Here is a 236384-nt window from a genome sequence, read left to right on the forward strand (position 1 = left end):
GATTTTCAAGGTTCTGCATATGGGTGATGGGACGGTGCGGCCTGAACCCCTCCTGCCCAGGCCCCAAGGGAGCGGAGACACTGTTTTTCAAGTAGCAGCAATCGTTGGGAGCTAAACTCGTGTCTGGAGCCTCTTCGCCACGCGAGGGCTTCAGGCCTCTGGCCTGGCTGACCCCTGACTCTTGTCTGTACGGTTTTCTTTTCTCGTTTTGAGCCATTCTGGAAACAGGAATAAATGTCATGTCAGAGCCGTGCCAGCCAAATGGTGCTCAGGCTGCTGTGTGGTTGTCAGCATCAAGATGGTGGGACCAGTGGTCACCATCCAGAAGCATGTATTGACGTGTCATACCTCCTGTGTGCGGGTCCCCTGCCAGGACACCGTCATACGGCAGGCACATCATGCTTTCTCCTATTGCGTACCAGGTCTGGCAATGCCAGCCACACACTTGTCACCCAGGCCCTTCTCCCACCGAGTGTGTTGCTGGCTGTCAGATGTGTGTTCAGGGACAAGGCGGTCCCTTCTGTGGCCCTGTCACACAGCAAAGCTGGCCCATGTGGGAACCATAGAAGCCTGGCATTTTAGTGCTGAAGATTATCCAGTGTGATTCCTTCCTTGAACACAGAAGGGAGTGGAGACAAAAGTGAGTCAGTCTAGTGAGTTGAGTTTATTAGTTAAGATCATGGGTATTATCTGCAAGAGAATCCTATTCTAGCTGTGTGATTTCAGACAAGTCACTTCACCTCTCTGAGCCCCAATTGCATCCTCGATACAGAGGGTGAGTGATAATACATTCATCTAGATTTGTTGAGGTTTAAATGAGACACTGTCTATAAACCTGGTAGTACTTCTATCATCATTGTTTATTGAAGTGAGAGCAGAGTGTGAAGTTCCCCATTCCTGACCCATTTCTCTTTTACTGTATATGATGATTCTTGTCCTCATTAGTATATGGCTATAGTTGAAGAGCTAAAATTGAGTTTGTTGCAAGATCTGAGTCACTTGCTATGTTAGTTCTTTATGCCCCCAAACCAATGAAATGGCTGGCCAGAGCTAAAATCTTTCTCAGAATGTTACAACTTAAAAAGATAGGCCTAATGGGTCAGCTTGTGCAGTGAATGTTCACTAGGTAAGAAAAATATCCACAGTCAAACTTGTAAATAGTTTATCTTCACATATTCAGCCATAGAAATCAATTATTGGAAGTCACCTGATGGGGCTCTGCCAAACCATGGGTGCCCATGGTCTCTGAAGGACCAACGAGTAGCAGGAACACGCGGTCCGTTTGAGGCTGTTGCTCGGCCTCAGAAAACAGTGCCTATAGCTCAAAGGTGCAAACCAGGCAGGTCCTGCCTCTTCCCACCTCCCAAGATCCATCCGTAATTGACTTTGATTGTCCCTAATGCCCTACTTGCGCAATTTTCCCCAATAGAATGGTGCCTGAGCAGGTTGAGATTTCACTTTTCAGCAATCCATGTTAAAGCAAGGTCTCAAAATGCCCTGGGCCTGAAATTGGAACCTGCTAATGATACACAGAAATTAAAACCCTACCTCTGAAGAGGCTTCTAGTCTGATTTTTATTGTAGAGATGAGCCTTGTCATGATGGCGTCCATCCACTCGCCTCTTAGAAATAAAATCAGAATGCACCTTCGGCTTCTCTGCAACTCATTTTTCTACCCAATGACTTATCTGGCTTATAAAGAGTACTTTATACCCAAGTGATTAGATTGGATGGTCTGGAGTGAGAAAGGGCTCAGCTCTACTCAGTTGGTCATGTAATGTTGATCAGGGCGTGAGAGCAACTTAACTGAGCAGGTAGAGCTATTCTAATCTAAAAGTTAATTTAATTTCCAATTAGATTCTTAATCAAAGATGTTCATTTTGTCTTACAGCTAAACTTCTATCAAGAACAAATAGAATATTTGAGGTACACTTGGCTTAGCTGTCTCGGAACAGGAAACAGGACCTTGGGGACTTATGTGAAGGTGATCCATGACCATCTGTAGGCTTATAAAGCCAAGCCTCGGTCTGTATCTCGGCTACTGGCGTCAGAGCTGCTTCCTAGAGACCAAGTGCCCAAGCCTCTGGGCAGCATTCTCTCTAAGGGTCTATGGATCTAAAAATGGAGGTCTGTTTTCAACACAGAATTCCCTAGATTTCTTTCACATGCAAGGATAGTGACCTACTGAGTTAGAAAGGGCTACCCAGCGTAGCTATTCACAAGTTAAAAGCATGGGGAAAGTCCATGGGGAATTCTAAGTCCCGGCTGAGATGCTTGGCCATCGTGCAACTTTTGGCAACCTGTGGTGCTTCTGCCTGAGCACCTGTCAGGAGAGCTTGGAATTCCTGCAGCTGGGGGGAGGGCCATATTTTTTGGGATTTTGGGGTGGTTTTTTGGGGTTTTTTTCTGCAGGCATCGGTGTTACCTTGAGTGGGTCATGGTTTCCAGTTGCTGCCCCTGGATGAATTAATGAATTGTAGAATTACTATTGCTTTTCTCTTTAGTAATCATTATGTCCTTGTGAAATTGCTACAGCAATACCATTAAAAAAAAAAATCAGTGGATTCCTCTAACTCTTGACACTGGCCCACAGATTATTTCATTCCCAGGTAAACGAAGTTGAGCTTTTCTGTTTCCAGCAAGATGAATTCGTAGATACTGGGTTTGCCCTCTTTTCTGAAACAACTAAAAATTCAGTTAAACAATTTTCAAGATGGTTGACATCAAGCAGCAAAGGATAGTGACCCCTGCGATTCAAGAAACAAATGAGGTAAGCCGTACAGTTGCCCCAGTTTCCTGCCTGGAGAACATTTCCAGACCAGCATAGGGAAGGAGTGTCCAAGTGGAGTCCAGTGATCAGTGATCTCCCTGAGTTCACAAGGCAGGGCATCAGAGAGAGGGTATCTCCTCCTCTGCACAGAATGGACTCTGGACTCTGGCTCTGCCTAGGGACTCTCAAGTCCTGGCTAAGTACTGATCAGTGTGTATATTTGAGGAAAGTCTGTGTCTGGAGAAAAAGCAACATGAAAGGATTAGAGGCAGAATCCTCAGAGCTCTAGGGCAAAAAATAGTGCTGGTTCCTGCCAGCCGATGCGGAAATCCTCATAATTCACCTAGCATTTGGATAGAGTACTCAGATGGGTTTTGACTCGGTAGCAGGGAAAAATGAGTCCTAAACAAAATGCCACTCTGATCTCATCTAACAAAGCTTAGAAGCAAGACCCAAATGAATCAGACTATTTCCACGTTAGATCCCAGATCAAGAAACTTACTACAGTACAAAAACACCTAGTAGCAAACAAGATAAATTTCACAGTTTCCAATAAAAAATGATCAAGTATGAGGAGTGCCTGGGTGGCTCAATCAGTTGAGCGTCTACCTTCGGCTCAGGTCATGATCCCGGAGTCCTGGGATCAAGCCCTGCATCGGGCTCAGCAGGGAGTCTGCTTCTCCCTCTCCCTCCCTCCCTCTCTCACTTGCTCATTCTCTCTCTCAAATAAATAAAATCTTTTTAAAAATTACCAAGTATGCAAAAAGTAGAGAAATATGATCTATAATAAGAAAAATCAAACAGCTGAAATTGATCCAGAAGTGATACAGATGATAAAATTAGTAGTCAAGAACTTTGAAGCCATGGTTAAAACTATTCTGTATGTTTAAGAAGCTCGAAGAAAGACTGAACATGTTACATAGTGGCATAGAGAAGACCCATATCAAACTGGAGGCAAAAACTGTTACGTCTGCAATGAGAATATCCTGGATGGGACTAAGAGGATGTTATCCACGGCGGAGGAAAGAATTAGTGAAATTGAAGGTTTAGCAATAGAAATAACTCAAAATGAACCATACAAAGAAGACTGAAAAGGTTGGAATAGAGCATCACTCAACAATGGGATAACTTCAAGCAGCCTAATAATATGTGTCATAAAAGTTCCTGAAAAAGAGAGGAGAGATGGAGGGGAAAATATGAAGGACATCAGAAATTGTATCTACATGAGTAAGTATAAAGATTTTGGAAGGGATTTTTCAAGTCTCTTTAGAAGATAATTGTTTAAAGCAAAAATAATAACCATGCATTATGGGTTTTATAACATATGTAGAAAAAATGTATGACAACAATAACAAAAAGGTTGGGAGAGAAGGAATGAAAGCATCCTGCTGTAGGGTTTATCCACTACCCCTAAAGTGGTATAACATCAATGGAAGACGATGGTAGGTTAAAGATGTGTATGTGAACCTCAAACCAACCCCAGAATAGTACAACAAAGAGTGACAGCTAATAAACCAACTAAGGGATATAAAGAAATCATAAAACCCAATCCAAAAGTAGGCAGAAAAAGAGTGGGGGAAAGGAGCAAAGAAGAGATAGGACAAATAGAAAACAAAGAGCAAGATGGTTGATTTAAACCAGCCATATCAATAATCACAACAAATGTAAATTGTCTAATTCCTCAATTAAAATGCCAAGATTGTCAAATTGGATAAAAAAGTAAGACCCAACTATATGCAGCCTACAAGAAACCAACTTTAAATATAAGATACAAGTAGGTTAAAAAGAAAAGAATGGAAGAAGATACCATGCCAATGTAGATTTTTCTGAAATGCTGAAGTGGCTATATTTATTATTAAATATGGTAGATTTCAGAGCTCAGAATATTATCAGGGAAGACACAGTCATTTCATAATATGTCAATTTATGAAGAGTATGTGTGTCCTAAATGTTTCTGGACCTTATAACAGAGCTTTAAAGTGCATGAAGAAAAACCATTAGAACTGCAAGAAGAAATAGATAAATCCACAATTATAGTCAGAGGTTTCAATAACCCTCTCAATAATTGATAGAAATAAACAGAAAAATCAATAAAGCTGTAAAAGACATGAATAACACTTCCAACTTGAACATAATTGACATTTATATAACATTCTACCCAACATCAATAGAATATATGTTCTTTTCAAGTGTACACAGATACCAAGATAGACCATATCCTGAGTCATGAAACAAGGCTCAGTAAAGTTGAAAGGATTCAAGTCATACAAAATATGTTCTCCGACCACAGTGGAATTAAATTAGAAGTCAGTAACAGAAAGAGATCTGGAGAAGCCCCAAATATTTAGAAGATAAATAACAAATTTCTAAATAACTCATGACTCGAAGAAGAAATTTTAAAATAAATTAGAAAATAGTTTTAACTAAAAAAAATGTTTTTAACTGAAAAATAACACAATCACGATTTGGGGTGCTAAAGCAGTACTTAGTGGGGACTTTATAGCACTAAATGCCTAGATTTTATCTTATTTTTTTAATATTTCAGTATTTGAGAGAAAGACCGTGAGGGAGAAGGAGAGGGAGAGAAACCCAAGCAGACTCCACACCGAGCGCAGAGCCCAATGTGGGGCTCCATCCCACAACCCTGAGACCATGACCGGAACCAAAACCAAGAGTTGGACACTCAACTGACTGAGCCACCCAGGCGCCCCAATTCCTATATTTTAAAAAGAAGAAAGCTATCTAAGAAACTACAAAAAAAAAAAAAAAAAAAGTGAACGAAACCCAAGATAGTCAGAAAAAAGGAAATAATAAAGAACAGAGCCAAAATGAATATAATAGGATACAAAACAAGACAAGAAAAATCAGTGAAACTGGTTCTTTGAAAAAATCAGTTATATTGATAAACCTCTAGCCAGACTGATCGGGGGAAAAAGTAGACACAAATTACCAATGTCAGTAATGAGAAAGGTAACATCATTACAAATTCTTCAGGTATTAAAAGGATAATCAGGAATGTTATGAATATCCTTATTCATTACTTCAACTTAGGCGAAGTGGAAAAATTTCTTGAAAAGCACAAATCACCAAAGTTCACTCAAGAAGAAACAAATAGCCCTATAGCTATTAAAGGAATTGAATTTATCATCAAAATTTTCCCATAAAATAAATTCCAGATCCAAATGGCTTCCCCAGTGTGTTTACCAAGTATTTAAGGAAGAAATAATACAATGACACACAAACTCTTCCAGAAAATTAAAGGGAAGGGAATACTTCCCAACTCATTTTATGAGGCTAGCATTCTTCTGATACCGAAACCCAACCAAGATATATAATAAAACTACAAACAAATCACTAACCAAGATGCATGTAAAAATTATATTTTTAGTGGGGGAGGGGCGGAATCTGAAGCAGGCAGACACAGGGCTCGATCTCCCAACCTGCAGATCATGACCTGAGCCAAAATCAAGAGTCAGACGCTTGGGGCGCTTGGGTGGTTCAGTCGGTTAAGTGTCCGCCTTCAGGTCAGGTTAGGGTCAGGTCCTAATCCCAGGGTCCTGGGATTGAGCTCCACATGGGGCTCCCTGCTCAGCAAGGAATCTGCTGCGCCCTTTCCCTCTGCCCCTCCCCCCACTTGCACGCTTCTTCTCTCTCTCTCTCAAATATATGAATAAAAATCTTTAAAAAGAAAAGTTGGACACTTAACCAACTGAGCCACCCAGGTGCCCCTAGTTGTAAGAATTCTTAGCAAAAGTTTAGCCACCTAATCCAATATGTATAAAAAGGATATGCATAATGACCAAGTAGGATTTATTCTAGCAACGCAAGGTTGGTTTAACATTTGAAAATCAACCAATACAATTCACATTAACAGTAAAAAAGAAAAAAAATATATAATCATCTCGATAGATAAAGAAAAGGCATTTGATAAAATCCAATGTTTGTTCCTGACAAACTCTTGGCAAAACAGAAGTGGAAGGGAACTTTTTGGCCTGATAAGGAGCATCTGGGAAGATCCTACTGTTACCATCGTACGTAATGGTCAAAGAATGCTAGATGAGGAGCAAAGCAAGAGCGGTCACTGTCACTGCTTCTGTCTATCTAGCCAATATGCTAACGCAAGAAAAAGAAAGAAAAGGCATCCAGATGGGCGCCTGGGTGGTTCAGTTGCTCAAGTGTCTGCCTTCTGCTCAGGTCATAATCCCAGGGTCCTGGGACGGAGTCCTGCTTTGGGCTCCTTGTTCAATGGGAAGCCTGCTGCTCCCTCTCCTCCCCACTTCTGCTCTCTCTCCCTGCCTCTCTTGCTATCTCTCTCTCTCTCTCAAATAAATAAAATCTTTTTTAAAAAGGCATCCAGATTTGAAAGGAAGAAATTAAGCTTCATTCACAGATAACATGATCTTTTGTTTTTGTTTTTGTAGCTGATTCTAAATTCATATGGAAATGCAAAGGACCCGTAACAGCCAAAACAACCTCAAAGAAGAAAAACAAAGTTGGAGGACATATTATAAAGGTACAGTATTTAGGACCACGTGATATTGGTGTCAAGATAAAGAGATCAAGTTATGCAAAACAGAAAGTCCAGAAATAGATCCACAGCTATAGGATTGATTTTTGACAAAGGCGAAGAGGCAGTTCAGGGGAGATTCTCTGCAGGGCTCAGCTGTCTGGATTCTCAGGCTGCATTTCAGGACCCCTGTCCAGCTAAAAAGGAAGTGGGCAGGATTCAGAACTTCCTGGGCTCCCTGGTCATCAAACCACCGGTTATGCCAATCCCGCTACTGTTTCTCACACCCATCATTCCTATAGAATCATCAGCTTCCTGTCAGGAGCCGGGGGTTGGGTTCTCTTCATGCATCGGAAGGAGATGGAACAGGTCCATGCGGCAGAATCACTGTGGTGTGGTGCTATCTGTCAAGAGCACAGCTGCAGAGGCCGTGCCGGCCCCCCCTTCGCTAACCTTTACAGGAAGTGGCAGGCCGTTTACAGGGGAATCCCTTCACCTCACGCATAGCAACATCCAAAGTGCTACGTTAGCCACTCAGTCCATGCTCGGCAGCGAAAGGCTGGTGCCTGGTGCTCGGACCTCGCCAGCTGCCAGGCGTATTCTCCGAGGCCCCGCAGTGCAGAACTCCTCACTGATCAGAGGTTCCGGAAGAACTCCCAAAGAAAGCTCGTTTTCCATGGCTGACAGCCAGATCTGTAGCCAAACCAAGTGCTCACTGAACATCGGGGCAGGTGCTTCTTCCAGGAGCCCATGATGAGGACATCAGCTGCTGGCCAACGGGGAGCACTCTGGCCGCGGCCTCTGGGTCCTCCTCCTATCCCCACCACATCTCGGAAGGAGCCATGTCCAGATTAAAAGGACTGGGGAGGCTCAAGTTTACACCTGCCCCCAAGAATACGGGAAAGGGCCTTCTCAAAGCTCCGCTGAAGTCCAGCTGCCCTGCAGCACGTCCCAGAATGCTTCCTCCTACTCCTACCTCCTCATTCATGCATAGAAATAACCTCATTTTGTGGGAACGAGCGTTTTCCAGATAAGTGAATTTTCCAGATGAGACAAGTTTATCTCTTTAAGCACTTGGAATTTTATTATTTTAACCAGTTGGGAGGGAAGTCTTCCAAAATGAACCACACGTGGACTTCCTCACGCAGCTCTGTAATTTGCTGGCGTACTGATGACTCAACTGTGAGCAGCGGGGACTAGGCTGTAATCCCAGGAGGCCTCTGGGTCGTCAAGACCCAGGGCCTCAGACAGAAACGCCTTGAGAGTCATAGCCGGCCTTGGAAAGCAAGCACATTCTGACACGTGCTACACTGTGGGTGAACCTTGAGGACCTGATGTGCGGTGAAGTGAAGCAGTCCCAGGAAGACAAGTTGTGATTCCACGGATAGGAGGTCCCTAGAGTCATCAAATCCAGAGACAGAAAGTAGAAAGACATCCGCCGGGGTGCTGGGGAGAAGGAAGCCGCTGTTTGGTGAGTGTAGAGTTTCCGTTGTGCAAGATGACAAAGTTCTGGAGACAGAGGGTGATGATGGTTGCACAATGTGTATGAATGGCCCAGCACTGCACACTTAAACATGGTTACAAAGGTCAATTCTACCAGCATGTTCTCACAAGTCATGATAAATAATAGACCATCCACATTCTCAGCTATGGACACTGATGATGCTCAGAGTGGACCACCGAGCCAAGGTGGCCGGCGGTGGAGCCAGCATTGATGCAGGGACCACGCCTCTAAGCTCTTTGGGATCGTTTCCAACAGGAGAGGTGGTGGTGAACGTTCACTGAGCCTTAAGCACCTGGTGGGCAGAGGCCGAGCCCACACAGAGCTGGGTTGGCCCAGACCGTCAGCTCAGGCCGGCTGGAGTGAAGCAGCCGCCCCCAAGGAACGCTTGGTGCATGAACCGCCCCCTCTGTAGGGCGGCCCTTCTCCTGCCTCGTCCCCACCCCCCACACCGTCTCCCTTACATGCCTGAGTGGGGATTGGACCAAGGCTGGCCAAAGTGCTCCTTGGTCCCTCGGCACATCCAGCATGGGGCAGAAAAAATCATTTTTACATCCGGTTGCAAGGTCAATAACAGCTAACACCTGTGGCCCTGGGCTAAGGGCCATGATTGCTCATCCTGAGTCCTCCTTCCCTGCCAGAAGAGCACCACAGCCCCATCTTGCAGATGAGAAGACTGAGTCTCAGGGGCTTACCAGCATTAATAGGTCAAATTTCCTTCATACCTGCTGTGTGCCCAGGAGCCGGCCATCCTCTGGGTCCCCCCTTCCTACCCTCCAGACCGGTCGGCCCCCTGCAGACTCTTTCTTCTGCTCCCACAGACCGTAAGCTCCAAACCTCTGCTTCTCCAGCACCTAGCAAAGGGCCTCACACACAGGAGATGGTCAGAAGTACACCTGTCGAAAAGGAGGTGCCAATGCACGCTATGACACAGGGGAACCCTGAAAACACTGCTGAGGGGAAGGAGCCAGGCACAGCCACCCACATGGTATGACTCCATTCACATGAAACGTCCCGAGTAGGGACATGGACGGAGACAGAAGGGAGATCGGCGTTGGCTTAGGGCTGTGGCGTCGGGGACGATGGTACCTAACAGGTGCAGGGTTTCCCCTTGAGGTGATGCAAACATTCTAAAATTGACTGGGGTCCTGGCTGCACAACTCTGCGTATACACTAAACGCCAATGGGGGGTGCACTTTAAGTGGGTGAGCTGTTTGTGAACTCTAGCTCGACACAGCCGTGGAAACAGCACTGAAGTCCTCTTATCTGGCTGGCTGGCTGGCAACCAGTCTGCATTCGATGAGGGTCTCAGGTTCCTGAATAACCAAGGCCTGTCGTCTGGATGTTGCCATATTGAAGGAGGGGCGTCGCTGGTCTCTCGTGGAAGCCCCGATTCGGTATGGTCATCCTCAGGCAGTCCCGCGGGCAGGGTTCACAGCTGCCGCTCATTGCTGGGCCTGGACAGGAGGGCGAGCTAGGTGTGCGTGTCCCAGCTTGCCAACCAGGAAACTCAGGCATGCGAGGTCAGGCAACCAGCCGACCTCACTCAGCAAGACAAGTGGCAGCCAAGAATAGCGCAGGCTTTCTAAGTGCGTCTCACTTGCCGTGAATACCCAGCGCCGCTGCCTGTCATCTGATTAAAAGGGGACCATAAACTATGAAGCAGGGCAGTGGCACTTAAAGCTAAATTGGGCTCAGGCCGGTAGAGGAACAAATCCCGTCTCTGCCTTCCAGTCCGCAAGGCCTAGTGGGGAAGGCCCTGCCTGGACCCACGTCAGCGGCACGTGTTGGCCTCTCTGGACACAAGCGCAGAGACGGAGCTCATCCGCTCAGATGCGTTTTCTTGCATTTAATACTTTTCATCTTCCCTTGTCAGCAGGCCTGCCGATGAGTCACGTTCAGCGCCACGCTCAGGGCCTTCTGCATGGCAGGCCGCAGAAGAGTGGGGATAGGCAGTCTGGTAGAACTGCAGTGTGAAGAGGCTGGGAGTGGTGTAGCCAAAAAAGCAGTGACCCAGCAAGGTCAACAGGCGGCTGTTTGAAACCCGCCCAGCTCTGCAACTTCCCAGCTGAGTGACCGCTAGCAAGTCTCGTGGCCCCTTCTCAGGGCCACTTTCCTCGTCTGTACTCGCATGCACTCAGCAGTGGCAGGAAGGGCCCTCCAGCACTGGAGCGCTCACTCTGCGTGTGCCTCTTTGTAGGACTTAGTTGTGGGCTGATGTGGGTGGGTCCGTTTGGATGGTGTGTGTGCACAGTAACCTGTTGCTACCTCCAATATTTGCCTTAATCCGATGCCTGGACCCCAGCCAGGTGGGAAACAGTGTCTGTGGGGCCAACCGGGCAGGACAGATGATGACCAAGAGAGAAATCAAGCCAGAGGTGAGAAAGAACATGTGGGCCGATAGAAATGTCCCGGGGCCTGAGAGCGCCTCCAGCCATGGCCTCTCTGCAGTTCCCACTGAGCCGTCTCCCTCTTGGCTCAACAAGGCGGGATTCCTCTGCGGCCTCAAGACCTCACCGACAGTGAGCCCGAGTCCAGAGGCTGGACTCTCCCCAGAAGTGACCAGAGGTGACAGGCAGGCTGTGTGTGGGGTCACGGCGTGCCTGCTTCTCTCTGGCATCATGGGGCAGGCGGGCCTGGCCTGGCCCTGACAGCCGGCTCTCCCAGGCCCCGCTCCGGCAGGGGACCTTGCGACAGCTGGCTCGAGTCTGGTGTCTCTGTCTCATCCCAGTCTGGGACTTCTAAATTTAACCTGCTATCAGCCTGAGAGGCGGGAGGGCTTCCACTGTGACTAAATGCCACTGGGAATCCTCTTCACTCACGGCCACCCTCCTGGCATGTTCTCCTCCAGAATGTTCCCCACCCCCCACCCCCGTGCGCGCTGCCATCTCTGTGTCCTCGGGTGCGTGTTGGCCTGAAGGCTCGAATGCCTGAGCAACTCTGGCTCTATCCTGATGTGATCCGGCTCAGCTTTCTCCTGCCACTGGCTAGGCCCACACCCCTGTTGTCTGTTCACGCATGCACATGTACATACACACACACACATGCACACGCACACACGCACACACGCACCCCATGCTGTCTCACAGGCAGAGCTCCAGAGCCGACGCCACAACCGAAAGCCAAACCACGACAGTGAACTGTACCACCCATAAGCCATCTGGGTGGAGGGCGGCCAGCGGAGCCTGTTATGCAATTTCCTGCTTTGGTGTCTCAGACCCAGGAGACAGGATGCAGAATGCCGTTGGGTTGTTGCAATGTGGAAAACCCAGAGAAGAAATCAAATCCCCGATGCCCAGAGCAAATGGGGACCCCTTGTCCTCCATGGCAATGCCAAGAGGGCCACCGGCAGCCCTGGAGGATGAGCCCGTGGTCTGCAGCCGACCAGGCAGCCCCTCCCCAAAGGGAGCAAGCCGGGCTCACTGTGGGCATCAGGGAACTGACTGCTGCACAAAACCTTCGGGGGGGGGGGGCGCGGGGAGAAAGGCATTTCCTGCCCGGGGAGCCCGGGATGTACAGAGCCAAAGGCACAGGGCCTTCTTAGTAGTCACGGATACTTCCTGAGTACCAAACGTATGCCCCGTAGCAACAAGCCAGGATCGAGGGTACACAGTGATAAGGGTCTGGGCTCCAGGGCCAGGGTTCAAACTCTGATCGGCTCTGCCTCTTCCCAGATGCGTGGTCTTGAGCAGCTTCTCGACTTCTGCTGTCCCTCAATTTCCTCATCTGTGAAATGGGGACCCTAAGAACACCCGGGTTGTTAACACCTGGAAACCAAGTAGAACAGTGTGTGTTCACCGTGTCAGCTGGGAGGCAGCGACTTGGAGAATCCCCACTTTCCGTACAAGGTAAAGGGGGTTCAGAGGGGCTCGGTGTCTTACCCGAACTCATGCAAATTGCTTGACTCCATGGTCCACCTTCAGGGCCCACACCCACTCGAGGACTTCTAGGCTCACCCACGTCCCGTCCTTTCATAAGAAATTTCTCATTAGAAGAAAGTGTTCAGTATGAGGGCCCTGACTCCACACCACCCCCTTTTGTCAGCCGCTGGCCAAGGGCAGGGCACAGAGCCATGTTCTAGACTGACACTGTCCTGGCAGCCGTTTCTCCGTGTGAAGACAGGTTTGCAAGCCTGTGGGCATCTCATCACATGGGTTTCTACTGTTTGCCAAAAAGCCAAGCTGCCTCCAAGTCCTGCCTCCACCTTAGGCCCGCTGCCCCTCCTCCACACGGGGCACCAGCCAGGGATGCGTGAACAAAGTGACACCCCCCCCCCCGGCCAAATACGCTCGCTCCCGTGGCCAGAACACAAGGCTATCAACCCCAAAATGAACCACCACTTCAGAAACATCCAGATCCTAGCCAGGCCTACTTTAAAATTACATTTTATTTCTCTTTGCGAATATTCGTTGTTTCTTTTTTAAAAAGGTTAATTTTACATGTTCTTCAAGAGTCTCGTGCCTCCTGGTAAGTGCATTGGTTTGTTTTCACAGTACTCTCCACGACCACAGATGGTCCTTATTGCTGGAGGAGTGTGTCCACGCCAAGGGAGGGGGACACCAGAGGGATTGGGGACCCATGTGAGAAGCCTAGGGTCTGTGCTCCTGACAGGGAGGAGGCCCAGGGACCAGACCCAAGTGAAGCCCAGTGTCCTTGGGCGGACCTGCAGCCTCTCCAGGGTCTTTCCAGCCCCATCTTCAGAAAGGCCAGGAGGGACAGAGAGAAAGGGGAGCAGGAGAGGCAGGGTGAGTCAGGGAGCAAGGTGAGCTGGGGCCCAGGCATGCGGCAGGCCAGGGGAGGTAGCCGGAGCAGCTTCGCCCCCTCCCAGTGGGCACAGCGCCGGTCCCTGGCAAGAGAGCTTGCTCACTCTCAGCAGGTGCGTGTTTGAGGGACTCTGCCCCCATCTCAGGACCACTCCTTAAACTGCCCTCTCCTGCTCCCACTCCCTAGCGCAGTGAGAATCCCTTAGTGACGACCAAGCCCAGAACCCGAACTCCAGCTTCCTGACCCCTCGCCCAGGGCCCTTCCTCCTTTTTTAGTGCAAGAAAGACCTGAGTGCAGAGAAGGGCCGCTCCATTAGGAGGCCAGGTCCTGTGCATGGCAGCAGGACGCCATCAGCCTGGCCCCTCCCTGTCCCTTCCCCAGAGGTAGAGCTGGGACCCGTCATCCCCCTCACTCGAGGCTGTGGCCTCCTGGGTGACAGGGTCTCGGTACACACCAAGGGGAACAGGCAGTTTCCAGGGGGAAGGTCCTGGACCTGACCAAGGGGTTCCCCAAGCAGCACGCTGGTGCTGGCGACACAGGCATGTTTCCGGTCCAGTTGTCCCAGGATAGCTGTGGGCCCGCTGTCAGGAGCAGGGTGTGGGAGACAGACGGGACATTAAGCACCCCTGGAGTAAGTACAATCCCACATGGGTAAAGGAGCAGAGCAAGGTGACCCACATCCTCCCACCTTGTCACTGGGACTCCTAACAAGTGGCTCTTCTGCAGCAGAAATGAATTATTGTTCTTTTCTGATGGTTTTCTGTGCTTGGGTATTAGTTTGAAAGCAGGGCCGAGTGAAGTAGCTGTGGGGGTTGGCAAGCTTGAGGAAGGGGGCTTCTGTGGGGTGTCCCCACCCCTGTCCTTCAAGGCAGACATTACTAAGAAAGCTTGGGGTCGCTCAGGACCATCCTCGGGCTCTAGAAGGCCCTGGACCCAAGGGATGGTGGCCCTCCAGACTGGCCATACTGTCCCGACCAGCCTCCAGAGCGGCCCCAATGCCTGTCAACCATGGCCCCGTGTCACCCCCGCCAGCCTGAGGCCCTCGTTTGCTTCCTTGAGGATAAGCAGTGGGGGATGTCTGCTAATGGCCTCCCCGGCCTCCCTAGATCCAAGACCGCCTATCCTTGGGTGCCCCCCTGGGCAGCTTCCCCCCACTTCCAACACTGGCGCCCAGAGCCTGTCTGCAGCTCCTCCCAGAGAGCCTGGGAGGGGCATCCCCTGAGAAGGAGCCAGGAGGGAAGTTGTCTGCCTTTCTTACCTTCGAACTACATCTGGCTCAAGGTGGCTGGCCCTCCAGGCGTTTGGGGCCAGTGTGGACAGAAAAGGAAGAGCCACACGACACTTAGATGTGCCTGCGGAGCCATCTGTGGCTGGGTGTTGAGGACTGAGGTGGCGAGAACCCCCGGGGCTCAACCCTCCCTCTCTCCTCCCAGGTCCGCCCCAGGCAAGTTAAGGCTGCCAGAAGAGAGAGGAGAGAAGCGGCCCCAGCAGACCCCCCCCCCCCCGGGGGAGCGCACAGGTACCTTCTCCACAGGATTGGGGAAGGGGGTTTCCACCCGAGCCTGAGAGAAGGGGCTCTTTAGGTGGTCGGTCTGGTTTCTGGTTTCGTTTCTGCTGAAACGAAAGAATGAGCAGCTGGTTTTAGGTCTCAATCTGTCCCCCTGCCCGTCTCTCAAGACAGCCGGGAGGAGGGCCCAGGTGCCGCTCTCTCCTCCCTGGCCCTGCCCCCGCCCTCACCTCTCGCAGAAGATGAACAGTCCAGTAGAAAAGAGATCCTGCTTTCTTTGTCTGTTTTGGGCTTTTTCCTTTAAATTCAGCTTAAGGCAAAAGTTTGGCAAAGCGAGTCTACGTAAGGCCGCGTGAGGGAGGACGACGAGGGGAGCTGCCACGGGGGCCGCCACTCACCAAGCAGCAGCAGCTGCCGGTCAGGGTCATGACCAGCTCCGCCTCCTCCTGCCCCTGAACCTCTAAAAGAGGTGTTTAAAAAAAAGAAGAAGAAGAAGAAGAACTGAAAAAGCTGTTGTTTCAGGGAGTCTTGCAAGTGAATGACTGGAATTGCCAGGAAAGGAGACCCAAGGTGAAGGGGGGACGTGGGGTTGGGTGTCCCGGCCAGGCCTCCCCGTCCCCGAAAGGAAGCAGGTGCCAAGAGGGCTGGGGGAGGCCATCCCGGGGCATTTGCACAGTGAGATCCGCCCGCTCGAAAAGGTAGAGTGGTTGTATTTTGCTGAATGACGGAAGAGTCCGTGTGGGTGTTGTTGGAGCAGTGTTATTATTCGAGTCTAGCCTAGCAGGGCACCCTGGCTGTTACCGGTGCTTGGGCGGGATCACCACCAGCGGCTGCCCGTACTTGGGCCGCCACATGAGGACCTGAGCATCGTTGGCATTGGGCTTGACCAGGGCGCTGGGCGGTATCGGCTCGTTCTTGCTCAGGATTTTGGGCTGGTCCTGGGCGATGGGCTCCCGCAGCCTGGCGCGCTGGCCCAGGGGCCGGTTGGGGTTCACCTCGATGCTGAGCTGCATGCGCCAGTGCAGCGTCTGCAGAATGATCATGTCATTGGTCGAGGTGTTGGTGGCCACCAGCCACGTGGTGAAGCTCTGGTCCCGGTAGATGTTGGTCAGCTTGGCCACATTGCTCTCACTGACGGGCACGGCCCACGTGACGCTGGGATAGAAGTTGTCGTTCATGCTGATGATGAACTTGGAGTCTCTCTTGGTGGGGCCCACAATGGTGCACGTCTCCGTGGTGTTGCCGTACCAGGGGTAGTTCACCCCGTCTGAGTCACTGATGGCCTCGATCTTGCCCTCCTGGAGGTCTGGGAGCTCCCAGCTGGACCTGAGGACAGGAAGGCCAGTTTACTCAATCAGCCACCCACGAGGCTGCATCCCCAGTGGGGGTGGGGGGGCAGACGACACAGACATCCAGCATCATGTCTGGGCTCCCCCAGACACAGCCCCCTTCAAAGCCACATCCTGTTCTCCGGCATCATCTCAAATCAGTCATCACCACTGTTACTATAATAATAGCTCTCGGACGGAAGAAGACACCAGCCTGTCTCCTCCCGTGTGGCTGGGGCCCAGCGGCATCTGGGGAGCCCCCCCCCAACACTCATCAACAATCATGTCCATCCCGCCAGACAGAGAAAGACAGTGAAGCCAGGACCGGGGGGGCTTTTCCCAGGCTGTGGGGCCTGGGACCCAGGTAGCCTGACTTCATCCAGTGTTGTTTCCACCTGAGCACCCGTAATTCCAAAGCTCAGGACACTCTGCACCCAGAATTCTGCACAACGGGGTACGCCAGCAGTGCCCTCCAGGACACAGTACTTTACAGCATGCACTCCTGTTCACAGCAGCAGCATTCACAGTGGCCAAAAAGTGGAAGAAATCCACGTGTCCATCCACAGGAGAATCTATAACCAAAATGGGGTCTGTCCACACAACGGAATATTATTCAGCCTTAAAAAGGAAGGAAATGTTGCAATATACTACAACATGGGTAAACCCTGAAGACATGGTGCTGAGTAAAATAAGGCAGACACAAAAGATAAATACTGTATGATTCCATGGACAGGAGGTCCCCAGGGTGATCGAATTCATAGAAACAGAAAGTAGAACAATGATTGTCAGGGGGATGGGGGACAGTCAGCATTTCACAGGCGCAGAATTCCATCTGCAAACAGGTGCGCAATGGTGTGGATGTACTTAACACCACTGAACTCACAAATGGTAAAAATGGTCAATTTCGTTAGGTGTATCTTATCATCATAAAAAGATGCGTTTCTCTGCCCAAATGCATCATTTAATGTTAGCAGTTAGCAAATTTGGGGCCACTCTGCGAGGGATGAATAGGAATGCAATGTTACTAATTTTCCTGTTTATTTCCTTACTGTTTTGTGTTTATTCCATTGAAAAAGTCACAAATTAGGGTAGCACCTGCGTACTAGGCCACCTCCTGCCTGGGGCCCTGAGCTCATCAAAGTCCCAGGGAACTGGGGCAACAGCTCAGAGGACCTCGCATTTCTGAGGTCCCCACCAGTCCCCGAGAGCCACCAGGCCACAGCAGCCACGGGTGGGTGCTAGCAGGCATGAGCCTGCTGATCTGGCTCCCCTCACAGGCGGGTACCAGGGGCCAGAGAAGGAGTTTAGGGTCCCTGTCCTGGATTTCTTAGGAGCCCGTGCCTTTGCCCTGCCTGTGCCCAGGTGCCCAGAAGGCACCCACTCTGTCCTCTCACGGTGGCTGTACCCGCTCGCAAAAGGTTTTTTCAAAGGCAGAAAATAGGGTGCCTGCTTGGCTCAGTCAGTTAAACATCTGACTGTGGACCTCAGGTTAGGTCTTGATCTCAGGGTCATAAGTTCAAGCCCCAAGTTGGGCTCCAGGTGGAGCCTACTTAAGTAATTAATTAAATAAAATAATAATAAAAAGGCAGAAAGTAAACTTGCAAAAGGAACTTTGCTCTTCCATGGGCCCCTTTCAATGCCTAAGAGCCGGCTTGTTTTGAGGGAGTGGGACTCGGCACCAGCCTCAGGTTTGCTTCCCTCCTCCAGCCCCCAAATGCCTGAGTCTTGGCTCAGTCACAGACAGGTGACAGTTCTCATGAGCTGGCAAACAGCCGTGTCTCATGTGGAATATTACTCAGAAGCAAATCCCGGGACGTCTGCCTTCAAATCATCACAGGCTAGCACGGGCTGCCTCTGCTCCCCGAGGTCCCAGTCCCCATCCCCTCCCCCTCGTCAAGGAGGTGGGAGGGAACTCGGGTAAGGGCACAACTTCTGGGGGACACAGACCAGCCTGGATCCAGCCCCAGCCCAGCTACTGATTAAGTTACAAATCTCCAATCCTCTGTTTTCTCATCGGTTAACTGTGGATAATCCTACCCACCTTGCAAGGTTTTTGCAATGATTAAATGCGTCAATATAAATGGCAATACATGGAAGCTTCCAGAAACCATCTGAGGGAAGCATTTAGAGGTGTACCAGCCCTGACTGGCCTGAAGCTTTTTCAACCCTAGTTACAGTTTTTGGACAATACATGCTTGGAAGGGAATGAAGTCCATACAGTCGCTGCCTCCTCTAAGATTCCCTTTGGCTCCAGAATGACCTTGGACTTCAAGGCAGACCCTCAGTTCTTTGCTCCACGGCATGGAGGGGCGAGCTGGGACCCCAGCCCTGCACACACTGAACCTTCTCCTGTTTGCAGAGCAGAGATACTACAGGTAGGCTCCAGTACACAGAAGCCACTGAAAGGGGTGAGCTAGCCTCCCAAGACCACGCATGCCCACAAATGCTCAGCCAGTGGGTCAACTGGGAGTAGAGGCATTCTGTGAGTAAGTGAAGACATGCCTGTCCCTGCCCCGAGTTCACAGACTTTGGTCCCACCTGCCCCCAGCTGCCTTCTCTCCAGACCCCTGGGTGGCTTGTGTCCACTTTCGCACAGGCCAGCAGAAGACACTGTTCTCCCTTGTGTCTACCTCCTTGCTGTGTTCGCCGGCTTCCTCTGGTCTTCAGGGCATGACCAGCTAAAGAACTTGTAGGACCCAGTGCAAAGCAAAAACTCAAGATCACTTGTTCGAAAATGAAGCATTTCAACGTGGCAGCAGCAGAGCACTGAACCATGCGAGGGGCCCTCCAGAGTGCGGGCCCAGCGCGACCATGCAGTCTGCACACCCAGGAAACCACCCTGCTGCCACGGGCCACCTGTCACACTCCTGCCCTTGTCCTCATAAGTGTGAGAATCCAAAGGACAGCAGGCCAGTCTGGGCTTGAATGCTCTGGGATCCCCTCGCATCACATCTGAATCAGACTCCTCAGCCTCCCTCACACCCCTCTTCCTGCAGCAGTCCCCATCCATCATCCACTCACCAAATGTTTGCAGAGCACCCATCATCAGTGTTTGCAGAGCACCTGCCACTGGAGGACCCTGTACCCTCTGGGCATCCAGCACATCCTTGACTCTCCCTCTCACCTCTGGATGCCCCCCTTCTCTTTGCCTTCACCCTGGCCGGGACCTCCACCCAGGTCTCCCAGCCCCTACTCCTGCCTCCTGCAGTTCCCCAGAAGCCCAAGTGATCTTTTAAGAACACAAATCTGTTCGCACCGTGCCTAACTCCAACACTGCCATGACTCCTCATGGCCCTTAAAGCCAATGCAATCGAAGCTCAGGACCCCTTGTGAGGGAGCGCACACACACACACACCCTCCCCAGGCTCCAGACCCACCAGCCACTACCGGTTCCTCTAATGGGCCGTGCCCCTCCTCCTCCTGTACCAGCCAGGACTACTCATGGCTCACCTCCAGAGCCCCCAGGGAAGCCCACCCTGACCCTTCCCACAGGTCAGGTGGCCCCGTATCCAATGCCACTCCATCCTTGTCCTGCTGTTTCCTGGCACACGCACAGGACTGATTAAATAATCATGGGATCGTTTGCTGATGATCTCAAGAGGGCAGGGGCGGGCCTCCAGGATTTGCCCTGGTGCCTGGCCTGGAATCAGACAACATGAGTGTTGGTGGCCTGGATCAGTGACTGTGGGCAGCCCGCCCAGTCTCTCCTTCAGGGCCTGGGCTCCATAAGGGGGTGTTGTTAATGAGTTTAGAGCGCCCCAAGCTGCTCCTGTTTGTGGGCTGCCTCACCTAGAGCAGCTGCCTCTGAAACAGCCCCTCCCAGCACGGGCCGCCCCCGGTGACAGTGGTCATGTTCCCCAAGCACATCGGATGTGCCGGGTACCCTGTGTATACACATCCACGCAGCTACCGCGTCAACTACCCTGAGGCCAAGACTGGGGGCACATTTGATAGAAGAGGCTTAGAGACAGGAGAGGCCCAGCTCAGGGTGACTCAACCACAAGGCCGCTGGGCCAGGACCCGCAGCTGCAGTGAGCTCGTCCCCAGCAGCTGCCAACAGACCCGCACTCGACACAAGCACACAGGTACACACATATACACGTGCACACACAGAGGCTTGCCCAACACATATGCACACACACATACATCCACACACACGCATGTGCATTCACGCACAAGCTCAGAGCGCCATGACTGACGGAGAATGTGAGGGGTTTATAGAAAGGCCTTCCCTGGGGGCGCCTGGGTGGCTCAGTCAGTTAAGCATCTGACTCTTGGTTTCAGCTCAGGTCATGATCTCAGGGTTCTGGGATCAAGCCCTGTGTCAGGCTCTGCGCTCAGCAGGGGGTCTGCTTGGGATTCTCTCTCCCCCTCCCTCTGCTCCTCCCCACCCCCCATGCGTGCATTCTCTCTCTCTCTCAAATAAATAAATCTTTAAAAAAAGGAAAAGGAAAAGGCTTCCCTGGAGACTAAGGAGGGGTGGAGGCTGTGCTGAGGGGCAGCCATGGGGGCTGGGGAGCATCGCCCAGGACTGGCCCAGGACAAAGGCCTCTCAGTGGAGGGTGAAGGAACCCAGGGATGCCCAGGGCAGAGCCTTGGAGGGAAGGTGGGACCTGCCCTTTGTGTGACCTTGGAAGACAGCAGCACACCTCTCCCCATGGGAAGAGCCCTGGTCTGTGCCAGGCAGGGGTGGTGAGCCTGGGCCTGGGCTCTCTCCCCAGCATGGATGGCCCCTCGCACCCCTGGGGCTCCCCACCTCTCCCAGGGCTCTGACTGCATTTTGAGTTCTGGACCCCAGAGCTGGACTGGCTTAGCCCACCAGGCCTCAGAGCAGAGTTTCCAAACTTTACATCTCTGTTCATTTTGATCCTGTCTACGTATCTCCTGTATTAGTATTCACTTAAATTTTTCCCTTAAAATCAATCATTTTTTAAAAACTACATTTAGTTTTTCCTAAGAAACACACTGAAATATTGGGTAGGCTAGATAGATTTTTTTCCCTAGTATACATTGAAATAAATATGTTGCTTTATTTTTTTTTTCCCAAGATTTTATTTATTTGAGAGAGGGGTGGGGGAGAGGAGCAGAGGGAGAGGGAGAAGCAGGCTCCCTGTTGAGCAGGGAGCCCAACATGAGGCTCGATCCCAGGACCCTGAGATTATGACCTGAGCCGAAGGCAGACGCTTAACGGACTGAGTACACCCAGGCCCCCCTAAATATGTTGCTTTAAATTCAAGTTACACTTAGGCTTAACTGAATTCAGTTAAATACTATTTCACATCCTACAACTGGTTCCCGTCAGAGGCTCTTAGAAACTCATTTACAGACAAGGATTTGAGGCTTGAGGGCAAAGAGGGCTGCCCACACTGAGGCTTTTCTCCCCATGCTGGTCTAGGGGCCTCAGATGGGTCACATGGGCACTTAGGCCTTATCTTCCCCCACCTCCAGTTTTACACAGTTCACAGTTTGTACAATTTGCAAAGACTTCAAATTCTGTAAAAGTTTGCAACCAGGAGCCCAGTTTCCTGACTTCTGCCCCACGTGGCTGCCCACTGGGCTGGCCCCTTCCTACCAGGCACCGGCTCTCCGAGGGAGGGTCTGGGGGTGTCCCCCCTCCCTGTCTGCTCCCAGGGTTTCCCCCAAACAAAAACCCCACTGCTTCTGGGGCCCAGCCTCCCTCTTTGTCCAGGTCACAGCCCTAGGTCCCCCAGAAAGGACCAACAGTGCCTGTCTAATTTGAGTTTTTAGTTGTAAAAGCTGTGCTTTACTTTTTTTTTTTTTTAAGATTTTGTTTATTTATTTGAGAGAGAGAGTGTGCGTGTGAGCAGGGGAGCAGCAGGCAGAGGGAGAAGCAGACTCCCTGCTGAGCAGGGAGCCCAATAGGAGCTCGATCCCAGGAGCCTGAGATCATAACCTGAGCCGAAGGCAGATGCTTTACCGACAGAGCCACCCAAGCACCCCAAAAGCGGTGCTTTTCTTAAAAAAAAAAAAAAAAAAAAAAGCTGTAGAGAAGAGTATAAAGTGAGAAACAAAAGCCGCATCTTCCATGCCTTCCCCCACCTCGCTGAGGTTACTCACCACATTACAGTTTGGTAAACATCCTTCTAGACCTTTCTCTGCACAGATACACAGTATACGTTCCCACTCACAGTGTTTTTAACAAAACTGGGTTCCTAACCCTACATGTTTTACAACTTCTGTAAGAAAATGCAACCTGAGGCTCATGTTCCCCCGTGGCAACACCTCCGGCTCCAGCTCGTCGGTAGTGGGGGCCTCCCCACCTTCCAGACACAGACCGTCATCCTGCGCCCCGCCGATGGGCAACGGAGCTGCTCCTGGCGATTATGAACAGTGCTGGAGTTTCTAAGCTCATACCTACATCCTTATCCTGGCTCTTCCGATTGTGCATTAGGCAATTTTTTTTTTTTTTTTTGGCCAGGAGATATTTTTTTCCGTCCGCCTACGATATGTCAGGCACCGGGCCAGGTGCTCCAAGTCTCTGTAAGACAAACTCTACAAGCAGAACAGCACTGAAGGGCATGTATGTTTGAAATTGTCATAGATCCAGCCAAACCCACCTTCTAGAAGCTGCCTACATCGTGCCCCCTCCAACAGCGTGTGAGGCTGTCCACTTCCCCCCACCCGAACATGGGGCATTAGTGATCAGTTTCATTTCTACCCGGGTCTGATCAGTGAATAACAAAGGATCTCAGGATTTAATTTGTTATTTCCCTGATTACTACGGCGGTCGGGTCCCTCCTTGCACGTCTCCGGGTACAGCCTGCTTTTGTTTTTGCCACTCAGAAGATGAGGGTTAGAGCTGTCGCTTGGCTAGGGCCGGTCCATGGGGAGCTCTCTCTGGGCCGGGCAGTCCCCCCCTCCACTTCCTCCCACCCCAAAGCCTGGAAACAAGGACTTCCCTCTCCCACCCATGCCGCCCTCGCCTCCGCCAGGGCCCAGCAGATGGGGGAGGCCACCTTCCGGTCCCAGAGAGGAAGCTTCATCCTCGATTGTTCTGTGCAGGCCCACGGCTGCAGGAAGAGGCCACATGGTCCCCCACTGGAGCAGAGCAAGCCCCCTTGGGCAAGTGGCCTCAGGTCTCAGAGGCAGTTTCCTCATCATAAAATGACCCCATGACTTCCTGGGGAAACGAGAGGAAGGGGAGCCGGGGCAGCTGGGCACATCACGCAGCTAGCTCCGGCGTCCCCCCACTCCACCTGAAGCCTCAGTCCCTCCACCCCTGCCCAGCCCCTTCCCACCAGCTTCCCACGGCCCTGAGAGCAGGTGTCACCATAAGTTCTGGCTGGAAAGACCCTTCCTTGCACATCTCATCACTCATGGCTCTCACGCGGTAGGCAGGTCTGCGAAACCCAGCCCAGGAGAGAGCCCAGCTCTACTACAGCAATCGTTCTGCTGACTCCGCCAAGCACTGCAGGATTCATAACGAACTAGTAGTAGTCTGCCATTGACAGGGCCACGGATCGAGGGTGTGGAACGCACCAGGCACCTTGCTGAGCTCTTACTGCGTATCATCTCATTTACTCCTCACAACAGCCGGGGAGGGAAGGACCGTGCTCCCCGTTTCAGAGATAGGAACAGAGAGGCTCGGAAAGGTGAAGAGACTGGCCCCAAGTTCATAGCACCAGTGCAGGGTGCAGGCTGGGATCCACGCCCTGCTGGACGAGCACCATCCACCCACGGAGACCCTCTCTCTCGAGCTCTCCTCTCCCCTTAACCCCCAGCTAGCCCTGGCCTTGGCCTCAGCCATACGCCAGCCTCCCTGGGGGCCCCAGAGGAGGGCAAGCTAGGGACAACATGCAGCGTCTCCCACACAGGCTAGAAATTGTGACTTGTCACTTCGAAGGCGGTGCCAGCTGACAGGTGGCGGTTGAGGAATCGTGGAGGACGGGCTTGTGGAGGCAGGTGTCTCCAACAGTTTGGAGGGGGGGTGGCTTGTAAAGCAATGTGGGTCGGTTGAAAACCATATAGAATCCTGTGAAGCTGGCATGGAGAGACTCCCCATTTGATCGATCCCGTCTGTAGGAAGCGAGGTATTACTGAGGCGGCGGGCAGATCGCTCTGCTCCGCACCGTACAAACCAGGACGCCCTTCTAAAAAGTTCTCCCGGATTAGAGATTAATTTTAAGCAGGGATAATGTGCAGGGGTATTACGGGTTTCAGTTCAGCATTTCGGATTAATATTTTGAATACAAGCCTGTTTGTAAAGGACAGAAGCCATAACCTTAACCTTTGCCACCTGGCTGCCCTCTCCCTGGGGCCACGAAGGCTCAGGGCGAGGATTTCATTTTAATTATTCCAATTGTGAGGGTCTTGGCTGGTGGTTCTCAGTCAGGGGTGACTCTGCACCCCTCCCAGGGACATTGGGCAATGTCTGGAGACAATTTGGTGGTCCTGGCGGGGGCGGAATGCTCCTGGCACCAAGTAGGCGGGGTCTAGGGCCACTGCTCCACCTCCTACAGCCCACGGTGGGGGGGGGGGCAGCTGTGGCCGGCCTGCGGTCTCTGCTCAGGCCCACCTGACCACCTCTCGCCTTCCGTCAGGTCGCAGGCCTTGAAAAGATGAAAAAGCATCATTTGGGGTTGGGAGGATCGCGCCTAAAATGCTTCCATTTACACTCAAGAAGGAGCTGACATCGGCCTTTCTCTAAACGAGCCCTTTTCATTTCCAGAGGGCACTGGTCGCATAGGGAGCTCTGTCCACAGATCAGAGGAGCCACGCTCTCTGGTAATTCCACTTTTTAATACGATTTGGCCGATGAGTCCTAAGTGGAGCTGCTTCCAACTCAGCGTTGCAGCCACAGCGTGGTCACCTAGAACTGTCCTCTCCCTGGGCCCTCAGAGCCGCCGGTGGGGACTTCTTTCCCTATCCCCACTGACAGCTGACACACGACACCAGGGGACCGGCCAGGTCCCAGAGCCAGGGTGGTCGGCTGTTCTGCCCCCGGGGCCTGAGCCCAGGAGGGGTGGCTGCACACAGCTCTGCCCTCTCTCCGGGGCTGGTCCTGCCCCAGCTGGGAGTTCGGGCCCAGGAAGAATGGGTGCAGGGGACACAGCACCCCCCGCCATGCTGTAAGAGGTGCCCCAGCAAGGGGGAGGAAACCAAGGGAAGCAAATGGAGAGCAAAGAAAACGGCCGTCAACCTCTGAAAACGCAAATCATCCATGACTTGCACTATTTTTAAATTTTTAAAAGTCAGGGGTGGGCGCTGTGTAAAAGACGGAGACCCGGGCTCGGGAGAAACTTCGGGACCAGGAGAAGTTTGTATCTGTCCGAATTCTGCAGTCTCGGCCTCAGTTCTCAACTCCTCGCAGACACCAGGGCTCAGCCCCGCCCCACACCCCTGGCTGAGAAAAGGATGGTCACGGTAACAACGTCAAAGACGACAACCCTGGGCTTGGCCCAGTGCCAACCGCTGGACAAATGTCACCTCCCATAATTCTCACAATAAGCAGGGGGGCAAGGACTGTGACTGGCCCTGTTTGCAGACAAGGAAACCGAGGGCCAGAGTGGCTAAGGTCACACCCTGGAAAGTGGCAGAGCCTGGACTCCTGCCCAGGTCCGCTCGACTGCAGCCTAGGTGTGCACGGGGCGCCTCTAACCAGGAAGCAAGGACTGGCACGGAAAGGGAAAGTCATCTCGGGTCTCTGGCCTCAGGCCTGCCTCCAGCAACAGTGCCTGAAAGTACGCGGAGCCACCGAAGGGAAGCTTCCAGCCCCCGTGTACAGACCAGGCAGCGGAGGCCCCAGCCGGGGCTGTTCCTCCCCTTGGCACACCGTGTCTGTCTCAACTCAGCGACCCTGGTTCTCCCCCACTTCCTTCCTCCTGGTGATCCTATCTTTCCACGTTCAGTGAGACCCTCTGCTTTCCCCTCCGCTTCCAGGGAAGAAGGCAGGCTTCGCCTAAAACCCCTAGAAAAACCTTTGTGTCTTGTCAATTGTCTCAGATCCTTTACAAAGTCCCAGAAGATTTCCGGCTTAAGGCTTCCTAGGAGAGTCCCCACCGAATAACTACGAATCATGTTTTCCTTCCTGCCATGGAAAGTCAGCCCCCGCCTGGGTTAACAGCCACTTTGGAGAATCAAAAGGCTTTGGGTATAAACATCAGCTTGATGGAGGGACATGCCCCCCATGCACCTCTGTGGGGTGATCCCAGTTACACCCCCCTTTTACGCTTTACCACCTTCCTCTTGTTTCCCTTACAACTTCAGAGGTGCCCCGGGAGTTGTTAAGTGGAGAAGCGGCAAGATCTGGTGCCCTGCCGCCCTCCATCCCCTCCTCACCTCCTCTGATTTCAGGGGGACGGGGGACAGGATGATCCAAAATCAGTGAGAAGGTCCAACTCCGGGGAATCCCCTGCTCTGCTCCTGACTCGCAGAACCGGGGTGCACCTGGTGGGAGGCTGCCCTCAGGGCCTGCCTATCTGTCTCCGAGGGACCTCGTGTTCTGAAAGAGCTATTTTCACCATCCTGTCTTAGGGTGGCCCTGAAAGCTAAATTGCTTTCCTTTCTATCTACCGCTACTCTTTCCAGACCGGGAATGACCAACTCTGGGGCCAGAGAATATAGCAGGAAAGAAGACCCAGGCTCCCCGTGTCCTGGACCAAGACGTGTATTGTCCTGGGAACATTCTGGAGACCTGAATGGAGAGAAGAGGCCAGTGGGCTCCTCTCAGCTGTTAGGGCCCCTCTGGAGCCTTCTGGACTATAGCGGCCTTCTGCCTCCGGGACAGAAACACACTACTCCGTGAAGCAAACTAGGTTTCTAAAACTAGCCACCCTCTCCAGCAAAACACCGTAGGAACAGCAGAGCATTCCCCCAGGTCCTGATGTGCCTCTGAAAACGCTGTGGAGACAAGTTCAAGCCCAGCACAAGGCACTGTACCAGTAACCACAGAGATACCCAAGGGCCCCATTCTCCTCCTGAGTATCTGCCACAGGTGCCTCCAAGGGAGGCCTGAGCGTGGGGGGCCAAGCCTCAGCCTCTCTAATGGCCCCAGGACAGCTCGCTTGTTTTGCCAAAGAGGGACCTGGTGGGATGTGCCTCTGCACCCTCAGCCTCTTGCAGGGAAGGACACGAGAACCCCAGGGACCAGTGACAGAGGGAGGGAAGGTCCCAGAGCCATGACCCCAATCTGATTCAACAGGCAAACCCTTGAGGAGATCACCTGGCCAAGGAGGACTCAGAGGCCACTTCCGTACCTGCCCAAAGCTTCCCCTCTGGCCCCAGCGAGGCCCCTCTCCAACCCCCCAGCCCCCACCCCAGGCCCCCAAGCTCCCCATCCTACGCAGGCCCTCTAACCCTTGCACGGGGCAGTACTCACATGCCCTGCTCCCCGTACTGGTTGTAGAACTCCATATGGCTGCACGCCTGAATCCAGCCGACGATCCAGGTCTCTTTCTTGGAGATGGGTGGCATGACCACCTGGGCCGAGGCACGGAAGTGGGGTGTCCGGTAGCGGAGCACCACGCTGGAGGACTCATCGATGCTGGTGGGGATGGGGTCGATTGAGGCTTTCACATCAATCACTGTGATACCTTCCCGGAAGACTCTGGCTTTGCCCCCGATGCTCTGAATACAGCCCATGGCACACAGTACCGCTCTGATCTCCAGGGAAGGCCAGCAGTCCCAGAGGAAACTGGGCATTGAAAGGATGGAGGCTGCCGGACCCAGTGCAGACAGTACTGCTCTCCAACCTCAAATCGCAAGACCGATATCCATAGGATAGAAAATTCACTGAGTACAGGGGGTTTGCATATCACTATCTCGGGCCTGTTTATAAATAAGGATTTTGCTGCATTTCAGGAGCCCTGGGTTCTCTCTTCTTTTGCTAGCAGTGGACAAAAATCACCGATATTCTTTGGGTTAAAAAAAGGAAAGTTTGGAGGTTAATGGATAATCATGTTGTTCAGACATCCAGCCCTTCCGTGCCTCACACGCGGGGAACGCAGCTCGGAGACGCTCCTGAAGTCTTGGGGAAGAAGGCGAAGGCCAGCAGACACATAAATGAGGAAGGCTCGTCCCCTGCGCGGTGCCGCCACCCTCGCTGCACAAGTCCGACTTCCTGCCCTTCTGCCTTCCGCACGCGCTCGCTCGGGGCACACGCACCGGCCGCTCGCCCAACGGGGCCCAATCAATGGAAGAGCAGTTTCTGTTCGAGCGCGGAGGCCGGGGCGCCCTCGGGGGCGAGCGCCGACCCGCGGCTTCCAGGAGGCGGGCGCCGGGCTCCGGCCGCCCGCGGGGTCCCCGAGGAGCGCGCGCGGCGCGGGTCCCCGTCGGCGCCCACTCGCGGGCGCGGGCCGACGCCCCCACGCGGTCGCGCCGCGTCCCCCCGCCGCTGTCGCTGTCGCCGCCCGCCGCCGCGCGGGACTCCGGGGCTGCGCTCGGGCCGCCGCCTGGCTCGCCGCGGCAGCCGAGGACCTGGTGAGGGGGTGGAAGGGGCAGGGCGTCAAGGCCCGCCTCAAAGTTGAGCCGAACTTTGCTGCGGGGGGCGCGCGAGGCGGCGACGCGTGTGCGCGGGGCGCGGGCTGCGGAGCTGACGGCGCAGCTCTGGGCGGTCTCCCCGGAGGCGGCGGCCCCCCCCCCCCGCCCGCCCCGTCAGTGGCGGCTGCACCACCGCGCGCACCAGCGAATAATCGCCGCCCGTGACACCTCCGCTGACACTCTCCCGGCCCCGGGGGCGGCGTGGATTGGGGGGGGGGGCGACCGGCTGGCACTGCAGTGGGCCGCGTGGACTTACCGGCCCTAGCACTGCCCCCACCGCCTCGCCGCCAGCGCCGGCACCCCTTCCCTGGCCGGGTCCCCCCGGCCCCCTGGGGGCGCAGTATCACCCCGCAGGCCGGTCTGATCAGGCGTGCGCCCCTTCCCGGGCCGGGATCCCCCGACCCCGGAGGGTGCAGTGCCCCAGCCCCGCCGCGTCGGTCGCCTCTGTCCCCACCCTCGCCAGCCCCGAGCGGTCCTGGGTCCCCCGCGCGTCGGGCGCGCTCGCCGCCGCCGGGGAACTTTGGCGCGCACGCCCCCACCCGGGCGGCGCCACCGACTCACCTGCCCCTCGGGCCGCTCCGCGTGCCCCGGCCGCCGCCCTCCAGACGCCCCTGACCCCCGCCGCGGGTACGTCCTCGGGGCGTCCCCCCTCCCCCGGGCAGTGTCCTTTGGCTCTACTGGGGTCCGGGGCAGCCGTGGGCGCCCCCGGCCCCCACGTCCTCCTAGCTCGGGGCTGCCGGGGGGTGGCCGGGGGCGGAGGGGTGAGGCTCGGGGCTCTCTCGCCCCCACCCCGCGCGCCCGCTTTATTTTATGATCATTGTGAGCGTGCTATCGCCGCTCAGCCCCGCCGCCGCGCCGCAGCCGCCTGGCGCGCCCCGCGCTGCCTCGCTCTGCTGCAGCATCGGAAAGGCAACCAGGTCAAACTTTGCAGAAACTCAGCCCCTGCGCCGGCCTGGCCCCGCGTCCGCCCGCAGCCGCCGGCCGGAGCGCAGCGCACGCAGGGACCGCCGCCCGCTCGCCGGCCCCACGGGGATGCAGGTCCGCAGGCGGCGGCGGCGGCGGCGGCGGCGGCGGGCGGGCGGGCGCCGCCTCCTCCTCGCCGCCCGCCCTGCTCTCCACCCTCGCTCCCCGCACACAGCCCGCCCTCCCCCTGCTAATCCTCTCCCCGGCTCCCCCCTCTCTCTCCCTCTGCAGCTTGTGGGGAGCTGAGCCTCTCCTTGCATAAACGACATTTCCTTTTTGGCTAACTCCAGGAATTCTGGGTAGTGTAGTTCGGCTTCCGTCTCGGGTCCAGGTGGGTTCCTCCACCCTTTGAACTGGGCAACCTCTCTGGGGAGGAGGCTTGCACGGTCCTGGTATTCCTGGCCACGGTGGGGCTGTGGCTGGGTGGAAGCAGTGCTCAGAAGCTTGCGGTGGGGGAGAGAAGTCTGGGGACAGGGTCCCTGGGACTGAGCCTCTTGGCACCCTGACAGGTGGTCAGGCCTGTTGGGCCCCAACTGTGAAAAGTGCTGTACAAGCTTCGTCATTTTATCCACTATCAGCCACCCCTGTGGAGGGAGGTCTATCATGGGTACTTCACAGAGCAGGAATCCAAAGCTGGGAGACCCCCGAGACTTGCCCGAGGCCCCACCCTGGCAGGTGTCCCAGCTTACACTGGGACCCCAGAAGTCTTGAGTGCTGAGGTTCAAGAAGGGTTTGACCCTGGACAGCCCTGTGAACCTCTCTAAGCTGCCTTAAGCCAATAGCCCCACCCCCACCTTGCAATTTACTCCCCCAGGGAAAGGCCAGGTGGTTTGTGACATCAGAAAACCTGGCAGCCACATTAGAGCCATGCTCTACCCCGCCCTGCCCCCATGACTCTGACTTCCAAAAGCACCCACAGCCAGCTGGGGAACAGGTCCTTCCGGCCACTCTCCAGCTAGAGCATCTCGAGTGCTGGTGAGGCAGGGGCCGGGGAGGGAAGGTTCTGGCCACTTTGAAGGATGATCAGCCAGGTCAAGGGATCCGTCGCATGCCAACACCAGCTCAGGCCACAGGTACCTTATATCCAGTCCTGCTGACTGAGATGAAGGGAGGGTGGCCCTCATCACCTGTTTTCTGCTACAGAGTAGAAGCCCGGACAGCGCAGGTCTCCCAGGGACCCCACGTAAATGTCCATTTCCACGAAGAAGACTTCCCTGGCCTCTTAACCCATAGTGGCCTCTCCCTGCTGTCAAGTCATGGCTCCCCTAAAGCTTTCTTCCCTTCTGGGACTCACTACGGCCTTCAACACCTCCTTTGCCTTGAGATAATTATTATGCTATTCAGCTTCTATGTAAGTAAGATGTTAACTTTTGGGGATGTCTGTCTCATCTCCCAACCCCCATCACCCCCACTGCCTGGAACAGAGCAGCCCCCACTGGCCAGGGTGCTCTCTGAAGTCATAGATCCCATCCTAGTGGCAAGGACATGAGTGCTTTTTGAACTTGTGCTGAGCTGCACATTTTTCTCCTTCCATGTGAAAAGGACAGAGGCCAGAGCCTTAACCTTGTCACTAAACAGCCAAATCCCTAGAGATGATGCTGCCTGAGTGACCACTGACACCGGGAGGTGGGCTGTACAAGACAGAGACCCAGGGGTCGGGGGACAGGAGCTTTTCAGAGTCTGGATCCCCAGCTAGATCTGGCCAAGTCCAAAGCCCACTCAGTTCCTTCCTCCAGGGATGCCGCCCTTGCTAGCTGGGGCCAGCCCCTCTGAACAGGATGGAACTGACCCCCTAGTAAGCCCTGTCCCTAGTGAGTTCCACTGGAAGAGGTGCTCAGGTGCCCACAGGGTGAGAGCTCTTGCAAAATAAAAGCCCCCTCCCCCTTAATCTCAGCCCCATAGACACCTCCCCTTTTACATCACCCCCCATGCAGTACTTTGTCCTGGGGTAGTTGAAGGCCGATTTTGTGGGAGGAGGGCTAAGGCAGTGTTCTTGGGCCTGTTCGCCAGGCTCTGAGCTAAATAAAGAGTGCTCCCCGAAGGCCAGCCCTGACAGATAGAGGGTCTCCACGGGCTGGGCTCTTGTACATGCCCTGTCCCAGCTCCTGCTGGGCCCTTCGAGGCTCTGGCTGCTTCCCCAGCTCTCAGGCCCCTTTGGCCCTCCTGCCTCCCAACTCAGTCTTCTTCCTGCTCAGCACTTTCTGCAGCTCTGTGGGTGTTGGGCACAGACTCACGGCTGCCTCAGCATCTGTGGAAGGCCCAGGGTGCATTCCCACTTGCATGAAGCGCTGGCGTCTGCAGAACGGAGGAAGGGGACATCTGGTGGTAACATGCCTGACACCATGGGGACACTCACAGTGCTGCCCACCGACCTTTTCCCCTCCCCCAGACCTCAGTCTCCCTAGAACCCTCAATAAAGTCACCACTGAATGGGAAAGAGGAGGGACTGGATGTGCAGCTCCAGCACCAGTGAGAGATGGTGAACTCCCCACTATGGCAACTCGGGGATGCAAAGTATGGTCAGTGGAAGGACAAGGTCCCTCAATTCTGGGCATGTTGGCCCAGAGAGGCCATGGAGAACCAGTCATACAACAAATCAGAGGTCAAAACTACATGGCCCGGCCCAGCTGGGTTTTCACATGCAGCCCAAACAAGCTGAGAGTCCTTCAAGCTCTGAGGAAAGAGCTGGATGCCACTTCTCCTCACTGAGCATCACTGGAAGCCACCAAACATATCCTCCTCAAGGCCCTGCACAATGAGCCCACGAGCCGCCTTCTGTCACCATGCCATTCTGTAGCCGAGACACTGAAGCTCAGGGAAAACGGTGGTATGGGTTGCACCCAGCAGCCTGGTTTTAAGACCTGGAGGCTGGTGATTCAAGGGAGCAGGCGCTCTCCCTGGTGCCCCTGTAGCTGTCAGGGCCTCGCTTTCATGGCCATCGGAGATGGTCTCCAGGCTCCCTCTCCCTCATTGGCCAACCTCCATCTCAAGGCCAAAGCCAGTCCTTCAAGAGCTCTTGGCCTCTAAGGGTGTGGTCATCATGGGACTAGAAAGGCATTTCCCAGGAAGGAAAAGCCCTTGTTCTGCGGATGGAAATGTGAATGCTGGAATTCTGTTGCCCTGGGAAACAGGGTTCTCTCCTTAACTGTTTGGGACCAGACTGGAAGCCCATGGTAAGGCTTGGAATGCCCACCCAGGAAACAGTGGGCAGGGCTGGAAGGCCAGGCAGATGGCTGGACGTGGGGCATCGGGAGGCCAGGAGGTGGATCCCGCTTGCAGGGCCCACCTGAGGTCACTGATGCACCCCACCTCTGTGGGGAGCAGGAATGAGATCTCAGAGAGGGCTGGACCACGGTCTCCCCTACAGATGGGGAACACAGGCCCAGCGAGGTCATCCAGAGAGGGCCTCCACATTAGAACCTAGGTCATTCTCCATTAAGAGGCAGTGGCATGGTATGGGAAATGTCTGGGAGGTGTAAGACCCCGCTGCTTTGCGTGGCCGCACGTCTGGAGGCAAAGGCCTTTCCGGCCAGCGGTTCAGAACCACATTGCTTCTAGCGTGTGTTAGGCTTGGGACTTCTCGGCTGACCCTTCCCTCATCCGCACATGTCTTCCTTCCCCAGTATTGACTGGACACTTGAGCTCGGCTGGGCACTCAAAGGACGCTGGGGACACAGCCAGGGCCAGGACAGACGGCAGGCGTGGTCCCCATGGCACTTACGTCGCATGGGTCAGAGAGACGTCAGGATAAATCGAGGAATGATGAATGGAGGTATGAATTAACATGAATAATATATGAGTACAAATTCGTACTTGAAGTGGTTACGAGTAAGTATCCATTGCTATAAATCAGATCTACAGGATAAATTGTTTTGATTTGTGTGTGTCCAGTGTTGAGCTTGGAGAAGGGAGGGTGAAGAAAGCACTTCCAGGAGGGGGTGTGTGATGGTGTGTGTAGTAAGCATAGTAGAGGAGGTTAGAGTGTGTGAGTGTATGTGTGAGCGTGTGATGGTGTGGGTGTATGTGACAGTGTGGGTTTGTGCAGCTCTGTGTGGGAGGGTATATGTGACAGTCGTGTGTGTGTGAGGAACATTGGTGGTGTGGGTGTAGATGAGCAAGTGTGTGTGTATCATGTATGACTGTGTGCCTTGTGTGAGGGTATGTCTGTATGAGCGTGTGGGTGTATGAGTGCGCAGGGTGGCATGTGTGTCCCTGTCCCTGTATATATGAGGGTGTGTCTGTAGGTGATGGTGAGTGTGCGTCCCGGGGGACGCGTGTGTGATGATGAGTGTAGCTGAGCACATTTTTGAATGTGAGGGTATGTGAGAGTGTACGTGTGTGTATGTGTGCATGCAGGCGTGTTGGAGGTTATTTCCGGGGCCGGTGGGCGGTAAGTGGTAACCTGCGGGATGGAGATTCCACTGGCCACATGGAGGTCACCTAAGGGTGGCTAGGGGCTGCTTCTCCCAGCCTGGCTCCCAAGGGGGGCGCCCTCTGGGGATCCCGGGTAGGGACTCTCCCCGCCTCTGTGGTCCGGCTTCCCCAGCGGAGCCTTCAGAGCCACAGTTCTGGGCATCAGAAGTGCTGCCCTCCCGCACAATCGTCGCCCCAGCCGGGGAGCAGAAGCTCAGCGGGGCCCCAAGGTCAGGGAGTGGCCGGAGTGCGCACAGACCCCTGGCGGCGCGCCCTCGCGCCCCACGGCGTCTGCGGGAGTGGGGGTCCTGCGTGCGGGCGCTGCTCCGCAGGTCCCCGCGCCCCCTGCCCCGCCGCCCGGAGGCGGCCGGAGGCGGCGTCAGCGGGCTGGGTGGGGCCGGATCGGTGCGGCACTGGGAGTTCTCCAAGGTGCTAAAATAAACCCCGCGAAGGATCGGGTTTCCCGACCGAAATAACCCAGGAGCGGCCTTCGAAATGCTAACTGCGAAAGCGATCCGGGCGGGAGCGCCCGGGGTGGGGAGGCGGTGGTGAAAAATGCTGTTCGCAGGGCTCCCTCCCCCTCCTGGCAAGGGCCCCGCCACTGCCCTTCCCACCTCTCCCCTCCAGCTGTGCGTCTCCCCGGGACGCCTCCCGCTGGCCCGTCGTGGAGCTTCTTCCCCCAGTCCCTTCCCCTTCCCTTCTGGGGTCATCACAAACAACCGGCCTCCTTTGGCCATCCGTCTTTGACGGTGAGGCTTGTAGATTAGAGCCCAGCCTTCGGAAACAGAGTCATTTATTTGATAAATATATATTGGCCGCCTACTATGTGCCAGGCCCTGCCTGGGACTCCAGGCCCATATGCAAACAAGTAGAGGACAGTCCCTGCCCCATGAGCTGACACTCTGCTCGGAGGACATGAGCTATAAACGTACAGAGAATGAGTGTTACGACCAAGGGAAAAGGAGAAGAGCAGAGGGGGGTTAGGGGTATTGGGGCAAGGTGTGAATCCTGGGGTGCTCCTCTGGCTCACTCGATGACCCAGATAGACCCCATTCATGTCTGAGCTTTGATGTTCCCATTTGGGCGCTGAAGACTAAAAGCCGGTCAAGTTGCCGTGACAGTTCAGGGGCACACACTTAGCTCCAAGTAGGCACGGAGCAACTATTAAGTGCAAGTTAATGATACATAAACGCTTAGCAGTAGTGGTAAATAGCAGTAGTAAATCTTCAACATTTAAAGACAACAGATAGCAAGTGTCTGCTATGTACAAACTGCTCTGGGTCCCACAACCCGAGTCTGAATCCTGCTCTGCCTCTTCCCTGCTGTGGGTCCTAGCAAGTCGCTTCACCCTCTCTCAGCACCTGACAGGGCTGGAACAGGAAGGTTGTGTGGACCACAGGCCAGGTAGGGCAGTGGCTCAGGGGAGGCCAGGTGGTCTGCAGGCTTGGGGCACCTCCAAGTCACCTTTGCACTCCCTCCTGGTCCTTGCAGGAGGCCTGGTGCAGAGCAGTCCTCAAGAAGCGTTCCATGAGTAGGCGAGGGAATTGGTGCCAAGCCATCAGGAAATGGAGAAGCTAGGGGACCTGTGGCCAGGACAGCCTGTGGGCTCAGAGTTGCAGGGACCCGCCAGCCCACATCCCCTCACTGGCCTTGGCCAGCTCTGTGGCCTCACAGGTGATGCCCGCACCCTAGGCAGCAATTCCTCATCTCTACCATGGGAAAAGGGTGCTTGGACTTGCCGTGTTTGCCTGGACATGTCTATAATCCGTGCTTTTCCAGGTCCGGGCCCTGCAGTACGTGGCTCCTGTTGGCCTGCCAGATGCGTGCCTGAGCACATGGTCGTATTTGGCACTTGCCCTTGAACCACGTATTTCTATTCTACTTCGGTGTGCAGGGGTGTGCGTATAAGGATGGCTGTGCCAGAATAGTTTCGTATCGTCATAAAATGGAAACGATCTAAATGTCCAATAATAAGGGGTTGTTACATAAAGTATGGCCCATCCACATGACAAAATGCCAAGCAGCCATTGAAAAATGGCGGGTTGTCATGGAAACACGGCCGGGTTTATATTAAGTGAAAAGGGTAGGTTATTTTTTTTAAGGTTTTATTTATTCATTTGACAGAGAGAGACACAGCGAGAGAGGGAACACCAGCAGGAGGAGTGGGTGAGGGAGAAGCAGGCTTCCAGCTGAGCACAGAGCCCAATGCGGGGCTCGATCCCAGGACCCCGGGATCATGACCTACGCTTAACGACTGAGCCACCCAGGTGCCCCAAGGGTAGGTTATTTTTTTAAAGGGCATAAAACATATTTTTTAATGTGTATTTGTGTTTATATGATATGTAGAGATAGTTTGTTTAATATATTCTTTCTTTGATTTAATATGTATTCTTCTTTGATTATTAAAGTAATACTTGGTTTTGTAAAATATTTCAATAATTGGAAATGAGACAAGTGAGAATTCCTTTATAACCTGACTGCCCTCCTGTGAACAGTGGCGGTCTCCAGGCAGTAGGATTGTACCTATATTATCTGTATTTATTGAATTTATTTCAGTAAGCATGTAATATGTTGACAATAAGAAAAAAAAGGTAAGGGCATTGGTAAAAGTAAACTGTTTTATAAGCTGGCTGGTTATTTCATGGGTGTGTATTCTATCTCCGCAACTAGACTTCAGGAAGAGATCAATGAAAGCATCGATTCAATGAATGAATGGACTCTGAGAATCCTTGAGAAGTGGGACTGTGTGGTCTATGGTAGGGCCTCATAAAGGGGTGGAGCCTACTTTTCAGCTGTCTGAGAATGTGAATGGGGTCGCCCCACCTTATGGAGGGAGGAGCAGGTCCCAGGCTGAGTGAGCCCCTCACACCATCCTTCCACCGGCCCCCCAGAGTGAGGAACAGAGGTCAGGAGGGCTCATGGGACTCACTTGTGGTCACTAAGCTGGAGGTGGCTGAGCCACGGTTTGAACCTGGGGCTGTCTCACTCCAGAGCCACTCTTAACTACTCCCAGGCCAGAGCCCAGTTGGACTTCATGGACCTCCTCAGCATAGAGCCCACTGTGGCCCTCAGAACCTGCTGGCAGCTCTGACCAGACCAGGATGCTGACACAGGCCTCGGGGTATTAATAGCCCCAATCTGGGCTGGGCTCCTCTTCCCCTCTAGAGGTCAGCCGAGGTCAGGGGCCCCACCCAGGAAGAGTGAGATGAGTGCCCTGGTGGAGAACTGAGCAAGCACACCCAGGTCCCAGCTGTCTGAGGGATCTCTGTCTGGAAGCCCTTATATTCCCCCCCAGGGACTGCTTGGGAGTTGAACCTCCACTCTTTTAGTCTTCTTGGCTGGGGGGGCCTTCACACCTCTGAGCCTCAACATCCTCATCTGTAAAATGGGGGTGGTATCACATCTTCACGGAAAGGTTGGTTATAGAGTGTGAATCAGAGCACATAGCTCAGCACACTGCCCACTATCCACGAGTTCTGAGTTCCTCTCCGTCTGCGTCTGTCCAGGGTCCGGGAGGAGGCAGCACGGCCACCGTTCCTACCCAAGAGGCTAGGACGTCCTCCTCTGTAGCTATGTGGTCTGCATGGGACCCCCTGGAAGAGGAATGCCAGGAAGTCTGCAAGGAATCCTGGACTCAGGGCTCCTGGGGTCTGGCTTCACACCAACAGGTATGCATTGGTCCCAGACTTCGGTGGGGGGTTCTTCTGAGGGGGGCGCCCAGAGGGGAGAGAGGACTGTGCCTTTTTTGTTAAACAGGATCAGTTCCTAACCGATTGGGTGGAAGGCTCACTATGTGGCAGGGACCCTGCTCGGCATTTAACAAACATCATCTCATTGACCTCACGATAGCTTTTGAAAGGTAGACACTATGATTCCCAAGTTACAGGTGGAGAAACCAAGGCCCAGACAGGACAAGTGGCTTGTTCAACATCCTGCAGCTAGTTGGCAGCAGAGCCCAGGTCATCCCCCATCTGTCAGACTCTGGAGCCCACAGCTGGTGCCCTGTGGCCAGAGAGCACTCACCCCACCTCAGGTAGCTTAATGTCCTTGGGAGGCTCTAGACCTGGTGCCTGGCAGGCTGTGGGGTGGGCCCAGGGCTTCACAGGTGGGCTCCGTGGTTGGAAGGGAAGTCACAGCCTCCTGCCTCCATCCCAGCGGGGCAGACAGACAGGCCTTGGCCACCCTGAATTGTGAGATCGTGAGACCAGGGCATTCACTCCCGACTCTTCTGGTCACTCTATACCAGTGGCTTTCCCTTGAACCCAGACCCAGTCAGCCCTGTAAGGGCTGTGGAGACTTTGGGTTCCTCCAGTCACCCAGTGGGAGGGGACAGAGAGGCCTGACTCAAACCCTAAATCCTTGACTGGGCCCTTTGGTTTGCCCTCTTTGGGCTCTCAGCCTCTCTTGTCCTTTTGCACTATGCACCAGCCACATGGTCCTCCTGGACCTCCTGCAGGGTAGGCTCTCCCCTGTCTAGGGCCTCCCACCTGTTCTTCCTTCCTGGGGAAGCCCCCCATGGTTCCCAAGCCAAACCCAGGGCCATGGTTCTGTGATCGTACCCACATCTCTACACCTGCAGTCATTTACATGTAGTTTGTTTAATCCCCCCGAACTGAGCTTCCCAGGGACAGGGACGGACCATTCATTCACGACACGTGCCAGGCCTCTCGCACGGTGCCAGGAGTCTGATAGCCATGGGGCTGCCTGAGGCTGCTGGAGTGCCCCAGTCCTTTGCAAAACTCCAAGCGGCGTAGGCAGCCTCCAAGGGGCAGATCCATTACCAGCCGATCAATTAGCCTTCCCTCTAATGGAAATCAAATCTTACAGATTGCCATTTGATTGGACTCTGATGCATGGAAGCCAAATTCAAGACTGATGAAAAAATAAAAGTAAAACCCCAGCCTGCCAGGTTAATGAAATGTTGTCACAGAGGGGAGGGGCTGGGCCTGGCCCCAGGGGACCCAAGATGATGCTGTCAGTGACGTCTTTCACTCCGTCTGGTGCCCAGACAAGCCTTTGACCTGGCTTCGCTGTCCCGTCCACGGGACCAGGTCCAAGTGCCCAGGCCAGGGGGACGGGCAGGCCTGGCTCACAGGGGTCTGCACTGCTCAGAGGGAACCTGGTAAAAACAGGGGTTGCTCCAGAGCCCACATCTGGGCCTCTGGCCCGGGGCCCAGCTGAGGCCAGAGCAGCAGGAGGACTACATTTCCCAGAGTCCCCCGAACCCGGGGAATGAGCCATTGGAAGATTTAAATAGCCCAGGCCCGAGGCAGCCAGGCCGCAGCTGTGGACTCGTCTGCCTCCCCAGTGGCTCCATTGGCGCTGGCCTGCATCGGTGGGCTCGATTGGCTGCCCAGCTGGCACTGACGTCCCCTCGGAGCCCGGTGGCAGCCGGAGGTAAACAGCCATGTGCAATCCTCCACTCTATATTTAACAGCTGCTGTGGAGAAGACAAGGAGGCAGGGAGTGGTGATAGCTCCCGGGGCAGCTCCTGTCTTCGGGGACAAGGCCTCATAGCCAGGCTGGCACCGGCCCTCGACGCGTGAACGTCACCATGCCAGCCTCCCAGAGCCGCGCCCGAGCCCGGGACCGCAACAATGTCCTCAACCGGGCTGAGTTCCTGTCCCTGAACCAGCCCCCCAAGGGGGCCCCGGAGCCCCGCAGCTCAGGCAAGAAGGCCCCGGGCCCCTCGGCGCAGCCCCCACCCCCTGGTGATGGGGCCCGCGAGCGGCGCCAGTCACAGCAGCTGCCCGAGGAGGACTGCATGCAGCTGAACCCCTCCTTCAAGGGCATCGCCTTCAACTCCCTGCTGGCCATTGACATCTGCATGTCCAAGCGGCTGGGGGTGTGTGCCGGCCGTGCCGCGTCCTGGGCCAGCGCCCGCTCCATGGTCAAGCTCATTGGCATCACGGGCCACGGCATCCCCTGGATCGGGGGTACCATCCTCTGCCTGGTGAAGAGCAGCACGCTGGCCGGCCAGGAGGTGCTCATGAACCTGCTCCTGGGTGAGTGTGCCCGCCGCCCACCACCCACCCCGCCAGGCCCCCCCACCCCGGCCAGGATGAGTGGGGCCCTCAGAAACCAACTGCAATGATCTAATGAGGTTAGGCAGGAAAGGTGTCCCAGAAACAGGCAAGCCTCTAGCTTGGGAAAGAGAGAACCAGGGATGTGCAGCCTGGCACCCCCTCCAAAGTGGGGGCCTCGAGGATGCAGAGGCCCAGCTCTCGGCAAAGTGCACCACTGCCCCAGACGCGACCTGAAGGGAGGGAGTGCTGGAGGCTGTGGCCTTGAGGGAGGCCGTCAGGAGTCTGGTGGGGGTCCTGGAGCGGGGATCCTAGTAAGTATCCTAGATCGGGGTGACTCCCATCCCATGGGTTGGGGTCCTTGAGTTCAGACAGCACTTGTGAGCTGTCCCAATGTCCCTTCTGCTTGGTTCAGGGACCCTGCCTGGGGGCATAGGAGGTCCAGTCTGTGGCTCCGCCCACTTGTGGCCGCCTAGGGTCCTTACCTGCTGCTTCCCTAGGTGAGTCGCTGGAGGAGCGGGCCAGGTCCTTGGTTTGTCTTACCATAGTCTCTGCCACCAGCGTCTTTCAGCTCAGCACTGCCCTGTGCCAGGCGCCACATGGGACCCATGTGGAAGTCAGGGCCTCCCCTCCACTCACGGGGTGACACCTGGCCCCCATCCTGCCCACTTCCAGGCACCTCCAGATCCCCAAGGTGCTGGGGGAACCCCGGCTTCCACCCTCCATGCTGGGCCCATGTGGATCCCCTCGGCCCTCCCAGCATGGCCACCATTTTGGGCACAGGCAGGCAGAGGTCTCAGGTTCAGCAAACACTGCGCTCCGGAAAGGGTGTAGGCGGGGCACTGAGAGCTGCGGTCCTGGAGGAAGGTAGGATAACCTCTGTCTCCCTGCGCAGGTCTCAGAGGGGCTGGGGCTGAACGCTCTGTGGGTGGGACGTAGGGAGGAGGAATGGGTCAGTCGCCTCCTGCACCCTCAATGTTTCTTGTTCTTGTTTTTAAAGTGTTTACGTTACTTGTTATTTCTCGGGAATAGACAGTCCCACGTGACTGGTGCTATTATCACTCCCACTTTACAGATTAAGAAATTGAGGTTCCTATAAATAAACCGACCTGGCCAAGGCTGCAGAGCTCGAGATTTGCGCCGGGTCCGCCTGATACCCAGGCTTGTGCTCTTTCCAGGCGCAGTGCCAGGGGCTTGGGAGCGGGGGGCAGAGCAAGGTGGCTGAGGTGCCGGGGCTTCCAGGGGCAGAACCCTGTACTCATTAGCCAAGGTTACCCTGGGGCTGTGACAGCCCCAGACAGGGCAGAAGTTTGAGAAAGCTGTGTTGGGCGTTAGGTTGTCTGGTGTCCAAGGACAGGGGTGAGAAGGCACCCTTGATCCTCCCTCTCGACCCTGCCCCCTGGACCCCGTCTGCGCAGCCCTCCCTGGATGATGTTGGAGGTGGTGATGCTGGTGTTTATGGTGAGCCCAGCATTACGGAAGGCACACTATCGCTTCTAATCCTCGCACAGCCCCGGGAGGGAGAGGCAGTCATCCTTTCCCTTGTGCAGAGGAGGAAACTGAGGCACAGGGAGGTGGCTTGCCCACGGTCATGCAGCCAGTCAGAGATGGGGCGGGGGTGAGAACTGGGAGCAGCTCTAGCCTGTCAAGAGGAAGTTTCTGGCTCACTCCAGCAACCCACGCCTGTGGGCACAAGGTGTCTTCTTCAGAGGACGAAGGCCAAGATTCGAGATGCCTCCCTTCTTGAGGAAGAATTTATTGAGCTTTATCAAATACTATGCCATGAACATCCCGATTTCATAATTTAAAAATATTTTTGTTGATGTAATAAGATAAATATTAATATACCCACTTTACAGATGAGTTAACTGAGGCTCAGAGGGGTCAAGGGACATGCCCACCCCACACAAGTGTTAGTGGTCAGCCCAGGAACCAAAACCGCATCCTCCAGATGGCAAACCTGTCACCTCCCCACTCACCGTCAGTCTGTAGGCTGAGCATACCACCCAATCCATTCCAGAAGCATGAACTCAGCAAGGAGGTGAAGGGTCATATATGCAGTAAGGGGCAAAGGGTCTGGGGGGACGTTTTCCACCTACCAGCCCGTTTGCTTGGGTATCTAGTTACCAAGACCACGGAGAAATCAGGGCCCAGCACAAGGCGGCCACTCCACAGCAGCTGCTGAGAGCAGGTAGAGAGCTCCATGGGTTCAGCTCACTCTGGGGGGAGGCAGAGCAAGCCCTCCAGTTCCATGGGAGGAAACTCCAGCAAGTAGCCAAGGTGGGTTCTAATCCCACAGCTCTGGCCCACCTGCCAAGGGGGCTGCCTGCGCCATTCTGCACCTGGGGAGAGCAGCCCATCCACTGAGCTCAAACCGCAGGGTTCTGTCTATCCTTCAGTCTTTGGGGGGGGCCAAGGGGGCAGCCTTCAATCCTAGAGCACAGGCTCCAAGGCCAGACTGGGCTCTGTCCGTCCTTCTGTGATCCTTTCTCTCTCTGTGAACTTGGTCAGGCCGGGTCCCATCCTGGAGCCTCAGTTTCCCAAACTGTACATGGGGCTCCAGGGCTTATGGAAAGCTGAGAAAGCACTTGGCACAGGGGTGGCAGGTGAACATCCCCAGTGGGGGTCCAATGACACCCAGTGCCCTGGGATCGGAGACCCCACCTGTACAGTTGGGAGCTGGGGTCCCTGCGGCCCCAGAACAGAAAATTCAGGGGCCTTGGGAAATGGGAGCTGTAGCCGAGGGGCCTGGGAGGAGTCCCAGCTGGGCCAGGAGGAAGTTCTCTGCACCGCCCCCCTGCTCCGCGTTCCCTCCCCCAGGGCATGCTGCCCAGACTGGAGAAAAAGCCAAAAGGGATCTGAGCAGCTGGCAAAACCTTGGTCTCCAGAGTCAGCTGGACCTGGGTGCAAATCCTAGCCCTGCTGTGGGAACTCGAGCAAGCGACTTGGCCTCTCTGAGCTTCATTACCCTCATCTGTCAAATAGGTGGCTGGGACACTTCACCGAAGAGCACACATTAGAAGCTTGGCGCGTCCCAATGCCCGTCAGCGCTCATGAACCAGCGGTGACCACATCCTCACCATCACCGGTATCAAAGCAGTCCCAGGCCTGCAGGCTCTAGATGCCTGTGAGATGCCTCGTCCCCTGCCTTGTCCCTCCCCTGCAGCTCTCAGCTTGATGATCCCAAGGGGAGCCACGAGACAGGCGGGACCTAGCCCATCCCGGTTTCTTCGTGGGCCTGTCCTTGGTGGACAACGGCTCCCATGCCCTGTTGCCATGATCTCTTTATTGGGATTTTCCCAATTATGAAAACTATACATTCTTCTTTTTCTATATCATTTTTTAAATTTTTCACTTATTTGAGAGAGCAACAGAGAGAGCACAGACAGGGGTAGGAGCAGAGGGAGAAGCAGAATCCACGCCGAGCAGGGAGCCCCATGCAGGGCTCAGTGCCAGGACCCCAGGACCCCAGGATCATGATGTGAGCAGAAGGCAGACACTTAACCGACAGAGCCACCCACACGCCCCTCTGTATCATTTTTTATTGTGAAAAATAGACATGATACAAAACTTACCATTTTGACCACTTTTAAATCCACGCTTCACAAGCATTAAAAACATTCACCGTGACCATGCCCATCTCCAGAACTTTTTCACCTTCCCAAACCGGAACTCAGCCCCCAGTAAAGACTAACTCCCTATTTCCCCTCCCCCAGACCCTGGCGCCCACCCTTCCACTTCCTGTCTCTATGACCTCGACTTCTCTAGGGACCTCGGAAAAGTGGAATCACACGGTATTTGTCCTTCTGTGTCTGGCTTATTTCACTTTGCCTAATGTCCCGCAGGTTCCTCCATGTCGTAGCAGGTGACAGGATTTCCTTCCTCTTTAAGGCGGAATAATGTTCCACGGTGTGGGTAGACCACACCTTGTCCATCCATCGTCCGTCAGTGGGCACTTGGGTTGCTTCTGCCTTTCGGCTGTTGTGAATAGTGCTGCTGGGAACACAGGTGTGCATACATCTGTTCAAGTCCCTGCTTTCAGGGCTTTGGGATAAATAGAAGTGGAATTGGTGGATTAAATGGTAATCCTATGTTTAATTTTTTGAGGCACCCCCGTACTGTTGCCCATGGCCGCTGCACCGTTTTCCGTTCCCACCAGTAACGCACAGGGGTTGCAGTTTCCCTAGGTCCCTGCCAACGCCTGTTTTCTGGTTTTTGATAATAGCCATCCTAGTGAGTGTGAAAAGTGGTATCTCATGGTTTTGAGTTGCATTTCCTTAATGATTAGTGATGTGGAGCTCCTTTTCATTATACATTCTTACAGTCTGGAAAATGCAAGCATTGTAAGGACAGACGACGAGAAAAGTGAGTGTCTCCCTTAAACCCCCTCCCCAGGAATGACATCCGCTGCATGGGCCCCTGGCCCCATGTGACACATGCTAACATAGCATCTGTTTCTGGGATGTTTTGCCAGCTCGGCCTCCTCCTCATGGGCAGCAAAGGACACGCTGGGCCGTGAACGTGCCCTTTGGGATCATGATCTCAGCCCCACATCCCTTCGCCTCAAGCTTGAAGGTTCAGAAACCAGACTGGTCCCTCGGCCTTGCAGCACCCCTACACCCACCCAGCCTCCTTGTGTAGACCCTCCATATAATCCGTGCTGTCAGCTCTCCCTCGCCACCCACCGGGCCCTGCTCTCAGGGCAGCGTGGTGATGACCATCCCCAAGACTTGCGGAGCCTGTCCCTAACTGATGGCGACCTAGGCTGCCCCCAGCCTTCCCTGCCAGCTCTGCAGGGGGAGAGCAGCCCGCCTCCTTCCCCCACCCCTGCTTCACTTGTCATGTCTCAGTGGGGCTCAGTGAGATGTCAGTCCCTCTGGGGGGCCTTCAGCTGCCCCCTGCCCAGGCACCGTCCTGACAGCTGCCCTTGTGGCCACGAACAATTGTACGGGCTCGTGTCTACACTGCCTGGTGCTCAGCTGAATGAATAGACGTTGCTGTCAGACTCCAATGCCCATAGTTTTGATTTCCTTGTACCCCGACGGTTTTCAGAGATAAGTGGAGCCGGCTTAAGTATCTGGATTCTTCCTTGAGCAATGGAAACCTGTGAAGTTACTTACGAAGCTTCGGAACGTGCTCAGAATCACTCAGGCCAGGGGAGATAGAGACAGGCCAGGGCCACCCTGTCGCCTCCCGGGTGCCTGGGGCTGGGGGCGTGGCTCTGGCTGCCCTCAGGGGCTGCCCAGGTCAGGAGAGGCAGCCGGCATGTGTTCGCGCGTGCGCGCGCGCACACACACACACACACACACACACACACAGCCCAGCGAAGCGGATGTCCCAGTGCTAAGAGACTAGAAGGTTCTCGCCTACTCTCAGGACTCCCCCACCCCCACCCCACCCCTCTGCTCCCTGCGCCCCTCCCTGAGAGCTGCTTCCCGCCGAACCATGCGCTGGTTTTTTTAAATAACTTGTGTGTGCGTGTGCCGAAGTACGGGTAACATCAGCTTACCCCCGAGACCACATTTAAGTGCTAAATTCGGGAGCAGCAAGTGCATTCACGTTGTGTGCAACCATCACCCCACCCACCTCCCAAAGTGACGCTCCGACCCCCCGGTGACCAAGAACTCCTCCTTCACTTACTTCCCTTGGCAGAGTGTCCGCACCCATCCCCCAACTCCTGGTAACCACTGCTTTCTGTGTCTATGAGCTTGTCTATTCTGGGGACCTCATAAAAGTGCAGTCATGCAATATTTGTCCTTTTGTAAAAATAACTTTTTTTTAAAGATGTATTTATTTGAAGGGCGCCTGGGTGGCTCAGTTGGTTAAGCGTCTGACTCTTGATTTCGGCTCGGGTCATGATCTCAGGGTCCTGGGATCGAGCCTTGCCTGTCTCTCTCTCCCTTTGCCCATCCACGCACTCATGTGTGCTCTCTCTCTCTTGCTCCCCACTCTGTCTCAAATAAATAAACAAATCTTAAAAAAAAAAAAAAGATTCACTTATTTGAGAGAGAGCGAGAGCAGGGAGGGGCAGCGGGAGAGGGAGAGAGAGAATCTCAAGCAGGCTCCACGCCCAGCGCAGAGCCAGAGGCCGAGCTCGACCTCACGCCCCTGAGATCATGACCTGAGTCAAAGCCAAGAGTCGGGCGCTTAGCTGACTGAGCCACCCAGGCGCCCCTGTAAAAATAACTTTTTAAAAATGTGCCCAAGTAATGCTTGCTTGTGGTAAGGAAAAATTTTAATGCAGAATCACAAAAAGACCATGAAAATCACCCTTGTCTTCCCACCTAGAAGCATTCAGTGCTTCCTGTTACCATTCAGTGTGGTGCCGTCCAGACTTTTTTCTCTGCCTACGAACACATTTACATCTTATTGTATAAGAAAAGTGACCTGCTGTAAATCTTGTTTGGTGCTTATCCTTTCCCACTTAACAAAAAGCCCCACCGCGCTCCCTCGTGGCTGTAAATACACAGCCGCCTCATCGTTGGCCGTGGCCTCCGAGCGCACCGTTGTCTAGACTTGGCCACCATGTGTCCCATCTGTCTCCTACTCAAGGGCACTGGGTTGGTGCGGTTTTCAGTGTTATGAAGAATGCTGCAGCGGCCGTCCTTGACCATGAATCATGGTGCACATCCCTAATTATTTCCCAAGGAGATATTCCTACAGGCGGAAGAGCTGAGTCAAGGGACATGTGTTGTAAAGGCTCTGGGTCTGAGGTCAAATGCCCTTCAGAAAGTTGAGGCCCATTTACACCGCCCCACAGCACTGCGGGCTGGTCCCCCAGCTCCTCAAGAGGCTGGAATAGGGGATGAGAGGCGGGGTCGACCCCCAGGCCAGAAGGGCTGGGACCCCTCCTCCCAGCCTCCACCAGTGAGGGTCACGGCCCACAAACCTGTCCCCGCCACAGCCAACAAAGAGCCCCTGTACAGCCGAGCTTTGCTTCTTCCTGAGTCCACCACCTCCCGCTTCCCACTTCCTACCCAGCCTGATTCCCAATGCTGGAAAGCAGCGAATGCTCCACAGGGGCCATCAGAGGTCATCCCAGCCATTCCCCTGCCTCCAGGCAGACACGCGCACGTGCACACACACACACACACACACACACACACACGCACAAGCAGCCAGTCACAGGCAGTTGAGACCTCAGGAGCAGCCAATTCCAAATCCCCCATGATAGCTGTTCTTTCCTAAGAAAGCTCTGGTTCCTGCCTCACCCCTGCACCCCTGTGACCCCCCGGTTCCTTGGGCAGCACAGGCCCCCAGTGTCTCTGGGCTGGGGAAGGACAGTGAGCACCAAGGCAGGGTCTCGTCCTGCTCTGAGGCCGGGAGGCTGCCGGGGCAGGAGGGCCTGGGGAATGGCTGTGCTCCCACCTGGGTGTCAGGCGCCTCAGAGTCCCGCTTGCTGAGAGGCTCTGAGCATGGAGATGGCCACCAGGACGGGCATGAGAGGCGGTGAGGGAGGCCAAACCCTGTCCCAGGCACCATTTATGAAGCGCTTCCCGCGAGCAGCCCTCCGAGCAGCCTCCAGGATTTTGTCAGTGAAGGGAGGGAGGCTCTGACAGAGGGACGTGCCAAGGTCATGCAATTCGCAAGCAGTTGACCTTGAAGGTGGCCTCCGATTCTGGAGCCCAGGTGCATGCCCTGGCTGACAGCGGGACGTGGAGGCTGGGGAGGAGGTTACCTGGTCGGCTCCGCTCAGGTCAGCTGTCAGGGGACAGCAGGCTTCGGCTACTCTCCTGCCCCTCGCCCCTGAGCATCCTGCCAGGCCGACCTTCCCCGAGGGGCCCCCCTTGCCTCCCTCCAAGTCCAGGAGGAATGTAGGTCAGGGAACTTAACAGTGCCGTGAGAGCGGAATTCACGGAGGCCTGAGTGATGGCGCCATTTGCTTCTATTTCTGGGGTCTAGATTATGCGCAGACAGTGTCGGAATCACGGTCACAGCGAGGGCTGGCCACAGTGCTGGAGGAGGGGAGAGTCGCCCTGTCTGGGCAGCAGGAGCGGAACTGGGGAGTGGGAGGCCCAGGGGAAGGCCATCCGCCCCGCTGGAGAGCCATCCTGAGTCTTCAGCTTCCCAGCCTCAGCACGGGATGGGACGGCTGCCGTGTGGTGACGGGGAGACCACCGGCCCTTTGCACCTGCAAAGGAACTCTGTTTCAAGTGCTTACCGCCCGCCTGCCGCCTTGGCCAGAAGGCGCTCTGCCAGCCTGGCTTTCCGGCCCCAGGCCCAGCCCTGCCTGACCTACCCAAGAGCTGGAGGTCAAGGGAATGAATGAACAAGGCTTAAGATGGCCAGGACAGCGGGATAGCCAGGCTGGCCCAGCGGTTTCCGAAGGGCATGGGGCAAAGGGGTAGCGTCTCTACCTCATTATGGCCTCAAGAGACGGAACTAGCCAGAGATAGCAGCAGTTTCCCAAAGGCCCAGATGCAGGGCTTTTAAGTCGTGGGACACAGGCAGCTCCTGTGGAGGGGGGCGGGCAGGGGAAGACCGCGGGGCCGAGCACCCCCCAGCTTCAGCACAGGGCCGCCTTTGTACTGAGCCTTTGTGTATGCTTTCACTGGGGAAAAAAGGTTCTGCTGTTGCTACAAAATGTGGAGGGTGTGGGTCTAGCTCAGTTCTTGACCTGTGGATCCTGACCACCCATGAGGAGAGCTGGGGCTTGTGGGGAGATTGGGGCACAAGCCCATCTTGCCTCAGCCACCGAATCTGAGCGGTGGGCCTGGGGCACCCGCTGTGCAGCCTAGAGGTGCCACCGCTGCTCCCTCCCTCCTGCCTTCCTCTGTGGACACGTCTGCCAGGACTCACACTTGTCTGGGAAGGCAACAACTTGCCGAGTTGATGAGCCCTGGTTTTCTGGCTGAGAAACTTGGTCACAAGTTGGACAGACAACTGTGTCTTCCAGTGGCTGGTGTCCTGTTTGGCTCTATTTCAGGGCCTAATCCTAGTCTACGTTAGCCCCCCAGGCCCTGGCAGCCCACCTGACACCCGGACTGTGGCTGGCCACTGCCCCCCAGCACCAGGGAAGCCCGGGCCCTGGACGCTCTGACTTCTCTTCAGGTGATGGAGGTCTCAGAACCGGGGCCACGAGTCTGACCCTGGTGGGTCCTCACAGAAGGAAACCCTTTTGCCAGTGCCCCTGCTTGATGCCAGCTAGCCGCCAGGGTCAGGCCAGCAGGGACTGAGGGATGATAACAGGCCGTGCCATCGACCAACACACACAGGCTGTGCTAGACACCTCTTGGGCACTGATGAGCTCACTGTGTCCTGTGACAAGCCCGTTCCAGGCGACTGGGTCAAGGTCCTGAAAAGTGAAGGGCTTGTCCTTAATTAGTGCAGGAAGAACTTGACCCCACCCATGATCCTGGAAGCTGCAAGTTGAACCCCCACCCCAAGAACTGCCCCCTCCTCCCTGGTCTTCTGCCTCTGCTGCCCCTTGAAGCCGAGAGCCCCAGGGGTCAGCTGCCTCCCTTCAGCTCCCACCTGCCCTGGGGAACTGCAGTCCCTGGTCCCTCTCTCCTGCTGAGACTGTGACCTCCCACAGGCTCCAGGGGCTCACAGCCTGGGCCTGGCCTCCGCCTGGGTCAGTGGGCTGGCTGGCCACACACCTCCCCAGCTGGCCAGCTCCCGGGAACGAGCTGCCGTGGAATTGAGGAGTGGATGCCTGTGGAATGAGGTTCTCTCCCTCCCTGTGGCTCTTCCTCCCTCAGGCCGGTAGGCTCTCTGTCTACTACTTCCTGCTCCTGTCCTCCCTCGCTGGCCAGGCAGCTCCCAAAGTGGGCACACATCAGCCAGCCCTGTGGCTACTGAGAGTGGAAGGGGAGGGGTTCAGGGGTTCAGATCCCAAACCAAGAGACCAGACAGCAGGCAGCAGCCCTGCGGGGTGGGGGATGGGCAGGTAACAAGGAAGGCCAAGAAGTTGTACACTGACCAGTGCAGTGTTCATTTGGAAGCAATCTGAACGTCCCATGCTGGGACCTTGAAATAAACACGCCACGGGGCTTCATCTGCCACAGCTGTGGGAGTCGGGGGGCAGGGGTGTGGCCAGACTCTCCAAAGCAGGTTACAGAACCGTGTGCAGAGAGTGGTACAGATGTTATTAAATCTACGTCCTGTCGATGGATAAGGGTCTGGAACGGCGGCGACCTCTGGGGGGCGGGATTGCAGGTGATTTAAAATGTTGCTCTTGTTTTCTAATCTGTAAACTACTGCATCTTTTTTTTCAAAAGTTGGTTGGATTTTTCTCCATGTCTGAGCGAGAGCAGTTGTAGGCCAGCAATTTGGACATCCACTGCGGTTTCCAGAAAAGCTCCGGGTGCCGGGCTGCAGTGAATTACCGCATAGCGGCAGCATTCGTGCTGTGCCGGGCATGTCGGGGGACCAGCTCACCCCAGTTTGCTGGGACGTCCCTGTTTGAGCCCTGAATGTCTTGTGTCCTGGGAAACTGCTCTGTCCCAGGCAAACACGGGATGGCTAGTCACCTGTGCCCGACACCCCCAGGAGGTAGGTGTCTGTGATCTCATCGTCCTGGTGAGAAAAGGTGAATGACTTGCCCGAGGTCGCACAGTCCAGAGGCTCCCCGGGCTGGGACACTCGTGAGGTTGGTTGACACTATGACGCCCGGTCTCCTCTATTATCTGAAGAAGGGCTTCTAGGTGCTGTGATCTGCAGGGGTCTCCAAGGGCCTTTCTAAGGTGGGGAGGGTTTCCTCGGAGATTGCCCCCCCATTGGCTGTCTGGATGGCGCTGTGATCAGCTGGGTGAAAGCGGAGGCTTGGCACCATGACTTCCTCTAACAGCACAGAGAGAGAGGGCACCCCTTCCAAGGCCACACAGCACGGAGTGGATGGGGGATGGCAGGATGGATGGAGACCCACGTCCTCCCCACCCCCGTGCTCCCAAATGGGAGAAGAGCCCTCTGGCCACTCACAGCAGGCAGTGACTCCCCTGTCATCTAAAGACTGCCATTCTGTGCCTGGCCCTGGGCACAAACCCATGAACAAAGTAGCCTCGGCCCCCGCCTCCATGGAAAGATGGTGCAGGAAGGTGGGGGGGAGCCGATGCTCAGGGTCTCACCAGCCAGAGGGTTCCTTGGTGGCAGCCGGGCGAGTGACGTGGAGGGGAGTGGTGTGCTGGGAATGCGCCATTTGGGGCCTGACCTGGAGGCCTGGGAAGACCTCCCTGGGAAGGAGATGTTCATGCCAAGGCCTGAAGGATGAGGGAGAATAAGTCAGTGGGGGAGGGAAAAGGCAGAACCCTCCAGAAAGGAGGAGCCACAGGGGTGAACACTCCCATCTCCTAGGCTTTGTCTTGTCTTCCGTAAAATGGGGGTGATGCAGTTTGGCTGCTGTGGAAACTAGTGTGACAGTCCTTCCCAAAGTGACACAAGTGACACGTAGTGTCACCACAGGATGCGGTGACTCCTCCGTAGGTGGGCACCAAGAACTGGACACAGGCGCCCGACACATAGTCGTACACAAACATTCGTAATGGCCAGGAGGCGCCAGCAGCCCGGATGTCCGCGGACAGATGGACGGAGACACCAGCGGTGCTCGCTCCAGACGGGGGAATAGTATCCAGCCTTAGCAGTGGGGAACGGACGCACCGCGGGGGTGGGCCCCAAGTAGCTGGTGCCTAGTGAAAGCCACGCACGCAAGGCCACGCGGGCAATTCCCTGTCTGCGAAACGTCCACAGGAGGCCAGTCCAGCGAGACAGAATGCAGACAAGCGGCCGCTGGGGCCACGGGGAGGTCGACAGGGACTGGTTGCTTGCCGGGTACCAGACTCCCTTTCGGGATGATCCATGTGTTTTGGGACTGGGTAAAGGGGATGGTTGCCCAGCCCTGTGAACGTACTAAATGCCACTGAGCTATGCGCTTACAAATGGTTCTTCGTTGAAGTGACGTGTATTTCACCTTAACTTTGAAAGAGCAGGGATGGAGGGCGCCCGGGTGGCTCAGTTGGTTCAGCTTCTGACCTTGGTCTCAGCTCGGGTCTTGATCTCAGGGTCATGATTTCAAGCCCCACATTGGGCCCCATGTTGGGTGTGGAGCCTACTTAAAAAATAAAAATAGGGCGCCTGGGTGGCTCAGTCAGTGAAGCGTCTGCCTTTGGCTCAGGTCATGATCCCAGGGTCCTGAGATCAAGTCCTGCATCGGACTCCTTGCTCAGTGGGGGGGCTTGCTTCTCCCTCTCCCTGTGCCCCTTCTGCCCACTCAGACTTGCTTGCTTGCTTGCTCGTGCTCTCAAATAAATAAAATCTTTTTAAAAATAAATAACAAATTAAAAGATAGGGATGGTAATGTGCTGCTCTCAACACGGCAGGGACTTCGGTGAAGTCCTTCGAGAACGATCACCAGCCAGGGTGGTGGGTCAGGCCCTTCGAGGGGCCCACAGGGGCCAGCAATGCTCCCCTAATGACCCACACTCTCATGCAGCACCTTTCCTGAGCACCGTGAACAAACCGGGTCCAAACCCTCATGGAGCACCTGCGGCATCAGGGAAGGGAGCCGAGAGAAATGCTAGGAAAGTGTGTGATGTGTCAGGGCTGAGAGACGCTATAAGGAAGAAGTCCGGGAGGGGTAGAGAGCTCCAGGGCTTTGGTGAACAGGTGGTCGGGGAGGCACGAGCCAGGGGGGATATCCCAGGGAAGGGTGTTCAGGCTGAGGGAACAGCACGGGCAAAGCTCCGAGGTAGAAACACTCACCCAGGGGTGAGTGTGGCTGGAAGGAAGAAAGCAAGACGGGGTGGGGGCACGGAGCTGGGAGGGGACGCTGACCGACCCTCGGGTCTCTCTCTCTCTCTTGCCCTCAGCTCTGCTCCTGGACATCATGACGGTGGCCGGCGTCCAGAAGCTCATCAAGAGACGTGGCCCGTTCGAGTCGAGCCCCAGCCTCCTGGACTACCTCACCATGGACGTCTACGCCTTCCCCGCCGGGCACGCCAGCCGCGCCGCCATGGTGTCCAAGTTCTTCCTCAGCCACCTGGTGCTGGCGGTGCCCCTGCGCGTCCTGCTGGTGCTCTGGGCCTTCTGCGTGGGCCTGTCTCGCGTGATGATCGGCCGCCACCACATCACCGACGTCATCTCGGGCTTCATCATCGGCTACTTCCAGTTCCGCCTGGTGGAGCTGGTCTGGATGTCCTCCAACACCTGCCAGATGCTCATCTCTGCCTGGTGAGCCCCTGCCTGCGGCTCCAGGACCCGGGATGGCCCAACAGAGGAGGCGGGAGCAGCAGGGTGCCGCAGCGAACCCGCAGCCTCACCGCCCCCATCTCGGTTGGAGGCTGGCGACCTTGGCCGGGCGGCCCTGGGGGGGGGGGGCCGGTGTAGCCAGTGTGGCCGGTAGTGCCGAGCATCCCCGCTCCTCCGCGGAGGCTGCGAGTGTCCTCTCGAGGCGGCGGGGGGCCCGTGGGACAGCCGTGCTTTGCTTCTGCCCTGGAGAAGAGAGGCGAGAACCAAGGTGGCAGGAGCGGGGCCGAGTCTTGTCCTGTCCCTTCGTCATCGTGACTGCTGAGTGCTTGGCCGTGCCTCCCCCCCCCCCCCCCCCCCCGTGCCGCAGCGCCATGCCTGGCGAGAGACCCCAGCCACCGCCCACCACAGGTGCCACTGCCATTAACGGCCACCGACAGCTTAGGGCAGCACTTTCTGAAGGGCGCCCTGCCAGACGCCGGCCTGCAAGACGCTTTGGAAAGAAAAAAGGTTTTGTGGTCAAATAAATTTGGGGAATGCTGCATACTCTGCCCCATGCTGGCCGTTCACGAGGGCCATTGTTGTCATAAAGGCTCTGACAAGTCCTGTAGAAACGCTTCCTGTCAGACCCGGTTTAATTCCGTGTTTCCTCAACTTATTTGACCACAGACCCCTTTTCTTGAGAAAGAGCTACGAACCCCCAAAGATCTGCAGTCTCCTCAAGCACGTTTTGGGAGATGCTGCCCAGGATCCGGAGGGCCTGAGACGCGAGTGGGCCTCTCCCAGAGCCAGGGGAGACCCAGTGTCGCGTGCCGCCTGCGGAGAGCCCCCTGCCACGGGCATCGGTGCCGCTTTGGCCCCCAGGGGCCGGACTCCATGTGACCTGATAGGTCGTTTCCAAGCAGCCATTACGGATGTGCGTTTCATGCGACAATACAGATGACATGCGTTGGACCCTCTCCCACGTGCTCTCTCGTCCTGTGATGCACATTTCCGGGCAGGACAATCTCTGTTGACATCCAAGGGTGGGATTCCTTCAGCCCCAGATGGGCCAGGGTGTCATGTGGTCAGGCGGCAAGGGCTCCTAGATCTTTCCAGGCTGGTGGGTCATTCTCCCTGAGGTTGCTGTCGGGGGTTCCCTTCATCCCCCGGGCCCTGCGCTGACCCGTCTGCCCAGGGCCTGGGTCATAAACAGCTTGGGAAGCCCCCAGGGTGCTGATGTCGGGTCTCCCCTGGGGGCCCAGACCCTGTCTCATTCCAGCCTCAGGCCTCCCTGGCTCCCTGCCCCTGAGCCCGTGGACAAGCCATCAGGCCAACACAGGCGACCCCAAGGAGAGCCGTGACGAGGGGCGTCTGGGGACCTCAGGCTGGGGCCAGCCAGGAAGCAGGGGAAGAGTGTTCCGGCCAGGAGGAAAAGGGGGCGAGGAGTCCGTGCTTGTCACAGATGAGATGGAGCCCCTCGTGGCTGCGTCCAGAGTGCAGGGTAGGGGGGAGACGCGTCAGGCCAGGGTTGAGACTCAGGGTTCCCTGAGCAAGCACTTAGTGTGTAAGGGCTTGACACCTCACGTCAACCCTCTGATGTGGGGCCATGGACGTGCCTGTGGTGAGGATGAGAAAAAGAGGCCCAGAGAGGGGAGGTGACTTGCCCGAGGTTGCAGGGGGCAGCACGTCGCAGCCCAGCGCCCACGTCCCCGCACTTGGCTCAGCCTGGCTGCCGCGGACAGCCACTCAGCTTCCCAGGGCCGCCGTAGCAAAGCGCCACAACCCAGCGGCCTAAAGCCCCTGTGAGACTGACTCTCTCTCAGACCTGGAGGTAGAGGCCCAAAATCAGGGGGTCCGCGAGGCCATCCTGCCTCTGCGACCCTGAGGAGAGCCCTGCCTTGCCTGTCCGGCTTCTGCTGGTGCCCGGGGTCCTGGCTGTGTCCCGGCCACGGCCCCGCAGTTGTCCGTCTCTGCCTCTGCCCCGGCAGGACCTTCTCCCTGCGTCTGTCTCTGCTGTGGGGGCCGCAGTCACAGGGGATCAGGGCCCACCTCCTCCAGTATGACGTCATTTTAACCAACACCTTCATCACATCTTCAGAGACCCGATTTCCAAATAAGGTCACAGTCATAAGCCCTGGGAGTAAGGACTTCAACATAGCTTTGGGGGGGGGGGGGCCCAATTCGGCCCATAACACCTACGATCCTTTGGGGGAGGAAACCACCTCCGTCTCAGCCCGGCCATGGGGACAGGGCAGGGACAGGGCACATTGCCTTTGGCAGAGGGCCCAGCTGCCAATGATGGAGGGGGGTTGGGTGTCCGGACACAGAGTGTTCCACCGGCCTGGCCCTCAGGGCTGACCACCCGCCCCTCCTGCAGCAGGGAACCCGAATCCTCACCACGTCCTCAATGGTGTGGTTCCCCCCACAACCGGGCCGGGACATGGCCCCTGCAGACAAGACCCTGCCCCCCTCCCCCACCCATTCTCCCAAGACCCCGGGGCATCTCTCTTGAGCCTCCAGGGTTCCCTGCCCTGCTGGGGGTGCAGGACATCTACACTTTGTCTTTCCCCCGAAGGAGCTCTGGGGTGCCAAACCGGCCGGGTCACCACGATGAAAACCCCCAACTTCCAATCCGGAACGTTGGCTGCTTCTGGAGTCTTTAAAATACATTCTGCACGTTTCCACAGATGCTCCCAGGTGGGGAGTTTCTGAGATGCTGAGCAGAAGGGGTAAGGGTGTCTTCTTCCCGCCTCGCCCCCACCCTGGGAATCTGTCATCCACAGCCGAGCCTGCTCCAGCTCCGGGCTGGGGACGGGCTGCTGCCCTCTGGGGCCCATCTGCAGAGGGGGGTGGTCTGTGGAGTCTTCAGAATGAAGAATGGAGGGCTCTCAGCAGCCCCCCTTAGGCCCAGAGGGGGCTGGTGGAACCCCAAGTGCCTAATAAATGGTTAAGAAGAAAGGCCCTGGGAAGTCTTGTCTGGGAGGCACGTCCTGTGGGGTGTCAGTAACACTGGGTGCCAGAGACCCAGGTCAGGCCCACGCCAGCTCTTCCTGGCAGGGGTGACATCCCCTCTCAGAGTCGCCATGCACTGCTCTGTCAGATAGGGATGACAGTGGTCCCTGGGAGGTCATGTGTGACTCTGGGGTGCCCTCCATGTGGGAGCCTGGCAGAAGGGCTGTGCTCTAGGCTGCTGCCCTGGCATCATGATGGGCCCATCCGAGGGGGGAGGGGTTGGCAGGGAGGCCACGATTCCTCAGGAACCCACCATCACCCCCTGTTCCTGGAGAGCGCCTGGGGGGATGGCAGCAGGCAGGGGTGGCTCGGAGACGGCTTCCAGAGCCCCAGTGATGGAACCAGAGAGACAGTGTGTATGTGTGCTCACGTGGGTGTAGTGAATGCCCTTCCGTGACCAAAGCCAGTAACTTCTCTCTTTATTTATGGTGAATTCTTTGGGGGTTTTTTTTTGAAGATTTTATTTTATTTTTTTGAAGATTTTTTTTTTGAAGATTTTATTTATTTATTTGACAGGGAGAGAAACATCGAGAGAGGGAACACAAGCAGAGGGAGTGGCAGAGGGAGAAGCAGGCTCCCCACTGAGCAAGGAGCCTGATGCTGGGCTCTATGTGGTGTTCGATGTGGGGCTCGATCCCAGGACCCCGGGATCATGACCTGAGCCAAAGGCAGACGCTTAACGACCGAGCCACCCGGGCGCCCCTATTTATGGTGAATTCTGAGAGTTGGTTTCTGGATGGTAAACCAATCCCGCATACCTGGGATAAATCCCAGGGGTCAAGATGCAGTACCCTTTCTAAATATTGCTAGTTCAGACTGGATGAAGGTTTTGTTAAGGATTTTTGCCTCTATATCCACGAAGGATATTTGTGCTGTTTCCTTGATCTGTCTGTCTGCTTGGGTCATCAGGGTCATGCTGGCCTCTTCCATGTTTCTGAGAGTCTGTGTAGCACGGGCATGAGATTTTTCTTTACCCCTAAGATCTCAGGCCTCTCCTTCATTCCTAACATCTCAGAAACCACTGCTCAGTGGAACTGACCCTTCAACTCACAATCGACTCCTGGGAAAGGAGAGGAGGGGAAGGGAAGGAAAGGGAGGGGAGGGGAGAGGAGGGGAGGCCATATTTTACAGGCAAGAAGAAGTATAGTTGATGCACGATGTTATTTTAGTTTCAGGTATACCACTTTTTTAAAAAACAAAGTCAAATCCCACCTCGCTAGAGGGCTGCCATGTTGTGTGAAGTCCACCTCGGCCAGAGTCCCCGCCGGTGCCCCAGGCTGGATGTCAGGTACGGCAGGATCAAGCCCCAGGAGCTGTCAATACGACACCTCCTCGGCCCTTCCTTCCCTTCCCCCACTGTTAGCTGGACCCAGACCCCAGGGGCCTCCACTTGCTCCTCCTGGGGGCTGGAGCTGGTCCTGAATTCACCCAGTGCCCTCCACTTCCTGGTGTCTAATCTTTCCCATCCCGTCCACCCAGCATCCCCCTCCCCAGGCCCAGCTGCCATGGCAAAGGCGATCCCTTCCCAGAGCACAGAAGAACAGGAATCCAGAGACCACCTGCAAGAATCATGACCACGCACACCGGCAAAGGTCATTTCACTGGATGAGCAGATCTGCAAAGGTCCAGGCAACACAAAGAACAGGAACGTGTGGCTTGTTCCTGATGTTGCTGTGACCAAGGGCTCCGAAGGAGTGTGGGCAGCAGGGCCGTAGCATGTTGGGGGGGATCTGGCCACCACAGCCCTCAGTGACTCCTAGTGTTGTAAGGAAAAGGCCTGAGAACATGTCCCCTCAAGGTGGCCCTGCCCCAAAAGTGTGGGCCAGAGCTTCACACACCTGGGTTTCATCTGTCAAGGTCACTTGGTTGGAGGGCCAGGCTGGCGTTGGGCTGGGCAGGGTGGTGTTGAGGAAGGAGTGCACACATGGGAGTCAGACAGATCTGGCTTCAAATTCTGGCCCTGACGAGTCACTGAGCCTTCTGAGCCTCCGTTTACCCCTCTGTAAAATGGGGTTAATGCCTTCCCTGCTCAGGTGTGAGTATTAGAGCAAGGAATGCAGAGCACCCAGATTAGGCCTGGCACACTGACGCTTGCAGAGGAAAGAATGAGCTGCCCAGACCACCGCAGCTCCGGAGAGGACCACGCATGTCCCCTCGGCACTCGGCGACAGATGCTTACGGGCTTGGATGGGCAGGTGTCAGTTGGGAGTTCGGGAACCTGGAGGTGGGCATGTGCCCATGTCATGGTGGGACCAGTGCAGGCTGGCTTCTGGCCTGGTTTGCCTGGACCCTGGTGAGGGGGTGGACAGGGCAGGGCGGGGTGTGGTGGGTCTGTGCTCCTTCCCTTGCAAGAGCAAGAGGGTTTTCTGGAAAGCTCTCATAGGAGCATCAGAGGCAGTGAGTACCTCTCAGGGTGGCGAGGAACTGCCATTTCCACCTAAACATCTGCTCCCATCTCCATGGCAACCACAGGGCTTCAGGGATTCTGTGACCATGGTCACTGCAGTTCAAGTCCCGTGAGAGGGAGGAACCCCACTCTGGCCCCAGAAAAGGGGACAAAACAGCTGTTCTCTCTGATGGGGAGGATTCGGGGCAGGGGGCCTGGAGAGGCGGAGCTAGGTGGGAGGACCAAGGCTGCTGGGAGGAGTGTGGCGGGCTGTGGCTGGGACTCAGAGACCTTGCTGGCTCTGTGGGCGGCGGGGGGGCGCCCTCATCTGTAAAATGTGCTGCTGCTGCCACTGCTCCACCCTGGGGAGGGGCTGCACCTCCAAGTCCAAGTTCCCGGTTGAGAGAGGCCATTGGGAGTCGGCCTCCTGGGGACAGACACTGGTGGGGGGACCCTTGGGGAAGGCCAGAGCACCAGGCCTCAGCACCATCCCAATGAGGACCTGGCAAAGGAGAGGCTCGGGCCCTCCAAATGCTGCCCCCACCGTGGGAAGAGGTGGCCCTGGGACTCGTCCCGGCGATCCTTCCGTGCTCACAGAGGCATAGAGACGCGCGCATGCACACACGTACCCACACATGCACACGCACGCACACAGGTGCCAACCTGGGCCACGGCTCAAGCCCGTGGGTGCACAGCGCCCGCCACACTTGCCTGACCCGTGAGCTAGCGGCAGACGGGGAGCACCCCTCGTAGGGCCGATGCCGTATCCGAACTCAGGTGCCCTTATGGCTTTCTTTCACTGCGAAAAGGGTATGTATTCCTGCCGAGGGAAAAGAGAAACGGCAGCCACAAAGAAATTAACCTTCCAGTGAATCCATCATCTTGCTGTCACGTAGGCTTGAGATAACCCGTCACGATGCCGTGCCACCATCCACCCAAATTCCCACACACACACACACACACACACACTTCAAACCAAGTGGAATGATGCCTATTGTTTTACAATCTGCCGTCCCGTGTCATCGGATGTCACGGACACGTCTCCGGGGGCCTCCACGGCGTCCCATGGGGCTGTGCCCAATTCAGTGGCACACCTGCTGAATTCACTTTCTCCTTATTAATTTTTAAATATCAACTCCAATACAGTTAACATACATTTGTTTTCTTCACCAGGCCTCTCTGAGTAAGTACTGATTTCTTAGGCTTCTGGAAGTTTTTCTCTGCTGTAAACCACACCCCCGTGAAAACTTGCTCCCTCTTTGTGCGCACATCTGTGACGATGCCCTCACAGGACATTCCCAGAGCTGGGAAGGGGAGAGAAGCAATGCCAAGGCGGGGCGGGCTGGGGGCTGGGAGCCAGGCCTCGAGGCCGGGCAGCCCAGGCGTGAGCCCCCTCGTTGCCACTGCCCGGAGGGGTCATCAATACTGCACAGCTGCAGATAAATCAAGGGTGACAATGACAGTCCCCACTGCCCAAGGGTCGGGAGGGAACAGATGACGCATGCAGCATGCTGTGGCTGACGGAATCACGGCCCCCCAGGGATGTCCGCTTCCAAATGCCCAGGACCCGAGGCTATGTTCCATTAGGCGGGAATTAAGACCGCGGTGGAATCAAGGTTGCTAATCAGCTGACCCTAAAGGGGGAGCGTAACCGGCTCCTCCAAGTGGGCCCGATGCAATCACAAGGGTCCTTGAAAGTGGAAGGGGGCGGGACGAGAGGTCAGGGCCTGCAGCGTGGGGGTTCAGCCTGCTGCCTCGGGGGGTGGAGGAAAGAAACAGACGCTCTCCTGGAGGCTCTAGAAGGAACCAGCCCTGCCACATTGTAGAGCCCCCCCGCCCCCGTCGTGTCCCTCCCCCCCCCCCCCCCGCGTCCCTCCTCCCCGCCCTGAGACTGGTGTGGACTTGTGACCCTCCAGGCAGTAAAGCAGTAAGTTGGTGTTACTTTAAGCCCCTAAGCTTGTGGTGATGTGTTACAGCGGCGATGGGAGCCTGGCCCACGTGCCCCCCTCAGGCCTACCCCCAGCCCCACCCGCTGCTGTGGCCCGGAGCCCGGCTGCCCCCTCCCAGAAAACATTCCTGCCGTCAAATCCGAGGTCTCTGGGATCACCCAGCCCAGCAGCCTCTTTCTTCACAGAGGGTAACACGGAGGCCCAGTGAGGCCGTCAGGGCCCCACCAAGTGCCCGGGGCACCGTGGAACTGCCCCCAAACCTCCACCCCCAGGCTCCCTGGCTCCAGGCCACGAACTGACCCCTCCAGCCCCGTCAAGTTCCCCTTCGTGTCATCCGAACCCTCTTTCCAAAGGAGCTGGTGGCCAGGATTGAAGGGGTCCCCCCAACCTGGAACTTTGAAGTGTCTCCTTGGCCCCCAGTAAAGTTGCCATAAGTCAAAATAAGGGGCAGGAAGCTGGGGTTTCTGAAGCCTCCCCAGTAAAGACTGCCTGGCAATGGTGGGGCTGGGGTGGAAGGAGCCTCTCCAGGAAGCACACCGCCATGGGTATTTCAGGCTGAATGGTGTCCCCCGCCCCCCCCAATACATACATTGAAGTCCTAGCCCCTAGTATCTCAGAATGTGATTGTATTTGCAGCCAGGGCCTTAAAGACGTGATTCAGTTAAAATGAGGTCAGGAGAGTCGGCCTGAACCCAGAAGGGCAGGTGTTGCACGAGAAGAGGAAATTTGGACACGGACACGCAAAAGGAAGACCATGGAAAGAGCCAGGAAGAAGATGGGTCTACCAACCAAGGAGGAGGGCTTTGATCTTGGACTTCCAGCCTCCAGAACGGTGAGTGAACACGCTTCTGTTGTTTGAGACCCAGTCCACAGCCCCGTGCGAAGGCAGTCCCAGGACACTAACGCCCCGAGCTTATCAAGTCAGCTGGCTCTCACCCATCAGCACGGGAAGAGCCAGGCTCTGGGGAGAGTGGGACCCATGCCAGGCTGGGGGCAGGTCTGGAGCGTGGAGCACTGCGCAGGGACCAGGCCTGCACCAGCCTGCTGGGGGGCCAGGCTGGGATGCTTCCAGGCAGCATGGGAAGAGCACTGTGCAAGGAGCTGCCCAGGAGGCGGGGCATCTCTGCAGATGCCCCCACAGCATCCTGAGCCCCCCCATCCCAGGGAAGCGGGAGCAACCAGTTCTGCAGGAAATCCCTGTGTCCTCAGCCCTTTCCCCGCCTGCGAAAAACTCCAGAAGGGGCAAGAGGAAGGATAGCAGGAGTTAGAAAAATGCACGGACTCCTGGAGCAGCTGCCATCTGGCTCCAGGATGAAACTGAACATCTGGCCGCCGCTGTGGCCCACGCATTTATGTAACCCACGTGTGAGCACACGTGTCCGGGCGCAGGCTGGGGCCCTGGCCACGCTCCCCCGGACTCTGCCCCGTGTGTGAAATGGGCCTCATGATAAGAGGTCTGTTGTGGGGCCGGGGTGCTGCTGGACCACTGTGCCTGGCAAGGGGTCAGAGCTCAGAGTGCCCTCCCCATGCCCCGCAGAGCTCGTGCGCACGGGCACGTGTGTGCACACGCAGTCTTGGCTGGCTGACCGACCTCGGTTTTCTCCCATGCAAACTCACACGGGAAAGCTCTAAGCTGGCTTCCAGCTTTACTGCTCTGGAACCCACGCGTACACAGACACTTCCACGTCTCACGCCTCACGGGCTGTGGTATATGTAGGTGCAAACCCAGAAACACACACGTTCACATTTACACACGTATGTTTGTACACACGCCAACAGAGAAGATGGTACTCAGTGACCCCTCTACACAGGCATTCTGAAGTCTATACGGACACACACCTGGCCTTGCGTGTGTTTCTACACACACATTTGTGCTTTTGCACAAATGTACGCACTCAAACACTGGCCCAAGTATCAGGCTTGCCAGATTTAGCAAGTAAAACCGCAGGAGGCAATATTTGGTACACGCTTATACTAAAAAACGGTTCATTTATTTGAAGTTCAAATTCAACTGGGTGTCCTATATTTTATCTTGGAATGGAATCCTAATATGCATATGTTCGTGCACACACACACACTCACACAACACACTCACACACACACACACACTCACTCATGAAGACGGTGGGGTCCCCAGGCCCGGCCTAGGACATGCCGTCTCCCAGGCAGAATTTCTAAAACCTTCCTGCGTCTTGTCATCGGCCCCTCAGCTGCTCCCCTGGCCACAGTGCAGCTCCGGGCCCCCCGTTACTGAGGCTAAGAGCCTGGCCCGGGTCTAGGCTTGCTGGGACCCTGAGAAAGCGCCTCTCGCCAACAGCCCAGATGCGAGGTCTGGCAGGAGCGGCCAAGCCCTGGGAAGAGCCCCACCCTGAGCCGAACTCTGGGCCTGGCCTCAAGGAGGGACTTGCACTGGGGGTCAGAGATGCAGTTGGAGCCCCTGGAGGCCGAGTGCGGCCCCTGCTCTGTCGGGTGCGGCATCCCCTGGTGGCAGGCGGGTCCACGCAAGAGGGTCCTGAAACCCTTACTCCTCAGCTGACATCCTTCAGCCGGGAGGGTGTGTGTGGACGGACAGTAGTGAGCAGGGTCCTAAGGGGACGTTGGTGCAGAGAGAGGGGTTCCGGGGGAGAGACCCAAACCTGCCCCTCCCCATGTGACCTGGGCGGCCGCCCACCCCCCTTAATAAGAGAGGAAGTCTAGTCCGGAGTCCCGGGCCAGCAGATGTGCGGACTGTCTCCCGAGAGCCTCACAAAGAACAGGGTGAATTGAAGAAAGCATCTATTTCCCCAGTTGGCCAGTTTTTTGGTTACATAAGAACGCATTTTCATTATTTAAAAATGAGCACATGGAGGAAAGCCAAAAGCACACATTTTTTGGTTATTCCTTGGAGACATTTTTTATGCATTCATAAAAATATGTATTTTGACAAAAAAAGCAGTTCTACACTATAGTTTTGTGACCTACTTTTTTCATTTACTGTGAAATCATGGTGAGTATATTCCCGCATCAATAATTAAACATCTACCTCTTGACTTGTAAGAGCCTCGTGGTGACCCCTTCTATGGAAGAGCCATATGTATGTATCAGTTTGTTTTATTAATTGAGGTGAAATTCACATACCATAAAATTAAGGATTTAAAGTGTGCAATTCCATGGTATTTAGTATATTCACGAGGTTGTTCCAAAACCTTTTCATCACTCCAAAATAAAACCCCATGCCTCCTCTGTAGCTCCTGTCCTCTCTGCCCCCAGCTCCTGGAATCTCCCGGTCCAATTCCTGCCTCTTCTAGACACCTGCACATAGAATCCTACAATATGTGACTTTAGTGTCTGGCTGCTGTGGGTGTAATGTCTCTGAGGTTCATCCAGGGTGTAGCAGGTGTCAGAATGCCATTCCTTTTCATGGCTGCGTAATATTCCGTTGTGTGGCTGGACCACGTTTTGTTTATCCATCCATCCTTTGGTGGACATTGGGGTGGTTTGCACTCTCTGTCTGTCCTGAATGGTGCTGCCGTGAGCGTTCGTGCACGAGTGTTTGTTGAGTACCTGCGGTCAGTTCTTCCAGGTGCACGCCTCGGAGTGAAATGGCTGGGGCACGGGGAAATTCTGTGTCGCTTTTGGAGGAACTGCCAGCCGTTCCACAGTAGTGGCACCATTTACAATCCCACTGGCGGGGTGTGAGGAGTCCGATGTCTCCACCTCCCTGCCCACACTTCCCTGCATTTGCAATGTAGCCGTTCAAAGGGGTATTAAAGTAGACTCCCAGGTTTGCTATGAATACGAGTCATGCAGTTACAACACTTGTCTGGGCCTCTTTGCATAGCTGGCTTTTTTAAAAAAAGATTTTATTTATTTATCTGAGAGAGAGAGAGCACACAGCAGAGCTAGCAGCACAGGGAGAGGGAGAAGCAGGCTCCCCACCAAGCAGGGAGCCCAACTCAGGGCTTGATCCCAGGACCCTGGGATCGTGACCTGAGCCGAAGGCAGACGCTTCACTGACTGAGCCACCCAGGTGCCCCTGCCCAGTTGGCTTTTGTGTTAAATTCCTACCAGTGGAATTGTTATACCCGAAAGTGAGTGTGCATGTGTGTGTGTAGTTTCTTTAAAAGTTTTTTGGTGGGGGGACACCTGGGTTGGTTGGCGTCCAACTCTTGATTTCAGCTTGGGTCATGATCTCAGGGTCCTGGGATCAAGCCCCTCGTTGTCAGGGTCCCTGTTCAGCAGGGAGTCTGCTTGTCTCCCTCTCCCTCCGCCCCTCCCCCTGCTTGCTCCCTCCCTCTCTCTTTCTCTCTCTCAAATAAATAAATAAATCTTTAAAGAGATAAAAGGTTTTTGGTGAGTGTTACCAAATGTATCACTAGAGAAGTTTCATCAATTTACCCTTTGTCTAGCAGGATAAAATAATTATACCAAAGTGGGGGTGCCTGGGTGGTGCAGTCGTTAAGCGTCTGCCTTCAGCTCAGGGCGTGATCCCAGGGTCCTGGGATCGAGCCCCACATCAGGCTCCTCCGCTAGGAGCCTGCTTCTTCCTCTCCCACTCCCCCTGCTTGTGTTCCCTCTCTCGCTGGCTGTCTCTCTGTCATATAAATAAATAAAATCTTTAAAAAAAAAAAAAAAGAATTATACCAAAGTGGGCCCAAGAAGTAGAACACTTGACTCTAACCATTAAAGAGTATTAGAAAATTAAATCTTTTATTCAAGGATTGTGTTAAGGAATGGAACAATCACAGACAACACCAAGATTGGATGACTGACAGGTGAATCCTACCAAACCTTTAAGGAGAAGATCCTTCTAGTATTATGTAAACTCCTGCAGAGGACAGATAAGGAGGGACTCTGTCTACTAGTCCAGTCTAACCTGGATAACTACACCAGCCAAGAACCCTGCAAGAAACGAAGATTACAGACACGTTTCTTTTTTCTTTTTTTTTTTTTTAAAGATTTTTTTTTTTATTTATTTATTCGACAGAGATAGAGACAGCCAGCGAGAGAGGGAACACAAGCAGGGGGAGTGGGAGAGGAAGAAGCAGGCTCCCAGCAGAGGAGCCTGATGTGGGGCTCGATCCCATAATGCTGGGATCACGCCCTGAGCCGAAGGCAGACGCTTAACCGCTGTGCCACCCAGGCGCCCCTACAGACACGTTTCACTCATGAATGTAAAGGTAAAACATAAAACAAATACAACTAAAACAGGAGCCAAATACAACAGTGTCTAAAAAGATATCATATACATGATGAAATTAGCTCTATCCCAAGACTGCAAGGGAAGGTTTACTATTAGAAAAATCAATCGGTGTCATTTAACACATGAACTGATTAAAGAAGCAAAAACCACAGGATCATCTTAACAGATGCTGAAAGATCTGGTATTTGTAAGAGTGCAACATAAATTCATGCTAACAAATTCTCAGCAATTCAGAAATGGAAGGGAACTACCTTGGCCTGATAAATGTGGGAACAGTCACAGCCTTCTCTCTAAGGTTAGAAACAAGAAATGGTACGTGTACTACTGTTACTTCTGTTCAACAGTGAGTATTTCTGTTGTCTTAGACAGCTGGTGTGGAGGACTTTGCAGTGGCACCTCAGGCAAATTCATCCACAGACCGAACATTTTCTCAGGCGCTGTTAGCTGTTGCATTTGTTTTTCTTCTTTGTGAGTTACCTGTCCATGTCATCTGCCCCTCCCTTGTTCAGGAACCCGAAGTGTGCTGAGCGGCCCTCCCCTGTGCTTGTCTGCAGCTTGACATGCTGAGAGCAAGCTCTCACTGCCGGACAGAAGTAAAATGTCCCTGGAAGCAGGTGGCCTCTCTTAGGGCATGGGGAATAGGGCAGAGCCACAGCTTTCAATCATTTAAAGGAATAAGGAAACCCACCTGCAGAGGTTATGATGTCATTGTCCTGGGTCTCCACAAGGTGATTTTTTTTTTTTAAGCTCCCCAGGTGACTCCAGGACAGCCAAAGTTGAGAAGCAGCAACCCTGACCTCCAGGACCCTCAGCTGGAAAAATCAGTGGAGTCCAGCTGGGATGTGACCCAAGCTCTGAGCCTTTAGCAAGAGTCCTGGGATTCATCGCCCCAGCTGGCTCAGAAAGGCCCAGGTACCTAATTCTACCACTAATTCTACCACCCCGCTGTGGGGGAGGAGGAGGGAAACCGGTTTGTGTTTATTCTGTTTGCGCAAGTCCCGCGGCTGCCGAAGTCATTGGCTGTTAATTCAGTGGTGTTTCCTCCTGCGGATGAACCCAAACCAGGCTCTGGGTCAGCAGGACGGGGCTGCAGCGCCAACTTCCCATCAGGGTCTGTGCCACGTGGGGTAAGTCTCTTGACTACTCAGAGGCTCGGTGTCGGCACCTCTAACATGGGATGAATGGGATCGTTTTGAGAATTGGCTGCACCAGAGTTTCTGGCCGTCTCTGGTGGGTGAGTGGATCAAGTCTCTTTTTGTCTGCAGTGGGATGGAGATGGGTTTCTGTTACTTGTAACCAACACAGTCGGGCGCAGACAGGAGGCTGTCGGAAAGGTCATGAAAATGAAGGGCATGCACTTCAGGCTCACAGACCAGACCAGTCCTCGTTCCCGACCCCCACCCTGGGATATGGGGGAGAAAGCCAAGTGAACCCCCTGCCCCTGTTTCCATGTCTGGGTTACCCCAGACACGCATGATAACAGTAGCTTCCACTGATAAAAGCCCACCAAAGATACCATTGTTGACACTTACCCAACCCCCCAAGCTGGCTCCTTTTGTCCTTATTTGCTCGGTTCACAAAGAGAAGGTCCCAGAATCACGAGGTGGCTGACCTGAATTTCTTGGCATCTTTACGCTACCAGACCTCCTTATCTTTAGCGTGCATATCTCTTATTTGTCTTTTCATGAAATGGCATCATTTTCTGCCTAATTCTCATATTTCAGTAGACTCCTTTTTTTTTTTTTTTAAGTTCATCTCTACCCCCAATGTGGGGCTCGAACTCACAACTCCAGGATCAAGAGTCGCATGCTCCACGGACTGAGCCTGCCAGGCGCCCCACCCCCCAATTTGCCTTTTAAATCTGTCTTTTCCTGATGGCTCCTTTTTGCCCACTCCCTGGTGGTGTGCCCTTGATCTCCGTATGTGGGTGGCACGCTGGCTTCCTGGTTCTGGGTCTGACCGTCCCCAGGCCCCGTCCTTGAGCGTGCTTGCTCCTGACTTCCCTCAGCATGTCAGTCACCGCAGTCTGTGAGCACCCCGGGGGCCTTACGTGGCTGTGCCATTCTTTTGCAGACACAGTTGGCTTTGCTTCCGCTTGTCGTCAGGATGTCCACTCTAGGCTCGGAGCTGGAGCCCGAAGCCAGCCCGCCACCCCCCAGGTCTCACACAGCTGTTGCTGGGGGGTGGGGGTATCCCCCCCCCCCGCAGCACTGTTGCCATAGGAACCCGGGCCCAGGTGGGACCTCTGGAGCACAGGACCACCTGCTATGTAGACAAGGTGGTAGGTGAATTCACCTGAAAGCCCGGGACCGCGGCGACCCAGAGCCTACACGGCGAGGTCAGGCCGACTGGGACTGAACCCTGGTTCTTCCACTGAGAGCTGCATGACCCCAGACAAGCCAACCCCTGGGTCTAGGCCTCATTTTCATCATCCGTGCCATGGGTATAACCCTCATGTCTTATTCCTAGAGTGCTTATCCAAGTAGAGAGGTGGGCGCGTGCCGGCCGCTTGGCCAGTGCTGAGCAAACGCGCGTGTGAGGCCCACAGAGAGCTTTGCAGCCGTGCTCGCCGGGGGCCAGGCTGCATGTGAGGCCTCCACGCGCACTGCCGTATTTCTACCCCACAGCCCCAAGACGTGCGACTTGCAGTATCAGTAATGGAAGGGTGAGAAAATCGAGGCTTCGTGAGGCAGGCAGGCAGGAGAAGAAGCTAGGTGCTTCGAGACCCTTCCAGAAGAATCCACCAGCCCCGGGCTGAGACCCGGCCCTCTTCACCAGCCACATCCTGGCTCTTTGGGTCCCTGGGCTTCCAAGGAAACAGTCGTCCCTCCCTGCTCAGCACACCAGCCTGGGGTTCCCCTCTGAGGAAGATTGGGTTCTAGGCCCCAGGGCCCATCGGCTGTGCCCCTGGTGTTTTCCCAAGCTGGCTGAAGAAGCAAGCAGAATGCCGAGTGTTCCTATTTCCAGAACCCCCTTCCTGCCCCCGGAGCACCCCCTCGCCACTTGACAAAACTCTGAAGAAGGGCTGGAAAGTGGCAGGCTTTATCTTCCCCTCCTTGAGAGGCCCGGTTGGAATGTGTGCCCTGATAATGGGACTTGTGAGGGGCTGGGCCGCCGGCTGCCTGTCATGGGCTCTGGGACACATGGAGCTGGCTGATAAGGGCTTAGTTGCCAGAGCCTCAGAGCTGCAGCCCCACAAACACAAGCTGGGCGCGGGCAGTGAGGAGGGGCCGCGTTGCAGGTTTCCCGCGCAGGGGTCACGGCCTTGTGGGGGAGGTGGTTAAAGGGGGAATTTGCGGGGCACCTGGGAGGCTCAGTCAGTTAAGCATCTGACTCTTGGTGTCGGCTCATGTCATGATCTCGGGGTCATGGGATCGAGCCCCACATCAGGCTCTGCCCTCAGTGGAGCGACTGCTTGCTCTCACTCTAAATAAATTGATTAAATCTTAAAAAGAGAAAACGAAAAAAAGAGTAAGGGCTCTGGAGTCAGCCACACGTGGCCTAGAGGCCTGGCTCTGTCACTTAGTGGCCTGTGACTTTCCCTTGTGGGCCTCAGTGTCCTCATCTGTAAAATGGGAGAACAGATCTGAGGAGCTGAGTCGGTGAGGTGTGTGTCTCAGGCCAGGCCCCGGAGCCTGGGACGTCCTCGGTAAACAGTTTTTAGACCATGACTTGGGAAATCTGAGGGCCTGGTGGTCCGAGGTGGTCCTAGCTCCGCCGGCCTCCGCAGGGCCACGTCGAGGCCGCAGCATGACGCGGGTGTTGCATGGGGGTGGAGCTGGGATGGGAAGGGGTGCCGAGGGCTGAGAACCAGTAGGCCTCCCTGCCAGGTAGTTGTCTTTTGGTGTATCCGCTTTATTTTGTCCTTTGCACTCTGGACCCCTCCGTTGTCATAGTCACCACCGCATGGACCCTCCTCATCCCCCCCCCCAATTCTGCTGCCCTTCCCTTCAGCCAGTGCCCATCCCATTGGACCAGGGACACCGGGACCCAGTTCCACATGTCCAGGAGAGTTCAGGGTAAGACCAGCTTCCGTCAGTCCCCGGCTGAGGCCAACGGCTATGGCTGCTGGCTGGGGGTCCTGTGTGGGCAGACCCTGAGGTGCCTGACCGTGTTGCCCCCGCTCTGGGACCCCCCAGTGACCAGGACAGGGCTGGGCACACAGGAGGCCCCCAAGAAAGCATTCTCTGGAAGAACAGCTCCTGCTTCTTCGCCCCTCCTGTGGGCCAAGCCGTTTAGGAGCACTGCCTGACTACAGCCCCGAGGGGGTTCTTGTCTCCACTCTCAGGACACCTGTCCCCAGGCCACAGCGGGGCTCAGAGCGGTGGGGCTTCCGGCCTGACGCGGGCAGCGCAGGTGGGAGAGATAGGGAATCAGGGAGTCAAGAATATTCCTGCCGCGCTCAGCCCGAGTCTTGTGATGTGGAAACTCAAGAGCCCCCTGATTCAGCAGGATATTAATAATCCTGGCGGGCTCCCAGGGGGCCCGGCCCTGCCAGGGAGCCTGTGGCCTGGAATCTCCCTCCTCATGTCCCCAGCTGGGCCCACAGCCCCAGCTCTGTCCCCAGGCCCTCTTGCCTACCCCCCATGTCCCTGCCTCTCACTGCCGTGACTGTTGTGAATTCTTGAGTCCCCTCCCCACCGCTGAGCAAGCCTGGCCAAATCCCACTGAGGTTAAGGAGACCATCTCGAAGGGACCCAGGAGGAAAGACAGAGCCAAAAAGCACAGGGGCGGGGGTCAGAGGGGTCAACAGCTGGGGCTCTGGGGTCAGAGCTGAGTAGGCGCTCGAGCTCCCCCACTTGCAGCTTGGTGACTTGGGACAAATCATAGAACAACACTGGCCTTAGTTTCTTAATCTGTAAAGTGGGGGTCCGAAGAGCACCTAGTCCTGGATCTGCAGGGGGGACCTAAGAAGGTAGTTGTCACAGAGGGCCCGTCTTGGGAATGACAGCTCCTTCACACTGTCACCTTGGCATCAGGTGCTGGTCCCAGTGGACAGCGAGTTGGTCTGGCCTGGACTGGGTTTCTGTCCCGCAGTGCTCTCTAGTGGGCAACGGTGGTCATTGCAGGGGCTCCGGGCCCAGCCTGTGTGGGCTTCACTGCTTCAGAGCCCCAAAGAGTCCAAAACGTGTCCTTTCTGATCAACTGAAGTTCACAGCCCCTAAGATGCACAGGAGGACAAGCCAAGAGGGAGGAGACCCATTCCCTTCCCTTTGAAGCTCATAGGACAGGGCAGCCTGATTTGGCAGCAATGACCTTTGTCATGTTCTCTCCTGGGTCCTGTTCCCTTTAACAACCTCCCTGATCTTCAGAGACCTCATCTGCCAATGGGACGGGAGGCCTAGAAGGCCAGGCATAGGAGCAGGCATGCAGGAAGCGGCGGTGACCAGGGGCCTGCCCACCAGCTCCCAGGGGCCGTACGATTCCCTCCAGCCAGGGGCCCTGACAGTTGGCAGACGCAGAGACGGCAAGGCCCGGAGTCCCCTAGGGTCCCTTTCCAAGGCTTCCAGAGTGGCACATTTGCCCACAGCAGCCCCTGCCTGTCCTCTCCCGGCCTCCTGGCATCTCCTGCTCCCACAGGCCGAGGATTCCCTGGGGGGCGCCCCCCCTGGGAAGGATCAGCATTCGGCCTCTCTGCCATTCCCCCAGCCCAGTGAAACCCCCTCTGTCTCTGGAGCTGTCGAGAACGTCAGGACCAGGGAGCACGGGCCACACAAGAGCAGAGCCCACGGAGCACAGCGGGGCCGTGATTCCGTACATTCCGCGGAGCAGGCTCGAGTGCCCTGCCGTGTTGCTGCAGAGAGGGGACCCCTCTGTCACGCGGCTTCGGGGGAGAGTCTTACCCATGCACACCCAGGCCATTTCTCCGGTGGAGGCCTTCCTGTCCCTCCAGCCAGACTCCCGTTCCTCCGGCGGACAGGCCACCCCAAGGCCTGAGGCCCTCTGTCCCCCCGGGGCTGGCTCCCTGCCTTCCAACAACAAACACTGCCGAGAGGGGATGGGAAGCGCCAGGAGGAGGCTTGGACTTAGACGGGTAGACTCCTCTGAGGAGAAAACTGAGGAGGTGAGGGAGAGATCCGTGCCGAGGTCTGGGAGGTGAGGACGGGGCAGGAGGCCACAGGGGCAGACAGGGCTGGGGTGCGGGGCGTGTCGTGGTCAGTGCAGTGGGACACACCACGAGGGGCCTTGGCCTAGGTAGTCCGTGAAGCCTTCTAAGCTGAGTGTGCCAGAGTTCAGGCCCCGATGTCATCCTGGCGCCCTCTATGCTCCTCTGAGGTCAGCCTTGGCCCCTGGGCCTCAGTTTCCCGTCTGTAACCTGAGGCAGCTGCCCATCTTCCTCTCATCTGGAACCCGTGGAATGTGTGCTGCGTAGGACCCCTGGCTAGCCCAGGCAGGGGGGCTCAGAAAGGGCCCTGCCCCCTCCCCCGGGCCTGGTCCGAGCATCTCCCTCTGACTCGGCCGGTGTTTAATGGGGGTGGGATCCGGCCTTTGGCAGGCAGGTGGCAAAGGCAAAGCCCCAGGAGCCGAGGGCTCGACGGGACCGCTGCCCCTGGGTTGTCTTTGCTACAGCAGATGTGCAGGAGCGCTAACCCCTGGACCTGAGGATGTGAGCTTATTCGGAGAAAGGTGTTTTACAGGCGTGACCGAGTGAGGGTGAGGTCACTAGGGCCCTAAGCCAATATGACCGCGTCCTTATCAAAACGGGAGATGGGGACACAGAACCAGAGACACACAGAGGGAAGAAGATGTGAAGAGACAGGGGTCACCATGTAGGACAAGGAATTGGAGGGTCGGAGGGATGCGTGTAGAAGCCAGGAGACCAGAAGCCCCGAGAGGCCTGGAGCGCTTCCTCCCCTGGCACGTCGGAGGGAGCATGACTCTGCCAGCACCTTGATTTCAGACTTCCGGCCCCAGAACTGCGCGACGATACATTTCTGTTTTTCTAGCCCACCCGCTTTGGGGTACTTCATCCTAAAGCAGCCCCGGGACACTAACACCGGCCCTTCGGTGCTCCAAGGACAGGGAGTAGGTTTAAGGGGGGGCGGGCGCCTGGGTGGCTCCGTCGGTTAAGCGTCTGACTCTTCGTTTAGGCTCAGGTCGTGATACCAGGATCCTGGAATTGAGCCCCAGGTCCGGCTCTGTGCTCAGCACGGTGTCTGCTTGAGATTCTCTCTCCCTCTCCCTCTGTTCTTCCCATTCATTCTCTCTCCCTCCCTCTCTCTCTAAAATGAATAAATCTATCTTTTAAAAAAAAGTTTCAGAATTAACAAAGAAAAAAATAAAGGAAGGCGAAGTCCGAACCTAGGGCTTTTTACTTGTTCCTACTCCAGATTTTAACAAGGCTCTAACTTCCCTTGAATCAGGGCTCAGCTCAAAAGTTGTTGAGGGTCCTGACCACCAACTCTGCCACCACCCGCCCACCTCACGGCTACCTTTACACCCTGTCATTATCTGACATTGCGGGTTTCTCTGTTTCCTTGTTTACTGTCTGTCTCCCCTTCCCAAATGCCAGCTCTGTACAGGCAGGGATTTCTGTCTGCTTTGCTCTCTGCTGTGTCCCCAGTGCCTAGAACAGGGCCTGGGACATAGTTGGTGTTTGACAAGTATTTGTATGATGGATGGATGGATGGATGGATGGATGGATGGATGGATGGGGAGGTGGGTGGGTAGATGGATGGATGGATGGATGGTTGGGGAGGTGGGTGGGTGGGTGGGTAGATGGGTGGATGGGTATGTGAATGGGTGGACTAGAGGGAGGGTGGATGGACAAAGAGATGGATATAATTTTTGCAATTTTGGAAAAGGTAACATATTTATATAAGAAGAAAGAACAACTCAAAGAACAAAAGAGTATGCCGTGAAAGGTAAGCCTCCCTTGGGGCGCTGGCTGGCTCGGTCAGCAGACCATGTGGCTCTTGGTCTCGGGATTGTGAGTTCAAGCCCTATGCTGGGTGTAGAGATTACTTGAAAAAATAATAAAATACATTTTTTAAATACGGGAAGCCTCCCAGGGACGGCAGCCAGAGATGCCCGCTAGGGGCCTTCCAGGAGCTGTTGTGTTACCTGCACCTGAGTTTGTGACCTGGAGGCCACGCCTGCCTCCCTAATGCAACTGGGAACATTCTGCGTTGCTATACAGGAGTTCTGACTTCTCTGCATGCTCACCAACACTTGCTATTTTCCATTTTTGAAATTCTAGCCATCCTAGTAGGGGTGAAGTGGCAAACACATCGGGGTTTTGATTCGTGTTTCCATAACGACCAATGATGAGCATCTTCGCATGTGCCTATTGGCCGTCTGTGTATCTTCTTTGGGAGAACGTCCATTCAAGCCCTTTGCCCATTTTAAGATTGAGTCGCTTGTCTTTTCGTTGTTGAGGAATCAGTGTCCTTAGGGTCGCCTGGCTGGCTCAGACCGTAGCACATGTGACTCTTGATCTCAAGGTCATGAGTTCAAGCCCCACATTGAGCATGGAGCCTACTTAAAAAAATAATAATAAATTGAGTTATAAGCGTTCTTAAATATATTCCGGATATGAAGTCCCTATCAGGTATGTGATTTGCAAATATTTTCTTTCATTTTGTGAGTTGCCTTTTCACTCTCTCGATAGTGTCCTTTGATGCACAAAAGGTTTTAATTTTCATGAAGCTCAGTTCATCCATTTTTTTCTTTTGTTGCCTGTGCTTTTGGTGTCTTTTAAGAAACCATCGCCAAATCCAAGGTCATGCAGATTTTCTCTTGCATTTTGCTCTGTGAGTTTTGTAGTTTGGGCTCTTAAATTTAGGTCTTCAATCCATTGTGAGTTGATTTTTGGATATGGTGTGAGGTAAAGGTCCAAATGAATTCTTTCACATGTGGAGAACCAGTTTTCCCAGAACCATTTGTTGAAGAGACTGTCTCTTCCCCATCAGATGGTCTTGGCATCCTTGTTAAAACTCAGTTGACCGTGGATTGCCTGGGTGGCTCAGCCGGTGAGGCATCTGACTCTTGGTTTCAGCTCAGGTCATGATCTCAGGGTCCTGAAATCGAGTTACATGTCAGGCTTGTGCTCAGCGAGGAGTCTGCTTCTTCCTCTCCCTCTGCTCCTCCTACTCTCCCCCTTCATGAATAAATAGGAAAATCTTTAAAAAAAAAAAAAAAAAAAAAAAAACACCCTCAAGTGACCATAGATGTGAGGGTTTCTTTCTGGGCTCTCAATTCTACTCCATTGGTCTGTGTGTGACCCTTACCGCAGTGTTACCTGCTTTGATTATTGGGCTTTGTGGTAAGTTCTGAAATCAAGAAATGTGAGTCCTCCAACTTGTTCTCCTTTTTCAAGATTGTTTTGGCTATTCCACGTCCCTGGAAATTCCATATGAATTTTAGGACAGAAAAAGGATGGATTTTTCCATTTCTACAAAAATACCATTGAGATTTTGACAGGGATTACATTGAATCAGTAGATTGCTTTGGGTAGTATTATCATCTTTTTTAAAGATTTTATTTTCAAGTAATCTCTACACCCAACATGGGGCTCGAACCCACAACCCCCAGATCAAGAGGCGTGAGTTCCACTGACTTGAGCCAGCCGGGCGCCCCAGCTAGTATTGTCATCTTAACGATACTGAAGTCTTACTATCCATGAACACCCGGTCTGTCCATTTCTTTCGATCTCCTTCCATCTCGGCAATGTCGCATAGCAGTCAGTGTGTGAGTCTCACCCACTTCCTTGGCTAAAGCTATTCCTACGTATTTTCTTCTTTTCATGCTGTTATACCTAAATTACTGCTGTCTTTATTTCCTTTTCAGATCCTTCATTGCTATTGTACAGAAACACAACTGCTGCCTGTATATTGCTTTTGTGCCCTACAACTTTGCTGAATGCATTAATGGTGCTAACAGTGTGTGTGTGTGTGTGTGTGTGTGTGTGCACGTGTGTGTGGTTTCTTGAGCGTTCTCTACGTATAAGATCATGTCATCTGCAAACAGATGGTTTTACTTCTTCCTTTCCAATGTGGGTGCTTTCGGCTTCTTGCTCTTGCCTAACCGCTCTGGCTGCACCTGCCCCACAATGTGGAGAAGTGGCAAAAGCATCACCCTTTCTTGTCCCCGTGCCCTGCAGCACCTGAGCTTGACCTGGGCCTGGACCCTACTAGTTCTACCTGATCCTGGGTTTGGGCAGGAGATTAAGGTGTGTGCGTCTCTGCTACGGACACGGGGGAAAGGGGGGGATGCCAGTCAGTTAGCCAGCCGTGTGGGCTTGTGGTTGTTTAAACCCACACCCAAGTGCCTGAGTGGGGGGTGGCAGACAGCGCCGATCCCAGCTGTGGAGTGAGGTCGGACTTTGGACAGCGCCCCAAAGCCTTCACACTTGAAAGGCTTGAGTCACTGATGGCGGACGGCCAGGCAGCCTGACCCGCTGTTCTAGAGCGGTGGCACTGTGGGCTCCTCTCCTCCCAGGGGCATGTCTTAGAGGAAACCCTTGACCATATTAATATGATATATTGTATAACCCACACGCACAAAAAAATAAAGTTTAAAGAGTGGGATAACATAAATAGTATTTTTTTTTAAGTATGCCCCAGCCCAGCGTGGAGCCCAACATGGGGCTTGAACTCACGACCCTGGGATCGAGACCTGAGCTGAAATCAGGAGTCAGACACTTAACTGACTGAGTCACTCAGGCGCCCCTGCCCCAATAAATAGTATTATTAAAAAGCACTTTGCATTTAATTTTTTTTACAGCTCATACAAATATATGTGGGCTCTCTGAAACAGTATTAATATTTTAATAAGAAATATAATAAAATACTTCATCTTTTCAAAATCTTGGCTTAATACTTTTATAGAGTTATTCCAAACAATTCAGTTCATTTCAACACTCGGCCTTAATATTCTTTTTTTTTTTTAAGATTTTATTTATTTATTTGACAGAGATAGAGACAGCCAGCGAGAGAGGGAACACAAGCAGGGAGCGTGGGAGAGGAAGAAGCAGGCTCCTAGCAGAGGAGCCTGATGTGGGGCTCGATCCCATAACGCCGGGATCACGCCCTGAGCCGAAGGCAGACGCTTAACCGCTGTGCCACCCAGGCGCCCCTCGGCCTTAATATTCTTGACAGCTGGGAAAGACACTTCATTAGGACACGTAGGTCTAAGAGGAAGAACATCCTTGCTAAGACCAGCAAACCATGGCACAGTTTTTTTTTTTTTTTGTCAATTCCATCTACAATTACATGAAAGTTTATGGTTACCTCTGGCTTAACTTTGGTGGGTTTTTTTTAACTCTGCATTATGCAGAATTAAGAACATACTCAGAATCAGATGGAGAAGTGTAACAAAGCTCCGTCTGACCCAGTGCCCAGCCCTGCGGTCAACCTGCAGCCATTCACTCCCTCATTCCCATGATGTTCCTTTTTTTTTTTTTTAAGTAGGCTCATGCCCAACGTGGGGCTTGAACTCACGAACCTGACCTGAGATTGAGAGCTGCATGCTCTAGCACTGAGCCAGCCAGATGACCCCCACCACGTTATCCTACAACAAACCCCAACCCTCGTATCATTTCACCGGCAAATAATTCTATCTGCAGCCCTCCAAAATCAGGACCCTTTTAAAAACACGCACAGTCTCACACCTGAAAATAAGAATTCCTTACTATCATCCGACACCCAGTGTGTTCAGATTCCCTGTTATCTCACCAGTATCAGAAATTGTCCAAGACGATGGTGACGAGGATTAATCATTTTGGTTTTACTTATGTGTAATGTGGTAAAGTATACATAACTGACTGGTAGGGTTTTAAGGGTCTCTTAGTCTGGAGGGTCCCCCTTCATCTCCCTCCCTCCCCAGCGCAGCCCCACCGCAGCCCCACTTCTGTGTGAGTGTGTCTGGGCTGCAGAACAGAATACCACATTTGCTGACCGTCCTGGGGTCCGCCATCAAGGCTCAGCAGGGTTGGTTTCAGGCAAGGTCTCCCTTCCTGGCTCCAGCCTTCCCGCTGTGTCCCACCCTCTGACCTCCTGTAACCTTGATCTCCTCCTCCCAGCCCCCATCTCCAAATACAGTCATGTTGGGAGGTGAGGGCTTCTATTTATGAGTTTGGGGGTCACAGTTCAATCCATAACACGACCCCCCCCCCTCCACTTTGCAATTTGTTGGAAAGACATGGCCGTTTGTCCTGAGAGTTTCCCACGGTTGCAGGGAGCTGACTGCACCCTCTGGGTAGACTTTAGTACAGGCCTTTGTGCTCTGCTTTTCCTGTAAATTAAGAGTTGGATCTAGAGGCTTCCGTGAGGCTCCAGTTTGGAGGGTGTGTGTGTGTGTGTGTGTGTGTGTGTGTGTGTGAGCGTGTGTGTGAGTGCGTGTAAGACAATTTGGGAGAAGAAGGTGTTTTATTGTCTCAAGAGACCGATGTCCGGGAGTCTCTCTAAGATGGGCAGAAGCCGATGCCGAGTACCTGGTTTTGACTCAAGAAAGGTTCATTTTCCACAACGTCTACTAATTGTCCTGACAAACTTAAAAGGGGTATTTCTATGTCATTAACAAGTAGATCAAAAATCCATTTAAATTCTGTGTTTGGAAGATTTTCATTTTTTTTAAGATTTTAGTTATTTATTTGAGAGAAAGAGAGAGTGAAAAAGAGCACAAGAGTAGGGTGAGGAGGGGAGGGAGAAGCAGACTCCCCACGGAGCAGGGAGCCTGACGCGGGACTTGATCCCCGGACTCTGACACCATGACCCGAGCCGAAGGCAGATGCTTAACCGACTGAGCCACCCAGATGCCCCTGTTTGGAAGATTTTTAAACAGATTAGAAAACTCTGTTTCCAAGTTATTTAAATTTGCAGATAGAAGAGCTCTTCTATGTGACCCAATCATGTAATGCTAGAAATATTCCAAACGTCCTTTTTTCATAATGCCCTCTCTGTAGCAAAAATTTGTCAAAAAGTAACTTCTGTGCCATTCTCTGGTGAATTGGCCCTTCCTCCACGAAGTGCAGATAGTGTGTGGGTGTGTGTGTGTTTCTTAGGACAGATCTGTTGGGAGCACGTTACCGAGAGCTACTTGTCATTGCTGAGAAGGCCAATAAATTTGAAACATGCGACTTTTTGTAAAAGAAAAACGCAAAATTCACGTTTAAGTTCAAGTAGTCCATGTATATTCTTTGCCTTGAGATAACCAATGATCTCTTCTTTTTTTTTTTTTTTAAGATTTTATTTATTTATTTGACAGAGAGAGAGACAGCCAGCGAGAGAGGGAACACAAGCAGGGGGAGTGGGAGAGGAAGAAGCAGGCTCATAGTGGAGGAGCCTGATGTGGGGCTCGATCCCATCACGCTGGGATCACGCCCTGAGCCGAAGGCAGACGCTTAACTGCTGTGCCACCCAGGCGCCCCCCAATGATCTCTTCTATAGGGCAAACATTTTTATGACCATTCCCTTCCTTATTGAAAAACACTGGAAGATTCTACTATTTATACTATACTTTGGGGGCACCAGGCTGGCTCAGTCAGTAAAGCATGAAGCTGTTCGTCTCAGGGTGACGAGTTCAAGCCCCACATCAGGGGTACAGTTTCCTTAAAAAAAATAAGGGGGCGCCTGGCTGGCGGAGTCCGTTGAGTATCTTGATCTGAGCTCAGGTCTTGATCTCAGGGTTGTGAGTTCAAGCCCCACGTTGGGGCTACTTAAAAATAACTAACTAACTAAAAATAAAATAAACTGTATGTTGTGTACTCCTGGCTTCATTTCTTCCCCAGGAGTGATACACTGAGTGATTTTTATTTTGCTATCTCAATAACCACATCCCAGGATCCTTGCTTTGCTCCAGTCCAAAGCAGCTGGTCTGTCCATAATTATTCTCCCACAGTTGGGTTTGTTTTTTCCATGAATCATTGTTTTTATTAAATGACTCACTTTACTGCTGAGACCGTAGATTCCCCAGTTCGTCTTTGCTTTGGAGACTCACAAAAATTAAGAAGTAGTGCTTTGGTCTTTCATTAGATCTGCAGAATCTGGCAGATGCCATAAAGCCAAGACCCGCTGAAAACACCTGTCGCCCCCACCTGCCCGTGTGCGTGCTGGGCTGCCTCCTCTGTCCCAGGATGTGCGCTTAGCCACCCTTTCCGCCCGGACCTCCAATAATATTTGCTGATGAAGAAAAAACATTACAAAAAGAAGAAGAAGAAGGAGCAGAAGGAGAAGAAAGAGAAGAAGGAGAAGGAGAAGAAGGGGGGGAGGAGTACATTTTACTTCTTTGCCAAGTTGTTTTTATTTTTGTTACAGTTCTCACTACAGACAGTGTTACCACAGGAAGAACAGAGATTTCCCAAAGGTACTTACGTTTCTGCTTTTGCTATTAAGAAACCTCAAAAAAAAAAAAAAAGCCTTCAAAACATTTATCATGGAGTTTAAAGAAATTTGGGAGGAAGTCATAGATGATGACACAGCTTTAAACGTTCTTGGGAAAACTGTAGAGGTTTGTCTGCACATTTGATTTTGACATGTTTTGCAACTTGGGATGGCTGAATATTGTATAACCTGACATGTTCAAGGCCAGTCTACACCCAGGCTCAGGTCCTCCATTTAAAGAGACTGGCTTGGGCGTCCGGCTGGTTCACTCGGTGGAGCCTGTGACTCTTAATCTCGGGGTCGTGAGTTCAAGCCCCCAATCAGGGCTCTGTGCTGGGCGTGGAGCCTGCTTGGGATTCTCTCTCTCTGCCCCTCCTCCCCTTTAAAAAAAAAAAAAAGAGAGAGAGGGAGAGAGACTGGCTGAAAACCCACATCTCAGTCTCTGGATAAATTAGAGCCCTGGGACTGGGAGAAGGGTCGGCTCTGACATTGTCTTACTGGAGCTCTACTTCCAACACTACTGTCACCCTGAGCTGGTCTTGGCTTTTTCTTAGGTGGCTTCATTGTTCTTTTACAGCTTTATTAAGGTAAAAACTGACGGATGGTAAACCACTTGTTTAAAGCGCACGGTTTGGTGTGTTTTGACGTACGTACGCAGCCAGGAAATCATCACGTCGACACATCTCCACCACCACAAGTTCCCTTGGGCCCCTTTGTCACCCTCCTTCCCCCCCTCCCCCAGCCCCAGGCACCCGCTGATCTGTCACGGTAGATCCCTTCACATTTTCTAGAATTTTATATAAATTGACCCCCATGTCATGTGCTCTTTGACCTCTTCCATTCAGCCTGCTGCTTTTGAGATTCAGAAGGGTTGAGTGTATCAGCAATTCCTGGACTCTCGGCCCTTCCTCCATCTTCAAAGAGCATCCCTCCAGCGGCCCTCCCGCCTCCCTCTTCTGAGGACTTGTGATTATGATGGACCCGCCCAGATGACCCAGGACGATCTCCCGACGTCAAGACCTTTGCCTTCATCCTCGGATCTGCAAAGCCGAGTAAGGGAATGATCAGAGGTTCCGGGGGTTAGGACAGGGACATCTTTAGGGAGCCATTACTCTGTCTGTTATGGTTACGAGGAACATCTGTGTCGAGTACTTGTGTGGCCGTATGCTTGAGTTTATCTAGGGGGAGGGTACTTAGGCCATAGGTAAGTGTAGGGTTAACGTTTTAAGAAACTGCTAAAATGATTTCCAAAGTGGTTGTGCCATTTCACATTCCTGCCAGCAGTGTGTGAGAGGTCCTGGGGCTCGATGTCCTTGGGATGGCAGGTTGTTTTTTGTTGTTTTTTTAAAAGTAATTTGAGGGGCGCCTGGGTGGCTCAGTTTGTTGGGTGTCTGCCTTCAGCTCAGGTCATGATCTCAGGGTCCTGGGATCGAGCCCCATGTCGGGCTCTCTGCTCAGCGGGGAGTCTGCTTCTCCCTCTCCCTCTGCCCACCCCCCCCCCCCCGCTCTCTCGAGCATGCTCTCTCAAATAAACAAATAAAATCTTTTTAAAAAATAGATGTACTGATACCCAGTGGAAGTTTGCCACCCATCAGCTATACCACATGCAAATGGTAATTTTTTTAGTTTTTTTATTTTATTTTATTTTATTTTATTTTATTTTATTTTATTTTATTTATTTATTTGTCAGAGAGACAGAGCACAAGGAGGGGGAGCGGCAGGTAGAGGAGAAGCAGGCTCCCTGCTGAGCAAGGAGCCCAGTGTGGGGCTCGATCCCAGGGCCCTGGGAGCATGACCGGAGCCAAAGGCAGCCGCTTAAGCGACTGAGCTCCTCAGGAGTCCTGTTTTTTAAACAAAGGGAAGAATTCCCCCACATAGGAAATGAAACTCTTAGGACTCAACCCCCGTGCTTTGGCGTATTCTGCGACAACATTAAGGGCCCAAATACCTTCGACTTCACTTTCTCCTGAAGTTTTTTACACCGTGAGCGGATTTCAGAATGACTTTTCCCCAAGCCCAGGTACGATGGGTCCTTATTGTTCTCTGACCTGGGACACAGCGTTTTCTTCCCTGCTGCGGTCTATTAATGTGCTTTCCCAGCAGTTGGTTCTTCACCCGTCTGAAGGCGATCGTTACACACTCTGCGACGTATTTTGCCAACTTCTGATTGCAAAAGACTTGAGATTATCAAATGCTGGAGCAGGAGCAGGGAAACCGCAGCCTCTGGTCTAAATCTGGCCCACTGCCTATTTTTTTTTTTTAAGATTTTATTTATTTGTTTAACAGAGATAGAGACAGCCAGCGAGAGAGGGAACACAAGCAGGGGGAGTGGGAGAGGAAGAAGCAGGCTCATAGCAGAGGAGCCTGATGTGGGGCTCGAACCCAGAACGCTGGGATCACGCCCTGAGCCGAAGGCAGATGCTTAACCGCTGTGCCACCCAGGCGCCCCTGCCTATTTTTGTAAGTAAAGTTCTTTCGGAGCCCGGCCACCCTCATAGGTTGATTATTTATTGTCTGTAGTGTTTGCGCGCTGTAATAGCAGAGTGAAGCACCTGCCATGAGTCCACACGACCCTCCAAGTCTAAAATATTTACTATCTGGCCCTTTTTTTGGCCAATCCCTAACAGCCAGAGTCATTTGGCCTTTTGTAAAAAGGAATCTCCAACTTATATTGCAAGGAATACTTCCCTGCTAACTAGTAGGTAAGTACATACGTAAACTGCTTATCTGCTAGTCAATCTTCCAGCAATAACCACCTTCAAATCATATTCTTGGCGTGCCTGCCTGGCTCAGTCAGCAGAGCATGCGACTCTTAATCTTGGGGTTGTGGGTTCAGGCCCCACATTGGGTGTAGAGATTACTTAAAAATAAAATCTTTTTTTTTTTTTTTTTTTTTGAGAGAGAGAGGGTGGGAGGGGGAGAGGGAGAGAGAGAATCTTAAGCAGTCTCCACACCCTGCACAGAGCCCCAGGCAGGGCTCAGTCTCACAATACTGACAACATGAACTGAGCTGAAATGAAGAGTCAAATGCTTAACCAACTGAGCCACCCAGGCGCCCCCAAAATAAAATCTTTTAAAAAATCATATTTTTTATAAGATTTATTTATTTATTTGAGAGAGAGAGAGTTGAGGGTGGGGAAGGAAAAAAATCATATTCTTAAACCAGAAGTAAAGGGGGGGAAAAAGATCTCTGGGAGCAAGAAATCACTGTCACAGGGCGCCTGGGTGGCACAGTCGTTAAGCATCTGCCTTCGGCTCAGGGCGTGATCCCAGCGTTCTGGGATCGAGCCCCACATCAGGCTCCTCCGCTAGGAGCCTGCTTCTTCCTCTCCCACTCCCCCTGCTTGTGTTCCCTCTCTCGCTGGCTGTCTCTCTCTGCCAAATAAACAAATAAAATCTTAAAAAAAAAAAAAAGAAATCACTGTCACAAAGATCTTATGCTAAATTATAGTATCTTTTTATTTATTTGTTTATTCGTAAAGATTTTATTTATTTATTTATTTGACAGAGAGAGAGAGAGCACAAGCAGGCATAGCGGCAAAAGAGGCAGAGGGAGAAGCAGACTCCCTGCTGAGCACGGAGCCAGACTCGGGGCCTGATCCCAGGACCCCAAGATCATGACCTGAGCTGAAGGCAGATGCTAAACCGACTGAGCCACCCAGGCGCCCCTATAATAGCTTTTAAAAATACAATTAATAGGGGCACTTGGGTGGCTCAGTCGGTTAAGTGTCTGCCCTGGCTCAGGTCATGATCCCAGAGGCCCAGGATCGAACCCCTCATGGGGCTCCCTGCTCAGCAGGGAGTCTGCTTCTCCCTCTGCCCCTCACCCGGCTCATGTTCTCTCTCAAATAAATAAAAACTTCAAAAAATAAATAAAAGTACAATTCATAATAAACTAACTTGGTTTCCTAGCCCAAAGCATTTTATCAGCCACACTGATGGGGACAGGGGTGGAGACGGTCAGGTTGCAGAAAACCATTATTTGAGACAGACTATGGCTACAGGTCTGGCAGCCCGATAGGAAGGTAATAGTAATCCAAAAAATAAGACAGAATTCTATTAAAGCACAGGACGATAATAAATATTAATAATGGTGTTAAGCGATCAGGAAAAGATTAACTATGTCCAAGATTCTCTATTTAAAGACATTTTTAAAAAATAAGATTGCTAAAAACACACAAAAACATCGGGGCGCCTGGTTGGTTGGCTCGGTTGGTTAAGCATCTGACTCTTGATCTCTGCTCAGGTCTTGCGGAACCCACCTAAAAACAAAACCGAACAAAACAACTTTGGAATTTAAAGGGCTCTTTTCGGTGATCTGGAAAGCTAATTTATGGGCAAGAATTAGTATTATCCTTATGACGTTGTTTTGAAATGGCCTGTCAGATTCACAAACCGTGTTGTAACTTGTTACCACTTAACTGGTCAGGGTGGATAGAGCTCCTGGGATTAAAAACCTTCACATTTTATAATATTTCTCATTCATTACTGTCAATGATCTTCTTACTGGACCCATTTTGAGAAGGCAAATACTGATATTTTAGCTTCTATTGGGATCACACCAAACGCACTACGGCATAGAGACCATCGTTCTTTGCCAGAGCCCGTCCCTGGGTGCCATCTCGGGGAGGGCGTCGGTGTAGCCTAATGACTGGAAGTAGAGGACCCGTTGTCAGTTGCTTCAGTTCGAACCCTAGCTATGTCATTTACTCGCTGGGCTAATAGCTCGACTCGTCTAGCTCCATGCCCTCCTTTCTGAAGTGGGAGTGATAATAGTATCTACTTCATAGGATTATTGCAAGGATTTAACGAACTAATGCACGCAAAGCACTTGCCAAGTGCCTGGATGCACACGGAGAGGATTAGCTGCTTGCGTGGTTGGTACTAGTTACCATTACTAATACTGCAGCACGCATGCCCCCTGCTGGTTCTGAAGAACACAGTGAACTTTCTATTCAGCAGCTTGGCCTAAGTAAAAATTCTGTCATTTTTGGGTAATCCTCTACGGACAGAATAATCTTGTGTGTTTTTACCACCCCAGATCAACGTTAACGATCTGGAATGCTCTTAATGACCTGATTTGGCAGTATTTTCAAGGGGACTCTAAGGCAGAACGCAGTTCAGGTCGCCTTCCAGGGCTCCCCTTTATATGCATAAGCCTCATTGTTTCCATGGGGTCCCTTGGAGATTCCATCATGAAAGTGACCGACTTAGGGGACTTCGCCTCTCAGTACCATCAGCTCTGCTACCCTTGTTCAACAGCAGAGGGTAGTCTCGCAGGGATTTTCACTAGACAGAACAGCGAGCTTCAGCTTATTAATAAATATAATCAAGAGGCATCACACGTAGGGTCTACCATCATCTTTTCCTGTGGCTTTATCTCTGCTAACATGGAACTTGCCCAATTTTCTGGCTGCTGCTGTGGCCATTCTTGCCCGTGCCTGTCTTAATCACGCAGCAAGCACACTGCGAGTCATGGAGAACTTCCAGGAGGCCTGTGGAAAACCTCCTCTCAGAAAGTCAGTCCAGGCTCCCCTGGGCCTCAGGCGTGTCACAGATAAAAATCTTGAGGCAGAAAAACATTTGGTTTTTTTGTAGTGATGGATTTCTGGCGAGTCTTTCGCATAACTTCTTCAACAACTTCGGGACAATCTTTGCAGATAAGCTCACTCCCACAGATGCTCTTTCTTCTTCTAGAAGAATTACGTCTGGGGCAGGGTATATTTGCCCACGGGTCACAGAGCTTCTGCTAGAAGCTGAGAGCAGGTTTCTGCTGGTCACGTTTCTCCTGGATCCTGCGCCCTTGGGCCCCTGTCTTCAATTCCCCACCCCGCGACCCCGCCCCCCCTGCTCCCGAGGCGGGTGTGTAGGCTGAGAGGCTCGCTGTCAGCAATCAGGTTTCTGATGCGTCTCTTCCAGTTTCCTTGCTCGTGAACCTGTGTGTGCAAATTCTTCTGCCGCAGACACTCCACCTCTTCGGTCAGATTCAATTTCCTGCAACTGCTCCTGACGGGTCGTGTGCATCTGCTGGAGCAGAAGCCTCCGATCCTGGCTTCCGAACCCGTAATGGGGTCCCCCTGGGGACCGTGCTGGATGTCCTCTGTCCACGACGACACCTTGCGCCATCGCCATCTCCTCCACCAGACGTCCCACCAGCATCTCCGCGGGTCCTTCGCAGGCCAGCGGCCACATCCCGCCTCGCCTGCGGCCCCGGCCCTCCCAGCCCCTCAGGCCTCGCTGCGTGACCTGCCCCCAGACCCCTGGGGCCCGGGGCTCGCCTCGCGCCGCCCTACCGCTAGCACCCGGAAGCGAGAGCCGCCACCTGAAGCTAGCGGACCCCACGGGTCGCAGCCTCCCAGACGTAGCTTGGCAAACCCCACCCCCCGCAGAACTTCAGCCAATCGAGGCTGGCCGCCGGACGAGAGGCGGGGATTCCGTCCAATCGTGTCCCTCTGACGATGGGGGCTCGCCCAATCGCGGAGTGAAGCAGCCAATAACGCCTCCAGGAGAAACAAGTAAGGCGGGGGAAAGGGAAGGGGTGTGGCCACAAGGCCCCGCCTTCCACTCTGCGAAGCAGAGGTTGTGCGCCTGCGTGAGGGAGCCTGGGGCAATAAGGATGGGGTGGTACCTAAGGTCGGGGTCCATTCCTCATCCATTCTTTGCGTGTATCTTTTAAAACTGCCTGTGCACACTGAGAGACCTAGTTTATTTATTTATTTTTATTTTTTAGAGAGTTGGGAGGGGCAGAGGGAGAGAGAATCCCAAGCAGTCTACCCGCCCTGGGGCTGGATCTCAGCACCCCGAGGCCATGCATGACCTGAGCCAAAATCAGAGCCTCCCAGGCCCCAGGGGGAGCTAGTTTAATTAAAACTAAACTTAACCACCCTGATCCACTACCCAAGCACTCACTGCACGTGACACCTTCTATTTGTTTTTTCTAAAAAGAAAGAAAAAAACACGGCACATTAAATTGTACTAATATGTATTATACAGATCGATCCTCAGCCAAGTGAAGGCGCCAGGGTCAATCTGTGACACATATTAGTGAAGTTTAATATCTGATTTTTTTTTTAGAGAATAAAGATAAGCATAAATAGAAGGATTATATTTATTCCCCTTGCACCTCCAGGGACCAGCTTGCATCGTCCCCAGAGTACTAGCACCTCACTTCAGAAACTCTGCCTTAGAACAGTTTTTGTTGTCTGTAAAGAAGTAGGAAGGGGGCAAATGTGTACTTAGACGCTGGAAACAGACCACCTGGGTTGGAGCGCTGTGTCTGCCAGGTCCCTGCTGAGTGATCTCAGCTAAGTCACAAGCTCTCAGTGCAACTTCCTTATCTTTAAAATAAGGGTATTAGCAGTTATCTCGTAGGGTTTTTTGTGAGGATCAAATGAGTTAATATGGAAGTGCTTAGAACAACGCGCAACCTAAGTCAGCACTTAATCAAGGACAATGATGTTGAGTGGGTGGGTGTAGTCTCAGAGCAGGCAGGGGCTCCCTAGTGTCCTCTGTCCTTACTTCTTTTGGATTTCAGGCTTTGAGTTGAAAAGATCAGGTTTCACATTGATTCAGCAAGCATGAGCCTTTCACCTCATAAAATTTACTAAAACTTCCTGAGCCTCAGGGGCACCTGGGTGGCTCAGTCAGTTAAGCATCTGATGTAGACTCAGGTTATGATCCGGGAGTCCTGGGATCGAGCCCCAAGTAGGGCTCCTGGCTCAGCGGGGAGTCAGCTTGTCCCTCTCCCTCCGCCTCTTCCCCCAGCTTGTGCACTCTCTTGCACTGTCTCTTACATAAATAAATGAATATTTGAGAGAGCCCAAACTGGGGGTGGGGGAGGAGTGGCAGAGGAAGAAGATCTCAGGACCCTGAGATCATGACCTGAACGCAATCAAGAGCTTAACTGACGGAGCCACCCTGGTGCCCCTACATAGTCATTTCTATTATTATTGTACTATTATTATTGTTTTGTGAGGACATTTTAAATGTGTTCACACACTGCTGCTCGACGAGATTGTAAACCCTTCCTGGGCTCTGTGTCTTTTCTGGGCCCTCCCGCAGCCCTGTGCCTCACGTTCACAGAGCCCAGTTCTTCCAGCAGTACCTGTGGAATGACAAGAATGGTAAGTATCTATAGGTAGGTGCAAAAGCTGTTTTCTACTTCATTGCATTCTCATCCCACCTCTTTCTATTTTTTTTAAAATTTATTTACTTATTTTTTAAGTAAGCTCTACACCCAGCATTGGGGCTTGAACTCACAATCCAGAGACCAAGAAGACCTGGAGACCAAGAGTTGCATGCTTATCCAACTGGGCCAGCCAGGTCCCCCCTCTTTTCTCCTTTTTTATGGATTCCTTTGTTCATCCATTCACTCATTGATTTAGCAATCATCTATTGAGCTCCTACTCTGTGCCGGGCGCTGTATGAGACTCAGAGATACAACTCTGAACATGCAAACACCATCCCAGTCCAGGGGGGATCTTACAGTCTAATGGGGCGAGTAAGACAAGCCAACACTGTTACGGGTATAAAACACTGCTCCATGAGCTTCATGAATGTTCTATCTGTCTTGTGAGCCATGGCATCCCTGGTCCTGGTGCTGACCAAGCAAGAGAGGTAAGAAGACTGGTGCTCCGGCAGTCTGGAGGTGGGCACCCACGGGGAAGGGCTCTTAAAGGAAGTGACATCCAAGCTGAGGCCAGAGGGTTGAGTAGGATTCACTCAGGCAAAGGAGCTTGTGTGGGCAAGGGGGGCGTTTATTCCAGGCAGAGAGAACAGGTACCAAGTCTGGAGCGGAGAGAAAGCTATAACTCTGGAAGGTGAGGAGGCAGAGAGAAGGCTGGAGAGGTCAGCAGGGGCCAGAGTACATTCTGGAACGCCAAGGCACATGGCCGAAGGCATTCATGAGCACCTGGCAAGACTGGCAGCTGGTCTGTCACTGGTTAAATCCTCCCTAAAAGGGGTACAAATAGCAGATGAGTGATTCAGCTCAGCCTCTCGGGGGCGGGACAGGGGATGAACACCTGGGAAAAGCCACTGCTTGCCACGCTGGAGGAACTTCTGCAGGTGTGGACCCTGACCTGTGGGGACACAGCTCAGGGAAGCCCAACCCACTCATTATTCTTGTTGCATTTTAATTTCCACACCTGGGTCCCACTGACATGTTCTCCCCTCCCCCAGCTATTGTTTGTGTCAGGTGCCCCACTGGGAGGATGAAAATGTGTACACCCAGCCCTGGTGAGAAGGGACTCGCCGTGATCACTGCCCATCATTCTTGTGTTTTTTTTTTTTTTAAGATTTTATTTATTTATTTGACAGAGATAGAGACAGCCAGCGAGAGAGGGAACACAAGCAGGGGGAGTGGGAGAGGAAGAAGCAGAAGAGCCTGATGTGGGGCTCGATCCCATAACACCAGGATCACGCCCTGAGCCGAAGGCAGACGCTTAACCACTGTGCCACCCAGGCGCCCCACTGCCCATCATTCTTAATACACCTTTCTTTAGACCAGACTTGCCATCGATCAGCCACTAAGCCCACTGGCCCAGGCCAAGGGGACAGTGTGTGTCAACATTCAGTGTGCTGGCTGGGAAGTAAACAATAGATTCATCGAAGCAGTCTAGTTATTCAAACTTCCTTACAAAATGTCCTTAAACTTTCCTTTAATTATTTTCCTTTTTCCTTTTTTTATCCCCTTGATCTAACTTATGACCAAAGATTTTACTGTCAAACAGATTCAGTGTGGCACAGTGGGTACGAGTATTAACTTCGAGGAGCGCCTGGGTGGCTCAGTCAGTTAAGCATCTGAGTCTTGACTTCAGCTCGGGTCATGATCTCAGGGTCTCGAGATCAAGCCCTGTGCTGGACGTGGAGCCTGTTTGAGATTCTCTCTCTCTCTCTCCCTCTGCCCCTCCCCCTGTGTGTTCTCTCTCTCTTAAAACCAAAAAAAGAGTATAAGCTTTGAAATGAGACAAAACTAGGTTTGCCTCCTAAATCTGGTCATCACTAGCTGTCAGGGCTCTTATCTTCTCTGAAGCCTTGCTCTTCTGATCTGTAAAATGGGAACGTTAAGATTCAATAAGACAATGCAGGTCAAACGTTGAGCACATTGCTTGGCGTGGTAGGAAGAAGCCATTATTCAAGATTCAAAAAATGTTTATTGAGCTCCTACTCTGAGTCATGTGCTCCATAAATAACTCAAAGTGAGCCTGCTTCTTCTGGGTGGGTTTATCTGTTCTGCTTTTAAATTACCATGAAGGAAACAAGCGGAAGCGGGTAGTTTTCAAAGTGTGGTCTGCAGACTCCTGGGGGGTTATTGAGGCCTTCTCAGGGACCCGCATGGGTCCAAACTATTTTCATGGTTTTGCCTCTTTCCCTGTGTGGACTGATGGTGCAAAAACAGAGGTCGGTGAGACAGCGGGCGCCTCAGGGTGCATCGAGGCAGTCGCTCCCAGCTGTACGAGTAGTCATTGCCTTCTTCAATTGCCATGTTCTTGCAGAAAAAAATAGAAACCAGTTCTATTCTAGAGTGTCCTTGATGAAGCAGTAAAAATCATTTTATTAACTCTCAACCCTTGAGGACATACCTTTAGAGGATTTTGTCCGACGAGATGGGAAGTACCCAAAGGGCACTTTTCTGCCACATACCAAAGTACAGTGATTGTCTCCAAGAAAAGCGCTTGGAGGATTGAGCTGCCAATTGAAGTAGCTGCTTTTTTCGGGGACCACCATTTTTATCTGACCAACTATGGTTATTCAGACGAGACTGCAAGACAGACCTTTTTTTTTTTTCTGAAAGTGAATAAAGGGAGCCTGTCTCTTCAAGGAAAGCAACTGCCAGGATTTGTTGCCAATGATGCAGTTTGAAATCTCAAGCGAAAGTTAGACTTCTTGGAAAACTTGTGTCAGCCATTGTGAGCTTGACAGTTTCCTAGTTAGTTTCTATGAGCTTTGGTAGTGATATTAACACAGGTGATTTTGAAGTATAATTGTTTGTCAGCATTTGGGAGATCTGCATGCATCGGTGAATCAATATTTTCCAAACGACCGAAGCGTGATGTTACAGAATGAGTAAAGGATCCGGGTGAAAGGGAAAGATAGACCAATGGATTTCGAGAGCACGGAGTAAGGAAAGTTCATTGTTATGGTTTCCGCTTCAACATTGCCACTAAGAAAGGAAAACTTGGCAAGTTTTGGTGCACTGTCAAAAAATAATATCCACGCAGGTCTGAAAAGGCTACTGAAATAACCCTCCCTTCTCCAACAGCATCCCTATGTCAGGCCCCATATTCTTCATTATAGTTCAATCAAGACAGCATATCACAAGAGATTGAATTCAGAAGCAGCTAGGAGAATCCAGCTGTTTTCCATTAAGCCAGACATAAAACAGATTTATAAAAAAAAAATTTTTAATGCCAGTTTCCTTGGTAAGAAAAAAAAAAGATGTTTTGGGAAATTGAATTATTTTCCTAAAACCATAGTATTTATGTTACTATGTAAGGGAATAAATAATAAATATTTAAAATGTTTCTCAGTGTTAAGTTCTAATATGGTAAATAGAGATGGTTATAATCCACATAAACAAAATCTCTTTAGGGTTGTGTTAAGAATGAAAAGGAATTCTAATACCAAGAAAGTTTGGAAGCGCTGACTGAGAGGGTTTACTACGTGCTATCAGCTGTTCAGAGCGTTTCATGGATATTGTCATCTGAGCCTCGCACCAAGCCCATGTGATAGCTTGTGTGAACTGCCACTCCACTGTCTTGAACTGCCACCCAGGAGTCCAAAGCCACCTCCCTTCAAGCCCTAAGCCTCTGGTTTTCAAAATGGGCTCATCTTTCCCTCAGGGTGAAATCGCTCCCGGGAGCTCCTATTCATTTCTCGGACCTGCCATCCCCTGGACCACCCTCCAGCCTGTCAGCCTTGCTGGCCCCAAAGCTAACCCAGGGGGCTCCTCAGATGCCACTGGGGGAAGAGCCCCTGGCTTTAAATCCCCCATCTCACCGTGGACTCAGACGAGTGAGCTTTTTAGAAGTGGACGGAAAATTGCTCGTCATCCTTACATTTAAGTATCACCTGGAAGTTTGGAAATCTGAATGATACACGTGTGAACAAACGATGGTACCGTAACTGACCAAGAGCCCCGAAAAAGTGCCGTTTCAAATTAGATTATCGTGTGTTGTGGTAAAATACACGTAACGTAAAATTTACCGTTTTAACTGCTTTTAAAGTATGCAATTCAGGGGGCAGTTAGTATCTTCACAGTATTGTACAACCATTGCCTCTGTTTGTTTCCAGATCTGTTTCATCCCCGCAGAGGGAAACCCCCTGTCCATTAAGCACTCACTCCCCTCCCCCCAGCCCTGGGCAAACACTAATCTGCTTTTCTCTCTGTGGATTTGCCTGTTCCGGGGAATTTCATATAAATGGATCATACAATATGTGGCCTTTGTGTCTGGCTTCTTTCTCTCGGTATAATGTTTTCAAGATCCATTCATGTTGTAGTGAGGGCCACTCCATTCCTTTTAGTGGCTAAATAGTATTTCAGGGTGGATGTCCCACGTTTTGTTTATCTACTCATCAGTAGATGGACATTTGCATTATTTTTGCCTTTCTGCTGTTGTGAATAGGGCTGCTGTAAGCATCAGGTATCCATTGTATTTGAACATCTCTTTCCAATTCTTTCAGGTATGCCTGCTAGTGGAATTGCTGGGTCATAGGATGATTCTATGATTAGCTTTATGAGGACCCTCCAGACTGTTTTCTACAGCAGCCACACCGTTTTAAGTTCCCGCCAGTGCCGCAGGAGTGCTCCGATATCTCTCCGTCCCTGCGACACTTGTTACTGTCCGTCTTTTAGATTCTAGCCATCCTGGCGGGTATGCATTTGCATCTCGTGGTGCTTTTGGTTTGCATTTTCCAGGTAGCTAATGCTACTGAGCATCTTTTCATGGGCTGGGTGATCATTTGTGTATCTTTGGAGAAAGCTGTTGTTCAAGTCCTTTGCCCATTTCTTTAGTTTGTGGTTGAGTTGAAAGTGTTTTTGATACATTCTGGAGGTTAGACCCTTATCAGGTATCTGGTTGACAAATCCTTCTCCCATTCGGTCGGTTGTCTTCTCTCTTTCTTGATACAGCTCACTGGAAAGGTGGACCTCGATTCAGGAGTCCTGCCCTGGGTACAGAAAGGGAGCAGGTGGGATGTCTGGCTGGTATTTGCCGTCCCGTCTTTTACTTGGCAGCCTCTGGGGATAGCTGGCTCTTCCTTTCTTTCCTTTGCCTTCTCGAACTGCACCCCTCAATAATTTTTTTGCTGCTTTTTCTCAGCTGAAGTTGCAGAGTTTTCAATCTTACCCTCAATCTTCTTTTATCCCCAGTCTTGGCTCTTTTCCTCTCCTCCTCCTCCGTGTCTCTCCCTCGGTGGGAAAAGGTGGGCAGATTTTTTTTTTAAGATTTTATTTATTTATTTGAGAGAGAGAGAGAGAGAGAGGACACAGAGGGAGAGGGAGAAGGAGACCCCCTGCTGAGCAGAGAGCCTGATGCGGGACTTGATACCAGGACCCCTGAGACCACCTCAGGAGCCAAAGGCAGATGCTCAACAGACTGAGCCACCCAGGTGCCCACGGGGGCAGATCTGTAAGAATCTAGTGTGATGTGGAGAGGAGGTGGCAGGGCTCTCATCCCGCACTCTCCTTGTCATCCAGCCCCTTGGAGGAGACTGTCTTTCGTCTCTGTGTGTTGGGTGCTGAGACTCAGACGCTGCCCACTGTGGAGTGAGTCCCCACGGCTGTGCTGGGCCCCCTGCTGTGCGCTCAGACCCACGGGTAGTATTTTTAGCTCAAGGCTCCCATCCCTACTGGAATGCACATTCCCTGGGTTGGGGCCACTTTTTCAATGGCCACCGGCCAGCTTGTGGGCCCCTCCCAGTGCCCAGACACTCCCATCTCCAGGCCTTTGTTCAAGCTGGCCCCTCCATCTGGAATGTTCATGGCCAGTCTCCCCTGATTAAACTCCTCTCTTCCTTCAAAGCCTGGCATCAAAAACACCTGCACCAAGAAGGCACCCCCAGTCTCCCCAGCTGGAATCCATTTCTCCCTCTCCCCGGACTATTATTCTGCAACCCCCCCCCCCCCACCACCAGTTAAGATGACTGAAATAGGGACTCACGCTGTCTCTCATCAGTACGTTGCACTTTGGAGAACAGGTGCAGTGAATATGAAAGCAGGCCCTTCCAGGAATCCTGAAACACATGGTCACTCCACAAGTTGCAGGCCTCACATTCCTGGATCATATCGCAGGCTAGCTGTGGGCCTGTCACCCCGTGTCCTCCTGCAGGACTGGGGTGCGAGGAAGCCCCAGATCAGGCCAGAACCAGGCCCTGATTATTCGGATCCACCTCAGGCCAGTGCCTGGTAGGTGGTGAGAGCCAGAGAGGATCAGTTTTTTCTTATTGCAGTTTTGTTTTGTTTTTAATGCCCCTTAATTTGGGAGCTTCTTGAGTGCAGGGATCATGGATTTCTCTTCTGGCCGTTTCTCCGTGCTCCGACTGGCCTGGCCCACGGGGCTCAGTAAGCCTTCTGTGCAGTTGGATGGAATGTCGTCATTAGACAGGCTGCGTGGGGGTTTGGCTAAGGCACCGGGTGGGGGAAAGCAGGAGGTCCTGAGAACCTGAAAGCTTATCGACAAATAGTCCGCCAGGCAACCTTTCACTCCCTGTGCACTTCCACTGCTCCTGCCCTCGATGGGGTTTATTTCCCTTCCTCCTGGAGTCCGAGCTAGCCCTGTGACTCATGCTGACCAACAGACTGCCGCAGAAGTGACACCTCAAAGAGGCCTGCTTCTGCGTCCACTCCTTGGGAATCCAGCCGCCCCGCCTCTCTCTAGGAGAGAGACCGCATGAGAATCCTAGAGGGTGATGACACTTCATGGAGGAAGGGACAGGGTGGCAGCACAACTGACGCCCATCATCACCGTGGAGCAGAAGAACCATCTCCAAACCCACCAAATGATGAGGAATAACAAGTTGTTTTAAGCCAGTGGATTTTGGGGGCTGTTTCTTACGCAGCAGTGGATGACTGAGCAGGGGCGCCATTCTCTGATGTGCCTGAGAACAGGAAGAAAAGCCGTGGTAACAGATGTGCACTCGGGGCCTGCTAGGTGCCAGCTTGTGCTGAGAGCCAGTGCACATCATCTCATTCCGTTTTCACAACAAACCTCCTCCCCGATTTTCAGAGGCTCAGAGAGTTAGAGTCACTTGTCTAAAGACGCACAGGAAATGAGGATAGAGCCAAAATCCAGGTCAGGTCGGTCTGACTCCAAATCCTGCCCTCTTTGCCATGGCTCCGTGCTGGGGGCCAGCCCGGGGCAAGGGCACAGACCCAGTGCCCGCTTCTGGGTCTATCCGGGCCGGGCCCCACCGAGGCGATGAGCGGAGGTGAGCTTGGCTGGGCCTCTGTGTATTGGGAAGCCAATGTTGGTACGCATGCCTACCTTGTGGACAACACTCAGGCTCCGAGTGGCTGGAGGGAGGCTTGCCTTGAAGCCAGGCAGGGTCCCCGTGAGAGGCCCCTGGGGCTGCCGCCGGACACCGTGCCTGGGCCAGCACTTGAATGGCACCAAAAAGACTGGATGAGCAAAAGGCCTCGACTAACCACAGTGATACGACAAGCATCTGGCAACCAAGCAGTGGCAGATGCCTGCCTGATGCCTGAAGCCCCATTTTACTGATCTATAAAATGGGGATAAGAATAGACCTTAACTCCCAAGATCCTGGTGAAGAGGCTGTGATATACAGAAAGTGGGTGCTGGCACCCCAGGCCCCCAGCGAGTATACGTTCTCTCTCCTACCCTTTCTCTTTCCACTCTGCCGCCAGCTCCCTGTGTGAACCTGGGCTTGTCACTAAGCCTGTCTACGTTTTAGTTTCCCCATCTGGAAGTGTCCAATAAATGGAATTGTCCCTGACAAAGGGGTGAAAGAAGGCCGGCAAAGCCTTAGACTCTCCAGGCAGTGGGGGGATTCACGGAAGCTCTTCTGGCTTCCCTGGGAGGCCAGGACCAGACACGACACCAGCAGAGGTCGGATTCGCTCTCTGAGTCTCAATTTCTCTCTGCCTTAAATTTTTTCTTCTTTCATCCAGTAACCTCTCCTGAAGCACCTACTGTGTGCTGCAGATTGTATGCCAGGTGCTGGGGAATTCAAACTGAATAATTCAGTGACTGTGTTTGGACGAGCTCTGAGTCCTGTAGGGCGCACGGGTATGTATAAAAATGACAACCACTAGCAAGATGGGGACTATCATCGAGGGAATGGGGGTTAGAGAAGAAGAAGCCAGAACACAGGGAAGAGAAAGAAGAGAGAGAGCATGAAAGGAGATAGCTTTCCAGAGGTGTTCAAAAGCCACCACCACCACCACCACCACGGACAAGAATGTGACCTCGGCAGGGTTTTGCACATTCCACAAGAAATTAATGCAAAGGAGAGCCAAATCTAGCCATCCTGAGGTTCAACGAAGAAAATCATGGATAAAGAAATACATTTATAAGTATCATGCAAAAATACTAAATTGCAATATAACAAAACTCAGTGATCACATTTTGGGCAAAATAAAATTATAAATACATAAAATCTGCATTAGGTCTGTAGGGATGGATGAAATTCCCCTTCTGCTCAGTTTGGGGGTCTGAAGAGTTTCTCCACCCACACGCAGAGTTGCCAAGTTTCCTGAGATTTAAAAGGAAAAAAAAATAACACAAATGAAATAAACTGTTGTTCATTGGTTCATGCCAACTCTCCCCGGCTTTGCGCCGCTTGGTCCACTCCTTCCTTCCTTTCAGTAGTCCCACTCTGGACGGTTGCTGTTTATAGTAACTTGGATGACATGAGAAATGTCTCCTTGAATGTCCCCCTCTACACAGCGGGCAATCTCTTGGGGCTAAGTGACCCCAGAAGCCCTGATCCAGCCCTCACGGTCCACTTCCTCCTTCTTTCTTCCTCCCTCTGGTGTCTCTGGGTTTTTAGTTCTGGGAAAGCTCGGACAGCACCTTCAGAGTCCAGGGGGGACATCCGTCCACAGCCAGCCCCCACCTGCCTGCACATCCTAGCTTTGCTTTCCCCTGGGAAAGGCTCAGACTTCAGAGCAGGGCACTGCTGAATTCAAACCCTTGCCCTACCACCCAAGCCAAGTTTGTGACCTTATCTAAAGTCACCTAACTTCTGACCTCAGTGTCCTTATCCAGAAAGTGGGTGCAATAAACAATACTGCCTCCCAAGTATTAAGTTATTTCTTGTACAGTGCTTAACAGCACGGCTGGCCCAGGAAAGGTGCTCAAGGAAACGGCACCTACCACTGTCGCTGTTGTCACCCCAGGGAAGTGCAGAAAGGAAAGTGTTTCCTGAACCCTGGAAGGGATTTGGATGCAGCCGGATCCTTGGGTTTGGCAGGAGTGAAGTCATCTGCAGCCAGTGAACTCCCGGAACCTAGCAGCCCTCCTGTCCCCAGAGGGCGACACTCCCCTTCCAGACCTGCCAATGGAGCAGAGCACTGGCTGACTTGACTTTTACCCCCTTTGTGGTCTTTTAATATATCCTCCCCTCTCTTCCCAGAGCACTCTTAAGACCTAAGCTTTTCATTTTCTGTTCTCTCTTGTCAGGTGATTAAAAAAAGATAATCCCCTGATTCTTCGTGAGTTTCTACTACCAGCCTAGAAGAGCCACTCATTCCTCCTTTCAACAAACCAACCAATATTTACAGAGTGCCTACTGAGTGCCGGGCACTGGGCTCTGTGGTAACCTCTAAACTGATCCGTTAGGCTGAATTGGGTCGACCTTCCTCCCAGGTCTTGCTGTGTGGCCTTGGGCAAGTTACTTAACCTCTCAGAGTCTCCATTTCTCACCTGTGAATTGGAAAAATAACATCTGCCCCAGGGCTGGGATTAAATGAGACAAACTACTCCAAACCCAGGCAAACAGAGTATGGCCTGTGGCTGTTGTTCAAAGTCCGGTGAACAAGTATCAGAGACAAGGGCGGATGATTTGGATTCCAGGTCCCAGCTACATTTCTTTTTGTTTTTTTGCTTTTGCAGATTGTTTTTCTAATTGCCAATATTTTGGAACTAAAAAGCGAGAATTCTCCTTGGCTCTCCAGACTTCAGACTGCAGAGGTAACCAAGAGCGGAGTGTATTCTCCCAGACCTTTTGTTTTGTATTCACATAAATACACAAACACCAAAGATGATTGGTTTATTATTTTTCATTTTACAAAAACGGATGAAGTATCTATATTGTGCAACAACCTTGCTTTCGAGTTAACAATGTATTGTTTCTGTTTCCTCTCCGTGTATACATCACATAACAAAATCCGGGCTCACTGTCTGTCAGGAGGCGCTGCAGTTCTGGAAGGGGAGGGGGCGGGGATCCGGGCTCGCGCCCCCTCCCTTCCCAAACCTCCTGCCGTCTGGGCCTCACCGCCCCAGGCCCCCTCTAGCCCAGCCCCCCTTCTTCCGGACCACTCATCCCCTGTCTCGCCCCAACCCCCTCCCCGGGGCCTCCTCCTTTTCCCCTTCCCAAGGACCCCTTCCCCTTCTCTCCCTGGGCCCCTTTTCCGGGCCCCAGTCCCAAGTTCCGCCCGCTGCCCAGACCCCCTTCTCCCGGCTCCCTCCCCTAGTCTCCCCAGCCCCAATTCCGGCCTTTTCCCAACCCCCTCGGCCCCCTTCCCCTCCCCGGAACCCCAGCCTCCCTTCTCTCGTACCTTTTCCCTTGGGTCTCCCTGGGACCTCAGCCCCCTTTCTCCGGTGCCGCTCCCTCCTCCCCCGCTGTCTCCCAGGGACCCCAGCCCCCACTTCTCTCGTGCCCCTCCCCGCCGCTGCCCGGCCCCGCCCCTCCCGGGACCCCAGCCCTTCCTTCCCCCGTGCCCCTCCCCCCACGTCTCCTCAGGACCCCAGCCCCCACTTCTCTCGTGCCCCTCCCCCCCGCTGCCCGGCCCCGCCCCGGCCGGGACCCCAGTCCCCCCTTCTCCCGTGCCCCTCCCCCTCAGCTTCCCCGGGACCCCAGCCCCTCTTTCTCCTGTGCCCCTCCCCCCCCCCCCCGCCCGCTGCCCGGCCCCTCCCCTCCCGGGGCCCCCTGCCCCCCTCAGGCCGGGTGGCGCCGCAGGGGGCGCTGCGCGGGCCGAGGCGCGGCTGCGGGCGGCGGCGGGAGGAGGAGGCCGGAGGAGGCGGGGGCGGCGGCAGGCGGGGGGCGGGGAGCCGAGCGCGAGAGGGAGGCGAGCGGCGAGACACAGGCTCCGAGGCTCCAGCGAGCGAGCGAGCGACGAGCGAGCCCGGGAGGGAGGGAGCGAGCGAGCGAACAGCCGCGCCGCAGCCTCGCAATCCGCCGCCATCCCGCCGCCTCCGCGCCCGACCGCCGCCCGACCGCCATCGCCCGGCCCAGTCGCGCCCGCGGAACCAGACCAGGTGGGCCGGGGCGGCGGGGCGGCGCGGGGCGGGCCGGGCCGGGGCCGGGGCGGCGGTCGGGCGCTAAGATGGAGGCGGCGCGGCGGCGCGGCCCGGCCGGGCTTTGTCTCGGCGGCGGCTGACTGACAGCGGCGAGCCCGGGGCCCGGCCGCCCGCCTGCCGCCCGCCTTCCGCCCGCCGTCCGCGAGCGCGCCGTCGTCGTGGGCCCGCCGGCCAGGCCGGGGCCGCGGGGCCGGGCGGGGCGGCCTGGGGGCGGCGGGCGGCCGGGCCCGGGCTCGCCATTGTTGTGCGGCGCCGCGCGGCCTGGGCGGGCGGCGGGGCCGGGGGTGCGGGGGCGCGGGGGCCGCCGCGTCCCGGGGGCCGCCCCCCGCCCGCCCAGGCCGGCGGTCCGGAGCGCCCCGCTGCTCTGGAAGTAGCCGGGGCGGCCTTCCCGAGCCCCCCGCCCCACCCCCCTCCTCCCCCGGGCCGACCTGCCGGGCACCACCCCGGGCGGGAATCCCGGGGTCGGGGCGACCCCCGGCCGCAGGGCTAGGGGGCGGCGGGGGGCGCGGCGGTGTCCCCCGCGGGCCCGCGGACTTGGCGTTCAGGGGCACGGGGCTCGCAGCCGCCGACGGCCGCGGTTTCCGTGTGCGAGCGACAGGGTTATTTTCGAAATACTTAATGCTCTGTTACTGAGAAATGTTTAATAATAAACAGGATGTCGCTGCTCGGGGCCTGCCAGATGGGGTTTTTTTTTCCCCTCCCTTCTTTTTTTCTTTTTTGCCCCCTGCTCCTAAGTCAGAAACAGCACTATTGAAATCGTGGGCTTCTGGAGTGGATTTGCCTACACAAAATTGGAAGGCGGTTTTCTCTTTTCTTCCTCGCTTTCTAAATATCGTGGGAGGTCCGAGCCCACCTTTAGGCAGGGAGAGGAGGTGTTTTTCAGGGGAATGGTTAGCTTGGAGGAAGTGGGGAGAACGGGGGCTGGGGAGGCTCTCGCCACTGTGTCATTTGTTAAATGGCTGCCAGGGCGAAAACCTTTAGAAGCCTTTGGTTTCCAGGATTGTTAAATTAGTCCTGAGATTTCCCCCCCCTTCAGATTTTGTGTGCATTTTATGTGGCTTTATACATTATCCAGTATGGTTTTTGTACCCATCCGTTTGAAGTCGTAGCGTGGTCTCCATCTGCAGCCTTCCAGCCCTGTCTGTCACAGTGCTGTGTGGTGGAAGGGACTGGGGAGGCCCAGGCTTTGGGGTGCAAATCCTGCTTCTGCCAGACAAACCTAGGGTTCAGAGAGCCTTCGCTGGCATAAATAGTGCATTCCCCGCCTTGTCGGGTCAGGGCGATGGTGAAACACCTAGAAGAACCTGGCACACAGTGTGTAATAGTTGTTTCTCCTACTGCTGTTTCTGTACCTGCCATCAAGCCCTGGGATGGAATCGAGCCACTGCGATGTCACCCGTCGGGCTGACCTGATCCAGCCGGTGGATGCCACAGGTCCTGGGGCTAAGGCACCCAACCCACGGAACGTCTCTGGGCCCTTGTTTATTCAGTGCTGGGCCTCTGTGGGGAGACAAGGATGGGAGAGAGGAGCCTTTGGAGCCCCTCAGGAATTGCCTTGTGTGGTAATAAGTCACTGTCCTTGGGTCTGGGGTGTGTGCCCCTTCCACAGCAGATCTCCAGCTTGGTTTAAGGCAGATCTAGAAGGCTGGGAGAAACTGAGAACAACAAGCTGAGGCTGGGGACTCCTGCCTTTTGAGGATGACTGCTTTCCTCTGGGAATGGCAAATTATCACTTGGGGAGCCTGTGCTTGTTCGGGCAAGTGTCTCTTGGAGCCTGGATTCTGGTCTTCGTCGCGTTACCTTATGCGTGTCCCTGAGCCGCAACTCCTGCATCCGTAAAATGGGAATAATTAATTCTTTGCCTTGGGTATCTGTTGTGGGCTCTTGTGAGTCTCACATTCTGTTCGTAGCAAAATGCTTCTGTCCATGGGAGGGTGATGAAAATGTATGTGGTTTTTGTTGGTTGCCTAGTTCTTTTTCTCCTGTTCTCCTGGCTGATGGCCCCGTGACTTCCCCATCCCCAAATTCTATCCCTAGCTAATATTTTCATATCACGGCTACTGTTCAATGCCTGGAAGCACTAGAATGGCCTAGAAGAGCTAAGCTGCTCAGGGTGTCTATTGGGGAGCATAGGAGGACTGAGGCTAGTACAGGGGAAACTGACCCCAGTCCTGGTCACAGGTGAGGGCTGAGACCCAGGTTAGCTCCGGGCCACACCTGTAGCTTGTTTGTAAATGGCCCTGGAGACACTCTGCTTGGGCTCATAGTGGTTCTGCAGTCTCCTGGGCATTTGCTTTGGTACATGTTGACATTCCCACAACCATCTTGGTTTTGTTGTATTCTGTTTTTTTTAAACCTCCTTGGAACCTCCTCCGGGCCCACTGGGCCATGTCACCCTTAGCTGGGCCGTGTCTCAGCCGGGCCATGTCACCCCTTTTCAGTTTTCCCAGCTTCCTGCCTCTTGGCCCTTCTCTATCTGATTTCATTCTGGCCAGCTCTGGCGCTGGACTGTTTATTAGTTGGTGTTAGGGAAGGAGATGAATACACTGCCCTTCCCAGCAAGCTTTTGGTTTACCTGTGAATTTTCAGTTTTCCAAGGATGCAGGAAGGGGCCCTGTTTCAGCCCCTGTGTGTGTGTGTGGGGGGGGGGGGGGCTGCTTACCGTGGCCTGGGTCCCCTTCAGTCTCCTTGGAGCCCAAATGGGTAAAAGAGCCTGGGGAAGGGAGAGCCAGAAAACCCTGGGAGAGTGGAATTTCAGGAATGGCAAGTCAGAACTAGTTCCAGCACGGTCTGCTTGCCTGGCCTGGCCGAGGGATTTTTGTTATGCCTGTTCACCATCCCCCATCCACGTTTAAATTTCAGTTCTCTTTTTTTTTTGCAAAGGATTATTTTATTGTACTTTAAAGATTTTTTTTTTTTTTTTTGGTTTGCACAAAGTACTGACTCATGTTGCTAATGGCTGTATGCTGGTTATATGTCTCATTATTCTACCATGTAAGATTGATCATTTCTATGTTGGTTTTTGTTTCAAACCAGAATAGGCCAGGTGGGCTAGTCCGTGTATTTTTAAATTTGATAATGACGCTTCTCTCCTGTCAAGCGTATGTATCTTGTTATGGGCAGGCAGGTAATAAATAGGGCCTGTCTACACTGGATTTTAAAGCAGTGCACTCCCCTTGAAAAATAAAATGTCCAGCAGAGAGCTGTTGGGCTTTGTGCCCTGAATCTCCTGTCTTGGTCAGGGCTAACTAGACCGTCTGCTTTTCAAGTCATAACTCAATTTCTTACTTAAGAAAGTCCCGTCTTTTCTGGGCCTTGTATATATAGCCTTAGGAACCTTTGGTCTGTCATTTGGACAAAGAAAGAAAGGCATTGCCTGTGGTGCTCAGGAGAGAGAGAGAGATGAGAAAGACGGTGAGATTTCTGATGAAATTAAATTGTTTATGACAAGCTTTTCGGCTTAAAAGGTGCCATTGGGAGCAGGCCTCCTCACCTGGGAGCGCCAAGACCCCGGCTCTGCTGTCGATGGTACAGATCATTGTTTCTGTCTGTGGCTGGCATGTGGGAGATCTCTGCACTGGGACGGACGCTTGCCTTGGTGACTTGAGCCAGAAGTCTTGGTCGAGTGTTGTTAGCTGTACTTGTTCTTTTTTTTTTTTTTTCCCACTGGGCCGGAGCGGAGGGCCGGCTTGCTCTCCCGGAGGTGCCGGCAGCAGCGCGGGCTTGTGGGGCTCTGCCTGTGGCGGGAGGGTTCTGGGGGGCAGAGTGAGGTCTATCTTAAGTTGCTGGCGGTCCTTCACTTTCTCTCTGAGAGTACTTCCTTCCGCTCCCACCTCTGGCAGCTGGTTTTGTAGCTCTGCCCTGTATCCTTCCTTCCTCCTCTCCATGGGAACCATCGGCCTTTTCCTCTTGGTGGTGTTGCGAAAGCAGTATTTATTGATTTATTTCTTAATAAATATCATTTATTTCTTTGACAGAGAGAGTACAAGCAGGGGGAGCAGTAGGCAGAGGAGGAGAGAGAAGCAGGCTCCCCATGCGGGGCTCCGTCCCAGGACACTGGGATCACCCGAGCCCAAGGCAGACACCCACCCACCTGAGCCACCCAGGCGCCCCAGTATTTATTGATTTGCGAAGTCACCGTCGGGCAGCAGCTGCTCCTCTAGCACATACTCCCTGCCGGGCACTGTGCAAGACCCTTTAAGTACAGTTTTCCCTATTCATAAAAGTAACATTTTTACTGGGAAAAAATGGGAAAATACTGAAAAGAATAGAGAGAAAAAATATAAATACAAATAACCTGGAACCTCACCATCCAAAGAGAACTACCGTGAAAGCTGGTGTATTTCCTTCGAGTATGTGCTTTTTTCCAAAATTAGAAAAATACTATATATACCGTTCACCGTTTATAGTTCTTAACATTATAGTGTATTTTTCTAAGTTATTGAAAACATATTTTTGTTTGATTTTATTACGATTAGTTTTAAGGAAACTCTGTGCCCAACATGGGGCTTGAACTCAGGACCTCCGAGATCAAGAGTTGCGTGCTCTACTGACTGAGGCAGCCTGGTGCCCCCAAAACATATTCTAATAGTTGTGTAACTGCTTTATGTGGATATGCCATGATTTATTTAGTCCTCTGTTACTAGACATTTAAATTGTTGTCACCCACTTTTCCTTCTTATACACATTTTTAGGGCACATCCTTGCACGTACATCTTGGCGTATGTTGCTGATTATTTCCCGTAAGTGGCATTTGCAGAGCAGAGAAATCACAGGCTCCTTCTTCAGTTCTGTTTGGCACAGTATGGGTTTTCGCCTTCAGCCCTTGTCACTTTTTTTTTATAAGGGTTTTTTTTTAAGATTTTATTTATTTATCCGACAGAGATAGAGACAGCCAGCGAGAGAGGGAACACAACTAGGGGGAGTGGGAGAGGAAGAAGCAGGCTCACAGCGGAGGAGCCTGATGTGGGGCTCGATCCCATAACGCTGGGATCACGCCCCGAGCCGAAGGCAGACGCTTAACCGCTGTGCCACCCAGGCGCCCCAGCCCTTGTCACTTTTGACTCCAGCCTGACTCTAAGGTGGCTTTCCTACCTGGGCCGCTAAGTTCTGAGTATCTCGGTCCTGATTAAGCCCTCTGCTGAGTGAGGCTTGGGGTCTTAAGCCATTCACGGGGTTGAGTCTGAACAAGTGTCTTGACTTAAAACATTTACTGTTCTGGGGACGTAGAGATGTGAATGCCACACTTGCGTTCCTCAGGAGCTCACGGTCCGCTGGGGAGAAGGCAAGCACCTCCTTGCAGAGGCCTTTGGGAACTTCTCAACCTGCCTTTGTCATCACCCTCCCATGATTCTTTCCTCGCCTCTATTGCTTTTCTTTGTAGTTCTTTTCATAGCTTTAGATTTTATTTATTTATTGGAGAGAGAGGTAGAGAGTGAGTGGGACAGAGAGGGAGAGAGAATCTGAAGCAGACTCCGCCTGCACCCAGCGCAGAGCCCATCGCAGGGCTCGGTCCCACTCCCCTGAGATCATGACCTGGGCGGAAAGCGAGAGTCAGACGCTCAACCGGCTGAGCCACCCAGGTGCCCCCTTTTCACAACTTTAAATGTGCTTTTTTAAAACAATATTTTATTGTGGTAAAATATACGTAAGGTTTATCTTTTTTTAAGATTTTGTCAGAGAGAGCTAGCATGCACAAGCAGGGGGAGCGGCAGGCAGAGGAAGAAGCAGGCTCCCCCGCTGAGCAGAGAGCCTGATGCAGGACTCGATCCCAGGACCCTGGGATCGTGACCTGAGCCGAAGGCAGACGCTTAACCAGCTGAGCCGCCAGGCGCCCCTGAGGTTTATCATTTGAACCATTTTTTTTAAGTGTACAAATTCAGTGGCCTTAAGTACATTCAAGTGTGCAATCGCCATCCATCTCCAGAAATTTATCGCCTTCCCAAACTGAAACTCTGTTCATTAAGCACTGACCCCTCATTGCCCTTCCCTCAGCCCCTGGCAGCCACCGTCTGCTGTCTGTCTGTCTGTCTATGTATAAGTTGAATCACGTAGCATTTGCCCTTTTGTGTCTGGCTTATTTCACTTAGCATAATGTTTTCAAAGTTATCCACGCTGCAGTGGGTGTTAGAACTCCATTCCTTTTTATGGCTGAATAATAGTCCGTATTCCATTCCATACATCACGTTGTGTTTATCCATTCATCTGTCAATGGGTGACAACTTACAAATGCACTCTTGCCCTTGTTTGTTGACTGGCACAGTTTCCCCTGTGGAGCGAGGGAGGGAGTGCGGGCCTTGAAGCAGAATTCTGTTGCTTCCTGGTCCCCCCTGCGCTCGATGTCTGTGACAGGAGGGTGCCCACGTGCAGAAGGAGTGGCGGAGCCACAGAGGAGGCTCCCGTGGAAGTGTGCCGAGGTGTCATGGCCAGCTCAGCGTGGGCGTGGGCTAGAAAGGGAAAGCATTCTGGGAAGTGTAGCAGACTTGAAGTCAGCACCCATTGGGGCACCTGGCTGACTCAGTTTGTGGACCATGTGATTCTTGATCTCAGGGTTGTGAGTTCAGGCCCCATGTTGGGTGTCGAGATTGCTTTAAAAAAATATATATAAAAAAAAAAAGAGGGGGCACCGGGGTGGCTCAGTCATTAAGCGTCTACCTTTGGCTCAGGGTCATGATCCCAGGGTCCTGGGATTGAGCCCCACATCGGCCTCCCTGCTCAGCGGGAAGCCTGCTTCTCCCTCTCCCACTCCCCCTGCTTGTGTTCCCTCTCTCACTGCCTCTCTCTGTCAAATAAATAAAAAGTCTTAAAAAAAAACCCTTAAAGACAGAAGGAAGTATCCATTGAAAACAGTATACCAAGCCCTGGAGTATTAAAAATGGGTTTCTAAGTTGAAATCAGAAATGTGTGGCCACGGTAGAAAGCTTGTGGGTCAGCTTGCTTGCCAGAGCGCTTCGGATGGGAACCTGTTCTGTGAGTACTTGGCTGTGGCTGGTCGCCAGCCCCGGGGAGGGCAGGTAGGACTTCGGCCCTGGGAAGCCAGAGGCGACTCTCCCACCGTCCTTCGAGATCGTATCTTTGTGTAGAATGATGGGTTGCATTGCTGCAGGACCAACTGGAAAAAGGAGGTCATCCCCGCCGCTCTCTCCACGGCTCCTTTGTGTCTTCCAGAGCTTTTTTTGGCAGGTGTTGTTTACACACAGTTCAGAGCTTCAAGAACTGCTCTGTCCCAGGCCGTACAGAAACCCAGGCCCGCCTGGGAGGGGTCCCGCCGCTGCCGCCTGGCTGACCTGCCGCGGGGGTGAATGGGCCGAGTGTTCACAAGTAGCTGGGGACAGTGGAGACCTTGTCCTCCTCGAGCAGAAAGTGGAATTTTTTTTTTCTGATATAAAATTAATTGCAAAAGTATACATACTCATTAAAGAAAAGAAAGAGCAAGTGTATGAAGAAAAACGAAAGCTCTTCCCTCCAGCTTCCCAGGCGGTAACTACTATTTGTGGTTCGGCGTGTTTTCCTCTCAGACTCTGGATGCGCGTGTAAATACGGCCCTTTGTAGGTAGGCTTTCCGAACACAACATGGGATCACACTTCTTTTTCTTTACCACAACATTGCATTTTTAAATGTGTCAAGAGAGTTTTTTCATATTAACATATACAGATCTATCACACTTTCAATGTTTTTTAAAATACCGTTTATTAAGTTTTAAAAAATCTACAAGTGTATGAAGAATATGAAGGAAAAAAACCCAAAATAGTTTATAATTCCACGGCCCAGATATTTCCAGTTGACTTTTTAAAAAAAGTAGTTAGAAAATTTAAGCTGTATTAAAAGGCGTAAGGGCCCTTCTGCAGTCTCTCTGCAGAGAAAGCACTATGAGAAGTTTCTTGTCCGTCCTTCCAGAAAAAAAAAAAAGGGCGATGTATTATCCCCACACAGGCATTCGTATCCCTGAAGTGCGCTTCCCTCTGCGCTGGTGTGCTCCTTGGGTCGGTGATGTCATCTGTAGCAATTGAAGGGGGTATTTTGTGATATCCTTGATTTCACCTCTTCCCTATTGGTGGGCATTTGGGCTGTTCCTAATTGTTGGATATTACACAATTTTGGTAAAATTCTGCCAGATTTTTCTTGAGAAATACATAATTTGTACCGACTAGCGTCTGAGTGTCTGCCCCGTGGACTCCTCCGCTTGGATAGCGTTTTGGTAAGAGTTCTGCTAAAGAACTCTTCAAAAAACTATGTCAGTGTATGAACAATAGTACGCGAGAGTGGGTGTTTCTGGACCGTGGACTTTACTAAGTGAGTAGCTTTTCTGCATTATTTTGGATGAGCTGGTTGCCCAGGTCAAAGGCACTTTGTGTTTCGGGCTTGCTGCAGCCCGCGTGGGATCTTGGGTTTTGTAATGGAAGCAGCAGTCACTGTGGCCTTGAGGGGCCGTGGCCACGGCAGGAGGTGCTCTGGGCATCTCCCCGGGGGAAGGCCAGGAGGGGGTTGTGGAGAGAGGCCCAGGTAGCCTCTTGGCACAGGTGTTTTCTTCCAGCCTTTACACACTGGAGCCTAGCGTCTCTGGAGGGTTCCGAGGCTCCCGTTTTGCAGTCCGTGGTGATTTTGTTGCTGTTCGTATTTCCTACTGTGGGGAGCTTATTTGGGGGCCAGCCCTCTGTTGCATTTCCTGATCACAGCCGTCGTGCAGATACGCTCAGCCACTCAGCCTACTCAACCGCTTGGCCTCTAGGCCCTGTCTTTCCCCATCTGGTTATTCCAGGAAATCACCCCTGCTGGGGGAAGTGGCCGCACAGGTGGAACCCCTGGAAATGCCTGCGTGCTGTTTCATCAGGCCAGGTGGGGACGGATTTGTGCTGCGGGGGGAGAGAGAGTGCCCGGTGGAGGTTCAGTTGGGGAGGGCCCTCTTCTGGCCCCGGAGGGTTAGCTTGGCCTGGGAGAAGTCACCGGCAGAGTTGGGCCTTGCCCCCTCCCGCTCCTTTCCTGATGGAGAGTAGCCCTTGGCTTTGACGTCCACTGCCTTCGTTCAGCCGCTTGCGAGCTGGGTGATCCAGGTTATTTCATCTTTCAGGGTCTCTGTGCTCCTTGTCTGCAAAATGTGGTAGTAGCGCCTTCCTCCCAGCACGGGGGAAGGATTCAGTGCGCCGTTCGCCGAAGTGTTTATAAGGTACCTGGCAGTAGGCAAGCAGGCTCTCAGTAAACAGTAGCTATTAATGGTTCCTGGATGCTGCGCTAGCCAAGGGCCTGGGGGTTTGGAGTAGGCAGGCTTGTACGCTTGGGGCTCACTTGTTTACTAGATGTCCGTGTTTCTAATAGTGTGCTAAGCCCTGTGCTGTGTGCAGAAGACTTAGACCCAGATAGCCCCGCCGTCACCTCCAGGAGCTCAGACCCCTTAACCCAGGGCCTCCCTGAGGGACAGGTGCATCGGAGCACCGTCGGCCACACTTCTCCTTGTCCCAGGTAAACAGCACCTTGCTGGGGCATTACGTAACTTGCTGCCGCCCTGTGCTGAGTCTCTGCCATTCTGGGAGAGTTGCAGGTAAGTGTCTTGAGGAGTAAAGACAGGTGTGTTCACGTGGTTGATGGGTGCAAGGGAGGCTCTGCCGCTTGCCGGCCTATGACCCTGGCTCCCCCTGACTGGGCCTCGGGCATCACTTACATGGACTTGCTGTAGGAGCGTCAAGTGCTGTTCACCCCTTTGAGCCTCTGTTTCCTGCCAGATGGGGATGAAACCTGTCTTAGAGTGTTTGCTGTGACCCTGGCCCCTAGTCGGCTCAGAAACAGTGTAAAGCATCAATTCTGTATTGCGCAGTTTACCTGGACCTTAATACAGTGTATGTAACCATACAGGCTTGTTACAAAAACCCAAACACTCTAGAAGTGCACGGAGTAGAAAATGAGTCATCTCGTCCTGCCCTAACTATCCCTTTTTCAGATCAAGAGATGAGTGCTGTCTGGAGAACAGTTTTATTTTCCGCTAATGGGAATGCTTTAACTATGCATATGAATTTTATTTTTATTTTTATTTTATTTTTTTTTTAAAGATTTTTTATTTATTTATTCGACAGAGATAGGGACAGCCAGCGAGAGAGGGAACACAAGCAGGGGGAGTGGGAGAGGAAGAAGCAGGCTCATAGAGGAGGAGCCTGACGTGGGGCTCGAACCCGGAACGCCGGGGTCACGCCCTGAGCCGAAGGCAGACGCTTTAACCGCTGTGCCACCCAGGCGCCCCTATGCATATGAATTTTAAATCAGAAGTGACCACTGGAAAAACAGGAGACATGAATGTTTATAGGTGTATCTTTTTTTTTTTTTTTCAGAGAGAGAGGGTGGGGTGGGAAGGAGCAGAGGGGGAGAGAGAGAGAGAATGAGAATATTTAGCAGGCTCCGCTCAGCGCAGAGCTGGACACAGGGCTCAGGCAGGGATTGATCTCACAACCCTGAGATCATGCTGAAATCAAGACTCAGACGCTTAACTGACTGAGCCACCCAGGAGCCCTTGTCGGTATATCTTAACGTAAATAAAGACAAGTAAAAGACATTTTATTTTACATATGGTTCCCCAGCATTGTCATTGGGGTCCTTTGTTGTTCTCTTAAGGAATTAAAGAAAGGCCATTGTAGTTCTTTGCCACCCTGGACGAGTCATGACATGACTCTGTACAGCAAAGAGGGGATGTAGCCGGTGAGTGCAGCCCTGCAAGGATCTTCAGGTCGAGGATTGGATGCTGTCACGGGAGTGGGCGTGGGGGGCAAGGTGGGCGGTGCTTGTCTAGGGTAGGGAGCTGCACGGGGTGGTGTGTGAGGATTGGTGGGGGAGATGATGGAGTGGGGAGGGGGCTGGGAAGATTGTGAGAAGAGAGTTCCAGCGGTGTGGGTATCGCTGTAAGACCTGTTGTAAACAGTGTGTTTTCCGTGAGCGCACGTGCTCTTTTCCCCTGTACTGCGGTGAGAGTTTGGCCTGTGAAAGCTCCTGGGAACGCTTGCCCCTTATTTTTGGGTTCTTCCTTTTTGTTACTTCGCTGATTGATGGCCCAGCGACGGTAATCTTCCTGGGTTTCCGGTAGCGTCTGAGGCTTGCAGAATAGATAGCATGTGGGTTCCGGGGGTATGGTCGTTTGGGCTTTGTTGGAGACCATTGAAACCAGCTCAGCCCTTTCAGCCCCCCTGCCTTCAGCATATGTGGGCTTGTTAATTTACTTTCATCAGAAAAGCTGGATTTCTGGGGGCTGCGTGGTTGATGAACCATCTCTGTAAGCAGACAGCCCAGTGTCCGCGGCTCGGCTCTGCGTTGATGAGGACAGTGACCTTGGCCTGTTCTTCCTTCATCTGTGGCCTCCATGGGGGGTGGTGGACGGCCACTTCGCAGGGTTAGGAGGGTCGTCTGTGCAGTGTGGTAGTGAGTCCGCCGGCCAGCCGGTGAAGTGTTTCCTCCCTCGGATTAAAGGGCGCCGTTCCCTCCGGGTGGAATGGTTTGTTGCTAGGGAGTCTCCTTTGGGGCTTGTCAGGAAGCCACTGTTGCCTCTTTTCCGCCTTCTCCCGGTGGAACCACAGGACTGCCACAGTTGGGGGAGGGCTGGAAGATGGGGCCTTTGTTTTGTTGTCGGTGGGCTGTGTTCTTCCTTCCTGGGGCAGCGGCTGCTAGAGGGCATCTGCCTCTGGTGTGTTCACGTGGCGGGGGGATGTCTGGGGTCTCCTTCCAGCCTTTCAATTCCTTGGGCACCATCTAGAAATATGCTTCATAGAAATGTCAGATGGTCCACACATATTGGCCCCAGGTGTGTCTGCATACATGTACTGGGATGTGGGTTGTAGCATTATTTGTCGTAGTGCACAGTGGGAAATAATTTCTTTCTTTCTTTCTTTCTTTTTTTTTTAAGATTTTGTTTATTTGAGAGAGAGACACAGAGAGAGCACAAGCGGGGGGGGGAGGGGCAGAGGCCGAGGGACAAGCAGGCTCCCCGCTGAGCAGGGCTCCATTCCAGGACCCCGAGATCATGACCAAGTCAGATGCTTAACCCACTGAGCCACCCAGGCGCCCACAGTGGGAAATAATTTCTCCAGCTCTCCGTAGGGCAGTGGGTAAATGTGGCACGGTTGCGCAGTGAAATACTATATGCAGGCCTTCAAATGCTGAGGTAGACTGGTATGTTATTTTCTTGGAAAGACGACCAGAGCACTAAGAGAAGGAAGTGAGCTGCAGCATAATGGGTAACTTCCCTCGTTGGTAGAATGCAGCTGGAAGACCGGGAGCTGCTGCTGGGTGTCTGCGAGCTGAGGAAGAAAGGTGCCAAGGCTCTCCATCAGGTTCATGGTCATTACCTTTTGAGTTGGATTGACTTATTTTGCATACTGTAGTGTTACTTGCCTTTATTACCCTGAATGTGTGTTTGTAACATCCGGTAGTTACAAAGGTAACCACATACATGCCCGGGGAGCGTGGTCCCAGGACCAGGCAGCTGGTACATTTTTGGCTCTTTCCTGGCAGGAGCTTCTTCCAGGCTCTGTATTTTGCCTGGCCTCTTCCCGAGTGTCCTGGCTCCTGGTGTTGGGCCCTGATGGCTCACAGCAGTGTACCCGAGTCAATCATGTGTTTCTGTTCATCTGTCAGTGGCCCTCAGAATCTGCTTTGTTGATCTGGTTAGAAAGAACAGTCCAATACAAATGCCATCTCCAGTTTCTGTTCTCTGCTAAATCAGGTTTTACAAGAAAAAACATAGATTTTGGTGGCATTTGCAAAGCGCTCCTCACTTGCTAATTCTCCACTCTCTGGAGGTGGAAAAGGAAAGAGGAACTCAAGTACAGGTGTGTGTGTGATGTATTTCTTTTATTTGCCAGGTCCCTGGTAAGTTCTGACCCTGGAGAGAGAGGCCTGTATGTGGCACGTCTATCTAACTGTCCATCTCCAGCTCTAAATTGAAATTGTCTTTTTTTATTGTTGTTGTTAAATTAACTACATTTTCAGGAACTCTTTGCAGACTGCAAGTGGATTTCTAGCCAGAGTCCTCTGTAGGCTTCAGCCCACGTCTGTGAGCTAGGTGTGTAGGGACTGACTCCATGGCCCATGAAGAAAGGAGCCATAACAGTTCAAGTTGGTCAGGAGTGATGACAGGTGTCACTGAAGCCATCTGGCAGGTACTGTGGCTTGGAGCCTCAAGACAGACCCCTGTGGGTGAGGAGCCTGGAGGCACCACACCCTTTGGGGCCCTGGTGCTCCGTTAGAGTCCCTCCCCTGATGCAGTACCTGCCCAGTCCCCCCCCCCCCCCCAGGCCACACTTGACCGGCGCACTCACAATGCCCTGGGAGTACTGGCAGAGCCTGGGAGTACTGTGGGCATCTTATCCTGGTGGCCACGTCGTCATTCTCTGGGGCCCACTGAGTGCCCACACTTCGGAGCAGACCTGGATGTCAGGCTGACCTGGGTTTGAGCTCAGATGTTCCAATGCCCTGACTTGTTGGTAGTGACCTGGGCCAGTCTTGGAACCTCTTGGACTTAGTGTCTTGTCTGTAAAATGAGGTACATAGACCTTTTTCTCAGTGGTTTATCTATTTTATTTCTTGGTTCAAAGAACTATTTTTAATTCCATTTTATTCAAATGTATTCATTAAATTCATTAAATTACTTTTGGCTCTTTCTTCATTGATTGTTTCTATGTCCCTCTGCATTCAGTCACGTCTTATTTGTTTCCTTTTTTAGAGAGAGAGGAGTGTGGGGGCAGAGGGAAAGAGAATTCCAAGCAGGCTTCACCGCCAGCAGGGAGCCCCACGCAGGGACAGTCCCTTGACCCTGAGGTCATGACCTGAACCGAAACCAAGAGTCGTATGCTTGACCGACTGTGACATCCAGGCACCCCCATTATGTCTTTTTTCCAACTTATAGAATTGGATGCTTAATTTCATTCTTTTCTGTTAGAAATTTAAGGTTTTTAGGTTAGTAAATGTCCTCTAAGTACAAGTTTGTCTTTGTTTTAAGAGTTTTGATGCGTACTGTTCTTTTCTCCATCTGTGCTTTTCTAGGTATTCTGCCATGATGGTTTTGAATTTCCCTTTGATTCAAATTTTTTTAAGAGAGTTGTAAGTTTTCCAGCCGACAGGGTTATTTTGTACTTCTGCTTTCGTTATGTCTTGGTTTATTGCACTTTGGGCGGAGATTTTTGCTTTTCAGAATTGGGGTTTTTCCTTAAAGTTTCCTGTGTAGTCACTTTTTTTGGGTAAAGACTTTATTTTTAAGTAATCTCTACTCCCAGTGCAGAGCCCGAACTCACAACCAGAGATCAGGAGTCACGTGCTCTGTTGACGGAGCCGCTGGGCGCCCGTGGGCATGTTTGCTGATGGACCTTAATTAGATCAGCTGTTACCGTCTCTGTTTTGAGTTCGCTTGATCCACCGAGGTATAGAGATTTTTTTCCCGTGTTTTCTTTTTTTTTCCACTTTGAGGTTACTTGGTGTGCAGTAGGGTTATGCCAGTCAGTGTTTTCATTATGGATTGACCCTGACTCTTACAAAGTGACTGTCTGTTCAGCTTCCTACTTTCTTGTATATGCTTCTTTCGTTCCACATTAGATCTGTGAGTTTATTCATTCTTGTTGTTGAATAGTATTCCGTAATGGGGATGTAGTTCTGATTCGTTCTAGTGGTGATAGACTTGATAGACTTTTAGCTTGTGTTAGTTTCCATTTTGAGCTGTTCCGGATAATGCTGCTGTTAACATTCGTACACATCTCCTGGGATGTGTACACGTGTACTTGTGCTGTTGGGTACATACCCTAGAACGGAATGGTTGGGTCGCAGGGTCAGCATATGGTCAGCTTTAGCAGACAGCTGCCACTTTTCCAGTGATTGTACCAGTTGGCACGGCCACTGGCAGTGGGCGAGAGTTGTCCTTGCCCCACATACTCACCAGCATTGGTGAGTATGGCCTTGTAAAGATGTTAGTTCTCCTGAATTTGAACTCTGTCTTCCGTGTGATTCCAGTCAGAATCCCAGCGGGCTTTTCTTTTCTTGTTATTTCATTTGGAAATTGACAAACTGATTCTGAAATTCATATAAAAATGCAAAGAGCCAAGAATAACCCAAGCATTCTTGAGGAAGAACAGAGCTGAAGCACTTGCCGTTCTAGATGTCCAGACTTTATAAAAGCTGTGGTCATGAAGGTGGCCCAGTGTCGTCAGAAGGATAGACAATAGGCTGATAGAACAGAACAGAGACTTTGCAACAGACCACAGAAGTAGTCAGTTTATGACATAGGGGCCATAAGACGAAGAGAAAAGGTGGCCTTTTCAGAAAAGGCACTGGGACAATGAGTCTTATGCCTCAAATCACGATTTACATAGATGATAGAGCTAACCATGAAAGATGAGGGAGTAAAGCTTCTAGAAGAAAACAGAGTATCTTTACGATCTGGGAGAAAACGAAATTCCTTAAGTGGGACACAGAAAGCACTAGCAAAATAGGTAAATTGATAAATTGAATGACATTAAAACTTGTATCTTCTCCTTTTTACAGATGCGCCAATAAAATGCAACAAATGCTATTTTCTAACTGTCCCGGTACGTTAGATAATCTGAGTCTGTTTACCCCTGGAGCCCCGTCCCGCTCTCATGAGGACAGGTGCTCCCCTGCCTGATGTGCAGCAGCCATCTTGGGCTTCCTTTGGTTGGCATTTCTGGGGCTTTGTCCCTCTGTTGGATCCCTTGTTTCCTGGATCCCACGCGTGTTTCAGTTGGGTGATTGGAGCATCAAGTGACTGCAACTATCGTAAGCTGCCGTAAACAATGAGGAAGTTATTGCCCCAGGTGCGTGGAAGTCCAGAGGGGGGAGGTTTCCAGTTGGGTGGTCCGTGTGCCTTGCTGTCATGAAGGAACGAGGCATCTCATTTGTCCTGGTGAGTCACGTAGCCTGGCTGAGCCGACAGACCGGACCGCCCGGGGAACGGAGCTTGGTCCTCCCCCCGGCCGGGGGTGGGGCAGCTGGGGAAGGAGGAGATCACTTCCTCCGGGAAAGAGGAAGGGAGAATTCGCTGCTGTGACGTTTGCTCTCTCGTTAGAGTGTGTTCCTCTTCAGCTTTCCCAGGAGGTGTAGGTTTTGAGCCCTAGTGTGAGTCTGAAAGTGTCTTTTTCTATCCCCACGCTTGACTTGGTCAGCTGAGTATTAGATTCTAGGTTGAAAATCATTTTCCAGGGAGGGGAATGATGTTGGTGGGAAGTGCAGAAGCGCCTCGTTGCTCTTAAGAGACTTCATTGCCATTTTGCTTGTTCCTCCCTGGGATTTTTTTTTTTTCTTTTTTTTGGTGGGTGGTTGGGGCACTTTCATAAGCTTTTGGGTTCTTCTCTTTATCCCTAATATACTTTGACCTTTTTGTTTCCATTATTCTGAGCACTAGGTAGGCCCTTGCAATCCTGGGCACTCAACTCTGGGGATTTTTCATGTTTTTTTCATTTGATAAATTATTTTCCCGTTTTTTTCCTGGGAAACCCTATGTTTCCATCAGTCCTAGTTAAATTTGGACTCCTGGGTTCATCCTTTAATTTTGGGGTGGGGGGAAGACCAGCAGTCACCTTCTTGCTATTTTTTTCTGAGAGTTCCTTGACTTTATCTTTCATTTCTTCTGTTGAAATTTAAATTAAAAAAACAAGTTTAGAATAGTTTAGATTTACAGAAGTTTTAGTTTCTGTATACCATACTGCTGGTTTCTCCCTGTTATAAAGTTCTAATGTTAGTATGGTACTTTGTCCTGACTAATTAACCAACACTGATACATTGTTGTTAATTGAACTCTATACTTTATTCAGGTTTTGTTAGTTTTTTACCTTATGTGTTTTTTTCTGTTCCAAGATCACACATTTAATTGTCCTTATGCCTGGTTTCCTCCAGACCGAGTTACCGGATTTTCCTTGTTTCTGATGACCTTGACAGTTTTGAGGAGTACTGGCCCTGTATTTTCTAGAATGTCTCTCTGTTGAGATTTGTCTGATGATTAACGTAAGGTAATGGGGTTTGGCCTGTCATATATTTAATACTTCTTGGGCTTTTTCTGATTGCCGCTTAAGAAAAAAAAAATCCCGTTCCTGTTACGTGGATATAGTATCTTTTCGTTTTCTGAGAATACTATTTTTATGTTACTTTTTTTTTTTTTAAAGATTTTATTTATTTATTTGACAGAGAGACACCGAGAGCCAGAGAGGGAACACAAGCAGGGGGAGTGTGAGAGGGAGAAGCAGGCTTCCCTGGTGAGCAGGGAGCCCGATGCAGGGCTCAATCCCAGGACCCTGGGATCATGACCTGAGCCGAAGGCAGATGCCACCGACACCCCATTACTTTCTGTTTTTTAATCTTTGGTTCCTGGCGCTGTCCGTTTCTTCCAGGTTCTTTTGTTTGTCTGTGTATTTGGTATCTGCCTTTTCGCTGAGGCCTCTCCAGTGTCCGCCGTCTTGGGTGCACACAGCTGACTGGGTCCGGAGTGGGTGGGGCAGTGGGGGAGCTCTTCCCTGTAGGGGAGCTGGTGGGAGGCGTGGGCCTGCTTTCCTTGAGCCCCGGGTGTTTGTGTCTGTTGGTTTTCAAGAGAAGACGCCTTCGTCTTTGCCAGGGGCACGGAGAGAGGGACGGAATATGTTTGGAATATGTTTGTCCGCCGCTCCGCAGTGATGCTGACAGCAGAGGGGGCTGAGGCGCCCAGGATTTGCCACTCACGTTTTCACCAAGCTTGGTTTTTGTTGTTTTGTTTTGTTTTTGTTGTTTTAAGTTCTTTTCCTCACCCATATCCTCTTTGATCTTGGTTTTTCAAGTTTATACTTGTTTAATTTATCCAGAGGGGGCGAGGCTTTCAAGAAGCTCTCCCACCTTTAAATCCGCCCCCCGTCCCCTGCCCCCAGGTGCCCACCACCTCTCGGGGCCTCCTGAGCTCTCTCTAGTGCCCAGCAGTCCTGTTTGTAGGATCCTGCACTCTGTGAGATCTGTTCCCACTCCTGTCTGTTCCTTGTCGGCCAAAATCGGCCCTGACCTTTGGGCGCCCTTTGTTGTTTATTTTCATTTTAGGGGATTTTGGAAGGGTGAGCTATAAATGCCTGTAGTCTTTTTTGCAGTATTTACCGGAACCTACCTCCCTGTATTCTAAATAGTGTCTCTTGAATCAAATGGGATTGAATTAAGGGGTATGTGTGCATATCCGGGTAGATATACAGGCATATTTATGTGCACGTGTTTGAATAGTAGGTGTGTGTATTTGTCAGTTACAGGGCTCTGCTGCTGTGCACCCCCCCCCCCAATCCTCAGTGGTTGTCTTTCTGTGTCAAACATTGAGTGCTACTATTTGTTACAGTGGCTGCAGAGTGTTGCAGGGCCCGGGAGAAAGGTCAGGTTGGGATGTCTGGTTATTTGTCGCCACCTCCTTGCATATACAGGGAGTGAACTCTCTCCTCCCCCCCCCACTCTTGAGAAGGTGTGGAGCCGGAAGCTTCCAGGGCTGCAGAGGGAGGCTGGGCGCTGGGAGGAGTGTGGCAGGGAAGTCGTCTGGTGCCGCGAGTACTCAGCAAGGGCTGTTTGTATCACACCTTGTGACCGTCGTTTCTGGTCCTCCAGCAACCTGCCAAAGCTGACTTTCTGTCCCCGTGTGGAGAAGCACAAACAGAAGTGGCTGAGCTGGCCCTTGGACTCAGGGTGGTTCCTTCTGTGTGCGTAGAGAGCACAGTCTGCAGGAGCCCCTCCGTCGGTCTGGGGCAGCTGTGAGTTTATGCAGTTAGCGGTGGCCGCGGCTGGGCAGTTGTAGACCCAGTCTCTGTCCCTCCACCCTCCTGTGTGCTTAGAGCAGTGGATCTGTGAGGGCACAGGCTTTGGGTAGGGGGAAGGAATGGGCGAGAGACAGACACTTCCTGCCCATCCGTCCTCCCTCTTCCAGCCCAGCTTCTAGCCTCTACAGTGACGTCCTTCCTACGGGAAGGCTTTGGGTGTAAACAAAATCACTGCTGGGACTCTTCCCCGTGCCTGTGCTTGGCCTGTCAGCTGTCCTCTGGAAGCTTCCCTTAAAATCATTTTTATAATTTGCTTAACCAAATAGCAAATCGGTTTAGAATGTAGTTAACAGTGATTGATGACCTTCGTTGCCGAACTCGTTTGAACTGGGAAACAAAAGCAGAGTAGAACAGAGGAGCAGGAGGCAGGTGGCCCCGAGTGTAGGGACTTGTGCTGATGAAGGGGAGGCCAGCCCGTGGAGCAGGAACTGGTTGACCGTGATAACTTTCTGTATTTTTAAAAGCTTCTATCAAGCATATATCCTTTTTGTTACTGAAGAATGTTACGGATAAACAAATGAGCGGGGCGAGGATGACCCGCTCCTTGAAGCATCTTTCGTAACGCGGGTGTGCGGTGGCGCCAGGTACGCAAGCTGCCGCCCTGAAGTGGGAACCCTTGACGCTGGGGCAGTTTCGTCTTGTTTAAGATGGAGCCGCAGTGGTGTGTTTATCTCAGGAGGGTTTCCTGCGAGTGAAAGTGTGTCTCTGTCTTGAGAATTTATAACAGGATCCACCAGCAGATCCTAACCATTTCTCTGGTTTCTCATGGTGGTTTTAGAGGCCTGCACTCTGCATCGGGGCCCTTCGGCTGTGATGCACCAGAGGGGACAGGTCTGGAGGTCACAGCAGGAGCTGGACACACAGGTGGGAGCCCAGAGGTGGGGAGGAGGGAGGCTTCACCACTTGCACAGTCATCCGAGGAATGAATGCTGTGCGCCAGGCTGATGGTGGGGCCGGGCGGCCGAGAGATGAGCTGTGTGGAGCCAGTGTGACAGCTGCCCTTGGCCGAGAACCTTCTAAGGGCAGACAAGCACTGGGTCACGTGTGTTGTGTTCCTTCTCTCATTTATTCCTTACGTCAGACCTGGGAGGTGGGTAACAGTATTTTCATCTCTATTTAATCCACAAGGAAACAGGCTTAAAGTCACAGCCGGCGGGGTGGGGGGGGGAGGCGAGATGCAAACTCGGTGCTTTGGAGAGCTGATGCTGGTGGGGGTGGGGATGAGACTGGGGGGCTGTTTGGGTCCAGTATGTTGGGCTGGAGGTTTGGGCTTGTCCATGGCACAGTGGGATCCCGATAAAGGTGTGATAGCAGGGGCTTCTGATCTGGTTGGGCCCTGGTGGAGGGGGGTGCAAGGGCCAGTCCAGAAGAGCTGTGTGTGGTCCAGGGAGTCAAGGATGGGGCTTACAAACCCAAGTGTGCAGAAGAGTGGACTGGGCGAGTGCTTTGGGCCCTGCAGCACATGCCTTGTTTCTTATTTTTCATTTCTTCCGCTTCCTGAACATGCTGTCTGGGGATGGTCGGGGCTCTTTTCTGGTGGTGGCTAACAAGCATGGGGACGAGAAACCCCGTTTTCATCTCGATGTTGTTGCCTTGCCTTTATTTTCAAGCGGCTTGCTCTTAGAGAGGTTTGTGCTGTAGTCTGCAGGCACCGCTCATGGCTTTCCAGCAGAAGCCTCGAGGCTGGGTGGCTGCTAGTGGAAGGACAGCATTGTGCCCCAAAGAGCCCAGGCCCCAGCTTTGCAGACGACCTGCCCCTCACAGCTGGGGGCCCCTCCCAGCCAGGGGCCCCTTCCAGCCAGGGGATGCAGAAGTCTGAGTCCCCGCTTCTCTGACTGCTGCCCTGTAGGGAGCCTCTGAAAGCTGGAGGTGTGTGGAATGTTTGGCCTGAGTTGCTGCTGAGGGAGGCAGCAGGAGTTCCCCTGCGAAACCCAGCTAGGATTCCCCACCCCCAGTCCCCCCACTTCTGTCCCCAGCTCCTGCTCCATCCTGACGTGTACGTGAAGCTCTTTTACCTGAATTCACCTTCCTGTAACACATTATTTTCCTTTAGACCAGGGGTCAGCAAACCGCAGCCCCAAAATGAAGTTTTATTGGAACACAGCTCGACCTTTTGTTTGTGTTGTCTGATTGCTTCTGAGCTGCAGTGGCAGACTTGGTCAGTTGAGTAGCTGAGGTGGGGTCTGCGGCCTGCAAAGCCACACACACTATCTGTCCTTTCACAGTAAACGTCGTGTTCTGGGGACAGGGATGGAGTCTCTGTCGACGCCGCATCCTAGGCACACACGTAACGGTCAGTAAGCGTCTGAGGATTTGAAGTCGGGGGTGTGATGCCCCCCTTAAGTCAAAGTTCTTTTTTGCCAGTCGTTGGCATGTTGGCAAAGGGTGGAATTATGTATTAATCTCATACCTGGATTTTGTGGCGATGGTTCTTCACGTTTGACTGAGACTTGACGAGTATGCTGACTAATGACCATGTCCTTTCTGGCCCCTCTGGTGGTTTTCTCAAGTGTTTGTCCAGCCTGCCCTCAGTCTTCCATTCCTGTTGGATCGTGCTTTTTTGTGTCACAGTGGGATCTTTCTGTTCCTTCTGTTGGGAGACAGACCGCCTTCGCCTCCCCCCACCCACCCGCGGGTTGGGGCGCCTGCTTGTGCCTCCCTGTCGTGGCACGTGCACTGAGCTCACTGTTCTAGCCGATCATGAGTCTTCGCCCAGTGGTCGTGTGCGCGCAGGGAGAGCAGGGCCGGAGCTGGAGCACGCGGTAGGTCCTTCTTCAGTACTGGTGATGTCTCCAGGTCCTGAGGGTCGAAGTCTTGTAGTCTTGTGACCTTGGACAATTTACTTCTCTGTCCGGACTACACTTTAGTGTCCTCCGTAAAGCAGGCTGGTGGCAGTAGTACCTTCCAGAAGTGAGGGCACGTGGGTGCTCAGCAGGGTGCCTGGCTCTCAGGAGCCGATGTGTGGCTGCAGTGGGTCCCTGGTGATTTACAGGCTGGCCCGGATCACCTGGCCAGGTGGGCGTCTGGCACTGGCTCATAGCCAAGCAGAGTGAAATTAACCCTGTCCCCCGAAATGGCTTTTGATAAGACGGAGTGCAGGGACGTTATCCCTCTGGCAGGCAGCTGACAGGCAGGCTGGGGAACCTGTGTGACAGGTGGGACTACTGTCTGCAGAGGCGGGGCTTGGGTATTAAGTTGCCTCTGTGGGCCAATCTTTCTGGTTGTTTTTGTTCCAGCAAATGCTGGGCCTCTCAGCACCACTTTAGCTGACTTGCAGAATATGCAGACCGGCATCTGCTTTTAAGTGTCCTTTTCTCCCTAACTCAGAGCTATCTTCCCGTGGATTTTAGGCCCCTTTTTCTTCTGCCTAATGGTGATATTTTCGTGTAGGCCAGCCCTTTTCAAAGTGCTCCAGGCCCGTTGTTATGCTTCCCTGGCGTGCTTCAGAGTGGCTGCTGTGGGAAGGAGCCGGGTTACCATGTAGGGGGTGGGGGGCTGGCAGGACCCCTCCTGGCGCGGCAGCCTGGGCTCGTATCTGTTATATATGTGATACTGAGGATCCAAATTAGATTTTATTTGGGAAAAAAAATAATTCTGGTACCTACCAAAGGGAGAGAAAGCCGTGGCTACAAGCCAAGCTCAGTCTGTGCCCGTCTGCAAGGAGCTGGTGTGCCTCTGCCGGTTCTTGTCCCGCAGATGCAGGCGTGAGTCAGGCTTGCGTGAACATGCCTCTGACCCACCGAGAAACGTGTTCTCTCGTCTTGTCCGGCTTCATGATTCACACCCGGATATTTGCCTGCACTTTTCTGCCATCTGATGAGACCAGTCGGACATCGTGTGTGTGTGTGTGTGTGTGTGTGTGTGTGTGTGTGTGTGTGTAGAAATTCAGCAGACACCTGTGAGCTGGTCAAACTCCTACTAACAGTGAGTGCTCCTGGCCTGATGTCTGTGACAACCAAGGGGCAAGCAGAGTAGCCAGATGGGGGTGGGGCTGGGCTAGGCCCCAAGTATGCTGCCGCTTTACTGGGGGTGCCTCCGACTGGGGAGACCCGAGTGATTACACATGTGTCCAGTGAAATCTGGCTTCATGAGAGAAATTATGCTCTAAGGGGCACCTGGGTGGCTCAGTTGTTAAGCGTCTGCCTTCTGCTCAGGGCGTGATCCCAGCGTTCTGGGATCGAGCCCCCCATCAGGCTCTTCTGCTGGGAGCCTGCTTCTTCCTCTTCCACTCCCCCTGCTTGTGTTCCCTCTCTCGCTGGCTGTCTCTATCTCTGTCAAATAAATAAATAAAATCTTTTTTTAAAAAAAAAAGAACTCTGCTTTAAGGCCAGTGTCTGTAATCTTATTTTGTGGAGGGCCGGGCAGTGAATAGTTTATGCTCCGTGGGCCGTCTAGGGTTCTGATGCATATTCTTCTTAGGGTGACAATCACTGGTGCACTCCCATCCTGCGGGGACCTTGGGGCTGGGAGAACCTCCCTCTCTGCGGTCTGATCGCCAAGCATGAAAATGAAACGGATGTGGCCCCTCCCCCACAGATGCTGTTTCCACAGCAACGGTGGCTCCACGCTTTGCCTGTTAGCATCCCAGCTTTAGGTAGGAATATAGAATCCAGTACCGGATGTGCGATAAGAGACGGCCACTTTGACAATAAGTCATTTGTAATTCTGTGGCTGTGGGGTATCGACACTGATGTGCTTGATTTTTAGAACCGGCTGGGACTTGGGAAATCTTGGCCCCTCAATTCTGTAAACAGGGAAACTGAGGGCAAGGGAGGCCAGTAATGTGTCAACAGGTGCAAAACTTGGTGAAAAAGCAGGAGGAGGGGGCACTTCAAAAAAGTGCGCGTACAAGTTTAATGCAGGCGTTAATCCAGTGTGTGCCATGCCCTGGCTTCCCCGAGGTGCGCTGGTTGCCAGGGGTGGGAAGCATTTCACCTGAACAAGCAACAGCCGTAGACCAACTAACAATCCTAGACACAATTCGGAGTTCCCAGGAGAATGGATCTTGTTTGCCTGGGATTTTTCTTCATTTTTTTTCAGGGGTGCCAGGACTGGAGGTGTGGTCAGGCTTCTGGTCTCCTAGTGCTTCCTAGGGGTGGGGGTGGGGACTGGTTAGTTCTTAGGAGGGTGTTGTCACCAGGAAGACCCAGGAGAGCTATCTGTGGTCACCGTCACCTCTGCCTACAGGCCCGGGCAGTGCAGAATCAAAGCTCTGTTTGTAGTAGTGAACCAACAGAATTTAAGAAGACTGTTTAGCACTGTCTGTGGAAACAGGTATTTTCTGGTCAAGTCTCAGAATTAAAAGACATTTGATGTGTGGAAGTCAAGCACGTTAGGATTTCATGTGGAAGTTGGATAGTCCAGAATGGCTGGTAAATAATTTTTCCTTCCCTCGCCTTTGTCATTTGGTTTTTAATTTAGGAAGGAACACTGTAGTTAGATGAATTTAAATTAACAATGCTAAGTCTGTAGTTCTGCGAGGTGTGTGGCCGGAAAGGAGGCACCACTGATTTTGTTCAGAAATGTTTGTAGGGTCACCGGTCATTTGAGAGCTCTGGTGTCAGGGACAGCGGAGGGATAGCTGCGATGCACCATTTTTTCATCATTGTACTGAAGCAAAAAATTCTGGAACAGGTTTCTTATTAATTAGCCCTGTGATCATGGGTGGGTTGAGTCATCTCTTTGGACTGGACATACGGAGGGGTGGGTCCAGCCTGGCCTCTGCTGCGTCCCAGGGCCCAGCTCGGTGCCGGGCACATGGTAGTGCCTGATAAAAGCCTGTGGAATGAGGGGCGCTCAGTTGGTTAAGCATCTGCCTTCGGCTCAGGTTATGATCCCAGGGTCCTGGGATGGAGCCCCGCATCGGGCTCCCTACTCAGCAGGGAGCCTGCTTCTCCTTCTCCCGCTATCCCTGCTTTCTCTCTGTCAAATAAAGAAACAAAATCTTAAAAAAATAAAGCCTTTGAATGAATGAGTGTATTTTCTATTGTCATAACCAATTACCATAAATCCAGTGGCTTAAAACAATGCAAATGTAGGGGCACCTGGGTGGTTCAGTTGGTAAAGCACCTGCCTTTGGCTTAGGCCCCGCTCTCAGGGTCCTGGGATCCAGCCCCAAGTCGGGCTCCTTGCTCAGCAAGGAGCCTGCTTCTCCCTCTCCCTCTGCCAACCCTCCTCACGCTCACACGCACGTAAGTGTGTGTTCTCTCTCAGATAAAATCTTAAAAAAAAAACCCAAACAGTATAGATGTATCGTCCTACAGTTTTAGAGGTCCGAAGTGTGAAGTGAGTCTTCCTGGGCTACATGCAGTCCCGGTGTGGGCGGGGCTGGCTCCTTCTGGAGGCTCCAGGGGGAGAATCCTGCAGCTCTTGCTGCAGCCCCTCCCATCCTCAGAGAGTGCCCCAGCCTTAGCTCCCGACGCCACAGCTTTCTGACTCTCCCCGCCCTCCTGCTCCCCCTTCTGGGGGCCTGCCCACGTAATCCAGGATCATCTCCCTATCTCGAGATCCTTCTGTTAATCACATCTCCAGAATCCGTTTTGCCGTAAGGTAAGGAAGTCGCAGTTTCCGGAAATTAGGGTGTGAACTTCTTGGTTATGCGGCCTGCTACACGAGTTTGTAAAGAGAGCCAAGTAGACAAGTCCGCAAGTGTCTGGATCATAGTCCGTGGAGTAATCTGCTCTGCCTGGGCCCTCCCCGGTTTTTGGGCCCACCCCTGCTCGAGCTGTAGGGCCTCTCCCCGGGCTGCCCAGCCATTGCCCGCCTGGAGGCCTTTGAAAGGGCTTTTTCAGGACTTGCGTCTAGACCCAGGGTGAGCAAACTTTGTCTGCTTGGGGCATTGCGGGCCACATAGGGTCTCACAAATTCTTTGTTTTTTAAAACAAATGTGAAAAATGATTTAAAAAAAATCATTCTTAGTTTGAGGGCTTATAAAAAACAGGCCATTGGCTAGGATGCTGACCAGTGTTTGCTACCCTCTGTTGTAGACTGTAAGCTCTGTGAGGCAGGGGCTCCTTTCCCCCATCACCTTGGTGACAATCTCAAGGGCTTCTGCTAATAGGTTGGGGGGGGATGTTTCATGTTCCTCTCTGAATGCTCTTTTGATTTGATAGAAGTGTCTAAAAGTTAGATCTCATCCAATCCTAATGGAGAATTTAAAGTTGATTTACATTTGAGGTCCTGTTAAATACCAGTTATTCTGAAAATAAAACCCAGCTCCTGCCCTGAGGGGCTTACCGCCCAGTGTGGGGGAAGAAAGCTGTTATTAGGTACACTGTTGGGCGGGGAGCAGAAACTCACTGGAGCCGGCTTCAGGGAGGGAGATTTAAAGATAAAGGAGTGTGTCATGGAATCCCAGGGCGCCAAAATCAGGATTCGGACACTTGGGGCGAGTTTCCATCCCTGGTCATTCTTCGGAGCTGGCCCGTGAGGCAGACGCTCTAGGGGAGGCTCTGGCCCTCGGCTTGGGAGCTGTGAGCCCTTGGAGCGTTTGTGGTTTGAGCCTTCATTGAGGCTGACCCTCCTACAGCTTTCATTCATTTTCAAGATTTATCAGATGAATGAAAGGAGGGACGTACCCAGTTTCGTATGAGAACCAGCTCGGTTCGCCTTCGGCCGGTGCCAGGCTCCGGGAGCCTGGGGGTATGTGATGTCACTGTCTGCCGTTACACTTTTTTTGGCCTCAGGCTGTAATTGATCTTTGCTCCCTGTGCTTTATATGAAGTCTTGGATCATAATAAAAGTCCTCCCTGGGGGTGCGCGATGCTTTGCCAGCACTGAGGGTGTTCCTTCCGGCGTGCGTGGCTTCAGAATAGGGTACAGCGAACCTCCCTGCGGCTGTGGCCACCAGGCGCCTTTTATTATCAGCGGATGTTTTTGCAGTTGCCTCTGCCGTACCTGCTAGCAGTATGTCTGGGTGCGTGCTTTAGCTTTCTTCCCCGTACATGAATTCCAGTGGGAGGTAATGGTCGCTTTTACAAGTTTATTTTTCGTAATCAAGTTTTAGAAACTATAGCCAAGAACCTCTTGAGTAGAGGCTCAAAGACATGGAAGCTCTCAGTCCCCGGGTGAGTTCCCTACCATGTCAGTATTTGAGTGAATGAGTAACATGCTAGTAGACTTGGAGAAGCCCGGAGGAAATTGGGAAGTGGCAGGGAGGAGGAGCTGCCTTCTTGGTCATGTAAAGATTGTCTAAGTGGAGGGGGCAGTGGAGCCGGTACAGGCCTCCCCCGCGTGGTCTCTCCCTGGGGGTGCTGCTGCTCCTTCTGCGTCTGCACCCCCAGAGAGCCCTGCTTGTGTTGCCCGAGCAGAGGCTTTTTCTCTGGATGCTGGTTCTTTGGTTGGAGATGGGCTCACACCCGGCTGTTCTGAAGACTTCCTGATTTTGGTTGCTTCCCTTTGATTTGGTTTTGCTCATCCTTGAAGTGAACAGTCTTCCGTAAGCAGGCTGTGAACCTCCCCTATACTCTGCCTGAGCTCTGAGGTTACGCGGGTGTGCCGGTGACGGGCATGTATGTTTCCGTCTCGAAGAGCTGTCCCTGCCTTGGCGAGTGGACTCGTGTGGACAGGTTTGCGTTTCAGTGTCGCTGGTGAGCAGTAGACTCTGGTCGGTTCAGACGGAATGGGCCTTCTCACCCTGAAGTGGGGGAGGTACTGACAACAAAATGCTCTTTAAATGTGAGCAAAGCTGCCTGTGTGTGGTAAGGGCGTTTTTCTAGGGACAGAATCCAAGGCTTTCTTCAGGTCTTCAAGGAGATCCGTGATCCCTGAAGAATTCAGTCCCCTGAGGGATTCGGGTGGATTAACGCTCTTTTTTTTTTTTTTAACATTTCAAAGGCAGATCGGGAGCGGTGCCGAGAAAAATTTCCTTACTAGATGACATTTCATCGCAATGTCCGATCGTTTGGGGCAAATAACCAAGGGCAAGGATGGGAAAAGCAAGTACTCGACTCTCAGCCTGTTTGATAAGTATAAAGGAAAATCAGTAGACGCGGTCAGATCCTCAGGTAAGAACCCGGGTGAGGCCAGTTCTCTGTGCTTTCCCTTAGGTGAGAAACCCCAGGTCAGGAGTTGGTAAAGACCCGGAGTCCCCGCCTGGTCACACTGCCTTCTGGGCGTGGAGTGGTCCCCTGGCAGATCTGGGGACACAGAATCGCCCCCCTGCTCCTGTTTGGTGTCTGGTTTCAGAGCCTGGATATCCTGACTCTGCCTCCATGGGATTGTGTCCTCCTCTGTCTTATCTCCTGGAAGCGGGGATCGGTTCCCCCCATGGGTAGACTAGAATTTCATTTGCATTAGTTACCATTTCAGGCTTCGTGGTTCTGACATTCTGGAACTTGGTGGGAAGACACTGTCCACACCCCGGGAGGATTTGGGGAATGTGGAGGACCCTCCTCAGGTCCGGCCTGGGGTAGGCGGAGGCTCTCCCTTGTGTCCTGAGGCCGGAGCCGCCTCGGCTTGCGGAGAGGCGGTTACCGTGGGGGGCGGAGGTTTCTGGGCCTGGCCCCCTGCCCGTGGCATAAACTCCCTGCACCTGCCCGCTAGTAAAATGGAAGCCCCGGCGCAGACGTCAGCCGCTGCCGTGGCTCCGAGGCAGCGGCGGAGGGCTTTACAAGCGGCCGCAGCAGCTTCCCGACTGCTTGGTGTGTTTGCGCGCAGGCTGCCGATCGCGTCTGTTTGCCTGTCATCATCGCTTAGAACTTGAAAGAGCAGTTGAGTGACCGGCCTCTTGGCTCCTGAGACGTGTTTGTGTCCACCCCCCCCCCCCCCCCCCCGCAGTTATTCCTAGACATGGCTTACAGAGTCTCGGGAAAGTTGCCACAGCCCGGCGCATGCCACCACCGGCGAACCTGCCAAGCTTGAAGTCTGAGAACAGAGGAAACGACCCCAACATCGCTATAGTTCCCAAGGACGGAACGGGATGGGCAAACAAGCAGGATCAGCAAGACCCAAAGAGGTGAGAGCAGGGTGGGGGGGGGGCAGGTGTGGGCAGGAAGCCCGAGCCTCACGGAGCGCCGTGGCCCCCTTTCCTTCCATAGAAGGCGGCGGCAGAGCTGGAGAAGTGGGGCGATCCCGGAGGAGGCTTCTGGCCCCGACTCCTGCTGCTTGGTGGTTTCTCGCTCCCTGCCTTCGTTTTTCCTAGCTTCTGGAGCTGATGCAGCAGGGCTTCTGTGGGCTGCCTCGTCCCCGGTGACCAGTGTCCCCTGTGCCTTGTTAGGAAGGGCCTCATCACCCCAGAGGCGCTTATGCAATGCCTCGGTGCCGGTTCCTGAGCCAGTAAGGGCCGCTGTGGACAGGGCAGGTGCTCGAACGCTCCATTCTGGTGGTAGTCCTTTTGTGCTGGTTCTGGGGTGAGGAGGAGGCCGTCTTCCCAGCTTCAGGGCCAGCAGCTTGCCACAAAGACTGCTGCAGTTAGTTGCTCCAAACAGACCCAGTTATGAAGGAGAACAATCCAGAATCCTCATTATTCAGGGTTGGTATGCAGCCTCCCTGTAGGCCCACACCACTGCCAGCACAGCACTTACAGGAGCCTTAGGAGGCCCAGGGCCTGGCACAAAAACCTTCATTAGGGCAACAGAGCAACTGTTGTGGCTGCCGTTGCGCGGTGGGGCGGGTTCCAACTCTGCCCCAGGCACGTAACCTGGGCCCTTCCCTCCCACCCGAGCCTGTGTTCCTCTCCTTCCACTGCGAGTCTCCTCTGCTGGGCGCTAGCCAGCCATCGGGGTGGCCAGGAGAGGGGATTTGGGATTTGTACTGGGAGGGGACCAGAGAGGGACAGGACCTTGCTAAGGCTGTGGGTGGCAGGACCTGCTGCTAGGGTTTGCCAGCCGGGGAGTGAGAACAGCACAGTCTGGTCTCATGCGTCTTCCTGCCCTCGATCTCTTCTCGGGATCCAGAGAGTAAAAGTGACCTAGAGTGCAGCCTGCCAACCCGTGTCCTTTTCTCTCACTGGAAATGGCCATGGCAGCTATTCTGTAGAGAGCGGGAGCGTGCGTGTGAGCGCGGGGGTGGGGGGGGGGGAGGAGAGGCAGAGGGAGAGAGAGACTCTTAAGCAGGCTCCATGCTCAGCGCAGAGCCAGACGCAGGGCTCGATCTCACGACCTTGAGATCCAAGAGTTGGATGCTTAACCGGCTGAGCGGCCCGGCCGTGGCGGCTTCTGTATAACTTTCCTGCAGTTACTTCAGACAGGATGTAGAGTGAGCGCATAATGCAGTCAGATGAGCATAAGGGAGTCATAACCAAAATAGAGTCTGAAAAGCTGTTCTTAAAAATTTCCTAACAGTTTGTTTCTACAGGGTCATGCAGGTTGATGGTAAGGCTTGACTTTGAGGATCAGCCAGGCTACTTCCTACTAGTTTTCTGGAACCCGGAGAACTGTTCGATTTGTGAGCTCCTGGGAAGTAGCTGTAATACCTGGGTGGTTGTAGGAAGTAGACGAGCTGACACCGGTCAGGTGCCGTTGTCGTCATTCTGCTCAGACGGTAGATGCTACAGACTCAGTAATGACGCGGATGTGTTGTGCATTTATCTCACCGCAAGCGTTGAAATGCCTCTGCCACCAGAAGTTCCAGAGAGAGAGGACAAGTCCTCCCTCCCTCCTTATGTGGGGTCCTGCTGTCATTGGCCCAGAAAGGGCCAGGGGATCTGAATGAGACCGGTTGTGCTGAAGCAGTCAGCCAGGGGAAGGTCGAGACGGAGCACCGGATGAGGCAGCGGACCCCAGATGCTGGTCCTCTGTTCCACCGGGCCACGTCCTTCCTTGGGGTATCAGGGAGGTGACGGGGTGAGGGCCACCACTGCTGGGACTCCATGCTTAAGTTTGGAGAACACAAAAATGTCACTGTCTAGAAGCTTCTAGAAGCTTCTGTTGTAGGTAGAAGGTGAAGTGAGAGGAGATCAGTGGCCTTCATTTTGTAGTAAGGCTGCACGCTGGGTTCCTTGGGTCATGTCAACCCTGGAAGCACGCGCGTGTGTGTGCGTGTGTGTGTGTGTGTGTAGCGTTTGGCTTCAGCTTACTGGTGAGCCCCTGGCATTGGGGGAGACTGGCCGAGCAGACTGCTCCCCTCCTTGGGTCTTGTTGGACGGAATAAGTGACCGGAAGGCTCTGCCGAGCAGATGTCTTCCTCACAGCCTCTTGTTGCTCGTGGAGTGCGGATCAGCTGACAGGGTCGTCTTTGGAGGGCACTTGGGCCATACCTTGTAAACTTCAAAACCAGCAGCTCCACGTCTAAGAACTTAGATTACTGAATAACACGAAAGTGCACAAAGACATGTATAAAAAAGTGCTCATTGCAGTTTTGCCAATAATGGGAGAAACAATTGAGGATTGGGACCCATCCAGTTGTACGGTGTCTCTAAAACAAAGAGGTAGATCCGTGTGCTGTCCCAAAAGCACGTTAGATACGTTAAGTACAAAACAAGTTACGAATTATATGTGTGGTGTTATCCCACTCATGTTAAAAAAATACTATGTTAACATATATAGCAAAATCTGCTTGGCGTTTCTCTCTGGAGGACGAGATCGTGACAAATTCTGTGTTATATATATTTATAAATTTATTTTTACTCTGGGCACATATTTCTTTTATAAGCCAAGAGAAAAATCACATCTCGAAGCCATCAGCCCCCTGCGCTGCCGCGAGCTCTTGGTCAGGAGTCCGGGGCTCCGAGCCCCTTCCCTGTGCTGACTCAGTTTCCCTGTTGGCAGCTCCTCCAGCACTTGCTTACGGTGAGCTGCCAGGTTGTGCAGGAGCAGCTCTGTCGGGGGCCAAGGACTGTCCTGCCCGGCAGACGGCAGCGGGTAGGCCTCGGAGGGGGCCTAGCTTCTTGTGGGCTCTGCGCCGTGAGAGTCTGCCGGGGGGCTGATGTGCTGCCGCCGAGGCTCCAGGAGGCACGGAGGGGCGCACGCACACCCACGCCTGTCTGACCCCCGTGCCCCCTGCCTTGTCCAGTTCCAGTGCGACGGGCTCTCCGCCGCCGGAGTCGCTGCCGCAGCCGGGTTTGCAGAGGCCTGTCTCCAGCTTACAGAAGCCGACACAGTCGAGCAGCCAGGAGGTAGGTGCTGCGTGACCCGCTCCCAGAGGCAAGCCTGGCGGGGGGGCCGTGGGGCGGGAGCACGGACACTGTCATGGTTCCCGTGAGGGACTTGGATCTGCAGATTTGGAGAAAGACCCCAGACCTTGAATAGAGTACGGACACCTGATTTGCTTCCTGGTGATTTACCTTGAAGCGAGGTCACTGGGGTGAGCTACAGGCCAGATCAGGGTCCCCCGGTTGTGCTCCATAGGGACCGGTTAGGTCACAGGAAGGTTCGGGGGTCAGGTGAGTTGAAAAACAAAATTAAGTTCCTTAACTGTCAGACCTCTCGTCAGTGTCTCTAGTGTGCCCGTGTGTGCTGTGACTCTGGAAGACGTAGTGGACGGCATTCCCTGAGCCCATCTGTTCTAGGAAACCTGTCTCCCTGAACGTCTTCAAAAACTAGTGTCTCTAAGAACACGCTTCGGGAAATACTAACGTATGACCCTTTATTTGTTGATGCGTTTGAAGTGTTCTCCCCGGGGGTGCCTGGCTGGCTTAGTCAGTGGAGCATGCGACTCTTGATCTTGGGGTGGTGAGTTCAAGTCCCGTGTTGGGTATGGAGATTACTTAAAAAAATAAAATCTTAAAAGTAGAAGTTAGGTAGGTAGATAGTAGGTAGGTAGGTAGTGTTTCCCTAAACAGAAAGTCGGGCTTTAATGAAGCAGGGGCTCATAATGTACTCAGTCCATCGGGGTCTGTCTGTGGGTTTCATGGATCAGCAGGAGGATACACTTAGCTGGTAGCTAGAAATCCAGATGAGACGTCTGCAGACCTTTTAGACGACCCCAGGACGTGTAGACAGATGCCTAGCATTCAACAGCTCTCTGGAAAACAGCCTGCACTACTGTATTTTCGTTTTGTATTGCTCCCTGGGCAACAGAAGGTCTGAGATGCCACCCCCAACCACTGGGGAGAGGGTATGGCTTTGCCGGAAGGGCACCCTCCCCCACCCAACGCTGAACTGTGCTTTTGAAATTAAAGGAAAAGGTAAAAGAAGTCCGTGTTCCTGCGAAGGTCCGTGTGTTTGGCTTGAATGCACTAGTGCCTGGCACCCGGTCCCAGAGCAGAGTTGGGTTTGGGTCTTTCTCCTGAAGTTGGAAGCTAAGAGACTGGGGGAGCCTTGGTTTTGCAGTCCTTGCTGTACGTCACACTTACCTTAGGAGCTGTTAGAAATGGGTCTGTGCGCGTCCCCCGGTACTGCAGAGTCTGGGTCGGGGCCTGGCGTGGTCCTAGCATCTGTTGAGAAGAGCTGCTGAGGGTCAGAGCCCCATCAGCCAGCATGCTGGTCACTCTGCCCAGGGCTCGCCTCTTCCCACCGGGTGGCAGTGAGAAGGGTCCCCCGGTGTTTCCCAGCCTCTAAAGCCTAGCCTCGGAGGCACAACAGCGCTTCCGCTCTTGTTACAGGCACGCCAGGAACTCTGACGGCAGCATTAATACCACTTCTTGGCCCTGGAGTCCTTCTCTTCCCGTTTGGTGCCTTTGGTGGGCGAGGGCAGGGGCACCAGGGCACTGGCTGCAGACCCCGAGTGGGAGGCTGTGGGATACGGGGGCCCGGTGCCCCTGTGCTGCCCGAGGGACTGGCCAGTCCCAGCGGCTCTGCCGTCCCAGGGCACTCAGGGCAACTCCCGATAGTGGATTGTGAGACCTAGCCAGCTCTGCAGGAAATGCGAGAGCCGCCCGCCCTGAGTGTGGTGGTGCCGGTGGCAGGGCTGGACGGGAAGGGTACTTATGTGATGTGAGGTCTGACCCGGGAAATGCCGAGGTGTCACGCTGCGCCAGCTTTGTTTCGTGCATTTTTACCTTCCGTTGGAGGGGGAAGGCTGCTAGGTTGAATGTTGTCAGGAAAAGGCAGGTGGGCTCGTTGGCTGGAGACTCGACGCGGCTTGGAACACAGGCTGAGCGGGGACGAGTCCTGGTCCTGCTTTCCTAATTGGGACTAGTCAGTCCTTTCTGAGCCTCAGTTGGGATACGACTAGAACCTTCCCAGGGTGTGGGAGGATTTGCTCAGGTGCGGTGTGCCTGGCATGACGCCTCGCCTGCAGTGAGCCTTCAGCACAGTTAGCTCCTCGGATCGCGTGCGAGCCAGGCGAGTCCAGATCAGCGAGGAGGAAGGCCTCAGTTGAGTAGTTGTGCCTTGTAGAAGGACAATAATTACGGAAAGTGGGGGAGTGGCCCAGCCAGCGAAAGATCGGGCATGCCCGCTTGCCCATGCCGGTGCTCGTCTGTTAGCAGTGGCACACGGTTTTTGAGACACGGGCTAGAGTTGGGGTCTGGTCTTTATCTCTAGAGCAAGGCACAGTAGCTCTGTGTGGGCACAAGAGGCGACCTGACAGAATGTTCTGGAGTGCAGCCTGAAGGGGACGTGGGCTTGAGTCCTGGCTTTGCTGTGGGTCCAGCTGCGTGAGCCGGCCGTCCCCTCCATCCTGCCCCTCACCTGTGCTGCGGGCCCCGCAGCTCCTGACGCTCAGGGAAGCTGGGCGGAGAGCAGGCCGATGGGGCCGGCTCCATTCTCGTGTCCTTCCTTCTTTCAGAACACAAATTCAGTGCCAGGTGGACCAAAGTCATGGGCACAGCTGAATGGAAAGCCAGCAGGACACGAAGGTGGTAAGTGTGGGCGGGTGGTGTTGGGCTGGGTGTGGGGGAGGGACGAGTACCTTTTCTGGACTGGTCTTGGCAGCCCTTGGCCTAAAGCTTTGTGGAATCTCTCACCTGAGCGAGCTGCTCTGTGGAGCCTTTCCCTCTGCCCCAGGGGTGGGAGCGCTGACTCCGCAAAGCTTGTCGGCTCTTCAGTTTAGTGAATGTTACTAGTAAAGACGTTTCTCCTGAGGTGTGTGGGGAGGCTGGACGCCGGCCCTGCTGCTGACTTGGCTGTGCTGCCGGTGGAGTGGAGACCTGCTCTGCCAGTGCGCGTCTGCTCCCTCTCTCCCGGGCCTGCGAGGAGGGGGTGTTCGGTGGTGCGGCGTGAGCTTCGGGCCTGGGTTTATAAATACGCCGGCCCTGGGAATTGAGCTGCTCACTCTTTGGACGGTGGCACCGGAGCATTCGTGGCTTACAGGGTACTTGTTCCCGTTTGTGTCGTGTCCGATCTGGGAAGCACTGGGAAGCCACGGTGGCTCCGCCGAGGGAGACGGGGGAGGGGAGCAGAAGGATGAGGTGCTCAGTGCTCAGTGACTCCTGAGCAGCTCACCAGAGGGCTTCCCAGGCAGGCCTGAGCGCACTCGAGCAGAGAGGCCAACCAGACTCCCCACCACCAGCGGCAGGAACTCTCCGAGAACGTGGCCCCAGGCTTAGCGGATGCTTTTGAGAGAAGCCAAAAATCCAGATTTTGCTACACGAGTCCCCCTGATTTGTCACTGTTAGCTCAAGTATTTCTAGCACCCTGTGCAGACCAGACAGCACGATGCCTTCGCGCTGCCGGGAGAGGGCTGCTGGTGGGGGTGGGAGTCCGTGATCGCTCCTCCTTCTGCAAAGAGCACTGGCTGCGTTGTGCGCCCTTTGCCCCCCTGGGCCTTCTGTGCCCGACAGCCGAGGCTTTGCCAGCGACCTTCTGTAGCTTGTGTAGAAAAACAGCGAACGTCCTGCCTGCCCCGAGCCCTCCCCCGCTTGCCCGGCGCACGTGCCCCTTCTGGGTGGGAATCACTGCGTGGCTGGAGGCCGGGTGCTCAGTCTCTGGTGGAGAATGACGCATCCGTCAGCAGCGTGCCAAGTGCTGTCAGGCTCCAGCTCCTCCAGAGCAGCTCAGGGCAGGGGAGCTTGGCCTGCATCTGCCCGTCTGAAGGGGAGCTTTCCGGACTCTCTGGGCTCCGGGCTGACAGGGGGGTGGGGTGGGGGGCTGCGACAAGCATCGCAGTGCCCTACGGTTAGGTCTTTAAAGAGGCTTTATAAAGAGCACTCACTAGTTGTTTTCATGGTGTTCTTTGCTTTCTAAAGCCTTTATTCTGTAAGGCTAGAACTTGTTTTGAAGTAAATCAAATATATTCATTTGTATTTAAAAAGAACCACGGGGGCACCTGGGTGGCTCAGTCGGTGGAGTGCCTGCCTTCGGCTCAGGTCCTGATCCCGGGGTCCTGGGGTCAAGGCCCCGTAGGACCCCCTCATCAGTGGGGAGCCTGCTTCTTCCTCTCCCTCTGCCTGCTGCTCCCCCTGCTTGTGTGCACGCTCTCTGTCAAATAAAATCTTAAAAAAATAAAAAAACAACCTACAGAGGTTGAAAAAATCCTAGTGTAAGTTGGCAGAACCCCTGTGGAGGGCAGCTTGGCCCTGCCCATCCACATACAACACACAGCCTTTGACCCAGCAGTTCCGCTGTGTGGAAAGCCCCCTGGAGTGAAACCTGCCCGTGTGAGAAATGACAGATACAGGATACTCCTTGCAACATCGTAATAGCAAAAGATTGGAAATAATCACTTGAAATGTCCATCAGATTTTGGTGCTTTGGTGCTTTTAATGAAATACTACTTGCCTATAAGAAAAAAAGCATTTTTACGTGGATCTGGCAAGATCCCTAGGATGTGTGATACATGCTTAAATGAAAAACCGTGCAGAGCAGTACGTACAGTGTGTTACTGCTATTCCAGAAAAGAAGATTGAGCTGAGGGAAAATAAGCTTCTAAAACGTGGACACGTATTAGAGCAGAGTCTCCGGAAGGGAGCATCCAAGGAAGGGAGGGAATGGGACTGGAAGCCCGTTTTCTGGGGGCGTCGGAAGGGGGGGGGGACGTGTGGGGGGGTGATGTCCATTTGTACCTTTCTACGGCTTCTTACTTTTGAACCTTGTGATTCTGTTTCCTATAAAAAATAAGATGTGATTAAGAAAATAATTCCAAAACATGACAAAATCCTCTGTGAATGTCCGATTGCTCTTCTTGGAGGCAGCAGAACCCAGGCGCCCAGGAGGAGGGACAGACGCGTCCTGGGCCCAGGCGGGGGCTGGGGTGCTGCGGTCACAGGCCGGTGGTGCCGTCGGGGCTGTGGGCACTTGGCAGTGTGGCCCACAGACCTGTTCTGGCTCTGCACTTCGGAAGGGCTCTTCCTGACTCGATAGATCTCCGTGTGGAAGGGGGTCGTTGGGCCTGTTTCTCCTGCATCAGCCCCGGGGGGCCTGACTGGTGCAGGTGGACGCCAGAGGCTTGCGGCTCATGGCTCGTGGGCTCTGGTGCGGCGGTGGCACCGCCACTGATGGCTCCACCCAGGACCTTAGAAGCCCCTGATGTTCCCGCCTCAGATTCTCACGCAGGGGACACGTGGCACGGGATTGGAGGTGAACCCCCTGAGCAGTGCCCCTTAAGGAATGCTGCTGCTTTGGTTTGAGGCTTTGAGTTCTTCCTGTTATCTGTCTTATCCTTGGAGGCTAAGTTTAATTCACGCGTAGAGTAAGACCTTCGTGACTGCTGAGGCAGAAAAAAGGACCGAGTGTTTGTTTTTAAGCTTCAGATCCGTATTTTTAAAGCACGACTTTCATATTTCATCCTTGCCAATGGTTTTTTAATGTGCCCGAGTGACTCTGAGTCGACGTCCCCCTTCACAGAGCAGCAGAGCCCCTTTGTGACACGTGGAGATTGTCTCTCAGGTTAGACATCAGCGAAGAATGTGTCGGGTTGTCACCCTGGCAGGTTTATTTGACCCTGGACCTTTTCACTGAGTGGGGTGGTGAATGAATCGCTGCCTTGCGCGTCTGCACTAGTCCCAGCTGCACGTTTCTGGCCAAGTCCTCCGTAGTTCACCGGTCCGTGGCTCAGTGGTGCTGAGAATACCTGGGGGGGATGTTTGACTTTGTTGTGTAGGGAGCAGGGCATAGCACAGTTGGACGTTGTGTCGTGTGCTGTAACTGTTAAGTTTATATGCTGCTGGGCATTTGGTCCAGATAAAAGCATCAGATCTCACTCTGGACCCTAAAATGCGCCATTTCCTATTAGCCCTTCTTCTAAAAGATGATTGCAGGCTCCTGGTGCTGAGTGCTGGGGGGGCTCCCCTAACGTTCAAGAAGAGTTTCCTCTCCGAGGCGCCTGTAGCATTGGGGAGCGGATGGGAGAGCAGAGGAAGGAAGAGATCCCAGGATTGTGGGAGTGAAATGTTTATGGCTCACGTGGGTAAATCTGGGGTGGAGGCCTTGGGGAGGCGGGGTGTGTGTGTGGGGGGGTGCCTTCTGTTGGCTTTACGTCCACACAAAGCGGTTGACCTCCTTCGGCTGATTTCCCTGAAGACTCTACTGCCCTTTTCTAGGAGTGGGGAAGGGTCTGGGCTGGAGCGGCGGTGCCGTGCTCTCCCCTGCCCTGTGTCAGCCCCTGCAGGCCGGCCGTCCGCGTCCGACTCTGCGTATTCCGCAGGGAGCGCCCGGCGCCCGAGCAGACGGCACAGGTAGCAGGAGCCTGCTCCAGGCGCCGTGGCTTCTGACCCGCGGGGCTGCTGAGGCCCACAGCCCTTGGTGCCCCTCTCATTGCCCCTCACCGAGTCCTCTGCTTTTCTCGGCAGGTTTAAGGGGCTCAAGCCGACTGTTATCCTTCTCTCCCGAGGAGTTTCCGACGCTGAAAGCAGCTGGAGGGCAGGACAAGGCTGGCAAGGAAAGGGGCGTCTTCGATCTGTCGTATGGGCCAGGACCAAGCCTCCGCCCTCAGAGTAAGTGCACTGCGGTCTCCGACTGGGCACGTGTGGGAGCAGCGGACTGCCCTCCTCTTTCTGCCTTCCTGCCTCTTAGAAGCACGAGTGCTCTCAGCGAGCTGGTGCTCCCAGGCCCCAGGCTCTGCCCGGAAAGCATGCTTTCTGACCCTGTACCTGTCCCCTGCCTCTGTGGGACTTCTCCCCAGGCTGGTCTGCAGGTCACTCCTCCTTTCTCGTCTTTCGGGGTGAGCCGGGCCCATCTGCTTCCCCCACTGTCACCGCATTCGTTCTGCTGTGCTTGGGTGCTCGCGGCAAAGACAGACCCGGGGCCCGTCCACTTCGTCCCCGATTCTGGAGCCTGTTTTCTAAGCCAGTGGTGCCTAACCCTAGTCAAATCTTAGCCCTCGGCCGTCCCCAGCCAAATCGGAATCTCTGCGTTTTAGCATGCTCCCCTGGGGATTATGTGCTGCTGGCCTAGAACTCGTCTCCCTCATCTGGGGTCTGGCCAAGGAGTGACAGGATTATATAGCAGTGCTTAACGGCCTTGAGTGGTTAGAGATGAAGATTTTGTTTGGGAATGAGATTTTCCATCTGTTCTGACCAGGGATTGTGAAATAGTTCTTGTCTTTTTGTTTGTTTGTTTGGGGGTGGGTGGGGAAAGGGAAGCCTTGATTAGGTCTCGAAACATGAGGGACTTCTGTCCACTTGTCGTAATTAATCCGTAAGGTTTCTCAGTGTCAGAACTGATAACCTGTAAATGAAACGATCTCGAGGTGACTCAGTGGCGCATACTACCTTCCAGTGGCCTATGCTGGGTGATGTTGTCTGCTCCAAGTAATGCAACCAGATTCCTCAAACCAAGCATCGTAGCTTTCTGGGATTAAAATCAGCTGCTTCATAGGACTACAGAAATTTAGAACCAGAAGAAGCTTCTGGGCTCAGTTCTATCTCTTCATTTGAGAAGATGAAGCCGGTGTGTGGCCAGAGTGGTGACCATAGCACTCGCCCAAGATTGCAGTCAGGGTGGTTGAATGGCTGGGAGCTGACCCTGGTTTTGTGGCTCCTGTGCTGTGTCTCTTTCTCTTAGCGGTCACGTACTCAGGGACTCATGCTTCAACTCCTAACCAAACATTGACCGAGAAGGGGCGGGCTCATCTGATTTCTCGTTGACCTCTAATCCCCCCAGATCGTGTTAAACTTGACAGTGGGAAACATCATCTTGAAAAGGTAGATAGGTTGGCAGGTTTTAGTCTGTGACCCGCAGGAGAACCCCCTGAGCTGGGGCAGGAACAAGTGGGTGTGAAGGCCTGGTGGGTAGGGCCACAGACCCAGACCCTTCCGCACTCCGACTTGGAGGGGGGCTCTGCTTTACCTCATGAACTGCAGAATCTCTGACCAGAGCGGTCCCTGCGAAACAGAGTTGCAACACGTCAGGACTTAACACCAGTTTTCAAGGTTTTATTTCTAAGTCATCTCTGCCCCCAACACGGGGCTCAGACTCACAGCCCCCAGATCAGGAGTCATATGCTCTACCGACTGAGCCGGCCGGACCCCCCGGGACTTACTCCGGTTTTGATGTAAAGCCCAGCACCCAGCCTGGTGCTGATCCTGATGGGTCAGTGTTTGTGCGAGAAGTTAACCCCGGGCTGTTTTCATCGAGGCTGTCCTGATTTCTTCATGTTAGTTCTGTGGGTACGTGTGGTTTCTGTTAATTAACGAAGACCATGTCTTGTTTACACTCGCCTTCTCTGTGAGCGGACCTTGTTTTGTATCTCTCTTACACCAGACTTCCCACAGCAAGTTCCTACTCAGGGGCCAGGTCTGCCCTCCACCTTCCCCGACAGATTCGACCACTTGACTCGACTCTTCACTCTTGGGTTTTTGTTTTTGTTTTTGGTGAATGAGGGGGTCCCTTGACCTTCAGAACCTCACACAATCCCTCCTCCCCCCTCCTCTTTCCTCTCCCCTTTTGCCCCCTTTCAATTTCCAGATGTGACAAGCTGGAGGGAGGGCGGTGGGCGAAACATAATTTCTGCCACGTCTCTGAGCGCCTCCCCAACTGAGCTGGGCAGCAGGAACTCGAGTGCGGGAGACGGAGCCCCCTCCTCGGCATGTACCAGCGATTCTAAGGACCCCTCTCTCCGCCCGGCTCAGCCTGTCCGCAAAGGGGCTTCACAGTTCATGGGAAATGTGTACCACCCACCTACATACCATGACATGCTTCCTGCTTTTGTAAGTTCTCAGAGTATGCGTTTTTTTTTTCCCATGAAGTTGGATTGCTCGTGTCCAGCAGAACTTCCTCTAAGTGGTTGAATGTCCACCTCGGTTCTCCTCCCAGTGTCTTTGCCCTGATATGCCCTACCTTGGAAGTTTCCATTACTTCTGCATTTTTCTCTCCCCCTTTTCAAATCTTAAGGGTCTTCGGCTTCTTTCCCTGGTGATGTGGATATTATTTTAGCCTTGGTTCTTTAGAAAAAGGAGAGGCAGGCATTGCCTACGACACCCCAAGTCCCCAGGTGTACTTCCTGACAGCAGGAAAGAGTTAGGGGAGACGGGGGTAGGATTAACTGGGCAGTTCCAAGACTTGCGTGTCTCTTCTTCCCAGTTTCCATTTTCCAAAACAAATTCTGACGCAAGCAGAACTTAGCACGTGAGCCATTACCAGAAAATCCTATTCGTTGATGTTATGTTTCAGATGTGTTCACCGCAGTCATCAGAGAACCAGGGTACAGTGGAACGAGGATCTTTTCCCCTTCCCCAGCTCCGTCTTGAACCCCGTGTTCCTTTTAGACAGTTCCAGATGAATGACCAAGATGGGTAAGGCTTCTGTATTATAGTCACATATGTAGCGCGGGCCCCCTGCTTGGGCGCGTTGGACAAGAGCGTGGGCCGCCATACGGAGGTGCTTTGTCTTCTGGACACCACGGCGGACCGGAAAAGCCACTCCGAGCTGCAGGGTGTGTGGGGCGGCTGGGATCTGGAGCTGGACGGGGTTGGGTTAGGATTGTACGTTTCTGACAGAGTTGAAGCTTTGGCACGTTTTTGGGGTGCTGACCTGGGCGTTGTGCTGAGTATAGAAAACTGCAGAACGAGGCAGAACTTCTCTCTGGGATATGTTTGTTCGTTATAGGTTTCTTTTAAAAGGAGATGATTTAAATATTAAATGCAGCCATGAACCTTTGCAATGTAGGACTTATTTTGGGGAGAAGTATTGGGTTTTGCTTCCATCTGTATACTTGACGTGAGGCCAGATCTTTGCTCTTCTCGCCCTCGTCAGAAAAGAAAGCAGGCTGGGAACGACTCGCCCCATCCGCCCGCTGAGGCAGCTGGTGGGCCGGGCGCCGCGGCCCACTATCATCAACGCTGAAAACCTGAAGGGCCTGGATGACCTGGACGCCGACGCTGACGACGGCTGGGCAGGTGGGTTGTGGGGCTTTCAGGGCCAGAGTCGCTGGCCGGGCTGCGAAGTAGGTGGTGTCCCCGCGGGCCGGAGCGGGGCTGTGGGGCGGGCGGCAGCTGCAGGGCCCTCCTGGGTGCTCGCCAGCCGTGGCTGCCTCACCGAGCCGTGGCTTCCGGGGGTCTTCCTCTTGCTCTTAGATGCAGGGGAGGTTTTGTTAACGTTCTAAAACGACTTTTTAGAATGGAAAAGTTAAAACTGTAAATGGGGCAGCGAACCCCCAGCTTCCCGTCACCTAGCTTTAACAAGTACCACGCCCTGTCCGCCAGCCCGATTGTTTTTCTTAAAATTCTTTTTGTTTGCTTTCAAGTAAATTTTAATTACACTGAAGGTGCTCATTTCACTGTGCAGTTTTGACAGAGGGATACATGTGTGTAGCACACCTCCCATTGAGAGGACTTTCCAGAACTTTCCCCCACCAGCCAGCCAGCCAGCCTTCCTCCCCCGGTGCTGCCCAGGGCCTCCCCTCTTCTGAGGGAGGTTCCGTTATGAATCATATTTTCATTTGTCTTCGGTAAATACCCAGGAATGGAATCGTCAGGTCAAAGGGAAGATGTGCGGTTGGGCCTGTGAGACCCACCTACACCTTTCTCCGTGGTGGCTGTGCCAGGTTGTGTTCCTGGCAGCAGGGTTTGAGAACTGGGTTTCTCGGCGCCCTCACAACACTTCCACGTGATTAGTCTTTTTAATTTTAGCCATTCTAGTGGGTGTGTAGTGGTGTCTCATTGTGCTTTTCATTTGCATTTTGCTGATGACTAATGATGATGAACAAGTTTTCATGTGTTATTTGGCTACTGGTGTATTTTATTTATTTTTTCTTTCTCAGTGGTAGGGTACAAGTCATGGATGCAAGTCCTTTGCAACTTAATGTTTTACAAATATTTTTTCCCATTGTTTGCCTTCTTTGTCGTTTTTTTTTTTTTTCTCAAGATTTATTTATTCATCTGAGAGAGGGTGAGAGGGAGAGAGAGCACGAGCATAGAGTCGGGGAAAGGGCAGAGGGCAAGAGAGATTAATCTGAGAATCTCAAGCAGACTCCACGCTGAGGGCAGAGCCCGACATGGGGCTCGATCCCAGGACGCGTGAGAGCATGACCTGAGCCGAAACCAAGAGTTGGACACTTAACCGACAGCCACCTGGGCCCCTCTTGTCTGTTCATTTTTTTAGCACTGGGTTTTGATGAGCTGAAGTTTTTTTTTATTTTGATGAAGCTGAATGTATTCATTGTGTTTTTTATAGTTATTTCTTTTGCGTCCTGTCTAAAAATCTTTGTCTCCCCCTGACAGCAAAGATACTCCCTTATTTTCTACAGTTTCAACTCTTGTTTTTGGGTCCGTGGTCTGTGTTGAATGAATTTTTGTGCGTAAGCTAGGAGTTGGCCCATTTTAATCCGTAAGGATCTCTAGTGGTTCTGCACCATTTGTTAGGACTTCCCTCTCCCTATTGAATTTTGCTTTGGCACCTTTGCCAAAAATGAATTGACCAGGTAAGTGTGGGTCTGTTTCTGGACGCTGTTTGTTCCCTTGATGTATTTATTCATCCTCAGGGCAACACCACACTGTCGCTTCATAGTGAGTCTTAAATGCAGGTCGCGTAAGTTTTCCAGCCTTGTTCCTTTTCAAGATCGACTATTTTTTCAAGATTTTTCTACTATAAGGTCTTTCCATTCCCATATGAACTTAGAATCGGCCTGTCAGTATTTACAAAAAGCCCGCAGGCATTTTGGTTAGAACTGTGTTGGATGTATTTCTGGATAAAATGATACTTTAGTTTTGAATCTTCCCCCCTGGGAACTTGGTGAATCTGATTTTTCTCAGCTGTGTTTCACCGTTTTCAGTGTGGAGGTCTTGAATATCTTTTGTTAAGTTTATTCCGAAGTGGTTTATATTTTTTGGTGCTGCTGTAAATGGCATTGATTTTTTTTTAATTTAATTTCATTTTCATATTTTGTGTTGTATAAACAGTTGATTTTTGTGTATGGACCTGTACCAGGCACTTTGCTGAATTTCACTGATTAGTTTTGCTGGTTTTTGTTGATTTCTTAGAATTTTCTACATAAACCATCACGTTGCCTATAAAGAGGGAGACTTTTGTGTCTTCTTTTCAGATAATATGCCCTTTATTTCTTTTTCTTGTCTAAATGCAGTGTGGTACTTCCAGTACAGTGCTTTGTTCAAGCTCTTTGTTCCTTATCTTGGGGAGAAAGTGTTTAGTGTTTCACCGTTAAATCAGATGTCAGCTATAGGGTTTTGGGTGTTCTGTATCAGATGGAGGGATTTCCTTCTATTTCTAGTTTGCTGAGTGTTTTGTTTTTTAAATCATGAATTGGTATTGAATTTTGTTAAATAACTTTTTCTTTGTCTGTGATCATAAGATTTTTCTCCTTTATTTTGGTGATTTGGAGGACTGCATTAATTGGTTGATATTTATTTATTTATTTATTTATGTATGTATGTATGTATGTATGTATTTATGTATTTATTTTTAGTGCTAAGCCAACCTTGCATTCCCAGAATAAACTCTACCTTTTTGTATGCCTAGATTCAGTGCGCTGATGCTTTATTAAGGTTCTTGGTGTCTGTATCCGTGGCAGATACTGTTCTCTGATTTTCTTTTCTTTTAATGTCTTTGTTGGGTTTTGATCCTGGGTTATGCTGGACTCCTAAGAGGAGTGGGAAAATGTTCCTTCTTTACTTTTGGAAAGAGTTTCTGTAAGTTCGATATTGTTTCTCTCATAAACGATTGATAAAATTCACCAGTGAAATGATTTGACCCTGGAGTTTTCTTTGTGGTGACATATTTGATAATAAATTTAGTTTCTTTGATTAATTACAGGGCTACTCAGATTTCCTTTGTTGTTTTTGTCAGTACTTAATAAGTTGTGTTTTTCAAGGGATTAGTTCATTTCTGTTGAGTTGAATTTATTGGTGTAAAGTTGTTGATCTCATTCCTTTTCCTTTTGATTCCTTAGGCTCTGCGGTGACAGTCCCTCTTTCATTCCCAGTAATTGGGTAATTTGTATTTTTCCTCTTTTTCTTACTCACTTCTGCCAAGGAGTTATTCTTTTTTATTAATCTTTCTCTCTTAAGAGGCAGTTTTGGGCTTTAATTTTCTCCATTGTTGGATTGTTTTCTATTTTATTTATCTGTTCATTTTAATTATTAGGGCTTTCAGGATTTCTGATTTAATTTCATTATAGTCTGAGAGCAGACACTGTATGATTTCAGTTCTTTTCAGCGTACTGAGACGTACTTTATGACCAGGATATCATCTGTCTTGGTGACAATTTCAAGTGCATTTGAAAAGAATGTGTATACAGTTGTTGAGCGTGTATAAATACCAGTTTAGTCACTGTCGAAGTGGTTGATAGTGTCCTTTGGCTGTTACATACTTATATTTTTGTCTGATTCTCTCAGTTACCAAATGAGATGTGAAATTCTCCACTGTGAGTGCGGGTTTATTTATTTCTCCCTTTAATTCTGTCAGGTTTCTGCTTCAGTGGTTCCGAAGCTGTTATCAGGCATATGCACGTTTGTAATGTTTATGACTGATCTCTTGAGCCTTTGTATTGTTTTCAGATGTCCTTTATCACTAGAAATGCTTCTTGTCTTGGGGGGGTCTCTTCTGTCCTATGTTAGATCATTGCTCTGATGTTAACTGTTTTCACAGCGTGTCTTTTTTTCTTTAATCTCTTTCCTCTCAACCGTTCGTGTTTGTATTGAAACTCAGGATCTGGACAGCATATAGTTAACACTTGCTTTTTCATCACATCTGCTTTGTAATTGTATTGGACTTTTCGTTTCCTTTTTTAAAAGCTATAGTTCACATAACAAATTTCACATACCATTAAATCTGTCCTTCCGAAGTCCACAGTTCAGTGGGTTTAGTACATTCACACGCTTGTGCAGCCCTTTCCACTGTCCGGTTCCAGAACATTTCCATCACCCACAAAACCAGCACACTGTACCATTAGAAGCCACTCCCAGTTACCCCCACCCCCGCACAAAGCCTCTGGCAACCACTGATTTACTTTCTGTCTCTGTGGTTTTGCCTATTCTGGACATTTCATATAAATGGAAGCACACCGTATAGTGTGTGGCCTTTGCTGTCTGGCTTCTCTCACTGAGCATGTTTTCAAGATTCATCTTGTTGAGATGTGTGTCCGTATTCATTTTTATGGCCAAAATACTATTTCCCTGTTTGGATCTCCCACGTTTTGTATGCCCACTTGTCAGTTGGTGGGCACTTACTGCCCCCTGAGCCCCTCGGGCCGGGGAGTGCCCTGGGGCCCAGCAGCAGCTCACAGATCCCCCTGGCCAAGCCTCTGTGTTGCCAGGTTGGACTCCCGTCTAGTTTTGCCTGCTTTTTTGTTCACTCTTCCGTACCTTCTAATATGTTTGTGAAATATTTTGTCCCGATTCAAGAACTGTTATCTGGAAAGGTTAATCTGACCGGGCTGCCTTGCCATCACCCGAAGCCAGAGCTGTCCCTCCCTTTATCTGCGGTATTTGTCGTGGTGGCGCTTGGCCGGGTTGCCCTTGTCCTCCGTTGCGCCAGTATGAGCCCTGACTGGAGGAAAGCCCCAGCGTGGCGCTCTTAGCACTGCTGAGACTTGGCTTCTCGTGGTCTCCCTGGCCCTCCTCCTGTTGTAGGCCTTCATGAGGAAGTGGACTACTCCGAGAAACTGAAGTTCAGTGATGATGAAGAGGAGGAAGAAGTTGGGAAGGATGGCAGGCCGAAGTGGTAAGGATTCCCCCATCACTGCTCCTAGCGCCGCTCCTTGGGGCTTCACCACAACGGATGCACACGCGTCCCTGCTGATCGCTGCGGCCGTGAGCTGGTCCCCGTGCCAAGTGCATTTCCCGGTCACGGGCAGATATGGTTTCCCTTCTGCGGATGGGACGGCTATGTGGGGCGGGAGCCAGGGTGTGCATCCCAGCACGGCTGGCTGGCTGAGTCCTAGTGGTCTTAACCGCTGTGCCAGTGTTTCCCCGAGTGTGTGTGTGCACCGCTTGCTGCACAGATCGCTTGTGGATATGGTGCCCAGAAGGAGTTCTCTGGGGGCACCTGGGTAGCGCAGTCGTTAAGCGTCTGCCTTCGGCTCAGGGTGTGATCCCGGCGTTCTGGGATCGAGTCCCACATCAGGCTCCTCTGCTGGGAGCCTGCTTCTTCCTCTCCCATTCCCCTGCTGTGTTCCCTCTCTCGCTGGCTGTCTCTCTGTCACATAAATAAATAAAATCTTAAAAAAAAAAAAAAGAAAGAAAGAAGGGGTTCTCTGGCCAGGCAAGTTTGGGAAACCACCGGGGTTCAACTTACTCCTTTACTCCACGGTTGCCCCGAGCCTCGGATATGCGTGCTGAAGCACGTCCGGGGGCTTTGGCGAGGTGGAAGAAGCTCTGAATGGGGTATGCCAGATTTCCTGAACTTGCTTGACCACTTCATTCTTTTCTGTCTTTACGGATCATTTCATTGGACTTATTTGACCTATAATGCCCTTTGAAAAATACCTCATTGTAGTTTGGTCCCTCTAGTTCTGTCTTAATACCATTGATTGGATAGTAATTTTTATTTTTAAAGTAAACTCCATCCCTAACATGGGGCTCGAACTCATGACCGTGAGATCAAGAGTTGCATGCTCTACAGACTGAGCCAGCCAGGCTCCCCTGGCTAGTACTTTTTTTTTTTTCTTTTTTTTAAGATTTTATTGGTTTATTTGAGAGAGAGAGAGAGAGAGAGAGAGAGAGCGAGCGCGCGCGCACGCACGCACAAGCAGGGGAGGGGCAGAGGGAGAAGGGGAAGCAGGCTTCCCGCTGAGCAGAGAGCCGGATGTAGGGCTCGATCCCAGGACCCTGGGGTCCTGACCTAAGCTGAAGGCAGACGCTTCACTGACTGAGCCACCCAGGCGCCCCTGGCTAGTACTTTTTAAATAGTACCTATGGCTGCTTTAATTTGCTTTTATATTTATTTTTATTTTTCTTGAATACCAGCAAATATGAATGCTTTCCTTTGTGTGGGATTGCCTATTTCCTTTGTATATTCATTTAATAGACTTTCTATGTCGCCTTTAAAATGTGATTAATGTTTTATATCATTTAGATATTAATGCTTTGATGTTTTTCCTTTTGTCAGTTTTATTGTCAATAACTGAATGTTTACATAGTTGAGTCTGCAAGTCTTTTTCTTTGTTTTTCCATGTTATTTACTTTAAAGTCCTTCTAGAGGGAGTAGGTAGTGACCTTCTGCTACTTTTTCTCTGATACACAAACAGTTAACTAATTGAGGCTTCTCTAATTTATTTTAATGCTGTTTGATTTTAACTGAAGCTTTGAATGCACTTGGGAAGTATCTTGGGTCAGTTCTTGGAACACTAAACTCAGAAGGAATTGTGAGCAAGAATTAAAATCAAAGGCAAAGACGTACGATTTTACAGACTTAGAGAGCAGTGGGACACTGTGTTCCTCGTCTCTTTCAGTGGACGTGAATGGAATATTCAATTGAGAGAGTTAAGCAAGGGTTTGGACCCAGCTTCGCTGCTGGCTGTGACCAAGGACATCTCGAATTGAGAGTCCCCAAGCCACCCCCCCGAACCTGCCCTTCTCTCGGTGTTCTCTGAGTTGGTTGTGAGTCTCCTGCATGCTCCCAGGTCTTCCTTAAATCTTCTTTGTTTCGCCATCCATGATGGGTTCCTGATATTTCCCTGGACCCCATCCCTTCCTGTTCATTGTCTCTGGGCCACCGGGACCACATCCTTTCTTTTCTGGACCATTCAGAGGTTAGCCAGCTCGTGTCCTTCTTCCACACTGTGCCTTAGTCGTCTTTCCTGGTCGATCAGGAGCCTTGTGTGGTCTTGGTGCCTCTCAAAGTGGTGTCAGGAGTCAGTAGTAGTTGCTGCCCTGCCGTGATCTAAGGCACCTTACTGGCCTCGTCTTCCCTCCGCCTTCCCTGCACCTGTTGCGTGGACACACGCAGACACGTACTAGCCACACCTGAGCCCTGCTTTTCTCTGAACTCCTTGATGTGTGCTGGGCGCTTCCTTTGCACAAAAGCGCTGCTTTGTAAATGCACACTCATTTTACCCTCGTGCCTTTGTTTCCCCTGCAGCATGTAAAGGTGAGCACTGTACAGATCTCCATTCCCTTCCAGCCTCCATTTGGAACCCCTCTTCTCCTTCTCCGTGCTGCATCTGTTGGCTTCCTCCTCTTGCTGTCTGTGTTATGGCATCATTCAGTGAGCTGTCTTTTGCTGTTTGAAAATTGAGCACGTCCTTTATGCAAAGCACAGGGAAGGAGCCATAGTCTAAGGAAAAGGACCTCCATCTGGGATCCTAGATTAAATCTGTTTGCTCTCCTTGGGGGGACAGCTCCCCAACCTCTCTGAGACTCTGTTACCAACCCTTTAAAATGGGGGAGTAAGGACTTTTTTCCCCGTAAACGAAGTAATGGATGTGAAGCGCCCCACCTGGAGTTTCGTGTGTTAGAGTGCCTTGGTAAATGTTCGTGCTGGATTTTGGTGTTCCAGGCATGTCCTCTCACCCACAGCGGGCTAGGTCTGTTCCAGGGAAGGACATTGGTGTATGGACAGCTGGCTTGGGGATTCCTGAGGCCCTCTGACGGGTAAGACCAAACCGCACTTGGGCTGACTGGGAAAACTCACGCTCACTGCGGTCTGTCCCAGGAGCAGTTGGGACCCCAGACGGCAGCGGCAGTTGTCAATGAGCTCCGCAGACAGTGCTGATGCCAAGCGTCCCCAAGAGGAAGGAAAGGACTGGGGCGAAGCGGTGGGTGTGACCCGTGTCGTCCGGAAAGTGCCAGAACCTCAGCCACCTTCCAGGAAGCTTCACAGCTGGGCGTCCGGCCCTGACTACCAGGTACCGTGGTCACTGGAGGGGTTCTGTGCCTGTGATTAGCTTGGGGGACACGCACGCACACACCTGCTCTGTTCAAATTCATCTCACCAGAGTTCCAGAGTTCCAAGACAGCAGCACAACAGCTCGTCCGGTTGTCTGTCCTATGCCTTTGTGCTTCACTGAGCTCCGTGGCTGGGTTCTGAAAAGTCCTAGGTGGACATTTCTTTTTTTTTTTTTTAAGATTTTATTTATTTATTTGACAGAAAGAGACAGCCAGTGAGAGAGGGAACACAAGCAGGGGAGTGGGAGAGGAAGAAGCAGGCTCCCAGCGGAGGAGCCCGATGTGGGGCTCGATCCCAGGAACCTGGGATCACGCCCTGAGCCGAAGGCAGACGCCCAACGACTGAGCCACCCAGGCGCCCCTAGGTGGACATTTTTCTCTCTTGATTTTTCATTTAAAAAAAAAAAAAAAAATTCTTTTAAAATGTTGCAACAGTCACAGACTTACAGAAAAGTTAGAAGCACAATGCAAAGAATATTTTTCTCTGAACCATTTATGGAGTAAGTGGCCAGGCTGGTCAGGCCCTGTCACCGCAGAGCACTTTGGTATTTATTTTCAGCCTCGTAGGTAACCATAGTCAAAACCAGGACGTTAGTGTTGATAATCACTGTCGTCCCATCCTCAGACCCCAGCCAGCTTGTGCCGTTTGTTCCATCAGTGTCCTTAGTACAGAAGAATCCCCTTCAGAAGCACAGGCTGCCCTCCATCCACAGTAGCCCCTCAGCCTTCCTTACTCTCGTGACTTCGACACTCGTGGAGATTGCAAGCCATCCAAGCCATTCCAGATTTTGTGGAATTTACCTCAAGTTGGGTTTGTCCAGTGTTTCCTCACGGTTAGGTCCACGGTTTCCGTTTTTGGCTCGAATGTCTCAGAAATGACACCGACTCCTCGCATCCCACCACGTGACATGATTCCATTCTGTCCGCGCTCTGACAGCCTTCCCTCCGATCTCTTGACTAAGGTTTTAATGTCCACCGAATTTCACACTGTGGAGGTTCTCTCTTCCGCATTTGTAATTGATGAGAAATTTGTGGGGAGATACTTTGAAACTATGACTGTCCAGTTTCCCGTTAAACTTCGCGTTTACTTGTTTATATTAAATGGGCTATAATCTGTTCCTCTCGTTGTTTTGAAGCTGCGAGTGTGTTTGATTTGGCTGTCGGGAGCCTCTTCAGGCTGGCGTCTGTCCCTAATGTGTCCCATCCATTACTGAGCGGTTTCCTTGCTTTCTGATAGGACAAGATTTTTCTTTTCTTTTCTTTTCTTTTCTTTTCTTTTCTTTTCTTTTCTTTTCTTTTCTTTTCTTTTTTCTTCTCTTCTCTTCTCTTCTCTTTCCTTTCCTTTTCTTTTCTTTCTTCTTCTCTTCTTCTTCTCTTCTCCTTCTCCTTTCTTCTTTTTTCCCAAGGTCATTTTGTCCTTACCTTGCCTTGCCTGGAATCAGCCCTTATGATGCTTAGAAACCAATGTGTGGGTATCGGGAATGCTCACTCCTCTTGGGGCATCACTGCTCCTGGGCCTTCTCGGTGGACAGGGTGAGGAAAGCTGTGTACGTATGTACAGATGCGGGTGATACACGTGCGAGTCGGTATTATTTCTTTCTCTGTGTGGAGAACCGTGACTTCACAGTGATATCTCTGGTTGCACACAGTCCAGCTTGGTTCTCCCACCGTGTATCTGTAACTCCTCTCTCCAGCAGTGAGCGTCTGTTCCCATTGTCCCTAGTAGTCACGCTTACTTCATCAGTCCCCCTAGGTGTGACCGGTCTCCCATTTCTCCCCCACCCTCTCTCCCTTGCACAGACGCCCCCCTTTCCCACTCAGCTGTCAGCCCCCCGCCCCACTTGCCCCGAATCTCCCTGCTGGGCCACCTCTCCTTATGCATTGCCTCCTCACCCAGCTTGTTTGGGCTCTAACTCCCACACCAGCCACATCTCCATGTGGACACCCTCCCCTCCCTGCCTGGGCTCTGACCACCTCCCTTGGCCGCCATGACTGCCTGGCACCGGATGCCTGCCTCGCTGGGCCACACTTCATGACTTTGGAACTGATTGTTCAGGGGCGCAGAGTTATTCAAATACATTTGGCAAAACGACAGCAGTAACAGAATTGCCATCTTTAATGCACTTTGCCATTTAAGGGACTCTGGTTCCACATCATATGGGGTGAAAATGCCTTTATCTTCAGTCTTTTTTGTGTTGAGCACCTACCGTGTGCCAGGCACTGTGCTAGGTATAGGGCACACAGAAGTGAAACAGAATTGACACAGAGCTGTTCTTGGAAATTGCCCTGCAGTTAATCCAGATTTCATTCCTGTATCGGGGTTGCTCAGTACTCACTTCGATCTGCTCGTAAACAACGATGTGAGTTAACGGAGTCAACAAAGAAAAAGACTCTATGATTTATGCATTCAGATTTCTGAAAAGTTCAAACACTTTGCAGAGCACGGGGTCTGGGAAATGGCACTTCAGAAGGGCACTCCAGACGTCTTGCTGCAGTTACACATATGCCCTTTGATTCTGCTCTTTCATTTTTGGGAGCCCGGGGTGGGGAGGGGTAGGTAAATGGTGTAGGCCCGGGGTGCCACCGTGCACAGCGTCCCAGAGCAGGCCTGGTCCCGGGCAACGTGAAAGGGAAGTGCCCACCTCGGCCCCAGTCCCATCATCTGAAAGTGCTTTTATGCTTCCAAGTTCGAAGTTCCTCATCTTCTCTGATTGTCATTATTGTCTCTGGATCACGAGAAGTTAACTTTCAGGAGAGAGTCCTTGACTGTAGTAAATGTGTCACGTGGCGCTTTCGTGCAGGGCTCATGAGCACACGAGAAGAGGCGCAGGTCTTGTTTGTTTATGTTTGAGGACCGATGACCCCTGTGTGCGTCCGTCACTAGCACCCAGCACGGGAAGCTCTGGCTTTTGGTGGTCGTTCTTACTGCAGTTGCGGTGACTGGCCTGTTACACCTGCCCATCCTCTGTGCTGCGATGTACCCTGCCTGCAGCTCCACTCCCGGCACACCAGGGCGAAACCTTCCCAGGGCCGAGAGGGCGTCCCACTGGTTGCCCAGTAACTGGCAACCCGGGAGAGGCTCAGAAGTGGATGAAGTGGCCCAAAGAGATGTTTTTATATGAAAAGTCACTTCGAAACCACATGTCTGACTGAATTTTAATTTCTTGTGCTCCTTTACACCTGGAGCTTTCTGTATTTTCATGAGAGAGAGGGCAGTTTTGTAACTCAGATGACGGATGCGTGGCTGCCTGCTCCTGTCCACTAGCCGTGGAGGCCCATCCTGTGCGCGCGTTAGCCGTGTGACCGCGTCTAGGCTCTGTTTCCCGTGTCGGTCACGGTGCAGAGCACTTTGTGTGTCCTTTGTTGCACATCCACTGTCCCCAGGGCCTCCTTTGTCCCCAGCTTACCCGGGGGGAGCTGAGGTAGAGAACGGTGGCGCTTGCCCAGACCTCACTGCACGTTAGTAAAGGGCCAAGCAGGATTGAAACCCAGGTCCACCCAGTACGTGACTGCTGCCTCTTAAAAGTGCTCAGGGCTCTTGGGAAGGAGAACGGATCGCATGGTGGGGTGGACCGTCTCCCGGGCCTGGGGCCCGTTGTTTCATCTGACTTTGTTCTCTGGGCAGAAGGCCTCGCTGGGCAGCATGTTCCGGCAACAGTCTATTGAGGACAAAGAGGACAAGCCACCCCCACGGCAGAAGTTCGTGCAGTCAGAGATGTCCGAGGCGGTGGAGCGAGCCCGCAAGCGCCGGGAGGAGGAGGAGCGCCGAGCCCGGGAAGAGAGGCTGGCTGCCTGTGCCGCCAAGCTCAAGCAGCTGGACCAGAAGTGCAAGCAGGCTCAGAGGGCGGGCGAGGCCCAGAAACAGGCAGAGAAGGAAGTGCCCCGATCTCCAGGCACCGAGAAGCCGCCCCCGCAGGAGAATGGCCCTGCTGTGCGCAAAGGTAAATGCTGGGCCCTGGTGCCATGAACCCGACACCCTGGGCCGTTGGCGGTGCTCTGTTTGCGTCTCCCTGGCTCCTGGCGCACCCCGCAGTGCACAGCGAGGGCATGCGGGGAAGTGGTGGTCCTTGAGTTCTGGCCTGGGTCCACTGCCTGTCGCGGCTCCGCACTGCGCTTCCCCGGCGCTTGTTCCCTCATCTGTGACGTGGGATGGAAGTAGTACAGCCACGGGAGAGAGAGTACGGAAGGCGGGAAGTGTGCGCGTTACCAGCTGTGTCCTTGTCCTCGTCCCTGTTCTCGTTCCTGCCGCTGCTCAACCAGGAGGACTTCAGTACGAGCACAGGGTCCTTACAGTTCATTTCAGAAAATCACAAAGAACGTACTTTTGTGACACTGAGAGAAACCCATCTGCTTGTCAGAGTGCATTCTTCCTGGCATTAATTCTGCAAGGAACGGATCACGTGGCTACGTACGGGACGTTGAACAGCGTTGCGTGGTGGAGAGAGGCTCTTGTAGCAGTTTGAAAGAGCACAGCCAGCTCTGTTCTTTGTGAGATCCTCTTTTTTTTTTTTTTTAAGATTTTATTTATTTATCTGAGATAGAGACCGTGAGCAGAAACAGGGAGAGAAAGAGGGAGAAGCAGTCTCCCTGCTGAGCAGGGAGCCCAATGCAGGATCGATCCCAGGACCCTGCTGAGATCTTGACCTGAGCTGAAGGCAGATGCTTCACTGACGGAGCCATGCAGGCGCCCATCTTCGTGATACTCTTAAATGAACTAAAGACACCTCTTTAGGAGAGAAGGGCCTGGTGTTAGGTTCAGTCTCTGAGAGATGCTCAAGCGGGTCTTACTCCTGACCTGCTGGGCCTCAGCCCCTTCTGGCCAGGGAACTCTGGGAAACCGACAAAGGTTCTGTTTTTTTGACCGGACGTGTGGGTGCGGCCTGTGCCCAGCCTCAGTACTCGCTGAGATGCAAAGTCCAGGAAGTGGGTGCTCTGGTGTGAGCGTGGTCGGTTGAGACGGGTCCTCAGGGCAGGCCTGGGTGCTGCGTGTGCACCTGTCCGGTGCCTCTGCGGCGCCCGCTGGGATGTACCACCGGGTCCCTCAGGCTTCACGTCGGGGTTGGATTGTCCCCTGGAGTGGAATTAAGAATGGAGATGTTAATTACACTTCAGTGAAGCTGGGGACCAAAGGGAAAAAAAAAAAAGGAATGGGAAGCTGGGATGGGGGCAAGAGAGCAGGGAACTGCCCTCCTCCATTTACCGATGAGGAAGCGGGCGAGGAGAGGCGCGGGGCTTTGGCTGCGCTGACTCCTGCTGCTCCGATGATGGGTGTGGGCTGTCGCCGAGCTGGTGGCTGCTCTCCGGTTTACTGGAGTCCTTTTCGGTAAAACCTCTCTCACCTGGAACCAAATCCCAGCCTCACCACAGACTGTGTGATCTCCGGCAGTTCACCTGACCTCTCGACCCTTAGCTTTCTCACCTCCGAAGGGATGGCATCACCGGGAGTCTGTGAGCTCATGCATGCAGGGGCAGTGCCGGGCTCGGGGCCGTGAAGAGGCCGGCAGCGGAATGTCCGTGCCGTCAAGAACGAGCCTTTGCTGTAAACGTTTGGGCGACCCAGCTTTTGTGAGTTCACTGCAGCCATTTTTCTGGTTATTCGTCCTCTAGGCTCTCCTGAGTTCCCTGCCCAGGGAGCCCCCAACACGTTTTCGGAAGAAGCCCCCACGGCTCCTCCAGCTGTGGCCCAGAGCGGCAGCGAGGAGGGGGCCAGGGAGGCTGGGTCCCCTGCACAGGAGTTCAGCAAGTACCAGAAGTCACTTCCTCCCAGATTCCAGCGCCAGCAGCAGCAGCAGCAGCAGGTAAACAGATCGGACTGCTCGGTGGGTGTCCCCTCCCCCTTCGATGGAAATCTGCCCTCCTGTATCCCCGTCACCGGCAGGGATGTCAGGAGCGGCACCTGAAAACTTAGAGCCTTAGAAGATCAGCCCTGGCCATCTTTCATTTTTCCGAGTGATTTCTCCCGTGAAAGAATAAAACCGTTGGTAGCGTATTGGCCGTGCTGTCTGGTGTGGGTAAGGAGGTGTTGGTGCTGTGTGCACTCAGTGCAGTTTGAAGACTGGTGTTTTCATTCAGAGCGGTACACTGTGGCCTCTCCCTAGACTGGCACTGTCCATGCGGGGACCCTCCCGGGGACGGAGGAGGCCCGGTAGGGCTTGGCAAGCTGCCAGAGCAGCGTGCTAGCTTCGGGTTCAGGATGTAGGTGTGAGGGTGTTGAACGGACGGCGAGCCTCACGGTGCAGCTCCCGCAGTAGAGCGCGGCCTTGGACGGGCCCGGAGGTCTGAGTGCGGCCTCGCGTGGCGGTGAGGCTGCGAGGGCTCCCGTGGACTGGCTCGTCCGCGTTAGCGGTTCGTAAACCTCACAAGGGACCTTGTTTGCCCCGGAGAGGATGACGGGGGAGATGGTTGTCGTCACGCCAATCTCTGGTGGCCCCTTGGGCGCACTGTTTGGTGGCTGTGTGTCTTCGAGGAGGGATGCGTGGAGGAACAGGTTCTTACGGACGAGCAGAGCGTTTGGTGGGAAGCGGACGACAGGTGGCCATCGCGTTGCCCGGCGGCTAGATGTGCCGTCAGTCATTGTTAACGCTCACCGAGCGTGGATCGGAACACGTGTGCCTTAGGAGACAGTTCAGGGTCTTCAGCCTTTTCCGGACTCTCTTTTAGTGGCCTGTGAAGCCTTCACCTCGGCTCCTCCTTTCCCTGGGCCCCCCCGAGGTATCTCAGAGGCTCACCCGGTCCTGAGCTATAAACAGGAAGTGACCTTACTTGTCCTTTGGTGGTGTCGCAGCGTCAGCCGGCATCGTGCGGCGACTCACGGGCTCGGTGGAGAATTAGCGATCAGTAAGGTCTCTGGGGTAACTCCAGCCAGACACAGCCGAAAGAGTTACTCTTCTGGGGGGCGGGGACGGGTGAGTCCTTCCTTAAGAATAGAACGGAGTCTGACAGCACCAGGTTAGCCGAAGGAGCCTGGCAGACAGGCTGTCTGGTCAGGTTCCCTGGAGGCCTGGGGGCCAGACGGAGGAGGAGCTCTGGGTGGAGGCCCGCGGCCCAGAGCTGTGTTTATGGAGTGCTAGCGAGTGGCCACAGAGCTGCCCGGTGCACCCGGCCCGGGCCTTCCTGTTTGCTGACGGGGAGGGCGCAGCTGGTCAGCTCTCCTTGACCCACTCTGCGCCTGACTCCTGCCGGAATGCCGATCCTGGGGGTGCTTGTGAGGGCAGCCGCAGGGGTCAGCGATGCTATGGGGCAGGGCTGGAAGTGAACCCTCACGGGGTCTAGGACCTTGATTTGAATGTTTTGCTGATAACCGTTTGTGCGATGACTTTTCTATGTGCCGTGCCTGGTGGTAGGAGGCAGGGAGACTGCGGTGACCTTGGCGTGTAGTCTCTTACGGTTTTGTGAGGGGAGACCAGCAATACTAAATAATAACCTACTGTTAGTGCTGCCGAGGGGAGAAGTCCCGGTGTTGCGGAGCAGAGGACAGCGGCCTGATCTGCCCGCGGACTTGCGGTGGGCTGCCCAGAGGAAGGGCGTTTTAAGCGGAAACCTGAAGGAAGAGCAGGGGTGAGCCAGGATGGAGGGAGCAGGAGCCTTCTAGATGGAGGGCCCAGTGTGCAACCAGGGCCCCACGAGGCAGGCAGTCGTGTGTGTGCGCTGAAGCTAGCGGCAGGGAGGGCAGCTCATATGGGGCCTGGTGGGATTCGAGCTGTTCCACGGAGAGCTATGGGCAACCATCAGGGACTCCTCAAGCCCGGGCTTGGCGTGACTGTGCATGTATGGGGGGGGGTATGTGAGCGTGCATTTGTGTTGTGTGTGCACGTGAGCGTGTGTGTGGGGGGGATATGTGAGCGTGCGTTTGTGTTGTGTGTGCACGTGAGCGTGTGTGTATGGGGGGTACGTGAGCGTGCGTTTGTGTTGTGTGTGCACGTGACTGGGGGGGTATGTGAGCGTGCGTTTGTGTTGTGTGTGCACGTGAGTGTGTTTGTGGGGGGTATGTGAGCGTGCGTTTGTGTGTGTGTGCACGTGACTGTGGGGGGTACGTGAGCGTGCGTTTGTGTTGTGTGTGCACGTGAGTGTGTTTGTGGGGGGTACGTGAGCGTGTGTGTTGTGTGTGTGCACGTGACTGGGGGGGTATGTGAGCGTGCGTTTGTGTTTGTGCACGTGAGCGTGTGTGTATGGGGGGGTATGTGAGCGTGCTTTTGTGTTATGTGTGCACGTGAGCGTGTGTATGTGGGGGGTATGTGAACGTGCGTTTGTGGTGTGTGTGCACGTGAGCGTGTGTATGTGGGGGGTACGTGAGCGTGCGTTTGTGTTGTGTGTGCACGTGTGTGTTTGCAAGTGAGTACACACGCAGGCTCGGGCTCTGCCCCGGGGCACCCGTCTAACCTGCTCTCTCTCCCCGGTCAGGAGCAGCTGTATAAAATGCAGCACTGGCAGCCCGTGTACCCTCCGCCTTCCCACCCACAGCGCACCTTCTACCCCCACCACCCCCAGATGCTGGGCTTCGACCCCAGGTGGATGATGATGCCTTCCTACATGGACCCGAGAATCCCACCCACTCGTGCCCCGGTGGATTTCTACCCCTCCGCCCTCCACCCCTCGGGTAAGCATGCTCCAGTGGGCCACGCCGGTAGAGTCTAGGACGGTGTGGGGGTAAGAGTGTTCCTTCGGGAGGTAGACCCACCTGGACTCCAGTCCGGCCTGTCCTGTAACTCACAGGACCAGTCTGAGTTGTAACGTTTTGTTGTTTGCAAGGTGAGAGTACGTAATAGTACCAGCGCACGGAATCGGCTCATGCGTTGCACATGGTTTTAATGAGTTCTGGTGTTCCTGCTGTGGCGCTGTGTCCCTCTGTCTTTTTTTTTTTCCATTGAAATGTATCTCTTTCCGTTCGTAATGTTTCTCGTGCCTTCTCTCTTCCTTTTTGTCCTGGGTTTGTCCTTCCCAAGGTTTGTGTAATGCCATTTCTAAAGCAGCGTTGGATTTCTTAATTCCTTCGTTTTATTGGGCTTTTATTTCATTAATTTCTGTTGTTTTCCTCATTAATTCCTTTGGAAATTTTCTGTTCTTTTTAACTAATTGTGGTAAATATAACATAGCTAACGTGGTTACTTTGTGGTCAGGTGATATTGTCTGGATGATAGAGAACAGGGGTCAGGAAACCTTCCTATAAATGCGAGACAGTCAGTATCTTAGGCTCTGAACATCTACTCCATTTTGCTGTTTTAGAACAAAAATGTTCAAAGATAATAGTAATTGAACGAGCCTGGTCGCTTTCCAATAAAACCTTATTTTTAAAAACAGGTGGCAGGTCAGGTTTCCCTCAAGGGCTTTTGTGCACCAGCCAGCTCCCGATCTAGGTTGCTTGGCATTTGTTGAGATCTTTTTTGTTTTAACATTCTGTGTTTGCTTGAAAAGAACATCATCGTCCAATTGGACGCGGCCCATTACCTGGAACTTGCTGACTGCTGTGCGCACGTACCTATCCCACCACAAGCTCTTACCCCCGATCACTCACCGAGAGTTGTGGGAAGGTCTCCCGCCCTGACCGGAGGTCTGTCGGATCCCTGAGTCTTGTCAGGTTGTGCTGTCTCTGTCTGCAGGCAGACAGGCGTGGAATGATGCGCTTGTTCTCCTCGGTGTCACGTCGCACCTGCTACCCCTGATTGTGCCCCCTCCCTCTGATGGCCACTCTGTCTCATGTAAATGTCATCATTCCAGTTTTCTTTTGATGAGTGGTTACTTGGTGTCTTTTTTCCATCTTTTTACTGTCAGCCTCTCTGAGCCCTTTTTCGGGGGAGTTTATACGTACAAGATGTGTATGGTTTTCCCCACTCTGAAAATCTATGACTTTAATTGCCAAAGTGCCTCCCTTTAGATCTTGGGGAGTATAAGATTTGGATTTCCTACTCTCTGCAGAATTTTATGCTTCTGTTTATCTCGCTTTTGTATGCTTTTCTTTTTCTTCCTTTTTTTTGGAGCAAGTTTTCCTGTTCTTTGGTTGCTGTGCTCTGCGTTCTCTTTCTGCCGTGTTAGAGGTTACCTCACACTCTAACACCCACCTCTGACTTGCCACGGCCAGTCCGCGTCCTTACCCCTGACCTGAGCTCTGATGACCTCATCGGTCTGTCTTCCCGTTGCTCCCTAGAACTGTAGCTCCTTGTTCTCAGGCCCACAACTTCGTCGTCATCGTTTTTGTTGTTTCCTGCAGTCTGTGCTGCTTCCGGTCTGCCTGCCCGTACCCTCGCCGCTTTGCCGCCTTCTCTTTCTTGCGTCGTCCTCCCAGCTGGGTGCAACATGCTGCTCCCTGAAGTACGTTCTCTCAGGTTCTTCAGGAGATTTTTTGGCAGTAGGTTTTCTTTGCCTGAAAAAGTCTTTATGACACCCTTTCTCTAGCGGGGTGTAGAATTCTAGGTTGGCGGTTCTTTCTTTCAGGACCTCGAAGGTAGTATTTCATTTTCTTCGGGCCGCCGTTGCTGCCGAGAGTGACTCGTGTCTGCGTGACCTGCTCTGTTTTCTCTCTGGCTGCTGCTTTTGCTTTTTTTTTTTAATCGCAGTTTCATACTTTTTTTTAAGATTATATTTATTTGTCAGAGCATAAGCAGGGGAGCGGGAGAGGGAGAAGCAGACTGCCCAAGCAGGGAGCCTGCCGTGGGGCCCGGTCCCAGGACCCTGGGACCATGACCTGAGCTGAAGGCAGGCTCACCCCGGAGTCCTGCGGTTTTATGCTTTTGTTTGATCCTTAGCAGTTGGTTCTCGTCCACATAAACTGTCTGTAGATCTTTTAAAGCGGTGACATAGGTAACCAGCATCTGGAGCCTGTTCGGTGAATCTTTATCCTAGTTAATGTTTTCTGGACAGCCGCACACGGGTGTGGGATGGAACGTTCCCTGTTCTTTTGGCCCAGACAACGTTGTTGAGCCTGGTGTTAATGTGCACATCCGGAGTTCCCGTTGCCTTCATGGCAAATTTCCAGAAGTCTTTGAGTGCCCGAGGGGCACGCTTCTTAAAACCCATGTTGTGGATGTGCTTGTGACTGTTGATGGTGTATTCTCTGGTCACTACCTTGTTGATGGCAAAACACCCCTTCTTCTTGCCACCCTTCTTTGTGGGAGCCATTCTGCTGGGCCCCGGTTCACTCTTGCTGCTTTTGAGATCTCTTCTTTCTCTTTATTACTAGAATTTTTTTCTCAAATTTTTATTTTTTTAAAGATTTACTTGTTTATTTCAGAGAGTGTGTGTGTGTGACCGGGGGGAAGGGCGGGGGGGCGGGGGGGGGGATAAGGTCCTTAAGCTGACTCCCCGCTGAGCACGGAGCCTGACACAGGGCCCGGTCCCGGGACACTGAGATCGTGACCTGAGCCAAAAGCAAATCAAATCTGTTTTTGTGTGTGCATCATACATTTTTTTTAAAGTTCTTAATTTTTTATGCTTGTACTAATTTAAAGCATAATTTCTGGTGTTTATTCTGTTATCTGAAGTTCTCAGGGAGGCACGTAACCCTGTGGCCTGCTGTGGGCTCATGGTGGGCTGCTTCCCACACAGGCTGGTAATTTTGGATTGTGAGTTCACCTTCAACAGAGCTTTATTTATTGTGGAAATCCAGCATGGCTTGAGTGGAGAGTCTGTCCCTCCAGGGTGGTTTTCTCCTGCCAGCCTAGAACCACCTGTTATTCTAACTTGGGACATTTCTGTACCACTCTGGGGCTATAAATCTGAACACTCCTCCCCCCAAACTGCATGAAAGCCGGCACGGCTATACATTCCTAGAAGAGAACTGGTTTTTCCTAACTGGCCCAGGCCAGGACACAGACTTCGTTGTGTCCCTGTACTAAGGAGCATATATTTTAAAATCTGCCTTTAATTGAGGGCCTCTGTCTTGCGCAGCGTCCCAGCTACAGCTCTCTGCCTTGTGCAGAAAAGCCCCATCGCCTGTGCTGTTGGGTGTTAAAGACCAAGCCCGTAGTTCTGGGACTGACAGGTGTTTCCCGTTTTCTTGGGAACCTCGGCGGGGGAATGTTTGATACATTCTGTGCAGCGTTTTTGTGGCAGTGTTCGTGGTAGCGGGGTTTTTCAGGTAATAAGAGCTGCCGTATTGCGAGAAGCAAGCCGATGTACAGTGTCCGTGTCCATGTCCAAGCACATGCCTCATCGTCAGTACTTAATGAGCGGTATGGGATTTTAGAGCCCCAGAGAGGGTCTCCACCACTGGACTCTCACTAACTTTATGCTGGGGTCCTGTATCAGTGGCATTTGAACAGGGCACTCCGCAGCTGCAGAAAAGCTTTAAACCCACTGGCTTCATGTCGAACCATTTTCAGGCCGGATTATCTCAGGAAAAGATGGGCACAGTAAAGTGTGTGGCTGCTAATACGCTTTGTGAAGAGAGTATTGGAAAAATCAGATCTTTTTCTCTCCGTGGGCTTAGGCCCGACAAGACCTTAATTTCTGCACTGCCCCCCTCCCTCCCTTCCCCCACTTGATCATCAACACGGACAGAGATGCAGGGGGGGGGTCGCTTTCCCTGCCAGCTTCTGTCTGGTGGGATGAGGTGTCCCCTGTCTCTCTCTCTCTCTCTCTCTTTTTAAGACTTATTTGAGGCAGAGGGAGAGAGAGAATCTTCATGCAGACTCCCCGCTGAACGTGGAGCCTGCCTCTGGGCTCAGTCCCACACCCCTGAGATGATGACCTGAGTTGAAACAAGAGTCAGACGCTTAACCGAATGAGCCACCCAGGCGCCCCTGTCCTCTGTCTCTTAATCACCTCAGGCCAGTTAACAGTTTGTTGTCATCTGTGTGTGCTCCTGCCCCCATTCACTGTGCAAAAATGTGGAGTGTTGCAGTCAGTCTTGGGGCTAGAAGTAGAAGGAACTGGGGTGCTTGGCTGGCACGTTCGGCGGAGCATCTGACTCTTAATCCTGGGGTTGTGGGTTTGAGCCCCATGTGGGGTGTAGCGATGACTTAAAAATAAAATCTTAAAAACAAAACAACAAAAACAAACGAAACCAAAGTCGCTTCCCTAGTTGTCTTGGGCGGGTTTTTGAAGCAGGCGGATGCCGGCTCTCGGTCCCCGTGAGCTCTGGCATGTAGCTCGTCTCCCTTGTGTGTGTAGGAGACCTCGGGTGTCTCTGCTTGCGCATAGACCCTCGTGGCTGACGGGTTGGCCCCTCTAGCCTTCTGCTGATGGGAGGACCTCTCCAGTTAGCTATTTCCTGTTTCCATTTGCCAGTTTGGTGCACTTTTCAACAAGGGGTTCTGAACCTGGGAGCTCAGGTTGTACTTCACGGGCCCTAAGGACAGGTCTTTCGGACACCTCATGTTGCATGCTCGTGTGCTTTCAGAGGTTCTGTGGTCAGAGAGTGTGGAGTGATGGTGGGCAGGTGGGGTGCTCTGTCCACGTGATAGGGTGACTGTTGTCTCCTTTGGGCCTCTGGTTGCCCCTGAACGAGCCGTTACAGATTAGTTCTTTGCCTTTGCCTTCTTCAGGATTGATGAAGCCCATGATGCCCCAAGATTCCCTCAGTGGGGCTGGCTGTCGCTCTGAGGACCAGAACTGTGTGCCCCCGCTGCAAGAAAGGAAGGTGGCCACCCTCGATCCAGCCCCTGTGTGGAGCCCGGAGGGTTACATGGCGTTGCAGAGCAAGGGCTACTCGCTTCCCCAGCCGAAATCGAATGACACTTTGGCCATGGACATGCACGTCAGGTGAGATGAAACTTGGCCCTATTGGCCTGCCGTTGAAGGCAGAATCTCCGTGTCCCGCTAGCAAGGGGCTCTGGGGTGAAGCACTGTCCCCAGAGGCACTGCCCGGAGAAGGGGCGCTTTGCAGGGACTGGCAGTGCCCCCCGGGGATGGAGAGTGTGATGAGGTTTGCTTGAAGGCTTTTTGTATGAGAGGCGATCACCTGTCGGGGAGACTGGCAGTAGCCAAGGAGAGGTCCTGGGTCAGAGGCAGATCTGTAGAAACTTGGGTCAGGGCGCGGGGTGGGGCCTGGTGGGGTCGAGTGCCCGGGTCATGGCTCCTTCCTGTGAAAGTGAAGCAAGCGGGCCCTGCTGGCCCAGTGCCCCAGACTCTCCGTGGACTCCCAGGCTCCAGCTTGTCGTCTGAACCAGAGGATCCCCAGCTGCTCTGCCTCCAGGTGGCACGCTGAGCCCACCAGCAGCCAGCACACTCTTCAGTCCGGACTCCGGGGGGCCGCCCGGCAATCCATGGCCCAGCAGCTCTGAGACGTGTTTAAAGATAGAGCAAATGTTGGTGCTTATGTTTTTGGTGTTTTTTTTTTTTTTTTTTTTCGTTTTCTTTTTAAAAAAAAAAAATTTTTTTTTTTTTTTTTTAACTAAGCTCTGTGTTCAGCATGGAAACCAGGAACCAGGCTCCAATCACATTGACTGATTTTTCTGGTTCCTTTTCAGGAATGAAAGCTCTTACTCTGCCTCACCCGGAAGGTCAGGGGGCGTAGGCGCCCAGCGCGATCTCCTTGAGGAGAGAGGGGAGGAGTTCTTGAGTGCTTTTGACAAGAAGGCCCAAGCAGACTTTGACAGCTGTGTCTCTTCTCAAAGAATAGGCCAGGAGCTTTTGTTTCCACCCCAAGAAAATGTTCAGGAAGCAGGTGCTCCTGGGGGTCCCACCCCAGACCTCAGGTGTTCCCCACTGGAACCTGACTTTGCCCCAGCCGAGAAAAAGCCAGAATATAGCAGTTGGGACGTTAGCCACCCACCAGAGGCCACTGACACAGCCAACGGCATCGAGAAGGGGGCACCCCGGGAGGAGCCATCCTTTAACGTCACCTCCTGGGAGAAGGAAGGGAGCCCCAACAAACAGCCATCCCTGGAGCCCGAGTGGACGCCCGAGCCCCGGGGCCCTGGCAGCCAGCACCCGGAGCAGACCAGCAGGACGCGGAGGTCGGGGCCCATCAAGAAGCCCGTCCTGAAAGCCCTCAAGGTAGAGGACAAGGAGAAGGAACTTGAGAAGCTGAAGCAGGAACTGGGGGAGGAGAGTACCCGTGTGGCCAAGGAGAAGGGGCCGGTTCGCACGGCAGACAAGGGCGAGGACGAAGAGAACGACCCCGCGCTGGCCAATTCGTCCCCCTCCCCCTTGGAGGACCAGGGCTCTGCCCGCGTGAGTTTGGGCCGCGAGGCCAGCAGGTGCGAAGAGGACGAGAAGCCCGACAGGGCCTGGGAGAGCAGACCCTGCCGGGAGTCCAGCGACACTCCCCCGACAAAGAGGAACAACTGGATCTTTATTGATGAGGAGCAAGCCTTTGGGGGCCGAGGGCAGGCCCGGGGCCGCGGCCGCGGCTTCCGAGAGTTCACCTTCCGCGGGCGGCCTGCAGGCGGCAGCCCCAGCCTCTGCGGTGGGGGGGTGCTCGGGGCGCGGGGCATCTACAGCGGCAGCCAGAGGAGCGGCCGCGGCCGGGGCCTGCGGGACTTCGGCCAGCCCGAAGACTTCCCCAGGGCTAAGCCGCGGCGGCGCATCGCCAGCGAGACCCACAGCGAGGGCTCCGAGTACGAAGAGCTTCCCAAGCGGCGGCGGCAGCGAGGCTCGGAGAATGGGAGTGAAGGCTCACTCCTGGAGCGGGAGGGCAGCGCCCTGAGGAAGGGTGACTTCAGGGACTCCTGGCGCTCCAACAAGGTGTGCTCTGAGGACCCCAGCAGCCTGGAGGCCAAGAGCCGAGGCCCTCGCGCCTTTGGCCGGGCACTCCCTCCCCGACTGAGTAGCTGTGGCTATGGGCGGAGAACCTTCGTGTCCAAAGAGGCTGCCCACTGGCAGAGCAAGAGCCCGGGTGCCTCCTGGCAGGAGTACAGCTCTGCGGACGCGTGCGGGCCCCGGCGACCTGCAGAGAGAGACTGTGTCCCTGATGCCTACAGACATTCTGACTCGTTTGGTGCCAGGGCTTTTGAGGACGGCCGCCTGGAGGACAAGAGGCCCTTCTTCCCCGATGACCATGCTGCCGACGCGGAAGGCACAGAGAACCGGCCCTTCCGGAGAAGGCGTCCCCCGCGCCAGGACAAGCCGCCGCGATTCCGCCGCCTCCGGCAGGAGCGAGAATCCCTGGGCCTGTGGGGGCCCGAGGAGGAGCCCCATCTGCTGGCAGGGCCGTGGCCGGGCCGGCCCAAGCTCTGCCCCGGGGACAAGAGCGGGTCCCCCGAGCTCTCGTACCAGAACTCGTCCGATCATGCCAACGAGGAGTGGGAGACGGCCTCCGAGAGCAGTGACTTCAGCGAGAGGCGGGAGCGGCGCGAGGGCCCCGGGGCCGAGCCCGACCCCCAGGCGGACGGCAGCCTCCCCGGGGCTGCTGTGGGCGAGAAGAAGGAGCTGGCCAAGAGGAGCTTCTCCAGCCAGAGGCCCCTGGCCGACAGGCAGAGCCGAAAGCTGGAGCCGGGGGGGTTTGGGGAGAAGTCCATTAGGCCAGGTGGTGGTGACACTTCTCCCCGTTATGAGAGCCAACAGAATGGGACGCCTTTGAAAGCCAAAAGGTAAAACACGAACCCAACCCCAGGCTCTTTTCTGTTGCTGTTCTGTTATTAAGCCCGTTTTTTAAGCAGCACTCCATGCATGCGTGTCCCGGAGTGTGTCAGGAGCCCCGACTGTCCCTCTGTTGGCCCCGGGGCGCCTGCCCGCCGCAGCCATTGTGTTTGAGCGTCTCCATCACTTGCTCTTGCACTGCTTGTCTGCTGCTCTTGTGGCGTGTTATTGTCGTTGTTGTCGTGGCATGAAAACCAGAACTTAGAGTCCCCACCCAGCGGTCTTCGTGTGACGGCTGTCCCGGCACCTGGCCTGCGCATTCAGCCTCTGTAAGCGCTCTTGCCGCCCCACTGAGGGGACACTGCCTGTGCACGGTGCCAGTCCCCCAGATTCCTCTGCCCCAGGGCTGCTGTCACCCGGTGTCCCGCGGAGGCCTCCGGCCTCCTGGCCCCTGGGGGGACAGGTCTTCCCGAGTCCACCTCTTGACAGGAGACACGGCTCCACTTTGGGGATTAACCGCCGCCTTGTCGAAAGAGCCAGGCAGTAGGAGCAGGGAATGAGCCGCCCGAGGCCCTGTGAGCATCTCTCATTGGACCTAGAGGCTTTAGGTGGCCGGTCAGTGCTCTGGGGCGGCTCATTGCCCGCAGGCTACCCAGAGTCAGGGAAAGGGGAGACACGTGCAGGGGGTCACTTGTGCAGCCTGATTTCCTGGTCACACACGGGCCACACCTCAGGCCAAGGAAGGCTGCTTCCTGCCTCCCAACCTCCTTAGAATCCAGAGCCAGAAACTTGGGGTGGAATTTATTCAGAGCCCCAGAGGAGCCCTCAGGGAATGCTGATCCCTTCCAGGTGTCGGGCCAGCCTCGCTGTCCTGGCCCCAGATGCTGAGACTTGGCTGTGCTTCCGATTTCTGCCAAGAGCCTTGTGCTAGGGCCAGGCCTGGCTCCTTGCTGGCCAGTGTCCTATGCCAGGAGCAGAAAGTCCTGTGGCTCTGCTTGGAGCATCCCCTTCATTGTCTCCTTTGCGCAGGCCCGCTGAGTTTGGCACATGGTGGGAAGGAACAGAGGCGCTGAGCCCTGGAAGGGGCGGGGGAAGAGCGGTGTTCCCCGTGAGCGGGCAGAACGGCAGTGGTGTGGCAGGCGGGGGTGGGGGGGTGCACATGGCCTCATGCACCTCTGGCAGAGAGCAGCTTCGACCGAACGAAGGGGACACTGTAGGTCAGGGCGTGGGTCCATGTGCGTGCCGTGCGCACATGTAGGTTCTCCTTTTCTCTCCTCCTCCAGCCTTCAGCTGCGTCGGAGCTAACCAGGTCCTCCTTCCTTTACAGGTCCCCAGAGGAGGCCTTGCCTGGAGGTCTTGGTTGCAGCGGTGGGAGCAGCCACTATGCGTTGGAGCGGGCAGCCCACGCCACTTCTGATGTCCCCGAAGCCCCCTGTGAGAAGGCAGAGAAGGAGGCCAAGCTGGCTGCTCAGAGGGCGGGTGAACAGGGAGAGACCCTGAAACAGTTTGACCTGAACTATGGAAGTGAGTCTGTCTTCAGGGGGAAGGAGAGCCAGGCTGCTGAGGGCCACGGCAGCCTCCGTGGGGCTGCTGGGTTTGCTCCTTCTCTGAGTGTCGTGGCCTCCGGGCAGGTGGTGGGCTAAATTCCAGGGCTGTATGGGTGAGCAGAACAGATAGGATTCCTACCTTCACGTTGCTTAAAGCCTTGCCGCCCCCAGAGCCGCCCCACGGTGTCCCAGTTTTAAAGGGGGGGACCTGCGGCCCAGAGAGGTTGAGTGGTTTGTCTAGGTCATGCGCTGGTCAGGGGCAGAGCTGGGACTTCGGTGTTTCTGTCTCCAGAGACTGTCTTCTTAACTGTAGTGCTCCGCAGCTCTCTGGTTTGGGGTAACCATGTGCTGAGGGGTCATGGGGAGGGTGTAGAGATCCCAGCAGGATTTCTGCAGACCCTGGGAACCCGCTCTGCTCCTTGGAGGCCTCAAGCCAGGTACTGCCCAGCCTTCTGAGCTGAGCCGTCCTTAGATACCAGCAGCTGGTAGGGTTGGGTTATCTTTTCTTGTGATGAATGGAAACACTGTCCCTTCTCGTGAAATCTGGGTTCAGATTCCATCATTGAAAACTGCGGGTCCAGCCCTGGTGAGGAGAGTGAGGTGGGCCCCATGGCTGGTGAGGGCTTCATCGAGGTCCTGACCAAGAAGCAGCGCCGTCTGCTGGAGGAAGAGAGGAGGAAGAAGGAGCAGGCTGTGCAGGTAAGGGGGCTGGCGGGGAGGGCAGGCCGGTACAGAGAAACCCAGAGCCCGAAGGGTGAGAGTTCTGAATGAAGCCCAAGATAGACGAGGGGGAGGAGGGAGTGCTGCTGTGGCGTGGGTTGTGGCCCAGGACCCACCACCACCCCTGTTGTCCTGTGGGAGGAGGGGGTGGTGTCCCTATTCTCAAAGAGGGTGATTTGTCCCTGGTGACAGCAGTAGGATGCAGACCTCCATCAGCTCCTCTAAGCCCACCCTCCTCCCACTGCTCTGGCCTGTGTGGGATGAGATTTGTCACCCGGGGCGTCACGAGGGTCGAAGACCCTGTCCTCAAACGCAGTCAGGTCTGGCCACTGCGCACCCAGCCTCTGCGGTCTGTGTCCGTGGGTCTGTCGGCCCCTTCCAAGGGTGGTCTGGTTGGCATTGCCATTTACCTGTGGTCGAGGTGTCGAGAGGCGAGCATTCCAGCACCTCCGGAACAGTTTCTGACGGTATGGTTTGGGGGCCCAGGGTGCTCTCCCTGGGAAGAACTTGTCGTTCTTCATGCTTCACATCGAGGCTGGACTGCATCACCTTTTTTTCCTCAGATGCCTGTCAAGGGGCGCGGTCTTTCCTCCCGTATTCCTCCTCGGTTTGCTAAAAAGCAGAACAACTTGTGCCTGGAGCAGAGCGACGTGACCGTGCCCGGCAGTAGCCTGGGCACCGAGATTTGGGAGAGCAGCAGCCAAGGTAAGAGCTGGGTGCTTGGGCTCAGCTGCGGGGCCTAGGGCCGTCCCCCGGGCCCGGGGTCCCCTCTCGGGAGCATCCTGCTTTGGGGCCGTGGATGCCCGGGGAGCTTTGCCTGTTTCCTGCGTCCTCTTCAGGGCCACAGTGTTCGATACCATCTCAGCCCCTGAACGGAAGCAAGCTCTCCCTGCCCGAGATTTGGGGCGAGAGCACAGCATTCCGTGCGTCCGGTGGTCTGGACGATGAGAGCTCCCGCCCCTGTCTGTCCCCCTTTCTTCTTACCTGTGGAAGAGTGGCAGGTGACTGACTCGAGGGAGGCGAAGAGAGTCAGATGCTCTCTTAGCAACACAGAGTGAGGGGACCCGACTCTTTGGAAAATTTGTTTCCCTGAACTTCTTAAAACAATTCCAAATCCAGAACTCTTTTTCTGGTAACTTTTCATTTTAAAATACAAAACCATTTTAATCAAGCAGATTCTTTAATGCCTCCTCTGGGCAGAGCCCTGCAGAGTGCACAGGTGAATGAAAGAAGGACACACGATGCCTCACAGGGGAGCTTAGAGAAATTATCCGTTTCCGGTGTGTCATACAGAGTAGCCGAGGCTTCCGGAGCGCGGAGCCGCAGGACAGACACCCACAGTTCTGGGTTCTGGGTGTTGATTCTTGGGGTTTCACCGCGTCAGCTTGCTTCCAGCATGTTGCAAAATAACACTGGAAGAGGGGCGCCTGGGTGGGTCAGTGGGTTAAGCGTGTGCCTTTGGCTCAGGTCATGATCCCGGAGTTCCAGGATCAAGCCCCACGTCGGGCTCCCTGCTCAGCAGGGAGCCTGCTTCTCCTTCTCCCCTTCCTCGCTCATTCTTTCTTTCAAATAAATAAATAAAATCTTTTAAAAAAATAATAAAACTCTAAGAGACCCAACTCTAATTGGAGGTATAATAATCTCTAAATAAAATACTGCTGTCGGATGGTTTGGTTGCACATGGGAGTGATGCGGTGTCACACTCTGAACGTCCCCAGATCCCTGCCAGCCAGTGACTCGGAGCAAATCACACTCCAGCTGCCCCTGCTCTTGGGCCTTTGCCGCCAGGACGCTCCAGCGCCTCACCGGAGGCTCAGAGCCGTTCGGGGCGAGGGGGCTGGACCTGAAAACAGCGTGTCCAGTTCTGTGTGCATACGCAGGGTCTGTGGCTTTTGTGGGAATCTTGGTGTGTCCTCGAGCTAACAGGAGTTGAGCGATACCGGCTTGAATCTTTAAAAGTCTTTGTGGGAGCTGCCGGCTTGTAGAAGTGAATCGCTGGCGTAAGTGAAAGAAAGCTGTGCTTGGCAGGGGTAGCAATACGGGATCCTCGCAGAGTGACCGAGAGGCCGCCGGCGTGCCTGCTAGAGCACGTGATCGATGAAGGGAAGAGGAGCTGGTTTATTAGAGTCTGTCCGAGGATGCTGGGAAGTTGGGGAAAGCCAGCCGACCAGCTCCTGTGGGCAGATCTGCTGTCTGGCATGCCGTTGTCGGGACGGGGCGGGGGCGGGGGGCGGGGGCAGCCTGCGAGTGTGGCAGTGGCCCCCGGGCTTGTTTCTCCCGCATGGGGGTTCCTCTGTGATGCCCTGACTCTCCCGTCTTGCTCCCTCGGGCAGCCCTCCCCGTTCAGACCCCAACCAACGACTCCTGGACAAAAGCCGCCACTGCCTTCAACAGCGCCGAGCCTGGCTCTGCCGAGGTGAGTGGCCGCCCCGCTACTCGGGGCTGCGTGCACGCTTGCCGCCCCCATGGCTGGCTCGTCCTGGGCCTCGTGCACCCAGTACGCAGCCCGGCTCTCCCTCCCCACAGCCACTGAGCCTGGCCCCGGGGCCACTCCCACAGGCCCTGGCTTGGTACTTGTCTCCGGTCTTGGCTTCTCATCTGTGTGAGGTCCCCGTGTGAAGGGGCAAGGGGGAATAACCCAGGAGAGGGGGCGACCGGGGCCCCTCCCACGAGCCTGTAGTGGCGGTCGGTCTGTCTGACCTGGGTCACCGGGGAGAAGCATGGCAGCTGTGTCCCTGGCACCTGCTGCGCGTCTTGTGGTTTCGACCGTTTCTTCATTTGTTGGGCACCACTGGCGGGTCGGGGCGGAGGTCAGGACAGGACTAAAAGGTCCGGCATACTGGGGGGATGTGTCTTAGCCATAGGCTTGGTCTTGCCTCCTGGTCCCATGTTGGCATTTGGGGGTCAGGGCTCTTAACCCCTTTTGTGCCTCGCACAGCAGGGTTTTAAGAGCAGCCAGGGGGACAGCGGCGTTGACCTGAGCGCTGAGTCTCGGGAGTCGTCTGCGACCTCCTCCCAGCGCAGCTCCCCATATGGCACTCTGAAACCAGAGGACATGAACGGGCCTGGCCTGGAGCCCAAGGCTGACAGCCACAAGGAGCAGGCTCAGAAGCAGCCTGAGCCGAAGGTAAACTGGAAGTCTGTTCACAGAGATCTGGGCCAGGGCAGGAGGGGCCATCATCCTTTCTCTTCTTCCCCTCTCCCTGGGGCTCAGAAGCTGGGGGTTGGGGTCCTTCCAGCTTGTGTTTCTTAGCGTCTGCTTTTCCATCAAGGATGCAGAACAAGGCTCAGGACAGAGCAAGGAGCACAGACCAGGACCCATCGGCAATGAGCGTTCTCTGAAAAACAGAAAGGGCTCAGAGGGGGCCGAGCGGCTGCAGGGGGCTGTCATCCCGCCTGTTAACGGAGTAGAGATTCATGTGGACTCCGTGCTGCCGGTGCCGCCCATTGAATTTGGAGTTAATCCAAAAGTAAGGTTTGGATGTGTTTTCTTCCCGCCCCCCCCCCCCCTTCTTTTTATACTTGGAGAGAGACGAAGGTGCTGAGACAGTGTCGTCACCGAGAAAGAGCAGGGAAATGGGAGCTGAACGGAACTCTGGGGGAGCATGTCGGTGTGCTGGGCGCGGCAGGTGCTATTGAGCTGCCTTCTAGATTATTCTGACACTAGCCAGGTTCTCAGGCTGAGCAGACCAGTTATCTTCACTGTCTCCTTTGGGTTGGCCAGTGGGCACAGGCAGGGAGCCCAGAGGGAGGCTCGGGGTGGCATCTTTTCTTGGGTGCTGTCTGGTGAATGCTGCTCCATCGAGGTTCTGAGTCACTGAGACTATGGATCAGATTAACATGTGTTTCTGCTGAGAGGTGGGCCGGGTAATTTCAGTGGATTCCTCCTTCTTTTCAGGACTCTGATTTCAGCTTGCCACCTGGTTCTGCCTCTGGTCCTGCGGGGAATCCAGTTGTCAAACTTCAGGATGCCCTGGCCAGTAACGTGAGTGTGCTTCCACCCCAGGCTCTGTTGTTCCCTGTGCGGGCAGGTCCTGGAGAGGAGGGAGCAAGCCTCCTGGGGGGGGCGAGGGGGGGGCAGACTCTGAAGCCAGGCGAGGGGACCAACACCTGGTTTGGGGTTAGCCACCTGACCTGGGTGTGAGGCGTGACGCGTTTTCTAGCTGGTTGCATGTCCTTGGGCAAGTTGTGTAAATGTTCCACACCCTGGTCTTGTGATCTTAAAATGAGAAAGTGTAATTCCTAAGGTCTGGTTTATTTGACAGTCTGTGATTCTCCAACCTTCCAAGTCCTGTGGTTATGTACGTTTGATGGTGCTGGGACAGATGTCTTCATTATGAGCAGTTTCTCAGAATCCCTGTAATATGTTCCTGGGCACTGGGCTTGTATGGGAGGGTCTGTTGGCCACATTTCCAAAGAAATGTTACAAGGACCTCTTTTTTAGTTTCGGGTGTGGCGGCTGAGGCAGGACCTGGGCTCTCCAAGCTAGGTCTGGGTGCCTCCATGCTCCGTGGGGTGGGGGCGTGGACGCGGCTCTCGTGGATTCTGTTGTGGAAATCCATGAAGGCTGCTATCTGGAGGAGATAACCGGGTCTCTCTTGCTGGCAGCCTCATCCCTGGGGTCTTGAGTGCATGAGGCCCGACCTGAAGGTGCGTTGTGCTGTGTTGTCCTGTGCCTCTGTGCCTGTCGTATTCCATGGTTTCCTTTTCCCCTCCAGGCGGGCTTAACTCAGAGTATTCCCATCCTCCGTCGCGACCATCACATCCAGAGGGCCATTGGCCTCTCCCAGATGTCCTTCCCCACCGCGGACCTCACCCTGAAGGTAACACCGGTGCAGAACAAGGCGGGGGGCCCCCTGGGTGTCTTAGCTTGGGAAGGGGCAGGAGCGAGCAGCCCCGCCTGCCGGCCCGCGTCCTCCATCTGTGCTGGCCGCTGCGTCCCTGGTGGTCATGCTTCTGCCACCCTTGCTTTTCAGATGGAGTCTGCACGCAAGGCTTGGGAAAACTCACCCAGTTTGCCAGAGCAGAGCTCTCCTGGAGGTGCAGGCTCAGGCATCCAGCCCCCGTCATCTGTGGGAGCCTCCAACGGGGTCAACTACAGCTCCTTTGGCGGCGTGTCCATGCCACCCATGCCTGTGGCCTCTGTCGCGCCTTCGGCTTCTCTTCCAGGTATGCCGCTCCCCGGCCCGAACCAGCTTGGCGGGTCGCCTCCCTCGTTCTCAAGGGAAACTTGGATCGCTGGAGTGTGCAGAAGTAGGAGTGAGTTTGTGGGTCGGGTGGCCTAGCTTCCTAGGCACTCCCCGCTTCCCTGCTCCCCTTCCCTGGGAAGCAGACCAGGAGCCAGCAGAGACGCGGCTCACCGCCGCTGAGTGGCTCAACCCTCTGCGCTGTAGCCTCTGTGAGAGAAGACTGGCTCTCCGCGGGTTAGCCGAGGAGACGAGCTCACACCTGCAAAGTGCTTTGTATCAGCCAAGCCCTCGATAAGTGGTAGCCATCTTTACTGCTGTGTTGGTGGCCAGAGGGAAAGGGTGGGGGTTTCGAGGGCCCAGCTGCCGAGCCCTAGTGGTGCAGTTCCTGTGGCCCATTCTGACCTTCCACTGTGGACTCAGTGCAGGGGGATGGAGAAGCCATGGGCCGAGACCCAGGCCACCTCCACGTAGTGGAGCCGCTCCCAAGGGTGCGGGCCGGTGGGCTGGGGCCCGGGTGGGAAGGGTGGGCTGGAGCCGGTGCCCGCTCCTGGGCCCCGATGCCGCCGCCTGCCTGTGTTCCCCAGCGGGTGAGTCGGTGTGGGGCTGCTGGAACACGGCTGGCGGCAGGGGCCTGTGCAGGCTCTGCACACACTTCCCCCACCCCCCGCCGATGCCCTGGGAAGGTGTGCACGTGGGAACATCCAGGAACAGTGAGGCTTGACTCTGTTGTCTCCTCTGGGCTTCTGTTTGCAGGCAGCCACCTGCCGCCTCTATACCTGGACGGCCACGTGTTCGCAAGTCAGCCCCGGCTGGTTCCCCAAAGCATACCTCAGCAGCAGAGTTACCAGCAGGTGATGAGAGCAAGCCAGGCGGCCGCGTGGGGGACAGGGGTGCAGCGCACAGTGGAGTCACTTCCTGCGTTGACTGGCGCGTTAGCTCTCTTCCTGCGTCCCTCACGTGTAATGCCCAGCTCCCAGCCCGTCCTAGCAGCCAGGAAATGTTCAGTGAACGGACACAGGAGAGATGGGGAAGAGGAATGGAGCTCCACGCTCCAGACTCTCAGCTTCCCTCTCTCAGAGTTCTTCCTGTGTCCTAGCTGGGGAATTAGCTGAAATGGAATTCTCTTTGGTATCCTTTGGTATCAGGTATCCTTCTGATGAAGAGAAGAGAGGCCTAGAGTCCCAGGCATGGATGCGTTAGAAAGAGGTAGTTTTAGAAACATGCAGGCACTTGTTTTCCTGTAGGATGGGCGTATTTTCTGTGCTGCAAGGGGCGGGCTTCTGGAAGCCTCCCTCCTGAAGCCGGTGTGGAGCCTTCTGATGGTCCAGCACCCCACGGACCTGTGTGCCAGGATGGTGGGGCCCTTGGGCAGAAGCAGATTTGGGGACCGCGGACAGAGGACTTGGCCTGTCCCGACTTCTTTATAAAACCTATTTTTAAATTTCACGTGGTTTAGATTTACAAGGTGTTGATGTTCGCGTAACCGGATCATACCACGTGTATTCCTCGCGTGCGTGTCCCGCTCACCGTTGGTTCCGAAACGCACCGCTCTCGATGCCTGTAGCTAGGATCCGTTCTCACTGTTGTACGGAATCCAGTGTAGGAACATACCAGGGTTTGGGACTGTTACCCGTTGTTTGCTTTTTCTCAAGAGCAAGGAAAGCACCGGAAGGACATGCCCCAGCGTGCATTTGGGGCAGTGTTTCAGCTGCCGTGTGGAGAGGGGTGGGCTGAGGTGTGGGGCGTGGAGAAGCAGCCCGAAGGGCCCCGCGGTTACCTGCCCGGCTTCCTGTCCGCAGGCTGCCGCTGCCCAGCAGATCCCGCTTTCCCTCCACACGTCTCTGCAGGCTCCAGCCCAGCTGGGACTGAGGGGCGGGCTGCCTGCCTCCCAGGCTCAGGAGATCTTCAGCTCCTTACAGCCCTTCAGGTGAGATGCAGCCAGGGCGCCCACCTCACCTCCACGGCCAGTGGGCTCGCTCCCTCGGCTGTGCTGCTGCTCCGCGCCTCTCTGCTGTGGAGGTGGGGGCGGAGGGGGTGATCGCGGTCACGTCAGAGTCATTATTGACGGCTGCACGAGCTGCGTGGGCGTGCTGGCCCTTTATGGGCTTTGTTTTTTCTTTCCACATTATCCTACCCCTTCGCAGCCCCTCCCCGTCAGCCACCACCCTTGGTCTGCTCTTTCCATGTGTCTGAAGTCCTGGGCCTCGGCACCACACAGGTTTTCCCGTGCCTTGTACAGCCTGGATACGTAATCTAGTGACGCTCAAACTGTGGTTCCTAGGCTGGCACTATCCGCACCATCTAGGAGCTTGTTATAAATGCAGACTCGCGGGCTCTGTCCCAGGCCTCCTGAGTCAGAAACCCGGGGGTGGGGGCGGTGAGGCCAGTGATGTGGGTTTGAGCAAGCCCTCCGGGGGGTCGTGGCATGGGCTCTTGCTTGAAGTCTGCTGGCGCCCCCCGCGTCTGACCCAGCGTCTGTCTGGCTTCTGCAGATCTCAGGTGTACATGCATCCCAGCCTGTCACCGCCCAGCACCGTGATCCTGTCAGGAGGCACAGCCTTGAAGCCTCCGTACTCGGCGTTCCCAGGCATGCAGCCCTTAGAGATGGTGAAGCCCCAGTCCGGCTCCCCCTACCAGCCCATGAGTGGAAACCAAGCCCTGGTCTACGAGGGCCAGCTGGGTCAGGCTGCTGGCCTGGGCGCCTCCCAGTTGTTGGACTCCCAGCTCCCGCAGGTCAGGAATTCAGTCCCTCCTGCCCAGAACACTAGGCCTCTTTCTTTCATGACTGTTTTTTCCTTTTTATCTGCTTCTTGATGTGTGATTTGCTGCTTCTAACCTTGCGACTGGTCCTTGGGCTGCTGGGACTGGGGCCAGGTCCTCTGCCTCTTGGGAACGGTCCCGTCTCCTGTTTATCCCCTGAGAGCACTGCCTCTCCCGCGGCCTTTCTCCGCGCTCGTCCCGGGGGGCTTGGAGATGGGGCGTGTGTCCTGACACACCCACTGATGCTTCTGGGCTGCTCTCCCCTCCCTTCTCCCCAAAACCCCAACTCTCGAGCCCGTACTGTCCACTGCTCCACTGGCCTCCATGTTGCCCTGAGTCCACGTAATGGCACTCCGTGTCTGGCTCCACGTCTTCCTCTCCCGTGACCGTCAGCAGTATCAGACAGCTTTGAGGGTCACTCTTCCCCTGCTTTGGCCCCTAACGCAGTCTCCCCAGCACAGCTCCTGATCTAGCCGCTGGTGGTTTTGATGTCTGCATACATGATCACCTGGTCTCCGTTCCACGGCCCCCTTGCCACCCGTGCTGCACTGTGCTCACGGTCCCGTCCTGGCTGGTCAGCGCCAGCAGCTGGACCTCTTCCATCATCTCAAGCTTAAGGGTCTTACCAGTCACCAGCTCTGCTCTTCTAGCTCTCTCCGTCTCACGCGACCCAGCTCCGGCCCTCCGTTTACCACCTGCCCCCGCGGGCTCGCTTCCTTCCCTGCCCGGCTTAGCAGAGCCGCCCTGTTGGCATTTGCCCGCCTCCGGTGTTCTCATCTGGGTAAAGTCCAGTCCTGCGCCTGCGGAAAACCAGACCCACTTGGGCTACCTGTGGCCACACGCCGACAGCCACCTTTGGGAGTGTCTGTGTCCCTGCACTCGGGCCCATCAGTCCCCTGCTCCCACTGCCGGTTTCAGACTTGCAACTTTCTCCTCGCCATCTTCCACCTGCCCGCGTCTTGCTTCCCGTGTCACTAGAGAGATACAAGCCGTGGCAAAACGAGATCTTGCACAAAGCGCTCCCTGCCGGGTCTCCTGCTACAGGGGTGGGCTGGCCGTGCCAGGGGGAGGCCCTTCCAGCCGGGCTCCTGCCGTCCCCTCAGAGGCGCTGCGGGGCCACCATCCAGAGAGGGAGCCGCCTCTCGTTCACACCCAGCTGACCCTGTTATTCCGCTCGTTAAAGAGACAAACCCATAAAACTTTTTTTAAGGACGCCGGTCCGTTCCTGATGGTTGTCTTTTACTCTTATCCTGCTGACCCGTTGATAGCACTTGACCCAGAGGGTGCTCGTAACCCCCCGGAAGCGTGTTCTTCACTCTGGTTCACATGCACCATCCTGGTGGAATCCTCTTCCTCAGCTGCGTGGTCTGCGCTCCCCGTGCCCCCTGGGCTCTGCCCTCCAACCTCTGTCTAGGCCTTGGCTCTAAGTCCCATCAAAATTTGGGTCTTCGCATTCCCACCAGCTATATGTTTTCTGGCCCGTGGGCTGCCTGTCGCTTCCGCTCTGGCGTCTTAGGGCATCTCAAACATAATACGCAAAGGCATCAAGTCCAAAACCTGATTTTTCTCCCGGTCCTTCTGGCTGCCTTGTCCATGTTGCCCGTAGGTCCCCACTTGCCCCCACACCCCCTCTGGTCCTTTAGCAGGTGCTGTCGGCTCTACCTTTGGAAAGTATTCAGAATCCAGCCATTTCTTGGGCCCGACAGTCTGTTCTTACCACAGCAGCCGGGGTGCCCCCTATAAAACACAAGTCTAGCCACACCACACACTCCAAAGTGTGGTACCATCCTCCTCCTCATCCCGCACCCTGTCGTGTGCAAGGAGGAGCGTGGGGGCTGGAGCTCTGGCTGCCACTTGTCTCCATGATGCAATTCCAATAGATCCTTCTGACCCCCCACTGTGGACTCAATGCAGGGGGATGAAGAGGAAAGTGACTGAGAGACAAGAAGTGGCCTCCCTGCCCCAGTCCTGAGTCTCCAGCCCCGCAACCCCATACACACACGTTCTGCTGTCATAATAGCCTTCAGAAGGATCCAAGAGTCTCCAGTTCCAGGAGCCCTGAACCCCAGAACCCGGTTGAGTTTCCCATCACCTTTAGAGGCAAAACAGTAAAGGGGTTTTGCCTTTTCGTGCCTCACAAACGAGTACGTAGATACACTTCCATACACCGTTGGCTTCTGGGGGTTCGCTTGGACATTACTTCCTGAGAAGTGCTCCTGACCTTCCCTAACTCTTCCCCACCCCCACGCACAGGGGTTTGCTGCCTGCGCTCCCATGTTGGGTCCAGGTCCAGTGTGGCCCTGTCCTTGCTGCTCCCCGGGTCTGGGTGTCCTGGTGCTCCCCCCCGGTGCACATAATGTGTATTCGGCAAAGCTTTGCTGGGTGCAGGCCTGGGGTGCACGTGGCCCAGCCCAGCCCCGGAGAGGAGCCGCTCGCATCCCACGCTCGCCCCAGGAGCACCTCAGCGTGGCACCTGCTGTCCGCTGCTGTCCCGGCTCTGAGCTTGCCTTCTCCACCTGCCTGGTTCCAGCAGTCAGACTCGCCCTACCTTCCAGGGTGTGCCCTAGCAGAAATCCAGAACCTCACTGTGCAGAGGCCGTGCTTTAATTCTGGGGAAATGAGAACCTGAAGTATAACGTGTGTTCGCTTTCGGGGTCACGTGTAAACAGTAATTTGTGGCTTTCTCCCCCACATCTGTTCTTCCTCTTGACTGTGTCTGTCCTCCAGCAGCTGACGATGCCGCTGCCTGGCTCCCAGCTGCCTCTGCCGCGGTACGGCTCTGGGCAGCAGCCGTTGATTCTGCCACAGTCCATCCAGCTGCCGCAGGGGCAGAGCCTCTCTGTCGGGGCCCCCCGAAGAATCCTCCCACCTGGCTCCCAGCCTTCGGTCCTTAACACCAGCAGAGAGGTGAGGAGGACTCCAGCCTGCTGTGTCCCGGGGAAAATCGTTGCTAGCTAGTCAGGAAGCACTGTTGGGGCAGAAAGGGCCAGAGGGCAGGTGCGAGCTCTTGGCCTCACCAGACCACTGGTTTCCTGCTCGTGAAGTCCTCTAGGAACCCCATGGTGGGGCCCCCTTGGTTCCCGTGTAAGCCAGCGACATGAGCCGAGACCCAGAGCAGAAAGGAAGGAGTGTGTGGTGGTGATGCCTGGGGCTGATGGGCCCGGGGAGCTGTGGTGGGGCCGTCTCAGAGACTGGTCCCAGACATCCCCATAGAGCATGTGTAGGACTGGGGTCCAGGCTCTGTTGACGGCCATCCTGGGGGTGCACAGTCCTCTCTCCCCACCCCACTTCAAGAGAACAAAAATGCACAGTTCTTGGTTCCAAGAAGCAGCCTCTCCAGCCTGGACTAGAGGGGAAGGGGAGTGCAGATTCCTTTAGACGATCCCGCTCTCCCTGGAAATTCTCATCGGCTGGCTCTGCACGGGGTGGGTCGGTGAGGGCCAGGCGTCTCCGGGGCCATCAAACAACCTCTCATTCCTTCTTGGTGTCTTCAGTCTTCTCAGATGGAGATGAAGGGCTTCCACTTTGCCGACAGTAAACACAACGTCCCTTCGGGAGCCTCCGTGCCGTCACCACAGACTTACAGGTAAAGGTGCCCTGGGGGTCAGATGCTGCATTGCCGGGTACTTGGTCTAGACGGGACTCCGTGGTTCAGAAGAGTCTTAGGGGCCCAGGGAGAGCCGTGGAAGGGCACTGAGGTGGGTCCCCTTTGAGGCCACGTGTCACCTTGAAATTTCAGTGCCGGGACACAACACACGTTTTAGTTAACCATGGGGAAATCAGGAACTGGCAGAGTGGTTTTGCTTCTAGTCATCATAGTAAAATGCTCTGGTTTGGGAGAGCTTTCTGGACAGGTAGGAAAAGGAACGGCTGATGTTTTAAAAGCGTGAGGCCCGACCTCAGTACTCAAAGTTTTCTCAGCAGATTTTCCAAAGGATCCACTGGCCAGGAAGGTACACTCCCTGGAAGGCAAGGAGAATTTCCTTTCCCGGGGCTGCATGTTCCCTGCACTGGCCCCTGGTCCTGCCAGGGCCTGTGGCTTCTGGCCTTGCCGGGCCATGTGTGCCTCTCATAGCGCGGAGTGGCCCCTTCTCTTTGCGTCCTCGGTCTCGGTCTCTGCCCCCAGTAACTGTCCCAGGTCCCTTAGCTGGATTTGGGGGTGGCTTTGGATGAATTACTTACTGTGCTAGAAAGTCGAAGAACCTCTGGTTCTGCTGACATGTTGGCCCCCGAGGAAGAGTGTGCGGGGAGGGGGAGGCAGCATGCTCTGGCCTGAGGCCCGCGGGTGGGTGGGTGGGCGGGCGCGCGCGCAGTCAGGTCTTGTTGGCACGTGGGAGGTGCCTGGAGCGCCCTCCTGTTTTGTAAGCGAGTAGAACAGACACGCATGACTTGCAGCGCTCTGAGAGGTTAGCGGCAGGGCTCCAGGGTGCCCCGAGGTCCCTCTAGGGGCGTGCAGCCGCCCTCCGATCGGGGAGCACTCCCGCAGATCAGAGCACCATCTCGTCTTCCTGCCGCGGCCGCTCCGCTGCGCTCTCTTGAAGCATTGAGGCCGAGTCCTCGTCCCTCCTGTCTGTCCCGTCATTCCACGCTCCACCTGCATTTCCAGAGAAAGGCATTTGTGGGACCTTTCCCCATTCCATCATCTTTTCTGTTCGTTCTTTATCTTCTTGGCCTCATTTATTTTTATTAGTTTGTTTTGTGTTCTGACCATATTTTCCACATAGGCCAAAACAACAGAACTGTGTGAGAAACACAGACAGCAGCACAGAATGATGAGCGTAATTGGGAGTCACGAGGGAAGCTCTGTGGATAAGCAGATGCTGTCCCCCCTGCCGCGTGGGCAGTGCTGAGCAGCAGGTGGCCACAGAGGCAACCCCAGGGCTCCCCGAGCAAGAGCACATGTAGGAGATAGAATCCGTCACGAATAGCTTTTGTTTTGTTGGGGTTGTAACCGGGTGGGGAAAATCGGTGTATTTTTCTAGAGCGGTGTTTTCCCCGTTTTCTGGAAACAGGACTTCTGAGGCATGCCCTGCCAAAACAGGGTTCCCTGGTCAGACACACGGGGGCGTGCTTGTTGGGGTCGTGGCCCTTGGCACAGGGTCTGGGCAGCCCCATTGTCAAGGGTCCTGAGGAGCTCCACACACAGCACGTCTTAGGCTTTTTTTTGACCACAGAGTCTCTTTCATCCGCGTGGCAGCTAGTCAGCATCAGGAGAACTGGGTAGTGTCGTCAGCGGAACACATCCAGGAAGATGTTCCGAAAGATTTTTGCTCCTTTTGGTTTCTCTTTCCACTCGCCAGCCCCCCCTGCCCCCACTGTCTAAAAAAGTGAAAACTAGGAGTAAACTTGGCACCATTCTGAAATCAGCTTCATAGACCGTTCGTGTGGGTCACAGAATCCCATTGGTCTGGACCCTCCCAACCCCGAGAGACGGTCACTGCCCGTCTACCTGTCCGGTCAGTGTCTGCCCACAGCCAGGACCTCAGCCCCTGCGCCCTTGGGTGCGTCTCTGCGAGCTGCTCCGGCACCCTCTGCACTCTGGCTGTCTGAGGTCTTGGCTTTCCTCCGTCCGAGAGGGCGCTGCCCGAGCCAGGGCCGCGCCGTGTGCTAGGCTTGACTCGGTTTCTCTGGCGACGCGTGTGTTCTCACCCCCTGCCTTTGGTTTTTTCAGGCCTAGCTCTGCTAGCCCCAGTGGGAAGCCCTCTGGATCAGCAGTTAACATGGGCTCTGTGCAGGGACACTACGTTCAACAGGTAGAAGATGGCTTTCCAGACCCTCCAGCCCCGGACGCTTAGGCCCGTCTCCAAGCGCCAAAAGAGAAGGGACTGTCCAACCCATTTGAGTGCTCCTCTTAAAAAGAGAGACGTGCCCTAGTGCTTAGAGCGTGGCGCCGGGAGCCGGCAGCCCGAGTCCCTCCTGGCGAAGGCATTTCTCCTCTTGACGGGCGTCTGGATCCTTCCTTGTCCTGCAGAGAAGGGAGGATGCGGATTCCTCTGAGGAGGTGACGCCAGAAGGTGGACTCTCCCTCCATAGCGATTTGGGCTGTGAAGGCGCTGGGACTCGGTTAGGTCTGTGGGTCAGCTCTAGAAGCCGCGTGTGTGTGCGTGCGCGTGTGTGCGTGCGCGTGCTAGCTCTAGTAAGTGCTGTGTCTCGTCTCTGTCTTGGCTGGGTGGGAGGACACGTGGAACGACGCTTTCCCACTTGTAACAGAAGGGGTTTCTCAGTGTCTGTGCCTTCGGGCACTGTTCTCGCTGCTGCTGGAAGATGCGCTGGGGCTCCAGAGCTCACACACGTCAGGCGTGGCTTTTTAATAAAACCGCATTCCTGGCTGACGGAGGCGGAAGTTTGATCGCTCATTACGCTCCTCCTAACTTGGTTCCCCGGAGGGTCGCCCCTTGAATTGCTTGGACTGAGCTGCTAAAGCTTTCTTGCAGGGTTCACAGCCCGGTGGGGGGCAGAGTCAAGGCTGGCCACAGAGCTGCAGGTTAATGGGACCCTGACTGGGAATCTCCAGGCCAAACTAGGGTCCTGGGGAAAGGTTTCCAAGAGAGCAGGAGTCGGAGGGGGGCGTCGAAGATGGGGGAGGACCAAGTCCACACAGTGGCCCCGTGCCCCTCGGCAAACGTTCAGGAGTTACGACTCGTGGGGTGCATTTGGATCTGCTCGGGGGCTTTTTACCCTTGGGGCACGGGGCGCACTGATTTGAGAAGGTCCTTCCAAGTTGGCCTTGGATGTGTCAGTCCTGCAGAGGCCCGTGGCCATCCCAGAATGCTTCCCGGAGGACCCGCCATCTTCCTGCCTCCCCGAACCACTGCCCTCAGCACCTGTGGGAAGGGAGAGAGCACCTCATGCCCGTGTCCTTCCTCGGGGAGTTCCTTCTCGGTCTGGTCCTTCCACCAAAGGGTAGCTTTTCTCTGTGACCCAGGAGCAGGCGGGGGCGGTGGGTGCTGTGTATCCAGACAGATGTTTCTGCATAAGGGTAACTGTCTCTGTCCACATTCATCTGTCCAAAGGCCAAACAACGAGTGGATGAAAAACCCAGCCTGGGAGCCGTGAAACTGCAGGAGGCCCCCTCAGCCGCCTCCCAGATGAAGCGAACCGGAGCAATCAAGCCTCGGGCGGTCAAAGTGGAGGAGAGCAAGGCCTGAAGGTGCTTGGCCACGCCTCACCCCTCCCTTGAGGACAGGGCCGCTCGGCCTGGACACAGCCAGACGCTCGGACATCTCACCAGATCCACCGTCCAACCACCTGGCCCGGACTGAGAGACCTCCCTTCCCTTGTTCACTCCCGAAAGCTCCGTTGTCCGACCAGCTTGCCCCCGTGGATATGTGGCATTGACCTGCTCGCTTTACTACGAAGCAAACAAGCAAATGACCCCGTCCCCACGACGTCCCCGCCTCCTGTCCACAGTGACCGTGGAGTGACTCAAGCCTTTGTGCAGTACCGATGATCCCGCCCAGCCCCAGCCCTCCCCGCTCCCCCGCCAGGCGCTTTCTCGCGGCGCTCCCCCCACCCTTCCCGGCCCCAGTCACAGTGGTTTGGCAGCAGGGCCATTTTAGTTCGAGGCTTTTTGTTTTAAAAAGCAGCTAAAGTTTTTACAAAGGAGAAAGGAAAACAAAACAAAAACAGAAGCTATGTGTGCATAGCTGAACTTTTCTACGTTCTTTGCCATCCTCTCCCTCACTCCTCCTCTGTCTCTGTACCACACTTCCCCCTCTCTCCTGGGGCCACTGGGCCGTCCCTGCGATTCCTGAACACAGGACTCTTGGGCGGACGTCCCCCGTGCTCTCAGTGGGCTAACCGGTGCCGGTGCTCGCAGAAAACGTGGAGGGCACGCGGGTGGGCAGCTCCTTGCGAGCAGTGAGGGGGAGGGGCAGGTTAGGTTGGGGTGTCAGTTGGGTTCCAGCCCCTGATCTGATGGTCAACCGCGAGAGCTTAGGGGCAGCCCAGTGAAGCCAGTGGCGGTTTTAGCATAATCATGACACAATTTCTGTCCTGGACTCTTCTAAAGCCAGTGGACATCCCGACCGCGGGGCAGCTGAGGTAATCACGCAGATACGGAGTCCCCGGGGTTTCCCGGCGCGGCCTGGACGCTGCGAGCTGACAGCACCGCGGGCCCCGGCGGCATCCCTGCCCCTGGGCTCCGGCACCTGGGGGCCGCTCTTTGCCCCGCACGCCCTTCCTTGAAGCCTTCCATAACATGCCCTCCTCTTCCTCTGAGCCTGTCTCTTTCTTGTCTGGATCCTCCTGTCCCGCCACCTTCCGCACAGCTCGCCCCTGGAAATCGGGAGGCGCCCTCACGTGGGGACGGGCGCGTGGACGGCTGTCAGGCGGGGTCCGCAGCAGAGGCGCGTGGCCCTCGAGGCTGCCGCGAGAGCTTCCTCTTTCTCCTTTTCTTCGCTCCCCCCGCAGACCCAGGTGGGGCAGAGGGCCCGAGCCGGGCAGTGTCCGTCTTCCTGGATGGCTGGGGCAGGGTCCAAGGGGAGGACGGCTGGCGGTCTGACCGGTCCGCCGCGGCCACGGGCAGCCTCGGAGAAAAGCCTCTTAGGCGTGTAGCGGTGGCCCTGGCAGAACGTTCGTGTGAGCCATTGTGTGCTGGGTTTTTGTCGTTTCTTTTTAAAATAAGTCCTAGAAGGAAATCCTCCCCGATTTTGTCATTCCGAGGAGAGGGGAAGGCAAATGCCAGGTTTCGCACATGCTCTTCAGAGTAACTAACCGGCCCGCCACCTACCTGCACGAGTTCTGCCACCGCCCCCGGTGGCTCCAGGGAGGACCTGGCTCCGGGGACAAGCAGGAGGTGAGTGGGGTGAGCCCCGCAGCGCGCACCCTCGGGGCCGCCGCACGCGTGTCTAGCGTAGAACCAGGTAGAGAGCAGCGCCTCGGGAACAGCGCTTGTAGCTTCTCGGGGCTCTTCCCCGCTTTACCCCGCGGGCGAGCGTGCCGGCCGGACGCGGGGGCCTCCGGACAGGGTCGGTTTTCTTGACAGATGTGCTAGTGCTTCACGTGCAGCTTTGTGTTCCCCTTCCTGCCTCCACCCTCAGACCGTGCTGCTCACCAGCTGGCCCTCTTCATGCCCGAATCTTGATGCTGAGGTCCCTTCAAGGGCCGCTCGCTTGACGGGTGGCTCGCACTTGCCTGCCCTGTGTGCTCGTCTGCGCTTTCTCTTCCCTGCGAGTGTGTGACTGCTGTTGTCCCTGTGACCAGCTGCCCTGCCCACCGCTCCCCTCTGCCGCCACCTGCCTCCCGTGCCCGGCTGCCCCTGCAGGAGCCACACACGTTCGCCGCCTGTACGCTCAGAAACACGGCCAGGCCCGCACACCTAATTCCGGTGCACATTGTATGTCAAAAGGAAAAAAAGGTTTTCTCGTGTTGAAATTCAACAGAACCGCTCCGGATGCTGTTCCAAACTCAAGGTGTACCCTTCAGGTGAACCTGCCATCCGCGTGACAGTACTTCCTGTTTGAGAAAAAATAAAAACAAAAGGTCACCTGTTTGCCAGCCCTTTTCTCTACCCCTGTATTTTCTCTCTTTCCCCCTCCCCAATAAAAACAGAAAACACTAGAATTTATTTATATGTATTGATGTTGTAGGTCTAGGTGAAAAAAAAAGTAAATGTTTCACTGCTCTATTTATATATAATGTCTGAACCATTCTGTGCAGGAAAGGCCAGGAAATTGCATGTGACGTTCAGCGCATCCGCCACCTCCGTGTGCCCGAGCTGCGGTCTCTTTCCCACTAAGATACAGATTTTAAATTGGGCTCGGGGCCGAGGGCAGTTCTGAGGCCTGCCCGACCCCTGTCTCTTCCTCAGTCTGATGAAATGCAGTTTTTAGTGCAGAGAGGTTTTAAGGTGCAATATCTCTTCTCTTCATGTGGTTTTAGAACCCAGCTCAAGGTAATAGGGCTTAGGGTCTTATTTTGGTTTCAAACCCCCATCCTCAGTGCAAATCCATGCAGAGGCCTCTACCAGGACGCCATGGGGCCTTTGGTGGGAACGGGTGAAGACCAGCACTTACCTTTCTGGGGCTGAGATTGGTGTAGGGGGAGGGAAGTGGGAGTGTTCAGAGCCCTCTCACTGCACCTCTGCCTCCTTTCTGATGCTGGCAGCTTGGCCCTGGCCATTGATGGTGCAGCCCGTTGCTTGGCAACCGGTGACCCCGCAGTAGTGTCTGTCCAGTGTCAACTACTCAGTGGGGTGAAATCCCAGAGTGTGGAGTCGAGTGTCCAAGAGGCATACACCCCCCTGAAAAGTTCCCTGCTGGTTATATTTGGTCTGGTTTTCTTTACCGTTGCTTCCCCCTTTTTAATCCACATTATTGTTTTCAGACTTGGAATTCATACACTTCTGCCTCTGGGATCCTTATGAGGGAAAACAGAGGATGACTTACACATTCAGAAATCGGTTGAGTTCCAAAGCTGTGGTCATTCCAGCCACTTCTAGGGATATTGGGGAATCTTACGAAATATGGACCTCTGGTCTCTCCAGCTATGCCCTCGCCCTCCTGTCTTCTGGACCTGCCCTCTGGACGGGTGGTGAGGTTTGTGACTGATGCTCAGGGCTACGGAGGCAGAGGGTGTGCACGTGGGTGCACGGCCGTGTCAGAAATGGCCCACTGAGGCAGTGTGTGGCAGACTGGTAAAGCCCCTCCCTGCTGTTCGATTCCCCTCCACCAAGTAGCTGCATGTTGCCTCTCTAATCTGTATTTGTCCCTTTTCACTGCTTGCAGAGCAAGCCTGGGTTAGGTCTGCGGGAAATGGCCTTTGACAACCAAGGACAGTAGAGTGTTTGTGCTTTGTCATGTTCTGTGCTGAATGGGAAATGCAGGCTTCCAGAAAGCCATCTCTTCCTGCTTGAGAATGTGAGCTGGACCCAAGAGATCACCTGGGACAGGGTGGCTCAGTGTTGGGATCAGGCACTGTCCCCAGCCATGCCCTCCATCGGGACCACCAGTGCATACTTGGCTAGTGATCTTCCAGGCGCATCTGACCTTGCCGTTCACCATATCCCCACCCTCGCTGGGTGGCAGTGTCCCCAGGACCCTGTCTTCAGCATGTTACGAAGCCGTGGAGTGGAAATCTCTGTGAAGGCTGTGTGGATGACGTTCTTCCATTGTTGAAAGGGGACACTGTACTCGAAGCTTTTGACCTCATGCCTTGCCTAGTAAAAAGGGTTTGGGTTTTTTGTTGTTCTTGAGGGTTGTGTTTTGTTTTTGTTCCCTTTTGTTTTTATTTTGGCCTTTCCTCTTTGTCTTTTCATGTAGACCAGATATTTGAAAGGGCAGACGATGGCTAAAGGTGTAATGTGCAGCTTGTTTATATATTTTTTGGGAAGCTTTTGCCTTGGATGGGAAACGGAATCATGGATTCAGCAGGTCATGGTGGCACACTCACCCTTTGCCCTTCCCTCCGGAACAGTACCTATTGTTTCTCCTTTCAAATATGTGATTGTACTAGCTCTTTCCATATGAAAGAATTCTCCTTATTTAAATAAAAAAAATTTAAAAAAAAAGAGAAAAAGCTCTAAAGCTGAACATGCTTTCTCAGGCTGTGTGTCCCTCGATTTCTGTTGTCATTTGATGAGAGAGATGGAAGAATTTTTACGGACAGCTTATGTGGAAATCGGGACTTGGCTAAAATGCTTTAAAACAAGGTGGGGGAGAGAAGGGATTGAAACCTATAGATTAGGTGCATCTTCCAAATGGGTGAGCATTAGTGCCCATTCTTTCTCCTGGTGGGTGATAATTAAGGTGTGCAGGACACCTGCCTGCGCTTTGCCCTCCCCCTACTTCTGAGAAGTGGGTGGGTCAGAGGAGAAAGCATCTGATTTGTCATGGTTTATTTTATTATTTTTAAATTTTTAAGTAAGCTCAGGACCCCAAGATCAAGAGTTACATACTCTGCCAGTCAGGCGCCAGCCAGGCGCCCCTGCTTTGTTGCATTTTTTTTTCTTTCTTTCTTTTCTTGCCACTTCTTAGTGACCCTTTTCTTTTGCTGGGAGGAGAGGATTATGCTGCACTGTGGAGTAGGAAGGATGAGTGCTCCAGGCATGGGGAAGTGAGGGATCAAGAGCTTGGATTTGAGTCCCGATGGTGATGCTCGGTTCTGCCCCACCCCCACCCCAGCTGCATGACTCGGAAGGACACTCCCCCCCCCCCCCCCAGTCACAATTTCAACTGGAAAATGTCGATTTAACAGTACCTACCTCCTGGGGGTAGTGTGGATTCAAAGAGGTCGTGGGCACCAGTTAAGAATGTAGGAAACTTATAAATCATCCCCGCGAAGAACACTTTCCATGAGGAAAGACTCCTTCCTTGCAGATTCCTTCTGCGCCTCTTGACTGTATGGAAGAACTGGGACCTGGGCATGGGCTGTCTTGGCTCTAGCGGCCACACCCGTTCCCTGGATCCACTGCCCCTAGGGACGGGTGGTTCACGGAACCTCACCAGGAGCCAGCCAGCCCCACTCCTCCCGGAGCCCAGGGAGCCCCCGGCCTCAGGCGGGGTGAGCCGCAGCTCGCCCCCTCTCCACAGCCTTGGGCGAGGCACGGTTAAGTCAGAGGTACCCCTACATTCGTAACCCGTGTCCTCTAACGCTGGGTTGACCAACATTCGTGGGGGGGAAAAATCTTGCACAGTGAAGAACCGTAATTGTAGTGCCTAACCCTGAGGTACCCATCCGTGAGATGCACACACACATACACGAAAGGACCAGGACGTGGGAGACTGAGAAGGGTGGTGTTCCCGTCGGTTAACCGTCCCGCCCCGCCGTTCCCCTGGCCAAAGGCGCTGTGTCACCCGCAGGACAGGCTCCGCGCGGGGGCCGGGGACGCCTGGGGGGACGGAAGAGCTGCGGCTGGGGTGCAGGGGCCCAAGGGAGCCTTGTGGGGCGCGGGGGAGGGGCGGCAGGGGTCGCGGGAGCCCGCGGGAGCCCGCGGGAGCCTGCGGGAGCCTGGGGAGGAGGGGCGAGAGAGCGGCGGCCGGAGAAGCCGGAGCCCGGGGAGCGGCAGACATCCGCACGCGAGTTGCTCGCCGGACTGCACTGAGATGGACACGGTTAAGGACCGACTGTCTTGCTTTTTAAAAACGACACCGGAGCGTTCAGCGAGCACTAAGTTCCCGGGATACCAAAGCCGTTAACGACGCACGACAGAGGCGGGTCTCCGCGCCGCTCCACACCCTGACAGCCCTTGCGGCGCACGCGCGGTGCCCTGGCGCAGGACGCACGCGCGGCGCTCCCGCGAAGGGCTCCGCAGGCGCGGCGAGTCGAGCGTCGAGCAGGCGGTGCGTGGGCGGTGCAGAGTGCCGAGCGGTCTCGCCCCCCAGCGTGACGAGAACACTTAACGGTCGGCGTCTCCCGCCCCCACCCCCGCCGACGGATCCGAGGCGGGGCCGGACGCGGGGAGCAACTCTGCGGGAACTCGACGAAACGAGAGTACGTTTGGGGCACCAGGGACAGCGCCCAGTTGAGACGCCAGAGAGTTTGCGCAGGACGCGCGTGCGCGGCTTGCGGACGAGCAGGGCCGAGGGCGTCGGCGTCGGCCCGGCTGGGGGCGGGGCCGAGGGCAGGTGCGCCCGGGGAGAGGGGGGCGCCCCGGCAGGTGCAGGCTTGGGAGAGGAGTGGGTGCTCAGGGGCGAATGAAACCTTTGGGAAGGTGCAGCCTGAGAGAGAAAGGAATGCCTGGAAGAGGAGTGGGGGCCTCCCAGAGCCGATGAGGTCTCTGCGGAGAAGGGGACCGCCAAAGGCCAGATGCAGCTTTGGTGCGAGAAGGGGCGCCTAGCGTAGATGTAGCCTTAAGACGAGTGGAGCCCAAGGGAAGATGACGCCTTGGGGAGGAAACGGGGGCGTCCGGGTACAGATGCACCCTCAGGGTGAGAAAGGGGAAGCCTAGGGGATGGGCAGCAGCAGGGAGGGGTGCGGGGGAGGCACTAGCGGCTGATGAGGCGGCTTCTGAGGCCCAGAAGGGCGAGGTTGGCGAGGTCCGCGGGCTTCCCCGATAAGCAGCTCCTCTCCAGGAAGGGCTCAGTGGGTGTTCGCGGAGTGACTTGTTGAGTGAGTGAATATTCAGTCCCGAATTCTCACCTTAGTTGGCTGCTGGTGTCCTCCTGCCTTTCTCTCAACGACCCCCCAACGCATGGTTCTTCGTGGTGCGCTGGAGAGCCGGGGTGGTTGCGATGCTTTTCCTCGAACCTGTGAGCCTTCCGGGTGGCCGCTTGTTTACTCACTCCGTCTCTTCCCTTCTTCTCCAGGGCATCCTCAAGGACCTGCTTCTCTACAAGATGTTGGGATTTTTGAAGCGCCCTGTCGTGGTGACAGCTGACATCAATTTGAATGTTGTGGCTCTGACCGCCGTGGGGCTACTGAGCCGCCTGTGGCAGCTCGCCTATCCAAGGGCTGTGGTGTAAGCCAGACACCCCCATTCAGGGCCAATCGGAAAGAATTGTAATTTGTTCATGCGTTGGTGACAGAAAGTGCCCCTCTGAACAGCGGAAGTGAGAGAGTGGAATTCTGGGCTTCTCAGGGATGGGTGTTTTGGGCAGAGGAGAGGCCCGTTGGTCTCCAGAACAGCACGTGCTGAGTCCACCTATCACATCGTGCCCTGTAGTTCTCTAGCAGGTGAAATCTGGCCCCTGAAGCAGGTGCAGCAGCTGTAGGTAACCATTTAAAATCAAGGGTGGAGGGTGGAGGATTGATGGGTTTGGAAGTGAGTTGCCATTGACCTTTGCGTTCTTTGTTTTAAGGAGAGATGGCTGTTGGTGGTATTACAGGGCCAGTCGCTATCTGGTTAGTTCGTGTGTTCAAAAAAGAACCAAAAAATTTAACTTTTTTGTTGTGGAACACATTAAACAGATGCAGAAGTAGGGAGAGTAGTATAATAACCTCTTCCCCAACCAATGTATTCATCACTCAGCTTCAGGGGACTTTTTTGAGGCAAGTCATAAGCAGTATGTTTAAGTCATTTAGTATATTTCTAACAGATGAAAACTCTTAAAATCCGTATCAATGTTATCACACCTAAGAAATTGACAGCAATATTGGCAGTATCCTTGAATGTCCCCGATTGTCTGAAAACATGTGTTGCCGTTGGTTTCTGCACGTCCCCCAGTGACCCCTGCCCCTGGTTACCAGGTGTGATTCTGACCCTTAGTCACAGACGTAGCCTCGGGTCTGTGAGGCCTCTCGTAGGCTGCCTGCTAGCACGTCCCTAAGTGACACTAGGGAGGGTAAATAGAGTCTGTGCTGGGCCAACATCCTGAGTATGTGGCTGTTCTTGGTGAGTTTTCCCTCCTGACCTTGATGGTTGATGCTGTGCACCTGTGTTCATATTTGGGGACGCGGTGCAGTTGCAGCAAAAGATCTGACCTTTGCTGAGCACTCTTCTCGCGTTGTTTGGAAACAGGTATATGTTTACCCTTGCACCTGTGTTTGGTGACGATTTCTGGTTGACTATCACGTGGGTTTGCTTTTCAGTTTTGATGAAGTGTATTATGGGCAGTACATCTCTTTCTACATGAAGCGGATCTTCTTTCTGGATGGCAGTGGACCACCGTTTGGCCATATGCTGCTGGCCTTAGGAGGTAGGAGTCATTAGTAAGAGAAGTGGCCCTTTAAAAGTTATACGCAAGGGGCGTCCAACTGGCTCAATCGGTGGAGCGTGCGACTCTTGATCTCGGGGTTGTGCGTAAAGATTACTTAAAAATAAATTAATAAATAAAGCCTATCTACAACACCTAAATAAATAAATAGGTAGAATTGTGGTAATTTATTTTAAAAATAATAAAACAGAACTCATAAGTGAAATTTCTTGAGGGCAGAAACCATATGTAATTATTTATCATTGTTTCCCTGTTGCTGCCGTGGTTCGGCACTCCCCAGCTCTTTGCTGCACGAGATAGTTACTGACTCGTCTTCTGTTTCAGGTTATTTAGGAGGATTCGATGGTAACTTTTTGTGGAACAGAATCGGAGCAGGTAAAAGTCATGTTCACGTCCTTTGTGACTTTGCCCGTATTAGAATGGAGAGGGAGTGGCTTTCATAGGGATTAACAGCTGTGGTTATTAATCTGTCCTGGGTATGATAAATTCAGTACAAGTGGAAGACTTTTGAAAGGTCTGGTAAACGTCTTAGTGTTTAATCATAGTCCTTATTTTGTCCTTGGTTTTCGGTACCCATAGCACAGTCTGTACATGGCGTCCGAGCGCAATTATCTTTTGTACGTGTAAGTTTTGTCTGTTGCCCCGATGTTTCTGGGAGAAGGTGGAGTAAATTTATAAATAAGTAAAGCACTAACTACTTTCAGAATCATTAGGCATTGTTTCCGTGCTTGTTGAGAGCGAGGCTTTGACGACGCACGGCCGATGTCAAAGCTTTTACCTGCGCTTACACACTCCGTTCCTGATATGGTCCCTAGTTTTGCAAACTTGCACTTTAGGGTCTGTGAACATGACACTGTGTTTGAAAACACACCTGCAGTGTAGGAAGGCAGTGCGTGCCGTGTGCTCAGCTCTGCTGTGGTTGCTTTCCCAGAATACAGCAGCAACGTGCCCGTGTGGTCTTTGCGCCTGCTGCCGGCCCTGACCGGGGCCCTGTCGGTGCCCATGGCCTACCAGATCCTGCTGGAGCTCGGCTTTTCTCATTGCGCCGCCATGGGGGCTGCTCTGCTGATGCTTATCGGTGAGACCCAGGCCTCTGCCTGCTTTGGTGTCACGCAGGGAAGAACCCAGCGCTGGCCTTGGTGGTTTCAGCGTGCGGCCCAGGAGAGCACGTGGGTTTAGTAGATGTGCCCCCTGCACGGTCTCCTAGTCACAGGACAGAAGAAAGTGTGCCCAGTTCATCCAGATTTGACTCTGGGAGTCAGTTGCCCTCCTCCCAGGGTATGGGGTGGCGGGACTGTATGGTCAGACTTTTGCAGCCAAATACATGCCTATACCACAAAGTTGGTATTCCTTCTGCAAATGAGAAAGAGAAAGACTCGGAAAGGTCTGGTGGCCTGCCCAGGGTCAGGGCAGCAAGGTCTTGCTAGGCATGGTTCACACCTAAGAACTCACCTTTGTGGTTCTGGAATCTATCCCCTTCCAGCCACCTAATCCTGAACTTCCTGTGGCCACGTTCTGTGGCATTTAGAGTATGTCCTTTCTGTGGATGCTCCCATCCCCTTACGTTTGCCCCTGCTCCCTGACAGCTGACATATGTGTCCTCTTTCTAACAGAGAATGCTCTCATCACTCAGTCAAGGCTCATGCTTTTGGAGTCAGTGTTAATATTTTTTAATCTGTTGGCTGTGCTGTCCTACCTGAAGTTCTCCAACTCCCAAAAACAGAGGTATGCAGAGTGAGACATGTCCTTCCTGGTTAGTGAGAGAAGGGTCTGGGTGGTTTGTGGATCTGAGAAGGTCTGATGCCTTTTCATTTTGGGGGGGCTGCTTGTGGATTATCTTTCATCATCTAGACTGGCCTTGGCTCCTGACTTCCTAAATACCTTCTCATTTTTGTATAATTTATTTCTTAATTATTTATTTATTTGAGAGCGAGCAGTGTGAGCAAGAGAGAGCACGAGCAAGGGGAGGGGCAGAGGGAGAGGGAGAAGCAGACTCCCCCCTGAGCAGGAAGCCCGACACGGCGCTCTGTCCCAGGACACCAGGATCGTGACCTGAGCCGAAGGCAGATGCTTCACCAGCTGAGCCACCCAGGCGCCCCTCATTTTTGTATAATCTAAACTAACTGGGAAAATGTTCTGGCCAAAAAGAAAAGTTCTGCCGGGACTGAGATTTGGGAGATGAGGGTTCGTTTCTCTCGTCTTGAAGCTTGGGATGGCCAGCCGACCCCGGGAGCTCTGAGGAATGTGCCTTCTCGGGCGATGTTTCGTGAACCGTTCCCAGCTTTGCTCTTCTGCTTTGACCCCAGGCCCTTCTCTCTGAGCTGGTGGTTTTGGCTGATGCTGACGGGAGTGGCCTGCTCCTGTGCCGTGGGGTGAGTGTGGTCCGCGGGTCTGGGGCGGCCTTGGCATCGTCCTTGTTCTGTGCCTTGTTGTAACCATTTCTCCTCGTGTCTTTTCAGTGTCAAATATGTGGGTGTTTTCACGTACCTGCTGGTGCTCGCAGTCGCCAGCGTCCATGCCTGGCACCTGATCGGAGACCGGACTCTGTCACACGTAGGTGCCGCCGTGGAGCAGGGTGCGCGGCCATCCCGGGGTGGGCGGGGGTCTGGGGAGAAGGGCTTCTCCGGAAGATGGGCCTCCGTGAGCCTCCCGCCCGCGGCTGCGGGGAGCCCAGAGCTCTGCCACCCACTTGCTCGGAGCCTGCCCGTCTGGAGCGGCCGCGCCTTCCCAGGCACTGGGACGTGACCGGTCCCCCATCTGCGGCAGGTCCGTGTGCTCTGTCACCTGCTTGCCCGAGCCGCAGCCCTGCTGGTCGTCCCGGCCCTCATGTACTTGCTCTTCTTCTATGTCCACTTGATTCTGGTCTACCGCTCCGGGCCCCACGATCAGGTCATGTCCAGTGCTTTCCAAGCCAGCCTGGAGGTAAGGAGGGGTGCCACAGCCACCCCAGAGGGGACAAGACTAGACTCAGGGTTTGTTGTTTGTTTTTTGTTTTTAAGGTTTTATTTATTTGAGAGAGAGCGAGAGAGAGCACGAGCAGCAGGGAGGGACAGGCAGAGAGAGAAGCAGACTCACCGCTGAGCAGGGAGCCCGATACTGGGCTTGATCCCAGGACCCTGGGATCATGACCTGAGCCGAAGGCAGAGGCTTCACCGACTGAGCCCCCCAGGTGCCCCTAGACCAGAGTTTTCTTATGTAAATATTGTCAAGTGTTAGGGGTGGAAATCAAGACGTGAAGGGTCTGCTTTAGTATTTCTAAACTAATTCTGCGTGTGTGGACGGTGTGGAAATAGACGAAGGGGTCAGCTCTTCAGTGTGACCTGCCTGAGGACATGGTGAAGTCCTACCGACTTGAGAAAGGTGCACACTTGTCACAGGACAAGCTCAACTCTGGCATTCGTTCCTGCTGACTTTTCAGAGAGAGCGGAGCGTTCCGATGGGGGTGGTGAGGACCAGAGACTCAGACAGACTGGCTCTTGACTGTCGGCTCTCTGACAGCCTGGCGTGCGTGTTTGGGCAAATTTCTTAGTTCATCCAAGTGCTGGTTTTCTCACCCTTTTTTTTTTTAAAGATGTATTTATTTGAGAGACAGAGCGCACGAGCAAGAGCGGGGGCAGAGGGAGAGGGAGAATCTCCAGCAGACTCCCCACTGAGTGCAGAGCCCATCATGGGGCTCAAGCCCATAACCCTGAGATCATGACCTGAGCTGAAACCAAGAGTTGGATGCTTCACTGACTGCCCCCCAGGCGCCCCATTTTTTTCCTTTCAGAATTTATTTAGGGGGCACCTGGGTGGCTCAGTTGGTGAAGTGTCTGCCTTCGGTTCAGGTCGTGATCTCAGGGTCCTGGGATCGAGCCCCACGTCAGGCTCCCTGCTCAGTGGGGAGCCAGCTTTTCCTTCTGCCTGCCGCTCCCCCTGCTTGTGCTCTCTTTCTCCCTCTCTGCCAAATAAATAAAATCTTAAAAGAAAAAGAAAGAAAGAAAGAAAGCTAGATCGATAGATTTATATGAGAGAGCCTCACCTTTCAAGTGGACAGGGTTGCCCTTCTCCGAAGACGCCTGTGGCAGTGAGGTGAGCGGGCGCGTGGAAGGGTAGGAGAGTTCCTGGCCCTGGAGGCATCATCCTGTCCAGGCAGCTGTGTGATGATTATGTCATGTAACTCGTGAGGAGCAGGTCCCATGTCCTCATAGCCATTTCCATGATATGATAAGGACCACCACCACCCCGAATACATCCCACCCCCATGGACATGTGGCTGTCGAGAGGCACTCTTTCTCACGTGCCACCTTCTGCTTTTGTCTTAGGGAGGGCTAGCTCGGATCACGCAGGGCCAGCCCCTGGAGGTGGCCTATGGTTCCCAGGTCACTCTGAAGAATGTCTTCGGCAAACCCGTGCCCTGCTGGCTTCATTCCCACCAGAGCACCTACCCCATGATGTAAGGAAAGTCACCGTTGTAAATCGAAGATCATAAACTGTGTGGTTTTTTCACATTTTTGCCGTTACCAGCGTTCACTGTAAATGAAATTTCCGAGAAAGACATTGAGCTCTCAGGTTCTGATTATCAATGAATCTTATCCTTTTTGTGTATGAAACAGAGGGACTTGGGGAGCAGAGGGCCTGGGCTGTCCCGCGTCTGCTGCGCGACTCGCACGCTGGGCGTGCCCTCCAGCCCCTCGTAGACCCACACTTACACGTCTCATCCTTGTCTTCTCCCGGACACCTTGCCGGGTGGTATTTGCAGGAACCTCGAGAGAGAGGCTGATTGCAGCCACTGGCAGACAGTTGTGTTGGTTTCTTCATGCAGATACGAGAACGGCCGAGGCAGCTCGCACCAGCAGCAGGTGACCTGTTATCCCTTCAAAGACGTCAACAACTGGTGGATCGTGAAGGATCCCGGGAGGTGCGTGCGTTTCCTGGGACTCCACACTGGGGCTTAACCTCGTCGTCCTCTCTCCATGTTCCCTTCCTCCCTGGAAGCTTTGAGAGCAGCTCTGTGCTGATGAGCCTGCAGTCCGGGGGTTGGATGCTTCCTCAGGGAACTGCCCACCCCGTGTTCCCCCGGGTGCCGCACAAACTCTGCCAGCGCTCCCTGTGCCCCCGAGGCACTCCCTTGCTCAGGCTCACGGACGGACGACTCCCTTGTCCCCCTCCCCCATCCAGTCCGTCCAGTCCAGCAGCCCATCTGTGGACCCCACCGGCAAACGAAGTCTCAAGCCGTCCTGGCCTCCATCTCTACCCCTGCTGCCTCCCCCAGCGCTTTCCTCCCGCTCCAGTTTTCGCAGCCCTGCGTGGTCTTTTAAAATGTCACTCGTGGCAGGTCACTGTCGTGCTGAAACCCTTCCTAGCTTCCGTTGCCCCTTCAGTGCCATCCAGAGCCCTGGCGGTGGCCTGCAGCTCCCGGCCTCCTTCCGGCCCGGGGCCTGGCCGGCCCCTCACAGCACCCACCCTGCCCTGCGTTTTGGGAACAAGGCAGGCTCCTCGCATGTGCTGTCACTCAGGCTGGAACGATCTTACCCAGCTGGCTCCTAAAAACCTAAATGTCCGCCCCTCTGGGAGGCTGCCTTGACCGCGGTCCTCCCCGCCACGGGCGCCTTGGCGTCCCTGTGCCCGCCGTGGCACACCCGCGGGCGGCTGCTGGGTTTGGCGCTTGCTGCAGCCGCGTGAGGCTGCGGGCCATGTCTGGCTGCTCCACCGCGCTCGCCACCAGCCTGCGGGGCCCTCAGTGCGCTTGCTCGGAGAGCGTGGACGAAGGAGGCCACGTGTCCAGCCGGCGGCCCTCTGTATTCGCAGGCATCAGCTGGTGGTGGGTAGCCCCCCGAGGCCCGTGCGGCATGGGGACGTGGTGCAGCTGGTACACGGCATGACCACCCGCTTCCTCAACACGTGAGTGCCCGCCGTCGGCCCGCTCCGCTCCTCTCGGGCTTTCCGGGGTTTCCGCTGGGGCTCTCTGTCCAGGGCAGAGCCCGCCCACTGCCCCACTGCCCCCATGGCCATCTCTTGCTCCCTTGGGGCGGACCGCGGCTGCAGCCTGTTGGGAGGCGCCCCCCAGTGACGGCAGCAGCACAGGGAGGGGTGGGAGGGAAATGGAGCCTTAGCAGGGTGGCCCCGCCACCCCGGACCCCGGACCCTGCAGTGAGAGGTCGGGGAGGAGGTTCCAGGAAGTTAGGGAGAGCACGGGAGTGCCTCCGCACGGAATGAAGTGCGGGCACGTCCGTCTGTAAAGTTAAATGCTTAAAGTGCGTGTGAATTCAAGGAGGACTGAAATCCCGACTCCGTAGGGTCGGGAAGGGTACTTGTGTGTCGGTGCTTGGCCCTTCCCTGACTTGACCTGGGCAGTCTCTGCAAACTGACGTGCCCAGCCTCCTCTCTTCCTGCCTCCACCCAGCTTCTTGGCTCATCTTGTGGCTCCTCGTGACTCCCAAATTGTGCATCGAGTCTGCTTCCCACCCCCACCACTACCCCCACCGAAAGCCATATGGCAGGCCTTGGCTCTTGGGGCAGTGCAGGCTCCTGGCCTCCCCTGCTTCTCCCTGGGAAGAGCCGGGTGCCCAGCCGCCACCCTGGCTGCTTCTCTTTCTTCCTTCCGCTCCTGCCATGGCCCAGTCCAGGCCTGATCCCTGTGCCGTGAGGGCCGGTGCCCCGACCTCCTGCCTCCCTGTCCCCGTCCCCCCAGCAGTGCCCTGTGAGCACACCGTCCGCTGGCCTGGCCTCGCTTCTCAGCCAGAAGCCCTCCAGTGACTTCCACAGTGTGGCTGTCGCACTCAGAATAACGTCCCCACTTCTCCCGGGCTTGGTGGGATCTGGCCCCTGGTCACCCCCTGGCAAACTTCACTGTGGCCCCCCGGCCTCCCTGTTGTCCCCAGACAGCCAAGTACAGCAGCCCTGGGGCCTTTACACCTGCTCCATCTGCCTGGAGTGTTCTTGGACTCCCATCCCCCATGGCCCACTCGCTGTAGTCACGTGTCCACTGAAATGTCACCTCCGCAAAGCCTTTCCCGGGTGCTCCCTGCTGTCCTGATTTTGTTGGGAGTGCCCCACAGCCTGGCGATCTGTGGTCCGTGCCTGTGAAGGTCTGCATTTGCCGGGGTGTGAGCGCTGTCTCCAGCTCCTCCGGAGCGCCCGGCGCAAAGTAGGATAAAGCGTGGGTGAGGGAGGTGGGTGTTTCTGGATGTTTGGGGTTGCCGTCCGTCCCCGAGGGCATCTCGTCCCCTGACAGTGTTCCTAGTACCGCAGCATTTCCGAGGCCTGGGGCGCGTCGTCCTGCTCCCGGGACAGTGGGCCCCTCCCTCCGAGACTTGCTTTGTCGTCCGTGGCAGAGTGGCGACACCCCCACGGCGTGGACTGCCATCCGTCAGACCCACAGCACGTGTACTTTTCCCCAGAGGTGTGGTTTCTGGGGAGTGGCTGCCATGCCATGTCCCATTGATCCGCACGCCCTTAGCTGGCACCGCTTGGGGCCCAGCGCTCCTTCAGGCTGAGCCCGCTTTGTTCGCCCAAGTGGCTTTTTTGCCTTCGAGGCGCGGTGATCGGCAGGGTGGGGAGCTCCAAACAGGACTGTTTGGTTTTCCAGGCACGACGTGGCGGCGCCCCTGAGCCCGCACTCGCAGGAGGTCTCCTGCTACGTGGATTACAACATCTCCATGCCCTCCCAGAACCTCTGGAGACTGGTGAGTCCCCGGCGGGAACCGCTCCTGACGGCCAGCAGGCGCCCGTCCTTCCTGACACGGACCGGTCAAAACTGCCCTTTAGAGTAACTGTGATTCAGATGTAAAATTAGTGATTTTTATTCCTAAAAAAGCCCCAGATGTTTTTGCGGGGAAACAGAGATTTGCTCTGTGGGAGGGACGAGTTTGCGGGGAACTTGGTCAGTGCTAGTGCTGGCCGTGGGCCTTCGGGGCCCTGCCGGGTGAAGGTTCCCTTGGACTTGGCGGCCTCTCCAGCCTCAAGACCAGGTCATGGAATGCACAGAGTCAGGGGCCTCGGCCACCCTCCCTCGACCACAGGAGCCTCTTTCGTTGAGCCTTGCCTGGTGTGAACAAGCCTTCTGGTCACGCGGTTTCCCTGGGGACGGCCGGGGCGGTTCCTTGCCGGTGCCCTCTCCTGAGGCAGCTGGGCCTGTGGTGGCCTTGCCTCTGAGCATCCGGGGGCATGCGCTACCCCCCGAGAGTCCCTCTCCGGGGCTCCACACGGCATCCTGGGAAAGGTGGCAGGAGCAGAGAGTTGTGTTCTTGGGCTCTTGCGCTGCCGTGAGTTCAAGGACGTGCACAAAATCAGCTTCAGTCCGGTGCGCACCCTAACACCCTGGGGCCTCTCCCTCACGAGAGGCAGGCTGTCCTTCCAGCCTCCCGACTGGCTGCAGGCACTGCCTGCCGAGCACCGGCCTCCCGCCCCCCCTTCTGGTCCTTGCAGGCGTGACTGGCCCAGTGTGCTGGCTGCAGTGCCGCTGGGGGGGCCCTCCCAGCAGAGCCAGGGGCTGCAAGGCTGCCTTCCGGGGGTGTGTGTGTGTGCGTCCCCCACCCCCCACCCCCAGCCTCGCCTTCTTGGTGCTGCATGCATCTGCCTGCCTTCAGCTTCTCCGTCCTCTCCTCGGCCGTGCCCGCGGGATGGGAGCGCTCTGCACCCAGGCCCTGTCGCTGGGAGCTCTCCCGGTGGAACTTCTCAGCGGCCCACCCACTGCCCTTGTGCCACGCTGCTCCCGAAGGCTGGTCGTCGTCCTCTGTCCCTGCTGGTGGCACCTGCAGCCCCACACGCCCACGGTTCCAGGAACTGCAGCTCACGGAGCAGGGAGGGAGGAGGGCTGACGCAGGTGTACCTGTGGGCCGGCCTCCTCCCCGCTCCCCGTGAGCCCGTGGGTCCTCTGGTCCTCACCAACAGCCACACACCCTCACGGGTCATCGCGGGGCTGCGATAAGATACGACAAGGCCAAGTGCTCTCAGTGATAGCGTTTCCGTTCCCCACCATCACCCCTCCCCCCAGGATACCTCTCAGGGACCGTCTCTAACCCTCGCCTAGACCACCTCTGCATTTGAGAGAGAGAAGGCCGAGCACGGGGGCCTCTTGACTCCGAAGGAGGGCGGTGTGCTCCCCCGGCCCGGCTGCGGCAGCAGCTTGCCATGTGGGTGTCGGAATGAGTCAGGGGTGCTGTCCTGTTAGCTCCCCGGAGCCTGGCCCCTTGTCTCAGATAGTGTCGTCGTTTGGTGACTGGTCCTCCCTTGCCACGTCAGGAGATTGGGGAAAGAACAAGGTCATCGACAGGGTCTGCTTTTGCAGGACATCGTAAACCGGGAATCCGACGCGGACGTTTGGAAGACCATCTTGTCAGAGGTGCGCCTGGTGCACGTCAACACCTCCGTGGCCCTCAAGGTACAAGGGCGCCGCGTTTGGCTCGCCTGGCTTGGCTGGGGGCTCACGACCTTGGGTTACCGGACCCTCTGGGCTAAACGGGCTCTTCGTGGGCAGGATGTCTGGCTAACATCCATGTTTCCCTCACATGGAACGGGGAGGACTCCCAACTTCTCAGACTGAATCCTGACGTGGCGGGTCCACGGAGGGGCTGCCGCCCTTGCCGGCTGCGGACAGAGTGACTGGGTGGCGGGGGTGGGGGGAAGAGCCGGGGCCTCGGGCCTCCGCGTCATGTGCTGTCACCCCCACCCCCCCGTTTTGCTAGCTGAGCGGGGCCCACCTCCCGGACTGGGGGTTCCGGCAGCTGGAGGTCGTGGGGGAGAAGGTGTCCCGGGGCTACCACGAGAGCATGGTGTGGAACGTGGAGGAACATCGATATGGCAAGAGTGAGTCCGGCCAAGCCGCGGGGCTTCCCGTCGCTGCCGCTTTAACAAGGGCTCTGATTCCCCCGGGGACCGGACGCACTGTCCACACTCTGCGGAGCCGAGCCCCAAACGAGCAAACTATCCCCCGGAGGTATCGCCGGAAGGCGGTGCAAGCTGAGCTTCCTGAGTGGAGAGATCCAGACTTGATGGGGGATCACGAATGGCAGGGAAAGCTAAAGCAGCGACGCTGTGGTGGGCTGTTTGAAAAGGGGGACGTGGGCTTTTCTCCGAGCTGACGGCTTCTGTTGTGAACCCCCTGACCTGCTGGTGTTCTTCTGGGTCCGGCGTGTGCTGTCAGGCCAGGAGCAGAAGGAGAGGGAGCTGGAGCTGCACTCGCCCGCGCAGATGGACGTCAGCAGAAACCTGAGCTTCATGGCCAGGTTCCTGGAGCTGCAGGTGACCGGCCGGGGCGGCATGGCTCTGCCTGGGGGTGCTGGCTCCTCGACAGAGCAAGCTGCTCCCTCCCGTCATCAGCCTTTGACTGCGGACCTGGCTGAGTGGGGACTGTTCCTCTGTCTCTGCTCTAAGTGGCAGATGCCACACGGTCGGCCCCGGGCTTGTGGCTTTGCAGGCAGGAATAGCCAGGACCAGGCAGTGTAGCCTTGCCACACGGCCAGAGTATGTTTGGAGCCCCCCAGGTCAGGGCAAAGTGCACCAGGTCAACGTGATGGAGCCCTAGAGGGGTCAGAATCGGAAACTCGGGGTCCTGAGGCTAAAAGCGTTTTTAGCACCAAGTTCAGTTGCTTCCCTGCAGACAGGGTGACGGGGGCCTGGGGTGGGGCCTCAGCTGCCGCCTATGCTGGGTGGTCCAGATGAACGTGAAGCTGGACACCCACGTGAAAGGGACACCCCAGCCCCTCGGACAGGCCCCCGAGCGAGGACAGTGTCCGGCTGTGTGTGCGACTGCAGCCTCTGGCCTTTTTGCAGTGGAGGATGCTGACGGTGAAGAGTGACGGCTCGGAGCACAAGTACAGCTCCTCGCCGCTGGACTGGGTCACCCTGGACACCAGCATCGCCTACTGGCTGCACCCCAGGACCAGTGTAAGCGGGCGCTCGTGCGGGCGGCGGGGCGCTCGTCCGAGGCTCCCCTGGCGTGGAGAGCCGCCGTGGCCTCCCGCCCAGCCCTCGCTGTGTCTGGGCCCTTCCCGGTGAGATCTGGCAGCACGGGGCCAGTACGCCCATCAGGCGTGAGGAGTGAGGTCCTAGCACGTCCGCACATTGAAGGAAACCAGCCTTTACTGCTTTTGTGGGAGCGCATCGTTCCCCCTCTTCTGACAAAAGTGGTTTTTAAAATATTCCCGCTTTGTTCTGTGCAGAGCACGAGCGGCTGGGCCCATCGTGCTTTGTTAGCTTCCGTGTCGTCCCTCCTCCCCTCGTAGAATGAAGAGTCCTGGAGCTGGCACTCCACGCTCCACCAATATTCCCCGGATGAGTTCACGCTGGAAACGCTCCCCTTTCTCCTTCCCCCACCCCCGGCGCGGAGTCGAGCGGTCACTTGCTGTGAAGCAGGGTCCTTAGCTCTGTGTGGCCCCAGGTTCACTCTCTGTGGGAAGTTGTTAAAGCAAGAACGTCGGCCTTCCCAGTTGCATTTCCGCCTAGCCCTCTTCCCGGAGCAGTGAGCTGGGGTCCAGCCCGCACCCCTGTTCCAGGTGCAGGCACGCGGGCGTCGTCGGGGGTTGGTTCCTCTGAGCGGCCGGTGGCTCACAGGGTCCCCCTGTGCCCTCACAGGCTCAGATCCACCTGCTCGGGAACGTCGTGATCTGGGCTTCGGCCAGCCTCGCCACGGTGGTCTACGCTCTGCTCTTCCTCTGGTACCTGCTGCGACGCCGAAGGAGCATCCGCGATCTGCCCGAGGGTTAGTGCAGCTCGCCTCCCGCGAGTGCTGGCCGCGCTTCGGGCCGGCCTCCCCAGGAGCCTGTGCCTTAAGGCGACCTCGTTTCTGCGTGGCAGGAGCCGAAATCTGTCTTGTCTCCCTGGAGACAAAATGGTGCAGTTGGGTTCCCACGCTGTGTTAGAGGCTTCTCCGGGGAAATGCGGGCACCAGGCAGCCGTGGCCCTGGCCCCAGGACACGAGCACAGCCTTAGTGCCTGCGCTCTGGGATGGCTGGCCGGCACAGGGTGGCCCCAGGCGCGGGGTTACTCCCGCACTGCTGTTTGCATAACAGAAACCACGGCAGACCATGTTGAAGCAGACAAGAAATAAAGACCCAGGCAGGGTGGCCCCCCCGCCCCCCGAAGGCCCCACTCTTCCTGCTGACTCCTGCCCCAGTGGGCAGGGCGGCTGTCCAAATTCAGCCCCTCACAGCCCTGGCTCCCAGGAGCCCCACCCACTTGCGGGTGAGCCCAGAGGAGGAGCGGGGCCTGGGGGAGGGCTGGTATGGCTCAGAGGGTTGGGATGGTGAGGATCCCGCAGGGAGCTACAGAAGGTTCTTAGGACATCCCTCTTTCTCCAGAGATCACGGGAAGGGTCGGGAGGTGGGGGAAAACGGAGAGCGTCTGTACCGTAAAGAGGAACGCAGCCCATGGGACTGGCGTGGGACTGGCGGAGAGCCTTTGCAGCACTGGCTCAGGGCGGCCTTCCCTGCAGATTCCTGGCTGCGCTGGGTGCTGGCCGGGGCTCTGTGCGCCGGTGGCTGGGCGGTGAACTACCTCCCCTTCTTCATGATGGAGAAGACGCTCTTCCTGTACCACTACCTTCCGGCGCTCACCTTCCAGATCCTCCTGCTCCCCGCGGTCCTGCAGCACATCAGCGACCACCTGTGCAGGTACAGGGCCTCCGCGGCCACGCCTCCGACGGTGCCAGGTCCAGGGGTGTCCCAAGTGGTGACTTGGGTGTGGTGTGGGAGGGGCCAACGGGGCACCAGGGGAGGAAGGTGTGGCTGGCTGGAGGCTGGGAGAGACGGCTCCTGGGTGTCGGTGCGGGAGCGGGGGAAGGCGGCTTATGGCCCCAGATCAGCCGGTGGTGTTAGCCGGGTGGCATGGTGTGCAGTAGAGAAACCAGAGAGCTTTGTGAGCCAGTGTGAGTTCTGGAAGCTGGGCTGAAGGGCGTGGACTCACTGTCTTGGGGGGTTGGGAGCCGCACAGCCCCTCAGGAGGGCTGCGGTGTGATCATGCCGCGTGGGGATGCTACTCTGGCACCGGAGCGGAGATGGGAGATTCTGGAAGATGCACGAGGGGGTCACGTTCAGCGCCCGGGGCAGGGGGGCAGCGTGCTCGTCACGGCGAGGAGCCGCCAGGCCCCCCGTGCCTGTGCTCCGGTCCCCGCAGGTCCCCGCCCCTGAGGAGCCTCTTCAGCGCCCTGGTCGTGGCGTGGTACTCCTGCGCCTGTCACGTGTTCATCACGCTGCGCCCGCTCACCTACGGGGACAAGTCGCTCTCGCCCAGCGAACTCAAGGCCCTTCGCTGGAAAGACAGCTGGGACATCCTGATCCGAAAATACTAGCAGGACGCACACGGTGAATGTGTGACAGGCTGGGGTCAGGGTAGGAGGAGCGGTCGTCTGGAACCATGTTCGTCTTTGACAGAGCAGCCCGAAGCTGGGCCGGCTGGCCAGGCCACCGTCCTCTCGTTCTTCACACAGGCCGCTGATGAGCAGTTCGAGCCGAGCTTCCGTTTTCCAGGCAATAAAGAATGTGCCCTGTGCGTCCACTGGCGCCCAAGGGACCCCGAACCGGGCCATGCTGAGCGGCTAGCGGGGGCCTCGCAATGGAGAAACCGCGGGAGGGGAGCGGGCGGCGATGGGGTGAGTTGGGGTCGAAGCAGCCGAGGCCCCGGTCCTCTGTCCCGAGTGCCCACTGGAGCTGCCGAGCCATGGCCGTCTCCACCGCCGTCCCCGGTGAGGCCTGGAGGAGCCGGCCTGCGACACTTGAGCGTCAAGCAAGCTACCAGATGACGGGCCCCTGATGCTGGTCACTGCAGCGAAGAGCCCGGGACCCCTCACTGCTGCCGACGTGGCGGGGGCGCACCAGCCAGCAGCACCTCCAGCGGGTTGAGGCTCCTGTGAGCCCCGCGTACCCCCGTCCTGAATTTGCCTTCTGTGTACGATTAAAAAAAGGGACACACCGGCACTGGTATTTGGTGTTATTTATTCATTCTGCAAAAGGGCACAGTAAGCTTGATGAGACTGTCACACGGCCGTCAGAAAGCAGCCACGGCCCAGCTCTACTGAGGTCCTATCCGCAACTACACTCAGTGCTCGACGGGAGGAAACCGGGAGTGCCCATGCAGCCTAGCCGGTGGCGAGGGGAAAGCGTCACTTTTACACAGACGGTGCCATTTGGGAGGGAAGACAAATCAGGACGACACCGGCCACAGGCATCACGCGTGCAGCCGGGGACTCAGTGTGCGCGAGGAGACTGGCTGGTGTTGGACGCTGTGCCCTGGACGTGGCCCGGGGTTCCCCCGGGGAATGCCTGGCCACACAGCACCCGGGGCCCAGGCGGCTCCCGAGCAGGCCCGCGTGTGGAGACGGCATGCGCCAGCCTGCCTCCCGCCACCCCCTCCCGTGTTGCGTTTGATGCTGGTTAAGGAAAGGCTTGTTCCCGGGGCTCCTTCCTTGGCGCACAGCCCAGGAGGAAGGCAAGCTCTCTGTGGCTCCTCACATCGGTCTGCCACTGCTGAGGCACGAAACTCGGTTACTAGGTCACAGCTCACGTGGGAGAATAAATAACGAAACACTCGCACGTGTAACACATAGAAAGGGGAAGTACTCGCTCCTCAAACCTCTGTTTCAGTTGCATGTGTGTGGGAACCAGGTCGACCTAGGGTCTCTCTCTCTGTGGGTTCCTGTCACACACTGGGACAGCCACGGCGACCAGGCTGTGTGCTCCATGTTCCCAAAAGATGTGACCAGCTCACCACACGTTCTGGGGCATTTCTCAGTAACTTAGACTTCTAACCCTCCTTAACGTGAGGAAGCAGGTGTAGACGTCGGGAGGGCGTGCCAACATCCCGTCGAGTGTAACAGGTGCAGCGAGGACCACTGTGATCCCCGTCCCATCCCGTCCGTACCATCTGGCGCCCAGAGGAAGCAGCGGTTGCGTTTATAGGGGCGGAGCACCCCGCTCCTCAGTGGGGTCGGCTGCTGGACTCCAGGTGCGATCGCTTGCCAGAGGTCAGCACCCCGGGACGGTCTCCCGGCTCAGGGAACGTCCTCTTGTAGCTCCGCCCGTTGGCCCCCCGTTGCCACTTGCAGAGGTCGCCGCTCAGGATGTCCTGGATGTGCTGCACGATCAGGTTGATGGCCACTGCGGCAAAGACAGACGGAGCGCTCAGCCACGTGCGTCCCCCTCCACGCCTCAAGGCCGGGCTCGACCTGCTGCCGGCTCCCGGGGCCGCAGGGCCCGCAGCGGCTCGGGGCCCAGGGCACCCGCTTCCCATGAAGGCTTCCCGGCGGCGCTGAGTCTCAGTGGACAGAAACCCGCGGGTGGGGGAAGGCGCACAAGACCACTGCCCGGCCCGGTCTGCGGGGTTTCTGTTCCCCAAGAGCCCGCGCAAAACGCTTTCTGCCAACGAGCGGGTCCCAGTCAGTACAGGTATCAGATAACTGACAAATCAGAGGGCGTCCGTTCAAGCTCTCCAACGTGTTAAATATATTTTTTAAGTATTCTTTGAACTTATGCCATAAACGTACGGGGATGGCAACCCTCATCACCTCAGCGTTAACTGCCAGGACACGGCAGGGTCTGCTCCCGGGCCCCGGGAAGCAGACCAAGGGGTCAGGCCCGGTCCTTACCCATGTTGTCGACCCCTCGAGGAATTATCACGTCCGCATACTTCTTGGTCTGCAAGGCAAAAAGCAGATCTCAGGATATCTGTCCCCCTGGGGACTTCTGGTTGTTCGACACCAGACTCGACGGCAGGAGAGCAGTCCCGGGGGTGGCTGGGACCAGGACTCAGGTGTTAGGCAGGTGTGAGGCAGGAGGAGAAGCCTAGGAAGCCAAAAGATGTGTTTCTCCCCCGGCGTCTCTGAAATGCTCCTGCATTTTCCTGGGAACACCATCTCGGGGACAGTTCTGTGCTAACGCTTACTGAGCCAAGTGACCTGTGGCACCCTTCTGCCACACGTGACCCTCTTCCTCCGGAACTAGGAACCTTTCTGCGAGAAGCCCGGAGCAGGGAGCAGGAGACGGGTGAGGCATACCCCCTGGACAGTACGTACGAAGCCCTGTGCCGTACCTGCCTCCACGCTAACACCCGGTCCCTGCAGGTGCTCCGCCAGGTGAGGGCGGGGACAGAGACACCAGGAGGAACAGGGCCACCGAGGAGGGACCCCAACCAGACGTTGCTGAGGGGGACACACCTCCATCAGGCCAAGCAGAGGGAGAGAAAAAGGAAGCAGTCTGAGATGGGCTGACTGTTCAGTGTAGCGGGTGTGTGGACATGGGCCAGATCCTGGGGCAGCTGTGTCTACAGGCAGTGGGGACCCACCGAAGCCACGAGCACGGGAGGGCCAGGCTGGCTTCACGGGGGGTGCTCGCTGGTGGGGAGCAGAAGAGGGGTTGGAGAGGGGCAGGAGAAGAGCTGACGAAGGTCGCACTACAGGGAGGGACACGGTCACCCCGGCCGGACTTGGTGGGTGGCTGCACGTAAAGGGAGCGGGAAGTTCAAGGTCAGTGCTGGGGCACAGCCTCCACACACAGTCACCCGGGGGGACTGGGTGTCGAGTTTTACCGTAAACTACCTGCTCTGCCAATGTCTTTCGTTCTGCGAATAACAGAGACAGTAGGGTTATCAATTTACTTTTCTAATCACTTTCCGGACACCGTGGATGTAAAAAAACGTTCTCTTCCAACAGCAGCAGACAGAACTCATCTGTCTACTCGACGGAAGCAGGGACCCTGGCTCCGTTTCCTTTGTGCTGTATTTTCCTTTTAAGAAGCGCAATGTTATGCTTCCCTTTCAAACCACCTGTAAGTCCTATCCAGTAGGAGCTGGAAAGTGCAGGGAAAGACACACGGCCGCAGGCCGCTGAGTGCCAGCCAAGAGCAGCCTGGAGGAACAGGTGGCATGGGTGGGGTCAGCAAGTGCCTGCGCCGTGCCACGGACGTGCCCGTGTGGGCGGGGGACGGACACGAGTCCCTGCCCCTGTGCAGCTCCCCATTCCGAGGGGGGGCAAGCAAGGCGCAGCGAGCCTCAGCCAGCCAGAGGCGCCCTGGAGGGCGGAAAGCAGGTGGGCCGGGAGCAAAGGGTCCTCGGGGTGACCCTGGGAGGGTCACGCAGGCGGCGTGGAGAAAGGCCTGAAGCAGGGAAGAGGGGAGTTGCGTGGACCTGGGGGCCAAGGGGCTTTTCCAGACAGAGGAAGGGACTCGCACAGACAATGATTTTAGAGCGGAGAACTTGTTCCTGCGAGGAGGCATAATAAGCTAACTTCTCCGTTCGTAAATCAGACCCCGCTCCCCCATGATTCGGCTCTCACGGAACAGGGCGCCAAGGGTCTTCTTGAAAAGGGAGGAAAGGGGTCCCCAAGCAAGCGAAACAGGTACCGGCAGGCAGAACTCCTCGAAGGCAGGTTTGACGAAGGTGGTGTACTGGGTCAGGATCTGCTCCAGGTCCCGCCCGCGGCGCACGTCCCGGAGAACTGAGGCAGAAGGAGCAAGGCGGTCAGGACTCGCGGCCGGCCTCAGCCAGCACGAGAGAGAGGCCTGCGGCCGCCTTACCTCTTCTCGACAGCCTGACGTCAGAGTCCGTGTCCACGAAGAGGCGCAGATGAAACATGTCCCGGACCTCCTGGCTGTAGAACACCAGGATGCCCTCGAACAGGACCACGTCTGCGGGGTAGACCACCGTGGTCTCTGCTAACCTGCGAGGCGACACCAGGAGATGGGCCCCGCTAGAGCTACGGGATCTGGGGACCCCAGGCACAGGAGGCTCCAGTCCCCGGGCACGTACCTCGTGGAGGGGGACAAATCAGAGCAGGGGACAGGCTAGCTGGCCCCCGGTCCCTCTCCCAGGAACCACCTTGCTCACCTTGAGTGGGTCACAAAATCATAGGTTGGGACCTCGACAGTTTTGCCCTCCACGATGTTCTTCAGAGTCCTGTGCATCAGGTCATTATCAAAAGCATCTGCAGGGACGGAACAAAAGGCAAGACTATCCAGGCGTCCTTGCGCTGGGGGTGGGAGCGAACTTCCTCTGTCCCGGGGGGGGGGGGGCAGCCACAGCGTGGTGCTGGCCATACCAACGACCCTCAGGAACATCTGGACTGTGGGCTGCCCCTGCAGTTCACATTAGCAGGCTGCTGTCCCACGCAGAAGTTTGGACCCAGGGATTTTCGGATCGGCCAGCACTGGGAGGTAGGTGGGTCAGGCACCTGCTTCTTTTTCTGGGAAATAACCACTAACTGATGCTCCTCAGGCCTTCTTCTCACATGGGAGCCAGCCACAGGGTGGAATCTTCTAGCAGTGGCAGGCCAGGGGAGGCTGGCTCTTTCCCCTCATCTGTCTACCTCATTTGCACCTGACCCCTGATCAGACCAGACCAGACATGGCCCTCTTGTTTACCCACTGCTTCCCCTGCCAGCCTCTCAAGGACTTTGCCCCAGGGCAGGTGGGGAGAGGATGTGCTGTGCACAAAGGACCCCACACAGCAGGAAGGTGGGGGGATTTCTCCATGACCACAGTCATGGCAGAGCAGTGGTGACTGGCTCCAACTGAGGGAGCCGGCAGCTCCTGCAGCGCTGCTCGGGGTGCAGGGAACGAAGCAAAGTTCTTTCTGACTTAATCACACAGCCTGCTCCAGCTCAGGCTACCTTAGAAATGTCACGGAACCACGGGGATCTCTCCGCATCGCTGGCCAACCCCGGAGCCAGTCCCCTTGGTCTGTCCTCCTCCCTCACTCCCCTCAGGGTCTTCAGCTGCACCTGGGTGATCGAAATTGTACTGCCCCTTCAATGCCTTGGCCTTCTGTTCTGGGGTCAGGACCTTGTAGAACCTGTCTTGACTCAGGATGACCAGCTTCCGCTGCCGGTGGTCCACTTCGTTCTGGCCGAGCAGCTCCATGATCTTCTCACACACAGTGGACTGGGAATACACAAACACGATTCCCGCCTGGACCTGCCCCTCCTGCCACGGAGCTGGCCTCTGGAGACACTGACCCACCAGCCCCCAGGGGCTGCCCAGCAGGCCACTGGCAGGTGGGGCTGGCCTGGGGGGAAGGCCGCGCGGCGCCGGCAGGGGCAGCACGCACCCGGGGGCCCGGGACGACACCAGCGGGGAGGTTGCGGGGAGCCCGAGGGCAAGCGCTCCACGCCCTGCCTGCACCCCGGCCCTGGCCTGGCCCACGACGGCCGCAGCCCCTCGCCCCTCCGCTCCGGGCCCCGGGGAAGGCGCCTTGGCAGCCTCCGCTCCCGCCCTAGCGGAGGCGCCTCGGCAGCCAGGAGCCGGGGGTCTCCTGCCCGGCTGGAGGCTGGATCGGTCCGCTCCGAGTCGCAGGGGGCCGAGGGTCGAGGTGGCACGCAGGCCCCACCGGGCCGCGCGGCCCCTTACCTTCCCGCTCGCGGTGCCGCCGCTCACCCCGATCAGGAAGGGCCGCTGGTGAGGACGGTCCGCCTCCGGCGCGGCGCCCTCGCAGTCGCCGCCTCCAGCCGAAGCCATCCCGGGCTCCGCTGCCCGGCATCAGGTTCCTGACTCCCGCCGCCTACCCGAACCAGCCGGCCCGCCCGCCCCCGCGGGAAGGTCGGAGACGCCCCCCGAGGCTCCACTTCCGGGAGGAGCGCGGCGCGGCGGGGGCGGGGCGGTGGGAGCGCGCGGGGTGCGGCGGGAGTTGTAGTCCGAGGCGACCCCGGGCCCTGCGCCCGCTTGCGGCGGGTCGGCTCGCCTGCGGCTGGGTTGCCCGCGGCCCCTGGTGCTGCGGGTTTGCTGGAAAGGACGAAAGCCACTCGGTAGCGCCGCTGGCTGCCCGAGTCTCCGGATGCGGCGCCGCCTCCCCAGCAGAGGCGGTGACCGCGAAAGTTCCCTCCATCCGCGCCTCCGGTGCCTGGGGGCGTCGGGGATGATTCAACCCCTCCCAGCAGGGCCGGGTCGGGGCGAGGGTAGCGCCAGGACCGGCAAGTCAGCCTCCTGAGCCCGGAGTCGGAAACTCACCGACTTTACGGCCTCGTGGGCGGTAACCCCGGCAGCGCGGTATGGCTTCGGCTCCTATCTCGCGTCCTCGCCATGTGTCCGGCCCTCCCTGCCAGCGCACAGCCCCTTAGCCTGCCTCCCTTAGCTCCTGAAGCCCGTCCTCCACAGGGGCCGTCAATTTCCTAACATTGTCCTGATCGTGCCGCTCATCCCCCCCACCCCCGCCTTCAGTGGTTCCCCACGGCCTCTGCAGCAAGTGTCGCCTCCTTAACCTCCCCGGGCACGTGGTGGTGACAGCGATGACTCCTGCATTAGGCGGGCTGTGAGCCAAGGAAGCCGAGACCGAGTCCGCTGGGTACCCCTGAACTCCCGGTGCCTGACACAGAGAAGGGAAATGCTGATGGATTCAAATTCTATACTTCCCTCAAGGCATCAAGACTCTCTTTGTGGATGGAGCCCCTGATGCGCTGTGAGCCCTGCATGAATATTTGACGAGGTATGAAGCCAGAGGGACTACAGTGACATGCAGACACCAGGCAAAGTCGCCATTTATGTAACTTGGGAAACACTAACCCATCTCCGGAGGGGTTACAGACAGCTTCTGCTGATCAGGGGGTGGGGGTGCTAGGGGCCTGGGGCCGCCTGAGCTCTGTGACCTGGACAGACTAAAGCTGATGAAGGGACATGAGAGGAACTTATGCAGGAGCTCAAAATGAGAGAGGTTTTGAGCAGGCCCTTCCTGCTCACCGTGAGCGAGCCGGGTTAGGAGCCAGGCTCCGGGCTCAGAGAGCGCTCAACCCTTGCTCTGCTGAGTGACCTCTGGCAGGTATGTGGTTCTTCTGAATTTCCTTTCTTCCCAAACAGGGCAATGCTATGACTTTTTAAAATGAACATTTGTCAAGTGGAGCTCAGGGCGCTGAAGGGCGAGCAGAGTTTCAGTAGGCCACAGAGAAATTGGAATAGAGGCGTTTATTGCCCACAGGGCCAGCCTCGGGGGCCACACAGGGAGGTCAAGGCAGAGTGTAGACAGAGAGGCAGGACCTGGGGGCGCATGCCTTTCTTAGGGTCTGCGGGTGGGGTGGTTTGGGGGTCCTGGGCTAGGGCCAGATTGGGTAACTCAAACCAAAGAGTGGGGCTTTGACAAGCTGCTTTTATGCCAGGAAGCCCTCCGTGGGCTTGGTGCAGGGCCCGGCCCGGAGGAGGCGCCCGTCCTGTGTTCGCGTCCCTTCTGGGTTCGCGTCCCTTCTGGGTTCGCGTCCCTTCTGGGTTCGCGTCCCTTCTGTGTTTGTCTCTTCGGCATCCGTTCCTCACAGGCCCAATTATATTAACTATTTTTGTTTTTGTTTTTCTTTTTTTGTATTCTTGATGCTCTGGCCAACTGGGGACTTACAGGCCTGGAGAGACACTGCCCTTCCAAGGCTAACCAGTTCTCAGAGACAGGAAACCTGCTGACCAACCAGTCCCCAACCACTTCTTGTCTGACTCTCACAGACTCCCACCAAGCCCCAGGCCAGGACCCTTCCTCCCCACGGGCCCATCCTACCCTTTGGAGGGCCGACTCTTCCCAGCATCCCTCCCCAGCTGGACCGGGCAAGGCCGGTCTAGGTCGTCCGTGGCCTGGGCATTTCTCCTGGGAGGCCCCTGGCACAGCGGCAGTGAAGCCGTGGGTTCTGCAACCCGGTGCGTGGTGCTTGTCTGGAGAGCAGAAGCCCCGCGAGAGCAGGCCCTGGCCGGCCGGCTGGGCTGAGCCTCTGCTATGTGTGGCAAACGTGTCTTGTTGTGGAGTGGGGCCCGGGGCTGAGCAGCCGTTGGGTCTCTCAGAAGCAAGGGAGGCAGGACTGGTAAAAGGGAACAGTGACAACCCTCTGGGATCCTCTGCTCCTGCCCTCACCATCCCCCACCTCCGGCTCTCCAAGGCTGCCCTCCTTCCCCACCCCCTGCGCCAGCCCCAATCACTTGCAAAAATGTCCGTTTGTTCCAAGTAGGTCTTTAAGCTTTTATTGAACACAGGCTGGCACTCAGCACGTGAAGAGCTGACCAAGTGTCAATTTTTTTTTTTTAAGATTTATTTATTTGAGAGAGAGAGAGTGAGCAAGCACGAGCTGGGGGAGGGGCAGAGGAAGAGGGAGAATTGTCAAGCAGACTCCCCATTGAGCACAGAGCTCCATCCCAGGACCCTGAGATCATGACCTGAGCCCAAATCAAGAGCAGGCTGCTTAACCGACTGAGCCACGCAGGCGCCCCAGGTGTCAGCGTATTAAGTAGCATTTACCGCCGTCTTCCTCATCCCAGAATTAACCCACGCTCATTGCAGAAAATGCACACACGTGCGCACACACAGATAAAACTAAAATCACCCATCACCCATCACCACTCACCCAGGGAAAGCAGTGGTTTTGTATTCCAGTGTTGGCTCTCTGGTCTGATGGGGCTATGGCTAGACAGTGGGATGATAAACAAGGCTTGGTTCCATATCTTAAATAACGGTGAAGTCTCACAACAGCCCTGTGATATGGGTCCCATTATTATCCCATTTTCCTGATGGGGAAATTGAGGAGCAGAGAGATCACATGGCTGGCCCAAGGCTTCCAGTCAAGATAGCTGAGCTCATAGGAAGTCAACACACCCAGAGCCACACTCAGGCACCCTCCCAACACTGAGAAGTGCATCCTCTCTCTGTTCCAGGACAAGAAAGAGAAATAGGATACCCGGGCCCTCGAATGAGGAACGTCCTCCCAGACGGTGGTTGAAGCCCAGCTGCCTATGAAGGGGCCAGGACCAGCCTTGGGGGCGGGGGTCAAAGCCACTGGCTCTCTGCAGACAGCTGGAGCCTGAAAGGGACTGACTGCCCTTTGGTGAACCTGAGCCAACCATGATACCGCTGGCTCTGGGTCAGGTCATCCCTAAGAGAGTGGAGCCCTGCATGTGCATTGCACGTGGGCCACCCCCACGGAGCAGAAGCCCCCAGCGGAGAAACTAACATAATGGGGTCCTGAGCTGGGAACTTCCGTAAGGGTCCATAGAGGCAGGTGCGAAACTGGCTCGCGTCCCAGGGCACACGCAGGGCGCTGTGAAGACAGCTCCTGCTGAAGGTGAATTCACAAGACGACAAAGGCCCTGAGGAAATCTGCCAGGTGTGGAAGAGTCAACCGGTGTGGCAAACGGGCCCAGTCACGTCTGAGGAACTAGTGACGATCCACCGATTTGGAGAGTTGAAAAAGAAGTCTACAAAGGGGATGACGTCGCCACTGAATGCAGCCCGCAGTCCGGAATGGGATTGCACGCTGGGCAAAGACGCCCGGAAACGAAGGTCCTTTGTGCCAGCCTTGCAACTTCCCGCTGAGTCTGAAATCACTTTCAAATGAAAAGTTTAAGAACCATTTGAAGAGAAAGCCCATGGAATAATGTGCATAACAACAGAAAAGATAGAGGAAAAAACTGTAGACTTTAAAAGAACCAAATGCGAAGGGAGCGCCTGGCTGGCTTGGTCAGCAGAGCATGTGACCCTTGATCTCAGGGTGGTGAGTTCAAGGCCCACGTTGGGTGTAGAGAGGGCTTAAAAATATAATCCTCAAAAAAAAAAAAAAAAAAAAAAGAACCAAATGGAAATGCTCACTGTGCGAAAGTGAAGACATCAAAATGTTTTGTAGAATGCCCCTCTGGTGGATTTGTCTGAGGTTTTCCCTTTTCTTAAATTAAAAAAAGAAAAATTTAAAAATAGTCTCTACACCCAATGTGGGGCTCGAACCCACAACCCAAGATCAAGAGTCACACACTCCACCGACTGAGGCAGCCCGGCACCCCTGAGGTTTTCTCTTGGTGCGATGGAGTTTTTGTGTGGGGGTGGGGGGACCGCCGAGGAGCGGGCCTCACGCGGGGCACGTGACGTCCTCAGGTGTCACTGCTGATGTTAACCTTGATCAGCTGGCTGCGGGCTGCTGGCCAGGGCTCCCACTGTAAACTTACTGCCCTTCCCTTTGTACCTGGGAAGTGTTCTGAAGGAGGTGCTTCCAGACTATCCAGGTACTGTTTCTGCTTAAACAACGTTCACCTGCTCGGCTCAGCATCTGGGGGGGGTCTTGCCTGGGGCAATGATCATGCGAGGTTCTCGGTGATTTTCTATTTCCCTCATTCCTTCTGCTATTTACTGGGATTCTGTGGTGAAAAGAGAGCTGTCTCTTCTCTCCCGTTTATTTATTCAGTTATTTCTATCAGTATGGGCTTATGGGTGTTTCTTTTATTCTTGGGTTATATCATGATGGCGTTGCCCCTTTGTTATTCAGGTTATTCCAGTGTTGGCCATAGAGACCAATTTTATGTTTGTTCCTGTGTCTTTTTTTTTTTTTTTTTTTAAGCACTGCATCACCTTCTAGTATTAACGGCATGCTCTAGGCTCACCTTACGGTTTCCCTGCCTCTGCCCTGGAATCCGGCACTTCCCCAAGGGCTCCTGGTTTCTTTTATTGGCGACTGGTGTTTAGAAACTGAAATTTGGGTGCAAGTTATGGTAAGGGCTGCTTTTTATGTGCACCTTTAAATGTAGTGTAAGGTCTGCTTTTTCCACACATAGACCCCTATCTTCCTTCCCCTGTTTTGTGCAGTTACTATCACCGTTGTACAATTTACTTTTTTTTTTTTTAAGTAGGCTCCATGCCCAGCATGGCACTTGAACTCACATCCCTGAGATCAAGACCTGAGCTGAGATCAAGAGTTGGATGCTGAGCCAACTGAGCCACCCGGGCAGGCGCCCCATACAATTTACTTTCAAATGTGCTAGAAGCAGGGGCACCTGGTTGGCTCAGTTGGTAACACAAGTGACTCCTGATCTGGGGTCTTGAGTTTCAGACACACTGGGCATAGAGCTCACTAAAGAAAAAAATGTGCTAGAAACATTTGGTACATTGCTATTTTTCCCCCTCAGTTTGTCAGTTACTTCTTAGCACAATTAAAACCAAGACATATTTTTACTGTACTGAGCTTCCCGTTTCTACACTTCTTTGTGTAGATCCGCGTTTCAGTCCGTGGTCTTAGTTCTTCTCCCTGAATCACTTCCCTCGTGTGTATTTCTGATGTCCGCTTATGACTTCTCAAGGGCGTTTTTGTTTTAACGAATGCTCCTTTTTTATAGTGTCTTGTTCTTGTTTCGTGGATGTCTTTCCGAATCTCTGAGGATCCCGAGGAGAGGTTTTAAAAGTTTTCTTCTCTCTGCATCATCTGTTTAGTCATAGTTTCTCACATGTGTTTAATCAGTGCCTCTCTCACGTGACCTGCTTTCTTCGATCTTCAGTGGGGGGCCCTCGCCTCTCTGATGAAATCTAAGGGGTGGGGGGGACTAGCCAGATCGCTGGAAATTCTGAGCGTGTGAGGAACGTTGCTACACTGAGAGTTTCCATGCAGGAAAGCCCGGTATTTCTGTATTTTTTCTCCTGGGCTGGTCATCTTCCCAGGAGAGGATTCTTCTAGGCTTCGCCAGGAGGGTGAAAGCCTGCCTGCCGGCTTTCTCTGGGCAGCACTAACCACAGCAATTGTTCGGAACGTAGACCAACGAAATATTTTTTTCAGGGGGAGTGTTTTGTCCTTGACATAGTTTGGAATCACTGTCGGTAGCGATGAAAAGCAGAACAACTTCTAGTCACTTCCATTGTCTGAATCCTCTGCCAACGATCCACCCTTCGTTGCCGGCACCCACCAAGGCCTCCTCTCCGGGCCACATCTGGGGGTACAACTCAAGCCCGGCCCGCAGGGACCGCCACCCACCACGGCGCACCGCCCCCAAGGCTGCGCGGGCCTCGGGGCCTACGGGTGGCCTCCCCTCCGGTCCCTGGGGACCTCCTTCCGCTCTGGGGAGCTCAGCTAGGAATTGAAAAAGACGCCTGGCCGCTCGGGGTAGACCCTCTGGCCCTTCTAGGTGTCTGCACGAGGGCAGCTCCAGGCTCCCCAGTGTGGCGAGCTTCAGGGAGTGGCCACGCACGCACGTTCTTGTAAAACTCAGGGGCTTTCACGTGAAACTCTTCGTTTCTGGCCTCTCTTGCTGTGGAAAACGGAAAGGCCGGTGGGGCAGCCGCGATCGCCCGGGGCTCGGCGTGCACCCTCGGGTCCTCCGGCCTCCGGCGCTGCGGGCGGGGGAGGAGCACCCGCGGGGACCCCGGCCCCTCCCCGCCCCCGCCCCCCGCTCGGCGCGCGCGGGGCCACCTGCTGGCGCAGCCGCGGGCCCTCAAGGCGGTCAATCATTAACCCGCCGCGCAGCCGCCTCCAGGAAACCCGAGCCCGCGGCGCCAGGCGAGCCCGGCCCGACGGCGGCGGGAGGCGGGGCGCGGGCAGCGGGCGGCCGGGCGCGGACAGCGGGCGGCGTGCGCCATGGACGCAGGTGAGGGCTGCCGGGGGTCCCGGCGCCGCGGCGGGGGGCGGGCCGGACAGCTGCTCCCGCGGGGCCCCAGCCTGGCCCTGGAACCCCACCTCCAGAACCCGGGACGCCAGGAGGATGCTGTGGAAAGTTCTGGCAACTTAGGCGGCGCCCCTCTCCAGCTCCCTGGGCGCCCCTACGGGAGGGGCGGGGGAAGGGCGGGCAGCGGGTGCCCAGCGCCGGGCCATTTGGGGGGCATTTCTCCCTCTTCTCCCCCACGCCCCGTCCTTTCCCCGGTGACTTTGCCCGCCCCTCCGGCCACGCTGAAGTCCTTAGAGCGAGGGCAGGGGGCCCTGGCCGGGGCCGGGCGTGGGGGACCGAGCCGGGGCCGGGGAGGGGGGCGGAGGGCGGAGGCCGCTCGGAGGCGGGAGCGCCGGAACGGGGTGCGGGGACGCGGCGGAGAGTGGGGTGGCAAGGGGGAGCCGAGAGAGGCTCTTCCCAGGAGCTCCGACGGCCCCCCCGGGACCCGGCCCTGCGCTCGGGAGCCCCAGGCTGGCGGGTCGGGGGGCGGCGGCGGCGGGCCCGGAGATGCGGCTGGGGGATGCCCGGCGCCGCCCGCCTGCCGCCCCCCTCGCGGCTGGAATGTCCCGGAGGCTCGGGTGTCGAGAACCCGAGAACCCGAGGCCGCGGGCGCAGCGGCCCCGCCAGCAGGTTTATTTACTCAGCCGTATCTCCGCGCCATCGGGCCAGGTATGTGCCCCGGCGGGGCCCCGGGAAGCTGCGGTTTTGTTATAACTGGGGCAGGGCCGGGCCGGCCTCCGGAGGGACGAGCCTCTGCGAGGGCCCGGCCTCCGGAGCGCATCTGCGTGGGGCCGGGAACCGGCCGTCCGCGTCCCTTCGCGCACCTGAGAGGTGGGGCAGGTGCGCCCGACCGTGACCTGGGATGCTAGAAGAGAGCTGGCATAGCGTCCTGGTCCTTATTTTGAAGAGATTGTTATTCTCATTTCACAATGAGGCGCCTGAGGGGTGGAGGCTTCGTCAGGGGCCTCAGGTGCGCGCCGCCAGACTTCCCGCGCTTGCTAGGCGGGGTCCGCGTCCATGCGGACCGACTGGGGCGGGGCGGGGATGGGTGCAGGGCCCAGCACCTTCTTTCGTGGTAGCTGCTGTTCGTGGCGTGGCTCGGCAGCCCCTGGGCGCCTGGACCTGCTGCGATCGTGATCTTTGCACAGGGTTTGTGCTCAGTTCTGTGTTCGCGAGTCCGCAGCTCGGGTCCTCCTCGGAGCCCAACAGAAGCGCGTGGGGTCGAAGCGCTGGCTGGCTGGGTGCCTCGGTGTGTCACGGGCACAGAGGCGGTTTGGGGGCTCCGCGTGGAGGGGTGGTGGCCTTGAGTAAGCCAGCCAGTGGCTCTTCGAGGAAGCCTCCCCTGTAGACAGCGGACAGGACTTCCGCCCCCGCCCCCCCCCTCCGCCCCGTGTTGTCTCTGTTGTTGTCGACTTGGTTGTCCAAGAACCCCAGCTCTTGGGGGGGGGGCAGTGAGGTCGGGACCCTGGAATTCTCAAGAGCATCCAAGGAGGCCTCTACAGGGCTTGGGGTCTGGCTGGTATCTGCCCTGCTCGGTCCAGTCTCTTTCTAATCTCAGGTCTCAGTACCCAGCGTTAGGGAGCACTTTACCCCCCCCTCCCAGCCCCCAGGGCGACCCCAGGAGGTGGTGGTGATCCCATGTGAAGGATGAAGAAACGGAGGGGCACGGGGAGGTGAAGGGGCCCAGGCGGCCTGGTCCCTGAGCTCCAGCTCCTGATTGGCACCGGCCCTGAGCAGATGAGGGGGGTCTGGGGTGCCTGTCACTCCCCACATTGCTCTTTCTGCCGCCCCTCTGCCTGCTGTCAGGCCGATGCCCCTCCTCAGTCCTGCCTGGGTCTGGCTGAGCACCCACGTCCCTCCCTTCTGCTCAGGCCACTGTCACCTCTGTCCCTATCCCCGCTGCCTCCTTCCTGCTCTCCTGCGCTCATTCCAGCCACTTCTCACGCCCTGGCTCTGGCTGCCAGAGGAAACCTCTCTGTTATCCGTTGGCTTATGCTGCATAACAAACCAGCCCAAACTGAGTGGCTTCAGACAACAAGCGTGTAGTGTTTCTCAAGCTGCTACAAATATTTGTTGTTGTTTTTTTTTAAGATTTTATTTATTTATTTGACAGAGACAGCCAGAGAGAGAGGGAACACAAGCAGGGGGAGTGGGAGAGGAAGAAGCAGGCTCATAGCGGAAGAGCCTGATGTGGGGCTCGATCCCATAACGCCGGGATCACGCCCTGAGCCAAAGGCAGACGCTTAACCGCTGTGCCACCCAGGCGCCCTGGCACTTCTACTTTTGATGGCATTTCTGGTGACTCCTGACTTCGAGCATCTGTCTCTGTGCTTATTGATCATTTGAACATCCTGTTCGGTGAAGTGTTCACAAACCTTTCATCCGTTTTCCCATTGGGGTGTTTGGCCTGAACTGTGAGTTTTCTATGCATTGTTGATAGAACTCCTTTGCCTGATCCGTGTGTTATGAATATTTTCTCCCATTCTGTGACTTGCCTTTGTATGTTCTTAGTGACTGTTTTCTTTAATATTGGCTTAAAAAAAATCCCAGCGTCGTTCACATTGTCACTAGTTTCAGGTGTACAATATCGTGATTCAACACTTCCATAATCAGTGCTCAGCAAGATAAGTGTCCTCTTAATCCGCTTCACCCATTTCACCCATTTCCCTCCCCCCACCTCCCCTCTACCAACCGTCTGTTCTCTGTAGTTAACACTCTGTTTTGGGTTTGTCTCCCCCCTCCCCCCTTTGCTCAGTTCTTTTGTTTCTTAAATTCCACATATGAGTGAAATCATAGGGTTTTGTCTTTCTCTGACTGATTTTGCTTAGTGTTGTACTCTCTAGCTCCGTCCATCATTGCAAATGGCAAGATTTCAGTTTTTTTTTTTTTAAGATTTTACCCATTTACTTGAGAGAGAGTAGAATGAGAGAGAGAGAGAGCACAAGCAGGGCTGAGGGGCAGAGGGAGAGGGAGAAGCGGACACCCCCACCTGCAGGGGGCCCGATGCAGGGCTCTATCCCAGGACCCCCAGATCATAACCTGAGCCAAAGGCAGACACCCAGCTGACTGAGCCACCCAGGTGCCCTGATTTCACTCTTTTCGTAGCTGAATAATGGTCTGTCTGTACCACCTTTTCTTCATCCATCTATTGATGGACACTTGGGCTGCTTCCATGATTTGACTATTGTGAATAATGCTGCAGTAAACCTTTTGAATTAGATACCCTTTGAGTGTATCCCTTTGAATTAGTGTTTTTGTAATCTTTGGGTAAATACCCAGTAGTGGAATTACTGGATCATAAGATAGTTCTGTTTTTATTTATTTATTTTTTAAAACTTAAGTAGGCTCCACGCTGGGAGAGGGAGCTTGAACAGGGGACTTGAACTCAGGATCCTGGGATCAGGACGTGAGCTGAGATCAAGAGTCAGATGCTTAACCAGCTGAGACACCCAGGTGCCCCTGTGTTTAGTTCTTGGAGGGGCCTCCTACTGTTCCACAGTGGCTGCAGCAGTCTGCGTTCCTACCGATAGTGCACGAGGGCTCCTTTTCCTCCCCATCCTTGCCTACCCTTGTTGTTTCTTGTGTTGACGATCACGGTTCTGACTGGTGTGGGGTGATATCTCATTGTGGTTTTTTTTTTTTGATTTGCATTTCCCTGATGATGAGTGATGTTGGGCATCTGTTCACGTGTCTGTTGGTCATCTGTATGTCTTTGGAGAAATGTCTAAAAATGGGCAGAAGACTGGAATCATCAGATTTTTTTTTTTTTTGGTGTTGCGATGTATAAGTTCTTTATGTATGTTGGATACTAATCCTTTATCGGATATGTCATTTGCATGTACCTTCTTCCATTCCATATGCTGTCTGTCAGGTTTGTTGGTGGTTTCCTTTGCTGTTCAGCTTAGTGATGTCTTTTGAAGAGGAAAAGTTTTTTTTTTTTAATTTTGAAGTCCAGTTTACAAATTTTTTCTTTTATGAATCATGCTTTTGGTGTCATATATAAGAAATCTTTATCCATCCTAAGATCCTACAGATCTTCCATGTTTATTCTAGGGGTTTTATAGTTTCAAGTATTACATTTAGGTTTGTGATCCCTTCGGAGTTAATTCCTATGGATGTTGTGAGGAGTAGTCAATATTAATATTCACTTTTTTCCATGCAGGTAATCAGTTGATCCTATACCAGTTATTAAAAAGGCTTTTCTTCTTCACTGAATCGCCTTAGAGACTTTGGCAAAAATCAACTGACTGTGTGTGTGTGTTTGTGTGTTTCTTTGCTCTCATATTTTAATACTCTGTTGACATGGGTCTGTCATTTCATTTGTAATGAACTGTCTGGTTTATCTTAGATTGATAGTAAGTCTTGAAATCAGGTAGATTTTTCCAATTTTGTCCTCCTTTTGAAAATTGTTTTGGTGATTCTAGGTGCTATCTATTTTTTTTTTAAGATTTTATTTATTCATTTGAGATAGAGAGTGACAGTGAGAGCATGAGCCGGGAGACAGAAGGAGAGGGAGAAGCAGGCTCCCCACTGAGCAGGAAGCCCAATGCGGGCTCGATCCCAGGACCCTGGGATCACGACTTGAGCCGAAGGCAGCCGCTTAACTGACTGAGCCACTGAGGCGCCCCAGGTGCTTTCTTTATTTGTAAAAATTTTATAATGAGCTTGTCACTTTCTGTATTTAAAAACCCTGCTGGATGGGGCACCTGGGTGGTTCAGTCAGTTGAGCGATGTCTCTTGGTTTTGGCTTGGGTCATGGTTTTGGGGTTCTGGGATGGAGCCCTGCATCAGGCTCCACACTTGGTGAAGAGTCCACTTGGGATTCTTTCTCCCTTTCCTTCTGCCCCTACCCCCACCCTCTCTCTCTCTAAAAGAAAGAAAGAAAGAAAGAAAGAAAGAAAGAAAGAAAGAAGAAGAAGAAGAGGAGGAGGAAGAGGAGGGGGAGGGGGAGGAGGAGGAGGAGACAAAAGAAAAAACAAGATCTTGGGGAAAACCTGCTGGAATTTAGATTGTGATTGCAGTGAATCTGTAGATGAATGTGGGGAAAAGTGTTAACAGTTTGAGTGGTCTGAACAATGAACATGGTATATGCCTTTCCATTTATTTGGGACTTCTTTAATCAGCGGTGCTTTGTAATTTTCAGTGTAGATGTTTTGGAATTCATTGGTTCAATTTATTCCTAGTTATTTTCCAGTTATATTGGTGCTACTGTGAATTAGATTTTAGTTTTGTTTTCCAACTATTTGCTAGTTGTGCATAAGAACATAATTGATTCTGTATATTAACCTTGTGAACTTTGACTATATTAAATCCATTTATTCATTTTAGGAATTGGTGTGGATTTCCTGGATTCTCTACATAACAAGCAAATCATCTGCAAACAAGGAGAGTTTTACTACTTTTGCAGTCTGTGATTTTTATTTCATGCACCTTATTTCTATGGCAAAGACCTTCAGAACAGTGTTAAACAGAAGTGGCGAAAGTGGACATCTTTACCTTGTTTCTGATCCTGGGGAGAAAAGGGAAGCAATTGGGTCTTTTACCATTAAGAGTGTGGTTAGCTGTAGGCTTTTCACAGATGCCCTTTATCGATCTGAAGATACTCTCTACTATTACTGGTTTGCTAAAAGGTTGCTTGTTTGTTAACCATTAACGGGTGTTGGATTTTGTCATGTTTTCTCTCCGTCCTTTGAAATGATAATGTTTTTCCCCTTTATTCTGTTAATATGTTGAATTACATTGATTTTTTGAATGTTGAACCAACCTTGAATAATCCCGTTTGTGAGGTATTTTTATGTATTGTTGGATTTAATTTGCTATTTTTAAGGATTTTTTGGTGCTTATATTCATGAGGGAAATTGGTCTATAATTTTCCTTTTTGTGACATTTTGGCTTTCGGTGTCAGGTTTATGCTGGCCTCATCACATGAGTTGGGCAGTGATCTTGCCTCCTCTCTTAAAAAAATCTATGTAATATTAGTGTTATTTTCTTCTTTGGGTGTTTGATAGACTTTAGCAGTGAAACCATCTGGGCATAGAACTTTTCTGTTTTTGATAACAAATTTAATTTCTTTAATAGGTATACAGTTATTTAGATTTCCTGTTTCCAGTGTCAATTTTGGAGAGTTGGAGAGAGAAATTTTTCACCTCTGTTGTCAGATTTGTTGGCATAACGTCGTTCATAGTATTCTCTTAATTTTTTTTTAATGTCTGTAGGATCTGTGATGATAGCCCCTTTTTCATTCCTGACATGGTTATTTGTGGGTTTTTTCCTTGGTAAGTCTAGAGGTTTGTCAGTTTTGATCTTTTAAAACAACCAACTTTTGACTATTAATTTTTCTTTTTTAAAAATTTTATTTATTTGAGAGAGAGAGGGAGGGAGTGAGGGAGAGAAAGCGCACAAGGAGGGGGAGCAGTAGGGGAGGGAGAGTCACACGCTCCTCCAACTGAGCCGGCCAGGCGCCCCTGTTTCGATGATTTTTGTTCTTTATTGTTTTCATCCTTCTATCTACGTTGTGTTTACTTTGCTCTTCCTTTTCTAGCAAGATTCCAGGGTGACTCTTAGGTCATTGATTTGAGACCTTTTCTAATGAAATCATTTAAAGCTCTGTTTCCCTCTAAGAACTGCTCTGGCTGCCTCCACACATTTTGATGGGTTGTTTTTTCATTGTCGTTCAGTTCAAAATGTTTTCTTTTCTTTTCTTTTTTTTTTTTTTAAGATTTTATTTATTTATTTAACAGAGACAGCCAGCGAGAGAGGGAACACTAGCAGGGGGAGTGGGAGAGGAAGAAGCAGGCTCATAGCGGAGGAGCCTGATGCGGGGCTCGATCCCAGAACGCCGGGATCCCGCCCTGAGCTGAAGGCAGACGCTCAAGGACTGCGCCACCCAGGCGCCCCATGATCCATACATTCTTTAGAGGCTTGTTGTTTACTTTTCAGATATTTGGTATTAGCCAGTAGAAGTCATTGTTACTGGTTTCTAACTTACTTCTGTTGTGGTTGGTCAGGGAGCACAGTTTGAATTATTTCAGTAATTTTAACATTGAGACTCGTTCTGTGGCCTGGTGTGTGATCTTCGTGACTGCACCTCGTGTCCTTGAGAAGAACTGCACCTGCTGTTGTGGGATGCAGTATTCTCCAAATGTTAGTTGGATCAAGGTGGTCTACAGCGTCAGATCAATCATGTCCTGACTGATGGTTTGTCTATTTTTTGTATCACTTGCTGTATAAGAAGAGTATTAAGGTCTTAAGTCTTTTATCACTTTGTGTACTTTTGTGTACTTCTTCGTTTCTATAAATTTTTGTTTCATGTCTGTTGAAGCTCTGCTGTTAGGCACACGTGCATTTATAGTCCTTACGCCTTCCTGGTGAATTGTCCCTTTTGTCATTATGAAGTGTTCCTCCTTATTACTGATAATACTCTGTCTTGGAGTCTGTTTGCTTACTGTTAGTGTGGCGTATCTGTCCCACCCATTTACTTTCAACCTTTCTGTGTCTTTCTATTTAAAGTGTGCCTAGGGGCGCCTGGGTGCCACAGTCAGTTAGGTGTCCAGCTCTTGGGTTTTGGCTCAGGTTGTGATCTCAGGGTTATGAGATGGAGCCCCGCATTGGGCTCTGAGTTCAGTGTGGAGTCTGCTTGAGATTTTCTCTCGCTCACTGCCCCTCCCCCCCTTGGTGCATGTGCTCTCTCTCTCCAATAAATCTTTAAAAAAAAATAGTGTGTTGGGACACCTGGGTGGGTCGGTTAAGCGTCTGCCTTTGGCTCAGGTCATGATCCCGGGTCCTGGGATGAGTTCCACGTTGGGCTCCCTGCTCAGCAGGGAGTCTGCTTCTCCCTCTCCCTCTGCCCCTCCTCCTCCATTGTGCTTTGTCTCTCGCTTTCTCTCTCAAATAAAGAAAATCTTAATAAATAGTGTGTCTATCGTGGGTAGCCTTGTAGGTCTTGGTTTTTATTCATTCTGTCAATCTCGGGTTTTTGTTTTTTTTTTTTTTACAGGTTTTATCTATTTATTTGAGAGAGAGGGGGAGAGAGAGAGAGGGAGGGAGAGAGGGCACGAGCAGGGGAAGCAGCAGAGGCAGAGGGAGAGTCAGGCTTGCTGCTGAGCGGGGAGCCTGATATGGGGCTTGATCTCAGGATCCTGGGCTCATGACCTGAGCCAAAGGCAGACGCACAACCCAGTGAGCCACCCAGGCGCCCCTGTTTGCTTTGTTTTTGGTTTTGCTTGTTTGTTTTTTAATGCTAGTGATTATAATGGGTGTGAGGTGGGTGTGTGGTTTTAAGCTACTGTGTTTGTGGTTACTTTGTTAGATGATGACAGAAAACTACTCTGTAGCTTCATTCCTCAAGCACATTTTCTTTAGGTCTCAGTTTCTGGGTTGACCATTCTTTCGGCACTGTAAGGTCCTGATCTATTGTCTTCTGACCTAGCTGTCTATTCAGTGTCTATGGAAATTCAAGTTATTGTCAATAGAGGTCTCTCATTTTCTTCTGCCCATTTTCACAACTTTATTACTATTGGTTTCGAGAAGTTATAGGAAGATGCATTTAGGCATAGTTTGCCCCAGGGTCCCTGCTTTGGATTTTCCAAGTTTTATGCATCTGTAAATTGGTCTTTCACCAAATTTGTGAAGTTTGCAGCCATTAGTACTTCAAATATATTTTCCCCCCAAATCTCTCCTGGGACTTCACTGACCCATCCATTCAGATCTTGCGTTACCACACAGGTCCCTGAGGTTTTGTTCTTTTCCTTTTTCCCCCCTTTCCTTTTCTTCTCTCTGTTCTTCCGATGGGTATGTCGCACGTTCAGAGACTCGTTTTTACCCCTGTCACCTCTGTTCTGCTATGGAGGCCAACCAGTGAATTTTTAATTTGACATTATATGCTTTAGTTGAAAGTTTCCATTTGGTTCCTTTTTAAAGAATTGTTTCTCCCACACCCCTCCCCTCTGAAGCCCTCAGTTTGTGGGGTGGGGGAATGGGATAGGCTGGTGATGGATAGTAAGGAGGGCACATATTGCATGGTGCACTGGGTTTTATACGCAACTAATGAATCATGGAACTTTACATCAAAAACTAGGGATGTACCGTATGGTGACTAACATAATATAATAAAAAAATTATTTAAAAAAATAAAAATAAATAAATAAAAATAAATAAATAATTGTTTCTCATTCTCTGTTGAGAATGTATTCCAAGTGTATTTCTCTTTATCCCGTGGAGCGTAGTCGTGATGGCAGCTCTTCTGGTAATTCCCGCGAGTCGGTCCTCTGGGCGCTCCTCTGCTCGTCCGTCTCTTCCTGAGAGGACTGGGCACATTTTCCTGGTTCTTCGTGTGGCACATGACCTTGTATCGTGTCCTGGACATTGTGAATATTAGGTTGTGTAGATGCTTAGCCCCATTATAATTCCCAGGGAGGTGTTGTTTGTTGGGTTTTAGCCAACAGTCAGCCCGTGGCTCTCAGATCGTGAGTTCTGTTGCCTCCCATGACTGGGGCTTCCAGCTTTGGTCCCAGTTTTCTGTCTTTCTCTTTTTCTTTAAGGATTTTACTTATGGGGCACCTGGGTGGCTCAGTCGGTTAAGCAGCTGCCTTCGGCTCTGGTCAGGATCCTGGGGTCCTGGGATCAATCCCCGCATCGGGCTCCCTGCTCAGCAGGGAGTCTGCTTCTCCTCCCACTCCCTCTGCCCCTGCTTGTGCTCTCTTGCATGTGCTCTCTATCTCTCAAATGAATAAATAAAATCTTTATAAAAGATTTTATTTATTCGACAGAGAGAGAGAGGACTAGCAGGGGGAGGGGTAGAGGGAGAGGGAGAAGCAGGCTCCCCGCTGAGCAGGGAGCCCGATGTGGAACTCGATCCCAGGACCCCAGAATCCGGACCAGAGCCAAAGGTGGACGATCAAGTGGCTGAGCCACCCAGGTGCCCCTATTTTTCTTTTTAAAATATTTATTTATTTGAGAGAGAGAGAGCAAGCAGGGGGAGGAGCAAAGGGGGAGGGAGAAAGACTCTCAACTAGACGCCATGCTGAGGTCAGAGCCTGACATGGGCTCAGTCTCACGCCCCCCGAGATCATGACCTGAGCTGAAACCAAGAGTCAAATACTTAACCGATGGAGCCACCCAGGCGGCCCTCTTTCTTTTTGTCTTTCTTCCCTTCCTCTCTCTCCCCCGCCCCCGCCATGTTGTATTGATGATAACCGACCTACCGTGATGTTAGTTTCAGCAGCACGGTGGAGCCACTCAGTATTTCCATACGTTGCATAACGATGACCCTGGTACGTCTGGTGAACGCCCATCACCATACCTAGTATGAAAGTTTTTCTTAGGAGAACTTTCAGGATCTGCTCTCCTGGCTATTTCAAATATACAGCACGGTATTAACTCTAGTCACCGTGTTGAACATTACATCCCAGGACTATATTTCCTAACTGGAAATTTATACTTTTTGACTCTCTTTCTCCCTTTGCCCCTCCCCCCACCCCGTCTTCTCCTTCAGGCAACCAGCGACCACCCCCAGTCTGTTCCCCGTAATCATGGGCTCTCGTCTTTTCTTTTAGATTCCACATGTAAGGGAGATCATTTGATGTTTGTCTTTCTCGAACTACGTCTTTCACTTAGCGTGTTGCCCTCAAGGTCCGTCCGTGCTGTCCAACAGGGCAAGATTTCGTCCTTTTTGTGGTTGCGTAGTGTTCCGTCGTGGGGGTGTGTTCATCGGGGCATCTGTTGGCGGACTTAGGTCGTTCCCACGTCTTAGCTGTTGTAATCATGCTGCAGTGAATGTGGGGGTGCACGTATCTTTTTGAGTTAGTGTTTTCATTTTCTTTGGGTAAATACCCAGAAGTGGCATGCCGTATCCTATGGTAGTTCTGTTTTTATAAAGACTTATGTATTTGAGAGAGAGAGTGCACGGGGCGGGGCAGAGGGAGAGAGACAGTTTTTTTTTTTTTTTTTAAGATTTTATTTATTTATTTATTCAACAGAGATAGAAACAGCCAGCGAGAGAGGGAACACAAGCAGGGGGAGTGGGAGAGGAAGAAGCAGGCTCATAGCGGAGGAGCCTGATGTGGGGCTCGATCCCACAACGCCGGGATCCCGCCCTGAGCCGAAGGCAGACGCTTAACTGCTGTGCCACCCAGGCGCCCCGAGAGAGAGACAGTCTTAAGCCGACTGCACGCTGAATGAGGAGCCCAGTGTGGGGCTTGATCTCCCGACCCTGAGATCATGACCTGAGCCGAAACCAAGAGTCAGATGCTTAACTGACTGTGCCACCCAGGCGCCCCTTGGTAGTTCTGTTTTTAATTCTTTCAGGAGGCTCTCCTGGTTCCCCTAGTGGCTGCACCAGTTTGCATTCCCACCAGCTGGGTGCTAGGCTTCCTTTTCCTCCACATCCTCACCAACACTTGTTGCTTCTCGTTTTTGATGCCAGCCACCCTACCGGTGTGAGATGACAGCTGACTGCAGTCTTGATTTGCATTTCCCTGATGAGCGCTGTCGAGCATCTGTCCATGTGTCTGTTGGCCGTCTGGATGTCTTCCTTGGAGAAATGTCTATTCAGATCTTCTGCCTAGTTTTTACTTGGATCGTATGGGTTTTTGCTATTAAGTTGTATGAATTCTTTGCATATTTTGGATATTAACCTGTTATCAGATACATGATTTGCAAATATTTTCTCCCATCAGTAGGAGTACTGCTCTCCGCCTCTTGTAACCTGTAAGAACATTCGGGAGCAAACCTCCAAAGCCAGGCCCTGGACCGGCCACCCTGCTCTGGGGCCTTGCGTGCCAACCCAGGTCTCTCTTGCAAGCCCTTCCTGATACTTAGAGGTACTCAGATGGTCAGGGTGCCCTCAGGAGGTTCAGGGTACCTTCAGGACGTGGAGAACCTGCTTGGGTACCTCTGGAGTGACACCCCAAAAAAGAAAGTCCGTTACTCTGCCAGCACAAACAGGTTTACTCCAGAATAGCAGAGAATTACAATGTGGGACATGCAAGCTACGACAAAACCACAGGCAAGTCCAACAAAGAAAGGAGAGGAGCATGACTCTATGGAGAAGGAAGAGGACGTTGGGAAGGGCTGTCCTGAACCGAAGTCCACTGGAGAAAAGCAGGAGTTCGGGGCGAGGGCGGTTTCTCACCAGCTGAGTTGCTGGGGTAGTGGATTTCTCGTAGGAGAAGCAGCGTCCGGCCTTCCCTGTTGGGTCTGTAGTCATGACTCCCTCCTGTGGCGGCTGCCTCTGCCGGGGTCTCTAACTAACTGGCAGCTCCTCCTGTAGTTGACGTTGGGGGAACAGTTCTCCCACCTGGCCTCCCTCTTCCATGTTAGGGAGCTTTCCCTTTATGGGTTTCCACAGGAGCTGATGGCCTGGATGCTGAAGGCCAGGGTCAGGGCTGGAGGGCAGCTGGGCAGCTAAGGGCCTCTGGGCTCTCACCGCTCCCCCCACCGCGGGTGGACTTTTCCCCACCTGCGGCTCTGCTCTCTGCCCCTTCCCCACCGCCATTCAGGCTTCTGCTCCCTCTGTGCCTCAGCTGGCATTTGGCCCTTAGTGACCTCCTGGCTCTTTGAGGTCAGTCCATCCACCAGGGTCTGGCAACTCGGGGGCACCCCATCTCCCCTACCTTTCAAGCCAGGAATCCGTTTGGCTCGGCTCATCTCAGACCAGTTCTCAGGGGCTGCCCTGGACGGAGCCTTCCCGGGTCCAGTCTACCAGCAGCAGGGCAGGGGCGCAGGATGGCTGCCCAGCCTGGTGGCGCGCTGGCTGCGTGACTGCCAGCAAGACGCTTCCCCTCTGCGCCTCTGTTTTCTTGTCCCACACTTATGCTTTGGGCCGATTCTTCCAGCTCCCAGCTGTGAGAGGCCTGAGTGCGGTCCGGGCAGGGTGGGGACTGGCAGCGTCCTTGGAACGTTCTCCCTGGAGGTGCCGGGACTTGCGGCAGGGAGAGGGGGAGTCCCACCTGGCTCAGGGGCGCTTGGGGCTCATAGCACCTGGTGTTTCTTTCCAGGAGCGGATTCAAAGGGGGGCAGCGGCCCCGGAGCCTCTGAGGACCCCCTGAGCCCTGTGCTCCCGCAGCTCCCGCGCCGCCCGCAGCTCCTGGATGAGGACGGAGGGCCCAGCGAGGAAGTGGCCACGGATGGGGACAGCTCCCCGGCCCCAGAGGACCCCCCAGCCAACGCCCAGGCCCAGGCTGAGGCCATGGCTGCGTCCCCTGCCCAGGCCGAGGCTGCGGGCGAGGCCCGGCTGGGGCCCAAGGTGGCAGCCGGCGGGGTGCCCAACATCGGCTTCGTGGGCGAGCCCCCGCCCTATGCGCCGCCGGACCCCAAGGCCGTGCACCTGCTGTACCCGCCCTTCCCGCAGGGGCCGGTCCTCTTCCAGCCCGGGCCCTCACCCCAGGCCCTGTACCCGCCGCCACCGGCCACGCCCCTCTACCCCGCTCCCACAGCGCCTCCGCTCTTCGCACCCTTCCCTGTGGTGAGTGGGCCCAGCCCCCGCCTCCCCCCCCACCCTGGGACCCCCCACACCACACCCACTTCCCACGCAGCCCCCCCCCTGCCTCCCCCTGCCTCCCCCTCACCCAGGGACCCCCCCCACGCCACATGCACTTACTTCCCATGAAGCCCCCCTTGCCGCCCCCCCACTCACCACCGCCTCCCTCTCCAGGGGAGAGCTTGGCACACGTAGATGACAAAAAGTCACCATCACTGACCCCTGCAGAGGGCCTTCAGTACCCAGAGGAAGGAAGGGAAAGGATTCTGCAGCCTGGGGGGGGGGGTGGTGAGCCTGGAAGGCTTCCCAGAGGTGGGGGCATTTGAGCTGAGTTCTGAGGGGTGAAGAGGAGCTTTCAGGCGGAGAGGAGGAGGAGGGGGCTCTCTGGGCACAGGCCTGGGGGGTGGCCAGGCCCCATGTGCTCTGGGGATGACGGGGGTTGGCTCAGCTTAGTGAGGAGGACAGGTAGGAGGTGCCTAGTGAGGGCCCCAGGGCCTTTGGTGGGAGGTGACTTGATTAGATTTTGAGAAAAACTGAGAGACCCTGGGGTGCCTGTGGGGGAGAGCTTAGAGGACCCTGTGGCGGGACCCCAGTCCAGGGCAGGGAGAGATGGAGACGGCCTCCCCACACTGAGCAGAAGGCAGAAGCGAGAGGGCTCCTGGGGGCTGGTGACAGGTGGGGGGTGCGGAGCCAGAAGGCGGGGGGGGCCCTGACCTGACCCCTCCGGTATGGGGTGGGCGGCGGCCCTGGATGACCGTGTCCTCACCGCGGTGTCGTGGCCTCTGTCCCCGCAGTACAACAGTCCCGTGGCCGGCGTGCCGGCCCCTGCCGCGGTGGAGCACAGGCCCCTGCCCAAGGATTACATGATGGAGTCAGTGCTGGTGACCCTGTTCTGCTGTCTGCTCACGGGGCTCATCGCTATTGTCTACTCGCACGAGGTAGGTGGGGGTGGCACAGTCCCGGGAACGTGCTCCCCGCCCGCTGCTGGCGGGGTCTGGGTGGGGGGGGCACACAGCCCCTGGCCCAGCTACTGGCTCTCAGGAGGGTGGCAGGAACTGGGGGATCAGTGCTCAGTTGTCCGGACGTCCTTGTCCCTCTTGGATGGCCACCTACCCCGCTCCTGCCTCTGCCCCCTACGACCGGAGATCCGCTCTAGAAAATTCAGCTACAACAATTTACAGTGAAGGTGTGAATGATTGATAAGGCCCACGGAACTGCCCGCCTCAGTGGGGGCTTGTGTTTAATGGGGTAGAGGCTGTCATCCATCTGTCCACACATTGCTTCTCCCCATCCCCCTCTGTCCATCTCGTCATCTGTCCGTCCACTCTCCCACTCACCCCTCTGTTATCTATTACTCATCCTTCTATCTGTCCCTGTCTATCCACCACCATCCGTCCGTCCGTCCATCCATCACCTGTATAGCTTCCTTCCTTCCTCCTGATATTTCTGACCATTACCAGGCATGGGGTTGGTCTCTGGGGACCCAGTGATGCCCCCGCGAGGACGTTCCAGGAAAGAGAGGAGGCAGGGCCCTGACGTCCGCGCACGGGTCAGGCTCCCCGCCATCAAGCTCGATGGTGGGGAGACGGCAGCTCTCGGGACTGCTCGGAGGCGGGAGTCTGGAGGCCGCTGCCTGTGAGATCTGGCCCCACCCCTAGCTGTGTGGCCCTGGGTGGGTCACTTCGCGGAGCCTTTGTTTCCTCATCTGCAGAGCGCGGGCCACGGCGCCCCCAGTCTCAGGGTCGTTGCGAGGGCGTGGCTCCGTGCCAGGCCGGGGCAGATCCCGGCTTCTCAGGTGCCGGCACTCCGGGCCGCACGTGGGGGGCGAGGGGTGTCCACGCCCTGCCTCCGTGTCGTTGCAGACCCGCGCGGCCCTGAGCAGGGGGGACCTGGCCCAGGCGGAGGACGCGTCCCGCAAGGCCCGCTCGCTCGTGCTCTTCAGCCTGCTCTTCGGGGTCTTTGTGGCCACCAGCTGGGTCGTCTACGTGGTCGTGGCGCTCTACCTTCCCTGAGCGCCGCCGGCCCCTTCGGGGTTGCCGGGACGCACAGGGACACCCAGCCCGGACAGACTCTTCCTGTGGACTCGGAGCCCTGCCGGTGGCCATCTAGTGCCTACAGAGGGGACCCAGGGCCAGCAGAAGGTGGCATTTGCAGCCCTTGGCACCCCTGCAGCGGGGCCGCAGCCCCTCCGGTGGCCTCAGGCAGCATCCTCACCTGAACTGGCTCCAGGGCCCGGGCCACCAGAGCCCCCAGGCCTCTGTGCTTCCTCCGGAGGTCTTTCTGGGGCTGTGCTGGCTGGGCCGCCAGGGCCCTTGCCTTCACCTTACACCCGGGAGGCCATCAAAGGGACCAGATCCCTCCTTGTCCTCAGAGCTCCTTGTGCTGTAGAGCCGGAAGGACACTGCAGGGTCGGGCCTCCTCCCACCCACTGCCCAGCCTGGTGACTGTAGGGCAAAGCTTCCCTGTGCAGGAGCTGAGCGGCGTCCTCTGTCCTCGGGAGCTCTTGGCTGATGGTTCTGAGCCCCTGCCCCGTCCCAGGAGACAAGCGCGCTCGTGCTGACTCCATGTCCAGAAACCAAGGCCACTGTGTCTGCTCAATAAACAGAAAGCAACCCCTGGGCAGAGCTTCATGTTGCTATTTCTGGCTCCCTTGCAGGGCGAGCGGCAGCGTCTGTCCCCAGCTGGGCTCTGGGGGCTCCCGTGGCTGTCCCCGTCTCTGAGACGCTGTTCGCATGAAGGCAGGGATCTGTTTGTTGCTCATGTCGTGTGACCCCTCTGAGATGTGACCCATTTCTCTTGGCACTGCTTTACCAGAAACTCCGTTCTCCCCATCTCCCTGCCTCCTGCTTACTCCCTCTGTCTGCGGTCTTTCGGCTCTGCCCCACTCCCACTCCGTGCGCATTTTCTGCTCGCTTCTTCTGTCCCTAACTTTACTGCCCACCAATGGAGGATCAACTGGGTCCCTGTGTGGCGAGGGCCACCCTGACCAGGGAGCACTCAGGTCACCCTAGAGGCTGCTGGACGGCCTGCAGAGCTGTACGCGGGTGTCCCTGAATTGTGCCTGGTACGCCAGTCCGGTCAGCTGTGGTCCTGAGAATGGCTCTCCACGTTGCCAAGACTCAGAACCGTCTGCAGAGGAAGGGGACTTAGGGAACAGGGCGTGGAGACCCCCTGCAGCTTCCCAGCCAGTGACCTTCTCGCCTGTCCAGGTCCTAGCTGCAAGAACAGTCCTTGCCTTCAGAGAGCTTCTGGTTTCTTGAGGAAATCGGGATTTTCTCATCCATAAAAAGGGGGGGGGACAGCCTGAACCTGGAGTTGTGGGCGGACTCAGTGGAGACCTGTGGGGTTCAGCACAGCACCTGGCTTGTGGTGAGCACTCAGAATGGATCAGCTGGGTACGGATGGTGGGGATTTCTGTAGGGTCTCCCCCAGCCAAAGGTTTTGGGAGAGCAGGGTCTTACCATGGGCTTAAGGACGGCCAGGAGCTTCCCAACCAGCAGGGAGGGAAAGCCGTTAATGGGCATTTTCCTGGGAAGGTGTCCAGATTCTCAAACAGGTCTGTGACTCAAGATAAAACCCATCTGCATGGAGAGAAGGAAGCCCCCCCCCCCGCCCCTGCTAAGCCATACAAGAATGACCGATCAGGTGAAATCAAGTGATTTCTGAGCACCTACTGTGTGCTCAGCTCTGCCGCCTGCAGCAGGAGACCGACCGTCTCAGCCTGGAGATGCTCTGGAGACCCCAAGAGACCTGGATGGGGAAGTAAGTGGTGAGCGACGATTCTGGGGGCTTGAGAGGTGGCCTCCTGCTGGGGGGCACAGGGCTGGCCCAGAATCAGGATCTCAGACACCAGAATGCGTGATGGCCAGCAAGGAGCAATCCCCTTTTTAGGGATCAATAGATGCCAAGAAGTATTTGGCAGAATCCAACAGCTTTTCTTACTAAACTCTTAAGTAAAATCAGGATAGGAAGAAACCGTCTAGACGAGCGTGCCTTGAACTTGATGCAGGAAATACCTGGCAGATCTTGTTAACGTGCAGTTCTGGTTCTCTCTGCAGGACCGGAGAGTCTGCCTCTCTGATGATCTCCCAGCGACGCTGAGGCCGGACAGGCACCGGCAGCAAATGGCACATTAAGTGGAAAATTACTAAAACCATTAAAAGCCGTTGTAACCAGGATCAAGCTGTGGGTGCCCCTCGTGGGGCTCCAGCTCCTGGAAAAAACAGCAAAGTGAAATTTGTAGTATAAAAACTAGGAGACAGTGACGCTCTAGTTGGAATATCTACGAGTCAGTGGTTGGGTATAAAATCTGCAAACAGTCAACAGCAATAATCAGTTAGAAGTGGAAAAAAAATTAAAAATTCTGTGCATCATAGTGTAAAACCAGCAAGATCTAGGAATAGATTTAACAAGAAAGATTCAGATTCAAATGAAGAATGATTTTTTAAAAATACTGAAAGACGAAAACAAAAAATTGGACAAAATATCTGGGTAGGAAAATGTAAAGATATTTAGCCATTTATTCATTCATTCATTTAACAGAGAGAGAGAGACAGCCAGCGAGAGAGGGAACACAAGCAGGGGGAGTGGGAGAGGAAGAAGCGGGATCCCAGCGGAGGAGCCTGATGTGGGGCTCGATCCCAGAACGCCGGGATCATGCCCTGAACCGAAGGCAGACGCTTAAGGACTGAGCCACTCAGGCGCCCCGATATTTAGCCTACTTAAATAGAGATTTAATTAA

The 236384-nt window shown here is 54.2% G+C and overlaps 6 protein-coding genes, 2 long non-coding RNA genes and 2 other non-coding genes across 36 annotated transcripts; 8 read left to right on the top strand and 2 right to left on the bottom strand.

Moving 5' to 3' along the window:
* Nucleotides 1–13146: 13146 nt before the first annotated feature.
* FAM78A (family with sequence similarity 78 member A) lies at nt 13147–28633 on the bottom strand. 2 transcript variants are annotated; one of them, XM_026514206.4, is made up of 2 exons: nt 27715–28633; nt 13147–16374 (listed from the first exon to the last, which is right to left on the bottom strand). In XM_026514206.4, the coding sequence occupies exons 1-2, from the start codon at nt 28035–28037 to the stop codon at nt 15846–15848; spliced, it is 852 nt and encodes a 283-aa protein (XP_026369991.2). In that variant the 5' UTR covers nt 28038–28633; the 3' UTR covers nt 13147–15845. The 2 variants fall into 2 exon arrangements, with proteins under 2 accessions (XP_026369991.2, XP_057169382.1); XM_057313399.1 differs by lacking the exon at nt 27715–28633 and adding an exon at nt 22591–22737.
* Nucleotides 28634–33460: 4827 nt separating this feature from the next.
* Nucleotides 33461–56392, top strand: PLPP7 (phospholipid phosphatase 7 (inactive)). Of its 2 annotated transcripts, XM_026514208.4 has the most exons (5): nt 33461–33609; nt 36375–36528; nt 37757–37918; nt 39688–40255; nt 53077–56392. In XM_026514208.4, exons 4-5 carry the CDS (start codon nt 39805–39807, stop codon nt 53439–53441), a joined length of 816 nt encoding a protein of 271 aa, XP_026369993.1. In that variant the 5' UTR covers nt 33461–33609; nt 36375–36528; nt 37757–37918; nt 39688–39804; the 3' UTR covers nt 53442–56392. The 2 variants fall into 2 exon arrangements, with proteins under 2 accessions (XP_026369993.1, XP_026369992.1); XM_026514207.4 differs by lacking the exons at nt 33461–33609; nt 36375–36528; nt 37757–37918 and having other exon boundaries at nt 39512–40255.
* A 1219-nt stretch (nt 56393–57611) lies between these two features.
* Nucleotides 57612–88411, top strand: LOC123001895 (uncharacterized). The gene is made up of 7 exons (XR_008959837.1): nt 57612–57734; nt 57926–58038; nt 61418–61613; nt 66711–80267; nt 81130–81336; nt 86248–86799; nt 88346–88411. It is a non-coding gene; the product is annotated as an uncharacterized LOC123001895 (long non-coding RNA).
* Nucleotides 88412–99503: 11092 nt separating this feature from the next.
* PRRC2B (proline rich coiled-coil 2B) lies at nt 99504–185820 on the top strand. 15 transcript variants are annotated; one of them, XM_048223419.2, is made up of 32 exons: nt 99504–99726; nt 127387–127556; nt 128329–128506; nt 131503–131605; nt 134161–134233; nt 138101–138244; nt 140217–140458; nt 140922–141043; nt 141504–141646; nt 146336–146426; nt 149358–149550; nt 153219–153531; nt 155198–155388; nt 157991–158186; nt 163069–163285; nt 163993–166056; nt 167373–167569; nt 168146–168291; nt 168876–169017; nt 170646–170728; nt 171251–171439; nt 171585–171782; nt 172211–172297; nt 173031–173135; nt 173289–173481; nt 174255–174352; nt 175301–175428; nt 175994–176234; nt 178989–179168; nt 179756–179847; nt 181933–182014; nt 183275–185820. In XM_048223419.2, exons 2-32 carry the CDS (start codon nt 127442–127444, stop codon nt 183407–183409), a joined length of 6681 nt encoding a protein of 2226 aa, XP_048079376.1. In that variant the 5' UTR covers nt 99504–99726; nt 127387–127441; the 3' UTR covers nt 183410–185820. The 15 variants fall into 15 exon arrangements, with proteins under 15 accessions (XP_048079376.1, XP_048079373.1, XP_048079375.1 ...); XM_048223416.2 differs by having other exon boundaries at nt 99505–99726; nt 153216–153531; XM_048223418.2 differs by having other exon boundaries at nt 99505–99726; nt 153216–153531; nt 178992–179168.
* On the top strand, nt 173870–173946 carry LOC113266646 (small nucleolar RNA SNORD62). Its single transcript, XR_003320450.1, has one exon. It is a non-coding gene; the product is annotated as a small nucleolar RNA SNORD62 (small nucleolar RNA).
* On the top strand, nt 178119–178203 carry LOC113266644 (small nucleolar RNA SNORD62). The gene has a single exon (XR_003320449.1). It is a non-coding gene; the product is annotated as a small nucleolar RNA SNORD62 (small nucleolar RNA).
* Nucleotides 185821–189481: 3661 nt separating the features above from the next.
* POMT1 (protein O-mannosyltransferase 1) lies at nt 189482–205749 on the top strand. Of its 9 annotated transcripts, none has more exons than XM_026514228.3 (20): nt 189482–189692; nt 190508–190659; nt 191730–191836; nt 192179–192229; nt 192786–192932; nt 193468–193579; nt 194161–194226; nt 194314–194407; nt 194621–194776; nt 196159–196289; nt 196659–196754; nt 197645–197737; nt 199425–199521; nt 201126–201218; nt 201523–201643; nt 201981–202078; nt 202610–202723; nt 203411–203537; nt 204270–204447; nt 204950–205749. In XM_026514228.3, the coding sequence occupies exons 2-20, from the start codon at nt 190538–190540 to the stop codon at nt 205122–205124; spliced, it is 2178 nt and encodes a 725-aa protein (XP_026370013.1). In that variant the 5' UTR covers nt 189482–189692; nt 190508–190537; the 3' UTR covers nt 205125–205749. The 9 variants fall into 9 exon arrangements, with proteins under 9 accessions (XP_026370013.1, XP_057169375.1, XP_057169374.1 ...); XM_026514222.4 differs by lacking the exon at nt 189482–189692 and adding an exon at nt 189735–189826; XM_057313392.1 differs by having other exon boundaries at nt 189483–189692; nt 204270–205749.
* Nucleotide 205750: 1 nt separating this feature from the next.
* UCK1 (uridine-cytidine kinase 1) lies at nt 205751–211384 on the bottom strand. Of its 2 annotated transcripts, XM_026514229.4 has the most exons (7): nt 211168–211384; nt 210543–210702; nt 209651–209747; nt 209341–209483; nt 209167–209261; nt 207417–207465; nt 205751–206928 (listed from the first exon to the last, which is right to left on the bottom strand). In XM_026514229.4, exons 1-7 carry the CDS (start codon nt 211273–211275, stop codon nt 206750–206752), a joined length of 831 nt encoding a protein of 276 aa, XP_026370014.1. In that variant the 5' UTR covers nt 211276–211384; the 3' UTR covers nt 205751–206749. The 2 variants fall into 2 exon arrangements, with proteins under 2 accessions (XP_026370014.1, XP_044245619.1); XM_044389684.3 differs by lacking the exon at nt 209167–209261 and having other exon boundaries at nt 211168–211369.
* A 62-nt stretch (nt 211385–211446) lies between these two features.
* LOC130543997 (uncharacterized) lies at nt 211447–215453 on the top strand. Its single transcript, XR_008959838.1, has 2 exons — nt 211447–212239; nt 214429–215453. It is a non-coding gene; the product is annotated as an uncharacterized LOC130543997 (long non-coding RNA).
* Nucleotides 215454–218054: 2601 nt separating this feature from the next.
* Nucleotides 218055–236004, top strand: PRRT1B (proline rich transmembrane protein 1B). 2 transcript variants are annotated; one of them, XR_006411197.3, is made up of 5 exons: nt 218055–218109; nt 231162–231628; nt 232438–232581; nt 233506–235405; nt 235702–236004. XR_006411197.3 is itself a non-coding variant. In XM_026514231.4 (4 exons), the coding sequence occupies exons 1-4, from the start codon at nt 218100–218102 to the stop codon at nt 233653–233655; spliced, it is 771 nt and encodes a 256-aa protein (XP_026370016.1). In that variant the 5' UTR covers nt 218055–218099; the 3' UTR covers nt 233656–236004. The 2 variants fall into 2 exon arrangements, 1 of the variants encoding a protein (XP_026370016.1); XM_026514231.4 differs by having other exon boundaries at nt 233506–236004.
* Nucleotides 236005–236384: the final 380 nt, after the last annotated feature.

This window comes from Ursus arctos, unplaced genomic scaffold, assembly GCF_023065955.2.
Source record: "Ursus arctos isolate Adak ecotype North America unplaced genomic scaffold, UrsArc2.0 scaffold_18, whole genome shotgun sequence".
Classification (NCBI taxonomy): Eukaryota; Metazoa; Chordata; class Mammalia; order Carnivora; family Ursidae; genus Ursus; species Ursus arctos.

Coding starts and splice junctions, on each gene's coding strand:
- FAM78A (XM_026514206.4), bottom strand. CDS start 28,037: ATGCCCAGTTTCCTCTGGGACTGCTGGCCTTCCCTGGAGATCAGAGCG. Junction 16,375..27,714: donor CAGTACGGGGAGCAGGGCAT/GTGAGTACTGCC, acceptor TCCTGTCCTCAG/GTCCAGCTGGGAGCTCCCAG.
- PLPP7 (XM_026514208.4), top strand. CDS start 39,805: ATGCCAGCCTCCCAGAGCCGCGCCCGAGCCCGGGACCGCAACAATGTC. Junction 40,256..53,076: donor GCTCATGAACCTGCTCCTGG/GTGAGTGTGCCC, acceptor TCTTGCCCTCAG/CTCTGCTCCTGGACATCATG.
- PRRC2B (XM_048223416.2), top strand. CDS start 127,442: ATGTCCGATCGTTTGGGGCAAATAACCAAGGGCAAGGATGGGAAAAGC. Junction 127,557..128,328: donor AGACGCGGTCAGATCCTCAG/GTAAGAACCCGG, acceptor CCCCCCCCGCAG/TTATTCCTAGACATGGCTTA. Junction 174,353..175,300: donor AGCAGCAGAGTTACCAGCAG/GTGATGAGAGCA, acceptor TCCTGTCCGCAG/GCTGCCGCTGCCCAGCAGAT.
- POMT1 (XM_057313392.1), top strand. CDS start 190,538: ATGTTGGGATTTTTGAAGCGCCCTGTCGTGGTGACAGCTGACATCAAT. Junction 191,837..192,178: donor TATGCTGCTGGCCTTAGGAG/GTAGGAGTCATT, acceptor CTTCTGTTTCAG/GTTATTTAGGAGGATTCGAT. Junction 193,580..194,160: donor TCCAACTCCCAAAAACAGAG/GTATGCAGAGTG, acceptor CTTTGACCCCAG/GCCCTTCTCTCTGAGCTGGT.
- UCK1 (XM_026514229.4), bottom strand. CDS start 211,275: ATGGCTTCGGCTGGAGGCGGCGACTGCGAGGGCGCCGCGCCGGAGGCG. Junction 209,748..210,542: donor GTACAATTTCGATCACCCAG/GTGCAGCTGAAG, acceptor CCGTCCCTGCAG/ATGCTTTTGATAATGACCTG. Junction 206,929..207,416: donor TCGAGGGGTCGACAACATGG/GTAAGGACCGGG, acceptor TCTTTGCCGCAG/TGGCCATCAACCTGATCGTG.
- PRRT1B (XM_026514231.4), top strand. Junction 231,629..232,437: donor TCTTCGCACCCTTCCCTGTG/GTGAGTGGGCCC, acceptor CTGTCCCCGCAG/TACAACAGTCCCGTGGCCGG. Junction 232,582..233,505: donor CTATTGTCTACTCGCACGAG/GTAGGTGGGGGT, acceptor GTGTCGTTGCAG/ACCCGCGCGGCCCTGAGCAG.